This window comes from Armigeres subalbatus, chromosome 3, assembly GCF_024139115.2.
Source record: "Armigeres subalbatus isolate Guangzhou_Male chromosome 3, GZ_Asu_2, whole genome shotgun sequence".
NCBI lineage: Eukaryota > Metazoa > Arthropoda > Insecta > Diptera > Culicidae > Armigeres > Armigeres subalbatus.
In genome coordinates, this window is record NC_085141.1 from 93,864,055 (window position 1) to 94,152,412 (window position 288,358).

Sequence of the window (288,358 nt, forward strand, 5' to 3'; positions counted from 1 at the left end):
AATACCGCGACTATTGGAACACTGCACCAATAATTGGAGGTATCATTTTAGGTAACAATCACAGATTCTGTTGGGATAGAATCACTTTGAGTTTGAAATATGATTGATTAGCCTTTGGATTCATACTTGACGTAAGCGAAATGAAGTACAGACTTGATATGAGAGAACAAATAGTGTTTGAACTGGCTTAGTTCTTCCACTATTGGGTCTTTCAAATTAGACTAGACTAGAAAATACTGCAATCGAAAATTTCAATGAAGCTGTAACACACAGTGTTACACAGCATTCTAATTTTATATTATTTTCGAAGAACTGGAGGAACATCGCCTACGACCGATGATTATGGAGCTGTAGGAAAAGCTTCCACACATGTGCAGTGCAACTTTGTTGCGCCCATATTTCCATGCCTAGCCGGCGAACGAAGCAGGATCTTAAATTGGCCTCGTTCCTGGAAGATATTAAATCCATTCGAAAATTGTACGCGCCATCAGACTCCAGTAATTAATTTTGTTAACTGGATATGATGCATGATTTGACGCCAGTAACCCCGTAATTCTCAGAAAACGGGAAATGCCGTCAAACCATGGCAGTCGAGGTGTTGCGCGGAATTCATCATCGGGATGAAAGTAATTTAGTTGTTATTTATTAGCTCCGTGGAAACACGATGCAAGTGATGTCGAAATATGTCAAGTGGCGATGAACACAATGTGGTTGAGTGTGGGTTGGTCGGTTGAGCCTTTCATGAACTGAATAATAAACACAGTGAAATGTTTTACTAGTTACAGTTAAATAGTGAAATTCATCGAAATATAACACCCAATCAGCGGATGCCAGATTTTTTTTTTATATAAGACTGAAGTATGTGCCTCCCTTCTCAATAATGAGCTGTTCCATCTTATATTTGACAGTGTACTCGCGTACTCGTTTCTTGAGGTTAATATTGCGATCGGAGACCGCTTCGATTGCCTCTATTTAGGGATGTTTGCTGCCAAGGGATGCCGGGCGCCAGCACACCACTGACTGGCCGAATCAAAGGCGATATAGATTATGCTTCGCTCTGGGATGACCTGGAGAAATAGCCATTCTGCCTAACGATCATTCTGCATTAAAATCTGTGTTTTATACTTATTTTATACGACTCTTGTAGAGAAAATATTGTTTTTTAAAACCTTTATAAAACCTTTATAATGTTATTTTGATTTTTGAACCGTCTAAGACGAATTAAGTACTCTCCATTTGATTCCACCAATTATGTTCGATATCTTGGAAGATACGTATTTCGACCACAACTGTGTGGTCGTCTTCAGTGTCTCGTACTTGACTCGAGTCAAGTACGAGACACTGCTGTATCAGTTTCAATTCAAAACAGTTTATAGTTTAAACAAATTTCTCTAAAGTCGATAATTTAACATCTTCAGCATGCAAACAAACGTCAAGGTCTCGAACGTTTCCTAACTTCTATTCCAACGCGTGCATCCAGCATGTTCGGAGAATTACATGAAGTTGCCTCTACAAAGTTATTATTTTTAACTTTATTAGGGTGTTATTTTTACAAAATTATTTCGCCATTCTTTCCCACTTTCGCATTGCATGACCTTGATATTTGGATCAGTTCTTTTCTCGTCGCGTCGTAAGTACTATGGCCATAGGGCTTAAAACGGCCACCGTCAGGTAGGCAATATAAAATTTGTTTTCAGTTAAAAGCTGGTCGACGAAAGAAACATCGACGAACGATTTTAATGTATAAGTTGACTCAAAACCCGGAACCAGTCGTACAGTAGGCTTGAGGCAAGACCTCATGTAGTTGAATGCGTTGCTTTTCATGGGATTTTAAAATTGCGCAGGCCATACCCAAAAAGTCGCAATACTAACCCTTAATTCCCTCTGGTGGAAAGAATGATTCAGTACGGAAAGACTTCCGAAAATTGTGCTAAATTGAGTGCTGAAACTAGACTGAACGTTCCGGGGTACCGACAAAAGGGAAGGTTTGCCGGGGTACCGACAAAAATAATATAAAATCAGATCAGACCGCATCGTGCTTTCGTGCTGTGCGGTTCTTTCTCTCTTTGCGGAAGGAAGTTTTTAATACTACCCGAAGCTATTTTAAATTCAACGGTGCTTCTTAGCGCTATTTGTACCCACTGATCCCGTTACGATCTTTGCAAGGACCCGTGCCTTCGTTTTACGTTGGACCCGTTTGCGGAAAATTCCGACAAGCGGTGGTAATCCTGCAGGGACACCGTTCTGGGAAAAAACCTCTTAGAAGGTCACGTCTCCACGCTCAGCAATGAGCATTAATAAAAACAAGAGGAAGGGGGAGTCTCTGAATTCTCAACTTCAACTTGACTCGAGTCAAGTACGAGACACGGAAGACGACCACACAGTTGTGGTCGATTTACGTATCTGCAAAGATATCGAACATAATTGGTGGAATCAAATGGAGAGTACTTAATTCGTCTTAGACGGTTGAATACATTGCACTAAAAGAGATTAATATGTGTTCTTTGATTTTTGGCTAAAAGGTATTTTCGGCCAAATGATTATCAGGATGGTTTTCGGCTGAATGGTTGGTTCAGCCAAATGGCACATTTAACCAAAGAACTTTCAGCCTAGTGGCCTTCGGCCAAATAGCTTTCAGCCGAATGATTTCCGGCCAAACAGCCCGTTGCCGATTTTACCGATTTGCAAGATTTCCTCACTGATCGGTTTGTCGTGGGTCCGCTGTGTTTTTATATACACAGTTTATCAATTAAAGAGGGAAAGTTGGAAAATTGTCAAAATGCAAAGGTTTCATGAGTTCTAATAAAAAGCCATCAAGCTTGAACTGAAATCAATCTAGAGTGCGATGCTGCAATCAACGAAATGATTGACAGATCGAAAACAAAACCCGAGCGCGATCGGGCAGGTTCGCCTAGTCTCTCCATATAAAAGGAAAGGCTTTGAGGCAATATAACTCACGAATGGATGAACCGATTAGTATGTGTCGTGACCCGGACGAGGTTTCTAAGCTCGACCGTTCGTCGCAACAATACTCAGCAAACTGAACTCTGTTATCGATTCGTTCCAACACGAACGAAAAACCGAAAACACCTTTGCGTTACCATGCAGCACAAGATGACCCTATACACGCTGATCAAAATGAATCAATAAATGAGTACATATCGTTACAAGGTAATAATCTCAGTGGTATTTAATTTTGCAATAACTCCTCATTCCAATCTTATCCACTACATTCTTTCCCTCCTCTACTCTGGAAACGTATTTGAAACTTAAAATGCCTATGAAGTTTGAGAAAATATTATTATGGATTCCTTTTAAAACAATATGATATTACCCCCTTTTCAAGAATTAAGAAAAATATGCGAACGACTCTATATGATCCCAACCTAATTCAAATTGTATTCAAAACCATGACCAATCCAAATCAAATCTAAATACAATCTAAATTGAATTTAATTTCAATCCAAATCTCATCCAAATTCCATCCAAATTCAATTTGGATTTATTCGCATCAAATTCAATTTAAATCCATAATCAATCCGACTCCAATCCAAATCCAATAACAATCAATCCAGATTCAATTTTAATCCAATCCAAAGCCAATCAAAATATAAATCCAGTCCAAAAACAATCCAAATCCAAACCAAATCCAATCCAAATTCAATCCAAATCTAATTCAAAGCCAATCCACATCCAGTCCAAATCCATTCCAAATTGAATGCAACTCCAATCTAAATCCTACTCAAAATCAACCGAATTAAATCCAACCCAAATCTAATCCGAAATCAAACCGAACAATCCAAATCCAATCCGAATCTAATCCAAATACAATCCGAATCTTTTCCGATTTCCATCCAAATACGATCCACTCCACTCACAATTCAATCCAAATCTAATCCAAATCCAATTCACAATCAATCTATATTCGAATCCAATCTAAATCCGATACGAAACCATTTGATATCCAATTCCGAACCAGTCTAAATCCAAATTCAATCCAAAACCAAATCAAATCCAATTTCTAATCAATATGAATCCAAATCAATTCATAATCCAATCCCAATTCAATTCAATTTTAATCCATATCTAAATTCTAATCCGATCCGAAACCATGTGTTATTCAATTCCGAACCAGTCTAAATACAAATCCAAAACAAAATCAAATCCAATTTCTAATCAATATAAACCCAAATCTAAACCATATTCAATCCAAATCCGATCCGAATCCATTCCAAATCCACTCATAATCCCAATCCCAATTCAATCCAATTTTAATTCAAATCTAATTCAAAACCAATCTAAATCCAATCCAAATCCGACCCTAAAACAAAATCCAATTTAAATCCAAATTCTTATTTTAGTTTTATTTTCATCTGATCATTAATTATTTTCGTTTTTTTTTTGTTTTCATTCCAACATATTTTTGGTTTTCGTTTAACAAACTCTCTTGCCGTTAGTTTCATTTATCTCATTGTGCCTTTTTTGTCACCCGGCCTACTCCTCTGCCCTTCTGCCAGGGAGCCTACCGGGGACGCTAGCATTCATCTGTCTTTTTTCTCTTGCCTTTTTTTAATCTTTCTTTGCCACTTTTATGTTTTGTGCCCTTTATTTTGCACCTTCTCTTTGCCACCCGGCCTACTCCTCTGCCCTTCCGTCAGGGAGCCTACCGGGAGCGCTAGCATTCTTTTGTTTTTTTCTTTCGTGCCTTTTGTTTTGCACCTTTTCTTTGCTACCTGACCTACTCCTCTGCCCTTCCGTCAGGGAGCCTACCGGGAGCGCTAGCATTCTAAAGGATTTTTTTATCTTGTCTTCCATTTTCTTATTTTTTTTAATGCACATATTTTTTTTTATTTACCTGATTCCGATGACACCGATTCCAACAAATGTAGGCAGGGAGCTCAACCTATTACAAAAAAAAACAAATGATTTGAATTCTACCGGCTGCGTCATTGTCGTGACCCGGACGAGGTTTCTAAGCTCGACCGTTCGTCGCAACAATACTCAGCAAACTGAACTCTGTTATCGATTCGTTCCAACACGAACGAAAAACCGAAAACACCTTTGCGTTACCATGCAGCACAAGATAACCCTATACACGCTGATCAAAATGAATCAATAAATGAGTACATATCGTTACAAGGTAATAATCTCAGTGGTATTTAATTTTGCAATAACTCCTCATTCCAATCTTATCCACTACAGTATGGTTTATACATGGTTCGATTCGTTCTATAATGGGCTGTGTTTATATGTAAAAAATACATGAATTTTCACGGGGATAGTTTAGAAATCAATAATATGCTAAAAGAATTGTTGCAGAATTGTGAAGACATTTAAGACGATTTTACATAAATCGATCTAGAGTGCATTGCTGCAATATTTGACATTTGCAAAGCAAAAGTATCGATCCCGGGCAATGCTAGTCTTCTTCTATACCGAAAATGTTACTTTTTGTTACGAGGGGGAGGGAGGGGGTCAAAAACTCAGTTTTTTGCGTTACGTAATTTGTGAACAGACCCTAAATTGTGAAAATCTAAAATACAATTTTTCTGTACTTATCCTCGGGTTATTCTGATTCCCTAACAAAAGAAAATTCTCTCTTCAGAATTTACACGGAAGTTTTGTTTTAATTTAATTTTCAAAGAAAATTCTGAATTTTCACGAAAAAATCCATTGGAATGTTCTAAAAAAGAAATTCTCTTAAACTTTCATGAGAAATTATCTTTTTGTTCCACATGCAATTCCCTAAAATTTCGAAGAAATTCTATTCGATTTTCACAGGCATTCTTCAAATCAATCAGAAAAAATCGAAATTTTCATCAGAAAACCCGCAGAATTATTTTGAGGAAACTCTTTTTGATTTCGGAAGAAAATTTTCATATGTTTTCCAATTCTTCTAAATTCTCATTTCCGCAAATCTCTTACGAATTTCTAAAGTAAATTTATCTAATTTATCATATGAACATAACACGTCAAATTTAATTATATATATTTGGGCAAGGATTCAAGGATCAGCGGCATGACAGATGTAGTATAATGGCGTGTCAAATCCGCGCTACCGAGGAAAATCATCTTAGCCATTAAAAATACAACATTTCAGATCCATTTGGAAGTACTTTTATCTCACAAAATACAATGCAATTGTTTTTTTGTGTTACTTTTTTTTTTCAATATATCGATATCGAAAGCATAAATATCGATATGACCGATATATTGAAAGCAAATTATCGATACAAAAATATCGGATATTGAAACAAAAATATCGATATTCCGATATATCGGAAGTATCGGAACATCCCTAGTGGTAAGGGAAAATAGAATACAAAATCACGGAGACTGTTACATTTCGCACCTCATTGCATAATTCGCACCCCTAGTTATATTAAAAATTTCCCACCTTATCGGCCGCGACGATTTGAAATCGTCGCAAAACAAATTGACGCCAAAATCGTCGCCAGCAGAAATGGCCATAAGATCTGCCAAATCAACTGTAAACAAAATTATATATACTCAATAATCACATTATTTCCCAAAATTGAGCCCTGTTTTTAATGCAGATTGACATTATTTTCTAATAAAACTAACATAATTTTAAAATAAAGATGTTGGCGACGATTTTGATAGTGCCTAAAAAATGGTCGGCGCTTTTGTTACCGAGGAAACAGACAATAAATCAATCAAATTAGATTTGTAAGGAATGACAATAAAACCTCTTGTTTAGCGAGTGTGGAGGTTCTGTTGGCAAGTAAGCAATCGGCTTCAGACAAGTCACCGAAATTGTGAGTTATATATTATTTCTAATTATGTATTAAACGATCAATAAATATATTATTTCAGCTTTATAGCTAATGAATTAAAAAATATATATTTTATTTGCTGTAAGCATCGGTTCGAAGCCACCAGCCAATAGCTCCCGCAACAGAGACAAAGAATAATAACATTCTTAACATCCAAATAACCATTATGCCAAACAAATATCACGCAAAAGGACTGTCATAAAGTCCTGTCATGGCCTCTATGCTCAACGACATTATGACCAATGGCATTGCGCCACTTTATGCCAAAGCAAAGCAAGCGACTTTATGCCAAATAACCTACCACCATTCAAACTAAAGAGCAGATGAATCTGTGTCAAAATGTCAAAGGTCAAAAGGTCGAAGGACAAAAGGTCGAAGGACAAAAGGTCGAAAGGACAGAAGATCGAAAGTACAAAAGGTCGAAAGGATAAAAGGTCGAAACGATAAAAGGTCAAAAGGACAAAAAATCGAAAGGACAAAAAGTCGAAAGGATAAAATGTAGAAAGGACAAAAGGTCGAAGGTCAAAAGGTCGAAAGTTTGAGAGGATAAAACGTCGAAATGTCGAAAAAATGACAGAAGGTTGTAGGAAAAACAGATTAAAAAATAATTGGGTCCAAAGGTTGAAAGGATGGAATATTGAAGGGTCAAAAGGTCGAAACAAAAATCTGAGCCAAAAGGTCGAAGGACAAAAGGTCGAAGATCATAAGGTCGAAGATCAAAAGGTCGAAGGTCAAAAGGTTGAAAGGACATAAACATTTGTTAGTTTAGAATGAATATTTAGCCAGATTTGATCAAAAGGTCGAAGGTCAAAAGGTTGACGGGCAAAAAAATTTGTTAGTTTAGAATGAATATTTAGCCAGATTTGAACAAATATTATTGATCGACATCACACACTTTTTTTGAAATCTGAATAATTAAATCACGTAACGCAAATTTGGGCAATTTAATACCCCTCTCTGTTTTACAGCGTATTGTAACGGTTTCTAATCACAAGAATAATTTATCTCTTTAAATAAAAATGAGTTCAAATTCCCCTCCTGACGATTTAACTCAAGAACGGGTTGAACGATTTGCAAAATTTCCTCCCTAATTGATTTGTCTTGGAATACGTAAGGTTTGCAGGTACAAAAAGCTGGTGAAGGTAAAAAATCGGCGGAATACCACTTTGGGGCCGTGGTTGAGGAAAAAGAATCAATAGCACGACCTTTGACCTTTTGACTCAGATTTTTTGTTTCGACCTTTTGTCCCTTCGACCTTTTGACCTTTCGACCTTTTTTCCTTTCGACCTTTTGACCTTCAAGCCTTTGACCTTCGACCTTTTGACACAGATTTTTTTAGACCTTTTGTCTCTTCGACCTTTTGACTCAGATTTTTTGTTTGATTACAGGTCTTTAAACTCTCAAAAAAGGACGGTTTGTACTCATGTTTCTCGAGAAAGCGGAATCGTTTAGCACTCGCGAACAAGATCCGCAATTTCTGATACATGAATTCAAATAAGGTTGTTCCTTTCCTGCGACGTCACTCAAAGGAGTGATGTTGTAACCCTTCTGAGAGCTTGCGGGCTGAGGTCTGATATAAAGTGGGCTTAGTGGCCGTGCGGTTAGCGACGTCAATCGTCTAGACGCACGTGCTGTGGAGTGTGGGTTCGATTCCCGCCCCGGTAAGGAGAAAACTTTTCGTAAAGCGAAAAGTTCTCCACTGGTCCACTGGGTGTTGTGTAAATGTCGTGTCCGTCTGGTCGAAGACGGTGACCCTGTCTTCTAAAACGACGATGATGCTGAGAATGTCCATGGGAAAACTTTTCAGAGCATTTGTCACATCCAATGCATAGTTTTTTGTACGAACAATTATCGACAAGAATTAAAACAGTAAAGAACCAAAAAGAGCCTAGAAATACGAACTGTCGGACAATCACGATAGAGTCCAAAAATGGAAGTTACAAATTGTTACTTACAATAGCCGTCCTAGTTAGCACTCATCCTGCGTAATTAGTACGACGGAAAAACATTTTTTTGTGCAAGCTGCAAATGTGCAATGATGAAAAACTGTTTTTCGTTTGATTTTGGAGTTATGTGCATCCTAAGCGGTATGTCAGCTTAGAAATTGGATACGAACGCGATTCACTTTAATATTTGAAACTGCCTGAAACTATTACCTTCTCTATTTCAGGATTTTCGATTAGGAGTAATTAGGCCTCTATACCAGGTCCACAATGAAAATCATTTCCGAGTTATGTAGCTTGTTTGATTTAGGCTATGGAAACAGGATTGAGTTTAATAACAATGAAAGAATAATTATTTCATTATATTTACCTCGGAATGAATATATTTGATCATCCCTTTACCTTTCATACAATAAATACTCTGAGAAAACTTCCGCTCTCTCGTGAAAAACCCGAACGAGCACGTGTTTATGTTTTCCACCGGCTCGTTGATCCGAAATCATCATCATCTTTGTAACCCACATTAGTGTGTGGAAAACGAAATTTGTGGGATCACGGCTGCCCGCCTCACTGACTGCCTGGTTGGGTACCCAACCGCCACAACATTTAGAATATTTGGCAACGGTTGGTTCTGTTCGTTCCTGACCACAGACCAGTTCGGTTCGCAGTGTGCCAGCCCGGTCTCAGCTGGTAACGTATGACCGGCTCGTGCTGATGCCACGGTAGAGGAATAGCCGGTGCTTACGGTCTGGAAAAATAGCAGCCAGCCAGTGCCAAGGTTGGAAACTGTGCACCAGTCGAATACCAACGCTGGTGAAAAACGGTTTAGCTTTTCCGATTTTCTCGCGCGAGTCCTATTTCGAGGCAAGACATCCATTCTGAACGCAGTACCGCTGTTTGGTGATTTCGCGCCAGTTACCAGTTGATCCCCTGCGAAGAGGAAAGCGATTTCCATGTGATTAGGAAAATTCGCTGTTTTATTTTTCTGCGGTGGGTCGTGGTGTTTGATGAGTTGTTGCCGGGTGGGATTTTGGCGCGCGCTAGCAGTGTATAGAACCCGGCAGGTTCTAGTTACAAGTGAACGCAAAAGATAATGTTTCGCTGCTGGAGATAGCTGCAATTGTTTGGTTGCCCGACGAAGCTAAATTGGGCCAAAGTTTGTGTTTGTTCAGCAATAAGGAAGATTGCCTGGTGCGGATAATTGACGGAAAAGCTTGTTGGGCTGGATTCCTGTTTTCGCGGGCAAAACGCCGACCGAAGACGAGCAATTTTTTGGGCGAGTGAGTTTAATTGGGTGCCGGATTTGGTGTTGACTGAAGATAGAACCGCAATAAAAGTCGACGTGAGCAGAGAATTGTTCGTTTATCTGCAGAATAGAAGCCGGCTGTTTCTCCAGTTGGAGGAAAGGTTGTGGGATAGTTTGTAATTTAATTTTCAAGTTGGAAATTGGAATTATAGAACGGTATAAAATGTGATAGAGTGTAAGTGAAATTCCGATAGTTGAATCCGGCAAGGTTCAACTAGCTTAATTAGTGTGGTTTTGAACTAAGTGAAGCTCGTTGTCTGTGAAGGATTTCGTAGTTTGTAGTGAATTCTCAGTCTATAAAGGTAAGTCAAGTGTTGCTTTCCTGTTATGCCGCTATGTGCATATTTGCATCATTTTTTTCTGGGTTATATATAAGGCAGCTTTACGTATAGCAGCGGTTGGCACCCTCAACAAAACCTTTGTTAGGTTTGGAATAGGTTCTCGATATTTCATGAACGATAGAAAAAAGGTTGGGTAAATAAATAATTTAAAAAATCTTGTCCTTTTTGCCTCAATCGCCATTATCTAGTCCAACGGTTATTCGGCAAAACGCCCATCCCCCCTGAAGCAAAATGCCTTTTGGGTATTCCCTTACATTTGCCGTGTCTGAGATGGCCGTAACAAAATTATATTTAAGATTGAATAACATTTTATCGAAAACCATTTCGCGGTTGAACATTTCGTGGAATAACATTTGGCGGTTGGTAACTTTTCGCGGCACGACATTTGGCAGATTGTACCTTTTCACCGAATGACTTTTAGCGGAATGTACCATTTCGCGGAATAATAATAATAATAACTTAGCTTTCATTCATTAGTGTTTTAGTGTTCTCAGCAACTATTTCCTGCGAGATTTCTAAGCCAAGTTACCATTTTTTTTGCAATCGTGTAACACGAGATTAACACGTTAAAACTTTTTTGCCTAAAAAAATTGAGACAATTTTCATCAATAAATTTCCTAGACCGGGTCCGAAGTTGAATCCAGTCTTCTTCAGCATAGTCTAGCTTGGCACGGCTATGGAAGGCCTCCCAGAATATGTAGAAGTGGTTTTTCAAAAATTCAATTACCCCTTACAAATCCTTTATTATATCTGACAGTCGGGCCAGATATAATGCAGGGATTATACCGAGGAAACGTATTCATTTAAATCTTCTTCTTCTTTGTTGGCATTACATCCCTCACTGGGACAGAGCCGCCTCGCAGCTTAGTGATCATTAAGCACTTCCACAGTTATTAACTGCGAGGTTTCTAAGCCAAGTTACCATTTCTGCATTCGTATACACCCAGGTTTTTTGACGTAGGACTACGTCTGTCTTTTCTATATTGGGATACACTTTACGATTGCGAAAATCGGGGACCGTCACGAAAATATGATAGACTTTAAACTTTAATATCTAAACCGTTTCTCGATGGATTTTCAATTTTTTTGGACCATACGATCAAGAATGAGTCAACGCTTCTTCGTATATATCTGAAAATACTGATTTTTAACTATTTATTATCGATAATTGATAAAAAGTTTAGAAATAGGTCAACCAACCAATCACATACATGCATCACTAGCACAGACATAAAAAATCAATCACTTGCGGGTTTGGATCTAATCCTCAGTTTGAACAAGATTTCACGCGGAGCAGACGCATCAAATCAATCGCTGCGGAGCGGACACAGCATCACGGAGGCGCTAATAACATTTTCAAAGGAAATCCATTGCATTGGTGGTGGTACTCGATGTGTTGCTGCAGATCATTTAACCTCAACGAACCAGCATTTCATATGAAGAAAGGGTTTACTATGAAAATAGCACTTAGGCGATCCCCCACCACCAGTGCCGATGCTGAAAATTTATTACAAATTGTGGTGTCAGCTAGTTGGAAAGGAGCATTGGGAAAAGAAAAATTGATTCTTCTCAGGACCAACATTTTATGAAAAGAAAGAGTAAATTGCGAAAATGGACTGCTTCGTTGGCATCAGGTTTGGCGTGGTAGCTTGGTTGCTGTTAGTGATTCCATCCATTAAAATTTACTGCATCATCTCCGTCCGATGCGCTATCAAATTCGCTATTTACGATTGAGTTTTGCACTTTGAAGAAAGTTTATTTTGGATAGTCGGATCAACCTTCTTTTGTATAAAATGGTGGCTTTTGTATAAAATCAATGAAGACGCCACCTCAGTGGAAACTATCTGCAGCAACCACCCATCAGTGAACGTCACTCGGACATACAGATGCCAAGAGATAATGTTTTGTAATATGAAGAAACTTCGTCTTGAGTCAAATTTCTGTTGTTATTCCTCGCAACAATAAGCAACATAAACAACATCTCATAACCAAATTCAGAATCTTGCGAGAAAATTTCATAGGATTCTTAGAATTTGTCATCAATGTCTTAGAACGGTCCGTTGTCTGCGGAATCCCGATCGAAATGGCTCGCGCGCGCCGGAAAGCAGCTTTCTTATATCTAATGAAGTAATTCCATTAGCCCCACCCCTTCATTAATCGTTATGAGTGCACATTACATTTACACCTATATCAGATCACAAAGGGGCGGAGCTAACGGGCTTAATTTATTGAATACAAGAAAGCTGCTTTCCAGCGCGCGCGAGCCATTTTGATCGGGATTTCGTAGAGAACGGTTGAACAAGATTTTACGCAGAGCGGACGCAGCAGCACGAAGGCACTCTGGTAGCATTTTCAAAGGAAAATTATCGAATTGGTGGTGGAAGTCTGCGTTGGTGGTCGCCATTCAACCTCAACAACAAATCAAAATCTTGTGAGGAATTTCCATTTGAGTGCTACTGACGCCATCCATTTGAACAAACTCATTGCATCATCGCAACGACGCGACGTGCGCTTGTGATTGTGCTACCAAAGGGCAACTTTCTGTCGTCGCCAAACGATGGTAACCCGGAAAAATCGATATCATTTCTAATGACTAACGAAACAAAACCAAAGAATCTTGCCAGAAAATTTCACTTTCCGTCGACGACGGCCAAATCGATGAAGACGCCACCTTAGTGGAAAATGTCGTTTAGCTGCCCTAGTTTTTCAAATGGCGCATTATTAAAAACAATAAATCTTTCCAAAATCGTCATTGTCGTTTAAACAGCCGAACAGTCTGTTTGTCTGGGTAAACAATTTTCCCAACGGTCGAAACCTCATTTTGGATAAATAGTTTAAGTCCGGAAAAGGACTGTTTGTAATTTATTCTTGAAGTCCCGCTCACTTTGCCACCAGCGCTATAAAAAAACGATGCATGTACGTTTCCTTCGCGGGAGTATTTGTGTTTGGTTTCGCGCCACCTCCGATTCTGCTTATTTTCCTTTATTCCGGACATTTTTGAGCATAATGTCTTCTAGGATTCTGATGATATCCACTGAAAGATAGATGAGCGGCGTCAGTGGCGATGCGGCCGATGAGTCGTTCCTTTTCCACGGCTGGTTCATCCAACTGGGAGCTACTTTCAGTTTCTTGTTTCGGATTTGATTCGGTTGACCTCCGAGCAGTTTGCACAATGCTAATAAATTTACACAAATTATGATGAAAAACCCGTATAGCTACGTAGTCCTGCGTCACCTTTGCGTACAACCCGATTGGGCTGCACCTTTGAGTTTTTTTACACGGTTTGGTTTTAGTCGTTTAAGACCTTCAGCGTCAATGAAATAATGAGTTAACCCCACGAAAAAATTCACAAAAAATCAAAGAAAATTCAGGTGGTATTTAAAAAGCTGTGAAAGTTCGGGTTAACCGGGAAATTAATGAATTCCAACCGTGTAAAAAAAACCTGGGTGTATCATGAGGCTAACACGATGATACTTTTATGCCCAGGGAAGTCGAGACAATTTCCAATCCGAAAATTGTCTAGACCGGCACCGGGAATCGAACCCAGCCACCCTCAGCATGGTCTTGCTTTGTAGCCGCGCGTCTTACCGCACGGCTAAGGAGGGCCCCTAATTTCATTTAAATATGGCTTTATATTCTTCCTTCGTTTTGTACCGGGTATAGGCAATCTTTTGAAGAAGGCAACACCCTTTTTCTTCGCCTTATACCGGGCAGACGCATTCATTCAAAGAATTTATTACCCCTCCCTTCACCTTATGTCGAGCAGACGCGTTCCTTTAAAGAACGCTTCATCTCCTCCTTCCACCTTATAATGGGCATACGCTACTATGTAAAGAAGACATTACCTTTGCCTTCGCGTTATGCCGGGCAGACGCATCACTTTTAAGAAAGCATTACCCCTCCTTTCGCCTCATATCGGGAAGACGCGTTCTGTTTCTCTTCATTTTGCGGTATTACAACCGGATGCGGTCATTCAAAGAAGGCATTTCCTTCTTTCATTGCTTCAAATCGGTTAGCTAAAATGAATGAATTGTTCGATCGAGCCGATTTTATTAGCCAACAACGGGATAAGATTACCCGTCAAACACAACGTGTCGTGAGCAGGGTTTGCAGAAATCGCTCTCAATAGATAACGAACAACGACAAAAGAGAGGCAAAAACTGTTTCGAATCATAACAAGCCATGATAACAAATTTTTCAAACTTGTACATATACAAGTGCGAAAATACAGAATCGGATAGACAGCCCTCACAGAAAAATGGTGATTCTCGCTTTGTTTTCGCTCATTTCGTGTAGGTTACTGCACAGCTGTGTAGAACAAATTGAAATGCATCATCAGAGGCAGTGCTCCCCACATTTGGAGTTTCTAAAAGAAATTTATCATGGGGTATAGCCTCCCGAGTCAGTTCTCTATCATGACAACTTGCAAAAGAAGTCTCTCGCGGGATGCTACATATCGTTTATGTATACAGAGATAATAAGTGAGAAACTTGCTCATTCTCTTTGGGATTCAATCCCTGGTCATGAGCAAATCTGTTAAGGTAAGTTGTCCGAAAAATTAGTCAGATCTCTGCATGGGTTTCAAGTACATATAATTTTTGAGCCCATAGTGAGATAGGACCGATTTGCAATTGGAAATAATGGGACAGGATTCCCAGTAAACCACATATCGTATAACAAACAGCAAATAAAGTCGCAATTACATCCATTAAAAATCTAAATCGCACTGCATATCAAACTTTGTCAAATTATTGTCAAAAAATGTTGTATTGAATGCATCATATACGATAATTTTTACTATAGTGAAAATCAGTCGTAATTGTGTGAATGAAAACTCGTAATGACTTATATTCCTTGCAATATGCTATATCAGTGCAAATGAATGACCATGTGAATCGTAATACAATCGAAACCCCTTCAGTCCAAATGGCTTGTAGAAGTTCCATGCAGTTGTAAAGATATAAGTTGTGAAGTTTATGTTGGACAAAAATCCGATTCACTTTAAGATGTGCAGTATGGTGCGGTGGTAGAGTATCCGCCTGCAGATCCTAAGATCACATGTTCGAGACTTGGTGCCGGCAATTTTTTTTTTATTTTTATGTTGTATCGTAATTATGTTCGCATGATGTCGGAAAAAATCGTGAAATAAAACTCGTATGTACCTATATCGCCTCCACTTTGGTACGTATATAGCCAATCTGTGCATTATATACGATTAAGTTGGTTCTTATATAATAACTTATATCAAGAGTTATAGGTACCAAAATGTTTACTGGGTTCCCAGTCAAATGCAACCTGTTGCTAGTTAATCAGTTAAGAGTAAGTGCCAAAAACGTGAGCTAGACTTTTCACGCCTCTGTAGTATAAACATTTGTATTTTGGCCATGGCGAGACTTTTTTACTCGTTACTGGAGTAAAAAAATAATTTGGCCATAACTTCTGATCCCATAGTCCGATCCGACCAATTTTCAATAGAAAACAATGGGAAAGAGTCTGCGTCGAATGCTTGTTGCGAGCAAATCGGTTAAGAGTATACATAGTATACGAGAAAGGCAAAAACAAAGATTTTCTCGGATAAAGCCAGAAAAAATTCATGAAAAAAATCCAAAAAAATCCAAGGAAACAAACGCAATAAAAATCGCATAGAAACGTGCCACTGCCGACTAAAATGACGTTCGGCATGTCGACAGAATAGCCTTCACCGAGTAATACTACGATAAATGATCGCCGTCGACGATTGTCGGACTAGCACACGCGTTGTTTTTGCACACACATTGAAATAACGGTCCATATTTTTTCGACACATAATTCATAATTTTGATAGTACACTCGTCTAGCGTTATGGGTCATGGGGACTTCTGTTATGGACCATATTCATCTTTTGAGAGAGTCCCACTCATGATGTGTTGATCACTGAACTTACTATCGAAACACGGATTATGGATTTCAGGGCACCCTTGTATTCTCGTATGTGTTTATTCGCAATATCACCTAAACTCTGTCGGGTTTTCCATTTTCATTAATTAAACAACACAAGCATTTCTCAGGGCCATTTTTTTTATTTTTGTCATTTCTTATTTTTTCAACACTTTTCTTTAACGTCTGTTTCCATCATCGTTAGTCACAAAACTGAGGACTTTGCCTCCAACGCTTGCTGAAGTACGCCGGCAGATCATTCTCTGCGCTCTTCGCTCAACCATCGTATTTTGCTCTCTCTCGAATTTCATCAACTCGAAGCTCAGAGAATGTTCGAGAACTAGCAAGGCTATATGTTTTTAGCTGACACTCTAATAAATTGTCAAACATATTTGAAATGTAACACCCTATATTTTCCAACTAATATTCTTCTAATATCACTGAATGAAATCATTTTATTATCGAATTAACTATTCTATTTCCTACATCCTTCTCCTCCTCTATTCTCAATGTTTTGAAAAATGAAAACAATTAACAAGAGTACACTATGCATTCTGTATAATTTGTTTCATGAAGAAAAGATTTTAATCGTCATAAAAAATAATATTATCTCAAGAATTAAAAAAATCAAATAGAAGTTTTATGATAAACTTAAGTAGAACATCACTGAAACGAGAAAAATAATTAATATCACATAAAATAAAAATATATTTGAAACGATACTTACCAATAATCAGCATACAGTGATCGTTCGCTAATTTGTGCGTTTTGTCAAAAAATAATGTTGTTTACTTTTGCATTTTCAATTGGCCAAAAGACGACTTTTTATGGATTATATTATATTATGGATTATATGGATTAATTTCAAAATATGTCGAAAAATGTTATTATTCCTTACACAACGCTAACTTATCTTTATCACGTGATTATGATAATCACGATTTAATGTTATTTTTGAATAAAACTTCCAAAAAATCAACAACACAAAACAAGATTATATACAATATTACTTTTATAATGGTTGTTATAAATGTTTAACACATTTTTCACTCGTCGTTTTTACAACTATTTTTACAAATCATCTTAGTTTACCATTTCTCACACTATACACAAGGCAACAGCTGATCTTGTTCAAGCCGTCAAGGGTAGAACTTACCAGGCTCTAGAAAATCAATCTTGCATCTACTTGCATCTACTGATCTTGTTCATGCAGTCATGGGAAGAACTTACAAGGCTCTAGAAAATCAATCTTGCATCAAAACCAGAAAAATCCAACAATATTCTCAGTTCATCTCAGTTTACACTTTCTAACTCTATACTTATGGCATCTTGTTCTGATCTTGTTCATGCAGTCATGGGAAGAACTTACCAGGCTCTAGAAAATCAATCTTGCATCAAAACCAGAAAAATCCAACAATATTCTCAGTTCATCTTAGTTTACACTTTCTAACTCTATACTTATGGCAACAACTGATCTTGTTCATGCAGTCATGGGTAGAACTTACCAGGCTCTAGAAAATCAATCTTGCATCAAAACCAGAAAAATTCCAACAATACTTTCAGCTCATCTCTGTTTACACTTTCTAACTCTATACTTATGGCAACAGCTGATCTTGTTCATGCAGTCATGGTAGAACTTACAAAGCTCTAGAAAATCATCTTGCATATAAACCATAAAATCCAATAATAATCTCAGTTCTACTACGTTTACACTTTTTATTCTATACACAATATCACATCTAATCTTTATCATTCAGTCATGGACAGATCCTATCAATCGTAGATAAAATTTGATGCTATAGGAATGCACCGGGATAAAACGTCCTCTCAGAGACGCACCAACCCACTCAGAGATTGGACTTTCTATTGGATCCACCTGGATCAAACGTCTTCTCAGAGACGCACCAACTCACTCAGAGATTGGACTTTCTTCCATGTGATCCAACCGGATCAAACGTCCACTCTGAGACGCACCAACCCACTCGGAGGTTGGATTTCTTCATATCATTCACTATAATGTGCTCAAAAGCAACACCAGTCGGGAAAACGGGAAGTCGGGAAAACTGATCTTGTTCATGCAGTCATGGAAAGAACTTACCAGGCTCTGGAAAATCAATCTGGCATCAAAACCAGAAAAAAATCCAACAATATTCTCAGTTCATCTCAGTTTACACTTTCTAACTCTATACTTATGGCATCTACTGATCTTGTTCATGCAGTCATAGGTAGAACTTACCAGGCTCTAGAAAATCAATCTTGCATCAAAACCAGAAAAATCCAACAATATTCTCAGTTCATCTCAGTTTACACTTTCTAACTCTATACTTATGGCATCTACTGATCTTGTTCATGCGGTCATGGGTAGAACTTACCAGGCTCTAGAAAATCAATCTTGCATCAAAACCAGAAAAATCCAACAATATTCTCAGTTCATCTCAGTTTACACTTTCTAACTCTATACTTATGGCATCTACTGATCTTGTTCATGCAGTCATGGGTAGAACGTACCAGGCTCTAGAAAATCAATCTTGCATCAAAACCAGAAAAATCCAACAATATTCTCAGTTCATCTCAGTTTACACTTTCTAACTCTATACTTATGGCATCTACTGATCTTGTTCATGCAGTCATGAGTAGAACGTACCAGGCTCTAGAAAATCAATCTTGCATCAAAACCAGAAAAATCCAACAATATTCTCAGTTCATCTCAGTTTACACTTTCTAACTCTATACTTATGGCATCTACTGATCTTGTTCATGCAGTCATGGGAAGAACTTACCAGGCTCTAGAAAATCAATCTTGCATCAAAACCAGAAAAATTCCAACAATACTTTCAGTTCATCTCAGTTTACACTTTCTAACTCTATACTTATGGCAACAGCTGATCTTGTTCATGCAGTCATGGGTAGAACTGACAAGGCTCTAGAAAATCATCTTGCATCTAAACCAGAAAAAAATCCAATAATAATCTCAGTTCTACTACGTTTACACTTTTTATTCTATACACAATATCACATCTAATCTTTATCATTCAGCCATGGACAGATCCTATCAATCGTAGATAAAATTTGATGCTATAGGAATACACCGGGATAAAACGTCCTCTCAGAGACGCACCAACCCACTCAGAGATTGGACTTTCTATTGGATCCACCTGGATCAAACGTCTTCTCAGAGACGCACCAACTCACTCAGAGATTGGACTTTCTTCCATGTGATCCAACCGGATCAAACGTCCACTCTGAGACGCACCAACCCACTCGGAAGTTGGATTTCTTCATCTCATTCACTATCATGTGCTCAAAAGCAACACCAGTCAGGAAAACCAGACTTCAGAAAATCAATCTTGCATCAAAACCAGAAAAATTCCAACAATATTCTCAGTTCATCGCAACTTACACTTTCTAACGCTATACTTATGGCATCTACTGTTCTTGTTCATGCAGTCATGGGTAGAACTTACAAGGCTTTAGAAAATCATCTTGCATCTAAACCAGAAAAAAAATCCAACAATATTCTCAGTTCATCTCAGTTTACACTTTCTAACTCTATACTTATTGCAACAACTGATCTTGTTCATGCAGTCATGGGTAGAACTTACCAGGCTCTAGAAAATCAATCTTGCATCAAAACCAGAAAAATCCAACAATATTCTCAGTTCATCTCAGTTTACACTTTCTAACTCTATACTTATGGCATCTACTGATCTTGTTCATGCGGTCATGGGTAGAACTTACCAGGCTCTAGAAAATCAATCTTGCATCAAAACCAGAAAAATCCAACAATATTCTCAGTTCATCTCAGTTTACACTTTCTAACTCTATACTTATGGCATCTACTGATCTTGTTCATGCAGTCATGGGTAGAACGTACCAGGCTCTAGAAAATCAATCTTGCATCAAAACCAGAAAAATCCAACAATATTCTCAGTTCATCTCAGTTTACACTTTCTAACTCTATACTTATGGCATCTTGTTCTGATTTTGTTCATGCAGTCATGAGAAGAACTTACCAGGCTCTAGAAAATCAATCTTGCATCAAAACCAGAAAACTCCAACAATATTCTCAGTTCGTCTCAGTTTACACCTTCTAACTCTATACTCATGGCATCTACTGATCTTGTTCATGCAGTCATGGGTAGAACGTACCAGGCTCTAGAAAATCAATCTTGCATCAAAACCAGAAAAATCCAACAATATTCTCAGTTCATCTCAGTTTACACTTTCTAACTCTATACTTATGGCATCTTGTTCTGATTTTGTTCATGCAGTCATGAGAAGAACTTACCAGGCTCTAGAAAATCAATCTTGCATCAAAACCAGAAAACTCCAACAATATTCTCAGTTCGTCTCAGTTTACACCTTCTAACTCTATACTCTGGCATCTACTGATCTTGTTCATGCAGTCATGGGTAGAACGTACCAGGCTCTAGAAAATCAATCTTGCATCAAAACCAGAAAAATCCAACAATATTCTCAGTTCATCTCAGTTTACACTTTCTAACTCTATACTTATGGCATCTTGTTCTGATTTTGTTCATGCAGTCATGAGAAGAACTTACCAGGCTCTAGAAAATCAATCTTGCATCAAAACCAGAAAACTCCAACAATATTCTCAGTTCGTCTCAGTTTACACCTTCTAACTCTATACTCATGGCATCTACTGATCTTGTTCATGCAGTCATGGGTAGAACGTACCAGGCTCTAGAAAATCAATCTTGCATCAAAACCAGAAAAATCCAACAATATTCTCAGTTCATCTCAGTTTACACTTTCTAACTCTATACTTATGGCATCTACTGATCTTGTTCATGCAGTCATGGGAAGAACGTACCAGGCTCTAGAAAATCAATCTTGCATCAAAACCAGAAAAAATCCAACAATATTCTCAGTTCACCTCAGTTTACACTTTCTAACTCTATACTTATGGCATCTATTGATCTTGTTCATGCAGTCATAGGTAGAACTTACCAGGCTCTAGAAAATCAATCTTGCATAAAAACCAGAAAAATCCAACAATATTCTCAGTTCATCTCAGTTTACACTTTCTAACTCTATACTTATGGCATCTACTGATCTTGTTCATGCAGTCATGGGAAGAACATACCAGGCTCTAGAAAATCAATCTTGCATCAAAACCAGAAAAATCCAACAATATTCTCAGTTCATCTCAGTTTACACTTTCTAACTCTATACTTATGGCAACAGCTGATCTTGTTCATGCAGTCATGGGTAGAACTGACAAGGCTCTAGAAAATCATCTTGCATCTAAACCAGAAAAAAATCCAATAATAATCTCAGTTCTACTACGTTTACACTTTTTATTCTATACACAATATCACATCTAATCTTTATCATTCAGCCATGGACAGATCCTATCAATCGTAGATAAAATTTGATGCTATAGGAATACACCGGGATAAAACGTCCTCTCAGAGACGCACCAACCCACTCAGAGATTGGACTTTCTATTGGATCCACCTGGATCAAACGTCTTCTCAGAGACGCACCAACTCACTCAGAGATTGGACTTTCTTCCATGTGATCCAACCGGATCAAACGTCCACTCTGAGACGCACCAACCCACTCGGAAGTTGGATTTCTTCATCTCATTCACTATCATGTGCTCAAAAGCAACACCAGTCGGGAAAACCAGACTTCAGAAAATCAATCTTGCATCAAAACCAGAAAAATTCCAACAATATTCTCAGTTCATCGCAACTTACACTTTCTAACGCTATACTTATGGCATCTACTGTTCTTGTTCATGCAGTCATGGGTAGAACTTACAAGGCTTTAGAAAATCATCTTGCATCTAAACCAGAAAAAAAATCCAACAATATTCTCAGTTCATCTCAGTTTACACTTTCTAACTCTATACTTATTGCAACAACTGATCTTGTTCATGCAGTCATGGGTAGAACTTACCAGGCTCTAGAAAATCAATCTTGCATCAAAACCAGAAAAATCCAACAATATTCTCAGTTCATCTCAGTTTACACTTTCTAACTCTATACTTATGGCATCTACTGATCTTGTTCATGCAGTCATGGGTAGAACTTACCAGGCTCTAGAAAATCAATCTTGCATCAAAACCAGAAAAATCCAACAATATTCTCAGTTCATCTCAGTTTACACTTTCTAACTCTATACTTATGGCATCTACTGATCTTGTTCATGCAGTCATGGGTAGAACGTACCAGGCTCTAGAAAATCAATCTTGCATCAAAACCAGAAAAATCCAACAATATTCTCAGTTCATCTCAGTTTACACTTTCTAACTCTATACTTATGGCATCTTGTTCTGATTTTGTTCATGCAGTCATGAGAAGAACTTACCAGGCTCTAGAAAATCAATCTTGCATCAAAACCAGAAAACTCCAACAATATTCTCAGTTCGTCTCAGTTTACACCTTCTAACTCTATACTCATGGCATCTACTGATCTTGTTCATGCAGTCATGGGTAGAACGTACCAGGCTCTAGAAAATCAATCTTGCATCAAAACCAGAAAAATCCAACAATATTCTCAGTTCATCTCAGTTTACACTTTCTAACTCTATACTTATGGCATCTTGTTCTGATTTTGTTCATGCAGTCATGAGAAGAACTTACCAGGCTCTAGAAAATCAATCTTGCATCAAAACCAGAAAACTCCAACAATATTCTCAGTTCGTCTCAGTTTACACCTTCTAACTCTATACTCTGGCATCTACTGATCTTGTTCATGCAGTCATGGGTAGAACGTACCAGGCTCTAGAAAATCAATCTTGCATCAAAACCAGAAAAATCCAACAATATTCTCAGTTCATCTCAGTTTACACTTTCTAACTCTATACTTATGGCATCTTGTTCTGATTTTGTTCATGCAGTCATGAGAAGAACTTACCAGGCTCTAGAAAATCAATCTTGCATCAAAACCAGAAAACTCCAACAATATTCTCAGTTCGTCTCAGTTTACACCTTCTAACTCTATACTCATGGCATCTACTGATCTTGTTCATGCAGTCATGGGTAGAACGTACCAGGCTCTAGAAAATCAATCTTGCATCAAAACCAGAAAAATCCAACAATATTCTCAGTTCATCTCAGTTTACACTTTCTAACTCTATACTTATGGCATCTACTGATCTTGTTCATGCAGTCATGGGAAGAACGTACCAGGCTCTAGAAAATCAATCTTGCATCAAAACCAGAAAAATCCAACAATATTCTCAGTTCACCTCAGTTTACACTTTCTAACTCTATACTTATGGCATCTATTGATCTTGTTCATGCAGTCATAGGTAGAACTTACCAGGCTCTAGAAAATCAATCTTGCATAAAAACCAGAAAAATCCAACAATATTCTCAGTTCATCTCAGTTTACACTTTCTAACTCTATACTTATGGCATCTACTGATCTTGTTCATGCAGTCATGGGAAGAACATACCAGGCTCTAGAAAATCAATCTTGCATCAAAACCAGAAAAATCCAACAATATTCTCAGTTCATCTCAGTTTACACTTTCTAACTCTATACTTATGGCAACAGCTGATCTTGTTCATGCAGTCATGGGTAGAACTGACAAGGCTCTAGAAAATCATCTTGCATCTAAACCAGAAAAAAATCCAATAATAATCTCAGTTCTACTACGTTTACACTTTTTATTCTATACACAATATCACATCTAATCTTTATCATTCAGCCATGGACAGATCCTATCAATCGTAGATAAAATTTGATGCTATAGGAATACACCGGGATAAAACGTCCTCTCAGAGACGCACCAACCCACTCAGAGATTGGACTTTCTATTGGATCCACCTGGATCAAACGTCTTCTCAGAGACGCACCAACTCACTCAGAGATTGGACTTTCTTCCATGTGATCCAACCGGATCAAACGTCCACTCTGAGACGCACCAACCCACTCGGAAGTTGGATTTCTTCATCTCATTCACTATCATGTGCTCAAAAGCAACACCAGTCAGGAAAACCAGACTTCAGAAAATCAATCTTGCATCAAAACCAGAAAAATTCCAACAATATTCTCAGTTCATCGCAACTTACACTTTCTAACGCTATACTTATGGCATCTACTGTTCTTGTTCATGCAGTCATGGGTAGAACTTACAAGGCTTTAGAAAATCATCTTGCATCTAAACCAGAAAAAATCCAACAATATTCTCAGTTCATCTCAGTTTACACTTTCTAACTCTATACTTATTGCAACAACTGATCTTGTTCATGCAGTCATGGGTAGAACTTCCCAGGCTCTAGAAAATCAATCTTGCATCAAAACCAGAAAATCCAACAATATTCTCAGTTCATCTCAGTTTACACTTTCTAACTCTATACTTATGGCATCTACTGATCTTGTTCATGCGGTCATGGGTAGAACTTACCAGGCTCTAGAAAATCAATCTTGCATCAAAACCAGAAAAATCCAACAATATTCTCAGTTCATCTCAGTTTACACTTTCTAACTCTATACTTATGGCATCTACTGATCTTGTTCATGCAGTCATGGGTAGAACGTACCAGGCTCTAGAAAATCAATCTTGCATCAAAACCAGAAAAATCCAACAATATTCTCAGTTCATCTCAGTTTACACTTTCTAACTCTATACTTATGGCATCTTGTTCTGATTTTGTTCATGCAGTCATGAGAAGAACTTACCAGGCTCTAGAAAATCAATCTTGCATCAAAACCAGAAAACTCCAACAATATTCTCAGTTCGTCTCAGTTTACACCTTCTAACTCTATACTCATGGCATCTACTGATCTTGTTCATGCAGTCATGGGTAGAACGTACCAGGCTCTAGAAAATCAATCTTGCATCAAAACCAGAAAAATCCAACAATATTCTCAGTTCATCTCAGTTTACACTTTCTAACTCTATACTTATGGCATCTACTGATCTTGTTCATGCAGTCATGGGAAGAACGTACCAGGCTCTAGAAAATCAATCTTGCATCAAAACCAGAAAAATTCCAACAACACTTTCAGTTCATTTTTTTTTACACTTTCTAACTCTATACTTATGGCATCTACTGATCTTGTTCATGCAGTCATGGGAAGAACGTACCAGGCTCTAGAAAATCAATCTTGCATCAAAACCAGAAAAAATCCAACAATATTCTCAGTTCACCTCAGTTTACACTTTCTAACTCTATACTTATGGCATCTACTGATCTTGTTCATGCAGTCATGGGTAGAACTTACCAGGCTCTAGAAAATCAATCTTGCATCAAAACCAGAAAAATCCAACAATATTCTCAGTTCATCTCAGTTTACACTTTCTAACTCTATACTTATAGCATCTACTGATCTTGTTCATGCAGTCATGGGAAGAACGTACCAGGCTCTAGAAAATCAATCTTGCATCAAAACCAGAAAAATTCCAACAATACTTTCAGTTCATTTTTTTTTTACACTTTCTAACTCTATACTTATGGCATCTACTGATCTTGTTCATGCAGTCATGGGAAGAACGTACCAGGCTCTAGAAAATCAATCTTGCATCAAAACCAGAAAAAATCCAACAATATTCTCAGTTCATCTCAGTTTACACTTTCTAACTCTATACTTATGGCATCTACTGATCTTGTTCATGCAGTCATGGGTAGAACTTACCAGGCTCTAGAAAATCAATCTTGCATCAAAACCAGAAAAAATCCAACAATATTCTCAGTTCACCTCAGTTTACACTTTCTAACTCTATACTTATGGCATCTACTGATCTTGTTCATGCAGTCATGGGAAGAACGTACCAGGCTCTAGAAAATCAATCTTGCATCAAAACCAGAAAAATTCCAACAATACTTTCAGTTCATCATTTTTTTTTTACACTTTCTAACTCTATACTTATGGCATCTACTGATCTTGTTCATGCAGTCATGGGAAGAACGTACCAGGCTCTAGAAAATCAATCTTGCATCAAAACCAGAAAAAATCCAACAATATTCTCAGTTCACCTCAGTTTACACTTTCTAACTCTATACTTATGGCATCTACTGATCTTGTTCATGCAGTCATGGGTAGAACTTACCAGGCTCTAGAAAATCAATCTTGCATCAAAACCAGAAAAATCCAACAATATTCTCAGTTCATCTCAGTTTACACTTTCTAACTCTATACTTATGGCATCTACTGATCTTGTTCATGCAGTCATGGGAAGAACGTACCAGGCTCTAGAAAATCAATCTTGCATCAAAACCAGAAAAATTCCAACAATACTTTCAGTTCATTTTTTTTTACACTTTCTAACTCTATACTTATGGCATCTACTGATCTTGTTCATGCAGTCATGGGAAGAACTTACCAGGCTCTAGAAAATCAATCTTGCATCAAAACCAGAAAAATCCAACAATATTCTCAGTTCATCTCAGTTTACACTTTCTAACTCTGTACTTATAGCAACAGCTGATCTTGTTCATGCAGTCATGGATAGAATTGACAAGGCTCTTGAAAATCATTTTGCATCTAAACCAGAAAAAAATCCAATAATAATCTCAGTTCTACTACGTTTACACTTTTTATTCTATACACAATATCACATCTAATCTTTATCATTCAGCCATGGACAGATCCTATCAATCGTAGATAAAATTTGATGCTATTGGATCCACCTGGATCAAACGTCTTCTCAGAGACGCACCAACTCACTCAGAGATTGGACTTTCTTCCATGTGATCCAACCGGATCAAACGTCCACACAGAGACGCACCAACCCACTCGGAGGTTGGATTTCTTCATATCATTCACTATAATGTGCTCAAAAGCAACACCAGTCAGGAAAACCAGACTCTAGAAAATCAATCTTGCATCTAAACCAGAAAAATTCCAATAATACTCTCAGTTCATCTTAGTTTACACTTTCTAACTCTATACTTATGGCATCTACATGCGAAGAAATTACAAGGCTCTAGAAAATCAATCTTTCATCTAAACCAGAAAAAAATCCAGTAATAATCTCAGTTCTACTACGTTTACACTTTTTATCCTATACACAATATCACATCTGATCTTTATCATTCAGTCATGGACAGATCATATCAATCGTAGATAAAATTTGATGCTATTGGATCCACCTGGATCCAACGTCTTCTCAGAGACGCACCAACTCACTCAGAGATTGGACTTTCTTCCATGTGATCCAGCCGGATCAAACGTCCACTCAGAGACGCACCAACCCACTCGGAGGTTGAATTTCTTCATATCATTCACTATAATGTGCTCAAAAGCAAAACTAGTCGGGAAAACTATACTCTAGAAAATCAATCTGGCATCAAAACCAGAAAAATTCCAACTATTTTCTCAGTTCTCTCTCTCAGTTTCTCAGTTCACTTTTTATTCTATACACAATATAACTACTGATCTTTATCATTCAGTCATGGATAGATCCTATCAATCGTAGATAAAATTTGATGCTATAGGATACACCGGGATAAAACGTCCTCTCAGAGACGCAACAACCCACTCAGAGATTGGACTTTCTATTGGATCCACATGGATCAAACGTCCACTCAGAAACGCACCAACCCACTCGGAGATTGGATTTATTTATATCATTTCTATAAAGTGCCCCCAAAACAACTATTGTCACAATCGGGGAAATGTCAATAATATTTTCAATTTATCTTAAGTTACACTTTTAAACACAATGCGGATGGCAACAGCTGATCTTGTTATCATGCAGTCATTGGTAGAACGTACCAGTCTCTAGAAGATCGATCTTGTATCAAATTAATTTAAAAAAAATCAACAGTGTTCTGCACGTCTCATCGTTTACAGAGCTTATCATGCCCTAGAATATCAATCCTCCTACAGAACTTATCCCAATACACATCAAACATTAACAGTCTTCTACGCAGTTCATGGTTTACGTGTTTTAACTGTGTTTAACTATTAACACAAACTTAATTCTATTCAGAAATAATTATCTTTTCACTCAATAAATGCAAAAGGAAATTAAAAACTTTTCTAGCCCGCTGATTAAGCGTTCTCTCAGAAACGTAATGGCTCACTGAATAATGATTATCACTTTTCCTAAGTTATAATTCAGTAAATATTTAATGTTAAACTTTTTTTCACATCATTTTTATTGAATAAAAACCCATTTGATTCTCCCAATCAGTAGAAACGAATCACCGTTATTTTCACGCTGAAGGTGAACACGGAGAAAAAGGAAAACTCAGAAATGGGTGATTTTTCACCCACCTTCGAGAAAAGTGGACTAACCCATAAGGTGGGTAAAACGTCTTTACCCATAAGTGAGTACAGATCTCGTACGTCAAAACGGATGTGCATTTTTCACCCATCTTTTAGAAGACGCATATTCGCTGGATGGGTAAAAAGTACCCATCTACACGAAGAACATTTTTGTTAAATTTAAAGATAATTCAATACAAGATTTTAAATTAAAATCAAATGATATGCTAATTAATTGTTTATTTATGACACATTTGAACTATACATAATGATTCATATATTATATAATGTCGACCATCGAAATGGTTTCTTGATAATCAAACGAAGTGCTTCTGGTATAGTTTAATCCAAGATTGTTCCTTAGTAGACAAAAACCTTTGAATCCCCTCCGCGGTGAAACACAACAACTCGAGTGCATTCGGAACCGGAAGGAATCACATGCCATTCGCAGGAAAGCTGGAACCGGGCAGAATGCCAAGGAATGAAGCTCTCCTTGTTCCTCCATGACGATAGTCCATCCATAGATCTTTAAAATGAACAAAGTCTCATTAGAAAAACGACAATTTATGTATAAAAAAATGCTTACCGGTTGGTTTTTGAAAGTTCTTGAGTATATTTACGAAAAATTTCAACCTGATTATCAAATATCACGAAATACATAAAACAATTTACTAACTAAACCGCGACCTCGGCCATGACGATCTCTTGATTTTTATTAAAATTGCTAAGTTTATTTTCAGCCATAATAGAGTGAAAAATACCCACATTCGAGACTGCATAACACACTTTCAAGGTGGGTGTTTTTAGCACATTTTCGTAAAATTGAAATCACCCACCTTTTTGACAGCTCCATACATCTGTTGAAAGTGGGTGATTTTGAAACATAAAATGTGTAATCGAAAATCTCCGTGAAGATTCACCAAAAATATCTTCAACAGCCCTGATCTACACAATCAACACATCTAGGAATCTACTGCCATTTTTTTTTATCATCGCCAGCTCAAGGTCACTGCACGACCAAACCCGCAAACTAGAAGAGAAAAGAAAAACTTACGTGGATACGTCGCAGCCGAATAATTTACACAGGAAAAACCATCACTATACAAACACACGGTATCACCACGGAACTTAAACACAAAATAGGAAGCGTACGAACATTACCGACTTGGCCATTGTCGGGTTTTCCATTTTCATTAATTAAACAACACAAGCATTTCTCAGGGCCATTTTTTTTATTTTTGTCATTTCTTATTTTTTCAACACTTTTCTTTAACGTCTGTTTCCATCATCGTTAGTCACAAAACTGAGGACTTTGCCTCCAACGCTTGCTGAAGTACGCCGGCGGATCATTCTCTGCGCTCTTCGCTCAACCATCGTATTTTGCTCTCTCTCGAATTTCATCAACTCGAAGCTCAGAGAATGTTCGAGAACTAGCAAGGCTATATGTTTTTAGCTGACACTCTAATAAATTGTCAAACATATTTGAAATGTAACACCCTATATTTTCCAACTAATATTCTTCTAATATCACTGAATGAAATCATTTTATTATCGATCATTTCTATTCTATTCTATTTCCTACAAACTCCACAAGTATTACATACATTAAAACTGGCCATCTAATACAAGTCTTCTAAAAAGTAAGGTGGTTCTTGTAAAATGTACTTGCAATTATTGTCTGAAGCCAAAGAATATGGTTTTCAGATTGAATAACATTTTTACATAACAAATAACTAGAGAAATTCAGTGTTCAGTGGATACTTTTTAAATTTAAACCACTTGTTTAGAGAATACATAACACGTATAAATATATCTATGAAAACAAATGACTTCAGTATTGAGTTTGGTCGTTTGAGAATGTGCGTACGACGAAACGTGGAAAAGAATTCCATTGCTCTTGCATCAATCCGTCATGTCGAACAAGCTAGTCAACATCAATCCACAAGCTCGTTCAGCTTTAAAAATATCGACACATTATCATCTCAGCACGAAAGAAATTTGGAGTAGGAAACGCTGGCTCAATATGCACTACTTGAGATTTTGTTTCAATGACGAAAATATAAATTCTAGTTATAATTGTGCTATTCAGAAAATAATACCGAATAAGATAAAAATAACCACCGACATTTCTTATAAAACTGACAGCAAGAAAGTAAAGTCCAAATGATAAAAAAATATTTTTTTTTATGTCAGTTTAGTTATTTGTTTGTACAAATACCAAAAACAATACCTTATTTTAAGTTCATAAGCCGTGGTCTACTAGCACATATTTGAAGAAAAAAAAACAAAAACTGGGTTTTATCTGAAAAATACAGAAGAAATCAAAAACTTGTCAATACTGTGGCCAATCTGAATGCATTAACTCATAAGTCACAAGAAAACTTTTAAGACCAGATCCCTCAAAAAGACAAACTACTGCATAGCCATACAGAACTCATCGTTTGGCAGTTCTAAGCATACCCATAGACACGGGCAAGGTTTATTTTCCTCGACCATTTACTCCTGACTCAATTACCGGTTGTTAGGGTGGGATGATCTATCGTTGTGATATTTACTATTAACACCAGCGTTAGGGGAAAATCTGGGAAATCCATACAATCACGTGTCCAAAAAATATAGCAGGCAGCATATTCTTCCTATGCCATAAAATCAAATGCTGCTCTTGCCTTTTTGGACTGATTGTCGAGATGCGCAATAAATTATTTTCAAATTTTGCTCACTTTCCCATTTCTAGCAGTTGACATGATGGTGGTGTGGCCATTTCTTGGAATATTCAAAGAACTGCTCGATCCAAAACGAAACCAATTCCTTCGTAATTGGTCGGATTACCCTACTTGCACAGAACCGGCTGCGGGAAACATACGCCGCGGAAAATAAAACAAAATATAGCCCAACGTCGACGATGATCGCGGTGCGGATTAACGCAGATGAGAATCAATCGAACCAGGCAGGAAAACCGCGATGACGAGCGACGCACGGTGGGCTATGTGAAACCTGTGAAAGTGAAGCGATAGAATTTTGATTAGGTCCATCCATGAGTTCCTGTTACAGTGGCTGCTCACGTGCACGTGAACGTCAATAAATTATATCGCACGTTTTAGGAGCAGAGTTCTGGCAAAAGAGTACGTACTTCCATCTTTTCCTTTAGAAGTACGCAGACTGCACTCCAAAATATTTCTTGATGTCGCATATTAAGTAAACTCTCCTTACTCGATTTTGAAGAGTTCACTGATTTGTACACAAAAGTGTTAAGACATTCATCCTTCTAAAACCAAGAATACAAATTTGATTTAAAATTCAAGCAAGTTTGATACTTTGATTTTCTTGCCTCAAATATGTACAGACCTGCTATCCGGACCTCGCTAATCTGACGACCTCAGTCTTCGGATCTCGCTAATTCGGAATTTTTCCGAGAAAAGTATCAACACCTGTAACCTGCGAGTTACATTAACCTGTTTTTGAATTTGTCTGCCGAGTGTATTTTGGTAGTTTTGTGCGTCGCTTTAACTGGCTACCCATTAGTGCTTTTTTTTTGTTTACAGGAACATGCACCACCACTGTGGATTTGTTAATATTTTAATTGTGTTTGTTTTCAATTAAAGTTTGTTTAGATTTGTTGTTTAGCGTTTAAATTGTTGCTTTTAAATTATAGTATCCGTTAAGTTAGATTTTAAAATAAACTTAGCGCCAGAGCTCTCTCCGTAGGCTAAAAGACATCAATCACAAGCAACATAACAGTCGCTAACGGTGGCAGGAGTGATATGCATTATTTTGTCTGGTCGATGACGGGAGAGAGAATGTCTATGAGCCACGGCGGTGAGGACGCTCGGTGGATCGTGGTTTGTGTGTCCGCAAAAAGTGAATTAGGTTTTGAGTTGCGTGTCGGCTGGATGGTTAATTCTTCAGCATCGTCGTGGAGTAGAAAATTAGGAGTTCCCAAGCGTGGTTCCGGGAACGTTAAGGCTGTGAAGGTGCAGGGGGATCGCCGCTACAGTGTGGGAAGCTAAACGCAAAGGAAATTGCTTCCTCAGCAAAAGAACCAGAACACCTGCCGCCTTACTGGGGCTCGTCAGAGCCTCGCCCCGTTACACAGTCAGCAGGACGAAGCCAGGCAGCAAGGGGAATCTGGGGCATCTGTGGAATTGCGGGGCCTTACTGAACGCGATAGTGGTTTCGTGTTATACACCACGTCGCTAGGGGGATCCGATAAGGAGCTTGCTCTTCCCTAGCTAAGTGTTGGCGAGCGCACAGCGTCTCCCAAGCCTGAAAGCAGAAGAAGAGAAAGAAGGTTGAAGGTGAAGAAAAGACGAAGAAGAATAGAGGAAGAAGAAGGCGAAAGAAAAGGAAGAAATAGGAGACTGTGGCCTTGCTGCTGGTCTGTCGTCGACGAAGGGAAGTGAGTACCGTTAGGCCGCCTCTGCCGGGGTGAGCTTGCCATCTAGGGAAGCTCAGGGCTTTCAACCCATTTCAACATTACTATGCTGCAGTTTTCAAATTGTGTTATTTTGTTTGGTTCATTTTATGGATTTGACAAATGGATTAATGAGAACTGATAGTCCGCCATCATTTGTTGACGAAGGGTACGTACTTGCAAATAAATTATAAATGAAATATTTTTAAATTCGAGTCATGAAAATGTTCAGATTGCTATGGGTTTGGTTATTATCGCCGTTGAGCTACTCCCACATGTCTAAGTGTTAGGACTGTAGCGAAAGAAAAACCAAGCTGTCTTTGCCGCCCACTGTGTTGCGCTTACCCACTGTGATGCTTTTGCAAGTGGTTCGTTGGTACCATCTGCTAGTGCTCATCATAAAAACATTTCATCATGTCATTTGAGGCTCATTTACGGTGATTAACTTGATTCAGCTCTGTGGACTTGAAACACACTTTGGTTTCTATAGAGATAACGAAAACCATTTTTTTGATATCATGGGGGCATTGAGAAATGAGTTCCAAACCTTAATCCTTTGTTCGATTGCTCATGCATTCTTATTGACTTACCTCTCACTTGAATCTTTCTGCCTTTCATTATCCAGGTGTAACGAAAAGATTATGTTCTACACTTGTATATTCGCAAGATTGCAATATCGTCAGCAACGCATATTTCAGAGCGCTGATCCTTGATTGCAGCATGTATATTTCAGCATCGACAGATTTGCTGACACGTCTGACACATGTCCGGTTCTGATCCATTCTTCGATTGCCTTTGTGAAATCGAACGATTTGCTCGAGTCGTAGTCGATCGGGCATGACGTTTCACACGAAATGCTGCCCTTCTGTAACAGGATGAATCGCAGCTTTACTACTTTTGACACGCGATGATGAGTTGACCTGTTTGTTTTGTTACAGAGTCCGCCCACTACTTTTCGGATAATAAAAACTTGAAATCTGAGTTATAAACCGCGTACTTTTATTTCACTGTTTGATCCATACAAAGATTTATATGATTTTAAAGAAAATAACGCATGCTAGTGCGCTCCAAAACCGACAAAAGCATTCTTTGTGCGAAAGCGTTATATTACACATCATTTCAGAAATTGTACACATCACCCTCTCAATTCAGATCTTGATAGGTTTCTCCCCAGTCGACAAAATGGCCGTAGAGACTTTGTCATAATATCCGCTACTTGCCGCTCTGACGGAATGTACCTATTTGAATACGACCCTGCTGAATCATATCTCTGATGCACTTTACGTCAACATGTTTCAGCCTGCCGTGGTCCTTGGATCATTAACACCTAATGGTTGATTGGTTATTCTCAAAATAGGTCAGAACAGCTAATTGACAATTCTTCCAGCAACCGAGATACACTGCACACTCAAGCCGTGGTCAAGTAACTAACTCGGCTTCAGATCGATGACAAAGATACATTTGTTGCTTCCTACAGTTGCTACACATCCGAACACCTCTGAAGAACAATCTGACACTGAACGTCGATCAATGATATTATTCCCAATCCGCATCACAAAAGTTCAATACTTGCCTTATCATCACCTCTGTACTCCAGTCCAAGGTCCACAGTAACCTTATGTACCGCAGAATCCGTTTGAGATGTGTCCAATGTTTCCTCAGTTGGGCAACTTTGGAACTGACTATAGTAGTTCATCCGATGCACAACCTACTAACTCTCTGTACGGTTTTGATGCTGATTCGATTTTTCCTTTCCGAGTTTTAGACGACACTCCATCGGAACTTCTTCTTACAGTCCAACATATCGAAACGATCCAGACCCTGAAGGTATCTTCGCTGACTGATGCGCGCGATCCGCTTTCCATGTTCTTTCAATACGCATGCAAGAAAAGCAGTGATTTCACCTATGTTTGTCATGTCAAATTCTTTTGACAAGCACGCTTAATATTTCAATCCCTTCAGGTCATTCCGATACAAGGATATCATCCACAAAGTCAAGAATTCGTCTATTCTGGCCTCCAATATAGACACCGATCGCTGTTATCTTGAACCCCAGCCTGGCAATGAATCGATGGAAACGATATTTCCATGCTCTAGATGCCTGCTTGAGACCGTAAGGGACTTATGCAGACGACAGACTAAATCCTGCTCTGACGAAACCTTCAGGTGTGACATGAAGATTTTCGCGTCAATGTTAAAAGGCCGTGCGGACGTCCATCTGATGTATGAACATACGCTCTTGATTACAATGCCAGCATGTGTTCGCGTAACGTATCCAATTTACTACCGGTCAATAGGTTTTCGTGTAATCGAAACCAAAACGCTGGCTAAATCCTCTGGCGACAAGCCGGGCTTTATACGATCTGGATTTCCACCTTCACGGCTTTACCGGAACACCCATCTACACGAAATTGGACCGGCCTTCGGAGCTTCTCCAGGTCCAGGTTTTGTTCCGCAGCAACAACATTCTCATCCTGTATTGCCACTTGCCACTTCGGCCAATCGCTCTCACTTGCAACTCCGCGATAGTAGGTATATATCATACAACCTCACCAGCAAAAGTCATGTCGTAATCAGACCACGCTGCGTTTTGTGATACGACCCAAGATGTCACAGTTGACTTTCACTGGCTTTCTTCAATACTTCACACGAATCAAAAACCTTCAGATTCTTCTTCACCTTCAATCAATTTTTCCATCAAGTTCATTTACATTCTTCGTCGGATTCTCCACTATCATCATCAATAGAATGATAGGGCGACGCTTTTCAGTCCACTTATTGTCTCGTTTCATATTTTCTTCACTACACACTTTCACTTCGTCGATAATCACATCCCGAACGTCACTATTTTCCGTTCCTGAGATTTCAAACGCGATATCCATTCGTTCATATCCCAGAAGATTCCTTTCCAACTTTTCTCGTCCATTTCAGGCGCTTTTGGATATGGTAGGCCCTGGATCCAAAACTCTTAATTTAATTTTGACACATCAGGGTTTCTCCTTCGAACAGTTCGTACGGCGTCAGCTTCTGACCGATCGCGCTCGCCGGACTCCTGTTTGCCAGAAAAGAGCGGTTTGAACCGCCTCACCCCAGAACTTGCGATAATTCCGAATCGAACACATAGAACGAGCTTCTCAACAGCGTCGATTCATCCGTTCTAGTGCCGTTCTGCTCTGGACAATAGGTACAGTAAACTCCATTTTATACCTCCGCTTGCAAAACGTTTGCATTCTTTGCAGGTGTATTCCCGCCATTGCTCAGAACGGAGAGAAATTTTTTTCAAACTTTGCAGATTTCCGCTTCATACTTTGGAAACGCTGAGCTACTTCGTCCTTTGAATGGATTAGGTACATCACCGTGAACCTCGACCAATCGTCAATGAAGGTGAAAAGTATTTGTGGTCATTCCATCCAGATGCGTCACTGCAGACATCAGAATGAACGAGCTCCAGTACCGATTGACCGCGCTCATCTTGAGCGTGAACGGATTTCTCGTTTGCTTTGCTGCTACACGGTTCGAGACCATCGTAGATTTGAGTCACCTGGTTCGACCTTGAGCCTCGTCACATCTCCCTGTTCCATCTGGATGCATTCCCAATTTCTGCTGCTCTTCAAGCAGGTTAAATCGAACTTCCATGCGACAAAGTTCTTGCCATCAAAATGGCGACGCGATGCGTTTCTTCTCGATCGCCATCCATTTTCGCACTTCCACAACCAGAAACACTTCACTCGACCGAAACGCGATAGAATCGTTCCCGGGCCCATAACCTATTGGGCGGACTACTTTCGATAATAAAAATTGAAATCTCGAGTTATAAACCGCGTACTTTTATTTCACTGTTTGCTTCCATACAAAGATATGGTTATGATTTTAAAGAAAAATAACGCACGTAGTGCGCTCAAACCACAAAAGGCCCAAAGCGTTATACACTAATAGAAATTTATTATCAACAGACTGCACTATTTGCTGCGCAAGGTGCCAGTATGATGGATTTTATGATAACGAAATTAAATAATTTGGCGAAAACATATATAAAATCAAATAACAGAGTTTTTTCAACAAACATATTTATAATGGTCACAATTCACATGCAGCGCACATTAATGGTTTCAATTGTTTGATTTAAGTAATTTCAGACAGTTGTTAACTTTCAAACTTTTTCAACGCTACTGTTGATGATCAATGATTAGAACACAATCACAATAAGTAGCAGTACATAATGATATAAGATATAATAAAAAAAATATTTACAAACGTAGATGGTGGTGATAATTATGTGAAGGAACTCAAAGGATTTGTGTTAAACTATGAATTATTTGTCTGAAATTCAGAACAAGTCTAGTAAGAAGAAGAGTATGAAGAAAATTATCTTCGATGGTGGAATTTGTGCTTGGCACTTTATAATAAGATTATTGCTAAACGAGTACGTTAGGGTGGCTCATATTAGTATGGAAAAACTTTTCAATTTTATGATGGGCGTTTTATTCGTTTTGATGCCTGATATTTGGATACAGTTAAATGGTCACAGTTGCGGCATCCGTTGAAGATAAATATGTCAGAAATATCCAAAAACAGTGATCAGTGCCGAGCATACATGATGAAGAACTATGATACTCATTCAGATCGTGAAGAATTTATTACAGAATGTTGAAATGCAAAAGATTATGTTTGACAAGTTATTAGCATTTCTATGAACTGGGGTCTAAGCAAATTTCTTTTTACCTTTGAAAAGAAATAAATTACCCGTAAAATGCTAATATTTTGCTAATAACTCTAATCTTCCGGTTTTCAATAACATCTGATTTAATTCTGTAGAAACTATGAGTACCATGCATCAAATTTGCGTCTAACTCAAATCACTGTTTGGATGTTTCTGCTACATTTGCACATAAACTCAAAAGTTACATCACAAACGTTGACCGATTTGGCGAAATTGTCCAGAACATCAGAACAACAAATGAAAATAGCGGCCCATCAACAAATTTGAAAAGTGTTTTTGAGCCACCCTAGAGTATGTGGTTTCTCTAATTAGAACGATAAAACGTGCTCAGATTCAGTAAGAATTCGCTATTTTAGCATTTTTTTTTCTATGTTATAATATATGAACTATTACTTAATTTCATATATATGTAATAATTTATTATCCTGTATAAAAGCATGCCATTTTCCAAAATGTGTTAACGAGTAGTCCGTCGAGCTCTTTGTAGAAAAATGAAAACATGCGTTTGTAAATTGGCGCTTACGTCACTTTCTTAGATTACGCAGATCAATGATTATGAAGCAATCTACATCCAAAGCCTTAAAGAACAGAAGTTCGATATGAACTAACTTTTATATACCAGTCAACACAGCTCGAGAATTGACTTTCTGTCTGTCTGTGTATATGTATTCATCAGCATGTTATTTAGGTTCTAATCATGTACTAAAAATTAACTCATTTAGTTTGAATATGGCTGAGTATTGAAAGTTAGGATGTACTAACTGGTCCTGTTCTGTATAGAATTGTGGAACTATACTGCCAGATAATAAAGGGCTTGATTTTCTACTTTTCATCGTGTTTGAGGATCGAAATTTCAATTCGTATGATTTGATTTTCCTAAAATTTTACTAGGCATTGTTTTCAACTTGAACTTTGATCTTTGATAAAGTGATCAGATTTTAGGCCATTCGGGACACATTATAAATTGTTGGAAATTAAAAGCGTATTAAATTATTTTGAATCATATTTTTCTCCTTTAACCTATGAACAGTAAGATGCGAACTACTTGAAATAGAAATACTTTTATATTGAAATAAGAAATGTTCAAATTTTGACCTCGTATGGTTAACAGTGTCTGGTCGTCTGAGTGTATTTGAGAAAATTATTTTGAGCTTTTAGTGGAATAATGCCACTTAATATATTAATTCATTAATTCCACATAAGTATCTTGACAGATACGTATTTCGACCTCAACACGACTCGACTCTCGAGTCGAGTCCGTAATGAGACATTGATGACGGCCTTACTGTTGAGGTCGAAATACGTATCTGTCAAGATACACTATGGAATTAATGATGTATTACGTTCTATGACAAGTATTTTTAATGTTATGAAATGAGGGTTCGATTTACTCCAGGACTAAACTTCAATAAGCGAAACATCACTGGTCTACTGGATTGTCTCTTTTATGTAAGATTTTAAGATCTTTGCGATTCAAGGATGGAGACATTTAAAATCCATTTTTTAGATTGAAGCGCCCAGATCCTTCCGACTCAGATGATTGTCATGATATGAGTTAATATCTTAATATTCATATTCTCTAGACCTTCACTATTCAAATGCTTCAGATTCAAGATTTATGCGCCAACCTATAATTTCCACGCCAGTTGATATTTTAGAGTCTATAATATTGAATAACGCGTTTTAAAACGCTGGATCAGAACTTCCTGTAAAATTTGAATTCCGGAAGATATCTCGAAGAATATTCCATCACGAAGTTCGAAAATTTTGAGAGTAAATTAAAAACATTTTTAGCGAGTTTCAAAGATTTTCCGAAGAAATTCAGAGAATTACCAAAAATAGTTCCATAGGATTTTAAAGGAAACTGAATATCCCTCAAAGATGTTTCGGAGAATGACTGAAAAAAATCAAATATTTCGCCAAGAAAATTAAAGAGTTTCCGAGAAAATTCCGATTAATTTAAATACCCATACGAATAATTTGATTAATTATTTTGAGCATCTATGGGAAATGTTACAGAGTTAAAGACTTCACTATTCCTATACAAGTAATTATAATAAGATATAATTACTTTGTTCAATATAGTATTTCGTTTTCATTTGAAAACATTTCCAGGTTGTTATCCAAATGTTGAAAAACACTGAAGAAGTTTTCAAGAGAAAGAAATCAATTTTATATAAAGTGAAATTGTAAAGTAAATGGAATAGTGAAGTATTTCAACTCTACGAAGTATTCACCGAGGAAATTTAAAAATCCGAGCAATTTGCCAAATAATCCGAACGAAGTTTCGAGAAGTTCTCGAGGAAATTACAATGCATTTAACCGGAAAATATTGAATAATTTGTAGAAAATAAAGAATTTAGGAAATTTGAAGAATTTGGAACGTTGAAGGAAATTTCTGATTTTTAAAAGAATTTTCAAAGAAATTTGTAAATCTTGCCGATGATATTTTGAAACCATCAATGATATTTTGAGAAGTCGCAGCAATGATTGTGCGTGGATCGCATTTTTTTTTACAGTTTTTTTATTTCGGCTGAAACGATTCTGAAACCGCAGCGAATTGATTGCACTCGTGATAAGAACGCCGCTATCTTCAATTGTCGGAAGGATTCCAAGCTGAATTTCAACGTGCTACCTGGACTCAAAATCCAGACGTTAGTCCTCGGCTGCTATCGTTGTATCGAGACTCGATCATGTTCGAAGACGGCAGATCATGGCAGGCATGGTTTCAAAGACGGATGTCGGCTCGGGGATGTGTCTCTGATTAGATATGCTGAATGACATTTGGCAGTTCTTCCGAAGGCTACTCAACGAAAGAATAAATTCATGAGCCAGTTCTAATTATTCTATTTAGGGTTATAGGAAAAGACCTCTAATAACCCGCGGGGGTGAATTACACCATCTTACCTATTATGTTTTTGATGCTTCATAAATCACATCATTGACTACTAAATATGGGGCATGCGTTATCATTACTGGGATATTGTGGGAGTCCCAGATATCGGTTCACGCTTTGGTTAGCAACGGTATTCTTCTCGACCTTTCTACCCCTGAGTAGTTAGTGCAAATAGGGCGTCTCGATGTTTATTGTACCTGTTAAGAACAACTAGTACATCCTGCTCCTACACTTCCTGAGGTTCCTTGCCTCCAGTGATTTTTTGAGCTAGTCTTCATAACAAAAGGCACCATTACGGAACATGCGATATGATCAAATTATTTGTAGTGATATTGACCAACGCCCCCAGCTGGTGAGGGATTGAGGATGACACACACACACACATCAATGATATTTTGACGGAAGAATTTTCCAAAGAAATGCAAGCAATTGTCTAGAAATTCCAAAAATGTAGAAGTAATTGAGATTTTCAAACACATTTTTAGAATTCTCATGAAATTTCGAAAATGCCTAGTAAATTTCTGGGAATATGCTGAGGAGATTTTGGAGAACTTTCCGAGAATTCGAAGAGCTTCCTGACGATATTCTGGAAATTTCAAAGAATTAAGTATTCCGAAGTGGATAATTTTACGAACTTTTTCTAGGATAAGAAGAATTTGTCGAGAAATTCCAAAAGATTTAAGTCAATTTCGGAGAATTTTAGATGATATTTAACAAACGTGTTTGCCAAGGAAATATGTAATAATTTCGAGGATTTTCCGAAGAATTTTCTGAAAATTAAGACGAATCTGTAATATTTTGTCATTTCAACAGTTCAGAAAATTAAATCTTTTTTAACCACTTTATTTATTTAAGGCTCAGTGTGTGATAACTTTTGCGAGCGCATTTAAGTACGATATCAAAATGTATATCATCTTATCATTAACAGTTAGTTGAGAAGGACAAAGGCCAAAAATTAAATCTTAGAGAAATTTATCAAATTTCTCGGCATATGATACAGATTGCACGCTGATTCAAGCAGCTCCACAATTTCTGACCAGCACACTTCTCATTCCATTATTATTTTGTGAAAGGGAAAATAATTTTTTCCCACTATTTTAGTATACCTTCCTGGATACCTGATACCTGTTGGCTGCAGCGTCGATATACTATGCCTGGATATAGCTCCATAATCGTCGGTCTGGTGATGTTCTCCAGTTTCCCGAACGTTCAGGGTCCCAGGTTCGATTCCACCGCGCAGCTCAGCGTGTTCGTGGCCTTCACGAAGTCGCCCCTATCTGGTTCTCTGTTGAATATTGTTTCGCCATATTCTTCTTCCGTTGTAGAATCAGAGTTTTGTATAGAGCAAATTCTTTCGTCTCATGTTACAAGACCTGTTGGTTACGTAATCCGTTAAAGGCCCTATTAGCAGCAGCAACGTTTTTCACTATTGAATTGTCATTGTTACATGTCACAGCGTTCATGTAAACAAATCCACAACAACTTAAACACATCCCATAACCACTCTTCACCAACAACACTATTGGCTTCCCTATCTTTCCCTGCAAAGCATACTTTGTCTTGGTAGAGATGTTTGAGCCTATCCTCGCCGTCTCCCTTCAGTGGTCAAAACGCCCACTACTGCTCTGCGATCGATTCCATAAGGTCGATGTCGTCCGCAAAGCCCAGGAGCATATGCGACCGTGTGATGATAGTGCCGTTCCTCCGCCAGATTCCACTGCGCCTTTGAGTGCAATGTTGAACAATAAATCGAAAGTACATCACCCTGCTTCAATCCGTCTAAGGTCCAAACGAGGTTGACACTTCGTCTGCAATCCGAATACTTGATCTCGAGCATCCAGCAGCGTATATCAGTCTAATCAGTTTTGCGGAAAACCATGTTTGGATATTATCTGCCAGCTTATTTCCTTTCACGAATCACACTCTTTGAAATCAATGAACAGATGGTGAGTCTGCAAGTTGTACTACCGGAATTTATCATGATCATCCGTAGCTAAACATCTGATCCGTCGTTGACCGGCCTTCATGAAAACTCGCCTGGTATTCGCCAACTAATGGGTCTTCGGCTGTTAAACAGGATACGCGACAGGATTTTTGCGCCGAGTTCAGAAGGGTGATCCCTCAATTGGCACACTCAGTCTGTGCCTTTCTTATAGATTGGGCATATGAGGCCATCCAACCAGCGCAGGCATTTCTTTCATCGTCCATTCTTTCTGGATAAGGGGATTGATTGATGACTTCCTGTTTGAGAAGCTCGACCAGGATCTCGTCTTGAGTTAGTCACTGTTTTTCAGCTTGTTTGCTAAGCTTCCATCCTGCTCCTTAATACACCTTCATTTTCACCGTTCAACAAATTTTCGGTCATTGCACATAATTAGTAGCTTAGCTCGCGCGCCATTGACAGTTGCGAAAAACTCCCATACTTTCTATCCATGTTCTCCTGCGCTTCAGCTATCACACTCTTCGTGTTGCATTTTTTTCTGCGGTGGATTCGTTTCTCTTCTGCCTCATACTATACCGTTCCCTGTTGGAACGGGTACGAGCCACTAGTATTCGACTCAGCAACATTTTTCTCGTCCGTCACTCGTCTTCATCAAACCAACCATTTCCCTAGGCAACTAGACCAATTTGGTTGCAGCAACTCAAATGTAACTAAATCTGATATAGGAATTACAGTAACTTTTGTGCTGTTCGGTCGTTAGTCGCTGTGCAGTGCCCAATACTCCTGGTGCTTAGTCACAGCTTCATAGAATATTTTCCCACAATCTGTTGACATCGCCAGATCCGGCATGATCCTCTCCGCTCGTCCAGCTTCTGGTATTGTTCAGCAACTCCTTCAACTACAGAGTTGGATATTGAAACGCATCGTTCTGGTTTTTTTCGTAACTTTCACCAAAAGAACGGAATTTATTCGTTCCAGGAGACATTGATTTCCGGATCGGCAACTTGGTTCTGAGTTATTCCGGACTTCAAATTATTATTAACATTTGGCCATTTTCCAGAATTATTTGGAAATGATTTTTTTAGATAAATCAAACATTTCGTACTCAAGAAAAATCTGATTACATGATGCACATAAGAATATTGAACCAGATTGGGTATTTATCGACGATGACGATATTCCAAAAGACTTGGTGTGATCTGTTAGATAACGTGGGTTGAACTCGAGAACGCTTTGGAGTACCTTGAACATGTCACTGAAAAACTGTTACATAGTGCGATATGCTTTTGATGGGATATAAGGCTGATGATGATGACATAGGTTACGGGTTTGCTATGTAGGACTAAGCATGCGGCTTACCTTTATATCATCCCAAAGGCTGACTAGCCTACAGATTCTTGCTGGTATGACGGTGGTATAGCTGCCGGAGGCCGATAGAAGTTCAGTCTTTAAGAGGTATTTGCACACTGCACTTGCGGAAGTTCGGGAGTCCTGATTTGGGAAACGTTTTTGGAACTTCGGCCACACTTAACGTTCGATGACGTGGCTGTCGCCAATGACGAATTTCACTGTTATTGACTTAATTTCACGGCACTGTCACTTCGAGGCGATCAACTACCGCACTTGAGTTCCGGACGCTCACTCTCGGTTATCGACCATTCACTCCAGCCAACGTAGTGAGGTTTCCAACAGGCTTTCACTTGTTCACACGCGGAACAATTCGAGCTTTGACTCTGCGGTACCGACAATCGACGGTCGTCTATATCAACAAGCACAAAGCGCAAGAGACCATCTCTTAAGTCTCGTATGTAATGTAATCTGAGTTGAACAACCAGAGTAAAAGTGGCGCCAAGGTTTCGGATATCTGATCGCCAGGGTTAGTCACGCTTAACCTCCGATATTTTTCCTAAAAACATCTTGATGAAAACTTTGAAGAAAGCGAGGACCTAGCGTGTTGTGTGATTTTACACAGCAATCTAAAACGCTGCATATCCAGTCCTGAATGGGTCAAGAAACGATGCATAAACTATGCGAATTTGATCGGTTCAAAATATGGCCTGTATTTCGGATTCTAAAGAGGATCAGCGAAAACCATCTACGGCTATATATCAACACGATTTCTAAAGTTATACATTCTAGTAGCACTACGAATGGGGCTTTAAATTGTGTTTGATTTCATACGACAAGGATTTCGAAACTAATCATTTATGAATACCCATTTTGGATGTTGTAAATTTAACTTTGTTCACATCTGATGACTTCAATTTCAGGTCATTTTTAGAAATCGTAATCTTCCCTGCATCAGGTCTCACGGAAGCACATTACACTAGACACTATAGTCGGAAGCAGGATCTATGCTGTCAACGCGAAATCTTTGAACAATCGAGAAACGAAAGGTAGAAAAGAGAGAAAGGAACACGTCCGACCTAAAGAGACACTATATACAAAGACGCGAAATCTGATCCTGTAAAAAGAAATCAACTGGAACAGTGAATTTGTGAATGCGAACACTGTAAATGCTGGATTCCAAATCAGCTATCCACTTTTGTAAATAAAAATATTTCTCGCTGTCAATATTTGGTGTTTGCAAAGTTTTTTTATTTATTCGATTGTCATCTTGAAAAGACGGTAATATTAGCTTTGATTGAAAATAAAATAAGTGTTTGGCAACATTCTTGTGCAATAAACTACAGCCGGATTCAAATATTGTTTCTTCCGTTTCCGAACCACAACAGAGAGAAGCTTGGCTAATTCTGTAATCTTCCAATGGATTTTCACCTACAGGCAGCCGAGTTTGTAGCGGAAGTAAGAAATAAGAAAAGTAATCCATATGTCTACTTTTTATAGTTTCATTTTGCGAAGGTGACATTTATTTGCATCACCGAAGGGCAAAATTTTGAAATGCAGAGAATTCCAGTTTATGCGTTTGTTCCGCAGATTGCTGATTTTCCATCGTTGCCTCAAAGACGAACAGCATCAACTCACTCGGATGGTACAATCTCAGTCGGTGACTGCTGTTTTGGTTTCATCGAATAAGACGTTCGCAGAACTTATTTTAACGATGATATGATTGAAAGGCCATTCGAATTTCGTGGAGCATGAGCGATATGCGAAAACAAAGGAGTTATGAAAAGTAATTTTTTAATTTAATGCTGCATTTTTTGATTTTGTAATTTGGTACTGCAGCTTTTTGAATTAATTTCTATTTACAGACGAATCGAAAATCTGGAAAACGAATGAAATCCCGAAGGCGTTAAAATCTCAAGAAGCTACCATTACTAACAGAGAAGCAATCAAAATTTTAAGCCGAATAATACTTTCAACGCTGATCAACTGATGGTTTTATACGACAAGAAGCGGCCAAGAGTGAGTAATGCTCATCACCGACAGTCAAAGACGAAGTTCGTTTGTGGAAAAAGGATACGAACATGCGCGTCAAAAGATCCCATGTCACCGAAAGAACATTACAGAAGAGAAAAGATATTTGCTTTGACACCGGATTTTGCATGACGTTTGATTTACTCTAGACTTAATGAACACTTCATGGATGAAGCTGATTTGGACTTGGTGATCGTATTCGACGAAATGTCTATTGAAGAGGCACGATCCTTGCGCTCCTTCAGGAACTTTCTACGGAAACGTGATGACGGGAGAACCATGTATGTTGATAGTAATCGTTGGCACCTTGACGTTAGCAGTATGGTACTGATAGGCAAATTTTTAGGTCTTCTGATTCGTTGTTTTATAAAAAACACATGAATATTAGTGCTTGGTATTTTTCCTTCAATCCAAACACATTGAAACCAAATCCACAACCAACAGTAAAGGCTGAATCAACAGCGGTTGCGCGTCAGCGTTGAAGTCAGCGTTTTGTACTAAAACGTAATGCCAATAAACGTGAGCATTCACGCTGATTCTTCAGGAATGCCTCCAGCAATTTCTTCAATGTCTTCAGGAATTCACCATCAATTTGCCGAATTAACCGAAAATTCCACCATTTTGACTCCAAGAAACTCTCCACGAATCTTAATGATAAGTTCTGCAGGAATTCTTGATAATTCTTCTGCGTTGTTTTCATAAAAAAACTGAAAAATTGCACCGTGGAATTCCTAACAATATTCCGTGAAAATTCCGAAAATTGCCAATAAACATTCCTGAGAATTCCAAAAATCTGAACTTCCTGTGTAAATTCCATATTTTTTCGAAAGTTTCGAATAATTTTCGAAAATTTCAAAGAATTTCTCCAGTATACCGAAAATTTATACAGAAATTATACGAAAAAAAATCAACAATAATTTTGAGGAGTTCTAGATTAATCCCAAAGATATCCAGAAAGAATTCTGGTAACTCAAGATTTAATTGGACATCCTGTAGAGTTTCTTCGAAAATTCCTCCGTGAATTCTTCCAGGAGTTCAACTTGCAGATCCTTCAAGAATTCTCCAGGATTTCCTCCGAGAATTATTCCGGTTCTATCAGAGTTCCATGGGGCTCTCTAAAATTCTTCCGAATTTCTCCAGAATTTCTCCGAATTATACAGAAATCCTCCAGAAGCTTGATACCTGATTATTAGGTCGCGGTCCACGGTGTGTGTTTGACGCGATCAGGGATTAACACAAGAATGAGCAGTGGGTATCAGTATATACAACGAATCAATAACAAAACGAAAAGAGGCAAGTCCCAAATAAAATGCGGGTATACGAGTGTCCCCGAAAGGGCGACGAGCGCTCAAGCCACGCTTGTGGTAGAGCAAAACTGATACTCCACGTAAACACCTCCTAGGTTAAGGTGGATCATGATCAAAGAGGAGAGAATGAACAATCTCCCTACTCTTTGAAGCTGCAGGTTACGAACCTACGAGACGAAGTGGAGATAGAGAGTCAGTCGCGATAGCAGGTGCATAATTCCGTGAGTTGGGGCAACAAGACAATTTTCTGAAAAGCGACAGTTATAAGACGAGACAAGATCGGTGAATTTTTCCTTCATCCTACACCGTGCAAGGAACGTTTTAGACCCTAGTCCTGAGTTTCGCCTTTAAAAATAAGGTGAGGGACACGCGGCAAAGTCAAAACCGAGTGATGTGATCCAGAGTCAATCGATGACAATCGACACCACGCGTGCATGCAAGTCAAGTGGAATTTTAAAATCGATGGTGGCTGAGATCCGGGACAGCAAGTAGCTGCGTGCAAGTGTGATGGGACTTAGAAAGACTCTTCAACATCTCCGTCAAGTAACATTTCGGTGAACGGTTATCCGGTGGCTAGTGAGCAAGTAGCCTGCGGTGTATATGTGGAATGCGACGGGCTCATGAAAGAAAAGAAAGTCTTCAACTTCCCAGTCGAGTAACATTTCGGAGGACGGTTACGGTGACAGAAGTGTTCCGTGGAAGAGAGTAGCTCGAATTGGCCGACGGCATAGTGAGGCTCGGCGTGCCGGTGGTAGAAGTGGCTCCAAAGATCTCAAGGGCAGTGAGCGGGAAAGAGGGTGGTGAGTTCGTATGGTGAGGGCAAAGCGGATGGGTGACGGTGATGCAGGTGGCCCCAACGATAGTGCGACGTCTAGTTAAGAAAAATTTGAATAAACTCTAGTATTAAGGTAATAAATCAATATATCGGTCGTTATGAACTTAATGACTGTAGTTAGACAAAGAGGAAAGAAACTTCACTTTCAGGTTCACCCACAACAGTAGAAGAGAGCGACCGGTGAGTAGTATTTGGTATAACCCTGTATCTAAGTATCTGTTCGAGTAGTGAGCAAAAAATCGTCGGTAACAATTGGCGCCTCCCAGAATTTCTATGGGAGCTCTTCAAGGAATTCTCCGGAGGTCCTCTGATGATGATGATGGTCCTGCTACATACCCCTACAATAGTTTCCACTAGATGAGATTTGTCTATAAGATAAATTCTCCAAGATTTTTTCGGAGAAGTCTTCGTAGATATCAGAGTTCCTCCGGAGGTTCTAAAATCTCCGGAGTTTCTTTAGAAATTCCTCCGGGTATTCCACTGAGCTTTTCAGAGATCTTCAGGCTTTTCAGGAAATCATTTAGGCTTTCTTCAGAAAATTAGCTGGAAATTCTTCCAGAAGTTCTTCCGATAGTTTTCTGGAGTTCTCCAGGAGGTCATCTAGGGTTTCTCCCTGAAATTCCTCCGGGAGTTCTTACGGAGCTCCTCCGGCAGTTCCCTGTGAATTCCTCCGAGAATCCAAGAGTTTTATGAGCATTTCGAGTTTCAGCAGTTCCTAGAGAAGGAACTTCCGAGTATTCGGAGGAACTCCAGAGAATTTCAGAGAATTCGGAGAAAGTATCAGAGGAATTTTAGAAAGAATCTGAGAAATCCTGAGAACCTCGAAGAACTTCTGATGAATTCAGGACAACCCTGCAAGAATTCTTAAAGGCCTGAGGAGCTCCCAGAGAAATTTTCCGAGGAACTCTGAAGGAATTTAGATAATCCCAAAGAAAGCGTTAATGAACCCATGAAAGAAAGTCCGAATGAATTTCCGGAGGAACTACTAGTGGAACTCCGGAGAAATTTTCAGAGGATCAGCCGATGGAATACCGATTTGAATTTTAGGAACTTGAAATCCCATTTCCTTGAAATTCCTGCCAAATATCCTCAAAGAATCCCTGTAAAGTTCTTGGAGAGATTACTAGAGGAACTTTTGAAAACTTGGGAGCTCCCGGAGGAACTCCCACAAGACTCCAGAGGCATTCTCACAGAATATGACACAATTATTGAGAAGTTCTAGAAGGAATTCCTGGAGAAATATCAGAAGGAATTCGAAAAAATACCAGGAGGAATTAATAGAAATTACCAGATGAAATCCAGAAAGTATTCCCAGATGAATGGCTGTTCTTTGTTTGTTCTGAAGAAATTCCTGAAGAACTCTTGGAAGATATCTTGAGGAACTCTAACATTAATTTCCGAATGAAACTGGAGTAAATTCGAGTGAAGTCCGGAAAGAATTCTAGAACAATTCTGCGAAAAAAATCTGAGAAATTCAGGTGAGAAAATTTGGGAAAACTACATGGAAATTCTGAAGGATATTCTGAATAATCGGAAAGAATCCAAATGTAATTCTAGAGGATTTTGCTATTGAATAGAGGATTCCCAAAAAAGTCCTGAAGTTGCTACCTCACACCTCGGAAAATTTCCCGGATTTTGGTCCCGTGATTTTAAATGGGATTTTGATTTTCCGTGCCAAATCTCGAAAAATCGATATGCAAAAATACATGGGAAAAAATCCGGATCAAATTCGAGGTGTGAGGCTACCTTATCGGAGGAATTTAAGGAAGAGTTCCTGGAGGAATGCCCAAAGCAGTTTTATAGATTAGCAGAAATTTGAGAAATCGGAGGATTTCTGTCAAATTACTGAAGAAACTTCTAGTGGAATTTTGGGAGGAAATTCCATGTATCTTGGAACTCTAGAATTTATCTGAAGGAAATGTCGCAGATTTTCCTGGAAGAATAGCCGAAGAAATGTCTAGAAGAAAACTTGAAGGAAGGAAAGAAATCTCAAGAAACTTCCACATGAATTTCCTAAGACAAAACTAGTTGGGGTTTCTAGATAGAGAAATTACAATTAGGAGAAGAATTTCAAACGATATTCAGAGGAATTTGTGGATAATTTTCCGGAATTTGGAAATTAGGAGCTTCTGAAGGATTTCAGGAGAATTCTTGCTCGAGTCGTTTCTGAGTTGTTTTGAAATTTCATATAGTATGGATCCTGGATACGTTTATAAGTTTTTTGGGAATCTTTTGAATTTCAAAAACTTATTTCTGAATATGATTGGATCGTAAAGTGCACATGTTAAAGCGAATTCATTTCAGTACCCGTTCAATCTTTCCACTATTTAGGGCGGGGGGGGGGGGCGACGGCCCCCCTGCCCCCCTCTGGCTACGCCCATGACGCTGGGCGTAATTTGGAACTGGGTGGTGCGGATAGAATCAATTTGGTTGTCAAACTGAAGCCAAAATTTTCTATTGTGCCGGAGCCAAACATTGAAGATTGTGGTTATGTTCGTTTTAGATCTTATATTGAGAAGTATTGTTATTATTTGGAGAAAAAATAAGTTTGAGTTTTGCATTCTTTGTAACAAATATATTCACATTATATTTCGAGTGGATAATTAGTAGGAATGAAACTTAAAACGCACTCGTTACGAGATTTCACGAGATTCAGCAGCTGATTGGGGCAGGAATGTATGTTAACCATCGTAAAGTGATGTAGAGTCTCGGGCATTTGTGCGCCATCGTGCAGCATGGAAAGAGAAATTCTAAGAGCGGGAAATGTTTGACAGCCGGAGAACTGCAAAATAATTCTGATTATGGGATTGATTTCAAAATATCCCGCTACTCGCTTGAGAGCAGAAAAGCGACTCTATCCGCAGCACCCAGTTTGGAAGTTTTGCCGGACGTTGTACATGTGTTCAAATCAGCAGTTCAAGGTTGGATCAACAACAAAGTTATATTTTTGCTTCCAGATGTAGTTACTGCCAATGGTTTGTGCACAGCCGGGGTCAATATTCAGCACATAGTTGATCTCGTGAAAGTCGAAAAGCATAATCTACTGAAAGTAGCTTCCAAACTCAAACCTGAGGATGTAGAATTTCAAAGAAAAGGTAAATTTGACGCTATGAAAGCTCGTTTCAATGAGACCAAAGCAAGCGTTTTTCGGGCCAAGGGAAAATCTTGTTTCGTTGTTTATGCTGAGGATCATCTTTCACCCATCAGTCTTTTCTCTAGAATTAGCATTGGAAGATGAACGAAAATCTTGCTTATTAGATGAAAATCCTGTTTCGGTTCATTGCTTTTACCTCTCACTCACTTTTCGCGAGAATTATCGCAGAACAATTACAAAATTGTATGGCCGCGCCGGGATTCGAACCCAGAATAGTAACAATAATAGCTGTGGGGATGCGCTTACTTTAGCCACACCACCACGCTATCTGTATGAAAGCGTTAAGTTATTTGTTCCACATAAGCTACTACCATCTGCATTGATGAAGCCACGAAAAGACTCGAATATGAAAGAAAAAGAGCAAACCAACGTTTAGCGGCAATCGAAGTGAGCGAAAAATTGTTATCACTCTCCAGGCTGTTTTTCTTTCCCGAAAAGCAATTTCTCCCCGAAAACTTTCGTGAGGGAAAATCATGTGCTTCTGAGATTGAGTGAGCATTACGAACCCTGTATGAAAGTAATCAACTCAGAGAAGTTCGTCAATTCAAATGTTGCAGCTGCTCTACGGTTTTACAGCCAGGCAACGAAACGCCCTGAAATCCTGGCTACTGCTTTTTTTGTAGAGTGTCTATCTAAATGGTTCAAAATGTCAAGCAACAGAGCTCTCGTTATGGCACTGAGCAAACGCAAGTATCATTAGGGGAAGTGCACCGGTTTTGGCCAGCTTAGTGCCTAATTTGGCCAACCCTGAAAAATACTTATTTTTCCAAAATAATTAGTTAAAATCAGCGTAGAAGTGTGAGAGATATATCTCTTGTTGGAACTAATAAAACCTTCGTGAATTGCTTCATTTTTGGAGCTATTCACAAAATTGGCCAAATTAGGAACATGGCCAAAACCGGTACAGTTCCCCTATTAATATATTGTACAAATGAAACGAAATCGTATGATATATCCGATATAATACTAATATAACTTTTTTCTTTATTCTAATTTTAACTATAATTTTCAGGGAACTACGAAGTTTATCAAGAAACGCTGCAATTTTTCTCATTTTTCAAAAGCATGATTTTTTCAATTGGAGTTGGGTACCAAAGAAAATGAAAACCTTGGCAATCGTCCATAATTCTAGCAACAAATTCAATTTTAAGATTGCAAGACTTTTTTTTGAATACAGAGGTTATGTTATGACTTTCTCTTCACATCACGCTTCACGCAAGATTTGAGAGTATTTTCTCTCAAATTCGCATCAGACAAAAAAAGCCTACAGCGCTACAATTCAAAAATCTATTGAAAGCAATTTGCATATCGCAGTATCTTAACAGATGTTCAGGGATCATCGTATACTACCGACGGTAGAGAATGGTTGGTAGACTTCCCTAGCAATATACGTCAATTATCAAGACAGAAAACGTGTGAAAAAGAAAATTTACCATTGAATTCGTCATCAGTTGTATTTACGCCAATTCAGTTTTCGCCACCGAGTTATATTTTGAACGATTCTGAGCAGAACGTATTATATCATATTGTTGGTTCAATTGTCAGAAAGATTTCCCAAAAAGGTGGTGTTTGTAGTTCGTGCGTAGAAAAATGTATTTCACCCCAACCAATTCTGACAAACTTTAGTAAATTTACCATTCTCAAAGATTATACAGGTCAAGCGCTAGTGTATATTAATGAGAAAACTTTCACATTCTTCATTCAGCTTGAAAGCATTTTCAGAACTCATGTTCACTTATCAGATACTAATGAATGTAATCAATTAGAGAAAATTCTCTCCTTATTCAGTTATGTTGAGGCAGATCACTTCTTAGATTGCCATAATATCAAAGAAAAATTTGTCAGGAAATTCGCTTTATTCAGATTAAAAACACTAGAACCAAAGAAGAAAAGGAAGTTCAAGTTTGACAGTAAATCAATGGCTTTGTAACAAAACCGAAACAAATAAATGTTCAAGTCGTACATAAGAAATATAATTTTGAAAAATAAATATTAAAACATATATTTCTCTTCTCTGACATCACATCCCTTACTGATTATTATTACCATGCGGCTAAGCGGCTGAGTACTTCCACCAATATTAACTCTGAGGTTTCTAAGCCAAGTGACCATGCATCTTCCCGCTAGGCTAAAGCCCCTTCGATATATTTCCATGTTTTAAATTATAGAATCAAGAAATAATATTAATTTTTCACATTCATCAGATGATCCTAGAAAAAAAAAAACTTTTCTTTGAATTATATGCTTTCATTCCCTGTTTATTTCACACCACGTAATTTATATAACAAATAGACTTTAATAATTTAATATTTGTTGATCTGAGTTAAATATTAAATATATTTTTTAAATACGATATTTGAGATAATACCTAATCAAATGTTTCGCTTGATTTTTTGGAATGACAGGTCTGTTGCTCGATTGGAATGACACTGACAATAAACTTGGAATTCCAATTGGAACATTTCCTGTCTTTGTTTATAGTGTCTTTAACCTGAACCAATTTTTCGGGGTACACTGACAATGTACGTGCCGTCAAGTTGCTCACGGGTTGCGTTCGACGTATAGGAGCTCTGGCTATCAACTTAGATTCAATTTTCGTGGTTAGTTAGGAAGTAGGAAGGAATATTAGTGAGTGGTTTTTGCTATTTGAAGACCGTGCTTTACCCTGCGTCTCAATAGAAACGACAGGAAGAATCGTTAGTTATGAGATGTTATGAGCATTTCCACAGGATTTTTCTTCAAAAAACGAAGAAATTCATTTCAACTTCAATTTATTTTTTTATTTTTTTAAATCTTTATTAAAGTGATTTTTAAATTAAAAATAAAGTTCATCACTCTAATTTTTTTTAATTCTCACGAATTTCTTCTAACTTTTAAAGTCGTTTTTTTAAATTGGGGATTGAAATTTTTGTTATACGATCAGATTTGCAAAATAAAAAAAAACTTCAACATGCACCCCTAAAAAAATCATTTAATTTTCGGTACTGTGACACTGACATATGCGAGCGTCACTTTTGATGTAAAATTAGGTGATACTTTTTTTGACAAAGAAACTGAAACTAAAAGATTAGAACGAGAATCAAACATAAGCTCGCTGAGTGAGAGCCCAACACGTTACCACTCAGCTCTCTTCGTTTTCCCTCTAGTGATCGAAGTAAAACGGGTACTACGATTTGCACTGGAAAAGGATTTCACTGCATCAAGTCATCAACTGCTTGAGCGTTAGTTGGGTGTGGGTCGCACCGGGTGCTGTGTTTAGGTGCCGTGACATGTTATTTTAAATCCTCTGGCATTAAAAAATACACGATTTAAGTTTATGTCATGTGCTTTTGTGTCATTCTATTCGAATATGTCACCTGTAATACACTGGTGGAAATAAGTATAAAGACAAGCACGGTTTCCATACAAAATGGCCATATTGGGAAGTCAATATTTCGATTTGTAGTAATTCAATTGGGCTGATTTTTTGCCAACAAGCCTAAAATGACTTGAATTTTTATTTAATGATAGTTACATTTATGCATATATTCTGGTTATACGCGTTTCTGTTGGAAATAATTATAAAGACAGTTCCGTTGTATGGAGCTCCATATAAAAAAGTGGTGTCTTTAAAATTATTTATTATTTATATGTATACAATTTACTCAAAGATCGAAAGTTCAAGTTAAAAACAGGTGCCTAGTAAAATTTCAGCCAAATCGAATCGCTGCGAATCGAGATATCGATCCTCAATCATGATGAAAATGTATGAAAATCATGCTTGTCTTTATACTTATTTCCGGCGGTATATTCATATTTTTTTGGTGTGTGGAAATATCCAATTATTAACAGTTGAACTATTTTTAAACAGACTGTCAGACGACATTCACTCCAGGGATAACTACTGTGCGGCGGGACGTTATTTGCTTTGTCGATCGCGCAGGGAAACTGGCCAAACAATGCGGTTTGCGGTCTCGTGTGAAGAATTTATGCTTACATTCGAGCGGATGCTCGGTTAGATTTAAACCGCAACGTTATTTTGAAGTTTGATCGGGGAATGTGAATTAATGCGCTGTTGAACTTTCCGATGTTTATCATTCTTGATTTTTTTGTGTATTATCTCGAGTGGATAGGTAATTATATGCAGTCCTAATTGCCTCGTAATTCATTCGATTGAAAGCCGTCTTATCTAATGTTAAGGTTAAACTACATTTGTGGCACTTTAAAAACACTATAATGTCCGTCTCTCATATCTACAAACTGAGAATTTTATTAATAGAAAGATAACATTTACTAAGAATGTGCATATTGGTTCCATATTCCCTTTCGATTATTACAGCTCCGCAAAAATATTTACATTTTTGGCTCATTCCAACATTAATCGCTTCGCAACAAAACTCAATCGACAGCTGCTTGATGGAGACGCGTGGTTTATTATTCTTGGTGAGATTTTCTCGCTGAATCATTTAGTTGTTTAAATTGGCATATGTATTCTGGTTGCAATAAAGTTGTATTGGACTACTCTTGAGATTTTATGATTTTTTACCACTTCACGTAGAAGGTCAGATGGCGGTATATAAATCGATGAACATGGTTGAACTGAACTTTGTGTGAAATTTGAAGTAGAGGATTCACGCTTTGATTTTTGAAAATCAAGCCTTATGGTAGTCAGATATCTTTATTATTCTTTATTGAAGAACGCAGTGAAGCAATTTCACCACAATTATTTGCGGTTTAGCATGCCATGCTGTGAAGATGTTTAATGCATACAACGACACCACAATAAAAAGACAAATAACAGGCTACCACCGAAACCGCAAAACTATCGCGTAGGCGTGTGTGAGCATTTTAGGAGAGTTTCCCAAAAAAGTCCAATCAATTTCTCATCACGTTCTGCATCGCAGAACATGTGACAGGAGCACCCAATGATCAACAGGTGCTTCTAGCGCCGAATGATGGCCGTTGAATATTCAATTGGTTTGCATCGGCATTTATCATCGGTCGCAATTCTCTTCCCATGCTGTTTTATTCCACCCACAACATTTATTTTCACTTACTAATGGTAGTACGGTCGACAAAAATGATCATATTTGCATTCCAACATGTTCGGCCATCCCGCCTGCTAGCGCATGTCGTATAAATTGGGGAGAAATATTGACCGATAATTGATAGCGATAATAACTATAGATACTGTGGATTGCACAGATACGCGGATAAATGTTTCCTAATGATGTCATAAAATTTTACGTCACACGACCTATTGTTTAGATTCTAATCGTGGTATTATGCTTGGCTGGCTGTAAAAGTTGACTAGTCGGTTGACTCAACTTGTCTTCGCAACTTACTGTGTCTATAATAATAACGATTCACCGCCATGTCATTTTAAACGGAGAGTTATTGAATTTCAAAAGTAAATCTCAATCGCGGCTACGGAAACTGCCCGGGGTTGATGTAAATGGAAACGTGGTTTGCGCGGATTTTATTGGCATAAATTTTAATGACACAGATGCTTGCTAATGGTGAATGTTCCAGCAAATTGTTTTTTCACTGGGGAACACGTGTATTCGGGGAGAGATTTCCAGAGCTGCGGTCAGTTGTTAGCATATCGGGAAAGTAGAGATTAACAAGGTTAGTCAATGGTAGACCTGTGCGCCGCCGTGAAATCGGAAATGGTACTTTGGCTGAGAAATTTGGCAGTTGATGTGTAATGTTCACTAGATACCTTTATTTTCTTGCTCTAAGCATTTTCTGTTTAAATTAATTAATCATGTTTCAGTAAAACATTTTGTTGTGTAACTGAGTGGAGAAAAAAAGCATTTTTTTTAATTGCTTCATCACATCCAGAAAAAAATGCTAGAATAAATATTATTATAAATACCTTTCGTATCAGTGGTGACAAATTCGTGGTGGTTCAAGAATTCGTGTACTTGGTCTCGCTGGTGACCGCTGATAATGATACCAGCTGACTGATTCCGAGGCACATCGTGGCAGGAAATCGCACATACTTTGGACTCCTCGCTCCGATCGAATAGAGCTCGCTGCCTTACCAAACTGACTATCTACGTAACGCTCATTTCACCAGTAGTCCGCTACGGACACGAGACCTAGACAAAGTGCTGCGTAGCATCGATGCGTGGTGCAGATCTGGTACAAGGATGAGGAAAATGAACCATGAGTTGCATTATCTGTTGGAAGAACCATCCATCGCTCACATCGCGAAAATCGGATAACTGTCAGACAATAACCCGGTAAAAAGCAGTATTCCATTCAGCAGTTTTTCGTAAGAAATGTTTTACAATGCTGATGTTATACGATGGTATAGACATGTTCCAACTACGCAATTGAACGAATCGTTTAATGCTACTGATAATGACAATTCTATACCTATATTGATGATTACTTCTAGAGTCCTTTTGCTCGATTTTTATACGCGCATTTTCTATATTTTTTTTAAAATAAACTCTCGCTTATCTCATGTCGTTTTTACCCGTCGTATCCGCCGAAAATATTGTCATCGGCACCGTGATCTATTATTAATGATGTGCATCAAATAAATACGGGAATTGGAAACAAGATTCGCAGAACATGCAAATGAAATACATGTGGAACAATCAACATTGCATCGATGATGTTTGTGGTTTTCCGAAAAAGATATTGATAGCGAAATCCCGCAAAAGAAAATTTCGGAGAAAATCAGTATATGGCAAAACAAGATTTTTCTCCATACTCAAATATGCGGGGGATTGCCACTGGGCTCAGAGCGCTCATTTTTTTCTTGGGACATAGGTTCTTAAAAATGGGGGCCCTCCTTAGCCGTGCGGTAAGACACGCTGCTTCAAAGCAGGACCATGCTGAGGGTGGCTGGGTTCGATTCCCGGTGCTGGTCTAGGAAATTTTCGGATTGGAAATTGTCTCGACTTCCCTGGGCATAAAAGTATTATCGTGCTAGCCTCATGATAAACGAATGCAGAAATGGTAACCTGGCTTAGAAACCTCGCAGTTAATATCTGTGGAAGTGCTTAATGAACACTAAGCTGCGAGGCGGCTCTGTCCCAGTGTGGGGATGTAATGCCAATAAGAAGAAGAAGAAGAAGAAGAAGAAGAAGAAGAAGAAGAAGAAGAAGAAGAAGAAGAAGGAGGAGGCTCCTAAAAAGGAAGGGTGAGGCGATATTGGCTAGGATAAATAATGGCAGGCTGTTAGATTCATAAAAGGAACTTTTATATGATTTATTCTGATACAAATGTTGGCTTACAAGTATTTGATACACACTAGCCATGCAGTTTTAAAAATTCAGTTTTTTACTTTGCACAAACATGGACCTAACATTACTTGCAATGTACATATATCCTTATAATACTGATAAAAAAAATCACCTGAACTCATATTTTGAGAGGACAGATATCAGAACGTCGGCTTCAGATGCACGTTCACCTAAATTTGGGAGATTTGTGCCATCGCCTCCACAGCCTCGCGCATCAAACGGGGAAGGAAGTGAACAAAAAGGAAAGGAATATGGATGGGAAAAAATGGGAAGTTTGGGGAAGGGACCCATGAAGAGGCCATATAACGTATAAACGTACAAAAGCTCATAGCTCCTTAACACAACGGGTTATGAACAACAGAATACTTTGAAGGTTCAAGGTTCTGCAGTGAATGGGGAAGGGTCGTTTGGCCGAAAGTCATTTGACCGAAAGGGTCGTTTGACCGAAAGGGTCATTTGGCTGAAAGGGTCGTTTGACCGGAAGGGTCATTTGGCCGAAAGGTTCATCTGGCCGAAAGGGTCATTTGGCCGAAAGGATCATTACGCTGAAAGGGCCATTTGACCGAAAGGGTCATTTGGACGAAAGGGTTATTACGCCGAAAAGGTCATTTGGCCTATTCGAACATAATTGAACCAGTCTAACTGTCCTAAAAAACCATAATAGTCATTCACAATCTTTATGTAATATTCTCCACTCTCTGTGCATTGTATTGGTTTTGCTGTTCCCCATGCACTACATTTTGCTGAGAGAAAATAATAATAAATTTAGTTAGTACCGATTCATCCAAGCGCGCGCAGATTGTTCTGTAGATTCCCGCGTATTTCATGTATAGCGTACACGTCTGTCTGAATAGAATAAATCGCGTTAATTTGACTTCAGCACAGCTTTAATTCAGTGCCGCGTTCTAACTGTCCGTTCCCAGTCGAACTTTAATTCCCGTCGAAATATGACCGATAGGGTCATTTGACCGAAAGGGTTGTTTGGTGGATTGGTCATTTGGCCGAATAGGTCATCTGAAAAGTGAGAAATTAGGAATGAGACGTCTCTCTTCTCACTCTTCATTTTTCTCTTCTCACTGTGTAAAACATCCCACTGCCCACTTCGCACTACTCACTTTTCACTTTCCAAAGGTCCGTTTTGGTCAAACGACCCTTTTGACCAAATAACCCATTCGGCCAGATAACTTTCGGCTTAATTATCTGTTTGGCCAAATGGTAAATTAGGACAAACAATTTTCGGCCTAGTGAAATTCGGAATGGGTTTCGGCCAAACGACCCCTTCCCACATAGTAAGTGTTTACCAAATACTTGGAAACGCAGTTGCGCACTTGCGCACTGGGCAATTACATATCAGAAGATAAGAAATACCATAATCGGATTCACAAATATCACAGACAAATAATTCAACACGTTGAGTATTTGCCATGTGATAGTTGAGTCGGCAGTGCCCTGTCACGGCCTTGACTAAGACAGTGAAATTCTGTTTAGACAATAGAGGTAGAAAGCTATAGAGGAAGATTGTTGCTGTCGTGACTGGGGAAGCATCTTTTGCTGGCGAAGATAGGGCGCTAAATTCAAATTAGGAAAAATCAGTACGTTTTGACGGCTTTGGACAGAATGTCGAAAGACAAAAGGGCGAAGGACAAAAGGTCGACGGACAAAAGGTCGAAGAGACAAAAGGTCGATGGGATAAAAGGCCGAAGGGACAAAAGGTCGAAGGGACAAAAGGTCGACGGGACAAAAGGTCGAGGGGACAAAAGGTCGAGGGGACAAAAGGACGATGAAGCTGAATAATTAGTACTTGTTAGATCCTGCTCTTGTAACTCGTGTCTCTGCATGAGTGCATGTTTGAGTGAAACACGTTGGTTTTGGTATCTTTGAACCAGTTATACGACTATATATGAATTATTTCGCAGCTAACCAACGCGACTTCCTATACATTCCGATGTCGATCATGAAGATACAGAAGATTGTCAGTCGCTTGTAGCAATGTGTGTCAAATTCATTTTCCACTCCTCATCATGTATTAGATGGGGATGTTATTTGTTTTAATTCAACGTGATGTCGTTATTGGTTCTAAATAAGAAATAAACATTGAAGTATGTACACTAAGACTGGCCTTAAGCTTTACATAACAGCTTAAATTGCATATTATTCGGTGATTCAAACGTACGAATCATTTTAATTAACACTCATACACGCGTGATGTTGTATTTTGTACAACATTAGCGAAAAAATCTCTATCTTGGTACACGGTATGAGTGAGTTTGCATGAGTGTTCCAGGACCGCGCGCATCCCGAACGGTTTATAAGCATGATTATGCATATGCATATTGCATATTAATGGTAGAGTTTTGTGTAGAAATAAGAAGTTGTGGGATCATGTCAAGATTGGGTTATCGTTCTCACGAACAGTCTATAAGTCGGCTATCTAAATCGCTCAAAAATATATCTTATAAGTATTACAATTTCCTCGTGCCCAGATACATAAATTCCATTATCAAGACATTCTAATTTGTTGAAAACATGGCCTAATCTGACCCCTATTATAGGCCAATTGTTACCCCCGATGACGGTACCTACATCATAGTTTTGCTTTGTATTGTTCTATCGCTTTTCAATTTTAACCAATTTTGTAATGTCGACCTTTTGTTTCTTCGATCTTTTCGATCGTCCATTCGACCTTTTGTTTGGAACTTCCGGAGGAATTCCCGCAGGAACTTCCGGAGGAATTCCCGCAGGAACTTCCGGAGGAATTCCCGCAGGAACTTCCGGAGGAATTCTCACAGGAACTTCCGGAGGAATTCCCGCAGGAACTTCTGGAGGAATTCCCGCAGGAACTTCCGGAGGAATTCCCGCAGGAACTTCCGGAGAAATTCCCGCAGGAATTTCCGGAGGAATTCCCGCAGGAGCTTCCGGAGGAATTCCCGCAGGAACTTAAACAGTTTAACAGGATGATTTAACAGTCCTCAAGCAAAACATGTTTGTATATCAGCTGAATAGTCGGGGATCAGATTTAGAATGGAGGAAAATGATGACCTGGATCTTTGCCGCGTTGATACAAATCGTCCAGCTGGTGACGTACTCTGTCAAGGCAACCAGGTCTCGTTGGAGTTTTTCCACTATCGCTCTGATCACTCTACCATTGTAGACGATGGAGGTGTCATCTGCGAACAGAAACAGAATGCCGCCTTCTGGAAGTTCTGACATGTCGGAGGTGAACAGACTGAAAAGCAAGGGCACGAAGATACTGCCCTGGGGAACACCTGCGACGGTGTTGTGCGCATTGGAACTCGCTCCGCTGATGGAGACCCGGAATGTTCTTGCCGACAGGTAATTGTTGTTGATTTTCTCCAGGGACCTGAGAAGATTGTAGCGTTGTAGTTTATACACCAGGCCATCATGCCATACATTGTCGAATGTCTTCTCGACATCGAGTAAGGCCATGGCGAATGTTTTAGAGACAGACTTGTTCCGTCTGAGGACTTTGGTAGCACGGGTCAGTTGGTGTACGATTGATCGACCGCGACGGAAACCAAACTGTTCCTCGAGCAAGATGTTGTGGTGTTCGGCAGACACAAGCAACCGGTTGTGAATAGCCTTTTCAAATAGCTTGGATAACCTTCAGAGAAGGCTGATGGGGCGATAGCTTTTCGGAGAGGAAGGATCCTTTTAAGGCTTCCGAATTCTTCTTCTTCTTCTTATTGGCATTACATCCCCACACTGGAGCAGAGCCGCCTTGCAGCTTAGTGTTCATTAAGCACTTCCACAGTTATTAACTGCGAGGTTTCTAAGCCAAGTTACCATTTTTGCATTCGTATATCATGAGGCTAGCACGATGATACTTTTATGCCCAGGGAAGTCGAGACAATTTCCAATCCGAAAATTGCCTAGACCGGCACCGGGAATCGAACCCAGCCACCCTCAGCATGGTCTTGCTTTGTAGCTGCGCGTCTTACCGCACGGCTAAGGAGGGCCCTACTAAAGGCTTTCGAATGGGGATGACTTTTGCTGACTTCCAGGACGATGGGTAGTAGCTGAGACGGAAACACTAATTAAAGAACAGCGAAAGGTGCTCGAAGAACAGAGCACTCATATGTTTGAGCTCAAGTTTCAGGATGCTGCCGAAGCCTGGGGCCTTAATGTTTTTCGATGAAATACCATAATCGGATTCACAAATATCACAGACAAACAATTCAACACGTTGAATAGGCAGCGACCTGTCACGGCCTTGACTAAGACAGTGAAATTCTGTTTAGACAATAGAGGTAGAGAGCTATAGAGGAAGATTGTTGCTGTCGTGACTGGGGAAGCATCTTTTGCTGGCGAGGATAGGGCGCTAAATTCAAATAAGGAAAAATCAGTACGTTTTGACGACTTTGGACATAATGTCGAAAGACAAAAGGGCGAAGGACAAAAGGTCGAAGAGACAAAAGGTCGATGGGACAAAAGGACGATGAAGCTGAATAATTAGTACTTGTTAGATCGTGCTCTTGTAACTCGTGTCTCTGCATGAGTACATGTTTGAGTGAAACACGTTAGTTTTGGTATCTTTGAACCACCTGTCATAAGACGAGTTTATACAATCCCATTGAATTCCACCACTTAATTGTATCTTGACAGATACGTATTTCGACCTCAACAGTAAGGCCGTCTTCAGTGTCTCGTACTTGACTCGACTTGAAGAAAATGATCGCAGCTTACACTATTTATACTATGCGTAGGTATAATAATTTATCTACACGGGAAAAAATCTGGAGCTAAAAAGTGACAAAATGAGTCATGATTTCGAGAAAAATGAGTGTTTTTATGTTATGAAAATACACCATGAAAAAAGGTCATGAAATCATGACTCTTTCTGTTGTAACCCAATCCTGGCGTTACGTTTTCGATATTTGATGACGAAAAGTGACAAACTGAGTCATGATATCATGAACCATGCACTCCGGAACCATGGCCAAAGTTATGAAAACAGAATCATAATTCATGAATCTGGCATCTGTCATTTGTGGTTCCGATTAATTTGACGAAAAGTTGCCATCTAGGTCATGATATCATGACTCATGCACACCGGAACCATGAACTAAGGTCATGAAAGTAGACAAATAATTTATGAATCTTGTATCTGTCATTTATGATTCCATGGCTTCAATTCAAATCTTCAAATCTCAGAATAAAAATCCCTAACTGTCCAGTCATTTTTTTCCACTCGAAGAGGCCTAAGACATAGGGGAACTGCTCCTGGATTTCATCTCATAGCTGCGATGTTCATCCCGTCAAAAGCAATGCAATGGAAAGCTATTTGATTTGTTTTTATATTTTGTGATTTTTTTTTTCAGCATTGAACACGCATGTTGACAAAAAGAAGTGACGAAATTGGTACCGTATTTCTTTGTTTCGCGATGAAAGGAATATATGTTCAGTGAGTAGAGATCAGAACAGTAATTTTTGTGGCAACCTCAGTTGAACTCATGTGTAATTGACTAAAAAATCTGTCGGCAGCTAAGGGGGAGCAGGGTAGTTCATGATTTTTTTCTAGTTTATTTTTTATATACTTACAATGATTCATTTGTTACCATACGTTGTACATAATTTTTAGAATAAGGGTTACTTTGATCCTATGTTCTGTTCTGCGATAATGTTCAGGGCTTGGGCACAGGTGATTTTCGCTTTTTTGAAGTAACAGTACGCCGTCTGAGCGCGCAGCATTTTATGTAAACTATTCAGTTCTAGTAATGATCGCAAATATATCGCCCTCAACAGCTGGATCATAGTGTGGTTTAGAACACGTACAGTGACTCCTTCAGCCAACAGGACTCGCATAGGAACGACCCCATCCGGAGGCCATTGTCAGACTGTTGGAGAAAGGCAGGCGTGAACTGTCGGCTTAAGATGAACACAATTCATTCAACATGCGGCACCTTACCGTGAGCACCAAGAAAGTCCTCCAGGTGTGCCTCCTTCAGTGCCGGAATGTGCTGGTGTATAACGAAAAATTAAAACATTTTAACCCCTATCCGATACGGATTCGATCGCGGCGGAAAAAAATTGTTTTGCGAAACTGAACTTCCTGGCGACGGCGGATTGCCAGCACACAAACTTTACACTTTTCGAAATAAAGGCTCCCCCAAACCTAAGCGATTTCACCGCCGCGACGGCGACAACTAGTCGCCGCGATTCTGTCGTTGGGTCGCTGCAGGCAATGTTCTATTTACGCTTCCATACCAACGGCGACAGAATCGCTGTCGCCAAGCGATAGAATCGCGGCGCGACTGTCGCGTCGCGTGTGTTTGGGGGAACCTTAAACTTTTCTCTTCCCAGCTGCTTCGTCGACACTCAACTGCATTCCAAAATCCCCGACGAAGAACTTGACAGATATATTGCGTTACGCAGATTTCGGAATTTTTGACATATTTTCATGATTCTGAGTCATGTTTTCATGACTCTGAGTCATGTTTTCAAGACTCAGCATCGTTTTTCATGACTCACCGTCATGATTTCATGATTAAAAGTCATGAAAACATGGCTCCGAGACATTTATGAAAATGCGAATAGCATTTTGATAACGCCTCGGGCAATTACTAGCTTAGTTCAAGTAAAAATGCTGTAAGTTTTGGTCATGATATCATGAATTTTAGTCATGATATCAAGAAGTAACCAGTTTTATGAAATCATGACTCTTTAGTCATGGATCTGGCAACGGTTTTTTACTCGTGTGGTGGGGTGCAGATGGCGGACGGTACGTGGAGGAGGCGAATGAACCACGAATTGCATCAGCTGTTGGGAGAACCATCCATCGTTCACACCGCGAAAATCGGACGACTGCGATGGGCCGGGCACGTAGCCAGAATGTCGGACAGTAACCCGGTGAAAATGGTTCTCGACAACGATCCGAAGGGCACAAGAAGGCGAGGTGCGCAGCGGGCAAGGTGGATCGATCAGGTGGAAGATGACTTGCGGACCCTCCGTAGACTGCGTGGTTGGCGACGTGTAGCCATGGACCGAGCCGAATGGAGAAGACTTTTATATACCGCACAGGCCACTTCGGCCTTAGTCTGATTAAATAATAATAATCATTCAACATACTTCTTTCCTAATAGCCAGATGTCCACTAATCCCGCGAGGGAAATAGTGTTGAAAATTTCCTATAAGGAAAACTAGTAACGAGTGTAAAATCACTTGGAGCGAGGACAGTTCTGTCCAAATCAACCAGCTGTTACAACGAAGTGTATGAAGAACTGCGGTTTACAGGATTCTCTTCCATGAAACCTAGAACCCATAATCGCTAAGTACCAGAAAGTGCTTCTTGTTTGAGATGTATGTGCAGTGGGAGCACGACGAACAGAACCTCGAGAGCAGCCGTGGGAGTCCAAGAGAACGCAACAGTTATTGACATTAGGCACATCTTTTGAAGATGGCCTAATTTAGACTGAATTGTTCTCACTTCCTCCTTTTGCCACCACACAAGACATCCATAAGCCAAAATAAGTACAACTTTTGTGTAAATCCAATTGACATATTTGGATTTAAAACCCCAAGTTTAACCAAAAGTTTGTCGGCATAGGCCGAAAGCCATTCACGCCTTTTTGACTCTGAACTCAATGTTAGGTATCCAGGAGAGCTTGGAATCAAGAATAAGTCCCACATACTTTACCTGATCCGTTACATTGATATACGAGTCAAAAAGATGTGTGAATACCGGTTACGTTTTCCGTAAAAAAATCATAGGTAAGAAAACCGCCATTATTGAGTAGTCTCCTCAATAGCGTATCTGCAACGTGCGGCTTCCAATATTGCATCGGAAAATACGTTGTCAAAAGCACCCTCAATATCTAAGATCGCTCCCAAGCATGATTGCTTTTGAGCAAATGCTTTCTCGATGTCGTAGACAACCTTGTGTAGAAGATTCACGGTGGACTTCCCAGATTGGTTAGCATGTTGATTAACATGAAGACAAAGACATCAAGAACATCCGAAGATGCTATATCGATACATCCAGGGAAGTAATAAGTGCTCAAACGCTTCATCATCAGAAGAAATATAGTCGCCACTTGGTTTGCGAATTTCGCTAACTTGGAAGTCTTTGAATCTCGCAAGAATTTCAATTAACCTGCTGGCTTAACTCAAATTTGAAACATTTGCACCGCTCAGCAGATCGAAGAGCCTTCTTTTTGGCTTTCCGAGCCAACTTGAAACTGTTTCATGAGTTTAATCAATTCGAAATTCCACCATGGGGTTCTCCTTGAGGATTTCACAGAACGCAAAGGGCAAGCTTCTTCGAAAGCTTCCACGATTTGCAACTTTGTAGTACAAACGACATCATCCAAGTCGGTAGGAGTTTCAATGGGTGGTAGATATCCATGAAATTTTCTCGAGAGCAACTCTATACACCCGATTCTTTTCTTACACGGGGGATGCGTTCCGTGTAAAAAAAAGTTTTCAGTTCAAAATTTGAGAATCCGTGTAGAAAAAAAAGTTTTATGATTTCTAGACAAATCATGCAAAATGGAGCAACTTTGCAAACATTTTATATAGGATTTTCTTTTACACGGCCGTGTAAACCGACCGTAAACCGAATCGGGTATATAAAGATCCCAGTTGGTTGAACGAGGATTTCTGAAACGCAAGGTCTGCGAAGTAACATTCAGCAATGGTCAGATATGGATTCCTTATTTGACACATGCCAGTTCGTCAACTCGTGACTGATTCTATTGGAGCAGAGGGTTATGTCTAATACTTCTGGTCTATTAGATACCATCAAGGTTGGGCGATTGCTCACGTGAGGTACTACTTTTTTTATTTCTGAAAGCAGCAAAAATCAGCAGCCTCACACCAAGAATTAGAAGTCACCTGTATAGTGGACTTTTACCACTGGAACAGGCAATCCGTAGCGTTATTTTTAGCCAGACAATCGGCTGTCGACACCACACGGTTATCTAGGCTGTTCGTGGAAAGAAGTTGACATTGACTTTACGTGAACTTTCAATGTGGCCGAATAGCCGTTAAAACAGTAAAACTTGTACAACTGATAAAATTGTTTATTCACCTCAACCCATATTTTTAGAGGTCAAGTCTTAATGCGTAATATTATGGAAATCATGGAAAATGTTTTAATCCGTTTATAAAACCCTGCTTATAAAAAGGGTTCGGGTTTTCGCTTCCTTGTACTCCTTTCCAAGCAAAATTAAGGTGATTATACAACAAAGTCAGAACTCGGACATCTTGGAAACCAAGGTTTTTTCAGTAATTTTCCAAGAACACGAGCTGAGAGAACCGTAGCTATACGATTAACAGCTTAAAAAATTACTTTAAAAATCACGTGTTTTCTCAGATGGTCGATTTCTGGTTTTGATGTATAATGCATAGTCACCTTCAGTATGTACTATGTTTCGAGCAAAAATCAAGCCATTTATATGATAATGCTCCTTTAGCTCTTTTTACTTTTCTTGTGCACCTCTTTATATCAGGCCATCAGGCCTAATGGTCATTAGACCGAACGGTCATTAGGACGAAAGATAATCAGGCCGAATGAGAAGAATTCCTTCTTTCATATTTTTTCTTCCTTCTTCTTGTTTCCTTCTTGCTTTTTCCTGTTTCCTTCTTCTGTCTTCCTCTTTCCTTCTTTTTCATACTTCCTTCTTCCTTCTTCCATCTTTCTTCAAACTTCTCCGTTCTTCCCTCTTCCTTCTTCCTTTTTCCTTCTACATTTTTCATTATTCCTCTGCCTTCTCCGTCTTCTTTCTCCCTATTCTCGTTCGCCTTTTCCTTTTCCCTCCCTTCTTCTTTCTTCGTTGTCCCTTTTTATTTTCCTTCTTTCTGCATTCTCCCTTCTGCATTATTCTTTCCTTCTTCTTTCTTCTTTGTACTTCTTTCTTTCATATTTCTTCTTCCTACTTCCTTATTCATTCTTCCTCCTTCTTTATTCCTTTTTCATTCTTACTACTTCCTTCTTCTTTCTTCCATCTTCCATCTTCCATCTTCCATCATCCTTCTTTCTTCTCCCTTTTTCCTTCTTCCATCTTCTTTTTCCTTTTTCCTTCTGCTTTCTTCCTGCTTCCTTATTTCTTCTTCTTTCTTCGTTCATCCTTCCTCCATCGCCCTTCTATGTTCTCCCTTTATCCTTCTTCCTGCTTCCTTCTTCTTTCTTCCTTCTTCCTTTTTCGTTCTTCTTTCTTCCTAAAAAATAAGAAAATAGGAGGAAGGAATAAGGAATAAGGTCCTTCCTCCTATTTCCTTCTTCCTTTTTTCTATTTCCTTCTTCTTTCCTCCTCCTTCCGTCATCCTTCTTTTTTCTCCCTTTTTCCTTTTTACATCTTCCTTCTTCCTTCTGCTTCTTCCTTCTTTCTTATTTCTTCTTCCTTATTTCTTTCCTTCTTCTTATTCTTTCATCCTTCTCCCATATTCCTGCTTTCTCCTTCCTTCTTCCATTTTCCATCTTCCTTTTTTCTTCTTCCATGTTCCTTCTTCCATCTCCATTCTTCTTTCTGCTGTCTTCCTTTTTTATTCAGGTTCTCCCTTATTTCTTCTTCCTTCTGTCTTCTTCTTTCTTCTTTGCTACTTTTTCACTTCCTAATGACCATTCGGCCTAAGGGTTTTCGGCCTGATGACCTTTGGCCTAACGGCTTTCGACCTAATGACCCAACATCACATAAACGCTATATATTCGCTTCGAAAACAAACTTTTTGTAGAAGATCCGGATACTCATCATGTTATCAACGTCAATTCTATAATTTTGCGTGAATTAATAATTAATAGAAGTACAATTTATAGTCATAATAAATATCTTTCAAAAAAATATAATGCTGAAGAGTGTTTTGGGGTGATCCAAATATGACGTCCACTACTTTTTGAGATTTCAAGACCCTCCCTCCCCCTTCTGTCACGCTTTTTTGTAAACCTAAACCTTTTTTGTACTGTCACAAAATCTTAGACCCTTTCCCCCCTAAAACCTGTGACGTCATTGTTGAACGACCCCTTTTTGCAAATAATGTTATTGCTACAAAACTTTGCAATGATCTACACTTTTTTAGTTTGAACTAGGATATGTTTTTTTCTAGTCAGAACCCGTCATTTAGCCCTAATTAAATAAAACTAGGCTTGTTGAAAAACCATACAATTTAGCTTGAAAATACGTCTTCACACCCACACATTTTATTTCGATTCTGAGAGGGTGCTACCAACCTTGAAGACCAGTTGGTGTAGAACCCGTTCAGTAGTAATTAATATGCTGTAAGGGTGTTTCCTTTTTGTTCATTTAGCAACGAAATTGACCTGAATAACTTCACCTTTTTGAGCAAAAACGAACTTTTTGTAGCAACGTCCAAAAGTTATGTCCCATCACCAATCATTTCAGTTCGACGAATAGAGTTCATGTCTGTCTTTTCAATCTACCATCCAACACTGTTTCCAAATTATTAACCTTAACCGATATTGGTGCAACAAGTTATATTTATTGCGGCATCCTATGATATCAAGGGGACACTGAGCACTTCTAGCGAAAATCAATATAATGCTGCGGAAAAAATCTGAGAAAGGTCACTAATTCCAACACTTCCGTTCAATGGTGAATTTTTCGGCGGAGGAACAGCTTCAACATAACCAGAAAAAACTGCTACCTCGAAGAGCAGGGCTGCTAATTTAATGAGCTGCAGGCTGGGTGATACTGTACCAGTAGGGATATAGTACGCCTGTTTCAACAACATTCTGAACTGAGTTAGTCACATTCGTATTATCAATTGGGGATCTCTACTGCCTACACGTATACAGTTCGACATACTAATCATATCGTCCTCATCACAGATTGGTTCACAAATAAAGAAGTTGAAATTTTGGACACGTTTCTGAAAATTTTCAATCGGATTGCCTTAGAATCATAAACGTTCGGAGCCCTGTGATAAAAAATAAATTTTTATTTTTGCCAATATAAAGCTGGGTCAGTCTAATATCACGATGCTCGCCACTGTTGGGCAGTCACTGGGGGTCGGAATTGCGTTGGCTGCCAGACGTCATCCTACTTCAGACACACAATCGTAGTCTGTTTTTTTTTGCGGAGCGAACCGAGAGTTTTAATCCCCCGGGGCCACACGGGACGTGAAATGCTTAACACTTGAACGTGACTTTCTCTCCATTACAGCTGTGCATATGGCCGGTTCGTTCCAGGAAAGAGAAGAAAATTGTCAGGTCGGGAGGCGGTAAGCTTCTGTGGACAAAATGTCTCTATCTGTAATCCGAATTCGAGGTGGGAGTCTATTTATAGGCTCGAGTTACAATGGACTTTCTTTCGGGAAAATTAATTCAGTCTTACCTCACTCAATCCTCTCTATCCGGTAAAGTTTATTGAAAGAAAGCCAGACAAATTCGTATTTGAAATGGATACATGGCTGGAAATAGGAGTGGAAGAGCAAATCCTTTTCAAAACAAGAACTTCTTGTTTGCAGAAAACATCATCGCATAGATTGAATCTAAACGTTTGTGTGACAAGCTTCAATCGAATGTATCTATAAAGAAAACATGCAATGTTTAGTCATGCTTCAAAGCAAGAACAAGTTTCCTTTGAAAAGCTTTGAATGAATTTAAATTCAAAGAGCTTGATGTAGCAATTTTTAGATTGTGATTAAATTCGACATGCGATGAAATGCAACTATAGCTGTTCTTTTTCATTGGTTTTGTACACGAGGTCTATAATAGAATGGAAAAAATCCACATACATGACAGTCAAATGGAAGATCGACCAAAGGAATGTAGTGTCCCTCATATTATGTATATATTTTCTCAGACTAAGGCCGGAGTGGCCTGTGCAGTGCACAAAAGTCTTCTCCATTTGGCTCGGTCCATGGGGTCCACGTCGTCAATCACGCAGTCTTCGGAGGATCCGCAAATTGTCTTCCACAGAATAGATGCGCATCTCGCCGCCTCGCTATCGCCTCGATGCACACCAAGAACCATTTTCACCAGATTACTGTCCGACATTCGGGCTACGTGCCCGGTCCACCGCCGTCGTCCATTTGCACCCCACCATAGATGGTACGCAGCACTTTCCTTTTGAAAACTCCAAGTGCGCATTGGTCATCCACGAGCATCGTTCAGGTTTCGTGTCCTTTCGCGCATACGTAAAGACTATAGGATCACTCAAAAACTGAACTTTTGATAGAAGGCTCGGAGACTCATAGTGTTATATACCAATCGACTCAGCTCGAGGAATTGAGGTGATGTCTGTATGTGTGTATGCAATTATGCATGTATGTATGTGTGTGTGTGTACAAAAAAATGTGAGACACACTTTTTTGTACTTAGCCTTATCCGATTTGCTTGCAACAGGTTGCATTCGACGCGGAATCCTTTCTAATTGCGTTTCGGAGCTATAAAAAAAAACATTGTTTTTTTTCCCATTTTGGAAAAAAAAAATCAAAATCGAAATGTGCTTTTCTTGTTACTCTTATGTGTTTTCTTGTTTTATAATATACGAGAAAGGCACCATCACCGCTTTGGGGGCAGCAGGGACTATGTCCAAGGGCTTGACGATCCCTCCCCAGGCCATCTGCGAGTTGTGGCGCCTGCCTAGGATGTGGTGGGGTTTGACAGTGGGCCCTGTTAAACCTCTATAAAAAGCTGCATGAATCCGCAAGTAGGCTCCGCCAAAGCGACCGTGTGCCGCTCAAAGCGCACAAGCCCAAGTCCTGGTGTTAGGTGGGACGCTAAACAGCCCTGACACGACGGCCCTCCGACGAGACAGGAGGTTTGCGCAGGCCCAATAAGCCGCCTTTAAAAACAACCATTACGAACAACATAGAAGATAATACGACTCGATACAATCGGCAACGACCTAGGCGACGAACAAAGGATCACGATTGGAAGCTTGGAACATGGAACTGCAAGTTGCTAGGCTTCGCAGGTTGCGACAGGATAATCTACGATGAATTACATCCCCGCAACTTCGATGTCGTAGCGCTGCAGGAAATCTGCTGGACAGGACAGAAAGTGTGGAAAAGCGGGCATCGAGCGGCTACCTTCTACCAAAGCTGTGGCACCACCAACGAGCTGGGAACCGGCTTCATAGTGCTGGGAAAGATGCGCCAACGCGTGATTGGGTGGCAGCCAATCAACGCAAGGATGTGCAAGCTGAGGATAAAGGCCGTTTCTTCAACTATAGCATCATCAACGTGCACTGCCCACACGAAGGGAGATCCGACGACGAGAAAGAAGCGTTCTATGCACAGCTGGAGCAGACATACGATGGATGCCCACTGCGGGACGTCAAAATCGTCATCGGTGACATGAACGCTCAGGTAGGAAGGGAGGAAATGTATAGACCGGTCATCGGACCGGATAGTCTGCATACCGTATCGAACGACAACGGCCAACGATGCATAAACTTTGCAGCCTCCCGCGGAATGGTAGTCCGAAGCACTTTCTTCCCCCGTAAAAATATCCACAAGGCCACATGGAAATCACCTAATCAAGTAACGGAAAACCAAATCGACCACGTTCTAATCGACGGTAAATTCTTCTCCGACATCACGAACGTACGCACTTACCGCAGTGCGAATATTGAATCCGACCACTACCTCGTCGCAGTATGTCTGCGCTCAAAACTCTCGACGGTGTACAACACGTGAAGGAGTCGTCCGTTGCGGCTTAACATTGGGCGGCTACAAGACGGTAGCCTAGCCCAAGACTACGCGCATCAGCTGGAAGTGGCACTCGCAACGGAAGAGCAGCTAGGCGCAGCGTCTCTTGAAGACGGCTGGAGAGATATTCGATCCGCCATTTGAAGCACCGCAACCGCTGCACTAGGCACGGTGGTTCCGGATCAGAGAAACGACTGGTATGACGGCGAATGTGAGCAGTTAGTTGAGGAGAAGAATGCAGCATGGGCGAGATTGCTGCAACACCGCACGAGGGCGAACGAGGCACGATACAAACGGGCGCGGAACAGACAAAACTCGATTTTCCGGAGGAAAAAGCGCCAGCAGGAAGATCGAGACCGTGAAGAGACGGAGGAACTGTACCGCGCTAATAACGCACGAAAGTTCTATGAGAAGTTGAACCGTTCACGTAAGGGCCACGTGCCACAGCCCGATATGTGTAAGGACATAAACGGGAACCTTCTTACGAACGAGCGTGAGGTGATCCAAAGGTGGCGGCAGCACTACGAAGAGCACCTGAATGGCGATATGGCAGACAACGGTGGCGGTATGGTAATGAACCTAGGAGCACGCGCGCAGGACATGCGACTTCCGGCTCCGAATCTCCAGGAAATCCAGGAGGAGATCGGCCGGCTGAAAAACAACAAAGCCCCTGAAGCTGACAAACTACCAGGAGAGCTGTTTAAACACGGTGGTGAAGCACTGGCTAAAGCGCTGCACTGGGTGATTACCAAGGTTTGGGAGGATGAGGTTCTGCCGCAGGAGTGGATGGAAGGTGTCGTGTGTCCCATCTACAAAAAGGGCGATAAGCTGGATTGTAGCAACTACCGCGCAATCACATTGCTGAACGCCGCCTACAAGGTACTCTCCCAAATTTCATGCCGTCGACTAACACCAATTGCAAAAGAGTTCGTGGGGCAGTACCAGGCGGGATTTATGGGTGAACGCTCTACCACAGACCAGGTGTTCGCCATACGTCAGGTATTGCAGAAATGCCGCGAATACAACGTGTCCACACATCATCTATTTATCGACTTCAAAGCCGCATATGATACAATCGATCGGGACCAGCTATGGCAGCTAATGCACGAAAACGGATTTCCGGATAAACTGATACGGTTGATCAAGGCGACGATGGATCGGGTGATGTGCGTAGTTCGAGTTTCAGGGGCATTCTCGAGTCCCTTCGAAACCCGTAGAGGGTTACGGCAAGGTGATGGTCTTTCGTGTCTGCTATTCAACATCGCTTTGGAGGAGTAATACGAAGGGCAGGGATTGACACGAGTGGTACGATTTTCACGAAGTCCGTCCAGTTATTTGGTTTCGCCGACGACATTGATATCATGGCACGTAACTTTGAGAGGATGGAGGAAGCCTACATCAGACTGAAAAGCGAAGCTAAACGGATTGGACTAGTCATCAACACGTCGAAGACGAAGTACATGATAGGAAAAGGCTCAAGAGAGGTCAATGTGAGCCACCCACCACGAGTTTCTATCGGTGGCGACGAAATCGAGGTGGTTGAAGAATTCGTGTACTTGGGCTCACTGGTGACCGCCGATAACGATACCAGCAGAGAAATTCGGAGACGCATAGTGGCAGGAAATCGTACGTACTTTGGACTCCGCAAGACGCTCCGATCGAATAGAGTTCGCCGCCGTACCAAACTGACTATCTACAAAACGCTTATAAGACCGGTAGTTCTCTACGGACACGAGACCTGGACGATGCTCGTGGAGGACCAACGCGCACTGGGAGTTTTCGAAAGGAAAGTGTTGCGTACCATCTATGGTGGGGTGCAGATGGCGGACGGTACGTGGAGGAGGCGAATGAACCACGAATTGCATCAGCTGTTGGGAGAACCATCCATCGTTCACACCGCGAAAATCGGAAGACTGCGGTGGGCCGGGCACGTAGCCAGAATGTCGGACAGTAATCCGGTGAAAATGGTTCTCGACAACGATCCGACGGGAACAAGAAGGCGAGGTGCACAGCGGGCAAGGTGGATCGATCAGGTGGAGGACGACTTGCGGACCCTCCGCAGACTGCGTGGTTGGCGAAGTGCAGCCTTGAACCGAGCTGAATGGAGAAGTCTTTTATGTGCAGCACAGGCCACTCCGGCCTTAGTCTGATGATAAATAAATAAAACCATCACCGCTAGACTTTTTTTTGGGTTTTGTAGATAGTCAGTTTGGTACGGCGGCGAACTCTGTGACCCTAATATGAATGCTGAAGAAAACTAGTGGCCGCTCCCTGATTTTATCGACGGTAAGAAAGTTCAACTACTGGATGAGAGAATGTGTGTGTAAAATGTAACGAAGCATAATTAAGGTTGATTGTTTATACTTCCTTATGAGCTTCCCAGTAATGCCTACACAAAATCTCCAAGAAATGCCTACAGGAATGCTCAAAGAATGTCTAAACAGCTTTTTGCACACGCTAATGGCGATTATCAAAGGATCAAAAATAGATTCATAACTGTACTTTTGGACAGCTAGCAGCGGCTTGACATTCGGATTTCTTTCTCCCCTCATCCTGAAACCGGAGGGAAACGGAAAGTAAAACTTAAGCCAGATGTCAAACAATTACGGGAATGGACACATTTTAAAGCCCACAGAAGCTGCCAAAGTTGGATAATGATTCGCAAACGATGTTCACAGTGATACAAAAGCTATATCCACAGAAATCCCCAAGCAATGCTCACAGGAATCTTCTATCGGTGCCAATAGGAATCACAGGTTGCCCAAAGGAAAATCCCCATGACTACCAATGCGATTTGTCCAAGTTTCTCATAATATAACTTTAAGAAGATGGAGTAAGGACGACCAGAGATCGCAAAGACTGAATACTTGGCACCTAGCATTAGTTCACGGACAGGACATTTACACAACATCCCGAAGAACAGTGAAGCACACAGCGAAGCAGATCGGAATAATCATCAACTCGTCTAATCAATCACTCAATCCCACAATAAATGAGTTTCTAAATAATTTAATTGAACAATCGTTAATCATATATTAATAAATGATTTAGTTGATTATTCATTCACTTAAATACTTGATGCGCATTCAAATTTACGCCAGGTGAATCAAATGGGGAAATGGTCCGAACTATTTGTATTCCTTCGAAAGTATCAGTCGTCAACAAACAAGACTATGGGTTAATGATCAATCAAGCATTTTATCACTGAATCTCACTAAAAAAGATTCTTTAATCACTCGTAAACGATAACTCAAGTACTTGATCACTCAAAGTATCAGTCACTAAATCATTCAATCGTTAAATTACTCCACCATTAAATCACCTGATCATTGATCACTTGATCATCATCAGCGGTTCTCAACCTTTTTCTTGAGTGGTACCCCTTGGAGCTTTTGCATTTATTGAGGTACCCCCTATTTTTTTGTCAATTAAATTAAGCGTAATTCATAACAGAGGCGAAAAATAGACCTTGAAACTTGATTCTTTACGAAGTGGCTCAAATTTTCATTATTACGTGAAGCTTCCTAATATAAATTTAGTTTTTACATGAAGCTTCCTACAAGGAAGGTTCCAATTCGCTTGAAAGGAGGCCTTTTAAAAGGAGGCTCCAAGCTTAGAAAGAGGCTTCCGAGAAGCGTAGAAATAGGCTAACAGCTTCATACAGGACAGGAAAGGAGGCTTCCGGGCATCTTGAAAGGAGGCTTCCGGGCCTCTTGAAAGGAGGCTTCCGGGCCTCTTGAAAGGAGGCTTCCGGGCCTCTTGAAAGGAGGCTTCTGGGCCTCTTGAAAGGAGGCTTCCGGGCCTCTTGAAAGGAGGCTTCCGGGCCTCTTGAAAGGAGGCTTCCGGGCCTCTTGAAAGGAGGCTTCCAGGCCTCTTGAAAGGAGGCTGCCGGGCCTCTTGAAAGGAGGCTTCCGGGTCTCTTGAAAGGAGGCTTCCGGGTCTCTTGAAAGGAGGCTTCCGGGCCTCTTGAAAGGAGGCTTCCGGGCCTCTTGAAAGGAGGCTTCCGGGCCTCTTGAAAGGAGGCTTCCGGGCCTCTTGAAAGGAGGCTTCCAAGCCTCTTGAAAGGAGGCATCCGGACCTCTTGAAAGGAGGCCTCTTGGCCTCGGCCCCGGGCCTCTTGAAAGGAGGCTTCCGGGCCTCTTGAAAGGAGGCTTCCGGGCCTCTTGAAAGGAGGCTTCCGGGCCTCTTGAAGGGAGGCTTCCGGGCCTCTTGAAAGGAGGCTTCCGGGCCTCTTGAAAGGAGGCTTCCGGGCCTCTTGAAAGGAGGCTTCTGGGCCTCTTGAAAGGAGGCTTCCGGGCCTCTTGAAAGGAGGCTTCCGGGCCTCTTGAAAGGAGACTTCTGGGCCTCTTGAAAGGGGGCTTCCGGGCCTCTTGAAAGGAGACTTCTGGGCCTCTCGAAAGGAGGCTTCCAGGCCTCTTGAAAGGAGGCTGCCGGGCCTCTTGAAAGGAGGCTTCCGGGTCTCTTGAAAGGAGGCTTCCGGGCCTCTTGAAAGGAGGCTTCCGGGCCTCTTGAAAGGAGGCTTCCGGGCCTCTTGAAAGGAGGCTTCCGGGCCTCTTGAAAGGAGGCTTCCGGGCCTCTTGAAAGGAGGCATCCGGACCTCTTGAAAGGAGGCCTCTTGGCCTCGGCCCCGGGCCTCTTGAAAGGAGGCTTCCGGGCCTCTTGAAAGGAGGCTTCCAGGGCCTCTTGAAAGGAGGCTTCCGGGCCTCTTGAAAGGAGACTTCTGGGCCTCTTGAAAGGAGACTTCTGGACCTCTTGAAAGGGGGCTTCCGGGCCTCTTGAAAGGAGGCTTCTGGGCTGCTTGAAAGGAAGCTTCCAATATTCTTGAAGCCACTTGTAAAGGAGGCTTCCCAGCCTCTTGAAAAGAGGCGTCTAAACCCCCAAGAAAGCAGGTCTCTTGAAAGGAGGCTTCCGAGCTGCTTGCAAGGAGGGTTCTGAGAAGCGTAGAAAGAGACTAACAATCCTCGTGCAATAAAGCAACTGCCTTTTCGAAAAAAAAAAGCTTTCATGCCTCTCAAATTGTGGCTTCACAACCTTTAGACTCTAGATTTTAGGTCAGAAGCATATTCTTAACATATCATTCATTATTTTGTCTCGATCAAGTAGAAGATTTTAAATGTTTGTTCATTCGACGTTTTATCCTGTTGATCTTTTGTTCCGCAGCCCTTCATACACTTTGCTGGTTCTGAAGGGCAGGTTTCAATTGGCTATAGTTTACTGATGGTGATCTTATGTGCAAGACAAAGTTTTGAAATAAAAAAATACCCAATTGTCTAAACTTTATCAGTAATATTGAATAATAATTGTAATACATCCGCCATTAAGCATTTTTGTTAGAGGTACCCCCTGGGTCCAGCATAAGTACCCCCAGGGGTACATGTACCCCAGGTTGAGAACCGCTGAATTACACCATCACTCCATATGCAATCAATCGCTCAATCACTTTATAACTCAATAAATCACTCAATCTCTATTCAATTTTGAATCACTCAAGCACTGAATCACTACGTCTTTAAATCAATTAATCTTTGAACCGCTTTCAAGCATGATGATCTAAACGAGATAACCAGAAAGTGTTTTTAAAGTATTGAAGTATTTTCACTTCCTGACTTTTCCGGCTCTTTTCGTAGGTTTCGGACGGCTGTTATGCTGGGTGTGAACAAAATATGCCTTGTGTATTATTCTGCGATAGGCCTGCTACGTCCAGATGCGTAGTTTATTTTAGTATATTCCATAGTTATTAGTTAATTTTCGTAGCGGGGATGCTTAGAATCTGCTGATGCACGTCGCCCTGGTGCATATCGGGAGTCACACAGACCATGGTCCCTACGATTCTCCACTACTATCTGGGTACCTTCCATCAGGCCTAGCTAGTTTGGCGTTCCAACTTTCCAGGTTCTTCTGCTCAGAGTAGATCACAGTTTTTTGGATGTGTGCCATGGATTTATAATTATTTGAATTCTTGTTTGCCAGTGTGTAATATGAATAATATCAATTGCTGATATCTATCTTGCGTCTCACGTGAATTGAGCGTCAGTAGGCCATGACTTACAATACGTTGGCAAAACAAAACAGTTTTCCCCTGATTAGTTACGTTACGGACGACACGTAAATACTATTTAGTTCCCGACAATTACCTAATGTATTCGGCTGGTCCTTTTCCGATGGCACGAGATCACACAGCTGCCATTGTTTTACACGTAGTCGATCTGCGCTCCAGGGGTCCGAAGAAATCACTGCAGAACTCAAGCAGGAATCCTTCCAGAATTTTCAAAGAGGTTCCTCTAGGATTTCCAGAGGAATCCTTCCACGATTCACAAATAAATCACGGCAGAACTCAAGAAAGAATCCCTCCATAATTCCCGAAGAAATCCCTCCAGGACTCTCTAAAACATCACTGGCGAGCTCAAGAAGGAGCCCCTCCAGAATTCTCGAAGGAGTCCCTTCAAAATTTCCAAAGGAGTCGTTCCAGGATTCCCGAAAAAATCAACGCAGAACTCAAGAAGAAAGTCCCTCCAGAATTCCCGAAGGAATCCCTAAGAACTTAAAAAGGAATCCTTCCAGAATTTTCAAAAGAGTCCTCCACGGTTCCCGAAAAAATCAGTGCAGAACCAAAGAAAGAATCCCTCCAGAATTCCCAAAGAAGTTCTCCAGCACTCCCAAAGAAATCGCTGCAGAACTCAAGAAGGAATCCCTCCAGAATTTCTGAAGGAGTCCCTCCATGATTCGAGAAAGAGTTCATTCCGGATTTCCGAAGCAATCCCTCCAAACTTCCCAAATATGTCCCTTCAAGATTCCCATAGGAATTCCTGCAGAATTCGGAAGAATCCCTGCAGAATTCGTAAAAGAATTTATTTATATTTATATTTATTTATTTATTTAATTGTATTCGTTTTCTGACACCTGGTGTCTCAATGACGCTAAGAATAAGGCAAACATGGATAAAATGTACAAGAAATACAACGAAACAGTAAAATAGCACTTTACAATCTACGGTTTTTATGTCAAGTGGTATCACGGAAGTGCGCTGCGAAAGCTCGTTGTAGAGCAGCTGGCGATAGATGAAAATCAAAAAGATGGAACACTATGTTGAAGTTGGACGACATATATCGAACCGGATCATGCTGACCATAACGACTGTTTCGAGCACCGAGCTGTATGAAATTTCTCCTCCTCAGCGGGCGCATAGGAGCATAAACATTTATCTTGTTGAGCATTACTGGAGAGTCGACAGCACCATTGTGGATTTTCGCTACGAACATAGCCTGTGCCACACGACGTCTAACATCTTAAGTATCCAGCCCAAGTAGCCGACAGCGGTTTTCATAAGGAGTGAGATGTTGACCATCACGCCAAGGAAGATTGCGCAAGGCAAAGCGCACGAACTTCTTCTGCACAGATTCAATCCTCGAGATCCAAGTGGTCTGATAAGGGCACCAGACAATAACAGCAAACTCCAGTATTGACCTTCAAGGGCACAGTACAGCGATCGCAGGCAGTATGGGTCACGAAATCCATTGGCAATTTTCATTATAAAGCCCAGTTGTCGGTTTGCCTTTGAAATTACGGTATCGTAATGGAACCGGAAAGTAAGTGTGTCATCAAGTATAACTCCCAAATCACTGATACGCTGCACACGCTCAAGAACTATTCCAGACAGCGTGTAATTGAAGATAATAGGTTTTCGTTTTCTGCTGAACGTTATTGTTTGGCATTTGTGGATACTGAGTGACAGGCAGTTTCGCATACACCACTCCTCAAAACGGGTTAGAAGCATTTGTAGTTGAATGCAGTCATCAAGGCTGTTAACAACAACGTAGATCTTTGCATCATCAGCATACAAAAGCCTTACTCCAGGCGGTAACACCTGTGTCACGTCGTTGATGAATATCGAGAACAATAGTGGTCCAAGATTACTGCCTTGTGGTACTCCAGATGAAGTAACGAAAGGATCCGAAAGAGATGATCCGACCTTCACACGCAATGTTCTATCCGTCAGGTATGATCTGAACCAATCAATGCATGCGGTGGAAACGCCCAGCTTCTCAAATTTAGTAAGTAGAATTCGATGATTCACTCGGTCGAAAGCAGCCTTAAGATCTAAGTATACAGCATCCACTTGCCTCCCAGCGTCAAGAGCTTCAATACACGTCGATGTGAACTCAGCCAAGTTTGTTGCGACCGATCTCTTGGGAAAGAATCCATGCTGGTCCGTAGAGATGTACTGCCTACAGCAGGTAAAGAGACTTTCATTCACTATGATTTCGAAAACTTTCGAACAAGCAGAGAGAGTGGTTATTCCACGATAGTTGTTCACGTCGCATTTGTTCCCTTTCTTATGTACCGGGAAAAGGTATGATGATTTCCAGCATAGGGGAAACGTTCTATTTCGAAAAGAGAAATTGAAGATTTTTGCTAACGGTTCAATTAGAGCAGTTGAAAACCGGCGCACCAAAGCAGCGGGTATACCGTCCGGTCCAGCACAAAATGAAAACTTTAGTTTCCGAATCGCTTGGCACACATCCTCATCACTGATGGGAAAAATGTCTAAATCTAGAACATCACGAGGGGTGTCATGAGAAGCTTCAATGGCACGATGGAGTGGAGCTGTGAAGTCGTTGAAGGATGTCTTGAACTGTGTAGCAAATAATTTGCATTTGTCAGCTGGTGTATTAGCTGAAATACCATCCAACTGCATCGACGTAGGAAGACCATTTTCGTTCCGTTTGAACCTAAACAACTACCAGAATTGCTTGGGATTCCGTCGTAGATTTCGTTGTGTGCGACATATGTATCGGGAATACAAAAGCTGATTATAACTTCTGTAAGCACTGCTAGCAATATTGAACTGCTGCTTGTTGTACGTGGAACGATAATTGCAGTATCTACGAAGTGCAGAGGAACGATAGCGTTTAGGTGTTCGTAATCTGTTGTTGGACCATGCGGGCTTTCGTACTGGTCCAACAATCGGAACATGAAAAGCAAATGCACGATGAATAATATCGGTGAAAAAATTCACGGCATCGTCAACGCAATTACATGAACTGATGCGACCCCAATCAACTGCAAGTAGCATTTCATTCAGCGCGGAGTAATCTGCTTTTCGAAAATCATAACTGCTCGAATCATGTCCAGACTCAAAAGTTATTGGGGGCACATACAACAACTCCAAGGTAAGCGGGGGGTGGTTGACATCAACAGGTGTCAACGGTTCAACAGCATGGTATATTGCGCAGTTTGGCAGCACTGCATCGTTTGCCAGTACGAAATCAAGTACACGACCATTTGAGTTAGCAATAGAGTTGATCTGAGTCAATCCGTAGAAATTGAGTCCATCCAACAATGCACAGCTGGCGCCAGATAGTCGAGAACGGATCAAGTCAACAGACGGATAAGAGTTATCGGCCGAAAACCATCGAATCGCAGATTGATTATAGTCACCGAGCAGCAGGGCCTTGTCGTTAGCTCCAAGAGTAGAAGTAACCGTTTCGATTGACTCTAGATGGCGTTGAATATCATCAAGATTATTCATGCGATCAGGTGGCAAGTATACGACCCCAATGCTGATAATGTATCCAGGCATAATGACTCGAACCCACAACTGTTCGAGGGTATCACTGACGACAGCAGGTTCACGGACACAATTAAACTTCGACAAAACTGCGATGAGTACACCGCCACCACGGGTTTTACGGCTATTAAAGGGATTGCGATCGGTTCTAAACACAGTGTAGTAACACCCAAAAAGCTGTGCTGAGTGTATAGCGTCGTCGAGCCAAGTTTCGGTCAATACAACGACATCGTAATCTCCTTCGCATGCCGCCAAAAGAAGAAGTCATCTATTTTGGTACGAAGTCCGCGAACATTTTGATAATAAATGCGCAAACCACCGTTTTCGTTGCGGAAGTCGATGCATGAATTCAGTGTACTGGGATACTGGAGTGCTTCAGTAGGTGTTGAAGAAGCATCCGAATCAGCGGGATCAGCAGCAGCAGGAGGCGCAGGCGAGCTGCAATTTGAGGAAGCATCAAGGGAAGAAACATCACGACTTGAAGCGTACTTGTCTGGCAACACAGGCTGGAAGCCCCTTTCACCATCCTCGACCGCAGGACCAGGACGGCTCAGAAGGCAGGATGCAATATCAGGCACGACTGGGTCGGGTGGGTCCAGGGCTTCCAAAACACTGTTTACATTGCGTCCTGGTGAATCCAAATTCGTTCTCGGATTTTCAAAATTCTCTGCATAAGAAGAGACATCGATATCGGCAACTTCTGTGATGATGTCAGCGGGTTGCGTAGTTAAAAGATGATAATCAGTGGTTCGACCGAAACTAACGATTGGGTGCTCGGCATGTAGTGCACTGGAAGTCGAAAAATGATGCAGCACCGGAAGTTCATTGAAAGCAGAGTACTTGCCTGTATTAGGAGTGTGGAAGACCCCGACACCATCCTTGACCACAGGACTCTCAAAGGAATCTCTTCAGGACTCTCAAAAAAGGAATTCCTGCAGAGCTCAATAAAATGTCCCTCTAGAATTCCAGAAGGAATTTCTCCATTATTCCAGAAGAAATCCCTCCAGATTCGCAGAAGGAATCTCTTCTATATTTTCGAAGGAATCTCCAGAATTCCCGAAAGAATCCTTCCTGAATTTCCAAAATCTCTCTAGAATTCGCGAAAGAATTCCTCTAGAATTCCTCATGAATTCGCGGAAGAATCCCTGCAGAATTCATAAAAGAATCCCTTCAGAATTCCGCATGAGCAGTATTTTGCGGAGCGAACTGAATTTCTTGATATAATGTCGGGACTGGAGCTGGTGGCTGACTTTCTCCTGAACAATCAGAATTAGTTGAGTGTTTCCGCAGATATATATGTACCTCGCTACATTGTCCCTGCTCCCCGGAATGGTACTTTTCGGTAGTTCCGTGGTAATACTGGGGACATCGATTCCGCAAAAAAAAACGCTTTTTTGTGCAGTTCGAAGCTCCGCCGCTCCGTAACGACGATAAGATCGAACTGCTTGGTGTTCGCTTCCCATCCGGCAGGTACGAGACGGCGTGAAGCACATCGAGCAAGGAGGGCAGACCAGGTGCAAAACGTTTGGCGAGCGTGGGGCGCATTCGAGGATGGAGTGATGCGGCCTCGAACCGTGTATTGTGGCGTCAAATTGTTGATTCAGTGTTATCTGTTTCGATGTAGACTAAATAAATGAAATGAATATCCGATGGAGGCCTCGGAACTAGTGCATCGGTTGGCAAGAATGGGTGAGGTATTGAAAGACCATCTCGTGGTTGCGTTTTGTTCGTCCAGTTTGTCGGAATCTTACAATCCACTAGTTACTGTCATAGAAGGCCATCCTCAAAAGGACTAAAAGCTGAAATAAGTCAAAGGAAAACTGTTGGATGAATGACGTCGAAAGTGTGAGAAGCAAAAAGTTGATAGCCTTAATGAACAAGCTTAGAAAACGCAGTACAACCAGTTTTCCGGAGAAAGGTTAGAGTGTGGTACAACTGTGGACAGGAAGGCCATCGTCATGTAGTTCTTAGTTTTATTGTTAGTCTTGAAAATAAATGCTCCAAAACTGCTTATAGAGTATAATAAAACTCTAAATATTACCTGGGTATCGATTTGATTTACGCTACAATCCATGTACTCTGCGTTTCGCCTTTAGCTTATTGAAGTCCTCATCTTGGGCTCCTTCCCCAGAAGCTTGCTCCATGCTCCTTTAGATTTACATGTCTATTTCCTTCCTATTTTTCACTTCCTTTTAACCAGTTAAATGGTAAAAAAGACAGTGAAGGCAATGTCACAACACAAATCTACCAAATTAGGGGAACATGGCCATCGAGCCGACGTTCTGATACCTGTATCTGCTATAGATGGAATAGGGCCTTTCGGAAATAAGTCAAACAATTGATTATCGATGTAGCTCCCCAGAGAATCGTTTGATAACAAGGGAATTTGAGAATAATTAGTCATAATTTCCCAGAGTGAATTTCTGGAGTTCGGTGCCTCCCTAAAGCCTGGTGCCCTTCGCAGGGGACAACCCAGCCAACCACACGCTACTCTTTTGGTCCAGTGTGATAATTTCAAACCTCTTGGTCCGATTATTCTCCTAAATTTATATTTTTGCATCTATTTTTAGCAGGTTTTTATTACCAAAGGTAGCCGCATTTTACCTTAGTGGAGATCATGATAATTCAATTTTTATCCTATTCCAGAAAAAAAAGGTGAAAAAGGATAATCTATTCTTCAAAATCACTTCATAAAGAGCACTACAAACTTCCATCACCGAACGTGACTATCTCTGGAAAGTACGGAATTCATACCCAGTAGAATTATTACCTGAAACGGATAGCGACAGTGAGGCAAGGTGACGATATGTCATTGCTGGAAACACATTCCACAGAATGTCGAAGGAATGTTCCTGGCTGTGGAAGTCAAACACCTATAGCCAAAGTTCCGAAGGATAAAGTTTTCTGATTGGAAAAATGTTTCCCTTATTTTCCAGAATTCAGGATCACGACTCTGAAACAAAAAAAATGATGTGAGCTTCTATGGAAAACTACTCTGATTCGGAACACAGGCGAACGCTTTTCGTCTGTAATGGAATGTCCTTTAATCAGTATGAACATACAGGCGACGTAGACGAAAACAGCGATGACAAGCGATGAAATTACTTTGGCATCCAATGAAAAAGCAATCAATTTGGCGAGATGTCTTCACAGGCACCGTTAGCCCTTTTTTGTTCAAGTCTGTCCAATACTGACTGATGGAGGGCGGAAGAAAGATAAACAGTTTGGGCGTTTTTGCTTGACACAACAGAGAAGAGCGTGGCGCAGTTTCCATTCGAGATGTAATAATTCAATATTTATGTATTAGATTAAGGGGAATTTCATTTGAATTGGTATCACGCAATTTGCCATTGAGATTCGGGATATGCGTACTTTTGGGCTTCAAACCAATTTAGCGATACATCTACATTCGGTTCAATACGAAGGCTGTATAACAAGTTATTCGAATTATCGACATAATAAATTTCATTGGAGTAGTCTGGTTACTCGTCACAAGTCCGTAGTCAGAAGACATACTTGCTCAAGTTCAATTAAGAAAATCTTCTACATTTCGGATGCTTTCAAAACATTAGCAAATCCACTAATTTCAATGCAACCACCAATGCAATAATTTAACTTTGCAATTTTAGCAGATCTGCTAGTATGTTAAAGATATTTATTGTATAAAAACCATGCAGAATTGAATTTGCTAAGATTTTAAACAATGCTTGTATAATTTGTTTCTATTTTTTACACATATCAAAGAAATTTGGAAAACTGTTCCTTTTGATTGATGGTTTTCTGGAACATTTTGTTAATATATCGCGTATTTCCATAAAAATACACCTAACAATGCTAGGTGAATTAATCTGTTTTTCCTTTGATCCGAAAAACAAGCAAAAAGTGAGGTTTCACTCTTCTGAAATTGGTCCAGCTTTTTTCAATTTTACTTTGAATACCGGTCTCCTTTGTAGCTTTATTGCTTGTTTGTGCGTTAAACCGACGCTACTAGACAAGTGAACTTGGCTTCGGTCCGTGTAAACATCAACCAATTTCTTCAAGGGTGCTTTTAACGAACGAATCCTAAATCATATCCGATGAAGGAGAAAGGAAATTTCACTGCAGAGGAAGGAGTGTATGGCCAAAAAGATCCCTTTAGGCATTTTTGATATTTTATTCAATTTTATTTATTGCTTCCTATTTTATTATTTGTGAATTGTGGATTTATTTCATTTTATAAAGAAATATTTTTTTGTTTTGATAATTATTTATACTAACTTTGATTCATTTAACGAAAACATATTTTTGCCTATCCTAATTACCAAGGTGCAATGAGAAAGCTATGTGTTCAGTACAAAAATTATATTTTTTAAGATTGAGCCTGGTCGGATAATGCGTTCTAAAGTTATGCCCAAAATACGACTTGCAAATCGTGCTTAGGAAAAATCACGTTTTTAGACCTTATGTTCATTTGATTTACCTTAAACAAGTTACTAAGAGACGAGTGCATGTATTAGATGGCCATCAAATAAGAATTATTTTAAAAGGATTGGGAAGAAATTAAACTCTCACGAGGCTAATAAACAATGACAGCTGTTGCTTTATGAATGACAAATCATTACATTTGAGTAAATATTCTCAGTCTATTAATTTTGGCTCAGTGGTCGAAAACATTGAATTGGACCATTGTGCTAGTTATTTTATGTGCAGATTTATTGGTTCCACGGAAGCATTTTTGACCACGCTTCCTTTTACGAGGGTGTCTTTTGATCAGAAGAACTGATGCGAGCTAATGGTTGTTGGGATGTGGCACAGATATCTGCAATCGTCCTACAAACTGTCCGATAGTGCCTTCACCTTTTACATACAACAAAGCTTACCGTATGTAGGGCACAGAGGGACACGATAAGCATTCAAAGAATGAGCCCCATGTCTTCTAAACTAGCGCAACATGTTAGAATACATTCCGTGCCGATAGTTCGAACGAGCCAGACGTGTGTGCTGTGTCTCATCGCGGATTGTGTTCGGTAGTGCGAGTCTATTGTGTGGTGCCTACCTACGGATCCAAGGCGATCGCTGTCGGCGAGTGAAGTAGCTGCTTCTGGCGACGCCAGTGAAGCAGGCTATTGTTACTGCTGCTACCTACAGCAGCAGGGGCAGATAAGTAGAAACGTTTTTATTGTTCTCCCATCTGCTTGATTCGGATTGGGACTGATAGAATAAATAAAATTAGTTTTTTTTTAAAGTTTTTTTTTCTGATTAGCTATTAGTCTTAAGTTAACATAAGCAAAATCATCCTTCCACCTTGCGGGGTGAGAATGGAGACAGAGACTGTGGAAGGCAACGGGCCTCCAAAAGATGCAGGGCGCACACGATTGTACCATGCGGCTTCGCCTGGGCCTTGGGTTGTTTACTTTCGGCAGAAAGTGAAGAGCCTAGATTTTCTGGGCATAAAACGAGATTTGACGCGTCGTTTTACGAAGCTTGAATTCAGCCAAATCAACAGGAACAAACTACGCATCACCGCACCTACATACCAGGTGGCGAATGAAATGGCCCTGGCTGGCGACAGGGCGTACAATGTTGAATATTTAGTTTATGTGCCCTCGCGGGAGGTCGAGATAGAAGGCGTAATCAACGCAGCGAGCTTGACTTGCAAGGATGTGCTTGCAGGGAAAGGTCGCCTAAAGAACGCCCTGCAATCTACCGTGGATATTCTGGACTGCAAGGAATTGCATTCAGCAGCCACGGTAGATGGCAAAAAGGTTTATTCCAAGTCGGGCTCGCTTCGGGTGACATTCGCCGGTTCGATGCTTCCAAAGTATGTAGATATAGAAAATATGTTGTTTCCGGTGCGTCTTTTTGTGCCAAGGGTATTTAATTGTACCAACTGCAAACAACTTGGTCACACTGCCGAGTTTTGTGACAACAAACCACGTTGTGGCAAATGCTCAGAAAGACATCGGGAGGAGTTCTGCCAGCAACATGCAACAAAATGTGCTTATTGTGGTTTGAATCCTCCCCATGGTTTGCAGGAATGCCCGGTGTACAAAAAGCGCACCCAAAAAGTGAAGCGCTCGTTGGTACAGCGCTCCAAGCAGTCGTATGCGGAAATGGTTAAGTCGCAAGACACATCCGCCACAGCCACTGCATCGACTGCTATTTCAGCCACCGTTCGTGTGAGTGATTATTATGATTCCATATCCATTGATGAATTGGACTCTGACGCAGCCGATATGGATGATCCTGCGGAGGTACACGTGCCCGAAAAGAGGAAGCAACCGTCTTCCCCGGGATCGCGCCGCAAGAGAACAAAAATCATCCATAAAAGCTTGGCAAAATCTGAAGGTAATGGGGTTTATTTAAAATCCCGAAGCAACCTGTCCCTACTGCTTCTTTTGATCCTAGTTGCAGTAAGGCATTCCCGCCATTGCCAAAATCCGATGTTTCGAAGAAACATCCGGCTAGAGAATCAACGAAAGAAAAAACAAATTCGCACTTCTAGAAAAGTATTCCGTCCAAGCGAGGATTGATCTCCTTTAAGGACCTTGTGGACCGTTTTTGAACTTGTTCAATATTCCGAATTCATTGAGGCCAATCATTGACCTCTTTATTCCAACAGTTGAAAGTTATCTGAAGCAATTGACTGTTTCATGGCCCTTCTTGCAGAAATTGTATCTTTCGATGGATAATACGGCCAACACCGAAGATACAATCACTGTGCTGCAGTGGAACTGTCACAGTCTGAAAAATAAATTAGACGTGTTCAAGTTTTGATTCGCAATTCCGATTGCGATATATTTGCACTCTGTGAAACATGGCTTTCTTCTGAAGATGAAATCAACTTCCACGATTTTAACATTATTCGCCAAGATCAGGATGATCATTATGGTGGCGTTCTTTGGGGATCAAAAATGCTACTCCTTCTACAGAATTCCCATTCCGACTGTTCCCGGCTTAGAAATCGTCGCATGCCAAGTAAATGTGAAGAATAAAGATCTTTGCATAGCTTCAGTGTACATTCCTCCAAATGCCTCTATTAATCGTCGACATTTTTGGAGCGCAGTCTCCCTCCTATCATCTCCAGTATTGATATTGGGTGATATGAACGCACATGGTATTGGATGGGGCGAAACGTATGACGATTATAGAGCGCCTATTTTCTATGATTTGTGTGACGATTTCAATTTGAATATTTTGAACACTGGTGAAGTAACTCGAATAGGACCAAATGGTCAACAAAGCCGTATTGATCTGTCTTTATGTTCAAATTCACTATCATTAGATTGCACGTGGAAGGTAATTCAAGATCCCCATGGTAGTGATCATATGCCGATAGTTACCACAATTAAAAGTAGCTATCAACAATCTGAGCCAGTTAATGTTCCTTTCGACCTCACGAAAAACATTGACTGGCCAAAATTTGCATCGGCGGTAAAAATTGGTATTGAATCAACTGATACTCTTCCACCTTTGGATGAATATCGATTCCTTACTGAGTTGATTAAAAAAAGCGCACTAGAAGCTCAGAAACGACGCGTTCCAAGTTCATCTGTCATAAGAAGACCAGCCACTCCTGAATGGGATGATGAATGTACTAAGTTGTATTCTGAGAAATCTGATGCCTTCAAGGCCTTCCGTAAATACGGAAGGTCCGAGCTTTTTGAAGAGTATTTGAGGCTCGAAAGAAAGCTCAAAAATCTTCTCAAGGCAAAAAAACGTCGCTACTGGCGACGTTTTTCGAAGGACTTTTGCGAGAAACCTCAATGACAACACTTTGGAAAACGGCCCGCAACATGCGGAACCGCATTTCCACCAACGAGAGTGAAGAATACTCCAATCGATGGATATTCAACTTCGCAAAAAAGGTCTGTCCAGATTCCGTACCAGCAGAACCGCTATTTCGAGAATCAGTCACTGATCCCGGTTCTTTGGATGGACCATTCTCAATGCTGGAACTTTCTATGTCTCTTCTTTCATCGAATAACTCTGCTCCGGGATGCGATAACATCAAATTTAATCTTCTTAAAACCTCCCAGATATCGCAAAAGACGATTACTTGACCTGTACAACTGTTTCATGGAGTACAACATTGTGCCACCTGAATGGCGACAGGTGAAAGTAATAGCTATTCAAAAGCCTGGAAAACCAGCGTCTAATCACAATTCATACCGACCGATTGCCATGCTATCATGCATGAGAAAATTATTGGAGAAAATGATCCTTTCAAGAGTCGACCATTGGGTCGAAGAAAATGCATTGCTTTCAAATACTCAGTTTGGATTTCGAAAAGGGAAAGGAACAAACGATTGTCTAGCGTTGCTTTCTTCAGATATACAACTGGCCTTTTCGCACAAGGAGCAATTGGCTTCAGTATTCTTGGACATTAAGGGCGCTTTTGATTCAGTTTCCATAGAAGTACTGTCAGGCAATCTGCACAGTAGTGGATTACCCGTTATTTTGAATAATTTCTTGTACAATTTGTTGTCAGAAAAACAAATGAACTTCACACTCGGCACTCTGACAACTTCCAGAAATAGCTACATGGGCCTTCCCCAAGGTTCGTGTTTAAGTCCCTTGCTTTATAATTTCTATGTTAAAGATATTGACAATTGTTTGGAAGGACAATGCACGCTCAGACAACTTGCAGATGATGCCGTGGTCTCTCTAAGAGGTCCATGTGCAGCTGTCTTGCAAGGACCATTGCAAAGTACCCTGGATAATCTGACTGTTTGGGCCAGACATCTAGGGATCGAGTTTTCACCGCAAAAAACTCAGTTGGTTGTGTTTACTAAGAAGCGGTATCCTGCTCAACTGAAACTCAAGCTGTTGAATGATGACATCAACCAATCTTTATCTTCTAAATACCTTGGGGTCGTGTTTGATTCCAAATGTACCTGGAAACTCCACATTGAGTATTTGATACAAAAATGCCGGAAAAGGATCCATTTTCTACGTTCTATCTCCGGAACATGGTGGGGTGCTCACCGGAAGACCTCATCAAACTCTATAGAACGACTATTCTCTCTGTTTTAGAGTATGGCTCCTTCTGCTTCCTCTCAGCAGCTGATTGCCACCTGATCAAATTGGAACGAATTCAGTATCGTTGTTTGCGTATTGCCCTTGGCTGCATGCATTCAACGCATAACATGAGCCTGGAGGTGCTTGCTGGAGTCACTCCTTTAAAGCACCGTTACTGGGAGCTCTCACTTAGAATACTCATCAAATGTGGAACAAGTAACACACTTGTTCTAGATAACTTCGATAATATGCTTGAACTAACTTGTCGTTCAAGATTCCTGAGAGTTTATCTCAACTACATATCGTCAGATCTTTGTCTTCCGTGTTATAATCCCCTCGAGTTCACTTCACCAACGACAGTTCCTCAATTGTATACGATCTGTCCATGAAACATGCTATTCAAGGAATACCAGATCATCTTCGACAAATATCTATTCCCTCACTTTTTCTGAAAAATATGAACATGTCAATTGCAACAACAGATATTTCACTGATGGTTCTCGCATCAACGGATCCACTGGCTTCGGTGTTTTCAATGTAACTTCAACCACCTTCCAAAAACTTCCAGGAACCGTGTTCGGTTTATGTTGCTGAGCTGGCAGCAATTAACTTCGCTTTGGGGATAATTTCCAATCAGCCCGTAGACCATTATTTCATCTTCTCGGATAGTCTTAGTTCTATCGAGGCACTCCGGTCGATGAAACCTGTTAAGCACGCATCTTACTTTCTTTCAAACATAAGAGAGCAGATGCGTGTTTTGGTCGAAAGATCATTCAAGATTACCTTTGTTTGGGTCCCATCTCACTGCTCAATCTACGGCAATGAGAAGGCAGACTCGCTGGCAAAGGTGGGCGCACAGGAAGGTGAGGTTTATGATAGACAATTCTCGAGCAACGAGTTTTTCCCATTAGTCCGTCAGAGTACTCTTCAAAGTTGGCAAAGAAATTGGACACACAACGAACTTGGACGGTGGCTATTTTCCATAGTTCCAAAAGTTTCTGGGCGAGCGTGGTTCAGAGGTGAGGACTTAAGTCGAGGCTTCATTCGCGTGATGTCGAGACTTATGTCTAATCACTATTCACTAAACGCACATTTGTACAGAATAAACCTTGTCGATAGCAACTTATGTAGGTGCGGAGCCGGTTATGATGACATCGATCACGTAGTTTGGTCCTGCTCGGAAAATGACGCCTCCAGAGAGCAATTATTGGATACCCTTGTGGCCCGAGGTAAACAACCCTTCAGGGAAGTTCGAGGTGTTTTGGGAGATCGTGATGTTGTCTATATGCAGGCCATTTATAGTTTTCTTTGTGCTTCTGACATCAAAATTTAATATTTTGTTTTTTTTTTCTCAAGTTTTTTTGTGTAGTCTCTGCCTTTTTGTTCCGTAGAGCTCCATAGCTCTTGCCATCCGGAAGATGCTCCCAGTCGAACCATTCCTCGAGCATGACGACACGCCACATCGTCACTGACGCCAAATGCCCGGATGAGAAGCTGAAATTTCCTTATCCCAAATCCTAAGCCCCGTCCATCCCTAAACATTGTAAACTAACCTCGAGTCACCACGAGTACGCTGGCTCCTTCCCCTCTCTTATTAACTGTATAATAAAATGATATTGATTGTATATATCACAAAGAACCATGGCTCCGTAAAGTGTTATACACGCCTGAGCCTACCAAATAAACGAACTTGGAAAAAAAAAAAAAAACATGTTAGAATACTACACTACTACAGTGCTAGGCTTCGATATCTAATAAGGGAACGGTTCGCCACTTCATCTCATAGCTCCTATTTCCATCCCATCAAAAACAAAGCAATGGTAAGGAATTTGGTTTGTTTATTATTTTTGTGATTTTTTTCAGCGGTGAGCACGCATGTTGACAAAAAGAAGCGACAAATTTGGTGCCGTATTTCTTTGTTTAGCAATGAGATGGATATATGTACAGTGAGATGGAGATCGGAACATTTCCCCTATACAATCGCGGGTGAAAACAAAGTTTTGAGAATTAAAAAGCCCAAAGTTTTGCCTTTGCTAAGATTCTGATTTTGATAAGTTTCAATATGCTGCCCAGAAGGGCAACTTTCAGAAAATTTAAAACAAAAAATTGTTTAAAATTATTTGTATTAGGTATTTGTTTGATTTCAATTCCAACCTGAACAGCAAAGAGAAAAAATGACAACAGGAACCACTTTTTCAGCTTTGCTCCGTTGCCGCATGCATAGAATATTATTTTAAGCGCATTACCTAAATATTTTGAACAGACAAGAACATTCTTGTAAAACATGTAACATGTATAATTATAACTAATGGACAATCGCAATAAAAATTGTTGAAATTCAAGAGAATATTCTTTGAAATTTTCATGAGATAGTTTAACGATTTTCCCCTGAATTTTCTATTGATTCTTTAATTAAAATTCCATCGAGTTTTTAAATTGAATTATTAATTTTTTTAGAAGAATTCCTTGCAGGAATTTAAAATTTACCGTGAAATACCTGAAGAAATTTCCCAAGGATTATCTAAAAGAACTTCAGGAGGTATTTCTAGAGCAGGATAAATTCCTGATGAAGTTTTCGGAGGAAATTTTGAAGGATCTTCGGTAGTGTTGGAATATCCAAAGGAATTTCTGAAGAAACTTTCGCAGGAATTCTTGGAGGAAGTTATTGGGGTACTGCTGCAGAAATGTGGAGTGAAATAGAGCATGCTTTCGGAGGCATTTTTGAATAATTTTCCGGCAACATTCTTGGATATTCTTCCAGAGGAATTCCCGGAGAAACTTCTCAAAGATGTTATGAACGAACTTCTGCTGGAGACAGTACGGGGTTGGACTTTTCTTATACTATGTATCAAGTTGTTATCACCGTGGACGTCCTCACGTTCTGTGGTGCAGACGTTCACACGCCTCGGCCAGCTCACCTTGGGTGTCTTCTCAGGGTCGGCTTTAGACCTCACGGAAGACAGAACAACCTCCTACTTACCTGCCAACCAGCGGACAATATGCAGGGCCAATTTAAATAGGGAATGTTCTTTGCATTTGAAAGGTGTAAAAGTTAAAAATTGATGTATTCTAATTTTTATTCAACAGGGGGGAGGGGGTGGTTGGGTTTTACAATTTGTTTCCCTATCGGTCGCGTCGTCGCTGCAGATCGTTGGGGCCCTTCAGAGAGTTGTCGATGTGGTTAAGGAGAAAGAGAAGATGGTCACGTACCTCTTGCGCACGTGATGTACGCTGTACACGATAGGGATGTCTACCTACTCGGCAGAAACCCCGCCGGCTTCGATGGATGACTCGTTCGACGATCGAATGATTTTTTTCCCGCCCGTGCTTGGGCACTGATCCTATCAGGCGAGGGGTTGGCAGGCTGTTGGTTCGCGAATCGGTGTGGCCGGGTTCATTGAAATCCGTGTTCCGAATGGTCCCGTTGAGAGTTTGCCTGAATTTCTCAAACTCACCCAACATATCGCGGGCTAGTTTGGTCCAAAATCTTCACCACTCAACCAAAACTCCGAATCTAGCTGCACTATGCATACCACACTTCAACCGTATTTTAATAAACGAGGCACTTTTGAAAAAACGTTATATCGGCTTCCGAACACAGACTAGAATTAACGAGCCTCTCCGAACTCAATCTCCTCCTCCTTATTTTTTCTCATCTCTTCTCTTCTTCCATCGTATTCCTCTCCTTGTCTCGTCCATTCCCGAGCTGCCTCTCGTCGGATTATGTGTTGTTGCATTTCATTTTATCTCTTTTGATAATAGGTTGCGTTTCGCGAGGGGTACAGATTTATTTTTCAGACAAATTTGAATTCAAAATTAATTTCACATTCTCCATTAGATATAGGTATTTTCCTTGCTTTTTTACAGTAAAGGTTTTGTATTCGTAAGATTAACAATAGAGGTAAGATTTAATTTTACTAACAATTCAATGTTTTTATTTATTTTAATTCACAACTTTTAAGTTTTTTTTTTTTAATTTTCAATTAATGTTCCCAAAAATATGTTGAGCCTTATTTATTGTAACCGAAATCTTAGGTAACAAAGTGTGATGTCACAAAAAAAAATTGAAATCGAGAAAAATATGTTTATTATGCAGTAGAAGAAAAGTCCAACCTCATATTGCTTACCGCTTTTTATTAAACTGCTTCTAGAATTTTTTAGAAGAGTTTCAAATTATTCTTCGTATTTTTCCCGTGCGAATGTTTTTAAATATCATCTTTTTGCTTTATCTTCTTCATGCAACATCAAAGCACCAATAGAATAAACGGCAGGCTTTTTTCAGGTTTAAATTAATTTACTTTCCATTTTTGCTTTTTTTTACATTGGTTTTTCAGGTTAAGTGTTTGGCCTCAAGGCCCTTCACCTTAGGTTATAAGTAGGTATTTATTTTTTTAAATGTTATTTTTATAATGTAATTTAAATTTTAATTCTATATTCTTCCCTTGAGAAGGCATCGATTTGTTCGAGAAATTTGATAACTTATCTACTATATACAAACGCTAGGCTTGTTCTGTTATTTTTGCTTATGTGTTTCTTATTCCTCTCTGCCGCAGAAAGGCTTTCTGTTGCTTGGCTTGATGGTGCTTGATATACAAATGACAAACGTTCAGCATGCGTGCGATACTGGAGTGGAATGCTCATACAAACTCGCTTATGTTGTGTACCGCCAGTGTGGTATTTTCTTCTGTATTGTACAAAATACAACAGCGTGGGTACTCGAGTGCTTCGAGGAGGCATAAATGAGTATGCACGAGCGAGTTTCTCTAGGCACGTGTTTAACTTTACGACAATGATGCCATCAATTTGAGGTGAGCTGATGAGCTGGGGTTTTTTTATTCCTTTATTTATTAGGGACTCTGTGTTTTACTTAACCGCTACTGTGCCGAGATCTACTGTGGTATTCTGCAGAACAGAATCCACACAGAATCTATTTTTATATTTCCATAACCATTATTGTTTGTCGTTGCCAGTCCATCTCATCGTGAGTCCATTGTGTCCGTTTGTCCATGTCGTGCATCCAATGTTCGTTGCATTGTTCAGTTGCCATTAAGCCGGGTCCGTTGGAGGAATGCCTCCGAGATGAACAAGTTGTCAGTCGTCATCAGGCAACCGTGACGGTAAGACGCGTTCCCCAATACACTACCGCATGGGCTGCGCATCTGGCGACTGACGAGGGTTTGGTGGAGGGGCTGGGAATCGAACCCATGACCATTCGCTTGTAAGGCGAACGTGTAGCCAACTACGCTACGGGACCCCCCTCTTGAGCTGGGGTTCTTGAAAAAAGATCCACGGTTTATCATCTCAATGTAAGGAATCGAATCTTCCAAACAGCTCGAGAGCAGAGCGCCCACCTCTAGTGTGTAATGCTCTTCAGGTGGCCAAGGGGTTGTACACAAAATATTAAAATAAATAAAATTAAAAAAAAATCTAATATGTCAAATAGTGTTTTAAAAATTATTGAAAACAGTCGTCTCAGTAGTAGAATAAGTATTACAACGCTAGAGGCGCTGTTTTTTTCATACAGCATTTGTGATCATCATGATTCAAACATAGTAACCCGTATTTTGCATAAAGGGTTTGGGTGATACCTTTAGCACAAACCTTTAGTGTCAAATTTATTGTTGTTATGAACTTGTTCTCAAGTAAGAAAATTGGGCTACTATGATGAAAAACATAGACATCTGACACATAAAGTACCGTCTTGAACAGCACCATCATGCTTTTATTTAATATTTTCTAAAATTATGAACAGATGACGGTAATTTCAGTTCAGAGTGTAGGCACATTCTATTATGCCACTTTTCAGTGCACTGATATTAATGCGGACCATTTACATTTAAGCGGAAAAAAATCATGAAAAAAGGAGTGAAATAAAAATAGGACCACTTCAAGTTTTCATCAATGTTCGGTAATATCTCATCAAAAATCATCTTAAAATACATGATAAAGTACTTTGTGATGACAGTACGAGTCATTCTCTGAAATGCGTTATTCTGTAGATATACCCAACCAGCGGATGGCAGATTTGAAAACAGTTCTGCATAAGAACCTTACAGAAACTGTATAATAATTCGGCATATGCAATTTCGGAAGATTTTAATACAATTGTTGTATTGAAATAATACAGATTTGTATTATTTTAATATAATATTTGTATAAAAAGCTTACAGAATTGTATATGTCCAGATTTTATACAATAATTGTCAGATTTGTTTTTTGGGTGTAGAATCATTTTCCAAGAGTGTTCCGCCGGAAATGCTCCTAGCATTCACAAAAAGGAAATTTTATTTTATTTATATTGTATAGGCTAATATCCCAAAACTCTCCTTATTTTTTCAAAAAACTATGTTTTAGTCAACTCAGAGTTGTGACTCGTTGTATTATCATGCTGATAAGTTAGTTATAGCCTCATGAACGACTCGCCGTGTTTGATTAAGCTTATCGCTAGCGTTTCGATGTGGTCCTCCGACTTAATCCTGGTTGATACCCTCATCGATAACAGATTTACCCAAAATCAATCATAATCATCATTACTTCATCACCAAAGTTTCGGCTAATTTTGACTTCCAGTTCTTAGTACAGATCGCACAAATAGTATTGTTAACCATCAAGTTTGAACTTTTCGACCGAAGAAGTACATTCATTAATTCGTTTGTGCAGGTTATGTACATTTCATCAGAATTAGGGTTATTATGTGTTTTAAGTCTTATAAAATAGAGGTTGTCGAGCCTTTTGCGCAACTTCAAGTCCTCGTTACTTAGCAGAATTAGGCGCACCTATCTTGTTGTCATTCAATATTGCAATTCTGCACGACTTTGGTATGAATCTGAGACGAGACCTGCAAAGACGCTGCTTCTTTTCTCTTGTTTTGACACTTGTTCTTCTTTTCATCACAGTTGACCATCGAGTTTCAACTGTTTACTTGACTGTTTCACCTAAGCCCCAGGTGGACCCTTCTGAGCACAATAAAAGTGTATCTAATTCACGAAATAGTTAATTCATTTTCATAAGGATTTTTATACCGGGAACAAAACACAGGTTTATTACTGATTATTAACAAGCTAAACGGAAGGTTTGGAATACTCGTTAAAGTAAAAAAGTCTTGGTACAACAAAAATGATGTGGAATATTTTATTTGGGATACCAATACTTTCACTCAAAAAGCTGCTGGTTGCACCTGACAGTTCGTGCCTGCAGTTGACTGGCAGCAGCTGAAGTTACATTTTTTCCTCTTTGCAGGTCTCGTCTCAGGTATGAATTAGTCTTTTATTTTACAGTTTTCTTAGTAAGCTGGTTACTCCTCTCTCGTTTGTCTTTGGTATGGCAAATATTGGCATTTTTTTTAAATCTTTCGACTAAGGCATGTAATCGGAAGCCTTTTGGATCAATTTCTTTGAAAAAAGCAAGCATCATTGTAGGATTTCTTTTTTACCATCTGTTTTGAAAAAAGATGCTGCACTCGGCCTATTTCTGCCAAATTACCGAAAAGTGGTGCTATTTTTATTTCGCACCTTTTATCATGAATCTTTCAGCGTAAATGTAAATGGTTCGCATCAATATCAATGTAACGCACTGAAAATTCTGAAACGAAATGTGTCTACATTCTGAACTGAAATTACCATCATCTGTTCATAATTTCAGATTATAGTGAAAAGCATGGGGGTGCTATTTAATTTCGCTCAATGTACATCATGTCATCTCTCTACATCTCGATATGGGGCACTGCACGAAAAATCTCTTTCTTTTTCATTCTTTATAAATTTTGACATTTACTGGGCTTGTTGTTTACTAATTTCTTTGCATCGAGAAAGAGACAAAAGCAGTTCGTGCAGTGCCCTACTCAAGGGACCATCGAGATCGGGTCATGGAATATTGAAATGGCTACTAGATCCAAAAAGCTTGTTTCCACGAAAAACGGCAACAAAACAAATATCACATGACTAGAACACCTCGATAGAGAGATATTGACATAGGTAGGCTGACCATATGTACCGTATTTAACGGGACAGTCCCGTTTTTTAGACCTTATTGGGCTGTCCCGTCGTAATCTAAAAAATCCTCAATTTGTCCCGTTTTTTCATTGATTCTGCCAAAGAGCTGCAAAATGGAATTAAAATTTGGCCAATTTCAGTAGTGGATTGAACGAAACCGGTAACTCGGTAAATAAGTATGATCTGAAAATCAGGTTACGCTTCAATAAAACGAAGCGCAGGGACAGACATTCTAATTTCCCGATTAAGTTCATTTTCCGATTTTTTTTAAATCTTGCAAAGAAGGTTAATTCTATTTTTTTAATTCTGCTTTACCACATATTTTTCAATGTTTGATTATTTCGAAACATTAAGAATCATTCAAAGTCTTTCTGAATAATTCAGAATATTTCGAATTCATCCACTATAAAAAACGACGGTATTAAAAAATAATAATTTATAAATTAACTGAACAAAATCGAGTTTAGGCTTGAGTTTAGGGTAGTTTCAAACCGAGTGAAAATTTGGTCGGACTTCGGTCCTCACGTACCTTAAGGTTAGTTAACAGTTCAGGAGCTTCCATATGTGTGGACCTTTTTGGAAGCACATGTGAGAGAAGTGAGAATTGATTAGATTTGATATTTGTTCACATGCGCCAATCATATTCATGGAAATAATTAAAATTACTTCTTATTAATGTTCTTTCCTTGTTGAGATTCTTGTTATTTTTATCCGCAGATGTTCCCTCATTTATATTCATGGGTAAAGGGTTTTGGCATGGGAAATCAATAATCCCACCCTATTTCTCTTTTCGCATTTGTCTTCTGACATTTTTTTAAATTGTTTTTTTTTATCTCTCTAATGCCCAAATCGGCTTGAAAGGCTGGTTTACAATGCGTAAAACTTGTCACGGGATTTGATTCGCCATGTATTTTTAAAAAGGCGGATTTAGGGGATTTTAGCTACAACTCCCATGACACGTTTTCCGAACTGTAAACCAACCTTCATGAAGGATACTTTGACTATTTTTTGTTATTTTCAATAGTTTAAAATTGGAAAAGTTTTTTATATTGGTCAGTAATAAAAACCTTAGATCTTAATGCATGTTTAATAGTGGATTAAAATAAAATTTCAAAATTCCAGAATTTTTCATAATATTGAAAAATGCGTAATTTTTTTGTTCCTTAGTGTTTTTGTCCGCGCCCTTTTGAAGAGTGAAATATTTGTAGTTTAGTATTTTTCCACAACTAACTTAATACTTAGAAGGTTAGTTAATGTACTTAAAAGAAGGTTATGGATTAATAACTTATGGTATTGAAAAAATCATTCTTAAACTTTTCTCTAACTTCTTACACGGAAAATGAAAATTAAGCCCATAAATATTGAAAATTCTGAAGCTCTTGAATTTTGTCACAAGTTTTTTGATATGTCCCTTTTTGCAAGTGCGTTTGTCCCGTTTTTCTACCAAAATGATCTGGTCAGCCTAGACATAGGGAGGTTATCGAGATGTAGAAAGCAAAATTTAGATTTATATTCCCATTTATTTCGTTATTTATATACCGTTTAGATTTATATTCCGAACACTTAAGCACATTTTTCATTACGGAAGACTTTATGGCGCATGAATTAAAATACAGTGAACTTTCCCTAACTCAATGTTCTGTAACTCGATATTTTCCCTTACTCAATGAAATTCAAAGTTCCTTGAATCTAGCATACTGCGCACGCTCTGTAAGTTGATATCTTCCATACTCGATATTCTATAGATCGAAGTATTTTTCCAATGCATTTTCACCTCGCTAACTCGATGTTGTCAGAAACAGTACAGACACGGTATAGTTAGAAGTTAGAAGTGAAAAGTAATCAGCGAGAAGTGAGAAATTAGAAGTTAGAAGTGAGATGTGAAAAATTCCAAGTGAGAAGGGGAAAACGAGAAGTAAAAAGAGGAAAGCCAGAATTGAGGAGTGCAGAGTAAGGAGTGCGAAACGAGTAGTGGGAAGTGAAAAGTGAGGAATTCGAAGTGCGAAGTAAGTAGTGAGAAGCGAAAATTTAGAAGTTAGAAGATGAAAAAGAAATGAGAAATGAAAAGTGAAAAATGAGAAGTAAGAAGTGGGAAGTGTGTTGTGCGAAGTGTGAAGTGAGAAAAGAATAGGGAGAAGTGAATAGTTAAAAGTGAGAAGTATAAAATTCGAAGTGAGAAGTGAAAAGTGGGAAATGAGAAGTGAGTAGTGGGAAGTATGAGAAATGAGAGGTGAGTAGTGAGAGGTTCGCAGAAGCAGTGTTGGGAAATGTACAGTAAAACACTGTGATTATGCGAATGTTTACATTTTATCCGATCAAATTTCACGCACCGCACAAACTGAAACAATTTTCAAAAAAAATGTACGCCTCATTGTGACATTTTTATTGCTGATGAGGCAAACTGTTTGTTTGCTGCTGCCTGCTGTTGCGTGAGAGTCGAGTCGTCGGTGCGGTCAGCATTTGCAAGAGATTTCTTGTTTCGGTTCGTGCGCAGCGCAAACAGAATATAATCGAGTCAAATTGCCTGTGGCGCAAAGCCTAGAAAGAATGCTAGCCGTTGGTACTAATTAATCAGTTCTAGCCTGTAAAATGAGCAAGGAGTAATAAAATAATCATTTACCACCAAAAACGGTCATACGTCGTGAAATGAGCGTACAGAAACATTAATTGTTTGACTAGAAACTAGATTTGATTCACGTCCCCATTTAGAATCCCATCTTAGGTCCAATGTTGTGCTCCTTTTTTGATTTTTTCTTCTTATCTCCTCGTTCTTCCCATCGAATCGAATAATGGCTGGACGAAGATGTCGCTTTTGCTAGAGCTTTGAGCCAATTTCGTTTTATAGTATGTTTAGTTGTTATATATTGAAGGGACCATCGAGTTAGGGAGGTATCGAGATAGGTAACATATTTATATTTGACCGAATGCCGTTTGGCCGAACAGGTCAGATATGTTTTCTTATTAAGTGAATTGAGAAGTAAGATGTTCGAAGTGAATGGTGAACAGATAGAACTGAGAAGTGAAAAAGGAGATATTCGAAATGAATACAGAGCAGTGAGCAGAAAGTATACTTCCATTTATCAGTATACTGATAAACGGAAGTAAGTTTTGAATAGTGAGATGTGTGCAGTAACATGTGAGAAGTGGAAAGTGAGAAATAAGAAGTAAGTGTACTAAAGTGGTGAAAAGTGTGAAAAGATGTGTTAGTAGCGAAGTGAGAAGAAGGATGTGAGCAGTGAGAAAAAAGAAGAAAGGAATGAGAAGGAGAGATGATAATCATGAAGTGAGAAGCGAGATGTTGAGTAGTCAGAAGTGAGTGGAGAGATATAAGACTGAAATGAGAAGGAAGAGAGAAGAATGAACATCCCACTTCTTACCAGTCTCCTCTCATAATTTACATCTCACTCCTCATTTCTCACTTTTCACTTCTCACTTCACTTAATAAGAAAACATATTTTACCTTTTCGGCCAAACGGCATTCGGTCAAATATAAATATGTTACCTATCTCGATACCTCCCTAACTCGATGGTCCCTTCAATATCGAGTAAGGGAGAGTTCACTGTATATTAATACAGTCGACTCTCTACATGTCGATGTTCTATATCTCGATATCTCTCCCTATGTCGATGGTTTTCTCAGTCCCTTCAATCTACATACATTTGGGCTTTCTACTTCTCGATAACCTTCCTATCTCGATATCTCTCTATCTCGATATGGTCTGATCATATTTTGTTCGGGATTCACTCTCCTTATGTCGATATGTTCAAATTTTTAGGCTACTAGACCATCTTTGGACATTAACAAACACATCAACAACAGGGAACGACATTTGTTTTGTTGTCGTTTTTCATAGCAACGAGCTTTTTTAGATCAAGTACCCATTTCAATTTTCCTTCCATTCCTCAATCTCCCTATCTCAATGGTCCCTTCAATATCAAGATGTGGAGAGGCGACTGTAGTTTTGTCTGCTGAGTTATGGGTTACTTTGATTGATGCTGCATGGGTAGTTTTGTCAGTGCGGGTGAAGGTAAACCCATGAAAAAACGGCAAATTTCGTATTTTTTTTAGAATTCAAACGTTAGTTGATATTTCGCCGACTGGATGACATTATTGACTTCGAGAACGGACGGGGCAATATTTCAAGAGAACTGAAGCTGAACCTGCTTAAGTTTCACAGTTTGGTTCAACAGGAACAGGTAGTGCTTGCGGCTAGGCTGGAAGGTTGTGGCAAAGTGGAGAAGAGCATCCAGACTGCTCCCTTCTCCTCCCATAGTACCATAACCATGCCACAGGAGGCGTTAGATTTCGCACTCAGTGACAGATTGGCAGAAAGGAGAACAGACAAGCGGGCGGGGGACTTAGGCGATATGATCCTTGTCTTAAGAAAGGGCTCACAGCAGGCGGGCGGTACCTCATATGTAGCACTAGCCCACTAACGCTCAACACGACAAAGTGACCCTCCAATGTAAGCAGTTGAATGATGAAGCAACTGGAATCATCGGAAGCGATCGCCTCGGCCATCAAGGACCAAGGTGGAGTGGTGGTGGCAAAAGCGTCCATCCGCCTGCAAAGAGGACGACAGATTGCCACGGTGAAGTTACCGGCCACTGACGCCAATAAGGTGATCAAAGTTGGTAAGCTGAAAGTAATGTCGAAAGCATGTTCAGTCAGCCTCTACCAACCAGCGGGACCCAAAGCGTGGACTTACAGAGGGTCGCACAGGAGTAACCTATGTTGGCGGTGCGGCGAAGCTGGCCATAAAGCGCACCCGTGCGATAATACACCATCGTGTATGCTATGTTCGAGCAGAAAGCAGGAACATAATCACGCCATAGTTGGGCATGCGTGCCCCTGCATGGCTATACGAGAAAGCCATTAAAAAAACCCAGATTAATCCACCTAGCGTTGGTGGTGCCTTTCTCGCAATTAGTTAAGACACCAACCTTAATGGGGCTTATATGGTTCGATAAACCACTTTCTTCATAACTTTTAAACGCATTGACCGATCGTTATCAAATTCAATAGTGATCAACAAGGCTTTGTCCCCTGTCGAATAAAACTTGTTGCGTGAAAATCGGTTAAGAATTACTATACGAAAAGATGTCTAATGTTTTCTTTAGCTTTTGTGCACACACATACACACACACACACACACACACACACACACATATACACATACACACACACACGGACAGACAGACATGTGCTCAGTTCATCGAGCTGAGTCGTTTGGTATATAACACTATGGGTCTCAGAGACTTCTATAAAAAGTTTGTTTTCGGAGTGAAATGATAGCCTTTCGGTACAACTTTGTTGTACGAGAAAGGCAAAAATGTAACGTAGCTCAATCTCAACCATTGTGCGGCTACCCAGCAGTTGCCCAGATGGTCGATTGGCTGACATCAGAGTAGCAAGTCAGTTGTCATTGCAGGAGACTCCAATACGTGGGCGATAGAGTGGGGAAGTCGCTTTACTAACCGGGACGCTTTACTAAGACGGTAAACGCTGTTAGAGATCTTAGTCAAGCTTGATGTCGTGCTGCGCAATGAAGGATCGAGAAGTATCTTCCAGTGAAACGAAGTGGAATCTTATCTGGTACATGATAAGCAGCAAGGCAAGGAGCTACTTCTACAACCCGGACGTGGCAGGCCGCTTACTTCGACGGTGGGACCCTCAGCTAAGCTATGGGTTTGGAAGAAAAGACGGGAAGTTTGAGCGGTGACGAATTGGTTGCGGTCCATTCACGAGCGTGTGACGCTACAATGCCGAGGAAGGTGCGCCCAGGGAGTTGCAGGCCACAGGTATACTGATGGAGCAAGCGAATTGAAGCCTTTCGAGCAACCTGCCTCAGGGCTAAAAGAAAACTGCTCGACGGAAGTCAGGGAAGAACTTTGTATTAGTTTTATAATGATTATGTTTCTTGTATGTGCTACCATTGAATTCCGAAGAATTTTTTTTCTATATATTTCATTGCCATTAAAAAAATCTTTGACAACTAGATTTTCCTGACGGCATAATCAACCACATTTCATACACTTTAACCACAGACAAATAGACAAAATACACGAGCATATTTTGACATTTGTTCACTAGCTGGTTCGCAAAACTAAAACATGTTTTAATGAATGTAGGTTAATAGTCTTATTATACTATAGTGAGGCAATCGAATTGTTTGTCAGGGGATGCCTGCCAGTTGTTTCATGTTTCACATCTGTTTGCCTGAGCTAGGTATTCCATTCCCCCCGCAAATGACACAAACTTGTTCTTTGCTTAGTCAAGTTTTATTCAGTCCAGTCGCCATCCTACCCGACACTAGTTATTGCGGTTTCGATTGAAATAAGTTTCTGATGCAATGCAGAAACTGCCGACACGGCACCATCTGTACCGATTCTCACCGCCGAAGGATATTCCAGGAATTACTTTTCGTAGCAAATCTTAATTGAAAATCAGACATATTTTCCCAACTGCGGTTAAATAGGAGAAAGAGAAAACTTACATATTCCGGGGCTACAGTTGGTTGTCTTCCGGTTCGACAAATGCGGCACAGAGTTGCGGTTGGGATGTAATTCTCGGGGAAATTTCTTGCTGGCAGATCGCCTATCGTAAGAACGCTTTGGTTGCGAAAGCTTCCCATTGCTGTCCGGTTGGCTATTATGGAGTGCTGGACCGAATCCAGCGCATAATAACGGGGGATTTTTATATTCCTTTGATTCACTATGGAGAATTTACAAATAGGTTGCTCTACTGCCGCATTCCCAACAGATTGGGTAAAATGGTAGACATGTTGGAGTTTATCGAGGTCAGAAGGCTTCTAAAGATATTTTGTGTAGAGACGAGTGCTGCTTTATTTAATTTATTCAGATTGAATCATTAAGCTAAAGCTTAATTGACCGTTGTTTGTACTCTCTTATTTGGCATAGGATGTTTATTGCACAAGTACGTCAGAAATGCGTGCGGAATGGCGAATATTCCTTTATGTACAGGTTTTGGTATTTGGAACTTAGGAGCGAAAAAAATTGAGAAAGGAATGGATCTGGAATCAACTCCAAGTTTCAGAACCATGAGGATAACATGGTACCTTTCAGTATTTCTTTTTTCTATTTCATAGATTCACTTTTGAGATCTTTAGAAATTATGACGGCTGATATCTGTATTGTCTTAACCGGAAATTAAATGAAAGTCAGCATAAACGATGCCTAATTTATTTATATTTATATCAAATGGATACTTAAATGAGAATCTAAATTGCGGGAAACTTCCTACTTGCTAATTTTTAATAGTGTTAACAAACAGCGTGAAACATATACCCGCAATTCTTTGTTCTGTAGTGCTTATAGTGGCATTGGCTTCCCAAAAGTTGTGTATCCACCGGAAACAAGCTAAGTGCTTTTTTTCTTTCTCTCAGCTCATTCCATTTCAACTGGAGAAATAAGCATTTTTCCTCCTAGCATGATGGGTAAATATACTCCAACAAACCCACCACTGACTGGGAGCTTTTTACGCCGCGAAGCGAAAGATAACAAATTGTGTTTTATTTTCACTTGGGAATATTTTATCATTACGCTCATCGCCGTAGAACATACACTTGATGGTGGTTTACTGACTGATGACTGAGTTGACAGAAATTACAAGCCGGTGGCACTGCAGTATGCTTTCTTAAAACAGTGGGAATAAAATTCACAGTTTTTAAGGGGTTTCTTGGCTTATTTGGGAGATGTCAGGGGCCTTGCGATAAGATGCACAGCTTGTTACCGTCTATAATAACAATGAACCATTTTACCAGTCATCCACTTGTATGGACTAATGTTTAAAATAAACCAAGAAAAAACTAAGAAGATTTTGTGAATCTGCATTTTTTCAGAAATGTAACAACTAAATATACGTACTATAAAACGAAATTGGCTCAAAGCTCTAGCAAAAGCGACATCTACGTCAAGCCACTATTCGATTCGATGCGAAGAACGAGGAGAAAAGAAAAAAAATCGAAAAGGAGCACAACGCTGGACCGAAGATGGGATTCTAAATTGGGACGTGAATCAAATCTAGTTCAAATCTAATCTAAATTCAATCCAAATTCAATTCAAATCCAATCCAAATCCAATCCAAATCCAATCCAAATACAATCCAAATCCAATCCAAATCCAATCCAAATCCAATCCAAATCCAATCCAAACCAACCAAACCAACCAAACCAATCCAAACCAATCCAAACCAATCCAAACCAATCCAAACCAACCAAACCAATCCAAACCAATCCAAACCAATCCAAACCAATCCAAACCAAACCAATCCAAACCAATCCAAACCAACCAAACCAATCCAAACCAATCCAAACCAATCCAAACCAATCCAACCAATCCAAACCAATCCAAACCAATCCAAACCAACCAAACCAATCCAAACCAATCCAAACCAATCCAAACCAACCAAATCCAAACCAACCAACCAAACCAAACCAAACCAATCCCAAACCAATCCAAACCAATCCAAACCAACCAAACCAATCCAAACCAATCCAAACCAATCCAAACCAATCCCAAACCAATCCAAACCAATCCAAACCAATCCAAACCAATCCAAACCAATCCAAACCAATCCAAACCAATCCAAACCAATCCAAACCAAACCCAAACCAATCCAAACCAATCCAAACCAATCCAAACCAATCCAAACCAATCCAAACCAATCCAAACCAACCAAACCAACCAAACCCAACCAAACCAATCCAAACCAATCCAAACCAATCCAAACCAACCAAACCAACCAAACCAATCCAAACCAATCCAAACCAATCCAAACCAACCAAACCAATCCAAACCAATCCAAACCAACCAAACCAATCCAAACCAATCCAAACCAATCCAAACCAACCAAACCAACCAACCAAACCAATCCAAACCAATCCAAACCAACCAAACCAACCAAACCAATCCAAACCAACCCAACCAACCAAACCAATCCAAACCAACCAAACCAATCCAAACCAATCCAAACCAATCCAAACCAATCCAACCAACCAAACCAATCCAAACCAATCCAAACCAATCCAAACCAATCCAAACCAATCCAAACCAACCCAAACCAATCCAAACCAATCCAAACCAACCAAACCAACCAAACCAATCCAAACCAACCAAACCAATCCAAACCAACCAAACCAATCCAAACCAATCCAAACCAACCAAACCAACCAAACCAATCCAACCAAACCAACCAAACCAATCCAAACCAATCCAAACCAATCCAAACCAACCAAACCAACCAAACCAACCAAACCAATCCAAACCAACCAAACCCAATCCAAACCAACCAAACCAATCCAAACCAATCCAAACCAATCCAAACCAACCAAACCAACCAAACCAACCCAAACCAATCCAAACCAATCCAAACCAACCAAACCAATCCAAACCAATCCAAACCAATCCAAACCAACCAAACCAATCCAAACCAACCAAATCCAACCCAAACCCAACCCAAACCAAACCAAACCAATCCAAACCAATCCAAACCAACCAAACCAACCCAAACCAACCCAAACCAATCCAACCAATCCAAACCAATCCAAACCAACCAAACCAATCCAAACCAATCCAAACCAATCCAAACCAATCCAAACCAATCCAAACCAATCCAATCCAAACCAATCCAAACCAACCAAACCAATCCAAACCAATCCAAACCAATCCCAAACCAACCAAACCAATCCAAACCAATCCAAACCAACCAAACCAATCCAAACCAATCCCAAACCAATCCAAACCAACCAAACCCAAACCCAAACCAAACCCAAACCAACCAAACCAACCAAACCAATCCAAACCAACCAAACCAATCCAAACCAATCCAAACCAACCAAACCAACCAAACCAATCCAAACCAATCCAAACCAACCCAAACCAATCCAAACCAACCAAACCAATCCAAACCAATCCAAACCAACCAAACCAATCCAAACCAATCCAAACCAACCAAACCAATCCAAACCAACCAAACCAATCCAAACCAATCCAAACCAATCCAAACCAATCCAAACCCAATCCAACCAATCCAAACCAATCCAAACCAACCAAACCAATCCAAACCAATCCAAACCAACCAAACCAATCCAACCAACCAAACCAATCCAAACCAATCCAACCAATCCAACCAATCCAAACCAATCCAAACCAACCAAACCAATCCAAACCAATCCAAACCAATCCAAACCCAACCCAAACCAATCCAAACCAACCCAAACCAACCAAACCAATCCAAACCAATCCAAACCAACCAAACCAATCCAAACCAATCCAAACCAATCCAAACCAACCAAACCAACCCAAACCAACCAAACCAATCCAAACCAACCAAACCAATCCAAACCAACCAAACCAACCAAACCAACCCAAACCAATCCAAACCAACCAAACCAACCAAACCAATCCAAACCAATCCAAACCAATCCCAAACCAACCAAACCAACCCAAACCAACCAAACCAATCCAAACCAATCCAAACCAATCCAAACCAATCCAAACCAATCCAAACCAACCAAACCAATCCAAACCAACCAAACCAATCCAAACCAACCAAACCAATCCAAACCAATCCAAACCAATCCAAACCAACCAAACCAATCCAAACCAATCCAACCAACCAATCCAAACCAATCCAACCAAATCCAACCAAACCAACCAAACCAATCCAAACCAATCCAAACCAACCAAACCAACCCAAACCAATCCAAACCAATCCAAACCAATCCAAACCAATCCAAACCAACCAAACCAACCAAACCAACCAAACCAATCCAAACCAACCAAACCAACCAAACCAACCAAACCAACCAAACCAATCCAAACCAACCAAACCCAACCAAACCAATCCCAAACCAATCCAAACCAACCAAACCAATCCAAACCAATCCAAACCAATCCAAACCCAACCAAACCAATCCAAACCAACCCAAACCAATCCAAACCAATCCAAACCAACCAAACCAACCAAACCAATCCAAACCAACCCAACCAATCCAAACCAATCCAAACCAACCAAACCAACCCAAACCAAACCAAACCAATCCAAACCAACCAAACCAACCCAAACCAACCAAACCAATCCCAAACCAATCCAAACCAATCCAAACCAACCAAACCAATCCAAACCAATCCAAACCAACCAAACCAACCAAACCAATCCAAACCAACCAAACCAATCCAAACCAATCCAAACCAATCCAACCAACCAAACCAATCCAAACCAATCCAAACCAATCCAAACCAATCCAAACCAATCCAAACCAATCCAAACCAATCCAAACCAATCCAAACCAACCAAACCAATCCAAACCAATCCAAACCAATCCAAACCAACCAAACCAATCCAAACCAACCAAACCAATCCAAACCAATCCAAACCAATCCAAACCAACCAAACCAATCCAAACCAATCCAAACCAATCCAAACCAACCAAACCAATCCAAACCAATCCAAACCAACCAAACCAACCAAACCAATCCAAACCAACCAAACCAATCCAACCAATCCAAACCAATCCAAACCAACCAAACCAATCCAAACCAATCCAAACCAATCCAACCAATCCAACCAAACCAAACCAATCCAAACCAACCCAAACCAATCCAAACCAACCAAACCAACCAAACCAATCCAAACCAACCCAACCAATCCAAACCAACCAAACCAATCCAAACCAATCCAAACCAACCAAACCAACCCAAACCAACCAACCAAACCAAACCAATCCAAACCAATCCAAACCAACCCAAACCAAACCAAACCAATCCAAACCAACCAAACCAATCCAAACCAATCCAAACCAATCCAAACCAATCCAAACCAACCAAACCAATCCAAACCAACCCAAACCAATCCAAACCAACCAAACCAATCCAAACCAATCCAACCAATCCAAACCAATCCAAACCAACCAAACCAATCCAAACCAACCAAACCAATCCAAACCAATCCAACCAACCCAAACCAATCCCAAACCAATCCAAACCAACCCAAACCAATCCAAACCAAACCCAAACCAATCCAAACCAACCAAACCAATCCAAACCAATCCAAACCAATCCAAACCAATCCAAACCAACCCAAACCAATCCAAACCAACCCAAACCAACCCAAACCAATCCAAACCAACCAAACCAATCCAAACCAACCAAACCAATCCAAACCAACCAAACCAATCCAAACCAACCAAACCAACCAAACCAACCAAACCAATCCAAACCAATCCAAACCAACCAAACCAATCCAAACCAATCCAAACCAATCCAAACCAACCAAACCAATCCAAACCAACCCAAACCAATCCAAACCAACCAAACCAATCCAAACCAATCCAAACCAACCAAACCAACCAAACCAATCCAAACCAATCCAAACCAATCCAACCAAACCAAACCAACCAAACCAATCCAAACCAATCCCAAACCAATCCCAAACCAACCCAAACCAAACCAAACCAATCCAAACCAACCAAACCAACCAAACCAATCCCAAACCAATCCAAACCAATCCAAACCAACCAAACCAACCAAACCAACCAAACCAACCAAACCAATCCAAACCAATCCAAACCAATCCAAACCAATCCAAACCAATCCAAACCAACCCAAACCAATCCAAACCAACCAAACCAACCAAACCAATCCAAACCAATCCAAACCAATCCAAACCAACCAAACCAATCCAAACCAACCAAACCAACCAAACCAATCCAAACCAACCAAACCAATCCAAACCAATCCAAACCAACCAAACCAATCCAAACCAACCCAAACCAATCCAAACCAACCAAACCAATCCAAACCCAACCAAACCAATCCAACCAATCCAACCAATCCAAACCAATCCAAACCAATCCAAACCAATCCAAACCAATCCAAACCAATCCAAACCAACCAAACCAATCCAAACCAACCAAACCAATCCAAACCAACCAAACCAACCAAACCAACCAAACCAACCAAACCAACCAAACCAATCCAAACCAACCAAACCAACCAAACCAATCCAAACCAACCAAACCAATCCAAACCAATCCAAACCAACCAAACCAACCAAACCAACCAACCAAACCAACCAAACCAATCCAAACCAATCCAAACCAACCAAACCAACCAAACCAATCCAAACCAATCCAAACCAACCAAACCAATCCAAACCAACCAAACCAACCAAACCAATCCAAACCAACCCAAACCAACCAAACCAATCCAAACCAACCAAACCAATCCAAACCAATCCAAACCAACCAAACCAATCCAAACCAATCCAAACCAATCCAAACCAATCCAAACCAATCCAAACCAACCAAACCAATCCAAACCAACCAAACCAACCAAACCAATCCAAACCAACCAAACCAATCCAAACCAATCCAAACCAATCCAAACCAACCAAACCAACCAAACCAACCAAACCAATCCAAACCAATCCAAACCAATCCAAACCAATCCAAACCAATCCAAACCAATCCAAACCAACCAAACCAACCAAACCAATCCAAACCAATCCAAACCAATCCAAACCAACCAAACCAATCCAAACCAATCCAAACCAAACCAAACCAAACCAAACCAACCAAACCAATCCAAACCAATCCAATCCAAACCAATCCAAACCAACCCAAACCAAACCAATCCAAACCAATCCAAACCAATCCAAACCAATCCAAACCAACCCAAACCCAACCAAACCAATCCAAACCAATCCAAACCAACCAAACCAACCAAACCAACCAAACCAACCAAACCAACCAAACCAATCCAAACCAATCCAAACCAATCCAAACCAACCAAACCAATCCAAACCAATCCAAACCAACCAAACCAATCCAAACCAATCCAAACCAACCAAACCAACCCAAACCAATCCAAACCAATCCAAACCAACCAAACCAATCCAAACCAATCCAAACCAACCAAACCAATCCCAAACCAATCCAAACCAACCAAACCAATCCAAACCAATCCAAACCAATCCAAACCAACCCAAACCAATCCAAACCAACCAAACCAATCCAAACCAATCCAAACCAACCAAATCCAAACCAATCCAAACCAATCCAAACCAATCCAAACCAATCCAAACCAATCCCAAACCAATCCCAAACCAATCCAAACCAACCAAACCAATCCAAACCAATCCAAACCAACCAAACCAACCAAACCAACCAAACCAACCAAACCAACCAAACCAACCAAACCAACCAAACCAACCAAACCAACCAAACCAACCAAACCAACCAAACCAAACCAAACCAACCCAAACCAACCAAACCAATCCAAACCAATCCAAACCAACCCAAACCAAACCAAACCAATCCAAACCAACCAAACCAATCCAAACCAACCAAACCAATCCAAACCAACCAAACCAACCAAACCAACCAAACCAATCCAAACCAACCAAACCAACCAAAACCAATCCAAACCAATCCAAACCAACCAAACCAATCCAAACCAACCCAAACCAATCCAAACCAATCCAAACCAATCCAAACCAACCAAACCAATCCAAACCAATCCAAACCAATCCAAACCAATCCAAACCAACCAAACCAACCAAACCAATCCCAAACCAATCCAAACCAATCCCAAACCAATCCAAACCAACCAAACCAACCAAACCAACCAAACCAATCCCAAACCAACCAAACCAATCCAAACCAATCCCAAACCAATCCAAACCAACCAAACCAATCCAAACCAATCCAAACCAATCCAAACCAACCAAACCAATCCAAACCAACCAAACCAATCCAAACCAATCCCAAACCAACCAAACCAAACCAATCCAAACCAAACCAACCAAACCAATCCAAACCAATCCAAACCAACCAAACCAATCCAAACCAATCCAAACCAACCAAACCAACCAAACCAATCCAAACCAATCCAACCAAACCAAACCAACCAAACCAACCAAACCAATCCAAACCAACCCAAACCAATCCAAACCAACCAAACCAACCAAACCAACCAAACCAATCCAAACCAACCCAACCAATCCAAACCAACCCAACCAATCCAAACCAACCAAACCAATCCAAACCAACCAAACCAATCCAAACCAATCCAAACCAACCAAACCAATCCAAACCAATCCAAACCAATCCAACCAACCCAAACCAATCCAACCAATCCAAACCAACCAAACCAATCCAAACCAATCCAAACCAATCCAAACCAATCCAAACCAATCCAAACCAATCCAAACCAATCCAAACCAATCCAAACCAATCCAAACCAACCAAACCAATCCAAACCAACCAAACCAATCCAAACCAATCCAAACCAATCCAAACCAATCCAAACCAATCCAAACCAACCAAACCAATCCAAACCAACCCAAACCAATCCAAACCAACCAAACCAACCAAACCAACCAAACCAACCCAAACCAACCAAACCAACCAAACCAACCAAACCAACCAAACCAACCAAACCAACCAAACCAATCCAAACCAATCCAAACCAACCAAACCAATCCAAACCAATCCCAACCAACCAAACCCAACCCAAACCAACCAAACCAACCAAACCAACCAAACCAATCCAAACCAACCCAAACCAACCAAACCAATCCAAACCAACCAAACCAATCCAAACCAATCCAAACCAATCCAAACCAACCAAACCAACCAAACCAACCAAACCAATCCAAACCAATCCAAACCAACCAAACCAATCCAAACCAACCAAACCAATCCAAACCAATCCAACCAAACCAACCAAACCAACCAAACCAATCCAAACCAACCAAACCAATCCAAACCAATCCAAACCAATCCAATCCAAACCAATCCAAACCAATCCAAACCAATCCCAAACCAATCCAAACCAACCAAACCAATCCAAACCAATCCAAACCAACCAAACCAATCCAAACCAATCCAAACCAACCAAACCAATCCAAACCAATCCAAACCAATCCCAAACCAATCCAAACCAATCCAAACCAACCAAACCAATCCAAACCAATCCAAACCAATCCAAACCAATCCAAACCAACCAAACCAACCCAACCAACCAAACCAACCCAAACCAATCCAAACCAACCAAACCAACCAAACCAACCAAACCAATCCAAACCAACCAAACCAATCCAAACCAATCCAAACCAATCCAAACCAACCCAAACCAATCCAAACCAATCCAAACCAACCAAACCAATCCAAACCAATCCAAACCAATCCAAACCAATCCAAACCAACCAAACCAACCAAACCAATCCAAACCAACCAAACCAATCCAAACCAATCCAAACCAATCCAAACCAATCCAAACCAACCAAACCAATCCAAACCAACCCAAACCAATCCAAACCAATCCAAACCAATCCAAACCAATCCAAACCAACCAAACCAATCCAAACCAATCCAACCAATCCAAACCAATCCAAACCAACCAAACCAACCAAACCAATCCAAACCAATCCAAACCAACCAAACCAATCCAAACCAATCCAAACCAACCAAACCAACCAAACCAACCCAAACCAACCAAACCAATCCAAACCAATCCAAACCAATCCAAACCAACCAAACCAATCCAAACCAATCCAAACCAACCAAACCAACCAAACCAATCCAAACCAACCAAACCAACCAAACCAATCCAACCAATCCAAACCAATCCAAACCAACCCAAACCAATCCAAACCAACCAAACCAACCAAACCAACCAAACCAATCCAAACCAACCAACCAAACCAATCCAAACCAATCCAAACCAATCCAAACCAATCCAAACCAACCAAACCAATCCAAACCAATCCAACCAACCAATCCAACCAACCAACCAACCAAACCAACCAAACCAATCCAAACCAATCCAACCAACCAAACCAATCCAAACCAATCCAAACCAACCAAACCAATCCAAACCAATCCAAACCAATCCAAACCAATCCAAACCAACCAAACCAATCCAAACCAATCCAAACCAATCCAAACCAACCAAACCAATCCAAACCAACCAAACCAATCCAAACCAATCCAAACCAACCAAACCAACCAAACCAACCAAACCAACCAAACCAACCAAACCAATCCAAACCAACCAAACCAATCCAAACCAATCCAAACCAATCCCAAACCAACCAAACCAACCAAACCAATCCAAACCAATCCAAACCAACCAAACCAATCCAAACCAACCAAACCAATCCAAACCAACCCAACCAATCCAAACCAACCAAACCAATCCAAACCCAATCCAAACCAACCAAACCAACCAAACCAATCCAAACCAATCCAAACCAACCAAACCAATCCAAACCAATCCAAACCCAATCCAAACCAATCCAAACCAATCCAAACCAACCAAACCAATCCAAACCAATCCAAACCAACCCAAACCAATCCAAACCAACCAAACCAATCCAAACCAATCCAAACCAATCCAAACCAATCCAAACCAACCAAACCAATCCAAACCAACCAAACCAATCCAAACCAATCCAAACCAATCCAAACCAATCCAAACCCAAACCAAACCAACCAAACCAATCCAAACCAACCAAACCAATCCCAAACCAACCAAACCAATCCCAAACCAATCCAAACCAATCCAAACCAATCCAAACCAACCAAACCAACCAAACCAACCAAACCAATCCAAACCAACCAAACCAACCCAACCAATCCAAACCAATCCAAACCAATCCAAACCAACCAAACCAATCCAAACCAACCAAACCAATCCAAACCAACCCAAACCAACCAAACCAATCCAAACCAACCAAACCAACCAAACCAATCCAAACCAACCAAACCAATCCAAACCAATCCAAACCAATCCAAACCAATCCAAACCAATCCAAACCAACCCAACCAATCCCAAACCAACCAAACCAATCCAAACCAACCAAACCAACCAAACCAATCCAAACCAATCCAAACCAATCCAACCAACCAAACCAATCCAACCAACCAAACCAACCAAACCAATCCAAACCAACCAAACCAACCAAACCAACCAAACCAATCCAAACCAATCCAAACCAATCCAAACCAACCAAACCAATCCAAACCAATCCAAACCAACCAAACCAATCCAAACCAATCCAAACCAACCAAACCAACCAAACCAACCAAACCAATCCCAAACCAATCCAAACCAATCCAAACCAATCCAAACCAACCAAACCAATCCAAACCAATCCAAACCAACCAAACCAATCCAAACCAACCAAACCAATCCAAACCAACCAAATCCAAACCAACCAAACCAACCAAACCAACCAAACCAACCAAACCAACCAAACCAATCCAAACCAACCAAACCCAACCAAACCAATCCAAACCAACCAAACCAATCCAAACCAACCAAACCAATCCAAACCAACCCAAACCAATCCAAACCAACCAAACCAATCCAAACCAATCCAAACCAACCAAACCAATCCAAACCAATCCAAACCAACCAAACCAATCCAAACCAATCCAAACCAATCCAAACCAACCAAACCAATCCAACCAATCCAAACCAACCCAACCAATCCAAACCAATCCAAACCAATCCAACCAACCAAACCAATCCAACCAATCCAAACCAATCCAAACCAATCCAAACCAATCCAAACCAACCAAACCAACCAAACCAATCCCAAACCAACCAAACCAATCCAAACCAACCAAACCAATCCAAACCAATCCAAACCAATCCAAACCAACCAAACCAACCAAACCAACCAAACCAACCAAACCAACCAAACCAATCCAAACCAACCAAACCAATCCAAACCAACCAAACCAACCAAACCAACCAAACCAACCAAACCAATCCAAACCAACCAAACCAACCAAACCAATCCAAACCAACCAAACCCAACCAAACCAATCCAAACCAACCAAACCAATCCAAACCAACCCAAACCAACCAAACCAATCCAAACCAATCCAAACCAACCAAACCAACCAAACCAATCCAAACCAACCAAACCAATCCAAACCAACCAAACCAATCCAAACCAACCAAACCAATCCAAACCAACCAAACCAATCCAAACCAACCAAACCAATCCAACCAATCCAAACCAATCCAAACCAATCCAAACCAACCAAACCAATCCAAACCAATCCAAACCAACCAAACCAACCAAACCAACCAAACCAACCAAACCAATCCAAACCAATCCAAACCAATCCAAACCAACCAAACCAATCCAAACCAATCCCAAACCAATCCCAAACCAACCAAACCAATCCAAACCAATCCAAACCAACCAAATCCAACCAATCCAAACCAACCAAACCAATCCAAACCAATCCAAACCAACCCAAACCAACCAAACCAATCCAAACCAATCCAAACCAACCAAACCAATCCAAACCAACCAAACCAATCCAAACCAATCCAAACCCAACCCAAACCAACCAAACCAATCCAAACCAATCCAAACCAACCAAACCAACCAAACCAATCCAAACCAACCAAACCAACCCAAACCAATCCAAACCAATCCAAACCAACCAAACCAATCCAAACCAATCCAACCAACCAAACCAATCCAAACCAATCCAAACCAATCCAAACCAACCAATCCAAACCAATCCAAACCAATCCAAACCAATCCAAACCAATCCAAACCAACCAAACCAATCCAAACCAACCAAACCAACCAACCAAACCAATCCAAACCAACCCAAACCAATCCAACCAACCCAACCAAACCAAACCAACCAAACCAATCCAAACCAACCAAACCAATCCAAACCAATCCAAACCAATCCAAACCAATCCAAACCAATCCAAACCAATCCAAACCAACCAAACCAACCAAACCAATCCAAACCAACCAAACCAATCCAAACCAACCAAACCAACCAAACCAATCCAAACCAATCCAAACCAACCAAACCAATCCAAACCAATCCAAACCAATCCAAACCAATCCAAACCAACCAAACCAACCAAACCAATCCCAAACCAAACCAACCAACCAACCAAACCAATCCAAACCAACCAAACCCAACCAAACCAACCAAACCAACCAAACCAACCAAACCAATCCAAACCAATCCAAACCAATCCAAACCAACCAAACCAACCAAACCAATCCAAACCAATCCAAACCCAACCAAACCAACCAAACCAATCCAAACCAATCCAAACCAACCAAACCAACCAAACCAACCAAACCAAACCAACCAACCCAACCAATCCAACCAATCCAAACCAATCCAAACCAACCAAACCAATCCAAACCAATCCAAACCAACCAAACCAACCAAACCAATCCAAACCAACCAAACCAACCAAACCAACCAAACCAATCCAAACCAATCCAAACCAATCCAAACCAATCCAAACCAACCAAACCAATCCAAACCAATCCAAACCAACCAAACCAATCCAAACCAATCCAAACCAATCCAAACCAACCAAACCAATCCAAACCCAATCCAAACCAATCCAAACCAATCCAAACCAACCAAACCAATCCAAACCAATCCAAACCAACCAAACCAATCCAAACCAAACCCAAACCAATCCAAACCAACCAAACCAATCCAAACCAATCCCAAACCAAACCAAACCAATCCCAAACCAATCCAAACCAACCAAACCAATCCAAACCAATCCAAACCAACCAAACCAACCAAACCAACCAAACCAACCAAACCAACCAAACCAATCCAAACCAATCCAAACCAATCCAAACCAATCCAAACCAATCCAAACCAACCAAACCAATCCAAACCAATCCAACCAATCCAAACCAATCCAAACCAATCCAAACCAATCCAAACCAAACCAAACCAATCCAAACCAATCCAAACCAATCCAAACCAATCCAAACCAACCAAACCAATCCAAACCAATCCAAACCAATCCAAACCAACCAAACCAATCCAAACCAACCAAACCAATCCAAACCAACCAAACCAATCCAACCAATCCAAACCAACCAAACCAATCCAAACCAATCCAAACCAATCCAAACCAACCAAACCAACCCAAACCAATCCAAACCCAACCAAACCAATCCAAACCAACCCAACCAACCAAACCAATCCAAACCAATCCAAACCAATCCCAAACCAACCAAACCAACCAAACCAACCAAACCAACCAAACCAATCCAAACCCAACCAAACCAACCAAACCAATCCAAACCAACCAAACCAATCCAAACCAATCCAAACCAACCAAACCAACCCAAACCAATCCAAACCAATCCAAACCAACCAAACCAATCCAAACCAATCCAAACCAATCCAAACCAACCAAACCAATCCAAACCAATCCAAACCAACCAAACCAAACCAAACCAATCCAACCAACCAAACCAATCCAAACCAATCCAAACCAAACCAACCAAACCAATCCAACCAATCCAAACCAATCCAAACCAATCCAACCAATCCAAACCAAACCAAACCAAACCAACCAAACCAATCCAAACCAATCCAAACCAATCCAAACCAATCCAAACCAACCAAACCAACCAAACCAATCCAAACCAACCAAACCAACCAAACCAATCCAAACCAATCCAAACCAACCAAACCAACCAAACCAATCCAAACCAATCCAAACCAATCCAAACCAATCCAAACCAACCCAAACCAATCCAAACCAATCCAACCAATCCAAACCAACCAAACCAACCCAAACCAATCCAAACCAATCCAAACCAACCAAACCAAACCAACCAAACCAATCCAAACCAATCCAAACCAACCAAACCAACCAAACCAATCCAAACCAACCAAACCAACCAAACCAATCCAAACCAATCCAAACCAACCAAACCAATCCAAACCAATCCAAACCAATCCAACCAACCAAACCAATCCAACCAATCCAAACCAATCCAAACCAATCCAACCAACCAAACCAATCCAAACCAATCCAAACCAATCCAAACCAATCCAAACCAATCCAAACCAACCAAACCAATCCAAACCAATCCAAACCAACCAAACCAATCCAAACCAACCAAACCAATCCAAACCAATCCAAACCAACCAAACCAACCAAACCAATCCAAACCAACCAAACCAACCAAACCAATCCAAACCAATCCAAACCAACCAAACCAACCAAACCAATCCAAACCAACCAACCCAAACCAATCCAAACCAACCAAACCAATCACCAACCAAACCAAACCAAACCAAACCAAACCAAACCAAACCCAAACCAATCCAAACCAACCAAACCAACCAAACCAATCCAAACCAACCAAACCAATCCAAACCAACCAAACCAATCCAAACCAACCAAACCAATCCAAACCAACCAAACCAATCCAAACCAACCAAACCAACCAAACCAATCCAAACCAACCAAACCAATCCAAACCCAACCAAACCAACCCAAACCAATCCAAACCAATCCAAACCAATCCAAACCAACCAAATCCAACCAATCCAACCAATCCAAACCAACCAAACCAATCCAAACCAATCCAAACCAATCCAAACCAATCCAAACCAATCCAAACCAACCAAACCAATCCAACCAATCCAAACCAATCCAACCAATCCAAACCAACCAAACCAACCAAACCAATCCAAACCAATCCAAACCAATCCAAACCAACCAAACCAACCAAACCAATCCAAACCAACCAAACCAATCCAAACCCAATCCAAACCAATCCAAACCAATCCAAACCAACCAAACCAACCAAACCAACCCAACCAATCCAAACCAACCAAACCAATCCAAACCAACCCAAACCAATCCAAACCAATCCAAACCAACCAAACCAATCCAAACCAACCAAACCAATCCCAAAACCAATCCAAACCAATCCAAACCAACCAAACCAACCAAACCAACCAAACCAATCCAAACCAATCCAAACCAACCAAACCAATCCAAACCAACCAAACCAACCAAACCAAACCAAACCAAACCAATCCAAACCAACCAACCAAACCAACCAATCCAAACCAACCAAACCAATCCAAACCAACCAAACCAACCAAACCAATCCAAACCAATCCAAACCAATCCAACCAATCCAAACCAATCCAAACCAATCCAAACCAATCCAATCCAAACCAATCCAAACCAACCAAACCAATCCAAACCAATCCAAACCAATCCAAACCCAACCCAACCAATCCAAACCAATCCAAACCAACCAAACCAACCAAACCAATCCAAACCAATCCAAACCAACCAAACCAATCCAAACCAACCAAACCAACCAAACCAATCCAAACCAATCCAAACCAATCCAAACCAACCAAACCAATCCAAACCAACCAAACCAATCCAAACCAATCCAAACCAACCAAACCAATCCAAACCAATCCAAACCAACCAAACCAATCCAAACCAACCAAACCAATCCAAACCAACCAAACCAATCCAAACCAATCCAAACCAACCAAACCAACCCAAACCAACCAAACCAATCCAAACCAATCCAAACCAATCCAAACCAACCAAACCAATCCAAACCAACCAAACCAATCCAAACCAATCCAAACCAATCCAAACCAATCCAAACCAATCCAAACCAACCAAACCAATCCAAACCAATCCAAACCAATCCAAACCAATCCAAACCAACCAAACCAATCCAAACCAATCCAAACCAATCCAAACCAACCAAACCAATCCAAACCAATCCAAACCAATCCAAACCAATCCAACCAACCAACCAACCAAACCAATCCAAACCAATCCAAACCAATCCAAACCAATCCAAACCAATCCAAACCAATCCAAACCAACCAAACCAATCCAAACCAATCCAAACCAACCAAACCAATCCAAACCAATCCAAACCAATCCAAACCAACCAAACCAATCCAAACCAACCAAACCAACCAAACCAACCAAACCAACCAAACCAACCAAACCAACCAAACCAATCCAAACCAACCAAACCAATCCAACCAACCAAACCAATCCAAACCAATCCAAACCAATCCAAACCAATCCAAACCAACCAAACCAATCCAAATCCAATCCAAATCCAATCCAAATCCAATCCAAATCCAATCCAAATCCAATCCAAATCCAATCCAAATCCAATCCAAATCCAATCCAAATCCAATCCAAAGCAAACATTAGTTGCCAAGACTAGTTTAGTTCCGATAACGAAGATTGAGATTGGGTGCAGGTTGTTCCGGAGAATAGAGAAGAGTTGAATCCGTCAGGGAATGGCTCGTTTTCCGATTGCCTTTGGAATTCAGGGAGTGGAAGCAGTGGCTATTGATTTCCAAACGCTTGAGGATCTTAGGCTGCTTAAACGAAGAGGATTGGTGAAGGTGAATGGCAATCACGTAAAAGTCCGTTTGGATCTTAACAACTGCGTAAATTCTCAAACACGTCACAACATTCCATAGGAAAAAAATCTCACATATTCTAATGACACATTCTATGGCAATAACTTCACAATGCTCTGCGATGAAAGAAATTCCTTTGTGCTCGGAATGTTCGGGTCGCTCGTGCTAAGCTGCTCGTTGTACGAGTTACCAGACCGCAGAACGTTCATACAACAATTTGATGGAATGCACATAAGTATGTTTCTAGCTCTGTCCCATCCGAACCAAAAGGCGCCCGGGTGCTGTTGGGAAAAGTTTTGCAGAGTTTAACTTGCAGATTAGAGAAACTAAATGCAATCGGGTGATGGGTGGGAAACTGCTTTTTTCGTAAGTGTTCTGCAGATAAAATTGTTATTAGCGTTTTTGTTGGCCAGCTCGCCCGAATTTGAAGGGCATCTTGAGGCTAAAAATAGTTTCGTGTTAGTAATTAAATTCAGTTTTGAATTTCTTGTAGAAGGAACAATGAATACGTCGTTTGTCTTAACACCAGATTTGATGAAAAACGGAGGAGCGGCAGATTAAAAAATAATCGATAGAGCCAAAATGTTCTGGATTGTACTTCTAGCATGCGGAGATTGTATAATAGAACCGTTATTATCTATGAACAATGTTCGAATTGTGAACATATCGATCATGCACTTACAAGTCTTAGCTTTTATGCTCATAGACGTAATATGAATTACTCTGGAATTCAATAACCAAAGACACACATTTGCTAAGAAATAGCTTTCTATAAGGAGCTACCTAATTGACAGCTCATCGCCCGAATATTAATCCCTTTGGAGTACTAATCCACCACGAACACCATAAGCACTTCCAGTGAAAGTATAATTGGTGGAAGATTGTTTTCCCGGAAAGGCTTTATAAAAATTTATCGCTCCATTACTCGTTATTCGAAGCAGCTCGTCGTCGTCGTTGTCGTCGTCGCCGCTGCTTTTTCTGTTAGCAGAAAGTGTACAATAATAATGGAGAAATCAGCCGAATCCCACGTGATGTGTTTTGGGAAGAATTTATGCAGCTGAAGTTGGTCTGGTTGTGCGCTTTAGCAATACAGTAGGGATCGCGAAGAAGCATTTGAATAATTAAAAGGAGCATCTTAAATATTTGCATATATGTTATATTGATCAATAGGGAGATTAACCAGCCAACGACTGAAAATCTCAATAATAAAAATACTGATCAATAAAGCAAAAAAAGTATGAAGTATAAAGTATTAAGATCATGATTGAAGACTAAAAAAATATGTAAGGATACATGAAAAGGAAAAAAATACAAAGAATTGAGAATGACAAAAAATTGAAAGAGATTCTGAAAATAAAAATTAAAACACTTCTGCAAATCAGAAGATGGTACAAGAATTTTGCATATATTAGTGAATATTTTAAAGAATGTTCCGCGGAATTTCTAAAAAATTTCTTTAGGAAATTATGAGAATTTCTCGTGCGCGTTGACCCCCAAAAAAAAAAAGTAGTATGTTCTGTAAAAACTCATAGGAATCCTTTGAAAATTGTAAATAGATTTCTGTGGAAACTAAGACTTATATTCCATACATATTATAAAGAGTTTCTCTGTGAATTTCAAACATATTTTCAAGGGGAAATATAAACATTCAGAAGAATTTCAAAAATTAATGATGCAATTTAAAAAAAATATTATCGTGAAGATTATAAACAGAACCTCGTAAAAATGCCAAATAAAAAGTCCAAACAAATGTTTTAAGGACACTCATCACGGAATCTATATTTAAACGTACTCGCGTTTTCAAGGGCACACCACTCGATACGGAAGCAACGCACAACACAACTGTCGTTTTTATAATTTCAGCTTTGCATACGTAAAATTATAAAAATGACAGTTGTGCGGTGTGCCCTTGAAAATGCGAGTGCTTTTAAATTTGGATGCCGTGATGAGTGTCCTTATGAGAATTCAGTAAAAAAAACTTTCTTTCATTTTTTTTATGGATCCAAAACTATTGTTTGTATTTGTTTGGTGAATTTAGACTAATGCAGTTTGATTATGTTGCTCACAATTCATATATAAGTGAACTGCGCTTCAAACGTTATCATACTTTTGCTTCTTCTGTGCTTATGCAATGAAGTTTAAGTGAGACCTAATTTTTCTTCATTTTTCCCTCGCTTGCCAGATAAGAAGTTTTCTCCTCTCCTCCCCGCAATCTCAGTGAACCGTGCCGAAAACAAAAACGGCTTAATTTGCATTCAGCCGAAGGTCGCCCTTCAGCTCTTTCCGTAATCCCAACGTTCCACATTCCTTGTCAACAACTAATACAACAACGACGCAGAAGAAACTATGTTTACCATACCATGCGTTAATGTTGCCGGCAGGCGTCATTAGGACGGAAATTATCCCGAGGAGGGTAGCAAACCCTCATTACCGAGCGCAGCCATCGTGTATAGGATATTGGTAACAGCATCCCAACACCCCGAAGGGAACCATTTCCTGTCTCATCAGATAATGTCACTTTCTCCGCCCGGCTTGGGGCAAATTTTCTCGCCTACACGGTCGATGGTTTGGCCCCAAGGTCGTCATATTAAATTGCAAGTGGTACCGGATATGGTCACATTATTGAACGCATCCCTCATCGTTCATCGCCAATCGACACTATAGAGTAGAGTGGGGCAAGAGTACGCACTTAGTTTTCAATCGATCATGTGGCCCTTATGAAGCAAGCTTCTGCATATCAAATCAGTGTCGATGATTCATATACTCTTCCTTTATGTTACCCAGTGGAAAAAATATTGAAATTATTGAGATTCGTTTTAGTAGAACCCTTATTGCAAGACAAGTGAAAAACGCACTCTTACCCCACCGGTGGGGTAAAAGTGCGCATCGGGTGGGGTAAGAGTACGCATTTATCCAATCATGTGCTTTAAGCATATATTAACGCAAATAAGAGTTAATAACATTTAATTGATGTTTAATGAGCATATATTAGGGAATGTTTAAAGATTACGTAACTCTTAAAGGGGGAGGGGGTCCTAAAAATGTGCACTTTCATACGAAAAACCATAGTTTTTTATATATACAAAAAACTACAGAGGTAAAAATATGTATCAGGTTTCGCGTGGCGTATCCAAATGCATTTTCCTTAAAGAAAGTCCACCAATCACGTAACGTAAAATTTGGCTATTTCATCACCCCTCCCCCCTATCTTACACTATTTGTATGAATCCTCTAAAAATTATATGGATCGTCACACATCTCACAACCCCTCCCAGCAAAACGTTGCGTAATTTATGAATGTTTCTTTCGATTAAATGAAATTATCATTTAGATGAAATTGTGTTTTCGTACTATGTTTAGGTGTACAATAAGTCCTAATACAATTTCATTATTTCGCTTCAGTGCTTTGTTCGCTAAGTCCTTTCTAACACCGAATTACTTCAACTTATCCTAAAAACTTGTGATAATTTCAAATTCTGCCCCTTTTTTCTTAGTTGTGGATCTTTACGCTTTGGAAGAAGTCTTGTTTCGGCCGGAGATACGGGTTTGACATCATAACTTGAAGATTCATATGCGTACTTTTGCCCCACCGGTTCCTGCGTACTTTTACCCCACAGTCCCAAAAATTATTCAAGTAATGGTTTTGACTTCTTGGAAAACCAACCGGATTGGTTTTCTGTACCATAAAGTACTCTATACAATAGGTTATCGAAATGGTATAATGTTCACCTGATTGAACGTATATATGGTAATGAAATACTAGTTGCGGAAATCCAATTATTTTTAGCAAAATGACCAAAAAGTTATCTAACTCCATATCTCCCTTGTTGTTTATTCAAATCGTTTACAATTACACATGATAATAGTTGGCCAGAATACCTGTCAAACTGATGCAGTGCTGCTAGTTTATCTTTTTTTATTACTTCAAAAAATCGAAAACGTACTCTTACCCCACGCGCACTCTTGCCCCACTCTACTCTACTGTGATCATGGCGACGGTGGCAGTCACTGCAGGCACAGTATCGCTGCAACCCAACCAACCGGATGACCGTCTGCTTTTCTCAAGTTCGTCTGTTTGACCATTCGTCGAGGTACTAAAGTCAACATGCCAAGGGATGTAGGGTATAATGGGAGAACGATTTCTCTTTATATTATGTTGAGTGCTTCCACATTCGATCTTCAAACTATTGCTTTAGAAATCCAAAAAAATCCTTTTTTAGTAGATTTCGAATCCATGTGCTTTACGTTTGTGGTATTTCACTATGGCCATATTTTGACCCTATCTTACCTTAGTAGTGTTTGCTTGAACGCCTTGAAGGAAGCGATTGTGGATGAATGCTAAACTCTCTTAGATGAGTGTCAGTCTGGATAATGCCGGCCACTAGTCGTTAAAATTTAACGACCATCTGTTAGCAGATGAATTGGAGGGTACTGTGGTTTCACTTAAAACAATGGCTTCGACTCCAATGGATTGGATTTATATACGAAAGTAGTGAATTGTAATGTAACGTATTTGTTCCGTTTTTTAAGCTTTCGTATATTTGGTGGGCGGTTTGACCGAGGTTAGGAAATACAAAAATACAGTAGGAAGGGAAAGGAGTTTAGAGTGCTTAATTAATTACAATGCTGATATTCACATGGTTGACATTCTTGGTGACGTTTTACATCTGTAACAGGACAAATACACATTTCCTTGGGGAGACAACAACAGACATTCTTAAGGGATTACGATAGCAAAAGGGATGGGTGGACAATGTTACCGTCTAACATCAGCAACTTCCAAGAATTGGTAGCCAATGGACATATATTCGAGGTCAAGACCCGCCAACACTTCCCTAATAGGCTTTGGTTGTTTTCCTCGGACCCGGAGATGTTCAGTTAGCGCAGTTAACGCACACGACATGATCGATATCCTGATAGTTTTCCCCGCAAACACAGAGATTTCCCTCCGAGAGCCCCGCTCTGAAAAGATGTGCACGCTTAAAGTAAATTACACATCGCATGAATAATTTTCACACATGACGACGATGACACGAGAGAATAGCAATCTGTGTGAAAATTATGTGTAAGACATGCACAGTCGCTGTGTAATGTCTTTTATTATTTTAATATGTGTAAGAAACTTTGCTTCGAACTGTCAAGTCCATTTTGACCGCCATGATGACGGTTGCGTCCGGCATGCACCGCAACGAAAATGACTTTTTCTGTGGATTTTCGTTATGTTTCGATACGATACAACTAAAATGTGCGACTATAAACATCGCACTTTAGTTTGGTCATATCGAAACAAATGGGGACTCCTCTGAAATAGTATAAAAATGTTGCGATAATTTTCAATTTACATGAAAAAAATAGAATTGAGGTTAGGTCCGTTTTCCGACCGCTCGCTCACTGTGTGAAATGAACTCATCAGAAATCGTTCACCGTCAATTACACAAAAATGAGTAACATGGCAGTTACTCATAATATGTGTTGTTCCAGGTTAGGCCCGTTTTGTGTGAACGAAACACAAAATTGTGTGAATGACTTTAAGCGTATGCATTCAAAGTGTAGTGATTGGACATTAGACAACACATGGTTCCAATGAAGTCTCGTCCCATATTCAATTTTTTGAACCATGGACGCTTCGACACCTGCGGGCGAATTAAATACAGCCATCTATCCAACTCTCCATTTGTCCATTTCTGCTGCCAGCTGTTCAAGGTTTCCTGACGAACTAATGTAAAAAAATAACCGAAGGTGATTTTCCGATCGTAAATATCATTTATTTATTTATTCATTTATTGTCGTCAATCATAATTGTAGACCTATTTACATTTGTATTCTTAACTATTCTAAATAACATTAAATAATGTTGATACTGTTTAAACTTATTGTAAAGTGTCATTAGCTTATAATACGAGAGAAGATCTGTTTCAGCTGTGTTTTGGACATCGATAAGTCAATAGTGTCACAATGTTTATTATAAGTGATCATCATTTGATTCATTGGGCCATATTTTGCATAGTTTGTTCGATGATAATTTACGGAGAATATTTGACGATGTCGTAAAGATCGTAATGGAACATAAAAATTTAGTTTTGATAATAGCTCCGTTCCGTTGAGTCAATTCTGTTTGAAACAATATTGTTTATAAAAGTTACCATTGCTAAATCTCGACGCACTTTCAGTGAATGAATATTGATGAGCTTACAACGAGCTACATATGGTGGCAATGGAAATTCGGTCCACCCTAACTTTCGTAGTGCATATAATAAAAATTGTTTTTGAACTGACTCAATTCTGTTGGCATGAATAGCTAAAAATGGGGACCAAACTATGCTGCAATATTCTAAGATTGGCCTTACATAAGCTGTATATAGTGTTTTTATTGTGTATGGGTCCTGAAAATTGTAACAGAATCGTTTTATAAAACCTAACATGTTGTTGGATTTGCTTACAATTAAGTTATAATGATCGATGAAAGTGAGTTTTGAATCCAATATTACTCCCAAATCTCTTACTCTATTGCTTCTTATTACGTTCTGATCATCAAAACTAATATTTGCGCTGAGTATGTTTCGTTTTCTGCCGAAGGTTATTAAGTTGCATTTTTTTATATTCAACTGTAGAAGACTTTTTTTACACCATGTATGGAATACCAATATTTCATCTTTGAATGTATCGATATCCTCGACAGTTTTGATTTTCAGGAAAAGTTTCATGTCATCTGCATAAATTAAGACATTCAATTTATGAAGCACAAGACGGAGGTCATATACAAATAAAATAAAAAGTAATGGACCTAAATGAGATCCTTGAGGAAATCCAGAAGAGGCTTGTATTGGGGTTGATAATTTTCCTTTGTATCTTCCAATTTGAACACGACTTGTTAGATATGATTCAAGCCAAAAGAAGTTTTGGTTGAATTCCCATCTTCTGCAGTTTGAACAAAAGCATGGGTAAATCAACGCGATCAAAAGCTTTGCTAAAATCTGTGTACAAGGCTTCTACATGGTGACCACTATCCATTGCATCCAAAGAAAATTAACGAATTCTGTTAGATTTGTGGCTGTCGAACGACCTTTAAAGAAACCGTGTTGCTTAGATGTGATTCGATTTTTAATTTGAACAAATATTTTTTCATTAACAATTGCTTCGAACAATTGCGGTATGCAAGATATAAGAGCAATACCGCGATAGTTACGAACATTGGATTTTATACCAGATTTAAAAATTGGAACTAGAAATGATTTTTTCCATATTAACGGAAAACATCCTGATTCCAGTGACATGTTGAAAATCCAGAATAATGGAGCAGTAAGTTCAATTGCTAGAGTCTGAATAAACACTGGAGGTATTCCATCGGGTCCGGAGCTCTTAGACCCATCTAGATGTTTCAGGGTATCACAAATTTCGTGTACATTCAGATGATTGACGCAAACGTCATTTGAAAACTCAGGATAAAAATCGAAAAAGTCGCGATCTCGATCATCTTCTGAGTGGGTAGTGTATACCTCTTTAAAGAAATCGGCAAACAAGTTACATATTTCCTCTGGACCATTACCTGTTCTACCATCTAAATAAAGTTTCGATGGAAAATTGGCTGATTTTAATTTAGTGTTCACATAGCTGAAAAAATGTTTTGGACTAGTCTTGATTTCACGTTCAATTTTTAAATTATATTCATTGTATGCGATATTTATAGCACAGTTCAGTTGATCACAAATATTAAGATACTCCTCTAAATAATGTTGAAGATTATGCTTCTTGTAGTTTTTATGTGCTTTCTGCTTGCGATTTTAAGATTTCTAATATCTCTTGTAAACCAAATTGGATTTTTCGATACAGCATGACTTCTCCGTCTTTTAACCGGCACTTCTTCCATTATTATATTGTGCAATGTGTTATAAAACTTTTCTGTCGCTTTATCAACATTTTGTTCGTTCCTTATAGCAGTTTGCCAATCTATATTCTTCAGTTTATGCTTTATATTTCCGTAGTTGGCTGATTGATAATCGAAGATTTCTTCAAAATCACATTCGATTGGTATATCATTAACGTGTACAAACAAAGAGAATTCAATTGCTGTGTGGAATACTTCATTTCGCCAAAGAGGAGCTAGTGATTCATTTACACAAAAATCTTCATAACAGTTAGTCAGCAGTAGATCTAGATAACATTTTTGGATATTCTTCACATGATTGATTTGATTTAGTCCTAAGTTAGCAATTTTATCGAATACAAAATGCAATAGCTCATTTTCCCCTATGACTGAAAGTAAAATGCTCTCATTGTCACAGTCCGGTATGAAATCTACATTTCTTTGGTTAAAATCACCATATATATGCACTTTTACTTCAGGAGGCAAGCCAGATAAAACATTCTCGGCGATACCAAAAAATTTATCATAAATATCTCTGCGAGCATTATTTGGAGGAATATAAACTGAAGCAAAAACATGAGTTTCACCTGAAATTTGTACCTTGGTCCACACTTGTTCAAAATCATTGAATTTATCCGTTTTAATTATTTCTGAATTGAAAATTGTGGATACTGCAACCAAAACACCTCCTCCTGATTTTTTTCCAGACCGTTCGTAGTCTCGGTCATCTCTGTAAACGTTGTAACTATTACCAAAAACTTCTTCATTTTTAACACTATCGTCCCAACTTGTTTCAGTCGCTAAAATCACTTTGAAAGATGTACTTAAAACATTATTTTCGATTGCAGCGCTTCTCATCCTATTGAAATTTTTACATTTTGACAATATACCGATATCTCCTGAATATTGCTATTTGTAGCACTGTTTTCATTTATTACATTATTAGTGTGATTTTCGCCATCGTCATTAATAATAATACAATCACATATAAAATTAGTCCTATCTGCTTCCTCTATGGAGTGCATCAGTTCCGGCAAAAACACTGGCAGGATCGGCGTCTTTCAGTTGCATTTGTTCGGTTTAAATATGTTGGCCGTTCATCAGTAGGGTAGGGGTTCAATACTTCACCTCTCTGAAAATTAATGTATGGCCCATGAGGTCCATACGATCCATTCGTTGATAGCGGTGGTCCCGAAAATTGAATTTTGGCTGCAGTTAATAACTCTCTGTCCAATTAGTCAAAGAGTCCGCTTTCTCATTTTCCGGAATCGAGCAATGAGAAGGGACCCAAGCCGTGGTGATTGTGAATGATCGTTTTGATAAACACTTAAAGCTTTCCTCATCCCGTTTAGAAGATACGTTGAGTGCTTCATCGGTTTCATTGACCGAACAGCCTCCAATGAACTTAGACTGTCGGTGAAGATGAAGAAGTGGTCAGGAGGTAGGGATGCGATTTGCTCGAGTGAATAGTGTAAGTATAGCTGCCACCTCAGCAGCAACCAAGGAACTAGGCTCTTTCAGATTGAAGTAGGCGCTATGAAAAAACACCGAAACCAGTGGAGTTATCCATTTTTGACCCATCAGTAAAAAAGCTTCTCTCCTCGCCCCTATTTGCTTAAGGTACACCGAGGCAAGTTGAAATGTTTTTTTTTCCAAAGTTGAACTTTGTACTTGAACTTAAGTATGGTCCATAAAATTGTCTCATAACAATATATAATGGTAAAGAATATTATGCAAAATTTGTGCAAAGAATGCAACTTTTTTTAATTTATGAAATTTTGTTTTTCACCGTGTTTAAAAAAAAACACAGGGCAACAAAATTCAACCTTTTGCGGGTCCTCAGAACCAATTGATGTGGCTTCAGTAGATTTTGGCTCGCTGAATCCGAATATGTCTTAAGATGCGCTCTAACACGTCTAAATTTTGAGATATAGCTAGATTAATACCACTGATTTGAAGAAATTGGCATTTTTCGAAGGACTTTCATGAAGTATATAAACATAATTTTAGGTCAATCAATACCCGAAACGGTATAAGCACATCTGATCTAATGAATTTCCATCAGATTTGCACGTTACAATTGTTTTCTATTCGGTTTTCCTTGAATTTAAGTTCAGTGAATTTAATTTAAAAATATTCCATGCAAGTCCGTTGCAAAAACTTGCATGCAAACGCCATCACCACCAGTTCGAACCCACCAAAAATTCAACAACATGCGGCCAGAGGAACTGGGATATGAAAATGTTGAAAGAAGTAAAGTGATACTAGTACTATATATACCAGTTTGTAAATATATGTTTTATTCGACTTTTAATAAAATATCCTTTTTTTTTCATTTTATGCTCAACATTTCTCCTCCTCCTAAAATGTTATTCTGCTCGATTTCTGGTTATTTTTTTCAATCAATAAACTTTCAATAACCACACGTAATCTGTTATCATGTTGCAATTGTGTTGTGCTAGAATATAATGCGAACATGATGATCCAGAAGGTTCCTTTCTTTTAATCAACAAGGCAACAGATCGGATTGCAATTTGAAAAAAATCAAATCCTCCCCTACCAGAGCATTCAAGCCACATTGACTAATAAAAACACATTCCAGCACTCGGAAAATAAGTTGAAACTTAAACATTTTGTAACTTCATTGTAAATTTTCTTATTCATGCCGTTGTTTTGTTAAATTAGAGAAATATCAGAGTGCAAAATTGGCGGATCATCCAACCATATGCTCGGGTAACTGTAACATGCTGAACAGCACACAAGTGGAGCGGAGCCCAAGTTTTTTTTTCTGGCGCATAACTTTGCGTCTTAGCACATAACAAAGCTTGAAAAAATTAGTGAACATTTTTCCCGTTTCACTGTTATAAACTGACCATAGATAAAAGAAATTTCTTTGGGATTATTGCAACATCCATGCAGCATTTTCAACGCGAATCAAATAAAAAGTCCCCCGCGCACGAGTAGGTTGTTGACGTTTTCCGGTTTCTGTTGCGTAGCCGTCATCGTCGCTTCAGCTTGTATGCAATCATACACAAGAACGATCGAATGCAACTTCTCGATTCGTTGATTGATTTTTCTACCTAATTGATAGTTTTCCCAAATTTCTATCATAGGAATATTGGAATGATCATAATAGCAGGAATAATCAAAATAGGGGAACGGTTCGGCACTTTATCTTCATCTTCATTTCCATCCTATCATAAACAAAGTAATGAAAAGGAATTTGATTTGTTTTTTTATTTTTGTGGTTTTTTCAGCAGTGAATTGCAATATAGCATGTTATCAAAAAGAAGCGACAAGATTGGTGTTGTATTTCTCTGTTTTGAGATGAGATGGTGAGATGGAAAAGGGAAAAGTTCCCCTATATAGAACTGCGTGCAATTCTCGTACTTGCTTTACTCGAATGAACATAATAAAGGAGCTTCAATTGACAGTAAATACAACGTATCACTTGAGCAATTATTGAAAATTTATCGCGCCAGAGGAAATACAATATCATATTTACATTCAATAGAACTTACTTCAATGAAAACATGTTATTTTTTTTGCTTGGACAAACTATTATATTGAATTCTTGTTACTTTCTTCTCAAACCCGTTCACAGAAAATCACCCGGCTTGTATGCAAGTCTTCGAAGGTGGCTTGCATAAAACATATTTTTAAATAAATTTCACTTACTAAAATTGTAGATATATCAGACTTATTATTTTTAACTTGTGCAAAATGCACCACATTTCGAAAGATTAGATGTTTGTGATACATTTTGGACCTTGATTGACTAGTAATTCTTTTTATAGGGTATGGCTGTTCCAAAATGCTCAAAATCATTGATTTTACGACATTTATTGAGGTATATCTCAAAATCTCGACGTGTTAGAGCAAATCTGAAGTCAGATTCGGATTCAGCGAGCAAAAATCTACTAAGGACACATTATTTTGTGTTAGGGACAAAATCTTGTTGAGCTGTGAAATTGACGGAAAATTGCTCAAGTTGAAGAAAACTATGAAACTCATATGCGAATAAGGGCAGTATACAACAAAGTCACAAGCGTAATAGGGATCAAGGGAAGTCTAGAGAACAAATTCTAGAGAACGGACTACACTGAAAATGTATAAGATTGATTACCTCCAACTGGTGACCACTTGATTTACTTTCAAGGATGGTTCATTGTTTGGTTCACTTGGATTGTGCGTTCGATTATTTCGGTTCTGGCTTCTTTATTAATTCACATTATATGGAGCGCATATCTCTTAAACTCCTCGATTGTAGAAAGAGATGACTGGGGAAATGGCAGTGGAATTTACGAAATGTTTACATACTCCATGTATTATTTTTTCGAAAGCCAGTGCTCACTACGAGTAAAAGTAGATTAAAAGTCTCAAAACTAGATCATGCAGTTCAAACATGACCCCTTTTCATTATATTCTTTAGTGGAGATGGGCAGAAATTTATTGAATTTAGTTTCAGAAGTTTGTAATTGTTTGGAGCAATTTCGAACGACCAAAATACAAAAATTAAAACGGGATTTCCATCGATTTTTCATAATCATTAGGCTTATACAACATTGAATGATAACTTACCGTGAACATTTGATGAAAACTTTTCCAAACATCATTTTGAGACCTGTTTCATTGGCACGTCAAAGAACTGGTTTAGATTTTGCAAAGGGCGAAATATAAACAATGGCAGGGATTGCTTTCAGTAGTTGCAATGTTTCGAGAACGGCAGTCGAAAGGTGCGTTTGCGCGGTAATTTTCGATCTGAATTACAGCTTCCGTTTCAACTTACCCCGCATTTCAACTTGCCGCAGTGTACCTTACAAAAAATGGAATAGAAGAACTGTTAGAGTCTATGGGAAGATCCATTAATTACGTAACGCAAAAATTGAGCATTTTCAACCCCCCCTCCCCCCTATGTCACACTTTTTGTATGAAACATCTGAAAATTTTGTATGGACCGTCACACTTCGCTCAACCCCCCTCCCCCCTCTAAGCGTTACGTAATTTGTGGACGCTCCCTATGAAGTTAGCACTAGAGGCCTGAATAAGCGAAACGCGGATAGAAAATATGACTCTACCAAGACTGCATTCAATCTTCTTCATCAAAGAACAACACATAAAAAGGAAGAAATGGTTTATGTAGATAAAATCTCACAATCCGCTATTTTATGTGTCCACATCACATAACAATAGAATCCAATAAACAATGGAATTTCATTTCATAATCTATAAATGACTTGCATAAATTATTGCACACTAATGTAAAATACATTCAATTTTGTTTATTTAAAAATGGCATAAAATCGAATTTGGCCGTTTTCAATATTTGAGCCAACATTTTGGCTGCTTGACAGGTCTCCTGCTCGATTGAGCAGCTTCTCGAAATTGTTGTGGGGTTTGAGTAAAATGCCTTCAGCGTGTGTTAATAGATTCACACATCAGCGTGTCAATCGGCGAGCAGCATGCCATGACTCAGCCCCTTCTAGTCAGACCTCCGCGGCGTGCATATGCATCCACGGAGAGTCGCTGAAAGGCGCGTCTGAAAGACCTCTGGAAAAATGGTTTGTGGTTTGAAGAACATCAAAGCCTCGCCTGGAAGGCCGTAAGAAATTGGTTTGTGGTTTGCAAAATTCCAATGCGCGTCTGGAAGATCGGTGGAAATGGTTTGTGCTGTAGAAAACTATAAGGCGTGTCTGAAAGGTGGCCGAAAAAATGTATTGTACTTTGTGGAACTACAAGGTGCGTATGGAAGACCAACGGAAAATGGTTTACGATCTAGAAAAAATCAAAGTCCTGCGAGCATTGATTTTGATTAAAACAAATTTAGCCATTTGGCGACGTATATGACACTACCATATAACGACATCAGAGAGAAATGGAGACATATTCAATGCTGTAATGTTCGAAACTGTTCGGAAAGTCAAATACCTATATTATCTAGAAACTTATATTGGAATGAACTTACTTAGTAGCCATAGCGGGATTACCTGTAGGAACAAATATTTTGGAATTTGAAAAATAATAAAGTTGACGGGTTTTACAAAGCTATTCGGAAGTTCGAATTTATTATGCGCAAGATTAGTTTGGAGTTATCGGCTAGCAGTACTAGTTGATGGCAGTGTTGCCACTTATTTTTCGAACCTCACCTTCATTTTCAGGCGTAAAAATCTTTTTCATCTTTATTTGTGAGCAAAAAATCTTGAAAAAAATCTTTATGTACTTAAAGCTGAAGCGCATGCCATCGTTCGTCATTTCGCCTGTCAAATTCGACATTTTTCCCGTGGATAAACTGTCAAATTCGACGAGTTGATTGGCGAACGGGTCTTTGTGCTACAGACTTAAACTTGAATAGGTGCTTAATAGCTGAAATATTCACTTTTTTTTAAATATACAAATGTTTTTAAATCTGTTGGGTTTTTTTAGAAGCAGGTAGATATTTGTAATGAGAGTATATTTTGAAACGAGTTTCGAGGTATTTTTGTACCATCCCATTTATTGCAAATCAAGGTGATCAAAAGTTATAAACCTTTCAGGTTTGTAGTGTGAATATTTTGACTTTTTGCATTTTGAATGAATCGCCTGCTTTGAGCGTGCTTACAGCGGCACACTAGGAGTTAACTTTCTGAAATCAGTATGGCGAAAGTCATCTAATGCTCGATTTCTCAAAATCAAGCACCTTCATCGAAAAAATATTTGGTAGGCGTAGTAGCGGACACCTTCCTACATAACCGGTAACAAATAGTTTTCCATGAAAAGTTTCTAAATTTGAGAAAACCCGCGTTAGATGTCTTTCGCCATACAAATTTCTGGCGGTTAACTCATGCTGGCTATTTTGCGCATATACTATAACGCCTAGATGTGACAGCGACGGGTAGAAAATCAGTCACTCCCAATAATTCATTGAATTGCAACGTTAAAGCCATCTTGGCAACTCCTTTCTTTTTAACATAACATTTTTTAACGCAAAATAGCAATAATCGTGCTGGTATACCATATATATATTCAGTTGGTTACTAACCAAAGTTTTAATAAAGTTTTTCGGCCGAAACCGCCTTTTGACAGCTGCTGCCGAATGAGGGATGAGATAGAAATGTTGATGAACTTTCTTAATAATGGAAATATCAGCTTTCCTTCTCGTCGTTTACCGCCCAGCGATGTCTCGCAACTTTTCGTCGTATCGGATTGCTCTTCGATCTGATTAGTTTTGCAAAGATTTGCACCCCTGAGCTCCCGCAAAAGTTTGGAAACTTCTTCAGGATCGAACTGAGACTGGTAATGTTCTCTAAATTCTTTGGATCGATGAGTCAAGCTGTCTTAAGAACGGGAGTTTGATTGTTTGTTTCACCAGCTCCACATAGAAATTACATGCGAGAGAATAGAAAGTTTCCTTCAGCGGTTAATCAAGAGGTCCTACCAGATTATCTGCCGCTAGCCCTACCTAGGTCTTCATTTTCTCGTGACGATGTTATTCAAAGTTCTGAAAACCATTTGTCTATGATATTTTTAAGAAATTTATCTTTCTAGATGTTGGAAAGGATAATCAGATAAAGCGATTTAATTTCACTGTGCATGTTCGTATACTCAGAGCTTTCCGATTGGAAAATACGATTGACTTTATTAACAAGCAGTAGGTCACCCCGAGTAGAAGAAAATAGCTGAATAATATCAAATGTTGATAAGATAGTGAAATGAGATATGAACATGATTGATATAAGAGATAAAAGATCAAACGACATTATCAATATTTTGCATTAAAATATCATGAGGAGATCAATTTAAGCTATTTATAATAAGAGAACAGTATCATGTGCCATTAGTTTGTTCACATCCATAGCATATCTTGATATTTAAATGATATTTCGGTGCAAATTTTCGATATTGTTGCCTGTTCTTTTATCTCTTATATCAATCAACTCTATATTATGTTTTTTTCTTCTGTTCATGACTTCTACCCGGGATGGGATCGTAGAGGTGACGACGGTTAAAGTATCGGCCAAAAATGAGAAAAAAACAGAGCACTAAATTTCAAAATGCATAAAATTCTTGAAAAATCTTATTTCTTCAAAAAAAAATCTTTAATCTTTATATAAAGATATCTTTATCAAAAAATATTAAAAAATCTCTACAAATAAGATAAATCTTTATATGTGGCAACACTGGTTGATGGCAAATGGTTGATGGTGTACTATACGCGAAACTAAAAGTTAGATTAAATGTACGGATTTGGATTGGATTTGGAATGGAATTGAATTGGATTTGGATTGGCTTTGTATTGGATTTGGTTTAGATTTGGATTGGAATTGGATTGCATTTAGATTTGGATATGGATTGGATTTGGATTGGATTTGGATTGAGTTTGGGTTCGATTTGGATTGAATTGGATTTACATTGGAGTTTAATTAGATTTGGATTGAATTAGCATTGGATTGGTTTTGGATTGTGTGGTAGACGGCTCTATTATTGATATCACATTTACATACATTAGTAGTAGTGAAGGGTGTAGAACGCTAAGAGCACTTGCCGGTTCGTTTTCAGTCTTTGCTGAGACAGTATCTAGCGAGGTTCGCATCTGAAGTGCGCTGTGCGTTTCCTAAGTTCTAAGTGTCACAGATTGAATCTGGATTAGCATGGATTTTCTTATCTTTATTAAATTGTTCTTGAATCGAGAGCGGTATTATCACTGTTGGTAGAATAATCTGTATTTTATCCAAAGTAACAATAATTGTTTCTGCAAAAATATCCATTTTACTATTATAGTCTGTAAAAAAGTATACTCTGTATCAATTTGTTCATTTGCAGTTTTGCTTGCATTAGGGTGGCTCAAAAAACACTTTTTCAAATTTGTAGATGGGCCGCCCTCTTATTCGGTTCTATTTGATGCCCTGATGCCCTGCCCACAATTTCAGCCAAATCGGTCAACGTTTGGGCGGTGCTAAACTCGTTGGAAGTTTTTAGAGAATTAAATATAGAATGTTATGCTGAAAACCGCGAGAAGATTAGAGTTTATTAGGCAAAGATATTAGCATTTTATTGGAGTGTTGTATGGGTGAATTTATTTCTTTTCAAAGGTAAAAGAAACTAAATTTGCTCAAACCCCACTTCAGAGAAATGCTAATAACTTCGCCGGGCAAACACTAATCTTTTCATGGTTTTTAGTATAACATTCTGTATTAAATTCTTCACGATCTGAATGAGTATCATAGTTCTTCATCGTAAATTGTGCCGTCTAACCGCCTTCCCGTGGTTACTGTGGAGATGCAGAGGTATTCTCGGTCTCTAGTAGCAACAATAACCACACACTAACATTCCCTTCCTTTCCCAACTGACTGTAAGGACTTGGTCGGCGTTGTTATTGGTTAACATTTGCGAGCTGCTGAAACGTGCACTTCGAGAATAGCTGGCAAATCCCAACCACTATTCACTTGGATCGAAGTGCAATTTAGACCAGTTCTGACCAATCACGGAGTAGCAACCATTGATGTGTACAGTCAGTCTAAGCTTAGCGAAGTAAATTGTGCCGTCTAACCGATTTGGTTGAAATGTTGTCCAGAGCATCAGGGCATAAAACAGAATCGAAAAAAAGGGCGGCCGATCAAAAAAATTGGATTTTTTTTCATACTAATTTGAGCCACCCTAATGTAGGTACTGTTAATTACGACACAGTTTATAACTTTTCAGTGGATTTTTGTATTACTTGTACGTCTTTCTTCGTACCATTTGTTCCAATATTTGCTTTTAATAGGGTAACGGGATGTAATGTTAGGCGTGGATGCAACGTTGGCTCATCACGCAAATTAATTAATAATTCAGCAATAATACATCGTTTTGTAGAGAGATATTTATTAATGCTTCTTTGAAAAAGTGTATCAAGCCAACTTTATTTATATTACGCAAGATTCATGTACTGCTTCAACTGATAAACCTGCGTGAAAAATTGCTTTGACTCGGTTTGTTAGCAACCACTTAAGTAGGCAGGAGGTTTTTCTTTTGACCAATAAAGTAGTTTTTGGAATGGACTTACCTATTTTCGCACATTAGATCTAGACCAACATTTGAAAAGGGCGTAACAGCCAAAGTTTATTCCTTCTGATTCTTAGTCTACAGTCTTAGCTTTATATGTGGACGAAGAATCAGAAGGAATAAATTTTGGCTGTTACGCCTTTTTCAAATGTTGGTCTAGAGATGAACGGATAACAATCACACTATTTTAGTATTGATGTTAATTTCACTAGTTTCATTAGTATAGTGACACAATTGACCAAAACAGTTTTTTGAACAATTATTAGGACACTCATTGCCAAAATATGGCTGACGATTTTTACTTAAAGCAACACATTATAGGGTTTCTCACCCCATTCCCGGCCTAACATGCGCACGACTGCATTATTTAAATGATATTTATGACTAGGGGCAACTTTTCTGAATTTTGTGGGCCGTGTAATATTGCGATGGGGTTCACCTCTGCTTCAAAAATAGTTAGTCTTGCTAAACACCGCTTGAAAAAGCTTTTATTTGATTTAAATTAACATGGTGCAGCACTCATTTCAGTCATAGGCGATTGCTTATCCGGCATACCCCAAATCTCCTCGGCATACGCAATATTTTACTCAATCTCTCAACATCTTACTCTAATTCTCTCTCTCGGGACGGTAGAAAATGCGACGTAAACAAAAATAGGCACGTTCCACGACAACAAGATGCCAGATGGTATTATTCATAATCATTTTTATTTGGTTGAGAAGATATATTTACTCATCCAAATTTCTTCCAAACACTTAAAAACAATATCTTTTCCACCTTTTGAAATCGAGAGAATTATAAATAACATGATAGCGTCAACGTATTAGACAGTTTTCCTATTAACGATGAAGGATTATCTTCATACTAAAATAAGACTTATGGCCTTTTGGCAGCACTGTACAGCTAGAAGTTCTTGGGCCGAGGTGATTTTTTGTTCGGTTTGAGGATACATTTTTAAATGTATTCCAATATGTTTATATAAAATCTAGTGATACGAACAATTGCAAAAGATTGAAGTGCGTGAGTTTAGCATTATTGTGTGGTGATAAACAGCTTGAAGCAATGGTTGTATCGAGCACTGTGACGATTTTCAGGTAGGTGTTTATTTGATGATACCGTTTAGTAAAAGTGGAAAGAATCACTCCGGCTCAGTGGTGTTGCAACGAAGAGCAAAAGTTTGAAATCTACATTTTTATTTTCTATAATTGGATCGATTAGGAGTGAAATAAATGGTTGAAAAATATTGAGTATTGTGCGAGATAAATAGGAGACTTTTTTAGAATGATCAATCATAAACCTACGGCTACTAAACAGTATACATCATTAGCTTTCTGTGCAATGAGCCGGGAATGGGGTCCATAGGCCCAAGTAGTGATTTACCCTAATTGCCTACCTTACGGCTTTCACAAACGATTATAGTGAATAATGCACCAACATTTCATGGGCTGAAAAAGCATCCAACACCAGAGCCGAGATTAGGAAAATAAGTCGAACATAAAGTCCATTTCGCACGAAACTTTTGATGGATTAAATAATAGATTGTGAACAATTATTGTTCTTTTTGAATACTCAGCGTAATAAACAAAAGTAAGAAAGCCGTTTGGGGGCATAATTTCGGTTAGATCTTCAATATATGAATATTAAAATCGATAAATGTGCTTAGGGACGTTCCGATACTTCAAAATATCGATATTTTATTCGATACGATAATCGAATCAAAGTATCGATATCACCGATATATTGGAATGAAAATATCGATATATCGGAAAATCATATGATATTTTAGAAATGAGAATATTTAGAATATATTTGTTGTAGTTATTCAATTACTATTGTAATGCTGTTTCACTACTTTTTTCTATTACCTTAATCCAATCTGCTTCTACAGTAATATCCCGATTTTGTCACCCCCCTGGTGAATTTTGGGGTGATAAAACAGGGTATGTGACAAAATTGGAAAAAAAATATTTTCATTTTTTTTAATTCATTCCACAAATATGAATCATTTTATGCCTTGGAAAGGCAAAATGCGTGAACGGTACCCGTTATTTCTTGTCGAAAATGCTTTCATAATATTTCCCAGGTACTCAGAAGTCGTTCGGAATAAACTACAGGCGGTGAAAGTTATTTCATGAAAATCAATGTTGTTTATGGTATTATTTACGAAAATAAAAAGAATTACAATTTTTTTTAGGGTGACAAAATCGGGTCGAAAACGTGACAAAATCGGGACGTGATAAAATCGGGTCGAAAACGTGATAAAATCGGGGGTAGACAAAATCGGGGAGTAACAAAATCGGGTCAGTACTGTATATAGTGTCTCAGCTCAACAATCATCGTCGTCGTTCGTCGTAGTTTTAACCGGTAGCGGTACTGACCTCACTATTTTCCGTTCGCTCAAAAAATTCAACTGAAATTTCGAGAAAATTGCTGAAATTTCATTGACATTTGTTTTATATTTCTTCTCGGATTATTCTGATCTCAACAATGGAAAATTCTCTCTTCATTTCCACGGAAGTTTTTTTTTATTTTAATTTTCTAAGAAAATTAAGAAGTTTCACGAAAAAAATCCATTACAATATTCTTAACTAAAAAAGGAAATTCGCATCCATTTTCACAGGCATTCTTTAAAATTGACGCAAAAATTTCCATCAGAAAAGAATTCCAAATTTTCCTCTAAAAACGGGTAGAAATATTTTGAACTTCCTAAGGAAATACTCTTTAATTCCTAGGGGGCAGTCTTTTAAATTTCGGAAGGAAATTTTCATATGTTTTACAATTTTCTAAATTCCCATTGACACAAATCTCTTCCTGATTTCTAAAGCTTATTTATCTATTTTATCATAGAAACAAGGCAAATATATAATGGGGGAGGTTCTTTCATCAGTGTTGCCACCTGGAAAAGTTTCAAGAATAAGTTATAAAACTTCTAGAACGTTATGAATTTTTTTTAGTCAAACAAATTTGTAGTTTGTTATCAACATTCTTAAGCATTTGCTGCTTATTTGAAAAAAAATATTAAAATTGAGATTTCATGTCTATTTTGTGTGCTTTTAAAATTCTAACTTTTTACCTCAAACTCTAACTCTAACCAAGATTTTTTCGAGAAAAATCTTTAATTTTCGTTTTAAAACAAAAATATACTTCATTTCCTATACCAAACCGTGTGAAATTTCAAAGATTCTACTTTTTCTCTCGATGACACCTGTCGGTCTTCTCCTCCCCTATTGAATTCTATTGGATTACTGTTATTTGTTTACCGTGTGATTTCATCAACAGATTACAATTGGCCCTAAATGTATGTAAATATTAATATTCTCGTAAGGATTCAAGGATCAGTGGCATGACAAATGTTGCACAACAGCGTGTCAATGCAAAGTGTCGAGTTGCCAAAACTATTTGTGATGCGCACACCTCACACCATCCGCGCTACCGAGAAAATTCATCTTAACCATTAAAAATACGGCATCTCAGATTCATTTTGAAGTATTTTCTTTTCACAAAATACAATTCAATTGTTATTTTTGTGTTACCTTGTTCTGATTCAATATATCGATATCGAAAGCAAAAATATCGATATGACCGATATATTGAAAGCAAAATATCGATACAAATATATCGGATATCGAAACAAAAATATCGATATTCCGATATATCGGAAGTATCGGAACGTCCCTAAATGTGCTCAACCACAGCATAATAGGTTAAGGTTTGAGCCGTATACCCTAGGTCCTTTATCTTTCAATGGATTTTAAAGATTTATAGGGGAACGGTTCGTCACTTCATCTCATAGCTCCGATTTCCATCCCATCAAAAACAAAGCAATGGTAAGGAATTTGGTTTGTTTATTATTTTTGCGATTTTTTTCAGCAGTGAGCACGCATGTTGACCAAAAGAAGCGACGAATTTGGTGCCGTATTTCTTTGTTTTGCGATGAGATGGATATATGTACAGTGAGATGGAGATCGGAACATTTCCCCTATATCAAACGATTCGCAAACTCTCCACCAATTTGCCAGTAGTATTGACTTTCGACTATCAACGCTCTAAACTATTGAAAATCTTAGTTCTTTCATGCATCATGCATCCCCCATCAGCGCGTTCCAATCCTTGGCAATTGCCTACTTTTAGGGTATTATCAATTATTGAACTGGGGTGTATGAAAGAGGTGGTCCATCGCTAGACAGTGGTGTCCATGCTCCCTCACTAAGGGCCAATTTCTTCACCTCCGCTTAACTCTTAAGCGATGCTTACCCATACGCTTAAACGTAGTTTAGCGCCTAAGCGGAGGTGAAGAAATAGGCCCTAACAAACATTGCGAATTTATTTCTCCTTGTTTTCCGTTTCATTCAATCATTTCATAAACGATGACTTAACAAGTGCTTCTTAAAATTAGACTACATACTAAATATTGGAAAACATTTCAGGAAATGAATCTTATTAGTGAAGTTGGCTGGGTTTTAGACGTGCTGATCAGATTAACAGCATTGAAGAACACTATTCTTCACAGATGTGAATATAAGTGTTGTTGCTACGATTCCCATAGAAATGATAGCCGATGAAAATCCAGACGAGTTTGGAAATTTTGGACACAAAACCTCAATACACTTTATCACAACATTTACTCCTCGTGATACCGTTGACAGTCTGCACTCAAGTCCCTTGTAGAATACCAATACACCGTGGCAAGGTGCCGTGAAATTTTGAGCTAGAACTACAAGTCTAGGCGAAACAACACTGACTGTTCGTTTGTGCACATTCAGTAATGTAAGTGCTTCAAGCGCTTCCTGAGTATGACTACAGCAGTGTCAACTTGAGCCAGATGGCCGATCTGCTAAACGAATCAGGAATAGATGTAAATCGTTTATCTGTATAATGGTCAACTTGTTGCTTTACCAATCAAAAGGTCGTTGTACCCAATAATTCCGAGCTTTTTTCAACTGATTAGTCTTTGGCATTCTTCGGAATATATGCGCAATGAGCTCCAGATAGTTCTACCCACTTTCGTATTAGTTCCGCAAGGCTGTCATTAGTACTTGCAATCCAAAGTAAACGATAACGCATGTCAATCTGTAATATAGAATAAATATTGGCTTTTGTGCGCTGTTGAGATCAACCGTTTCTGGCACAACAATGACTCTTCTGACCAAATTACTCATATCACATTAGCTTTGAACCTTAGCTTCCCTTAGCAGATACTTCTACCACATCTATCCCAGCTGTATTCCAACAATATTAGCGATAGGATACCTACATACGCGAATACATTCATCCAGTGCACAAATGTGCTAATTACGGAATCAGCGTAAATTCGCGAACAAACTTTAAGAAGCCATTTTTCGTTTTTAACTGAACACTGTTTGATGTTATAACACTATTTGATGCATTCATTATTGAAATTAATTTCATAAGCTTTCTTTTGACAACCGTAGGATCGCGTCATGACTTACATATAGGAAGCTAGTTCATACTATATGAAAAACACATGGACATGTGTCAAATGATTTAGAGACTTGTGAAATTAGAGAAAAATGAAAAATAGTGTGTTCGCAAGCATAGTCGTATAAAAAAGTTATGCGAAATACTTTCTTCAGTGTAGAGATCGACATGCAAAATGTAGCTCGGACACGTATCGAAGTCGATCTTCCATTATGCATATCGTCAGTATATTTCTCCAGACATTAACCTCCTTTCGGCCAGCAATCCGTAGTTTAATTTTTTTAGGCGTTGACAATGACTATCACTTCCAGATTATCACGCTTTCGAGTTTATAATGCTGTTGTTTTATTTTTCGATTCTAAGCACACTTTAAGCACTGGTACACTTTATAGCGCGGAGGAATCTTTCCGAACCGAATCACAGGTTTTATTCATTGTTCTAGTTATTTTGACGTAGGACTACGTCTGTGTTTTCTATATTGGGGTACACTTTACGATTGTGAAAATCGGGGACCGTCACGAAAATATGATAGACTTTAAACTTCAATATCTAAGCCGTTTCTCGATGAATTTTCAATTTTTTTGGACCATTAGATCAAGGATGAGTCAACGCTTCTTCGTATTTATTTGAAAATACTGATTTTTAACTATTTATTATCGATAATTGATAAAAAGTCTGGAAATAGGTCAACCAATTAACCACGTAGATGCATCACTAGCACAGACATCAAAAATCAATCACTTGCTGGTTTGGATCTTATCTTCAGTTTGAACAAGGATTCACGCAGAGCAGACGCATCAAAGCGATCGCTGCGGAGCGGACACAGCATCACGGAGGCGCTAATAAAATTTTCAAAGGAAATCCATCGCATTGGTGGTGGTACTCGATGTGTTGCTGCAGATCATTCAACCTCAACGAACCAGCATTTCATATGAAGATAGGGTTGACCATAAAAATAGCAATCCCGCACCGCCAGTGCCGATGCTGAAAATTGTGGTGTCAGCTAGTTGAAAAGTAGCATTGGGAAAAGAAAAAAGAAAAATTGGTTCTTCTCAGGACCAACATTTTATGAAAAGAAAGAGTTAATTGCGAAAATGGACTGTTTCGGTGGCATTCGGTTTGGCGTGGTAGGTTGGTTGCTGTTAGTGATTCCATCCATTAAAATTTACTGCATCATCTCCCTCCGACGCGCTATCAAATTCGCTACTTACGATTGGGTTTTGCACTTTGAAGAAAGCTTATTTCGAATAGTCGGATCAACCTTCTTTTGTATAAAATGGTGGCTTTTGTATAAAATCAATGAAGACGCCACCTCAGTGGAAACTATCTACAGCAACCACCCATCGTTGAACGTCACTCGGCCGTACAGATGCCGAAAGATAATGTTTTGTAATATGAAGAAACTTCCTTTTGAGTCAAATTTCTGTTGTCATTCCTCGCAACAATACGCATCTTAGATAAACAACGTCTCATAACCAAATTCAGAATTTTGCGAAGAAAGCTGCTGTTCGGCGCGCGCGAGCTATTTTGATCTGGATTCCACAGAGAGCGGTTCGACATCCGATGCAGAGGAGCGGACACAGCAGCACGAAGGAGTGGGTGGCAGTGTGGCAATGCTGAAAAATTATTTCTCCCTTTGGAGGCTTAGCGAAAAACCATCAAGTGGCGGTCGGGCAGTTGCAACGCAACAATTGACAAGCGATTGGATGCAGTTAGTTATAGGAATGGGAATTGGGAAAAGAAAATTATTTCTTCTCAGGACTAACATTTTATGAAAAGAAAGAGTTAATTGCGTTAATGGACTGTTTCGGTGGCATCGGGTTTGGTGTGGTAGGTTGGTTGCTGTTAATGATTCCATCCATTAAAATTTACTGCATCATCTCCCTCCGACGCGCTATCAAATTCGCTATTTACGATTGAGTTTTGCACTTTGAAGAAAGTTTATTTCGGATAGTCGGATCAACCTTCTTTTGTACAAAATGGGGGCTTTTGTATAAAATCAATGAAGACGCCACCTCAGGGGAAACTATCTACAGCAACCACCCATCGGTGAACGTCGCTCGGACAGACAGATGCCAAGTAATATGAAGAAACTTCGCCTTGAGTCAAATTTTTGTTGTTATTCCTCGCAACAATACGCATCTTAGATAACCAACATCTCATAACCAAATTCAGAATCTTGCGAAAAAAATTCATAGGATTTTCAGAATCTGTCATTCTCGGAACGGTCCGTTGTCTGCGGTCTGCGGAATCCCGATCAAAATGGCTCGCGCGTCGAAAAGCAGCTTTCTTCTTTCTTTCTAATGGAGTAATTCTATTAGCCCGCCCCTTCGTTAATCGTTATGAGTGCACATTACATTTACACCTATATCAGATCACAAAAGGGCGGAGCTAACGGGCTTAATTTATTGAATACAAGAAAGCTGTTTCCAGAGCGCGCGAGCCATTTTGATCGGGATTCCGCAGAGAGCGGTTGAACAAGATTTTACGCAGGCGGACGCAGCGGAGCAAACACAGCAGCACCAGAGTGTATGTAATTTAGAGTGGCGACATTGTCAGAATTGGAACAAAATTCATCTGTCATTCCCATGAAAAATCGTGTTCCAAACGAGCAGAAGACCTGTCAAATGCGGCACATGTCGCCACTCTTAATTACATACACTCTGAGCAGCACGAAGGCGCTCTGGTAGCACTTTCAAAGGAAAATCATCGAATTGGTGGTGGAAGTCTGCGTTGGTGGTCGTCATTCAACCTGAACAACAAATCAAAATCATGTGAGGAAATTCCATTTGACTGCTACTGACGCCATCCGTTTGAACAAACTCATTGCATCATATCCCTCTGACGCGCGCTTGTGGTTGTGCTACCAAAGGGCAACTTTTTGTCGTCGCCAAACGATGGTAATCCGGAAAAAATCGATATCATTTCTAATGACTAACGAAACAAAACCAAAGAATTTTGCCAGAAAATTTCACTTTCCGTCGACGACGGCCAAATCGATGAAGACGCCACCTTAGTGGAAAATGTCGTTTAGCTGTCTTAGTTTTTCAAATGGCGCATTATTAAAAAATCTAAATCTTAAATCTTTCCAAAATCGTCATTGTCGTTTAAACAGCCGAACAGTCTGTTTGTCTGGGTAAACAATTTTCCCAACGGTCAAAACCTCTTCTTGGATAAATAGTTTAAGTCCTGAAAAGCACTGTTTGTAATTTATTCTTGAAGTCCCGCGCACTTTGCCACCAGCGCTATAGAAAACGATGCGTGTACGCTTCCATCGCGGAAGTCGAACGTTGCAAATTAATATATTTGTGTTTGGTTTCGCGCCACCACCGATTCTGCTTATTTTTCCTTTATTCCGGACATTTTTGAGCATAATGTCTTCTAGGATTCTGATGATATCCACTGAAAGATAGGCGAGAGGCTTTAGTGGCGATGCGGCCGATGAGTCGTTCCTTTTCCATGGCTGGTTCATCCAACTGGGAGCAACTTTCAGTTTTTTGATTCGGTTGACCTCCAAGCAGTTTGCACAATGCATATACATTTTACACAAATTATGATTAATAATACCCTCCATTTCGTATAGTTACGTAGTCCTACGTCACCATTGCGTACAACCCAATTGGGCTGCACCTTTGAGTTTTTTTTATCAACGTAGGTACCCAACAAGCAAATCACACAGGGAAATGAGAAATTAGAGTGAAATATGAGAAATGAAAATTGTGAAATGGATCCTTAATCCTACTTCCCTCTTTTTCCTTCTATTTTATCCTTTCTTCTATCTACCGTTTTTTCTATTCTTTCTTCGTTATTCCTTTACTTTTTGCTCTTTTGTTTATATTATTCCTTCTTCATTATTTTCTGCCTGCTTCCAGATTCCTTCTTCTATTTTTATTTCTTCATTTTTCTTTTTCCCTCTTCCTTCTGTACTCTTCTTTTTTCTTCTATTTTCTTCATCCTCCTTTTTTTATTTTTTGTTGCTCCATACTTCTTTCTTAGCCATGCGGTAAGACTCGCGGCTACAGGGTAGCTGGGTTCGATTCTCGGTGCCGGTTTAGGCAATCTTCGGATTGGAAATTGTTTCGACTTTCTTCTTCTTTATTTTTTCATTTCTTTGTTCCTTGTTCTTTCTCTTCTGTTTTTCATTTTTTCCTCTTGCTTTTTCCTTCTTCTACTTCTTCTTGCTGTTTCTACTTCTTCTTGCTGTCCTATGCTTTACTTCTCATTTCTCACTTCCCAACATCACGCTTCTTACTTCTCAATTATCATCCCTCACTTCTCATCTCTTGCTTCTGTTTTTCCCACTACTTTCTCCTACTTCTCACTTCTTAAATATCAGATCTTTTTTTTCACATCCAACAACTCATTTCTCACCTATTACTGCTCATATCTCACTGCTCAGAACTCACAAAAGCAGGCCAAGTCCCAAGGGGAATGTACAGCTATTCAAGAAAAGAAGAAAATGGCTTAATAAAGGTTAACCCCTTCTACGCTATTTGTTAATTCGGTGATGCGTTAGACATGTCAATTTTCATATTCATTTCTGCATTAATTCGTTCATAAATGTATATCATCGAGTGCTGTTGATGTTTTTAATATTCAATACAGTGAATTGAATGGGATTTATTTGCTTAATCTATTGCAAATGCAGTAGCTGAAGGTTAGCTGATCGATCCGCTATGGATAAATATAAAAACCCGGAAGCATACACCGTAAATATTTACGACATTTACTTACTGCCATTGAACAACACCACTCAAACGCATTCAATTTTTACTGCTTTATCATTTCAAGTTTCCTGCAGATACAACATGTGTGTAATACCTACTATTGGGATGTCTGCCGTTCGAGTTGATCGGGTGCTGTTGTTTCACGTTTCACAGTACGACGACGGAGCGTTCATGGAGCGGAAAAGCGAAATCCGATACTATTAAAAGCACACGCTTCGCCAGACTGACTCTATTATGATAGGAGGATACTATAAAATCTGTTTCTACCCATCACAGTTGGTGAAGTGGGTTTGGATTTTCGCGCATTCTGTTCCGATGTGATCAATATTGTGTAGAGTTTAAGATTATATTTTTATTTCAAGGGGGACGGAAGCTTGTGGGGTGTTCTTTCTGTTGTCATGCCTAGTCATAAATTTTAATTTTACGTTACATTTATTTCATTACATATTGCCGCTATCATTAAGGTGAAGGATGTTCAGGCAGTTGCTAACATATGTAAGATCGTATAGAGCTGGATATTTTCTTCAAAACATCTGCGAGTAAGCAATCATTTGTAACTCAACTTTTCGTTTCGCTTCATTTAACATTTGGTTTATACATTAAGCGGATATATATGTACTGAAAAGTTTCAATCCTCTTAAGGACAATCATCAAGGAATTCAAAACTAAAATCACTCGCGTTTTCAAGGGCACAACTCTTAAAACGGAAGCAATGCACAACTGTCATTTTTATGATTGCAGCTTTGCTGCGTCACGGCATGCGTGGAATAATAAAAATGACAGCTGTGCGTGGCCCATGAAAACGTGAGTGCTTTAAGTTTTGGATTCCGTTAGAACTGTCCAAAAATTGATAGACATTTATAATGGAAACAAATTTTTTTTTTTTAACTTTTTTATATGTTAACCTTTAAAATGCAGTATTTTTGATTTTCTAGAAACCTTGTCCTCAAACGAACAAAGCAGAAATTATTATCAAATCTAGTTTCAATGGTTCAAGTTAGGAATAAACTATGCAACCGTTAAAATCATTCAACAATGTATTACATTTGCATATTGTGTATTTGTATATATAGCTGCAAAATGACTTTTTATATTACTTTTATTACTTACTGACAATACACAATTGCAGCATCGTATAATTCAAGATGAAAACTTCTAGACTGACAAATGAAAGGTGGTGTCTGGTTATGATTCTGTGATAGAAATAGTTGAGCAAACTTCATTCAGCAGATTTCTCGAATATCAAGCGCAGAACATCGTAGTCTATACATGCTGTGCAAGAGATGAAACGCTTTCTTTGGTGGAATGGCAATAAAAGCAGTTCATAGTTCTTGCAGATGACAGTTATTTAACTTTTATGCGAAGGGGTTTCGGTGTAGACACAAACAGAGCCTAAAATATTCATCTTCATGAAGCAATTTCGGTCCGAATTTTGACAAACATCGCATGAATATTCAAAACATAGAATGACATAGTCAGACGACTACTCCACCAATTCATTCATTCGACTGTCATTGAGTGTGCTTACCATGTGCAGAAAAAAACATAATTGGCATTGTTTATGTTGATGTTTACCGTTGAAAGTGCCTCACGGACAAAAATCAGAATCAGTTCTATGTGATAAATTACTTAACTCATTTGAAACCTGTTCAGATTTCAGATAATTTATCAATTTGTAAAATGTGCATAAATATTCAATGACTAATATTCAACCGAATATTGACAGTCCAAAGCCGACTATGAATGTGGCTGGAAGTGAACTGATAAATGAAGAAAGGTAGCCTTCACCAAAAATTTTCGATTATTTTACACTCTGGACACAAAGTTGCAAAGTGGAGTTCGTTGAGTAAATGAGTTTGATTTTTATAATCGCCAAAGCTTGAAGTTATTGGTGAATTTAAATTTGCATTTCATGAACGTAAGACTAAGATTTCATGAACCTAAGAGCCAGTTCGCGACCCCCTTTACATGGGACGTTCGAACAATGTTCTCTGATCTGGCAGCTAATTTTCAGGAATTGTTTACATAGGGTAACGGGAGGTAATGTTAGCCTAGGATGCAACGTTGGCTCATCACGCAAATCATTCAATAATTCAGCGATAATATGTACTTCGTTTCGTAGAGAGGTATTTATCACTGCTTCGTTAAAAAGTGCATAAAGCTTATTTTAGTTACATTATCGAAGATACATGTACTTTTTCAATGATAAATGCTATATACACTTGCTTGAAAAATCACTTTGGCTCGTTTTTTAGCAGCCACTTAAGCTGGAAGGCTATGCAAGAGTTTTTTTTGTCCAATGAAGTAGTTTTCCGAATGGACTTACCTATTTTTGAACATTAGACGAACGGAAAACAATCACACTATTTTAGCATTCATATTGAATATACAATTTTCAATAGCATAGCGACACGATTAACCAACATTTTTTGGGACAATATCAAAAGCACTTGATGCCAAATTTCAGCATACGATTCTCATTTGAAGCAGCACATTATGTTTGCCTATTTTAAGGCTTTTATCAACGATTTATAGTGAATAATGCACCAACCTTTTATGGGCTGAGAAAGCATCCACCACCAGAGCTAAGAATAGGAAAATGTCAGAGTCTATTATATATAGAGTTGCGCAAAGAGTGAAGCCAAATCTACCTATGGAACTGTCAAACCGTCTACCTATCGAGCAAAGTAAACAAATGCTTTTTGGTGAGGCCGAAGTATTGTTATCGCCGAATGATTATTATGGCGAATTAAAACGCATGAATTGAAATGTATTAGATTTGATCTAGCGACAGCTTCAAAATACATCGATACATTCCCCAATAAAGTAGCAACAATAAATTCACGTATTTGCACTCTGTAGGTGACTACGTTATCGAATTAAAAAGCTTTAGAAGTAAACGCTCCCGTGAAGTCACTTGATGGGTTGAACAAAAGTGAAAGTTGGCAACAGAATAAAAAGAGCATCATTCAGAATAAGTGTAAGAAGATCCTCTTTGCGTAACTCTATATAATAGACTCTGGAAAATGTGTGGAACATAAAGTCCATTTTGCTAGAGATAGCTTCAATAAGAGATTGTGTACAATTCAAGCTCTATCTGGTAAAAGGGCGAATGTCGCAAGAGAGAATTCTCTTCGTCGACTTCCCCTCTTTTAAATAAAAGTGACAAGCAGAGGATTTATTTGCAGTTTATCTCCTCAGAATGCAAGTTCGCATTGTTTTATAGCGTGCTGAGGTGATAAACCACAAAGAAATCCGCTGCTTGTCACTTTTAATAAAAAGAGGGGAAGTCGACGAAGAGAATCCTCTCCTGAGACATTCACCCTTATTTCAGATAGATCTTGAATTATTGTTGTTTTCGACTACTTGGCATAATAACTAAAAGTATGCAAGCCGCGTTAGAGGTTCAATATATGAAGATTTACAACGATAAATGTTCTCATCCACAGCTAGGGTGACCATATGAAATTTAACCAAAGGAGGACAACTCACTCGAATCGTAGCAGAAAAGGAGGACATTTTGTTAAAAAGGAGGACATAAAAAACATCAATCGATTAAGAATATTATATTTGTTAGAGTTTTGCACACTAATGGAAGAAGTTTTTATAAGTTAAGGCACCCCCCAAACAAGAGAACGTATATCGATGCGAATAATATGTACAAAGGAAAGGCCATATTGGGTATCTGTTCCATTATTAATAACATGCTCCTATATCAATAACATTCGCAAAACAGGCAATTTATGCTCAATTTGTGTCGTGTTTTGTTGTTTTCCGGCGTGCTCACTGCTGAAAAAATTCACAAAAATGAGAAATAAAACAATTAGCGCTTCAATTCTTTGTTTTCGAATGGTATTACGGAGAAAAAGAAAAATTTGGATGGCTCCGCGGAAATAACGCGCAGAGGTAAATCCCCGCATAGAACAAATCGTACATAGTGTGCGATGAATTGATTTCAAATATCAACATAATTCAACTGTCATAGTGCATAAAAATTGAATATGCAATGCAGCCCTGCCGTCCTGTTTAGTCACGCTTAGTCGACATCTAAGAAGCTTTCCCCTAAAGCAAAAAATTGTGTTAAGGTACACCGGGGCAAGTTGAAATGCGGGGTAAGTTGAAACGGAAGCTGTAATTCAGATATGAAACGACCGAATGCTCTGATATTTTTTTTCAACAAACTACTCGCCTAAACGCTTCTTCTGACTGCCATTCCCGAAAGATTGCAGCTTTCAAAAGCAATCGCTGCCATTGTTTATTTTTCGCCCTTTGCAAAATACAATCCAACTATTTGAAACAAGTCTCAAAACCAAGTTTGGAAGTGTTTTTTAATCAAATTTTCACGGTAGGTAATCATTCAATGTTGAATAAGCATAATGATTATGAAAAATCAATGAAAGACCCGCTTTAATTTTTGTATTTTGGTTGTTTGATATTGCTCTGCATGTTCAACTCATCGGGGCAAATAGAAATGCGTGGTGCGGGGCAAGTTGAAACAATGATTCAAAACGTCACCCTCGCAATTAAAAGTTTTTTTTTTCAGAATTCAACATGGTCGGTCCGTAAATACATATATTCGAAAAACATAAATTTATAAAAACATGCAAACTTCTGAACATAAATTTAATAAATTTCCGCCCATTCCGTCCTGAATGCAAACCTCCTACAATCTCCACTAGAATGAAAAGGAATCATGTTTAAACTGCAGTTTTGAGATTTTTAATCTACTGAGCACTGACTCTCAGAAAAAGTACGTAGAGTACGTATACATTTCGTTAACTCCACCTTTCACTTCCCCAGCTGCATTTTTCTCTAATCGAAGAGTTTATGAGAGATGTGATGGCTGGTTAATTAATGTGCATTTATGAAGAAGCCACAGCCGAATTAATCAACTGCGCAATATACAAGTGAACCAAATAATGAAGCATCCTGAATAGTAATCCGAGTGGTCACCAGTAGGAGGAAATCAATTTGATAAATTTTCAGCGTAGTGCGTTCTCCAAAATTTGGTCTCTGAAAATACGCTTGTGACTTTGTTGTACACTGTCCTTATTCGCATAAGAGTCCCATGTCATTTTCGCCGATTTGAGTAATTTGCCGTTGAATTTATCAAACTTGTTTTACATTGAGAAATACAAAAAAAAATGTAATAAATTGAAAAAACATTGGTATCTTTCCAAAAAATTGGCATAATATTCTTTATCCGTGTTAATTGTCCCACAATTGAATAGACCATACTTAAGTTTATTTTTTGTGTAAAAGAGTACCTATCAAAATCTGGAATCTGATTTTTATGAGAGTAAATATCAAGATGAGACAACAAAAGTAGGATTTGTTTTCAAATTTCTAGAACAAACAGAAGACAATTTTAAGCCAAATACTGAAAGAAAATCAAAATCGTCAAAATCTTACATGGGACTCTTATGCGAATCCTGGCAGTATTATAGCCACCTTTACAACCTCGTGCTTCTTGAGTCTCACTGAGTACATACATTTTGTTATTAATACGGCAAAATTAGCTTATATCTGAATGTAACGCAGTGTTTCAACTTGCCCCGATTCGCGGGGCAAGTTGAAACGATGCATATAAAAAAATAATTTAAATATAAAAAATATTTATAAAAAAGTTTGTTAGGGTTGCTTATTTTTTATCTATAATATTTGGCCCGAACTAGCAAACACCGCAAACGGATTCAAAATATATCAAAGGGTAATTTTTTTACAGCACTTCGAATTTCAACTTTGAAAAAATCGTTTCAACTTGCCCCGGTGTACCTTAGTCTATTTTAGCTCATTAAAACTCATATTCGCCTATATGGGTCTCAGTATGATAGTTACTATCAACTGTGTGTTAAAAAAATAGTAAACCAATTGGTTTTCATCTGCGAGTACGGCTTCGCACTGCCGGCGCCCATATGGGTCTTGATTCTGCATTGAAAGTATTCTATTGTTCACCTAAAATCGCATTCCAACATCCCCTGAAAACATATTTTATTTTGGGATACTGGGTTTCATGTCTTCAAACTTTCATGTGTCCGTGATTATTGGTTTGACATAGGGCTTATGAGATCTGCGCAAACCTTCTATCTCGCAGGGGGCGTTGAGTCAAGACTATCGTGTCACCCACCTAACCCCAGGATTTGAGATATTGCGATCTGAGCACGCTCGCTTGATAGGGTATATTTGATTATATATGCAGGTTTTCATGGACGTTCAACAGGGCTCATTGTCAAACCCCATCACATTATATAGGCAATCCCCACAACTCGCAGCGGCCAGGGTACGGATTGTCAATCCCTTGGACATAATCCCTGCCGCCCCCTCAAATCCAAACATCTTATTTGTCATAGACAATGTGTTTTCTAATTGTTCATTCTCCAATGACCCAAGTATCCCAAAATAAACTATTTTTTCATGCGGTGTGAAAATGGGATTTTAGGGGAACAAATCAATACTTCCAAACAGTGTTGGTAAAATCACTCATAAGTCTCAATCAACGAGCGCTCCCGTGCGAACGAAATCGTCTGCGATTTTAAAGGAATGCATCACGCTTGAATTTTTCATGCCAAAACGCATCATTTCACTCATTTGCCGAAAAATCATTCTGGCTCAAAAACGCATTTGAAATCAATTTGGGGGAAATTTATTGCTTATACATAAAAAAGTGTCTAATATTTTATGCGACAAACGTCAATTCACTGTTTTTAACGAACGAGAACAAAAGAAAACCTACGATGATTCAAATGGATGATTCAACTCATCCATGAGTTTTTAGATGCTGAGTTGGATGCGTTTCAACTCATGCTTGATTTGAATCATCCATGAGTTTTGAGATTTTGAGTTTTTACCAACACTGCTTCCAATACGAAACTGGGACCAGTCTGGGTGCTGGTATAGCGAATCCGCAACTGCGAGAGCGCAAAATGTTGGCTTTGAGGGGAGTTGATAGTAACCAACAGTGCATCATTGAGACCCATGAGGGCGGCAGCAGTGCGAATCCGCAGCTGTGGGAGCATTTTAAAGAGACTGTAAAGGTGTTCGGCCGTACGGCACACTATTTTTTGTACACACATACACGGTCACATGCACACATATAGCCTAAAGAGACTAATAGAAATTTTTGGATTTGGGCAAAGCTTCTTAGTTGTCGACCAAGTGTGACTAAGAAGGACGGCAGGGCTGTTCTCCACCGAATGATTAGGTAAGATTTAGATATAGAAGTGTCATAAATATTAATATAAACAAAACAATTTAGCGTTAGCTTCCTTTGATCATTAACCAGGAAAATATTCATTGGAAGCGCTTTGAATTTTCCAGGTTTCCAAATTTTTCATTATTATTATTATTTATTCAGACTAAGGCCGAAGTGGCCTGTGCGGTATATAAGAGTCTTCTCCATTCGGCTCGGTCCATGGCTACACGTCGCCAGCCACGCAGTCTACGGAGGGTCCGCAAGTCATCTTCCACCTGATCGATCCACCTTGCCCGCTGCGCACCTCGCCTTCTTGTGCCCGTCGGATCGTTGTCGAGAACCATTTTCACCGGGTTACTGTCCGACATTCTGGCTACGTGCCCGGCCCACCGCAGTCGTCCGATTTTCGCGGTGTGAACGATGGATGGTTCTCCCAACAGCTGATGCAACTCGTGGTTCATTCGCCTCCTCCATGTACCGTCCGCCATCTGCACCCCACCATAGATAGTACGCAGCACTTTCCTTTCGAAAACTCCGAGTGCGCGTTGGTCCTCCAAGAGCATCGTCCAGGTCTCGTGTCCGTAGAGGACTACCGGTCTAATGAGCGTTTTGTAGATTGTCAGTTTGGTACGGCGGCGATCGGAGCGTCTTGCGGAGTCCAAAGTATGTACGATTTCCAGCCACTATACGTCTCCGAATTTCTCTGCTGGTATCATTTTCGGCAGTCACCAGTGAGCCCAAGTACACAAATTCTTCTACCACCTCGATTTCGTCACCACCGATGCCAACTCGCGGTGGGTGGCTCACATTGTCTTCTCTTGAACCTCTTCCTATCATGTACTTCGTCTTCGACGTGTTGATGACTAGTCCGATCCGCTTGACTTCCCTCTTCAGTCTGATGTAGGCTTCCTCCATCTTCTCAAAGTTACGTGCCATAATATCTATGTCGTCGGCGAAGCCAAATAGCTGGACGGACTTATTGAAAATTGTACCCTTATTGAAATTGTACTCTTATTGAAATTGTACTCTTCGTATTACCCTTCCAAAGCGATGTTGAATAGCAGACACGAAAGACCATCACCTTGCCGTAACCCTCTGCGGGTTTCGAAGGGACTCGAGAATGCCCCTGAAACTCGAACTACGCACATCAACCGATCCATCGTCGCTTTGATCAACCGTGTCAGTTTATCCGGAAATCCGATTCCGTGCATTAGCTACCATAGCTGGTCCCGATCGATTGTATCATATGCAGCTTTGAAGTCGATGAATAGATGATGTGTGGGCACGTTGTATTCGCGGCACTTCTGCAGTACTTGGCGAATGGCGAACACCTGGTCCATGGTGGAGCGTTCGCCCATAAAGCCCGCCTGGTACTGCCCCACGAACTCCCTTGCAATTGGTGCTAGTCGACGGCATAAAATTTGGGAGAGTACCTTGTAGGCGGCGTTCAGCAATGTGATTGCGCGGTAGTTGCTACAATCCAGCTTATCGTTCTTTTTGTAGATGGGACACACGACACCTTCCATCCACTCCTGCGGCAAAACTTCCTCCTCCCAAATCTTGGTAATGACCCAGTGCAGCGCTCTAGCCAGTGCCTCACCACCGTGTTTAAATAGCTCTCCTGGTCAACCCCAGAGGCTTTGTTGTTCTTCAGCCGGCCAATCTCCTCCTGGATTTCCAAATTTTTCATGCAATGCGTAATATTGATTTGGGTACTGTCGTAGCCATACAAATCCTCGCTCCATTGGTTTTTCCATTCAGTGGAAAATTTGCGTTGTAACCCGAAAATTTGAAACTCGTGCTTACGCTCCAAGAAACGAACAGTGAATTCTGAGCACGCTCCTCTACATCATCCTGGCGCTTTTTCTGTCGATTTGTTTTCCCTGTTTTGCACATTCATTTACTCAAGGTCCTTTCCTTGCATTCACATGCGCTCTATTTCATTCACATTCCAAAAGCTTTCAAAGCAAGAAGAGTATGTAATATGTAACGATCTTGGTCCTACTTTCGTTGAAAATCATTCGTTGTATTTACACCGTAAATTAAAATTACCAAATACGATCCAAAGCGTGCAAACATTTCTACTCAAAAATCTATGATATGAATGATATGAATTCAAGGAGCAGTTCCCCTATGTACATTTCCCATGCAGTTGAATAGAGACATGTGCCTGTATTGCCTTTACCTCGTAGGGGTGGTGGCTGGTGGGGGTAAATTGTACACTGAAAACCAAAACTACCCAAAAGCGGGTTGTTTGCACTCAAAACCGTGGTTTGGGCCAATAACCCAAATTTGAGTAAAATGACTTTTCTGGCACTAGGTAGTTTGCCTTTAATCCCATGTAAACAATTTACCCAAAGCTGAGTTTAATGGTGAGATTGGTGGCTGCGAAATGGTGAGTTGACATCCGGGAAGGGGCGCCTAACATAGCTCTGGTCCTCACAAGTTCCAATACTCACGCTTCCACGGGTCTTCCGATGACAATTGACCGCCAGCTAAGGGTTGCGTACTTAGCTGGTAGTGCAGCCTGGGCACTGTTGTCCTTCTGACATCAGCTAGAGTGAGAGGGTGCGTACTGTGGGGTCTGCCTAGGATGTGGTGGGGTTCGACAGTGGGCTCTGTTGAACTTCTATAAAAGCTGCATGTGTCCCCAAGCAGGCCCTATCAAAGCGACCGTGTGCCGCTCAAAGCGCACTAGCCTAGTCCTGGTGTTGGGTGGGACTTTAAACAAATTTGACCCGACTGATCGAGCGTCTGTCCACCAAAGAGGTGCGGCTCCAACAGCGTCTGTTCTGGCATCCAGCGGCTGAGTATGAAATGCTATTCCCCGGAAGCTATACCTAAGATGGCAGCCCCATCCCGGTGGATAGGGAACCTTGGGCCAACAACCTACTGTTCCCGAAACATCAATTTGTTCGAGAATCCGATAATGAAAGAATACGGACTGATTTTACGGCGACGACTCTTAGCGCGAAACAACGGACACGAATAGGAACATGGAACGTTTTAACCCTAGCCCAGCAGGGTAAATTGGCACAACTTGCCAATGAGGCACGCCGCATGAAGCTTGAGATCCTAGGACTGAGTGAAGTCCGTTGGCCAAACTTTGGAGAACACAGAACGCCGTCGGGACAAGTTCTGCTATACTCTGGTTTACGAGGTGAACACGCTCCCCGACATCGCGGAGTTGGCTTCCTGCTAAGCGCTCAGGCACACTCTGCGCTTATGAAGTGGGAACCTATAAGTGAAAGGATAATCGTTGCCAGATTTAGAACACGGGTCCGAAACCTTACTATAATCCAATGTTATGCGCCAACCGATGTTGCCGATCTGCAAGACAAAGAGAACTTCTACAGTCAACTCAATGCCGTCGTAGATAGAATTCCGAAGGGTGATATCAAGATCTGTTTGGGCGACTTCAATGCGAAGATCGGATCCGACAACTCGAACCATGAGCGCATTATGGGACGCCATGGTCTCGGAGAAATGAGCGAAAACGGAGAGCTGTTCGCAGAATTTTGTGGTAATAACGACATGGTGATCGGGGTATCGCTCTTCCCTCATCGACCGGTTCACAAGGTCACGTGGGTCTCCCGTGACGGCTTTACAGAAAATCAAATCGACCACATCTGCATCAGCCGAAAATGGAAACGGAGCCTTCTTGATGTACGGAATAAACGTAGTGCCGATATCGCGTCTGATCATCACCTCCTCATCGGCGAAATACGCCTGCGCATTGCGCGGATTCGTCGGCAGGAGGAAAGAGTTGGACGACGATTCAACACACGCCGACTGGAAGATGCCACGGTGAAACGGTCCTTCGTTGAAGAACTGGAGGCGCGTGCTGCAGATATTCCGGAAGGTGGCAGCGTGGAAGACCAATGGACCGCCATCAAGAATGCCTTCATCGCCACCAGCGAGAACAATCTGGGCGAACTACGCACCCAGAGATAACAATGGATCACCGATGAGACCTGGAGGAAGATAGAGGAGCGAAGAGAAGCCAAAGCCGCGATAGAGCGATCGAAAACCAGAGGAGCCAAAGTCTTAGCCCGTCAACGATACACGGCTCTTGAGAAGGAAGTAAAACGCTCATGTCGACGGGACAAGCGAGCGTGGGCAGACTCTCTGGCCGACGAAGGAGAGAGAGCCGCCGCAACCGGGGACATTCGCCTCCTCTACGATATCTCACGACGCTTAAGCGGGGCGAAGATGAATGCAACGATGCCTGTGAAAGACGCGAATGATCAGTTATTGACCGACCCAACTGACCAGCTGAAACGCTGGTTCGAGCACTTCGAACAACCTTTTCAAGTGCCAACCAGGCCATCACCACCTCGGCATGATCTGCCTAGGATCCGACGTATAACACGTGTCAATACCGAAGCTCCATCACTGCTAGAGATTCAAACAGCCATCCAAAGCATGAAATCGAATAAAGCCCCAGGGGTCGACCGCATATCAGCCGAGATGCTCAAAGCTGACCCCATGACATCCGCTCAACTACTGCATCGTTTATTTCGTAATATCTGGGACACCGCAACTTTCCCGGTCGACTGGATGCAAGGTATCTTAGTGAAGGTGCCCAAAAGGGTGACCTGACTGTATGCGATAACTGGCGAGGCATTATGTTGCTGTGTACCGTTCTCAAAGTTCTGTGCAAAATTATCCTAGCCCGGATTCAGGAGAAGATCGATGCGACTCTCCGGCGGCAGCAAGCCGGACTCCGTGCCGGAAGATCCTGTGTGGACCATATTGTCACGCTCCGCATCATTTTGGAGCAGGTTAACGAATTCCAAGAGTCCCTTTACTTGGTATTCATTGACTACGAAAAAGCTTTCGACCGTCTCAATCACGAGAATATGTGGGGCGCCCTGAGACGCAAGGGGTTCCTGAGAAAATCATCGGCCTCATCGAAGCACAGTACGAGGCCTTTTCGTGTAGAGTGCTGCACAATGGGGTCCTGTCCGACCCTATCCGGGTCGTAGCTGGTGTGAGGCAAGGATGTATTCTATCACCGTTACTGTTCCTCATCGTAATCGATGAGATTCTGGTAGATGCGATTGACCGTGAACCAAACCGCGGGCTGTTATGGCAGCCTATAACCATGGAGCACCTAAACGACTTCGAATTGGCGGATGACGTTGCACTCCTCGCGCAACGGCGCTCTGATATGCAGAGTAAGCTCAACGACCTTGCCGATCGCTCCTCCTCGGCAGGTTTAGTCATCAACGTCAACAAAACCAAATCGTTGGATGTAAACACGGTGACTCCTTCCAGTTTCACAGTAGCCGGGCAACCAGTGGAGAATGTTGAAAGCTTCCAATATCTTGGTAGCCAAATGGCGTCAGACGGCGGTACCAAGATCGACATAGGCGCACGGATCAAGAAAGCAAGGGCTGCCTTTGCGAGTTTAAGAAATATCTGGAAAAACAGGCAGATAAGTGAACGCACCACAATACGAATTTTCAACTCTAACGTGAAATCTGTGCTGTTATACGCTAGCGAAACATGGTGTGTATCAGTGGAGAACACTCAACGGCTGCAGGTGTTCATTAACAGATGCCTGCGGTATATAATTCGGGCCTGGTGGCCTCACAACTGGATCTCAAACAACGAGCTCCATCGTCGTTGTCACCAGAGGCCGATAACAACAGAAATTCGGGATCGGAAGTGGGGCTGGGTCGGCCACACTCTACGTAGGGGCGGAAACGAAATCTGTAAGCAAGCATTAGACTGGAACCCAGCGGGACATCGCAGCAGAGGCAGACCCAGAGGCTCATGGCGGCGAAGCCTCAATAAAGAAATAAAAGAAGTCGACCGAAATCTAACCTGGCAACAGGTTAAAGCGATAGCCGGGCATCGCTCAGGATGGAGATCTTTTAAGTCGGCCCTTTGCACCACCGGAGGTGTACAGGATCCATAAGTAAGTAAGTGAGTTTAATTTATCCAAAGCGGACCTTAATCAACCCAAAATATAGAATATTGAATTTACTCAAATTTGGGTTATTGGGCTGAGCAACCTCGGTGAGGTGTTTGCATCTTGCTCTAGTTTTGATAGCCATCATTTGAAAGAAAGGGAGAACTACCCAAATTTGGGTAAATTTTTTCTGCTATATTCTCATAAGTGCGTATATTGAACTCAAAGTTTGGGTTGATTTATCTGTCCGTGTAGTTCTGCCCCGTATCCGCTCTAACAGCTGTCAAAACGTTCGGTTATTCGTTCAGGTTGGATCGCGATCCGCACCAGATCCGACCCAAAATGAATGAGGTTCGCTATGCCGATTTATCGAGATTCAACCTAGGTTCACCAAAACATTCGAACTCAAACTGTCAAACTGCCATACACGAAAATCAGTCAATTTGTCAAGCTTTGTGACGAAATTTCAGTTAGTAGCATTTCGAAACACATTCAAGTTACACGGTTCCACCAGGTTAATACGTTCAAAAAATAGACACAGTACTTGAAAGAACTTGCCATTTCTGCACCCACACCCAAAGATATTTTGCTTGATCGCAGACAAGATGTACGATTTGTCGAATCTCTCCCTAAAAAGGTGATGGTAAATGAAACTGGTACGTATATCAGCATCATCGATTCATTGAAATTCATATTTAGAAATTCAGAGAACCGAAAACTGTTATTGAATGATAAAACTTTCAGTACGCCTTGTGTGACCGAGTACAGCTCATTCAGAACTGGTAAGCTTTTCATAAGCAGCGAATATTCTCAATTGTATCTTAATGCCATCAGAATTAGTATCTATGAGGATGACGTAGAATTAGGAAACGCATTTAGTTCGAAGGCCGGGATCAATAAAGCATCTAACTTTTGCATTAAAATTCAGAACATTCCTGAAAAATGTAACAGTTCACCTCGGACTGCATTTCCAGTTCTATTCTGTACATCTGTAGATGTGAAGAAGCATGGCTTTGCAAAAATACTACAGCCATTGATTGCGAACCTCAAAAAGTTAGAACAGGGTATTACAGACTATTACGGCTCAGATGAATTCGAGCTAAAAGCTGTCATGACGACTTTTTGTGGCGATACACTCGCTGTCCATAAAGTTTTGTTTATTGGGACCAAGAGAAAACTACTTTTGCCGAATCTGCCAGATTTCACGAAAACAATTCCATTCGAATCCTTCTGAGGAACATCAATTGCGTTCAAAACAATGGCTTGAAAGCCAATTAGCTGCAGTACAGGAAGGTTCGATCGCGCTTAAAGTTTGTGGATTGAATGCATCAGGCTGCATCTTCAATGAATTAGAGTTCTACCACATTACCAATAACTACTGTCTCGACAGCATGCACGACCTTGCCGAAGGAGTAGTGCCACTAACGATTCAGTTGGTGGTTTCTGCGTTTTACAAGCAAAAGCATCTTAAATCGAGATTCATAAACAATCGTATAGGGGTTTTGTTCTATTATTGTCAGGGGTTTTGTTATGACTGGTTATGCTCAAATTTGGTCTAAACATTCTTTGCATATCAAAGAATATTGTGGCCAAATTTCATAAAATTTGGTCGACAAAAACCCCCCTGACAATAATAGAACAAAACCTGCCAAAGCCAAATATCCCGAATAATCAAGAATATTTGTTCCAGTTAGTCCATGACTGCCTTATTGGTCCGTTTTTAGCTTCACACAAGATTCATTTTCAAACCTAAGATCGCAACACTCAATGGTGTTGATTTCAGAGTAAACACAATCGTTGGAATAAAAGTTCAAAGTTATCAGGGAAATCAATGTTATCGATGGAAACCCTTTTTTTTACGATGCTGCAAGACAGTGACATCTGACGAATTTATAACGACGCACGAGATAAAAATTCTACACAAAGATGAGCTTGTTTCACTTGAAGAATGTTTCACTCATCCAACTTTTTCGTTCTGGTAACCATATGAAAATTCAAAAAAGCACACTTCACGACGAGTGTACAATCAAGATTATTAGTGCAGGTACCCAAAAGTATTTTATATAAAACTCTTATTTCAAAAAGGAATACTTTTTTTCAGGAAAAGGAAGACATCGACAATTAAGAAACATTCTTATCGCTCAACAAACATGACTACACCAGACTCGGATTGACTACAAAAATGATTAAGACAATAGAGAAAATTTAAATTCAGTTCAAGAACAGCGATGAAACTATAGACAATACTAAAGGTGCGGAGGAATGGCTTAACGATGCTATGGTTGTTGATGATGACAAACTATTAGAAAAATCAAAAACAAAAATCAAATAAGTTCTGCAGTGTGAGCCGGCCTGAACAATGATATTGATGCTCTCCCAAAATCGGGCAAATATCAGTCCAAAATCAGACTTCAAAACTTTTTTGATTTTGGTTTTTTTACTATACAAGCGACATAACAGATGGGTGTTTGGGAAGTTGACCTGAAATTAGTCAAATAATCGAAAATGTTGACGTTAGTGTTATTCCCCAATAAGAAATGTTGACGCGAGAGGCCAATTCAACATTTTATGTTCCGTAATTAAACAGTTTGGACGCGTTCGAAGCTCGTGTTTCCATTCTCGCCTAGTATCTTTCGATCGGCCCCAACTCTGGTCGTTTTGTTCCACAATGATAAAAATATTCTGTTGGACCTAATCAGCTTACAACGCTATGCGAAAGGACCGTAGGTAGCAAACGAACAAGATCAGCAAATAATTGTACGGTTTTTGGTTGGCCAGATCCAAAATATATCCAAGCTCTCAGCCTTGTGAACACGAATATTTCGAAGTTTGCTCTTTTTATGCCGAGATTTTTTCAACTTTTTAAAACAAATCATGATTGAATAAATGCCGAAGAATATCCCAACAAAAAAGCGAAGATGATTTCGATTTCGAGTTATCGAAAAAAGCAGTTTTGAAATGGCACCAACAAATGCTAAGACACGTTCAACAGTTGGCCAAGTTGGATATTTTTGCCGAAATTCAAACAAACAAAAGCAGAGCGATATAAATTCGAGATTGGGGACCCATGAAGTATCGTGAAAAATAATCCCCATGTTTTGGCAAAAAAAGGATTTGTATAGACTTTGACGTGTTCATTTTTGTCGACGTTGAAACAAATAAACTCAACAAAGCGGTTCATTCAAATTTAATTGCCTACATTCCGGGTATTGGACACCCGACGTGGTCAATAATTACAACGTCAGAAACTCGATGTGCATGTCCGTCCACAACATGGGAAAGATTTAGTTCGATAAATGTATTGGTTACCTCCAATACATTTTTCGAACTAAATCTTTTACATGTTATGCACATGCACATCGAGTTTCAACAAAGCGGCTTAATTCTGTTGAAACGTTAGCAATAATCCCGGGAATACGAGCATAGTTTCGCAGTCTGTTTCCACACGTCGGATTATTATTCATTCGAATGGATACCGCTGCAGTGCACAAAATTTTCGAACAGATCGAGTGAATAATGATTAGCGTGTATATTCATTCAAGTCGAGTCAAGTACGAGACACTGAAGACGGCCTTACAAGCGCTCAAAATTTTTCAAAACGGGGTAAGAAGAGAACGGACAAAAAGAAAACACTGGCGGAAATCGCCCGTGGCTTTATCCGGCGGAAAGGGGCCAAGGCTTTGTGTATTATTGATACCGGAAGTGCTTGTCTTTACACACAGGAAAAAATGGCATAGGCAACTTTGTCCGCCATTTCTGTTCCCGCCATCTTGATCTGTCTGTCGCAAACGGGTTGTTCAAGAAACAAGAAGTCCCGGCGAAAAAACAGAGGGTTGTGGCCAAACGACCGGTGGCGATTGATGCACCATTGTTGAAGGACTCGCTATTAAAAATGACAACTCTTCACAACCTTCCTCGATGTTTCGTAACATGGCAGGATTTCCAGCAGCTTCTTGTTCCGATGGGGTTAGCGTGCGGTGTAACTGTTAAGGGAACATGATGAGCGATCTCATTTTTTTCCCAAAAGCTACGAGAGAACATAAGGCAAGAAATGAAAGGAAGACTTATCAGCAAATACACAATATGCATTAAACGACAAAATTGTGATTCGTACTTTGGGTAAGTATCAACAGACGCATAATACACAATGCATCACTTAACACAACGCATTCCATTTTTTAGCAATGTTGCACGTGAGGGAGCGCCAGACAGCGCGAGTTTTGAAAACCAAAGTTATGGAAATCCTTTCAAGCTTTGGAGTTGGAGTAGAATAAATATTTGAACCGTTTGTTTGAGAAACTGCATATGTAACATTTTTGGTCAAAATGAGATTTTTATATATTCTGAATCCCCGTCCAAAAATACGTATTCTGGCAAAAAATACGAAAAAAAAATTTTTGTTCAGGAATGTATGAAAAAAATTTCGTTTGTTTGAGAAACTACATATGTCCACGCACTTTGAAGAGCAATTGTGAAGTACTGCTTTCAGTTTTTACACTGGAAGTGCCCCAGGGTGTTGAGTTTTGCCAAAAACTATTGATCTGTATCGAAGAAATCGAAAGATTCGGTGCCAATTTGTTCAAAAACAGTTTTTTGTTGTTTTCTCGAAATTGTGTAAAATGGACTTATGCAGTTTCTCAAACAAATGATTCATTTTCAATCACTTGCGACAATGAGGCTAATATGTTGGGCAACGTCCAACAGCTCAAACAAGAGGTTGAGCTAATGGCCACTCAATCAGGATTACCTTATCAGTAAGATACAGAAAAGGAGGATAAAGCATTAACCGAATTAACTGCAGCGATTTGCACTGAATTCCAAGAGAATTTGAACCTAGTGAGATGCGCTGTGCATACGTTGCAGTTAGCCATCCTCGATGTAGTGGTCAAGTCCAATGCCATGGTAAGAAATGTCACAGAAATAGCGAAGAAATGCAAGCAAGTGAAGTATAACCTCAGTTTCGTCAAGGTTTCGTCAAGATCCACCGGTTTGGGGCCAAACACGCTGGTGTGGAATATTCGACACGAGTAACCACTTTCTCGAATATGAACAGTTTTTCAAACGAATCAGTTCCCGGAACTCGGTAGTATTTTCACTGTCTTTAGTAGTTTAAAATTCCATAATCATTTGATCCATATTAATTGCAGATCTTGGAAACGCCTGGGACTTTGTACAATACTACGTGGAAGCCTTTGAAACACGTCTCCCTGATGAAACACGTCTCCCTGGCAGATTTTTGATTGCAATGGCTGAATGTCATCAAGGAAATGAGGAAAATACCTCAAAACCCATTCTCAACTGAACTGGATGAGGCATTAATTAACTGACTCCGAAACTTACGACGGTCACGGGCTTTCCAAATGGTGCTTTATTTGGATCCGCGTTTCAATTGCAAAGGCTCAACGATTTTCAAACCCGACGAAAAGGAACTGATTCAGGTAACATTCAATACGAAAAGTACCCCTCTTTTACATAATACATTAGCTTTTTATGCTACGAAGCGATACGATCCTTCATTAATGATTGTAAGGACATGGCCGACGCTTTCATTAACGAAATATTCATAAGCTTCCGAAACGTATACATTGAGAATGGGTAGCTTATCCCAAGCCTCTTTGAGTAGGTTCACGGAGTAACGACTAAGAATCACATTTACGGTCATGCATTTCAAACTTTATTTTAACGCTTCTAGGGCTACATTATTGATACATGCAACAGAATCCACGCATACCAAGAGTCCAAATCAGCTGCGTTGGAAACTTCAACTTTAACGAACGAAGATGACCTCGATGTGTTCATAACAGAAATGTACGGTGAATGTGATGCACCACCCGATGAAACCAACGGCTCACGATTCCTGCATCAGCTCAAAGCTCTTGACGTAGACGTGAGGCAAACTCATGGATACGACGTGTGGCAGCACTGGGTGAACAGACGTGACACGCATCCTGAATTGTATTCCGTGGCTAAAGTTGTCCTTGTCGTACCGTCCAAACAAGAGTATGTCGAGAGAGCTTTCAGTGCTTTACCCCTGGTACTAACAGATCGTCGCTCAGGGCTTGGTGAAGACACTCTGCAAAATATTCTTCTTGTGAAGCTCGATGGAGAGATGTTTGATAATGTATCAAACGCCCTTTTTTGGCTTCATCCTCTTCGGGGGCACTTTGACCAAAATGATCCATCCGATGGGATGGACGCTTGTGTGTGCAGTGTCTGGTTAAAATATTTTATGGATACGACAACTGGGATTCACATAACTACAATATAAATATCACACTTGAATTCTAAAAATTGCTTGTTTTATTATAATTATTGTCAATGGAATGTTCACGGAGTTGAGCAATGTTATTTGAAGTGAACTTACCGGAACAAAACGATGTACAATGCTCTCCTCAACCGCTCGTTTTTAAGTAAATTATTATGCCAAATAATTTAGGGTCTGTCTCAATTGGATAATTAAACTGAAATTAAACTTAAAAGTGACATTTCAATAATTATCAAATAACCCTGCTCGCAGAGCAAGATTACTTTTGACAGATATCGAATCATTTTCCATCGATGTCCTATTGGAATTGCTGGGTAGCACCAGCCATTCTTATAACGGGGTGATTTTTTAATTTTCGAACTGTCACTTTTAAGTTTAATTCTCCAAATGAGACAGACCCTTAATATTCCGCTCGTATTCCTGAGACCACTCAGAGACACCGCGTTCAGTCTCAATTATAAATAAACGTATAGAATCCTTTGCAGCCACCGTTAGGTCCCAGATTTCCATCTGCCAATTCATTCTTTCGGCTTTTTTGTTTTGCGCTGGAATCAGTACACAAAGTATCAATAGTTAAAAATATAATGTAACTTGAAATACTTCCCGTGATCCAGCTGCAACAATTTCATTCTCCAGGCCACAACTGCAAAAACAAACTGCAAACTATTTTGTTATTGTTTTTCTTCTCACTGCATTTGACAACAACTGACTTTGGCTACTATGATTGCTGAAAGGACTTCTTCGCAAATTACGTAACGCTAAACATGACTGTTTTAGACCTTAAAGCCCCAAACGCAATACAACGGAACGGCGACGGAAACGGCAAATTTGACAGAAAATATATGGGTTACACTGTTAGATGACTTTACCCATTAATGGGTACTATGTTATTGTTGATATTATTCCCACCGTGAAAAAATCACCCATTTTCTTTAAAAAGCGCCACTACTCATTAAAATGGGTAGTGGCACTTTTTCAAGAAAATGGGTGAATTTTTCACGGTGGGAATAATATCAACAATGACATAGTACCCATTAATGGGTAAAGTCATCTAACCGTGTAAGGTGATTATAGAATGAAGCCCGTGGTGAATTTCAAATTCACCACACGGTTATCTACATACATTTCAAAAAGCTCAAATCTGGTGGAATAGTTTTCGTACAGAGCCGAAACTCAAATTATGATTGTTCAGCATAACTAAGCAAACGATCTAACATTATTTCAGCCCCATACGCGTTATGGTTCTTTCATCTCGTGCGCTAGAAAAAAATATTGGAAAAGCACGTGGTTTACAAAATGGCCGATTTCTGGCTTCATTCTATAATCACCTTAACTGTCGAATTTTCCGTTTCCGTCGCCGTTCCGTTGTATTGCGTTTGGGGCTTAACTCATTTTTTTTACATGTTTTGTATGCAGAATTTTGAATATTTCTCGCGTGATTTTTGAAAACGTCGTGAGTCCAAAAGAGAGGCTCTCTTTGTTTATTTTCTCTTTCGATTATTACGAAGCCATACTAACATTTACATCAGATTTTTAAACAGAGATCTGAAAAAAATGGCTTTGTCTAGTGTGTTGAGGTGAAAAGAAAATATTGCAATAAATGCAAAACTAGCTTAAATATTAGTGAAGGAGATTGTAATTTACGATTGTGTCATTTACATGATATTACGATTCGCATCGTACTAAGAGGTTCTACATAGTTTACGTCGAGCGGTCGTGCTTGTACACAACTCTGATTTTTTTGGAGGACCATTTCACCGCACTTCCCCATTATGAAGAAATCTAGTTTAGCAAAATGTCTTCTCTTCCATGTGTCAACAAATCCTGAAAATTTCAGCCAAATCAGAGAACATCGATAAAACAGGAGGTCACTCTACTCGCAAACTGGCTCGTAGTATAAGTGAGTATAAATGGTATAATGGTAGTATAATGGATATACTATGCCCTGGGTTTCCCGAAAACTTTCTAGACCGGACCGAGAATCGAACTCGCCAACCCCAGATTGGCAATCCTACGCCTTCGCTCGCAAGGCTATTGGAGACCCGTAGTACTATGCTTATGCTAATTGCTTCTAATATTTGAAAATTCAGGTTGCTTAATACGTCGTGTGCTCCGAAGAAAAGGGTATTACTGTCCCCTATTCCGGGTAGCTCACAAAACTTTATGAATTAGTATTTTTTAGTCATCTTGACCTCACTTCAACACGAAAATGCTGAAAAAAAATTCGAACAACTTTCCTGTTTCATTTCAATAGGAAAACTCTTCTGGAGTTTTCCACTTCCAAGAGGATGATGACGATGATGTCTGGTCTTTCCATTACAGGTCCTATTTGCCGTATCGTGTTTTTGTGCATGAAAGCATGTAATCATGGCAAATGATTGAGTGTCGTCGTTAGTTCAAACCAGGATAAATGGCGGTTTTTGTTTTGTACAGAGTGGGTGTCAAATATCGTACTCAGTGGGTGAGCTCATTTCCATTTTTCGTAATGCATAGCCCTGAATCGTCGGATGGCAGGATGTGCTTACCGTCTAGGTACGGTGGTGGTTCGATATTACCCAAGCGACATGACAGTCGGCGTCATTCGAATCAGGTACGCACTACGGGGAACAAGATGGCCAATAACTAGAAAACTTGTTATATCAAATTATTGTTTTTGTTGTTGTCTGGATTCAATATGGCTTAAAAAAATAAACTTCAATATAATATTTCTCCATATACAGAGAATAAAATATGATTTTTTTTTTGGTTTTTGGGCGTCAGACACGATGCTTGACTATAAAGGAAAAGTCGATTTATATAGATGATTTAAAAAACTAAGAATAGTTTTTTTATACTAAGAATATACTTTAGGAAGATAGATTCAATAATTCAAATATATATGCGTTAATTTGAATGCATTGCAGGATTGCAGTAGTTTCTGAAAACAAGACTCGAAACAGCGCGGCGGGTGGGCTGATGGCTAGGCTGCTTTCCGTCCCCTAAAACCGTGGTGGGCTTTGTAGCACGCTGTCCAATTCTGCCACCAAGCTTTGCCTGCTGGGTGGGTGTAGGCTCAGATGCCATTTCCTGACTTGCGCTGATCTGGCTCTGACCACGTAAGTGTGAACCCTCGCATGGGCTCCCTGCATTTCATAAGGCATGCGAAGATAACCATGGGATCATTAAAGGCGACTACTCCAGTAGGATTCGACGGCAGTTACAAGGGGGACCCAATTAAAATAAGTGAATTCTTCTTATGAGGATGCGTTAGCTATGGAGGTGGTAAACCCCTTTGATAAAGAGGGTTTGGCGAGGTCTCCTCCTAGAGGGGTGAAGAGCGGATTGACGAAGGCTGCAACTAGGTGGTCATTAGAACAGTTCAACCAGACGATCGACATTGCCATCACCGTTGAGATTAGACTGGGCGAAGTACATATACCAGAAGCAATCCGACCCCAAATATCATGAATTTCAGTTCTTGGCTATATTGCATACTCCAACCAACAACGCCTCACGAAGCCAGAGCGTCAAGTATTATCAACGTTCATTCCGATAATGGCGACAATAGATCTATATCGCCCTCGGTTCAAGCGATAGTTTCGCCAAAAGATTGTTTTGTGTGCAAAAGTTTTTGTCGCGAAATTTGAACGATTCGTCGAATTTAGCTATACGAGGTGGAAAGTAATACGTGAAGCAAAACCGTGCCTTTAGTGTCTCTACAAATACAACGGATCGTGTGGACAGTGGTTTTCAACCAACGTGTACCGTGACCATGCCCTTGGAGTCAGGAGGATACGTGCTCTGGAAGGTTCTGGCCAGTATTGCTCTATTTATAATGTGGACTTTGAAGATTGCTGCCATAGTTTTCGGACATTATAATGGTTTTGTGAAACGTTTCAACGGCAAACGATACTATTTTCATCCGTTCTATCACTGCAGAGAAAGTGCATCATTCTTTATCGCATTACTGATAGTGCAGACTTCAACATGGCAGCAATACAATAAAATACAAGCCCAAATTGATTAAGGCCACTTGTGAGTGGCGCTCCATTACTATTAATCACTTGTACGCTGTTATTGGGATTCCATTCTACCCTTTCTCTGTGAGGTGACGTCGGTAGTACTCTTCTACGACGACTGGACAAGGTGCTGTTGGTCGTTGTCGCACATTACAGTGTGAAGTGTATCATTTGAGGATTACCATCTAACTACAATGGCGACGAAGTTAAAGTCAGACTGTGCTGGGGTGTAAGGCCGTTGCGCCATTAGATTGGATTAGTACGTTTTGGAGTTGGAGTTGATCACAACATCGGATTTCAGTGACTATAATAACAGTGCCATCAAGTGCCTGAATTGGAATCAGGAATCATCTGTCGGTTCCATATAATGCGCGTTCCAAACGAGCAGGAAATCAGTCAAACGTGGAACATGGGAACAGTTTTTTATAACTTTATTTGAGTGATTTTTCATATTGGCTACATGGGAGAACTCTTCTAATAAGACTCTACATTGAATTGGTTGGATTCGGTTGGCTACACGAGATTATTAAAAAGTATAAGATTTCTAATGTCGCTCCTTTTCGCGTGACCAACATTTGGTTTGCTTGGACCTAGCAGTCGAAGTGCCGGTACTATAAGTAGTGTCAAACTAATATGGGCGATGAAACCAAACATGCACTACATCAAGATAGGAACACGATCAAGTTAAGCTTGTGGAAGCATATTTTGGCAAAATACTTAGAATAACTGCAGTGCAAATAGCGTTCTAGTACTTATGCTTCTGTTGCTACATGTGACTACTCGGAGTCTTATTTGACAAGTGCACAGCATTGCCGTTGTTTCTTGCTGTTCGTATATGGTATATTTGTACAACGTCTGATGATGACAGGCCTCAGGTGAGTGGCTCTCCAAATTCTTCACATGTGTTGTTGATTTTTAATCATCCTCGCATGTGTCTACGGAACGATGGAGTCCACTAATGACAACCACAATGGACAGTTTACTCTCCACCTCGCGTTCTTGCATGCACAAATCCCAATAGATGATCAACATAACTAAAATGAGCTCTGGCTGAGTAAGACTGGGCATGATGACCAACCAAATTGAATATTTTCTTCAAAAGTTGGTAAAATATGCCAAAAAAGTTCTTGGTGGAGTTCCTGAAGGGACTCGGATGAAACTACGATTTTTTTTTCTAATTTTCATTAGAAATTCCTTTGTAAAAAATTCTGTGGAAGCTCATATAGGCATTTTTTCAAAAACCACTAAGGTTCTCGTTGGGAAATTTCTTTAGTAAAACCGCAGGTAAAACCGTAGAATATTCTTTCACGATTTCATTCGGAAATTTATTAAGGAATGAAATAGTTTCTGAAGGAATTCCTAAAACGATTTCCAAAGAAATCGCTGAAAAAAATCTTCTTTTAAAGGAATTTTCAAAAGAACTTAGTGTAAAATACTTCTTCCGAACTTGGCCAACTTCACTATTGATCCCAGGACTCACTTCCCACAAATCACACCCAGGAAATACAAAACCTTGTTTAATGTCACTCCTGACGGAATCCAAGATTAAAAGTGCGGCCCTGGGCCGGTTCAACTCGTGATTTTCAAAGGAATTTCCTAAAGAACGTTTTTTTTTCCTAAAGGTTCTCTTAAACAAAGGAATACGTGGAGGAAATTCTGACGTAATCCCTGGGGTAAATTTTAAGGAATACCCGAAAGAATTTCCAAAGAACTTTCTGGAATTCGTTTAAGGAGGAGTTTTTTTTTGTAACTTTTTTAGGCAATTTCCTAAGAAATTCCTGGACGAATCTTCAAATGAATCTCTGGAGGAAATTGCGAATAAATTACTGGGAAGAATTCCAAAGGAATTCTTGAAGAAACCTAGGAATTACATCAGAAAAACCAGTAAGCATTTTTTCTGAAATTCTATTAGGATTTTCTTTGTCATTTCCTTTGAGAATTACTTCGGAAATTCCGTCATAAAATCCTTCAAATATACCTTCATTGATTCTTCTGGAAATTCTTTCGGGAATTGTTTAGGGAAGTATTTTACCGTCAAAAAATCTTTTAGAAGTTCCTTTAGGAATTATTTTCGAAAATCCATTCAGGTTCTCTTTTGAGAATCTCTTCAAAAGTTTATTTGGAAATTCCTGCACTAAACCCAACACAAATTTCCGCCAAAAAAACGCCTCCAAAAGTTTATTTGGGAACTCCTCCAGAATTTTATTTTTAAAATAATAAAAAAATACCGCCCAGAATTCATTCGGATATTCCTCCAGAGACTTCTTTAAAAGATAATTCGTAAAACCTCCGAGATTTCCTTCGGATATTTCTTCAGATTTTTTTTCGGTAGATCTTCCAGGAAATCCTTTGAGATTTATTGAAAACGAAGTTGTTTGCGATGTAGTTACTTATTGAATTTTCGAAAAAAAAAGTCCTAGAATAAACAAACAAAGACTTTAGGAAAGATGAAGGCATTTTCGAATTCCCGAAGAATGTTTTAAAGCAATTGCTGGAAGAAGTTCTGAAAAAAAATTTAATGGATATCTAGAACAACTTTCTCCAGCGATTCATGAAATAAATGCGGAAACAATTTCAAAAGGAAAAATTTCCGAAGAAATTCTCAACAAACTCCGAAGAAATTCTCAAAAGAACGAATGGAATTTTTTAAGGAATTTTCACTGGAATTGCTAAAGAAACATCCAAAGGAATTCCTCAAGGAGTCTCCGAAGGAGATTGTAGGAATTCGTAGAACAAAATCCGAAAGCATTCCGTAAGCAATTTCCGAAAGAAATTCGTAAAGGATTTTCTGAAGAAATCCGTAATGAAAATTCTTAAGGAATTTTCGGAGAAATTTTGTAAGGAATCTCCGAAGGAATACCCAAACAAATTTTAGGAAGAATTCCTAAAATAATCATCTAAGGTTTTTAAAAGAAACATTTCGGAGGGATATCTAATTTGACTAAATACTATGCAGTGAGGCTACAACACCCCAGTTCTGAGCAACAATAGCTGTGAATAAGAAAATAAGAAGCGTTTTAACTGATGCTCGTAATATTTGCTCAGCAATATTTGCTTTGCTGATGCTCAGCAAGTGGTTTTGTCAGTTATATTCAGAAATTGATTTCAAAATATAAATTATTTACTCGGGAATCGGAACAAAAAAATCGGTAAAGCATTCACGGTTGGGATTTAATTATTTTGCTAAATCAGTTTGCCTTATAAGCCAACTGTCCTTATAGCACAAATCTTAAAACAAAGAAAACTGATTAAATAAATTGATTTAAATAAATAAAAAAATAAATATTGTCAAAATAAATAATGTGCAACTTGACTTGAAATTTCTTAAGTTCAATAATTTTCCTGCATCAATGCCAGATCCTTTAAGAATGGGGACGCTTTGGGCATGTATCCAGGCCCCACAACAAACCCATTTTGCGAGTCACCTACAAGTTTAGGTGCCCGACTAAATGAGGCCAAAGATCAGTTTAACAATTTATGTATTATTATACTAGATAAAGCCTCATTCAAACTCTCAAACTAATCAACCAACCTATTAATTAACCAAGACAATGTATGTCACTACACCGACTTAGAGGCACCATCGTTTGAGGTAGATTTGAAATTGAGTTTTGACGAGATCCACCTTTATGAACTTCCCTAAGACTAGTTCAGTACTATTCCAATTAACTCTACCACGCTGTATTTCTTCACAGATACGTATTGCGACATCAATTATTGGGCCGTTTTCAGTGTCTCGTGCATGGCTTGACTCGACTTAAGTTAATTGATTTTTTTATTGCGATTAGTCACCGGCGTGGCATAATTATGATCAGATGAAGATCCTTTAAACTTGCCATTTTCGCCACTAAAAATGGACAGGCTTGAAAGAAATGACCATTGAATACCATTCCTATAAGCATCGTTCGTTCATATAACAGATTAATCCATAATGATGAATTTATTCCCTGCGAGACAAATATGCTCAGTGAAAAATGGGACAACAGACGAAGTATCAAATATAACATTCTCTGAGCAGTTTACATGCGAGATTTGATACAAAACGCTTAATGTCACAACTTTTTTTGGGTGTAAATAAATATAAAATTTCCACAAATTTTGCCAATTTCCCAAAACAATTAGGGTAAATGACGGTGTTGGCAGGTTTTGTTCTATTATTGTCTGGGAGGTTTTGGTTGACAAAATTTTATGAAATTTGGCCACAAGATTCTTTGAGATGCAAAGAATGTTTAGGCCAAATTTGAGCATAATTAGTTATAGAAAACCACCCCGACAATAATAAAAACAAAACTTGCCAAAGCCATCATTTCCCCAATAAATTTTCATAAAGAAATCAAAATGTTCCACGAGAAAAAAAAAACAAAATTTCCATAAATAAATCAATATTAGTAATTAGTAACAATTACAAAAATTACCACAAAATAAATATGTTTCAAAAAATCAATAGAGAGCAATAAGAAATTTGAAAATTTCCATAAAAAATATATAAAAGCAATAAAACTTGGCATTTCTTAATAAAATTCTGTAAAACTCATGGAAAATTTCTTCAGATTTATGGCTTTTTATGTATTTTTCATGATAACTTTCTTATTCTTTTTATTGCTTTTTATTCATTATTTTGTAAAAAAAATTAAATTTTTTTATCGGAAAAAATATTTTGTGGAAAATTTTATAATTGTTTTATTTATGGAAATTTTGTATTTTTTTGTAGAACATTTTGATTTTTTATGGAAAATTCTTCCTTTTAAAGTGCCGTTTGTTTTTGTTTTGTGGATAATTCTTAATTGTTTACAATAGATGGTAGCATCATCATCATCATCATCATCAATTCTTAATTGTTTATGGAAATTTTGCATTATTTGTGGAGATTTTATATTTAAATATTGCTCATTCCCTGCTATCTTGATTGGCAATTTCCTAATTTTCTATGGAACATGTCTAGTTCTTCATGGAAATTTTATTTTGCTGCCATTTTGGTCTTTATTGGACGTGTATTGGACGACTGCTATGGCCTCTACTTCTACTGATAATTGACGGACATCACAGAGGCCGCGTTGTTAGAACTAGAACAAAATTGATATTTTCTAATTTTCTCCAAATTTCCTGTCATCATATGTAGGAATCTGAAACGCAGTTGCCATAAGACCCATTTTCAATCCAGCTTTCCACGCTAGCCATAATGGCGACTGCTATAAATAAATCTGACAGTAACTGCTTCCGACGCTGAATTGTAACCGACGCCGGTTGTATCTCAGCAACCATTTTCACATTGTTTATTTGTTGTTATCGGAAAAAGCAAGACTCGAAGAAAACGGAGATTTTTTGTAACCAGCTTCAGATAATTTTAAACTAAATAGTTCTAAAATTGACTAATATCACAAATATAATTATGAATTTTCGTTTTAGGTTGAAGTAATTCTTCGTAGGTTGAAGTAGTTCGTGTGCGCACTCTGAAATCGCTATAAATGTTGGCTTCAAAATTCTGAAAAGTTCTGAGGTATTCACTGAGCTGCACTTTTAATTCCTTTGGATTATCTGTCGTGCATCTTTCTGGTTACAAGTCCTACACAAACGCAGCCCGTTAACTCTTATTCATTGTGTTCCAATTTCGTGACTTCGAGTTCGTAGATCGTTCGAGTAGCCAACCGAATAGCCAACAAAGTCCATTGTTTCACAACAGTTAAGCGTAGATCCGGAGGAATCACAAACCTTCTTCCAATTAAAAAAAAACAGATAGTGAATGAGTAACCGTCTCCTTCATTAATGCGAAAATCAGCAAACCTGAGGAAAAATAGTTTTAGGCCGAAAATTATGCTTAGTTTTACATTATTGAACTTTGGGTACAGCATAAGAGTATGTCTATATCAATAATTATTTTCTAGAAGACATGTTTTCGCGACACATTATTCCAAGATACGCATGAGCTTTTTCAGCACATCAGCGTTTATCGGTCTCAATAAAGTATTCATTAGCAAAGCTTAGTATCTGTAGGGGTTTGAGTAAGTTACCATCAGCATGTGATTATACATTAACACCTCAGCGTGTCGATCAGTGCGCAGCAAGCCATGAGTCGGCCTCGTCTGGTCAGTCCTCCGTGGCGTGCACTCGCACCCACGGAGAGCTGCCGTCATAACAATTCGCTCCGGCCATTTGGGGCCACACAGTATCGATGATTTTTTTTTATTTTATATAATATATGTGTTGTATTGTAATACAAGTCCAGGAATAAAAATTACAAAACTCCTTTAAGTTTCATTGATGGGTCAATCTAAATAGAATATTTGAAAAGAAAGTAGAGAACTTTCATCTGAACCGAATAATTCGTAAAACAATTATTGTACTGCGTGGCGTGGGTGAAGTCTATTGAGCTTAAACCAGTATAGTTACTCTATTCTTCCTTAATATACAACGCAACGCCCAAGTTTTAACAATCGAAACTTAGCAATATGAAATTTTCGGGTTTTGGTTACATGCACATCAATATTCTGCTGTACTTCGTATTCTTTTTTGATTTGTTATCACTTAGTGATCCAGCGGAGCATGGTTAAGGCCTAGGATAAGGCATTATGTATCTGCAAATCAACTCCGAAGGGACCAGAACACGCAGTAAAGTGCATCTCGTCTCAAAATGCTGACAAAACACCGAATGCTAAAATGTTTAATTGGATGTAGGTCTGTGTTTATAATCTCTATATAGGAAAACTCAACGTCAAAATTCTTCAACCTGAAACGAAAAAGCGTATGTACTATTATATTTGTTAAAAGTATTTCATTATCATATGCTTTTTGCAATTTTTTGCTGATTTCTTTGAGACTCGTATTTTCTGCAAAAGCTTTTTTGATTACAATAAATAAACAATGTGAAAATGGTTGCTGAGATACCACCAGCGTCGACTACAATTGAGCGTCGGAAGCAGTTACAGTCAAATTTTTTTATAGCAGCCACCATTATGGCTAGCGTGGAAAGCTGGATAGGAAGAAACAAGACCGCATTGAATGCAACCTGTTGCGAGTTGCGAGCAAATTGGATCAAAACAAATAATAAGAAGTGTGTCTCACATTTTTTGTACATACAAAAACATACACTCATACAGACATCCCCTCAGTTCGTTGAGTGAGGTCCATTGGTCTATTACACTATGGGTATTCAAGACCTCTATCAAAAGTTCGGTTTTTGAGCGATCTTATAATCTTTACATATATGCTTAGTAGAGTGGGGCTCAGTTGTATGGGAAAACGCAAACTTCGTCCGATCAAGTGAGATCAAGGTTTTTCTGAATCGTTTTGGGACCCCGATCAACTGTGCAAAATATGGGCTCGATTGGTTGCAGCCTCGCATGCCGCATCGCGTTTTAAATTTACATGGAGATTAGTATGGGAAAACGTACTTTTTTACATTTTTGCTCTTAGCGGCTTCAATTTATCATCAATCACGTGACTCAATACGTTAGCATATAGTTTGGAAGATGCCGAAAGACTTTGCCGAAGAAGGTACGTTGCTGGAAGGTCTACAAAAAATGTTATTAAGTTTCGAAAATTGATTGTTCAAACCATATGCAAGAAATCAATGTTTCTGCCAGCACTACCGGACGACCTATGGTTATCGAAGGGCAAAACCCATCTTCCTTCTTGTCGGTTTTATTTCTTTGTGAAATAATTCTGGATAGCTCCCATTAGCTCTAAAGCCCTAGAAGATCAATTATGTTGAAATAAAACTCAGTTAAATTATTGGTCTACGTAGTACGACAGTGCTGGAAGAATAAACGATTTTTTGCATATGGTTTGAACACTCAATGTTCGAAGCGTTATAACTTTTTTCGTGGACGTTTCAGCAACGAGCCTTCTTCAGCAAAGTTTTTCGGCATCCTTTGGGTTACACTTTAACGCAATGTGCCACTTGGTTTACGATGAACTGAAACCTCTAGTAGTAGAAATGCAAAAATATACGTTCTCCCATACTAATTTCCATACAAACTTCAAACGCAATGCGGAAAGCGAGGAAGCAACCAATCGGTCCCAACTTCTGCACAGTTGTTCAGGACCCAGAATGGCTTCGAAAAACCATTGATTTGAAAAAATGACCATGACGCCACACTCTAATGCTTAGCATACATGAAAGGCAGAAATACATGATTCAAGACTTTCAAACGATTGAATATTCTCAAACAACAATATTAAGAGTGCTTACTAACTATTTTTAAAACAAAAGGAAGCCCGCGTACTTTTATGTTGTATAAGGCCCGATGCCCACGTAGCGTTTTTTTTACCCAACGTGAGCGCAGCGTTAAATAACGCCGGTGTTCATCGGGTGACGCTGCAGTACCACTTTTTCCCGATGCTCACCTGCGTCTTCTTAGCGCTGCATGCATACATCGTTGAAAAGATGCTTCGTGGGCATTGGGCCTAACAGACCGCTCCGGATTATGTGTAGCGTGGCACAATAGCAATTATCAATAATTTTTGGTGGAGAAAAATCCGTGATGCGTTGAAGTTGCTGAATATGCCTTAATATTCGAATGCTGCATGCGTCAAACAGCAAGTAGTAGTAGCGTCTTTGGTAGTTGGCCAATACAGCCAAAACATATTTTTGTGGTAGAAAAACTGCAGAATAAACATGACTCAGATCCATCTTATTCAGATCAATGGCATGACCTAATCTTTTCTAAATATCTTCCAATGTTTAATAACATGGACAGTCTCTTTATTCAAACCTTAATTCTCCAAGCTTAAGGTCACTCCTCACGGAATCCAAGTTTCAAAGTGCTCGCGTTTTCTGGGGTACACCACTCGATATATAGGCGGCGCACATTTTTGTTGATTTAGCTTTGCTGCGTCGCAGCATGCGTGAAATAATAAAAATGACAGTTTTTGTCGAGTGGTGTGCCCCCGAAAACGCGAGCACTTTGAAATTTGAATTCCGTGAGGAGTAGCCTCAATAGACCCTCTAGAGTCTAGACCAAGATGAATACACCACTAGGTGTTCCAATCTGCTAAATTCACGATTCAGCCATCTTGGATTTTAGTATGGGAGAGCCAGCCTGTTTGTTTTCGTTTTGCACTGATAATGAATTTTTCAGCCCCGCCTTCTTCTCTTCCCCAAACTTGGCAGATTGGAGCACCTAGTACTGTATTCATCTTGGTCTAGACTGTCCAAGTTTCCCTTTTTGCCTTTCTCGTATACTAAGTATACGTAAAGGCTATATGTTCACTCCAAAAACAAACTTTTTATAGAAGGCTCGGAGACCCATAGTGTTATATACCAATCGACTTAGCTCGACGAATTGAGGTGATGTCTGTGTGTGTGTGCGTGTGTGTTTGTGTGTGTGTATGTGTGTGTGTATGTGCGCACCAAAAGAGCAAAAAGTTTAGCTCACTTTTTTTGCACCTACCCTCAACCAATTTACTCGCAACAGGTTGCATTCGACGCCCCATACTGCTCCATTGTTTCCTATTGAAAATTGGTCGGATCGGACTATGGGCTTGGAAGTTATGGCCAAAATACTTTTCCTCATGAAAAAGCACGTAAAAAAGTCTAGCTCACTTTTAATGCACTTACCCTAAACGGATTCCCTCACAACAGGCTGCATTCGACGCAGTATACTGCCCTATTGTTTTCTATTGAAAATTGGACGGATCGGACAATAGGCTTGGTAGTTATGGCCAAAATACTATTTTTTACCGCACGAGAAAGGCATCATCACCGCTAGGTGGATTAATCTGGGTTTTTCTGATTATTCCGAAGTGTTTTAATTTGTTTGGGCATCCGATTTCCCAAGGATTTCACAGATGCTCTAGACTTAACAGAAAAGCTTTCGTTCGGGTTGACGTCTCGTGGTCTAGGACTTTCAGCATTACCTCGGGTGAACCCCAGGGCAGCGTGCTGGAACCTTCACTTTGTTTCCTATATATCAATTACACTGGATTTTGTTTTTACACGATTTACATTTTCTCAATTTTCCACTCACCCTAAATGTTTAACGTATATTAATTGTCATGTAATTTTTCTTTGATTTATTCTGGATTTTTTGAAACATGTTGCGAAGAGATTGGTGGCAAGTTGAAGTCACACGATCAAAAATACGAGCGGAAAAAAATCGTGTAAAAACAAACTCCTGTGTACTTTACCTTATCACTGTGAAGCTCCTGTACCTGTACGCTGACGACCTCAATATTTTCAGAGCAATTCACTCTTTGCTGGATTGTGTCGCTCTACAAACTGATATTAACGTACTCCGCCGTTGGTGCGATGAGAACGGAATGAGCGTGAATGTTGCGAAATGTAAAGTAATTACTTTCTGCCGAATCATATCCCCAATAATATATAACTGTACTCTTGCCGATGCTGCACTAGAAGGTGTTTAGTTTCAAATCTAGGATTAAGAACTTAAGAACAAGAGTAGTCTGACTACTGACTACTAGAAGACAATTTTCTGGACGCATGACCACACGGGACATGTAGGCTGAATCTGGAACTGTACCGCGTAATCCGGGACGCCCGGTCACTTTATTAGAATAGTCGTTATTTAGAGTTTAATGAGATCTTCCGAGTGAGCACCCCATAATGTTCCGGAAATAGAACGGAGATGGGATTTCCAGGTACATCTGAAATCAAACCAAACCACAAGGCGTCAAATCAAAATTTATTTCACTGATACCATCATGCCAATTAAGTTCAAGGCCATCTTTGATTGCGCTCCCACGCAAATTCACATCATTGACAGATAGGAAAGGGCTTACATACAAGTGGTATTCTTGAATCAAATTAGCGAGTAGAAAGTTGTGACATTATAAACTTATCATTAATTTGCCCATCTGAAAACGCCTAATAAGCACATTTTGACCATCTACCCGTATGGGATCTTTTCATAGTGACACGGAGTCTGTACGGCGGGGGAACGAAATATGTCATCACCAAGCACAATCCAACCATTATGGAGATACATATCCCATACTTGAAATTGTGTTTCAACTGAGCGTGAAATTGTTCAGCCAGCACCGTTGAGACATAGCTCTTGTAGTACTCTGCTTTCCATCGATAAACATAATAGGATTTTCGTTATAAATTGATTAACTTTTCATGGTACGGAGTTTTCCTTGTCATTTTATCCTGAAGTGTGGGTTAGGCGGTTCAAGTAAGCTAAGCAAGTTGAGAGTGCAAATTGATTGTCTTAACACCTCCAACCCGATTCAGCTCACTTGAAATGAAAATAAAAATGAATGCGCTCAATATTAGATAGGTCGCTCAACATTACACAAACAAATTGATCTACTAAGTTGGACAACTTATATGCCAACATAAAAACTAGCTAAGCCTGGTAAAGTAATGACAACTTTTTTCGATGGTCTGCTTCCTGCTACAACGTTAAAATGTAACGAGCTTGATGCACGGAATCGAGAAGTGTCTTCAACAACGACTGTCCCAGCCCTAACATCGCGTTTGTGATGGTACAAATGTTAATTATTTAATAGGTGATCAACATATCATAGGAACCTGTTTTTGTGCATAATACAACTAAGCAAAAAATTACCCTGTCGATTGTTTTCAAAGATTTGTGTTCCCAAAAGCGTGATGTAATTTTGAATTTAGATTCTACAGTTTTATTGTTTTCTATATGGAACTCGTTACTCTAGGAACATTATCGCAAACTGTTGGTAGGAAGTAAATTAAAAAAAATAATTCAAAATAATCATCGCTAACCGCGTGATCTTCAAGTGGTCTGGTTGTATAGGGGTTATCACGCCTATCTAGAGAGTAGGAGGTTAAGGGTCCGAGTCCCTCCAAGACACGTGTATTCTTTTTCGCAAATTTCATATCAATTTGTTCATTTCGAAACATGTCGAAAACAGCCAAGATATTTAAAAAAAAAGATTTCGTACGGCCGAGTTGCCAAATAATATGCAATCAATTGTACAAAAAAAAACCAACTTAATTCACCGAGTGGTGATACTGCCTTTCTCGCATTTAGCCAATACACCAACCTTATATGGCGGTTATATAGCTCGATTCTATTTTCTTGATAACTTTTAAACGCAAATGTCGATCGTTATCAAATTCAATAGTGATCAGCAAGGCTATGTCCCCTGTCGAATGCAACTTGTTGCGAGAAAATCGGCTTAGAATTACTATATGAAAAAGTGGCAAATGTTTTTCGGTTTTCGTGTGCACACACACACACATACACACGGACAGACAGACATTTGTTCAGTTCGACGAGCTGAGTCGATTGGTATATAACATCATGGGTCTCCGAGACTTCTATAAAAAGTTCAATTTTGGAGTGAAATGATAGCCTTTCGGTACAACTTTGTTGTACGAGAAAGGCAAAAAGGTTAGTTTTGATACATAATTTTTGTGAGGGCCCGGGGCCACGCTTCCCGGAACCCTCCTACATCCGGCCCTGCATATATGTAATGTACCCGCATAACAGTCCCATTGGGAATTGACATCATATGATAGTAAGAAAATAAAATTATGTGTCCATAAAACCTACATTATTTTACGTTTATTTGTCAAATGACCAGCAATTAAACACTCTTTCAACAGGAAAGTATGATTTGAAAATTCAATGGTCATCATGGGACTGATATGAAAGTTGTACTGAGAGCATTGCTTGAGCTTGCAATCACAGCATTCAAAGTATTATATTAATGGGGAGTTATTGCATGATGTAATGAGATATGATCTGAGCTATAAATTTCAAAGTTATTGTATGTACCGTAATGTTTGATAAAATTATTCCAGTTCCGAATTTAGGAAGCAGGTTCGTCGAAAAAAGCCTTATCCTATATATTTATATTAAAATAAGAGAGCTTCACATACATTAGCGGCATCATCTGTCTTAATAACGGTTATAACTCACTTTCTTCTCTAATTTGTATTCCGCTGGAGACGATTGTCACATTTCAACTTGAAATATTGCAAGAGCTTTCCGTTTTTGTACAACCCTTCACCATCAACGGCAATTGTTGTCGTTTGGTGCCAAGTGTTGCCATGCGGTTTGCGTACGCTCCGGGATGAATTTACGAAGTTCCACTTGCTAACGGAAACAGACACTTTTCCAAATGACATGGACACGTGCCAACAAATCCACTTGCCTGCAGTCAACAACAACATCATCATCATCACCATCCGCCGCAGCAGTAACATTTGGTGTAACAACTATTTTTCATTTTCCCCCCTTCCCATTTATCTCCAATTACAGGCGACAGTTCCAATGATGGAGCTGTGGCGGCTGGTGCCGAACGGAACGGAATCGGTGACGGTGGACTTTCGACAGCTACTGGGTTTTCCGGTGGTGGCCTCAACCGTGGAGGATATTTTTGGCTCGAATCGGATTCAGAAGTCGGTTCGGATGCAGGAATCGACAGAATTTCCTGCGATTGGTGATGTATCCGTAGACCACGTGGACGAATATGAACCGTACGAAGAAAGGCTGGAGACGTACATAGTGCCGGTGGTGTTCGCCATCATATTCATCGTGGGTATACTGGGAAATGGCACGCTGGTGATCATCTTTCTGCGTCACAGAGCCATGCGGAACATTCCGAATACGTAAGTTAATGGGAGATACATTATTGAGGTGGGTGTTGGAAATTAGTCTGATTCAAAATATATTATAAACTATAGTTGACCCGGTGAACGTTGCCCTGCATAGTAGGCAAAAATACACTTTGTGAACTGCCTGTATGGAATTTCCAATCGAATCTTAATTTTCAGTTTTTCAAGATTTAAGGCTCCCCCAGACCTGAGCGGTTTCATCACCGCGACGGCGACACCTACTCCGCGATTATATCGTAGGGTCGCTGTAAGCTTCTAAGCTTCAGTGATAGAATAGCAGTCGTCAAACGATAGAATCGCGTCGCGATTGTCGCGTTCCGTGTGTTCGGGAGAACCTTCACTCAACTTTACTCGCGATTTTCGCATAATAAAATATCATAGGTATATGAAGAGTTGTGATAACATGCGAGAGATTAATACTCGAGCATATTGTATGGCCGTAAGACCATGTTAGACTAAAAGCGTTTCAATGCAAATATTCAATTGGGTTGTTTAGGGGTATATGCATGAGGTAAGCATGCTCTTTATGTTAAACTATAAAAAAACCTCATATTTTTCTCTGCTAAACAACCCAATTGGGAGCTAAGTAGTTCGTCAAAGAATAGTAGGCGAGGAGTTAGGTAATGAACAAACGAATGAATGACGTGTTAGAGTTAGTATGGCATTTTTTTGCGTTTGTGCATGCGGCTACAAGTAAGGAAAAATCTTCTGATCTGTTTTTGATTACAATGATGGGTTTGATTACGAGGCTGATTAACATTGTGATGATAAAACCGGGGTTTACCGTAGTACATGAGGAGGCGAGTCCAGTTATTACTGTAGAGCCGAATGTAGTGCGAGTCCGGTATTAACCGTAGTACCACCGTTACCAAAACCGACAAATTAGCGAGTCCAAAAGTCCATTCGAAGAGCAAGAAAAGACTTTTTATGCAAATATCATCATCGTTGAGTTAAAGAAATGAACAAGTGTGCAAGCATTTGTTTGGCTACCGTAAGGCTATTGCATGAATATTCAAAACATAGAATGACATAGTCAGACGACTACTCCACGAACTCATTCATTCGACTGCCACTGAGTGTGTTCACTATGTGCAGAAAAAAAAACATAATTAGCATTGTTTATGTTGATGTTTTCCGTTGAAAGTGCCTGGCGGATGAAAATCGGATTCAGTCCTGTGTGATAAATCACTTTACTCATTTGAAACGTGTTCAGATTACAGATAATTTATCGATTTGTAAAATGTGCATAAATATTCAATGACTAATATTCAACTGAATATTGACTGTCCAGAGCCGACTATGAATGTGTCGGAAGTGAACTGCCAAATGAAGAAAAATGGACTGGACCAAAAATTTTCGATTATTTTACACTCTGCTCTAAACAGCAGGGAGTTCAATCAATTAGTCTACCAGGTTAACTGTGCCTAGCATTAGCGTAACTAATGAAACATTTTAGGGGGGGCTAACTTTTATCACCTTTTCTATACCACTAAAAAATATCATTTTCGCTCGTATATTGTTCCCAAGTCAGCCTACCAGATATCCATGGAAGACTGAAACATTTCAAATGATATTCATCGACGCTCAATTCATTTCCAAAAACCTTGATAGGTTCGTTCGTCGCAAATGGAATGAAAGCTCGACTTTATTGATAAATTTGCCACCTAACTTCGAGGGCCTACTAAGACCTTTTCACTGTTTATATTGCTGCGGCGATAATAGGAGCTTAGACAATAAAATAAGTTCTTTCTTATTTAAAATTTAGTTACCATTCCTTTAAATCTGAATGTCTTATTGGGCCTTTATCCAATCTCAAGAAGCCTAGCGTGATAATCGGAAATTCAATGCATCTTTTAGGATTAGTTTTAGTTAGAAAGCTGAAGATCATACGCTCGATTTAGTTAACAATTACTCACACAATTTTAAACAACATTAAAACTTTAGAGGATTGATCAATTGCTGAACTCCATTGCAAAATCCGGAATTGTTTAAAATTGTACGGTAATGTAAGCAATAGAAGCATCCTATGCCATATGAAACTAAAACAATTTGTCCAAAATTCCAAGTTTACTCAATATCAAGAGAAAACAGGTTTTGCCTTTCTCGTACAACAAAGTTGTACCGAAAGGCTATCATTTCACTCCAAATTCGAACTTTTGATAGAAGTCCCGGAGACCCATAGTGTTATATACCATTCGGCTCAGCTCGATGAGCTGAACAAATGTCTGTCTGTCCGTGTGTGCGTGTGTGTGTGTGTGTATGTGTGTGCGTGTGTGTGTGCACAAAATGCCATAAAAAACATTAGCCAAATTTTCACATAGAAACTCTTAACCGATTTTCTTGCAACAAGTTGCATCCGACAGAGACTAAAACGCTGTTGATCACTATTGAATTTCATAATAATTGCAAATTGCAAAAAATAGATAATATTAAAATAGTGATGAGACATAGTCACATAGAACAATAATGTGTTATGAAAAATGCCTTGCATCTATGAATATTTTCAAAGTTTATCCGTGGCTTGCTCCCATTAAGACTTTCATCGTACTATAAAGATGCTCGTGTTGCACGCATTTAGGCGTAAGTATGCTCTTCGTTCAGTTTCATAGTACCATGAAATTGTCCGAAAGTCAAAATTCGAACATAGGAAATTCAAGAAACTTTTGGCAGCGCCATCTGTCGTCTACTAGTGTAAATTTTCTATCATAACATTAGACGGTGTTGTTTTTCCTTTCTTGTACATCATCGAGGTGTAAGCGTAAAGGCTACATTTATTACCTTTTTACGCGAGAAAGGCGCCATCACCGCTAGGTTGATTAATCTGGTTTTTTTTTTAAATTTAACTTGAATTTTCTTCAATCAATTAAAATTTTAGAGGAAAAAAAATCTGGCGTTGATGCAATATTCATCGTGTTTATCATTCCTATGGCAAAATATAACAATTACTCGGAGTGCAGAAACAAGAGGGCTAGATATGTGCATTACTTATGCAAAGCATCAAATTTTCTAGGGGGGAGGGGCTAACTAGACCCTAGGTGGGGCTAAAGCCCCCCTAGTCCCCCCTGTAGTTACGCCAATGGTGCCTAGTATCCAACCGAAACTGTGGCTTTTCCACAGTTTGTTTTTCGAAAGACCCTTTTTTTTATAAAACGTTTATTTAATCCTTGAAAACGGCTTATTCTAGTTCTATTTACATTTTTTTACCTATATTCCAGAATCTAAATGAAATGCTAGCGCGTTTACATTTATGGGATTATTATCTTGTATGATGAAATCTACATAGAGGCTTACGGTTTTCAAAATCTTGATTTTGTCAGGAGCTCTAATCCTTTTCAGTTCTGGAAATCTTAAATCTTCAAAAATGAAATTTCTATTCGACACTACGCTTCTCAGTTTTGTTTGAAGAACGCTCCATGCCAAGGCCACCCTTCGGCAAGTTGATAGCTTGTGCTTTAGGTCTTCATGGATGTTGCAGACCTCACATCCAGACGATCCTACACGTTGCATCCTGTGTAGCAGTGCTTGATGGGGTATCTTGTTGTTGACTAGCATATAGCACAAAGCTCGATCTTTGCTATTTAGCCGATTGTTCGCGATGTTCTACCAGATAAGTTTCCAGTCCCTAGTTGGATTTTCTTGCATTATTTTTGCACGTTCTGCTTTCAACACAAACTCCAGATGTGCTCCACAGGAAGTTGGGTTGATCCTTATTGATACGGGAAGATATGGCAGTTCTAAAGCAATCGTTCTCAAGCAAGGGCAATTACTTGGGATCAACTGAAGATTTGGTGGGTTTTGTATCTGGTCGACGAAGCTTCTGTAGAATGGCATGAATTCCATCTCACGAATATGTCGAGTGATAAGAAGAGCTTTGCATTTCTGTCCTGGGGGGTGGAGCTTTAGTCCTCCTAATTCTATTGGCAAAATAAGCTGCTGTATAGGAACACGAATTATTTTACCATTCCACAGAAAGCTACCCATTAAGGATGTGAGTTTCGCAACATACATATTATTGATTGCTACTACTGAAGACACATACCATATCTTTGATGTTATCCAGGTATTTAGAAGAACAACTTTTTGGTGAAGCGACAAGGAACGGCAACGATGCATCCACAGCTGTTGGGAAAAATTATTCACCAGAGGATCCCAGTTGATTTTGCTCATCATTCTCACGGAATTTGAGAAGATATTTCCGAGTATTTTAACAGTGTGAACAGATTGTAGCCAAGGGACAGTGAGACGATTGTTGTTGATTATGAGACCAATATCTATGCCATACGTTTTGTTGTAGTTGAGTTTAGCGCCAGCTTCACACTTTCAATTTTCACCAAGCTTGTAGTGATAATGGTGGTATCATCGGCATAAGTTGTTACTGGATCGTCGGGTCCACAACAGATGCGTTATAATTTCCTGATGAGTGGATGTATGTACAACACGAACAAATGCATAGAGATAGGATCTCCCTGCCGAACTGATCGTTGTATTGGAAACGAAGGCGAGAGATGTCCATTCACTAGAATCCGAGACGTAGACAGCTTGTTCATCAGTGCTATTAGCTCAGGGTTGAATCCCAGAGATTCCATCGTCCGGAAAAGAAATCGCCGATCTACCCGATCGAATGCATGATCTAAGGCTTGAAATATATTAAATCTATTATTAGAACATTTTTGAGCGCCACTTAAAATAGCGTTTTCAGTTAGCGTCCTGTCCAGTCTTAATTTGATTGTTCTAGAAAACAGCTTATAATCAGAGTTTAACAGTGATATGGGTCGATAGGACTCTATTGATTTGTCCGGCCCTTTCTTCTTCACCAGAACTATTATATCAGCGACGAATTTTTCGGAAAAGTTTCCACTAAGTGTCTCATTCAGAATAAGATTCAACTGTCTGTGTATTATGTCGAAGGTTTTGGCGTAAAACTCGACAGGAATCCCATCAAAGCCCAATGATTTCTTAAACGAACTTGTTTAAATCGCTTGGAAAATTTCGGCAGTCGTAATCTCGTTCATACAACTTCTATTTGCTGGGTTGTCTTCAGGGATAGCCCTTTCCATTACGAATTCGTCTCCAATGTCGATTTCATTTTGAGAGTACAACTGTTGGAAGTACGAGAAGATATGCTGACCAATCTGTTCCGATTCTGTCAGTACTCCGTCCTCATCTGTAGTTAGCTGATTAATAACTGCTCTTTTGCGTCGTTTTTCGCCAAGTTGAAATGCTGATAATGGTTCCCCCGCGATTCTGGTTTCATTGATCTTCATGAATGTCTCTGAGAAACGTCGCTGCATAATTAGCATTTTACTCATGATACGGTTTATCAAAGAGAGAACCGAAGGATTTCCATAATACTCATCGTATGCTACACTGAGTTGAAAATAAAGCCGTTGGTGTTTTGAAATCGAAAAAAAGATTTTCCCCTTGACGTATAAGGTCCACCAGTCCATCCATGTAGTGTAGTGCCTACGTTGTCGTAGCCAATAGTTCCATTTTAGTTCAAACTCGCTTATATATTCCTGGGACAGTATCTGTGGTCGAATAGACCAGAATCCTCTCCCCAATCCAGCACCCATGTATGGTAAGCACGTACGAAGAGTAAGTGCCTTATGATTAGTAAATGAGCACACATGCGTATAGGTTTCCTGAAGGCTGTTGCGAAGACTAGTACTCACGTATATTCGGTCGATTCGTGAGGCCGAGTTGTGCGCCACATATGTGTATCCATTAGAGTGGCTCAAAAAACACTTTTTAAAATTTTTTGATGGGCCGCCCTCTTATTCGGCTCTATTTGATGCCCTGATGCTCTGGACAAAATTTCAGCCAAATCGGTCAACGTTTGGGCGGTGCTAAACTCGTTGGAAGTTTATATTGAAAAATGTATGCAGAAACATCCAAAAACAGGGATTTGCTGTTGGACGGCACAATTTACGATCAAAAACAATGATACTCATTTAGTTCTATATTACATACATTAAATACAGAATGTTATGCTGAAAACTGCGAGAAGATAAGAGTTTATTAGGCAAAGATATTGGCATTTTACTGGAGTGCTGTAGGGGTGAATTTATTTCTTTTCAAAGGTAAAAGAAATGAAATTTGGTCAAACCCCACTTCAGATAAATCCTAATAGCTTAACCGGGCAAACTCTAATCTTCTCGAGGTTTTTTGCATAATATTCTGTATTAAATTCTTCAAGATCTGAATGAGTATCATAATTCTTCATTGTAAGTTGTGCCGTCCAACAGAATTTCACTGTTTTTGGATGTTTCTGCATACATTTTTGCATATAAACTTCAAGCGTGTTTAGCACCGCCCAAACGTTGACCGATATGGCTGAAATTTTGTCCAGAGCATCAGGGCATCAAATCGAACCGGATAAGGGGCCGGCCCATAAAAAAAACCAGTATTGTTGAAGAAGTATTCCCTTTGAGTTCTCTGTTGTACATCGGACGCAAGGAGATAGACTTTACTAAGGTGGCGCAGATCAGCGCTGCGTGCCACTAGTTCTCTCTTTTATTCTCCCACTGATCTTATGCAACGCAAATAGTGATGTCACTATTTGCGTTGCATTAGAACAGCGGGAGAGTGAGAGAGATAATCAGTGGCACGCAGCGCTGATCTGCGCCACCTTAGTAAAGTCTAGCTCATTGCATCGGACGGGGCGTATATGTTACACAAGGTAACCGTGTTGTTCAGTCGCAATACAATCAGGCGTCCATCCAAACTCTTATCAATATGAGAAATCGCGATGTGTTGTTTTACGGCTACCGCAGTTCTGCGTTTAGAGTGGTCGACGTTCATCACAGTGTTGTATCCTTGAATTTCCATTTGTTTATCTTCCACTAAGAGACTAATTATGTCGAGATCCAGTAGACGAATGAAATTGTGCAGTGCATTGAGTTTTGTTTGATTGGAGATAGAGTTTATGTTGATTGATGCTATAGCACGAATCTTGTTTTGTTTTCGATCCTTTATAATATTGCCAGAGGCAGTAGAGTCGTCGGAGGTGTTCCCAGTATCTCTCTTGTGCTTGTATCTCAGGCTACTAGCTGTAGGCAGTGGTATTGGAGGTATGAACACAGCAACATTTTCGATTGTTTGAATGCAGCTGTTTGGCACGTCTGTTGATGGTGTGGTGGCTTCAGCTACGATGGTTTCCATGTGCTCAATTTGCAGTTCAACTGTCCGCTGTTCAGCTGGTTCGAGAGTATTGTGGTGTACTTTTGTAGTATTTTCGTTACCGCTGATTTCATAGACATCCACGCCCGTGTCTTTGTCGGCCGATTCAGTCAATCCCTGCTTGAGCACACCGGCGTAGCTGCTTCCAGAAGAAATGTTAAGACGCTCGTTTATACTGGCCTTTTGGACAAGGAGCTTTTTATTTTGAACACATGGGATTCCAGTATGTATGTATTCACCGCAATGTCTACACGTGGCTCGCTGCCCGGGATACGTGACGTAAGTATTATCACCAGCAACACTTATGAAGGATTTTATAGGCTGATGTAGCAGCATCTTCACCCGGCGGATACCGGTTGGTAGTACCGCATATTCGTAGTCATCTGTCCAAAGCAGCTCTTGAATAGAGGCTACATCTCCATAGTGTAACATTTCGGAAACCACTTGTTCTTCAGTGATATCCATCGATAAATCGTGTAGTTTTACAGGTATGCACCCATCTTCCATCTGGATACGGAGTCTGTATTTTTTCTTGTTACACTCATATTCGTGTCTATCGTCATACAGTCTGACGATCTCTTGTACTGATTCCAGGTCAGCAGTTTGCACAAAGGCACAGTTGTAGATGTGACTAATTTGGGTACGGCATACTATCTCCTTTGAGAGACCGAGATCACGCGCGACGAACTTGTGAATTTCTTTGAATGTGGGTTTTCTGAGTGTTCGAGAAATCGATTCTAAATGTGTTTTCGCGTTTTTTTTGCACCGACATTTTGCGGGTTGAAATTGGTACACCGATATCCAAAAGAAACGGAAGACCAGCCGACACGCGGCGGCTAGAGTTCGCGGGGTAGATTGTACTTGAGATAAACATCTGGTAAGTAAGTTCGAGCTATGGAAAAAACGCGTCTGCTTTGCATCAATCGAGCAAGCCAACAGGACAAAAGGAATTCTTCGGGTATTTTTCTAAATTATTCTTGAAGGGAATGCTGGAGTGAAAAGAATTTGTGAAGGATTTTCGAAAGATCATGGTCCAGGTCTCGTGTTCGTACCGGTCTGATAAGCGTTTTGTAGATAGTCAGGTGCGGCGGCGAACTCTATTCGACCGGTGCGTTTTGCGAAGTCCAAAGTACCTACGTACGATTTTCTGCCATGATGCGTCTCTGAATTTCTTTGCTGTTATCGTTATCTCTTGAGCCTCTTCCTAACGTGTACTTCGTCTTCGACGTGTTGATGACTAGTCCAATCCGTTTAGCTTCGCTTTTCAGTCTGGTGTAGTCTTCTTCCATCCTCTCAAAGTTACGTGCCATAATATCTATGTCGTCGGCGAAACCAAATAACTGGACGGACTTCGTTGAAATCGTACCACTCGTGTCAATCCCTGCCCTTCGTATTACTCCCTCCAAAGCTAAGTTGAATAGCAGACACGAAAGACCATCACCTTGCCATAACCCTCTGCGCGTTTCGAAGGGACTCGAGAATGCCACTGAAACTCGAACTACGCAATATACCCGATCCATCGTCACCTTGATCAACCGTGTCAGTTTATCCGGCGAGTAGTCTTGGGCTAGTCTACTGTCTTGTAGCCGCCCAATGCTTAGCCGCGGCGGACGACTCCGACGCGTGTTGATCACCGTCGAGAGTTTTGAGCGCAGGCATTCTGCAACGAGGTAGTGGTCGGATTCAATATTCGCACTGCGGTAAGTGCGTACGTTCGTGATGTTGGAGAAGAATTTACCGTCGGTTAGAACGTGGTCGATTTGGTTTTCCGTTTCTTGATGAGGTGATTTCCATGTGGCCTTGTGGATATTCTTGCGGGAGAAGAAAGTGCTTCGGACTTCCATTGCCGCGGAGGCACAGTTGATGCATCGTTGGCCGATATCGTTCGATACGCTATGTAGATTATCGGGTCTGATATCCTGTCTACACATTTCCTCCCTTCCTTTTCCTACCTGGGCGTTCATGTCGCCGATAACGATTTTGGCGTCCCACAGTGGGCATCCATCGTATGTCTGCACTAGCTGTGCATAGAACGCTTCTTTCTTGTCGTCGAGTCTCCCTTCGTGTGGACAGTGGACGTTGATGATGCTATAGTTCAAGAAACGGCCTATTATCCTCAGCTTGCACATCCTTGCGTTGATTGGCTGGCAGTCAATCACGCCTTTGCGCATCTTGCCCAAAACTATGAAGCCGAATCCCAGCTCGTAGGTGGTGCCACAGCTTTGGTAGAAGGTAGCCGCTCGATGTCCGCTTTTCCACACTTTCTGTCCTGTCCATCAGATTTTCTGCAGCGCTTCGATGTCGAAGTTGCGGGGATGTAATTCATCGTAGATTATCCTGTGACAACCTGCAAAGCTTAGCTACTCGCAATTCCGAGTTCCAAGATTTCGATCTTGATCCTTTATTCGTCGCCTAGGTCGTTGCCGATCGTATTGAGTCGTATTATCTTCTATGTCGTTCGTAATGGTTGTTTCCACACTTAGGCAAATGAACATACGAAATACATAAGGCAAAAATTATGAATCTACCAGATTGTTAGAAATGCTTGAGACATAAGTCCCTCATGATTTTTATCTTGAGCTCTTTAGATTTCATTGTTGGGACGTATGTCGTTCATTCGTTGCACATAAAGAATTTCATAAGACACCTTTTGTTATTTCGTGCAGAGCCAATTTGAAAAAAATCACAATGCTATTTACTCATAATCATAATAATTCTGATAGGAAAGGACGCGTTTCAGATAGGAGAATCATGTTCGCTCTTGTAAAACATTTCGAGTCGATCGGTTGACTTTAACATCGAGGGGAAGTTGAAGCAAAATTGTTTTAATTCGACGAAGAAGCAACTCAATCGATTCGAAGATATTTTGGAACACGTATGACACCGCTTTTATTGATTTTCCCTCGATGTCCTCGATACAACCGGGAAGCGAATTTGAAATTCCATGAGTTATGAATTAATTAAGTTATATGAATAAACTAAAATGTTGAGTATTTAATAACCTTTTTGCCTTTTTCGTACAACAAAGTTGTACCGAAAGGCTATCATTTCACTCCGAAAACGAACTTTTTATAGAAGCCTCTGAGACCCATAGTGTTATATACCATTCGACTCAGCTCGACGAACTGAGCACGCTATTGCATCATGTCTGTCTGTCCGTGTGTATGTGTGTGCACAAAAGCTAAAAAAACATTAGACAACTTTTCGTATAGTAATCCTTAACCGATTTTCTCGCAACAAGTTTTATTCGACTGGGGACAAAGCCTTGTTGATCACTATTGAATTTGATAACGATCGGTCATTGCGTTTAAAAGTTATGAAGAAAATGGTACATCGAACCATATAAGCCCCATATAATGTTTGTGTCTTTACTAAATGCGAGAAAGGCACCACCAACGCTAGGTGGATTAATCTGGTTTTTTTTTCATGATATTCGATAGATAATTTTCCTGAGTGTGAAGGCGGCTTATTGAGCCTCCGCAAACCTCCTGTCTCATCGGAGGGCCGTCGTGTCAGGTCTATCTAGCGTCCTACCTAACACCAGGACTTGGGTTTGTGCGCTTTGAGCGGCACACGATCGCTTTGGCGAAGGCTTGCGGATTTATTCAGCTTTTTATAGAAGTTTAAAAGAGCACACTGTCAAACTCCACAACATCCTACAGGCAGGCACCACAACTCGGAGATGCCCTGGGGAGGGATCGTCAAGCCCTTGGACATAATCCCTGCTGCCCCCGAATGTTAATTGGTAAGGGGGTGGATAAACTTTTTTTTACGTACTAGCGTTTTCATGTTTAAGTTGTTAAGAATCCTTGAAAAATATTCAATAAGGATAGACATGTTAGAGAAAGAAAAACATAAAGGTACCCAGTTGTTTTTATTTTTTGATTGATTTAAAAATTTGTTTTTGATTGGTTTAGAAAAAAACAGACTAAAACGCCAAATATACAACCAAAAAGTACATCGCTAGTCGTCGACATCTCCATCACGATAAAAGGATAGATGAATAGAAAAATCAAACATACCATTTTCCCCTTTATTGAGGACACTTCATTCACGACTCAACCCGTTCATTTCCCACAATTAAATTAATTCGAAGCAATTTATTCACTTTCTTATCTACTATATCGGTAGTTTGGGATAGATTAGATCATGAGCAATAGGAACGGCCATTCAGTTTCATTTAGTTAATGCGTCGCAATTTGCTGGCAATTAATTTTCCCAAATAGATCCATGTAGGTTGAACTGCTGAGAATGCGAAACTTAGATAGTAGTAAAGCGTTATTGGTGCCACTTTCGAGGTTGTATTCTGAATGTCAAGAAAACTTTAAAAATATCTGTTTTGGATGATATGACTTGCTCTGCTCCACATAATGCCATGCATTTGATGGATTCTTGTAGCTCGCTAATCACGAGAAACCGTTACTTGCTATTTTGCCTTGTTAATGAGCGGCATGGAATTAAGATATGACTTTCAGAATAAATATGACTATGGTTTTAGCTCTCTTGTTGAATAAATAATTGAGTGTTCATACTGCATGTTTACCAAACGTTTGCTCATTTTCGGATGGTAAAAGCTATCCTACTTTGCGCTGCTTGTGCGGGACTCTGAGTAATTATTTGTGTTTTCTTCTTTCGACGAATCTGGGTGTTGACGTCGTCAACTTGACGAAAGAAAAATTAGCCGCACGTAGGGTCACTGCTCCTAAACATCATCACATACTTCCTATGTTCATCCCATAAAAAAACAAAGCAATAATAAAGAATTTAATTTGTTTCTTATTTTTGTGATTTTTTCAGCAGTGAGTTTTTTTTTCTGGCATTACATCTTTAACTGGTATATTGCCCCTTAACTACGAACTATGAATACTATAACAATTGGGGTTATTGCTCCTTAAATTCCTAACATGTAATCATATCAACAAAGGGGCCCTCCTTAGCCGTGCAATAAGACGCGCGGCTACAAAGCAAGACCATGCTGATGGTGGCTGTGTTCGATTCCCGGTGCCGGACTAGGCAATTTTCGGATTTGAAATTGTGTGGACTTTCCTGGACATAAAAGTATTATCGTGCTAGCCTCATGATATACGAATGCAAAAATGGTAACCTGGCTTTAGAAACATCGCAGTTAATAACTGTGGAAGTGCTTAATGAACACTAAGCTGCGAGGCGGCTCTGTCCCAGTGTGGGGATGTAATGCCAACACAGCAAATAATTTTGAAAATTCAACGACGTGTAAAATTGCAGCTCACCCCATCAAATGGATTAACATTCGATATTCAATTAAATTTGATTGAATTTTACAAGCAAGCACCTTTTAAATTTATTTCGATTTAAAAGAATAGTGGGATCGATTGAATGTTACGTTTATTTGCATGCTCCAAATATGTGCATGAAAATACATTTAAAATCCCAACATATTTTTATCTGTGAATAAGAAGAAGAAGAATCATATTAATAACATTCGAAAACAAAGAATTGGATTAAAGATTTTCTCCAATTTAATTTCTGCTCTAATGAAGTTTATGACCAATTCTATTTTGCTACCGGATTTTGAACTCGACGATGGAGATCCAATTTGGGCTCAAATGCTCTTGATATTATACAATTGGACTAGTTTCACGATTAACAATGTTGTGCCAACAAATGTTTCAATTTTTTTTAGATGTTTCTATCAAAGGTAGTGTACGTCATGGTGAATCTTCATCTGGCAGATATTGCAAATTATCTGCACTGCAAGTAGTTTTCAGAACGCTTTCTATTTTATTCCACCCCCATAGAAAGACACTGAACAACGTGATGTCAGTAGAAAAGACAAAGTAGCTTAGCATTCTCTGGAAAACCAATGCTATAGAAATGCTCGTTTATTACATGTCCAGATAGAACGAGTTTTCATCAGTTGATCTTTATGAGATTATGTTCTCAAAGAATACTGAAATCGGAGACAGCCTTTCACATGGAATGGATATGTTGTTTATAGTAGCACATTCAAATTGTCTAGGCGACCTAACGTGAACTGCATCACACACATCATAGGGTTGCCATATTTGAAATATTCGAGTAAGAAAGTATTCGAGAGACGGGTGCTTAGGACCATCTTTGGCGGTGTGCAAGAAGACGTTGTGTGGCGGCGAAGAATGAACCACGAGCTCGGCCAGCTCTACGGCGAATCCAGTATCCAGAAGGTAGCTAAAGCCGGAAGGGTACGATGGGCATGACATGTTGCAAGAATTCCGGACAGCAACCCTGCAAGGATGGTGTTTGCTTCCGATCCGGCAGGTACGAGACGGCGTGGAGCGCAGCGAGCGAGATGGGCAGACTAGGTGCAAAACGACTTGGCGAGCGTGGGGCGCATTCGAGGATGGAGAGATGCGGCCTCGAACCGTGTATTGTGGCGTCAAATTGTTGATTCAGTGTTATCTGTTTAGATGTAGAATAAATAAATGAATGAATGGCGGTTTGGCGAATAGTAACACCATGAAGCTGACCTTCAGTATATCGATGTTGAACTTCCGAACAACCGCCTAGAACATAATATTTTTCTAAAACTTCGCAGAGATATCATACTTGAAGGAGATATCACTCTGAAATTTTAGACTTGTGTTAGCTATTTAACACTAGTATTCATGCTCTTTTAAATCCGTTCGCCTGGAGCCACTTTCAATAACCGTTCCGTTCCACGTCATCCAAGAGTTCCCTGAAGTATGGGTCGTAGCGCTCACGCGTAGCAACAAAAAACAGTTTTCTAATTTACCAAGCACATGACTTAACTGCCTGAGAAAGTGACGTAAGCGTCAAATTACAACATGTATGTTTTCCATTTTTCTGCTAAAGAGTACTATCCGTTAACATCCTCAAGACCCCTCCCTCTTTCCCAAATTACCCTCTCATATGATCGTCTCCTCATAGTGAATATGTGTACAAAATTTGGATGAAATCGGTCCTGGGAGTTGAAAGTTACACAGAATTGTTCGTTTAACAAAAAAAAAACCCTTCCACCACCCCTCCCCCTTTTCCAAATCACCATCCCATCCCCTTTGTTAACTTCCCCTTAGAATAGAGAATATTTGTACCAAATTTGGTTGAAATCAGCCAAGTGGCTCAGAAGTAGTTTGCGAACATACATACATACATAGATTGGTTTTTATATATGTACATTAAATAAGATTATTGTCCATGTATGCTTTTGTGCATTTCCCTGGCCTTAGCTCTAATTTTAGTGCTGTGGGAAAGCCCAATCATCATAAATATAATAGCCCTGTTTGTCTGTCCGGTGACTAGCCAACCAGACGCAGCACGCGGGGAAATTCTCACAAAAAAATATAATATTTGACACTTCCATTCTTTTTTACTATCAGATGCAGAAAACGAAACCAGTGTCAACCTTAGACAACCAGACACAGTATTTGATGAAAAAAATCACAGACAACAGACGTTGAAAATTTTGATTTTTTTAATGCGAACCGTCTATTTTGAAAACAAAACACTTGCCACGGGCGCTACTGCGTCCACAAATAAACTAGTACTTCAAGAATTGATATGCACATGAATGGGTTTAGGGACTTTTGTAGCCTGCACGTTACCTTCTGCGTGAAAGACACAATAAGTCTGGTAACCGGGACAGGCAAAACTTCCATCATCCTACTGGTGACTGGCTGTCAGCAGTAAAGAGAATTCTTGTTAAAATGGTTGTAGTTTTTTACTTTGTGCTTTGTATCTCACACAGCACTTCAAAAGAGCTCAACTCGGATTTGAATGCCAAATGGAATTTACTTTGACACGAAAGAAGTTGGCCTTGTCGTCTCCACAACCTGCTAGGAACGAGCTTGCAATTCAAATGCTGTACTAAACAGATTACTTTCTATGAATATAAAATAACTAGTCCGAATGAAACTGTTTTGGGTGACCCTAGAAGAATGATTGACACAAATTCAAAGAATTCAGGAAGCTCAAGGAAGTTTGAATCAACACTTAGTGTACCGGTGAGCATCGGCATATCCATCTAAAGCCATAATTGTGTGAGCACACACAATTACGGTGCCAGAAATGGGACTTCTTCGAGAATACCATAACTAAGAATACCATTTGTAAACTTAATATGAATCTTTTCCAATTTCTATTGAGCAAAGACATCTTCATCTTCTACAACATTTTTGGCATTTCTTTTCCTTTCCTTTGCAGCTACATATTCTCGCTGGCGTTGGCGGACTTGCTGGTGATTCTCGTGTGCGTTCCGCTGGCATCGCTCATCTATACCCTGGAATCGTGGCCCTGGGGTGTCACATTGTGTCGCGTGACCGAGTGCTTCCGCGAAATCAGCATCGGCGTTTCGGTGTTCACTTTGACGGCGCTGGCAGCCGATCGATACTGTGCCATCGTCAACCCACTGCGGAAGCTTCAGGTGAGCTTTGCGGTACAGAAGCGTGCGTAAACCGGATTACAAGATTTTCTCGCATAACTTTTCAAAAGGATCAAAGTGTAAGGTGCTAACTCTCATTGTCTGTTTTGTTTGGGAAAGCGCAAAGTAAATTAGTCCGTATGTTAGAAGATACTTCAGCGTGCGGTAACTAATTCCCAAAAAATCTTCTATTTTTAGTTTGAATCTTACTAAAAGTTTTACGAGAATTATCCTGGTTAAACCGCATGCTTTGATAATAAACATTTTCCCATTTTTATTTCGCCGTTCCATTTCCAGACTCGCCCAGTGACGGTTATTGTGGCGGTGCTCATCTGGCTGCTAGCGATTGCTTTCGCAATCCCCTCGGCAGCCATCTCGGACGTGGTAGTGGTGGAAATCCCCAACAAAACCATCGAATACTGCTCACCATTCGGACAGCGAACCAACGATTCCGTTGCTTACTCCAAGTAAGTATCTGGTGCCCGTTTTCCCACCAACCTGTCTGTGGTTGATGGCCTGTTGCCGTTCATTAGCACTGGTTTTCCTCTCGGTTCACGTATTTTGTTTTCTTTCCTTTCTGATCCACCGCAACAGATACAAAACCGTGGTGAACTCGGTCATTTACTACTTCCTTCCGCTGGCCATTATCGGAATCCTGTACATCCTGATGGCGTACCGGTTGCACGTCAGCGCCCGAGACATGCCGGGGGAAAATGCCGGGCCCCAGAGCAGGTCCCAGGCTCGGGCACGGAGGCACGTGGCTCGAATGGTGATTACCTTCGTGGTGGTTTTTATCATTTGCTTCCTGCCGCACCACGTGTTCCAGCTGTGGTTCCACCTGAACCCCAACTCCGAGTACGATTATGACGACTTTTGGCACATTCTGCGGATAACCGGCTTCTGTTTGAGGTAATTTAGCGATAAAGGTTATCGGTGATTTGGGAGGACGGGTCTACCATGAGGTGGAGTCAATTACAAGCGAATCAATGCTACTTAGGGAGTCGTCAATTTGGATCGTTATATGAGATTAAATGCTTCAGCGTCGTCTTTTACCAGTAATAGGTCCACGGTGGAAGCGCGATTTTCTGATTATTTCGTTATCGTGATTTATTTGATTACAAATTCATGGGGGTTCGCTAAAAGGAGCGATGAAAAGATACAGTAACTGGAGCTGTGACATGTGATTTTGTGAGTTAATAGTAGTAAAGTAATAAAGATAGCATAGAAAATACCCATCATCATTAAGATAAAGCCTTCTTACGGCGAAGCACGTTACTCTATGTTAAAAATGTAAGGTTGGCACATTATAGTGGACCACGCTTAAATATAAAAGAAAACAATAGATATCATTTTATCCAGACTGAAACCACCTGAAAGTAATGTTTTTGAGGTAAAGGGTTGAGGTTTTGTTTCAGTATTGCGCTTGATTAATCTTTTTCGATGTTTCATCTCTGATACTGGTAATGAATTTTATTCTTTTGGCTCGACTTTGCGTCCCACGTCAATCAAATTCAATGATACAGTTTTCTTAGTTTCTTTCTAACAAGTAAAATATTCGGATCGTGTTGGATTGTAGCAAATGGACAAATAATTTTAGCTGGAACTGTAGACCTTTTAGTTGCTAAATATTTTAATGTTTAGGTTTCGCGAGATTTCGTTAGGAAAGAACAATTGTTGCACAATGGCATATACAATGCATATTATAATTGAAAATTAGCGGGACTAGAGCCATTATCTGTGTTGTGTCGTATTTTATCATTTTGTAGTTGATACCTACCTAGATACCTGGTTCGCTACAGCGTCGATACACCTGTGCATGACGTATTGTAGAGCTTCATAATCGTCGGTCTTGGGCGTTGTTCTGCCAGTTTCCTCGAACGTTCAGGATCCCCAGGTCCGATTCCATCGCGTGCAGCCAGCGTGTTCTTGGCTTTCGACGAAGTCGCCGGCCTCTGGTTTTGACGTAGGACTGGTTATCTGGTTTTGACGTAGGACTTACGTCTCTCTTTACTATACCGGGTGTCATTTCAAAATATTCAAATCGACCGCATTACGCTGTGTTGAAAGATTTTAAACGTTAATAGCGTTCGTCTCAGGGTCTGTCTCATTTGGAGAATTAAACTTAAAAGTGACAGTTCGAAAATTAGCAAATAACCCGTTCATAAGAATGGCTGGTGCTACCCAGCAATTCCAATAAGACATCGATGCAAAATGATTCGATATCTGTCAAAAGTAATCTTGCTCTGTCAGCAGGGTTATTCGATAATTATTGAAATGTCACTTTTGAGTTTAATTTCAGTTTAATTATCCAAATGAGACAGACCCTCAGTGGACGAATTTCTGCGGTAAGCCCCTCAATCGACAGATTTAAAGTATGCCTTTCATGTCCATGCTTGATATGACCCGAAAAACTTGTTTCAATAGGCATGAAACTGTTTTCAATGAAAAACATTGAGATCAAGGAAACCTATAAATATGGGTACAATATGGTTGCATCATTCCATTGCCACGGTCTGCCGAGAAGCCATAAAATAGCGCAACGCGATTTTTTTCCTTTCATTCTGACCGGGACAAGCGAAGCAACCGCATCATCGATTGAACAGCACTCACACCTTTTAGCAGGGAATGAAGTCATCGAAACCACCATCATCAGACGAAACCTAGCCAGTACAGCAGCAGTCCACCCTACAGACCCGACAAAGCAGCAATGCTGAGCAGATGCCGGCAGCAGCAGCAGAGTCGAGCCGAGACCGGCCGGCATCGGTGATGAGCCGAGACAGGCTGAAGAAAAGCCACATGATGCAGCATGTATGTCCAAAAAACAAACGTTCTTCAGAGAGCCAATGATAGAGATCAATATCAAAGCTTTCAATTCCCTTCGGGATAGAAATTGCAGGGTTGTTACGGAGATCCTGAAATATTTTCCGCGCCAAATCCGCGCCGACTAAAATCAAATCCACGCCATTTCCGCGCGACACGAAAATTCATTCTGCGCCAAATCCGCGCGACCCAAAACCAAATTCTAAGCAAATACACGTTAAATATCAGTGTTAAATATTACGCTGAACATTACAACAATTTAGTGAATGTCTTTTTTCAAGTTCGCTTTTATAATATCACTGATTTTAAGTATATGTTTTAACTTCAACGTTACACATGTTTGTACAAAATTGAAAATAGGATTAAGGAAAAAGCAGTTTGATATAACAACTCATCTAGATGGTCCTTCTTGGAATTTCTAAAGAAGTCGCTCCAAAATTGTCTGCGGGTGTTTCTCCGAAAACATCTGTGGAAATTTCTCCATTCTTGCAAAAGGTTCCCCGGAAATTTATGCGGAATTTCATTTTTTCATAAAATTTTTGTGAATTCCTCAAAAACAACATGCAGGAAATTTTCGGAAACTGTATGTGGACACCCCTAATTAATTCCTACAGAAATCGCTTAGGGAAATTCTAACAGAAATTGGTTGGTGACTTCCTGCTGAAAAACTTCCGAAAAATCTGTTGTTAAATTTTCAGGATTTTTCACAGAAATGTGATCATAGCTAAATAAACTTCGAAGGAAATCGCAACGTGAATTCTTGCGGGAATTTCTCGGGAATCTCTGCAAAAACTCTTCCGGGAAAACATTTTCAAAAATTTTCAACAATTTTTTTTTCAAAATCAACATCAAAAACAATTTCTGCGGAAGCACTTAAAAGACGGGTGTTCATGTCCTTCAACAGACATGTTTTGAATGCGCCATGCTTCAGAATGGTTTAAAAATGACAACAAGTGGCGCCCCTCTCCCCATAACATTTGTTTAATCACTGCTCAAGAGTGTAACCATGGAATTCAAACAGGGTTTTTTAATATCCGAAAATTGATGTTAGTAAATAACTACAAACGTTAATTTTGCTCTCGAAAACATTTGCTAACGAGAATAAAGCCCATCTAGATCAGCGGTTCTCAACCTGGGGTACATGTACCCCTGGGGGTACCTTCGGTGGCCCTAGGGGGTACCTCGGATGAAAATGCATAATGGCGGACGTATTACAATTTCAATCGGAGCTTATTAATAAAGTTTCGATTATTGCGAATTTTTTATTTCAAAACTTTGTCTTGTACATAATATGCATGGCGATCAGTAAATCAAAGCTAATTGAACTCTGCTCTCCTCAACTAGAACAGCGTATGAAGGGCTGCGGAACAAAACATCACACGGACAAATGTCGAATAAGCAAATTTAAAAAATCTTCGATGGAATCTACCTGATTTAAACAAAATGTTGAATAATATGTTAGAAACATGCTTTTGAACTAAAATCTAGAATCTAGAAGGTTTGGAAGCTTTCGTTTAAGAGGCATGCAGGCTTTTTTCAGAAAAGCTCTATTGCTTCGTTGCAAGAGGTTTATCAGCATTTTTCTACGCTTCTCGGAAGCCTTCTTCAGAGTAGCACGAATGCCTCCTTTCAAGATATTAAAAAGTCTTCTTTCGAAAGGTTCGGAAGCTTCCCTTCAAGAGGCCTGTGTCTTTTTTTCAAGAGGCCGGATGCCTCATTTTAAGAGGGCCGGAAGCCTTTTTCCAAAAAGCTCGGAAGGATACTTTCAAGAGGTTCGGAAGCCTTTTTTTCAAAAAGCCCGGAAGCTTTTTTTCAAAATGCTCGGGAGCCTTTTTTCAAAAAGCTCGGAAGCCTCCTTTCAAGAGGCTCGGAAGCTTCCTTTCGAGAGGCTCGGAAGCCTCCTTTCAAGAGGCTCGGAAGCCTTCTTTCAAGAGGCTCGGAAGCCTCCTTTCAAGAGGCTCGGAAGCCTCCTTTCAAGAGGCTCGGAAGCCTCCTTTCAAGAGGCTCGGAAGCCTCCTTTCAAGAGGCTCAGAAGCCTCCTTTCAAGAGGCTCAGGCCTCCTTTCAAGAGGCTCAGAGCCTCCTTTCAAGAGGCTCAGAAGCCTCCTTTCAAGAGGCTCAAGCCTCCTTTCAAGAGGCTCAGAAGCCTCCTTTCAAGAGGCTCAGAAGCCTCCTTTCAAGAGGCTCGGAAGCCTCCTTTCAAGAGGCTCAGAAGCCTCCTTTCAAGAGGCTCAAAGCCTCCTTTCAAGAGGCTCAAGCCTCCTTTCAAGAGGCTCAGAAGCCTCCTTTCAAGAGGCTCAGAAGCCTCCTTTCAAGAGGCTCAGAAGCCTCCTTTCAAGAGGCTCAGAGCCTCCTTTCAAGAGGCTCAGAAGCCTCCTTTCAAGAGGCTCAGGCCTCCTTTCAAGAGGCTCAGAAGCCTCCTTTCAAGAGCTCAGAAGCCTCCTTTCAAGAGCTCCAGCCTCCTTTCAAGAGGCTCAGAAGCCTCCTTTCAAGAGGCTCAGAAGCCTCCTTTCAAGAGGCTCAAGCCTCCTTTCAAGAGGCTCGGAAGCCTCCTTTCAAGAGGCTCAGAAGCCTCCTTTCAAGAGGCTCAGCCTCCTTTCAAGAGGCTCAAGCCTCCTTTCAAGAGGCTCAGAAGTCTCCTTTCTAGGCTCAGAGCCTCCTTTCAAGAGGCTCGGAAGCCTCCTTTCAAGAGGCTCGGAAGCCTCCTTTCAAGAGGCTCAGAGCCTCCTTTCAAGAGGCTCAGAAGCCTCCTTTCAAGAGGCTCAGAAGCCTCCTTTCAAGAGGCTCGAGCCTCCTTTCAAGAGGCTCAGAAGCCTCCTTTCAAGAGGCTCAGAAGCCTCCTTTCAAGAGGCTCAGAGCCTCCTTTCAAGAGGCTCAGAAGCCTCCTTTCAAGAGGCTCAGAGCCTCCTTTCAAGAGGCTCAGAAGCCTCCTTTCAAGAGGCTCAGCCTCCTTTCAAGAGGCTCAGAGCCTCCTTTCAAGAGGCTCTGGAAGCCTCCTTTCAAGAGGCTCAGAGCCTCCTTTCAAGAGGCTCAGGAAGCCTCCTTTAAGAGGCTCAGAAGCCTCCTTTCAAGAGGCTCAAGCCTCCTTTCAAGAGGCTCAGAGCCTCCTTTCAAGAGGCTCAAGCCTCCTTTCAAGAGGCTCAGAGCCTCCTTTCAAGAGGCTCAGAAGCCTCCTTTCAAGAGGCTCAGAAGCCTCCTTTCAAGAGGCTCAAGCCTCCTTTCAAGAGGCTCAGGAAGCCTCCTTTCAAGAGGCTCAGAAGCCTCCTTTCAAGAGGCTCAGAAGCCTCCTTTCAAGAGGCTCAGGAAGCCTCCTTTCAAGAGGCTCAGGAAGCCTCCTTTCAAGAGGCTCAGAAGCCTCCTTTCAAGAGGCTCAGAAGCCTCCTTTCAAGAGGCTCAGAAGCCTCCTTTCAAGAGGCTCGGAAGCCTCCTTTCAAGAGCTCAAGCCTCCTTTCAAGAGGCTCAGAAGCCTCCTTTCAAGAGGCTCAAGCCTCCTTTCAAGAGGCTCAGAGCCTCCTTTCAAGCCTCAGGCCTCCTTTCAAGAGGCTCAGGCCTCCTTTCAAGAGGCTCAAGCCTCCTTTCAAGAGGCTCAAGCCTCCTTTCAAGAGGCTCAAGCCTCCTTTCAAGAGGCTCGGAAGCCTCCTTTCAAGAGGCTCAGAAGCCTCCTTTCAAGAGGCTCAGGAAGCCTCCTTTCAGAGGCTCAGAAGCCTCCTTTCAAGAGGCTCAGAGCCTCCTTTCAAGAGGCTCGGAAGCCTCCTTTCAAGAGGCTCGGAAGCCTCCTTTCAAGAGGCTCGGAAGCCTCCTTTCAAGAGGCTCGGAAGCCTCCTTTCAAGAGGCTCGAAAGCCTCCTTTCAAGCGGCTCGAAAGCCTCCTTTCAAGCGGCTCGAAAGCCTCCTTTCAAGAGGCTCGGAAGTCTCCTTTCTAGAGGCTCGGAAGCCTCCTTTCAAGAGGCTTGGAAGCCTGCTTCCAAGAGGGGGTACCTCAATTAATTCAAAAGTTTGAAGGGGTACCTCTCAAGAAAAAGGTTGAGAACCGCTGATCTAGATAGACATAAAACTAATTTTCAAATAAACGTCCTGAGATATAGAATTTAATTTGTTTAAATACTCCTAAAACTAAATCCGCACAAAGTCCAAAAATCGTTATGTAAATGATGAATGAAATGAAATTGTACTTGGGTGCCAAATCCAATATTCTAGAGATAACATTTTATGCATGATTTTCATAAATAGCGTTAAAACTAACAGTGGATAGTTTTTCTGACTTAACCGCGAAGTGGACGAAGAACTTCACTTGACCATGCCTTTTAAGATTCATAAGATGTTCAAATCTTTCACATAATCTTATTTGGATAAAAAACCACCGATGACAGCTGAAACATTAATAAACTATCAATCGATTTTTCATCAAATGTTGGATTTTTTGGCATTGATAAAAAAATATATAGAAAAACATTGTTTGATACTGACCGCACACAAAGCGAACGTGACTGAATGATCGTCCCATGTTACGAATTCTAAATCTTATCACCCGAAATCCCATGTCCGGGTGTTTCCTTCCTTCTACTACTAACAATGTTGTCTCAGAAAAGAACACCCTACTTCCCACCTGAACTGCAATTCTAAGCTCGCTTGCCCGGCTTATTGGCCTGTATCAAGCGAAAAATCCCGTTAAGAAATAGACGCCAGCAGCAAGCAACAAGCGTAAAAAAGAAGAAGCTCTTCTCGAACGCGTTGATGATGATGACGCTTTGGCTGACAAAGAAGCGGGATACAAGACACTAGCTGATTGGCCCTCCAATTGGGAAGCAGAGAAGATTCAAAATTAAGTAGTATAAAAGAAAAGTGCATTCGCTCGCAGAGCATTCAGTCTTTTTTATACCATCACTAGAAATTCGCGGTTATTTGAAAAGATCGTTTTCTTACTTTTTGCACTTAGCCGAAGCAAACAGCCTTTTTCAAGGCTCTAAGAGTTAAAAATAATGTTCTCCTTCAGTCGCTATCGCACGGATTAGAAGGCCCTTCAGTGGAAGGGCTGAGATACAGTCTACATCCCCTGCTGAGCCAACTTGTGGTTTATTTCAGGCAGTCCTTCAGTGGAAAGGTTGCCAACTGTCGAGGCTAATATTTGTGACCGAACAGATACTTCCTGATTTTTTTTTTGATGATTTTTGTTCGAGGTAGATTTGATTTCTGTGTTGGTTTGATGAGAAGATTTTGCCAAGGAATGGTATGCAACGCCGATTATTTATCCAAAATAGTTGATGTGAGAAATTTGGACATATTATGTATCTTAAAGGCATGGTCAAGTCAAGTCCTACGTCCACTTAGCGGTTATGTCACAGACATTACCCACTGTTCGTTTTTAAGCAGGGTCCAGGCGTCGGGTTAGTTCCACCAGTTCCGGTTAGAGTGTAGCTTCCGCACTGACGGGACCCCAGCTACCTGGAGACTGCGAAGGTGTTTGGGTTTTCGAGTTAAAACATTGGGGCTCTTCAGGGTACTTTTTGCGATGTGTAATGGTGGGTATACGTTTTGTAGTTTGAGCAACAAGTGCGCGTTTGGGAACATCAGCCAGCCAGGAACTCCTTCGGAAGTTCCTCCTGGAAATTCTCTGGGCTATTTTTTCCACGAACCCGTCCAAAAATTCGTCCAATAATCATTCCGAAAAGTCAGCTAGAAAATACTTCGGGAAATTTCCCCAGATATGTTATTCTTCACACAATTTTTCAGACCTTTATATCATTTTGAGAAATTAAATGCCAGGTGGATTTTCCAGCAAAAAATATGTTTATGATTGGCCTAGGATACGTTATAGTGATCAAATATTGGATATAGTGCGCAAGTTGATTTTTAAAGATTTTTTCCATTTTTCCATTTTTTTTCCAGAAAATCCATTTTTAACTGGAAGACAAAAATAAGGTCAATCAATAATCAGGATTCTCATTCCTCAAACATATCCATTTTGTTTGAAACTCAGGAAAAATGTCATACACGCTCGGTCTCTTTTTCACGACTTAAAGCGGATTTTGGAATTCACACGGATTTGATTAGCAATTTACAATAAAGCCAATCAAACCCGAAACCCGAACTTATCATTAAAAATGTTCTTTTTGAAGAAATGTTCGAAACACACTATTTTAACAGTTCTTCGATACTGAAACAAATATTCGGCGGCTTGGTCAATTTCATTCGGTAGCGCGCCGATTCATTCTTCACCGCTGCGAAGGCGTAAGAAAATCATTGGCGAAGTGGCGTGGCGGCGAACAGGTCTAATATTTAGCCGATTTTTCCTATACGAACTTAATGCTCATTGATTCCCGTAACACGGTAGATCACTTTGACGTGGTGTGTTGCGGTGTAAGATCTACCAAACAGAGCCCTAGCCTAATCCACTTTTCTAGCGAGGGCAATAAGTTGTGGTAATTAAGGATTCATCGTATTTAGTCCTCGCTACCAACAGCAGTCTCAGAAATAAAACATAATTAATGTTACAGTTGAAAGACTCGAATTCCTCTTGTTTGAGGCTAAACTGTATGCAGCGGAAACAACTTTTCAAGCAGTTAGTTAAAAAACCTCTGTACCCGGTCCTAGGCTGAACTGACTGCTGGAAAAATCGAGTTAGGGGTTTAAATACGTACTAACTCTTCTTGAACTGGTGAACAATGGTAGCGAGAGGAACACACGGAAGTTCTTATTACTGAACAAATTCCCTTGCTTGAAATGGTCTTGTAGACAGAGCTAAATCCCGGGTTTTAAGATTTTCACTGGTGATATTCTAGAAGCAAGACAAGGATGTGGCTAGGGCTCCGATGCATGGCCAAAAACAGTATTACGGTTCTGTTTTCTCAAGAAAGGATTGATTTCCTATTGATAAGGGGCGCGCTTTCAATGGGATTGCTCTCTATGAAGGGTCTAAATAGCGGGACCTTGTCATGGTGATCCTGAGAAAACAAAACAACAACTGTATCGAAACCGATACTGCATTGCTTCTCAATGAATTATTGGCAGTGGCTGATTTTCTACTCGCCGCAGCCACATCCAGGCGCTATAGTATATGCACAAAATAGCCAGCAAGAGTTAACCGCCAGAAATTTGTATGGCGAAAGACATCTAACGCTGGTTTTCTCAAAATTAGGAACTTTTTATGAAAAACTATTTGGTACCGGTTATGAGGGATGGTGTCTGCTACTACGCCTACCAAATATTTTTTCGATTAAAGTGCTTAATTTTGAGAAATCGAACCTTAGATGCCTTTCGCCATACTGATTTCAGAAAGTTAACTCCTAGTGTGCCGCTGTAAGCACGCTCAAAGCAGGCGATTCATTCGACATGCACTTAAACACTAAGGATACGGGTAACGCTACAATAGATCTAATAATTGGTCGCAGTGGCACACCCGGACAGGAAAAAAAATGCTCATTGAGCACCCACATAGACTTGTCGGATTTGGCTAAAGTTTTTACAGTAGCTGGGTGAAAATAATTAACTATTTGTGGTTATCAGTCTCGATAAAATAATTTTGGATGTTTTCATATCAGTGTGGTCCACCTGATTGACACAGTAATGCCAATTATCAAACTTACATAGATTGTAATTTGATCTTAACAGCACAATTACAAATAATCCTAATTTAACTTCGCCTCTTCGAACCTGAAGCTGTCTCCTGTGAAAACTTCAAACTATGAAACATTCCCGAGAACGAAAACTACCAACATCAACTAATGCCACGTTATTTTTTGCATCCTTCTTTACACCGCAGTTTCCTGAACTCGTGCCTCAACCCGGTGGCGCTGTACTGCGTTTCCGGTGTCTTTCGGCAGCACTTTCACCGGTACCTGTGCTGCCGGCAAATGTCCGTCCAGCGGCGCATCGGCATGTCCTCGGTTGGGAACGCTTGCGAAACGAGCTTTGTGTCGACGATCCGGCGCTCGCAGCACAACCACAGCATCCGGAAGTCGCTGTCGGTCCACTCGGTCCAGAGCACGAAAAGGTGAGACAGCGTGCGGCTGATGGTCTACTTCAAGGACGGTCACAACGGTTCGGGACCGGGAGCGGTCGGTAAGCGGGGCGCAACCGCGCGGAAGTAGCTTGGGGTGGTGGCGGGCGCAACGGAAACGGAGAAATTGTGATTTCATGCACATGAAAGGCAATTGATCGCTCAAACTAGGAGAAATTTCAATTCGCGTTTATGTTAGGTAAATTTAATTCAATTAGACTCCATTAGAGAAGGAATGTAGTGTCCATTTATACAGTTTGACAAGACCAAATTGAGTATTCAAAATCGATAATCAAGAAAATGATAAAATGAAGCCACATCGATTCAAGTTTTTTTTTTATTATTCTAGGTATAAAATAGTTCCGGTGCTTTGAGGTATGACAAAAGCTTAGGACCAATATAAGCAGGATGAGTTTAATAGAAATTCTGCGAATAAGAAAATGAATCAAGTCATTATTTCCCTAACTTTCTGAAGGATGGTCTAACATTCACAAGAATTTCAACCACCAAACTACATCTACTGAAATTATTGCCGATATACACGAAATAACTTGCATTGAATATAATTTGTGTTGTTAATTTATGCAAATCCAGATATTTAAAAAAAATCGATATTTTTCTTGTACATCTGTGTAAAGTAATACATCAAGTTATAATATTAGTCCAGTCCAATGAGGAGGTTGAAGCCGCTCGATGTTTCTCCAATCCTGCTCGTTCTTTTTTTTGTCAACAAATGGAAACGGGTGGGTTGGGAATCATTTTGAGCGACATCAACCTGCTCATTGGACGGGACTAATCGCATTTGAAAATTAACGGTAAGTCAGTTTTTTGTTCAGAATTATTTTGGCGTATATAATTAAATTCCTGAAAAAATACTCGAATTGGTGGGTCACGTGTCCTATAGAACGCCGCACGGTGCCCCTAGATGCGAATATTATCGCACTTTCATGAACCTCCGTGGCTTTCTCACGAAAAGAAAGCTTAGAGCACCAGGAAAAGGATACGGGGTGTTTTAAAATCTTTCATCGGTGAAATTTTGAATTCGACCTATTTTAAGATTGTATGGTTTCTCCCTGTTTCTCCCATATACATACATGTTAGCTGCAAAATATAAATATATATAGTGCTTGCCTTTCCAACAGTAATTAAATCAAGTATTGTTGAAATGCCGTACGAAATCTTCCAAATAAATTAATGTTCTTCGACTATCGGTTAATGTGTCCAGCCCACGTAGGTCTGTCATACATTAAGATTGGTCGAACTATAAATCTGATGGAACAACAGTGCTGAACGCGTAAGATTTTGCTATTCATTGCACAGTTTACTCTCCAGATTAAACAATCCAATGTTTTCATGGTAATAAATTCATATGTCAAGACATGTTATGATATTGAGCAAGTGATATGTGCCCAACAGTGTTGGTAAAATCACTCATAAATCTCAATCAACGAGCGCTCCCGTGCGAACGAAATCGTCTGTGATTTTAAAGGAATGCATCACGCTTGAATTTTTCATGTCAAAACGCATCATTTCACTCATTTGTCAAAAAATCATTTTGGTTTGAAAACGCATTTGTAATCAATTACAATACATAAAATAGTGTCTAATATTTTATGCGACAAACGTCAATTCATTGTTTTTAACGAAGGAGAACAAAAGAAAACCAACGATGATTCAACTCATCCATGAGTTTTTAGGTGCTGAGTTGGGTGCGTTTCAACTCACGCTTGATTTGAATCATCCATGAGTTTTGAGATGTTGAGTTTTTACCAACACTGGTGCCCAATAGTCATGAAGATCGATCACGAAAAACGCCGCAATTCAGCTTGCGTTCTGGATTTGGAAAGCAAATCCTCATAAAAGATGTGTACAAATGCCATTTCAACATTGCATTATCACGATAAATTCAAAGAATTTTATTTGATGATACGTATTGTGAGAAAAGTGTTACAGGTAAACATAATAAATTAAAACAAGCATAAAATATTCACAATCCTAATGCATTAGCAATTGTAAAATCCCGAGCACAGATATGTAAAATTATATGATTATATAAATACAAATATATAATAAAAACAATAATAAAAACAAATCACTGGTTACAAAAATCTAGCAAAGGACTCAATACCTATGCAATCAGTACACGGTAAGCTTAGCAAGTTCTATTGTTTAACACTGAAAATATCGCATTTCAATAATTTAAGACTTGTCCAAAAGCGAACAATAGGGAAAAGACATTATCATTATTTTTATTTTTAGCGTTTATTACTCAGCTGCATTCCATCCAAATTACTTGATTTTTGAAATATGGCCAATTGCAATACACGGAGAAACTCGTTTAGTGAGTGAAGCTAGCCATATTCTTAAAATCAAGTAATTTGGATGCAATAACTTGCTGAGCTTACCGTTTAAATACTGCAAGTCTTTTACTACACAGAAAACCAAAGCTACCCGAAAGTGTGTTGTCTTCAGTCAAAACCGTACTTTGGCCCCATAACCCAATTTTGAATAAAATTCATTTTCTAGCACTAGGTAGTTTGCCTTTGATCACATATAAACAAATTACCGAAATCTAAACTTTATTTACCCAAAAAGAACTTTGATACACAGAAAATTGAGAAAATAAAATATACTCAACATTTGGGTTGTTGGGCCGAACTACCCCGGTGAATTGCTTGCATCTTACTCTCGGTTTATCAACAATCATGAGAAATAAAGGGAAAACTACCCAAATTTTGAGTAAATTTTGTTGCGATATTCTCATCAGAAAGTATTTTGAACTCAAGTTTTGGGGTGATTTATCTGTCAGTGAAGTCTTTTTGTAACCAGTGATTTGTTTTTATTATAGTCATTCAATTTTACATCTCTGTGCTCAGACAATTACTAATGCATTAGGAAAGCGATTATTTCATGCTTGTTTTAATTTATTATGTTTACCTGTGACACTTTTCTTACAATACTTATTTTCCTTTGAAATTCTTTGAATTTATCGTGATAAAGCAATGCTGAAATGACATTTGCACACATTTTTTATTAGGTTTTCCTTTCCAAACAGAGAACGCAAACTAAGTTGTGGCGTTTTTCGTGATCGATGCTCATAACTATTGGGAGCACATCATTTACTGAATGTTATAACATGTCTTGACGTATGGGTTTATTACCTTGAAAACATTGATTTGTCTAATCTGGAGAAAAAACTGTGCAATTAAGAGCAAAAACTTACGCCTTCAGCACTGTTGTTCCATCAGATTCATAGTTCGACCAATCTTAATGTATGACAGACCTACGTGGGCTGCACACATTAACTGAATGTTGAAGAACATTCTTTTATTTATAATATTTCATATTGCTACTGGCATTTCAACAATACTTGATTTAATTACTATTGAAAGGGTAAGCACTTTATATTTAAATTTTGCAGCTAACATGTACATATGTATATGGGAAAACCATACAATTTTAAAATAGGCCGAATTCAAAATTTCACCGATGAGAGATTTTAAAACACCCCGTATCCTTTTTCTGGTGTTCTAAGCTTTCTTTTCGTGAGAAAACCACGGAGGTTCATGAAAGTGCGATAATATTCGCGTCTGGGGGCACCGTGCGCCGCCAGTGATTATAAAAATTGGCAGAAAATCAGTTTTTTACGTTGGACAACATCTAACCCGAAGGTACTGGGTGTCAAAACTGAATCTAAAATTGGAGTCCCCAATTGGTGATTTTGATTTGTAATATTTTGAATGTTATTAGCGTTCTTATCTTACGATGGGTTCTGGAGATTTATATATCAATCAACTCGGAAACTCTTCACCAAATTTGCCAATATCATTTCAAGTTTTGATAAACATAACCCAAAAAAAATCAGAACCAACCAATCCCGTTCATGCATTTCCAGCACAGACATCATATTGATGTAAGTTCCTAGCCTTTTGGTCCACCGTTTCATTTACTCTGTGTATAAAAAGTTGCCAGTCTTGCGTGTTTTTTCATGGATGCGCATGCAAAACAAGCGACAAAAGAGATCTCCAAAGACAAAGCTTTGTTTTTGTCGGAGATAATAATGACAAAGATCCGGAAAGTATTATCAGCAAAAAAAAAGACAATTTGGTTGTTAACTTTTCATTCGATTTCGGTTCTATGCTATCGTAGTTTCTGCTTTTATGGAAAAAATCGAGATTATAACCCTGATTACAAAAATAGCATTGTCCCCTTGAAAATTTAAGAGCCAGCAAGGCAAATGATTTTTGTCATATTGTGTGCGGGTTCTAATAAAGGCTTGTTGCGAGATGCGTTTGTAAGTAATTAAAAATCAGAAGGGTTGTAATGTGTACAAAACACGACCGCAAGGTAGACGTTGGACAACGTAAGGACATCGTTGCGATGTTTCTGCCGTAACTAAGCGATTGTGTTCTGTACATGGGAAAAAAATATTCTTGGATCAGATATCTTTGGTTTGTGGCGTTTGTGGCGACCATGACCAGCGGTGGAGTACATTTGTGCATGTGAATAATGTTTAGGAACCTCGTGAATCTACTACCGATGGAAACTTTCTGCCGTCACCAAGCGATTATGAATTGCACTTTGGAGAAAAATTGTCTCGGTTAAACCTTCTATTTCATAAAATTGTGGTTCTGGAAAGAACCGATTTATTTTCCATAAAGCGCCAGATACTAACAGCAACAAAACCAAATCACATTCTGATACTGATGTCATGCAAGCGAATGATTTTGTGCAGCATCTCCCTCCGACGCGCGGTTTTGATTCTGCTACGAACGGCACCAGACTAAGGCCGGAGTGGCCTGTTCAATACATAAAAGTCTTCTCCATTCAGCTCGGTCCATGGCTGCACTTCGCCAACCACGCAGTCTGCGGAGGGTCCGCAAATCGTCCTCCACCTGATCGATCCACCCTCAGTGCGCGTTGGTCCTCCACGAGCATCGTCCAGGTCTCGTGTCCGTAGAGAACTACCGGTCTAATGAGCGTTTTGTAGATAGTCAGTTTGGTACGGCAGCGAACTCTATTCGATCGGAGCGTTCTGCGGAGTCCAAAGTACGTACGATTTCCAGCCATGATGCGTCTCCGAATTTCTCTGCTGCTATCGTTATCGGCGGTCACCAGTGAGCCCAAGTACACGAATTCTTCAACCACCTCGATTTCGTCACCACCGATAGAAACTCGTGGTGGGTAGCTTACATTGACCTCTCTTGAGCTTTTTCCTATTATGTACTTCGTCTTCGACGTGTTGATGAATAGTCCAATCCGTTTAGCTTCGCTTTTCAGTCTGACGTAGGCTTCCTCCATCCTCTCAAAGTTACGTGTGATAATATCAGTGTCGTCGGCGAAACCAAATAACTGGATGGACTTCATGAAAATCGTACCACTCGTGTCAATCCCTTACCTTCGTATTACTCCCTCAAGAGCGATGCTGAATAGCAGACACGAAAGATCACCATCACCTTGCCGTAACCTTCTGGGCGTTTCGAAGGGACTCGAGAATGCCCCTGAAACTCGAATTATGCACATCACCCGATCCATCGTCGCCTTGATCAACCGTATCAGTTTATCCGGAAATCCGTTTTCGTGCATTAGCTGCCATAGTTGGTCCCGACCGATTGTATCATATGCGGCTTTGAAGTCGGTAAATAGATGATATGTGGGCATTTCTGCAATACTCGACGTGCAACGAACACCTGATCTGTGGTAGAGTGTTCACCCATAAATCCCGCCTGGTACTGCCCCACAAACTCTCTTGCAATTGGTGTTAGTCGGCGGCATAAAGTTTGGGTGAGTACCTTGTAGGCGGTAAGCAATGTGATTGCGCGGTAGTTGCTACAATCCACCTTATCACCTTTTTTGTAGATGGGACACACGACACCTTCCATCCATCCCTGCGGCAGAGCCTCATCCTTCCAAACCTTGGTAATCATCCAGTGCAATGCTCTAGCCAGTGTTTCACCACCGTGTTTAAACAGCTCTCCGGGTAGTTGGTCAACTCCAGGGGCTTTATTGTTTTCAGCCGGCCGATCTCCTCCTTGAGATTAGAAGCCGGAAGTCGTATATCCTGCGCGCGTGCTCATAGGTTCATTACCATACAGCCACCGTTGTCTGCCACATCGCCATTCAGGTGTTCTTCGTAGTGCTGCCGCCACCTTTGGATCACCTCATGCTCGTTCGTAAGAAGGTTCCTGTTTATGTCTTCATGCATATCGGGCTGTGGCACGTGGTCCTTACGTGAACGGTTCAACTTGTCATACAACTTTCGTGCACTCATGAAAATCGACACATACTTTATGGCAAAAATCCATGTATTTTGAAATATGCATAACATGCGTCGGCACATACTTATTTGCATACAAATTCACACATGGATGACCCACATGGATAGTATGTGTGAACACCCATAGAATGCATGTGGGCGCATGAAATATATGTGTCGAAAATATGGAATCCATTTTGCTACCCCCATTGCAAAAATCCATGTGTAAACTCATGAATATAATGTGGAGTTTTTTGTGAGTGTGGGTTATTAGCGCGGTACAGTTGCTCCGTCTCTTCACGGTCTCGATCTTCCTGCTAGCGCTTTTTCCTCCGAAAAGTCCAGTTTTGTCTGTTCCGCACCCGTTTGTATTGTGCCTCGTTCGCCCTCGTGCGGTGTTGCAGCAATCTCGCCCATGCTGCATTCTTTTCCTCAACATTCGCCGTTATACCAGTCGTTTCTCTGATCCGGGGGCACCGTGCCTAGTGCAGCGGTTGCGGTGCTTCCAATAACGGATCGAATATTTCTCCAGCCATCTTCAAGAGACGGTGCGCCTAGCTGCTCTTCCGTTGGTAGTGCCCTTTTCCAGCTGCTGCGCGTAGTCTTGGGCTAGTCTACCGTCTTGTAGCCGCCCAATGTTTAGCTGCGGCGGACGACTCCGACGCGTGTTGTACACCGTCGTGAGTTTTGAGCGCAGACATACTGCAACGAGGTAGTGGTCGGATTCAATATTCGTACTGCGGGAAGTGAGTACGGTCGTAATGGAGAAGAATTTACCGTCGATTAGAACGTAGTTGATTTGGTTTTCCGTTTCTTGACTAGGTGATTTCCATGTGGCCTTGTGGACATTCTTGCAGGGGAAGTAAGTGCTTGGAACTACCATTCGGCGTGAGGCTGCAAAGTTTTTGCACCGTTGGCCGTTTTCGTTCGATACGGTATGCAAACTATCCGGTTCGATGACCGGTTCATACATTTCCTCCCTTCCTACCTGAGAGCTCATGTCACCGAAGACGATTTTGACGTCCCGCAGTGGACATTCATCTTATATGTCTTCTCCAGCTGTGCAAAGAACGCTTCTTTCTCGTCGTCGGGTCTCCCTTCGTGTGGGCAGTGCACGTTGGTGATGCTATAGTTTAAGAAACGGCCTTGTATCCTCAGCTTGCACATCCTTGCGTTGCGTTGATTGGCTGCCATCCAATCCCGCGTTGGCGCATCTTGCCCAACACTACGAAGCCGGTTCCCAGCTCGTTGGTGGTGCCACAGCTTCGGTAGAAGATAGCCGCTCGATGCCCGCTTTTTCACACTTTCTGTATATACGATTGTATTGAGTCGTATTATCTTCTATGTCGTTAGTAATGGTTGTTTTTAAAGGCGGCTTATTGGGCCTTCGCAAACCTCCTGTCTCGTCGGAGGACCGTCGTGTTAGGTCTGTTTAGCGTCCCACCTAACACCAGGAATGGTATAAGCATGAAAATTACTACTCCCGGCCACGTCCATCTTTATTGTAAGTAGGGATAGGGAAGAAAATGTTGATGTAGAACTTACTTAACTAATTTTTACTGGGTGTGACAGGAATTGAAATTTTCCTAAGTTTATCATGAACAATAAAAAGTTTCAAACAAATTAACAAATTGCAGAGGAGTTTCCGGGTCGATTGATATATAAATCTCCAAAATCCATCGAAAGATAAAGGATCTATTAACGTTCAAAATATTACATGATTTCGTGACGGTTCCTACTTTTGGATTCTGATTTGATACCCAGCACTTTCGGGTAAAACGATGTCCAACGTCAAAACTTTTGAAATTTCAATAATATAAACACAAATGTATCATAGTAGTGCAGCATGCTTCGATTGGCAGATAGAAGTGAGGTTAAAAGGAAAGGATCATCATTCGATAAATTGACGATTGACGCGCTCTATAGTGTTTAAAATGGAAGAAAATGTTTGATAATGGAAACCCTGCTTTGATTCTTACACTTGAAGTGATAAGAGAGCGTATATTTTGTTTCCAGTGTTGAAATTTTTCGAATTTTGCCAAAAACTATTGATCTGTATCGATGAAATCAAAAGATTCGGTGCCTATTTGAACAGTTTTTTGATGTTCAAAGTTACTAGGGCAGTGCACGAACGAATCTCTTTCTCTTTCGTTCTACATGAAAGTTAGAAAACAACAAGGCCAGTGAATGTCAGTTTTGACAATAAGTGGCCTTCATGTTTTCTTATTTCTTTGCATTGAGAAAGAGATTAAACTCGTCCGTGCAGTGCCCTAAAAAGTTAAAGCAAAATTAGCATGAAGCTGTGGAAATTGAGGTAGACTGAGAAATTGATAAAATTTAACCGCTTGAAAAGCGACCTCAGTGTATTCCGGGAGTTGGCCACCCGGAGTGGTAATTAATTACTATGTCTAAAACTCGATGTGTGCATAAGCACAGCATGTGAAAGATTTAGTTCGAAAAATGTATTGAAGATAGCCACTTCCTTCGGTGGGGTTTGATCTTACGACTCCAGTACGCCTGACAGGTGCTTCGTAGCTTAGTAGAGAGAGTGATTACCTCCAATACAGTTTTCGGATTAAATCTTTCACATGTTGTGCATATGACCAAATCGAGTTTCAGGCATAGTTAAATCATATCTACTTCCACTATATCGGCAACGATCTTCAACTACCAATCTGTTAGAACAAAGTGAGATAACATATATTTACAAAAATCACAATCTCACTTTCAAAGTAATACTATTTGAATAAAATTAAAAATTGTTTCCATATAGAGGAACTGTTCTGTTTTCCATTCCTCTGAACATGTATTCATCTCATAGTGAAAAAAGAAATCGTCAATGTCGTCACTTTTTTTTGCTAACATGTCTGCTCACTGTTGGAAAAAATCACAAAAATGAGAAATAAATCAAATTAATTTTTTTGTTAAATATCTTGGCTGTACATATGCCCAGCACATGTTTCGAAATGGACAAATTGATATGAAATTTGCGAAAAAGAATCCACGTGTCTTGGAGCGACTCGAAACTCCTACTCTCTAGATAGGCGTGATAACCCCTACACAACAAGACCACTTGAAGGTCACGTTTGCGGAAAAGCCATCAGAATCCGAGTACCAACCTCCACCGTGGTTAGCTCTTTTTTGCAAATTGAATATCTTTCGGATGCTTGATTTGTCTTATCTCATATTTGCTTTACTGTTGTATATCCACTTGATGGCTTTTCCGCAAACGTGACCTTTAAGTGGTCTTGTTGTGTAGGGGTTACCACGCCTATCTAGAGAGTAGGAGGTTGGATGTTTGAGTCGCTCCAAGACACGTGGATTCTTTTTCGAAAATTTCATATCAATTTGTCCATTTCGAAACATGTGCTGGGCATATGTACAGCCAAGATATTTAACAAAAAAAAATGGTTTTCGTTGGCGAATAATATGCAATTAATTCAAATTCCTTTTCATTGCTTGCTTTTTCGTGGGATGGCTATGAAGTTGCATTTTAATTGACTGAAATACTTCTACAACAAACCTCAAATAGAGTATTCCAGCGCATTATGCGGGTAACATAATTGTACTAACACGTTATGAAAAGTTTCAAAAACTAGCTTTTTAGAGTGGCCATAATTTAACTCTAGCGTTACGAATATCAAGTTACGTGGAGGTGTGAATGTTTTCTTTGGCTTTCCCATGGGGTATGTTTTGGGAAAAGTAGGATCTTTTACTAGACTATTTTAAAATTTAAAAGCCATGAAGGGTAATTATATTCATCTTGCTTTATAATTTAAACTTACTGAGAGCTCTTCATCCATTCAATTTATTCTATTTATTATAATCTTCATACATCTCTGAGGTAGCGAAACTGTTCGGTACTTCATCTCATAGCTCCCATTTTCATCCCTTCAAAACAAAGCAATGAAAAGGAATTTTAGTTTTTATTTTAATTTTTTTATCTTTGTGTTTTTTTTTTCAGCAGTGAGCACGCATGTTAGCAAAAAGAAGCGACGAGATTGGTGCTGTATGTCTTGTACTATGAGATGAATGTACAGTGAGATGGAAAACGGAACAGTTTCTCTATGTGGATTTGAAAATTTAATAAAATTTCTTGTTTCTCTTTGTAACCAATGATATTATTTTCGAATGGCTTAAATATAATTTTAATCGTTTCGTCCCTCCACCGGAGTGGATAAACCTTGTACAAAACCAGAGAAAAGTAAAAAAAAACTTTAACGTAATTGAAGATTGCGAATCACGAAGTGTAAAAAAGACAGCGTTCATTCATAGGAAAAAAAATCGAACAGTATTTTCATATAATAGAGCAAAAAATTAATTATCTGTATAGCGCTTATGTGTATTGATAATGTATATCAACAGAAGTTTAAATAACATTGTCAGAATGATATTCAAAGTAAAAATAAAAGCACTGTATTTAAACGAATTATATTTTTATAAGATAAGTAAAATAAACTAAATCATATAAAATTGTTCTGTGAACGAAATGTACAACTGTTGAGTGTGGGTTTAATACTGATAGAACGGAAAGAACTTCAATAATCATGATGCAAATATTTATAGGGAATGGTCAATTATAAAATCTACACGTAGGGACACGGCAGGTATTTCCGTCCATCGTCATAGGGGCTAAAACCATCGAAAGGAACGTCCTTTAGCTAGAACTCCACTATAGCAGAACGTATCTCCTGAGCTTACGATTTGATACGGATGAGTTTGTCAAAAAAGTTTCTCTTTTATTGGTTTTCGAGACTATCACGAAAAGACGAAAATACCTGCCTGAACCCTATATGACAAAAAAGTTTTCTAGGATACTATATTCCAGCAGTGGAGCTAAAAATTATTACTGCCACCACTGTTGCTATGCATATGAGGTCTCTAGAGCCAGCTGTTCAAGATCCAGTGCTCAAAAAGGAAACGAACAAAAACAACTGCTGCTGTGCTGCAGCATGCTCCTATCCTGCTAAACCCGAACAGGCAGATGGGAAAGAAAAGGGAAAAAATGGATCCAAACAAAATGTGCAAGCTGATCGTATACGAATGCGCTACGATCGTCGATGAAGATCACGACGGGCGATATACGAGGCCTACATATTTTATATACCTACTAGAAACTGCCAAACAACTGGAAGCGTCGTGCCATCAAGAAGCAATCAAACATTATCGAACACCCGGCATCCCAAAATAATGGTGTTCAAACTTGAGGGTGAACCATTCGGTCACAGGGCCGGTTTTCGAGTCCTTCGAGACTCATTTGGGATGCTGATACTCACAGGAAGCGATTCTAAAGTAAACAGTACGCAAACGCAAACAGCAATGATTCGAGCAGCTGTCGTTTTCCTTTTTTCTTGTTTTCATATTTTTGCAAAAGGTACTTTCCTTCTTCCATTATTGCAACGCAACGTGCTTGTCGACCGCATCAATTAAAAGCACGATCATCATCATCAAAGAACTGGCGCGTGTGGCTGGCAGCAGGCCGTTTGCGATTCCTACAGCCCTCCTCGTCGTTCTTTGTTATGGTTTGTCCGTCCCTTTCTGCCTGGCCTCCTGCATCTGGCATCGCTACTGCTTGTAGGGAGGGTGGTCTAATAAAAATCGTTTGAATCGTTTTTCCTTGCATACGACAAGATCGGGAGTTGAAACAACGCACATGTAGCAAGGACTTAAATACAAATTTTTAGTCTTTAAATGTTGTATAGCTCAAATTAGTGATTATTGTTCCAGTTTTCAGGACATTGTCGGAAAACTAATTAAACACATCGGTGCGTTTTCGAATCTTCTCCCCCACATACACAGCGGGCGTTGCAGAGGAAGCTATGGAAAGGACCGCGCCGGTTGTTAAGCGTGCGTAGCTGCTCTATTCAGTGAACTAAATCGGTTCGGAAGAAGGGGAGAAAACTCTGAGCACATGCTTATTTCCGATCCGGTTGTGATGCATAACAAAGTTCAGCGCAGTCTAAAGGCAGCATGGCTATGATGCGCGCTGTACATATTATGTGTAGTAAAAAAATCAACAGGCTTGGATGATTGTTAATTGACCTTTCCTATAAAAAATGCAATCTCGTTTTATTTTCTCAGTCAATTCTTTGACTAATTTTAGGTCAACTTTCTCAAAGAACTCATATGTTTAAATCCTCAAACTATTTTTAAAATAAAAAAAAAATCATCTGGCGAATAGGTTATTTGGTCGAATAGGTCATATGGCCGAAAAGGCCATTTGCCGAACAGAACATTCGCTTCACACTTTTTACGGTAAGAAGTGAGAAATGAGGAGTGAGGAGTGAGACGTCTCACTTTACACTTCTCATCCCTCATTTCTCACTTATCACTTCTAAATTATTATTTCTCACTTTTCGCAGTGAGAAGTGAAATGTGACATGTCAAATGACACATTTGGCCGATCGACCTACTATTCGGTCAAATGATCAATACGGCAAAATAACCTATTCGGCCAAATGACCTTTTCAGCCAAATGGACATTCAGTCAAATGACCTTTCGTCCAAGTGAAACATTCAGCCTATTCGGCCAAATGATCTATTTGGTCAAATGACTTATTCGGCCAAATGACTTATTGGGTCATTGGTCATTGGGTCATGGCTTCCAGTGTTGCTATAAAGCTGCAGATACTGATCCAGCTATGCCTTCCAGTCATCGTATAAGGCGTGAGAGATCCTCATCCTTCCTCATAGGGATCTATTCTGGCGTTCTACTTAGCCATTGGCTTGCGGCCAATACGGCGAAGTATGGTTTATGTGGACTCCATTTTTCTTGCAAAACTTTTCGAACTCTATCGAAACAGACTGTTTTGCATTACCCAACGTAATTGATCGTGGCGGGCCTCAGATTCGGAAAATTCAACGAGGTTAAATCAAATAACCTTCAAGTAACCTATTCAGCCAAATGACCTTTTCGGCTAAGTGGCCTATTTGACCAAATAACCCATTCGACCAAATGGCTTATTTGGCCAAATTACTTATTGGGCCGAATGACCTATTTGGCTATACGACCATTTCGGCCAAACGACTTTCGGCCCAATGGTCTGTTCGGCCAAATGGTCTTCATTGTCTTCTTTGTCTTGTTTGTCTTCTTTGTCTTCTTTGTCTTGTTTGTCTTGTTTGTCTTCTTTGTCTTCTTTGTCTTGTTTGTCTTGTTTGTCTTGTTTGTCTTGTTTGTCTTGTTTGTCTTGTTTGTCTTGTTTGTTTTCTTTAACATTTTTGTTTTCGTTGTCTTCTTTGTCTTCGTTGTCTTCTTTGTCTTCTTTGTCTTCTTTGTCTTCTTTGTCTTCTTTGTCTTCTTTGTCTTCTTTGTCTTCTTTGTCTTCTTTGTCTTCTTTGTCTTCTTTGTCTTCGTTGTCTTCTTTGTCTTCTTTGTCTTCTTTGTCTTCTTTGCCTTGTTTGTCTTCTTTGTCTTGTTTGTCTTGTTTGTTTTCTTTGTCTTGTTTGTCTTCTTTATCTTCTGTGTTTTCTTTTTCTTCTTTGTCTTCTTTGTCTTCTTTGTCTTCTTTGTCTTCTTTGTCTTCTTTGTCTTCTTTGTCTTCTTTGTCTTCTTTGTCTTCTGTGTCTTCTGTGTCTTCTGTGTCTTCATTGTCTTCTTTGTCTTCTTTGTCTTCTTTGTCTTCTTTGTCTTCTTTGTCTTCTTTGTCTTCTTTGTCTTCTTTGTCATCTTTGTCTTCTTTGTCTTCTTTGTCTTCTTTGTCTTCTTTGTCTTCTTTGTCTTCTATGTCTTCTATGTCTTCTGTGTCTTCTTTGTCTTCTTTGTCTTCTTTGTCTTCTTTGTCTTCTTTGTCTTCTTTGTCTTCTTTGTCTTCTTTGTCTTCTTTGTCTTCTTTGTCTTGTTTGTCTTCTTTGTCTTCTTTGCCTTGTTTGTCTTCTTTGTCTTCTTTGTCTTGTTTGTCTTGTTTGTTTTCTTTGTCTTGTTTGTCTTCTTTGTCTTCTGTGTTTTCTTTTTCTTCTTTGTCTTTTTTGTCTTCTTTGTCTTTTGTGTTTTCTGTGTCTTCTTTGTCTTCTTTGTCTTCTTTGTCTTCTTTGTCTTCTTTGTCTTCTTTGTCTTCTTTGTCTTCTTTGTCTTCTTTGTCTTCTTTGTCTTCTTTGTCTTCTTTGTCTTCTTTGTCTTCTTTGTCTTCTTTGTCTTCTTTGTCTTCTTTGTCTTCTTTGTCTTCTTTGTCTTCTTTGTCTTCTTTGTCTTCTTTGTCTTCTTTGTCTTCTTTGTCTTCTTTGTCTTCTTTGTCTTCTTTGTCTTCTTTGTCTTCTTTGTCTTCTTTGTCTTCTTTGTCTTCTTTGTCTTCTTTGTCTTCTTTGTCTTCTTTGTCTTCTTTGTCTTCTTTGTCTTCTTTGTCTTCTTTGTCTTCTTTGTCTTCTTTGTCTTCTTTGTCGTCTTTGTCTTCTTTGTCTTCTTTGTCTTCTTTGTCTTCTTTGTCTTCTTTGTCTTCTTTGTCTTCTTTGTCTTCTTTGTCTTCTTTGTCTTCTTTGTCTTCTTTGTCTTCTTTGTCTTCTTTGTCTTCTTTGTCTTCTTTGTCTTCTTTGTCTTCTTTGTCTTCTTTGTCTTCTTTGTCTTCTTTGTCTTCTGTGTCTTCTTTGTCTTCTGTGTCTTCTTTGTCTTCTTTGCCTTCATTGTCTTCATTGCCTTCTTTGTCTTCTTTGTCTTCTTTGTCTTCTTTGTCTTCTTTGTCTTCTTTGTCTTCTTTGTCTTCTTTGTCTTCTTTGTCTTCTTTGTCTTCTTTGTCTTCTTTGTCTTCTTTGTCTTCTTTGTCTTGTTTGTCTTGTTTGTCTTGTTTGTCTTGTTTGTCTTGTTTGTCTTCTTTGTCTTCTTTGTCTTCTTTGTCTTCTTTGTATTCTTTGTCTTCTTTGTCTTCTTTGTCTTCTTTGTCTTGTTTGTCTTCTTTGTCTTCTATGTCTTCTATGTCTTCTATGTCTTCTGTGTCTTCTTTGTCTTCTTTGTCTTCTTTGTCTTCTTTGTCTTCTTTGTCTTCTGTGTCTTCTTTGTCTTCTTTGTCTTCTTTGTCTTCTTTGTCTTCTTTGTCTTCTTTGTCTTCTTTGCCTTGTTTGTCTTCTTTGTCTTCTTTGTCTTGTTTGTTTTCTTTGTCTTGTTTGTCTTCTTTGTCTTCTGTGTTTCCTTTTTCTTCTTTGTCTTCTTTGTCTTCTTTGTCTTCTTTGTCTTCTTTGTCTTCTTTGTCTTCTTTGTCTTCTTTGTCTTCTTTGTCTTCTTTGTCTTCTGTGTCTTCTGTGTCTTCTTTGTCTTCTTTGTCTTCTTTGTCTTCTTTGTTTTCTTTGTCTTCTTTGTATTCTTTGTCTTCTTTGTCTTCTTTGTCTTCTTTGTCTTCTTTGTCTTCTTTGTCTTCTTTGTCTTCTGTGTCTTCTGTGTCTTCTTTGTCTTCTTTGTCTTTTTTGTCTTCTTTGTCTTCTTTGTCTTCTTTGTCTTCTTTGTCTTCTTTGTCTTCTTTGTCTTCTTTGTCTTCTTTGTCTTCTTTGTCTTCTTTGTCTTTGATATTTTTTAGTAGAAATTTGGTCCACTGTTTACATATTGCTCGAAAATTTCCTTTTTTAATGTTTAATTTTCTTTTGATTGCGAAATTCGTCTGCTGCTATACAAATTGACCTAAACTATTATTTATAGCAGATAGATTGAATAATTTCGATATTCCGTGTTCAGCTTTTCACAGAAAAATTAAATACATAGGGTGATAACCTATTTCAGCAGCCGCCGATTTTTATGTACAAAAAACACAAGTCACTCATGCGAATAATAAAATTATTTCGGAGCTTGGCAGATCTTATCCTTCCCCCGTTGAAGCCAATGCAATGGCAACAGATCGCATCCCTATTGAGGCCAATCGATGAAAACAATATGAATTTCATTTCGATAATGATTCTCGGATCACCAATACACCACTTGATTCTGATTGCAACTTTGACTTCTCCAACCAGGCCTAGAGATGATTTTGCTGTTTCGATTGTGAGCCTCTTCCTTGAATTATCGAATTTGTGGGCTACATCAATCACTCCCTCAAGCAAACGACAAAGCTGTCTTCCATCCTCTGTTGTCTCGTTGCCTGCTTCCCCCACCGTCCAGATCTGAACAAATCGAAATGGATTCCATCATCTGCGAACGCATTCAGAATAGAAATCTTCCTACGCGCTCTACGTCGTCGTTCAGACCCGCATCACCGTTTTGCTCTGGCCTGGTAATACTTTTTTCCGGAGCTTTCGACGCCATGATTATGCGGGGTTAAAAAGCAGATCCGACTGCTGAACTGATGACAACGGAGGATCATAGGCCGCCGCTGGGGGTTTCCCTTTAACGGATCATTAGTCCGGTTTAATATCGGAGGGTCGCCCTGCACGGATTCCGGAAATCGACGAAACGTCTCGGGTGGAACCGCTCATATTGCCCGCTGCGAAGCTCGACGGGATGGATTTGGGTTGGATTGATAGCCTTGCCATGGGCGGCATGTGCCCTCCGTAAATCGGATTTGATTAATGTCGTTGTTTTCCGGGATTATGACTTCAAGGAGCACTTCTTCGGGAAATGGGAAATCGCTGCACACACCAGTCGAACGGGAAAGCCACAGTAACTCAAGTCGTTTTATTAATGTGTTCTCCACGATTATCGGATTACCTACATGTGGAAAGCACTTTTCTGTATCGTTGTGCAATCTTAGCTTGTGTAAAGCACCACGTGGGGCGCTTGCCTTCTTCCGGAACGAAGCCAAAGTGCAGCATATTGGTCGATTGTTCATGTGAATATGTATTCTTTTTATTGGATGCATTTCCTGCACATTTTGCGCTGCATGAATCCAAAGAAAATGGCAAGTAATGGTGTTTATGTACGTGCGATACGGTACGTGGGTTGATGCAACATGAAATAGTCATAAGATTTTAGTGCACTGCTGGTGAGCTGAACGGAGCGGAGTACCGAACTGAGAAGCCACGAGATACTTATATAGAAACGTTTCAAGTTTTACAGTTTAAGGAGAAGAATCAACTAGGTACATGCTCCGAAGTTTGTGCTTTATTTGGCAATCCAAGCAGCATACATGTTGTAAACAAGTTTCTGTTATTCATATACGACCAAATTTAGTCATATATGAGCTATTGCAACCATATCTGCTATCCATATAGCTATGGATTGGAAGAATTAAATTCTAAACAAGAAAAATCTGAAAGGATTTATGACATTGATTTTATCTCTATTCTTTATTGATTAAAACAGTTGCAAGAAGAATATTTTTTCAATTTAAATTTTGATGCATTTGATCCACTGTGCAATATTAAATATTAGTCTTTCGTTGAAATATACAGAGAAAATAACTATTGCTGAAAGATCCTTATCTGTGGAAGTCGACTCTAAGATTTAACAAATTATTAAAATAATTTGAATGTTTAGTATTTTTTACACAACTGAAAAGCCAACCAATGGACTATTATAAGTATTTTGGTCAATAATTATCAGAGCATCCAGTGAAATTTGTTGCTAGGTTTAATAGTCTGTAACGCTCAAAATTTTGAAATTAATAAATGTTTTATACTTAATTGTTAATGAACGAAAATGCAATTCAAATGTGGGACTGCCCCTTAGCATAGACAACAAATCCATATATTTTTAACGTTGGACAACGTTTTATCCGAAGGTACTGGGTGGCAAATCAGAATCTAAAATTGAGGAATGTTACAAATGAATTGCTAACGGGAGTGACAACAGAACTCCTGCTGAAGGGATTTCCGACATTAAATTTAACCAAGAATATCTTTGGACATCCCTCCAAGTTTTTTTTCGGAATTCTTTTTTCGGGATTTTTTAGAAAACCCTCTGGAAATTACTTCGGAGATAAATCCAGCAATTCTTTTGGAGATTCCCCAAGACATTATTTTGAAAATTTAACGAAAAAAATTCAAAAATGTCTTCGGAAACTCCTTTACGAATTCTTTTAGAAAGTTCTTTGGAAGTTCGTTTTGGAATTCCTTTTAAATTCCTTCAAAAATTTCTTCGGAAATACATAAGAAACTTCCTCCAGGAAATCCTTCAGATTTTTTTTAGAAAAACCATATGAAATTTCTTCCGAAATTCTTGCAGAAACTATTCAAGCAAGAATGAAATAGGAAATACTAAAGGAATTTTCGGAAGAGTTTCTAAAGGAAATTTCAAAGGAATGTCCAGATGAAATTTATGAAAGAACTCTTGAAGTAATTTCCGAATGATCCTAAAATAATTTTGAGTGAAATTCAGAAGCGACTCTCGAAATAAAAAAACTTTAAAGAATATCCAAAGGTCTCAAGGAATATCTAAATAAATTTCCGGAGTAATGTCCGAATGAATATCCAATAATAATAATATAGGGTAGAATACGGCTTTGGCAGGGTGCGACATTTGTTGGCACCCTCAACAATATTTGCGTTTTCCAGCAAACATACACTATTTATGAACATAAATTTGATTCAATCACACAATTTCAAGTCTAGGCTTTCATTTGAATAAGTTGTTTGTGTAAAAGTAGCAAAATTTTACGAATTAATCACCGAAACAAATTTGCACACACGAAATCCTTGCCATTATTGCATTGCCCAAGAAAGCAGCAGACGAAAAGCAAACTGTTACTTACTTTTTTGGATCGCCTGTTTCTTCTCTTTATCGTGTATGATACGACAAATTAGGTACGTAAACTACTTTTTACACTTTATTACCACTTGCTTATCACCACAAATAGCAAATTTATCCAATATTTGCTCTATGTTTCACTAAATAAAATCGGGACTGTTCGTTTTCTTTGACAGCAGCGCACTTCGGAATAGAGCAAGAGAATGTGTTTGTGAGCATATCAAACACACGCTAAAAAAATACCACGCACAATTCCATGTGATTTGATTTTAGCAAAACTCTAAGGCATCACAAAAGACAAAAGATGTAAATCTTGGCAGCGGACGAAAAGTATGTAAGTTCCCTTCTCCAAAATGGCCAACATTATTCAAATAGGTTAAAAATGGTAAAAGTTATGAAATTGTCAATATCTGGGTACACGGGTACCCTATTTGCCATTCACGTCTGTTTTTTGTTGGCCGCATAAGGGGTAAAATTTGTTTACAATGTGTTTAAATGTTTTTGCCTATCTTCCACATGACATAAAATTGATGCCAAGGCTAAAATTCATGTTTTGTTTTAAGCCAGTTTTGATAATTAATAAAAATTTCTTCCAAAATTGAGTGAAGCGAGATGAGCGTGCGGCCGATAATTATGAATGAATTTTACTACTAGAGGATATAAGCAACCAGCATCTGGCACCAATACATTGTTAGTTTACTCCTTCATGTCTAGTTGCTGAAGGGAGCAAAATCATTGCTGATAATAGAAATTGCTATGCCAATAGAAGAAACTTTGACCTGTTACTTTATATTAAATTTACTAAGTTTGTGGTAAAAGATATTATATTAAGTGAACACCAATCATCAAAGGAAGAGCATACAAATGTATACCAGTTGAACTATACCTGTGTTTTAGTGTAATTATTTATTATTTTTATCATTCAATTTGGCGAATGTCTTAGACTGCCAAGAATAGGTATTTTCCCCTAGTTATTCTGGGCGAATTTATTTAAGAAATTATTGGAATATTGCAGAAGCAATTTCAAAAAAATGTTCGAAGGAATTCCTGAGCCAATTTCCGCAGAAAATTCATTTCTAAAAGCCCGTTTTAAAAAATTTCATAAAGAAATTTCTTAAAGATTTTTTCTAAGGGACTTTCGGAAGATTTTCCTTAAGCAATTTTTGTAGGTATTTCCGATAAATTTTTCGTGAGAATTCCGACCAAATTTTTAAAGCAATTTACGATGGAATATTTAAAAGAATTTTCGAAGAAATTCTAAGAATGAATTTCTGAAGAAATTATCAAGACGCAAGTATTCTTTAAGGATTTTTAAGGTTTTTCTGAAGGAATGTTTGAAGGAATATCTTAATTTACTGAGAAATTGCCGAAATAATCCCTGGAGGAAATTATTGAAGGATTTTATAGATTCAAGAATTTCGGACCTTGCTGCATAAGCACCTTCGAAAATTCGTTCAGAAATTCCTGAAAGAAGTTCAAGTGGAATTACGGGAGCCGATGTAAGGAATTGCCGATGGAATATCTGAAGGAATTTCTGAAAGTATTAAAGCCGAAGGAATATTATGAGGAATATCCAAAGAATTTCACTATTTTTTTTTCGGATATACCTTGCTTCTCAAGATTGCTTTGAAAATTCCTTTGCACATTCTTCTTAAAATTTCTTCAGAAATTCTTTTAGGAATTGCTTTGGTAATTCTTTTAGAAATTTGTAATTCCATTGGAAATTTGTTTGGAATTCCTACCTCTTCAGAAATTGATTTAAGAATACCTAAGGAAAATGTTTCAGGAAAACCCTCCAAAAAAATTTTAAAAGAATTTTTTTTAATTTTTTAATAGTTCTTTTGAAAATTGCTTTAGGAATTTCTGCCGAAATTAAATTAGTAACTCCTTCAATTTTTTAAATGATTTTCATCACCAATTTTTATTCCAGGATTTTTTCAAACAAATTCTTCCAGTTATTCTCTTCCGAAATTCTAGAAAGAAATTCTTGGAATTTCTTCGAAATTCCTCTTAGAAAATTATTTGAAATTTCATCCAGAAATTTAGTTTGAAATTCCTTAAGGCTATTTTTTTGGGAAATAAAACATTCATTCCGACATTCTTTTAGGAATCATTCAGAAATTACTTCAAGGGCTTCTTCGGAAATTCCATCTGGAAATTGCATTGACATTTCCGTTAGAAATTCTTCCGCAAATTCCTTTAGGATTCCGGAAATATTTTGCAAAGAAAACTCCAAACGAATTGCTTAAGCTATTTCTGAATTTATTACAGGAATCAAGGAATATTCAATTCCAATTCCAATTTAATCAATTTCTTCGAAATTCCTCTTAGAAAATTATTTGAAATTTCATCCAGAAATTTAGTTTGAAATTCCTTAAGGCTATTTTTTTGGGAAATAAAACATTCATTCCGACATTCTTTTAGGAATCATTCAGAAATTACTTCAAGGGCTTCTTCGGAAATTCCATCTGGAAATTGCATTGACATTTCCGTTAGAAATTCTTCCGCAAACTCCTTTAGGATTCCGGAAATATTTTGCAGAGAAAACTCCAAACGAATTGCTTAAGCTATTTCTGAATTTATTACAGGAATCAAGGAATATTCAATTCCAATTCCAAAGAAATTCCAAGATTTATTCAAAAATTCTTTCGGGAATAACTATAAAAAATTCTAGGATCATCAGTTTTTTTCAGAGTAATTTTGGCAGTTGCTGGCCTCTTAGCAGTGGCATTATTATTGTGAAAAACTAAAGTTTTTTTTTTAAATTCACACATAACAAGAAAAAAATTGGAAAAAAAAGCTGTCGAATTACTGGTTTTGGCACTAAAACTGTGAGTCCTCTATCTACAGGATCTCCTGGGTAATTATAAGGTCTTGGGAGCGTTCACCTGATTCTTGAACGATTTCAGATCTCAAAATATGGTTCCAACTAGCAATAACCCTACGGAAGGATTCCAAAGGAAAAGACTCATAAATAACAAAATGTCTACTTTTTAACATTTTTTATCGCAACTTTTACCAAAAGAATTTATTCAAGTTTGAGGAGTTTTATGGATTTTCAGGTTTGGCCACTCGGTTCTGGAGTTATTCCGGATTTAAAATGGGTGTTGTTTTTTGGCCATTTCTCAGAACGCATACATTCGAAATGATTATTTTAGATAGTGTGATTTGAAACAGCGCATAAACTATACCAAATATGATCAGGAATTCAATCGGCTCAAAATATGGCCTGTATTCCGGATTCCAGGCGTTCCGCCGGAACCTGTTATGGGGTCACTTCACGGAAATAAATACCATCATGCGGCACATCAAACTTCATGACTTCAAAAGTTATGGCAACCTTTGGTAGTTTTTGTTCTTTGTACATGATTGTATTCGCCTATTTCCGTGAAGTGACCCCGTAACAGGTTCCGGCGGAACGTCCGGAATCCGGAATACAGGCCATATTTTGGGCGGATCAAATTCCTAATCATATTTGGTACAGTTTAAGCGCCGTTTGCAATCAAAATATCTAAAATTATCATTTCCAAAGTATGCGTTCTGAGAAATGGCCAAAACCTAACACCCATTTTAAATCCAGAATAACTTCGGAACCAAGAGAGCAATCCTGGAAACTGTGAAAGTTGCGATAAAACTGTTAAAAGACAAAAAAGTTACAGTCAAAAAGATTTTTATTTTTGTTTTTGACAAGGGGGATGGTAGCGGAAGGGCTAATTGGATGAAATTTTGCACATATCTTCGGCACAGCAGACGGATCATTTTCCACTTATTTAAAAAAGACCATAGAGTAATTTATTAAAAGGTCGGATGTGTTTTCGAGCAAACTATTGAAAAAAATGTTACATGGAAACCGATCATTGTACAAAAAACCTATCTGAGAACGAATTGCAGGGGTGGGGAGACCTGATCACCCCTGTTTTATCGAGAGCTAAAGTAGTTTTGTTCTAGTGTATTTTTTTAGTATAGATCCTCTAGACAAATGACATCTATGTGGCGAGTTATTTTTTTGGATTGACAACCTTATTTATTCTGCAGGGCTGTTTGTATGTTTTTACCTGTCTAAAGATTTTTTTTATTGACCACGCAAAATTTGAACAACTTTTCATAACTGTGACCAATTGCTTTCGTTTTTTTCACAGCAAAGTCATAAATATGCTTAATGATCTGTATTATTTATTTATTTATTTATTCAGACTAAGGCCGAAGTGGCCTGTGCGGTATATAAGAGTCTTCTCCATTCGGCTCGGTCCATGGCTACACGTCGCCAACCACGCAGTCTACGGAGGGTCCGCAAGTCATCTTCCACCTGATCGATCCACCTTGCCCGCTGCGCACCTCGCCTTCTTGTGCCCGTCGGATCGTTGTCGAGAACCATTTTCACCGGGTTACTGTCCGACATTCTGGTTACGTGCCCGGCCCATCGCAGTCGTCCGATTTTCGCGGTGTGAACGATGGATGGTTCTCCCAACAGCTGATGCAATTCGTGGTTCATTCGCCTCCTCCACGTACCGTCCGCCATCTGCACCCCACCATAGATGGTACGCAGCACTTTCCTTTTGAAAACTCCAAGTGCGCGTTGGTCCTCCACGAGCATCGTCCAGGTCTCGTGTCCGTAGAGGACTACCGGCCTAATTAGCGTTTTGTATATTGTCAGTTTGGTACGGCGGCGAACTCTATTCGATCGGAGCGTCTTGCGGAGTCCAAAGTACGTACGATTTCCAGCCATTATGCGTCTCCGAATTTCTCTGCTGGTGTCATTTTCGGCAGTCACCAGTGAGCCCAAGTACACAAATTCTTCTACCACCTCGATTTCGTCACCACCGATGCAAACTCGCGGTGGGTGGCTCACATTGTCTTCTCTTGAACCTCTACCTATCATGTACTTCGTCTTCGACGTGTTGATGTTTAGTCCGATCCGCTTAGCTTCCCTCTTCAGTCTGATGTGGGCTTCCTCCATCTTCTCAAAGTTACGTGCCATAATGTCTATGTCGTCGGCGAAACCAAATAGCTGGACGGACTTATTGAAAATTGTACCACTCGTGTTAATCCCTGCTCTTCGTATTACCCCTTCCAAAGCGATGTTGAATAGCAAACACGAAAGACCATCACCTTGCCGTAACCCTCTGCGGGTTTCGAAGGGACTCGAGAATGCCCCTGAAACTCGAACTACGCACATCACCCGATCCATCGTCGCTTTGATCAATCGTGTCAGTTTATCCGGAAAACCGTGTTCGTGCATTAGCTGCCATAGCTGGTCCCGATCGATTGTATCATATGCGGCTTTGAAGTCGATGAATAGATGATGTGTGGGCACGTTGTATTCGCGGCATTTCTGCAGTACTTGGCGAATGGCGAACACCTGGTCCGTGGTGGAGCGTTCGCCCATAAAACCCGCCTGGTACTGCCCCACGAACTCCCTTGCAGTTGGTGCTAGTCGACGGCATAAAATTTGGGAGAGTACCTTGTAGGCGGCGTTCAGTAATGTGATTGCGCGGTAGTTGCTACAATCCAGCTTATCGCCCTTTTTGTAGATGGGACACACGACACCTTCCATCCACTCCTGCGGTAAAACTTCCTCCTCCCAAACCATGGTAATGACCCAGTGCAGCGCTCTAGCCAGTGCTGCACCACCGTGTTTAAATAGCTCTCCTGGTAGTTAGTCAACCCAAGGGCTTTGTTGTTTTTCAGCCAGCCAATCTCCTCCTGGGTTTCCTGGAGATCCGGAGCCGGTAGAATTATGTCCTGCGCGCGTTCTCCCAGGTCCATCACCATACCGCCATCTTCGTCTGCCACATCGCCATTCAGGTGCTCTTCGTAGTGCTGCCGCCACCTTTGAATCACCTCACGCTCGTTCGTAAGGAGGTTCCCGTTTATGTCCTTACACATATCAGGCTGTGGCACGTGGCCCTTACGTGAACGGTTTAACTTCTCATAGAACTTTCGTGTGTTATTAGCGCGGTGCAGTTGCTCCGTTTCTTCACGGTCTCGATCTTCTTGCTGGCGCTTTTTCCTCCGGAAAATCGAGTTTTGTCTGTTCCGCGCCTGTTTATATCGTGCCTCGTTCGCCCTCGTGCGGTGTTGCAGCAATCTCGCACATGCTGCATTCTTCTCTTCCACTAACTGCTCACATTCGCCGTCATACCAGTCGTTTCTCTGATCCGGGGGCACAGTGCCTAGTGCAGCGGTTGCGGTGCTACCAATGGCGGATCGAATATCTCTCCAGCCATCTTCAAGAGACTAGCTGCTCTTCCGTTGGAAGTGCCACTTCCAGCTGCTGCGCGTATTCTTGGGCTAGTCTACCGTCTTGTAGCCGCCCAATGTTAAGCCGCGGCGTCCGACTTCGACGCGTGTTGTACACCGTCGAGAGTTTTGAGCGCAGGCATACTGCAACGAGGTAGTGGTCGGATTCAATATTCGCACTGCGGTAAGTGCGGACATTCGTGATGTCGGAGAAGAATTTACCGTCGATTAGAACGTGATCGATTTGGTTTTCCGTTTCTTGGTTAGGTGATCTCCATGTGGCCTTGTGGATATTTTTGCGGGGAAAGAAGGTGCTTCGGAATACCATTCCGCGGGAGGCTGCGAAGTTTATGCATCGTTGGCCGTTGTCATTCGATACGGTGTGCAGACTATCCGGTCCGATGACCGGTCTATACATTTCCTCCCTTCCTACCTGTGCGTTCATGTCACCGATGACGATTTTAACGTCCCGCAGTGGGCATCCATCGTATGTCTGCTCCAGCTGTGCGTAGAACGCTTCTTTCTCGTCGTCGGGTCTCCCTTCGTGTGGGCAGTGCACGTTGATGATGCTATAGTTGAAGAAACGGCCTTTAATCCTCAGCTTGCACATCCTTGCGTTGATTGGCTGCCACCCAATCACGCGTTGGCGCATCTTACCCAGCACTATGAAGCCGGTTCCCAGCTCGTTGGTGATGCCACAGCTTTGGTGATCTGTACTGATGAAAATGTCAACATTCCATCGAAGTTTTTGGGATATTTGGATTTGAAGTTATTGCCTCAAAATGGGGACACTTGATCCCCCATTAGTCACCCATACAAAAATTTGGCGAAAAAATTCAAAAAATATAAATCTGTTTGACAGATTTGATGTTGGGTTGGCAGGAAATATTATTTATTGCGTAGATATTATAGAAAGAGGATTAAGTCCCCCCAAATTTCAAAATTGCATTTGCTGTCGAATACAATAACAAAAATCGTTCATGTATACGCACAGCAATTCGAAAATTCCGCATATTTTGAAGGAAACATATTTAAAAAATTTGAATGCACCTTTCTAATTTTATTAAAGCAAGTTCGTGAAGAGGGATCAATTCCCCTCGAATATTTTAAAAGTCGATTTTTGACAGCACTCCAAAAAATCGATTGTGTATCAAAAACAACAATAATTTAAGGACTGTCATACATCAGTATAGTTAAATACTATATTTCTTAAAGAGTCTATGTGGAAATCGCCTATTCTTAATTATTTTTGGCTGTGGTACATCGGAAATCAGAGAAGGGGATCGAGTCTCCCCAGCCTTCATGTTATTTGATTTGATTTGATTTATTGGACTATAGGCTGTAAGCCTGTTACTCTACTTATACATTATACACATAATTATTGTCACATATAAAATTGTCCTCTTAAAAATAATATTAATCTATCACGAATTACTTCTGTTGTCATGTTGGCAGAACTTACATCTTGTAGTCTGTTAAATTCATTCATGAATCTGCTGGTAGATATTTCAATTTTTCCATTGAATATCGATTTTTTCGGGTACCGTGCTGTGCCCGTATTCCAATCAGCGCCTGATTCCGTTCACGCAAGACAAAATAACAAAAAAAGAAGAATTTTTGTATAAAAATAACAGAAACATATTTTTGTACTTTTCTCTGGTTAGGTATGCATGAAATGAAATGAAAAGCAGCGTTATTTTTAGCGATAAACAATGAAAATTTCAACAAAATTTGTTGGTCGTCACTATAGACGCCATTTTGACTGTTTTCATTAACCCATTTACTAAGAACGTCTGTAATAATATTTAAACATTTTTAGGTGAAAATTGGGGCCCTCCTTAGCCGTGCGGTAAGACGCGCGGCTACAAAGCAAGACCATGCTGAGGGTGGCTGGGTTCGATTCCCGGTGCCGGTCTAGGCAATTTTCTGATTGGAAATTGTCTCAACTTCCCTGGGCATAAAAGTATCATCGTGCTAGCCACATGATATACGAATGCAAAAATGGTAACCTGGCTTAGAAACCTCGCAGTTAATAACTGTGGAAGTGCTTAATGAACACTAAGCTGCGAGGCGGCTCTGTCCCAGTGTGGGGATGTAATGCCAATAAGAAGAAGAAGGTGAAAATTTGTTCTGAATTTGAAACAAAGCACCATAACAAGATATAATAGGTACATTGAAGTGTATTACCCAATCGTTGTCTATATTTTTCCGATTCGCGAAGTCGAAGCAAAATTCTTCACACAAACAATGACAGTTCTTTATGGGTTTTTACAGTAGAGCAACAGAGAGAAGGAGATGGCGGCCATGTTTCACTCAAACTCTGACAGATAGCAATGGGATTTCCCATAGGAGGGAAGAGCAGAATTTGCTTCGACTTCGCGAATATAAAATGCTGAAAAGTCCAAAATATCTTGACCGGAATAAGGGTACATTTAAATTAGCAACCCTATAACCAGAGACCGGCGGAGTGAAAAACTGTTGAATTGGCAACGTATGAAAAAGCATGAAATCGTGAAAATAATACTGGCAGCACTTGAACTTTTTGCTTGCCTCTTATGGAAGCAAAAACTAAACAAGTCGAATTGGAACCGTTTTTGACGGTTCGATTGGAAACAAGATGGTGTCTTCGCCGATCTCTTATTCTAGTATTTCTAATTTAAATCAACGCGTTCCTTATTCCGTTCTATGGGTCTGGAGGATGGATTCCAAAAATTCCATTCGTGAGAATATAATCTATATAATATATATATATATATATATATATATATATATATATATATATATATATATATATATGGGAACGTTTTACAATTCATGCTGGGAAAATGCTGTTTTTTTCACTTGATGGAGAATGACGAATTGTCAAGTGGTTGCTGGACAATATTAAAAAAGGGCTTCAACAAAGAAATATTCAATTTGAACGAAACAGCGATACGAACAATTCCAAACAAACAGAGACTTCCAAATTGTTTTGGAAGATTCATATTAAAATTAAAGGCAGTATCCAGGCTAAAGTAAAAATTACGTTGAGGATAAAGTGGGAAACTCTGATAGTGAATCGTATCCGTCCTTATCTGTGGTACCTAATGCTACTGGGCAGCTAGCATTAATGTTCATGTTGAACTCGAATGGTAAGTGAAACAAACGAAAAAACAACCAACTAAAGAAATATCATTCATTGAATTTTAAATTTGGAAGAAAATAACATTTTGCAATAATAATGAATGAAAAGATGAATTTGTGAGAAAAAAATATGTCTGATATTAAAAACCACTCTAATACACAGGATTTTGTTTTTACACGATTTTTTTTCGCTCGTATTTTTTATCGTGTGACTTCAATTTACCTCCAAAATCTTCGCAACATGTTTCAAAAAATCCAGAATAAATCAAAGAAAAATCACATGATTATTAATATGCGTTAAACATTTAGGATAAGTAGAAAATTGAGAAAGTGTAAATCGTGTAAAAACAGAATCCAGTGTAAAGGGTTTTTCGGGTGATTGGAATTAGGAACAAGAATGAACGGAATTAGGAATAATGCCATTTCAGATGATTGGAATTAGGACCACAGAATCACTCAAGTTTGTTTTAACTATTGGAACCTAGACTTGAATGCATCTCAACATATTTTATTTACAATTGTATATAGAAAATGACTCAATGTAGCGAAATTGCAGCTCCAAAATACTTAACGGCTATTTTTTTTAGAATTTTAAGACATAGCTCATTGTCTTAGGTGAACGGAATAAGGGCACAGCACTGTATAATATTTTTTATTGACCAGTTTAATGTTTTCGCCATAAATCCCTTTTAGTCCTCAACAGTTTCTTCTTAGACAGTTTTTTCGTACGGTTTCCGAGTTGTATTTTTTAAATTAATTTGCTCGAAAGCGCATACGACCTTTTCATAAATTACTCGAGGTTCGAATATTTTTTTAAAAATTATTTTATAATAGTCTATATGGTAAAAGTTCCGGTAGTCGTGGGTGTTCCTATAGTAGCGGTAGCACGGTTTGCATGGAATTTACAAATTAAACGCAGTAACCCACATTACTGGTCAATTAGTCGACCTGTCATAGCACGATGGGAGCAAATATACCATTTGTATTACATTTAAACTGGTAAAGTATCTTTAAAATACTGTGTGCCAACAGTTGCGAATCTCGTATAAAAGGATTCTGATGCAATTATGGCACATATGAATAAATAGAGATAATAAGCTTTCGGATGTACTCTCAAGGTAAGGGAAATGAAGTATGGATTAGGTGTAATAGAGAAATAAGTATTGGAACGTGCTTAGTTCCTCCACTATTGGGTCTTTTACCTTATCTCCAATATCGAAAATATGTAACAAGTTTTAATCGATAGAAAAATATCCAGCTTTTTACGCTAGCCATAAATTTTCAAGGGGTGAATCGAATTTGACATATGCTGTGTACATAATTTTTTATCGGAATGTCTTAGTAGCCATGAATTAGTTGTCGATCTGTTATATTTTTATGTTGTGAAAAATAGGTGCGATGTAGTTAAATGTTTGGAGTTTTATATAGGTATTTTTATTTATTCTGATAGGAATCTAATTTTATATTATTTTTAGGACTGGCTTTTATTATGCAGGGCAAACGATCGTCCGTTTATTTCACAGCACGTTCCAATCAATGGCATTTTAGCGGACGTTCCGAATGATAGTGTACCAAAGGATATTTCAAAATCACAACGTGCGCTTTTTGAAGACTTTTTCAAGAATCCAAGAGAAAGTGTTGTAAACAAAAGTAAAATTATCTCCTGTGGATGGTATTTTTTAAATTTCTGGAATAACGAAAATGTAATTATTAAACCTGTTAAAAATCCATTTGCAGAATGATATGAATAAGTAAATAAACCGTTTTCACTGATAGACAGCCGATGACCAACAACGGTCAAAATTTAGTAATTGGAGTAGCTTCACCCTCATAGATAATAGGAAAAGCTTAACCCGTTTAGTTATGTACCAATTTTGATTTACCTCGGATTTTTATTCGATTTGATTAAGACAAAAAACGCGTTACTTTAAGCCAAAAGAGCCCCGCATTATAGATTTAAACTACGTGAAACTTATTTATTTATTCTTGTCTTCGTCTCGAATTTATAAATTCCACAGACTGATTTCTATACTAAGTTTCTAATTCTACTTTTAAACACGGACTTTGACACATTAAAATCAAAAACATCACTAACATTATTAAAAAGTCTAACACAATTGTCAAGTGGGTTGTTATAACCGTAGGTAGTTCTATGTCTTCTAACAAGGAAAAGGTCTCTCACGCGGAGCTGACGAGAAGGTGCATAAAAATTGATGTTTCTCAAGAGTGAAGGGCTATCTACGTTATTCACGATGAGATCAAACATGAAAAGTCTAGCAAGTTTTTTTCGTCTCAAATCTAATGTTTCTAAATCGATTAATCTGCAACGGTTGCAATAGTCTGGAAGATTAGATGGGTCGTTCCATGGAAGCTGTCGAAGTGCGTATCGTACGAAGCTGCGTTGAACCCTCTCCATACGAATGATTTGAGTTGTGTGATGGGGTGACCATACACACACTGCGTATTCCATTATGCTACGAACGATCGAGCAGTATAAAGCCTTCAGAGCGTGAACATCCGTGAAACCGTATGTGTTGCGACGAATAAATCCCAGTGCCGCGAATGCTTTTGCTGTTGTCGTACTAACGTGCTCATTGAATCTAAGTTTATTGTCTATAATTACACCCAAATCACGGATAGTTTGAACTCGATCCAGGGCAACCGAGTTGACGCAATATTCAAACTCAGTTTGAAATTGGCGGCGTGAAAACGAAATAACCTTACATTTGCCAACGTTCAGTTCCATTCCATTTCGATGCACCATAGCTGAAGCTCGTCAATATCAGCTTGAAGGGCACAGCAGTCAAGATACGATGAGATTACTTTGTAAATTTTGAGATCATCGGCATAGAGCAACAGATGCGATTTTAAACGGTAGCACAAATCGTTCACGAAGAGAATGAACAACAAAGGTCCCAGAACGCTGCCTTGAGGGACGCCTGATGTGATGGCAATAGTGCGAGAACGTGATCCATTTATGTTGACAAACGCCTTTCTTCCACTCAGATAAGACTGTAGCCATCCAGTGAGCCATTCGGGTAATCCAAGGTGTCGGAATTTGGCTATTGCGAGATCATGAGGAACCTTGTCGAACGCCTTCGAAAAATCAAAATATATGGCATCCACTTGTCGACGACTTTCAATTTCCGTAGAGAGATTATTCACAAAGGTCATTAGATTGGTTGTTGTCGAGCGCTTTTTAACAAAACCGTGCTGCATATCTGATATCAGCGGAAGAGAAGCTGTATACAAAACGCTGTGAACCAGACCTTCAAACACCTTGGCCAGGCAACATAATATCGAAATACCTCTATAGTTTTCCACAGCATGATTATCACCAGCCGAAAATGAAAACTATGATGCTGCACTCGGAAGACCATGTAATGTGCAATAGCAGCTTATAAATGTTTTCATGTCTCCTGAACGAGATATCCGAAGACATCATGTAGAAATTTCACAATGCCATAACTATTATATTATTCACACCACATGTTGAATAAATGAAAATCGAAAAGATTCATCCAGAAGCGATTTTAGGTACCACGAGAGCGTTTACGAGCTTGAATTCCACCTAAAAAAAGTCAGCATTAAAATATGTTTTGATGAGAAATATTACTCTGTTCGTTCCGGTATAACACTCCAATCGCTAGCAAAATTATGACAAATCAATGTTTTCATAGAAAATTTCAACTTCATAGATTGCTAAGACCCATCTATAAAAATTATAGTGGACACACCATATGTCAAAAGGGGTGATGCAAAGCATTATGGCATCATCGAGTAAAAAGCTGGATATAAAGCTCTTTTAGTGGAATGTATTCAACCGTCCAAGACGAATTAAGAACTCTCCATTTATAATATTGTACCAATCGTAGTTGAAAACATAGACTTCTTCTTCTGCTTCTTTTAGGTATTACATCCTCCACTGAGACATTGCAGTCTCGCAGCTTAGTTTTCATTCTGCACTTCTACAGTTATTAAATGCGAAGTTTCTAAGCCAATTTTGCATTCGTATATCATCAAACACGATGATACTTTTATGCCCAGGGAAGTCTAGACAATTTCCAACCCGAAAATTTCCTAGACCGGGCCGGAAATCGAACCCTGCCACCTTCAGCATCGTCTTTCTTTGTAGCCGCGCATTTGTCCGCACGGCTAAGAAGAGCAAGATAGACCAAATGATCTTATCTCCAAAACGATTAGGAGAGCCTAGAACATATGATTTTGACGTAATGAAATCGTAGAATATACGCATGGGCCTTAGGAACTTACATGGACATGATGACTTGCTTTCGTTTCTGCACCAGGCATTTGTAGTTATAGCCGAAATAATAAAAAAAATCGATTGCGCATTGCCCCAAATGAGTCAAAACATTTGTTTTACCTTTAGTTTATGTATCCTGACAAACGGAAAATAATGGGACTATATTCTCCATCATTGCAATAATTTGCAACTAAATCGGCATCTTCCGTTGGTCATGTATATACCCGATTCTGTTTTTACACGCCCGTGTAAAAAAATCTCATACATAATTTTTGCAAAGTTGTTCCATTTTGCATGATTCATCGAGAAATTATAAAACTTTTTTTACACGGATTTTCGATTTTTTTTTACACCGGGGATGCGTTCCGTGTAAAAAAAGGTTTCAGTTCAAAATTTGAAAATCCGTGTAAAATTTTTTATAATTTCTCGACGATTCATGGAAAATGGAGCAACTTTGCAAAAATTTTGTATGGGATTTTTTTTACACGGCCGTGTAAAAAAATTCGTGTAGAAACAGAATCGGGTGTATATCATTTTGGGAAAAAGCTGCAGAGCACAACCACAATTCAATCTGGCAGCTCTGTACGCTTTTCCCAGCCACCCCTTCTATCATGCTCGTTCCTGATAGCACCGGGCAAGGGACAGCGAAACATATGCTCAATTTTTTACCATTCTTTTTCAACGGTTTTTCCCCCTATGTAAATGCATTATCGAACGTGCTACGCACCGCAGCACCTTGTGTTCGATCGCATCGTGCATGTTGGCATATTTATATGTTTCCTTTTCATCCTTATGGCTCCTAAACAAGAAGGGATGACGCCTGGCACACGCCGCCTGATTGCCGAGTGTGAGCAGGTTTGATTCGGCGCAGCCGGCTTCGAAGTGATCACTTCAGGTAGTGCCGTTCGCGAGGCAACACGTGCATCTTCCGAGTTCCCGAGTTGAGTTGCGGTGTGTTCTGATCGAGATACTGAGTTGCAAATTTCAAGTGTTGGAAGATTCCGGAAAGCTTCCGTACGACGACCATGTGACGGTTTCAACCAAAATACAAAAACAGCTAACAGCCAAATTAAGTGTTAAGTGCCGATATGCCAAAAACTTTCCCAAAGAGTTCGAAGAACGATGATCTCGCAGAGTGTCGTCCCCAAGTTGGTGAACGATCCAAAGTGAAACGTAGACATAGTGAACTGGAACCAAATAGCGCAGGGGAGGATGGATCTTCCCGCGCCACCAAGCGACCAAATCGTACCGAGTTAACGAACCAAAGAGTGTACCAACGGTCAGCGGTTGATGCGGGTGAAGCAACTCCTTCGCCTCCACCGGCGTCCCCGCCAAGAGCAGATTTTCTGCTGCAGGCGCTGCAGAGGATTCAGGAGCTTCAAGACGAGATCGACTTCCTGGAGAACGATCCGTACGCAGAGGATGCGGACAGTTCCGAGAACGATGAGGAATATCTTGACCCCCAAGTGGCCGCGGAGGCGATTGTAGTGGGACATCAGGCGGAAGCGCTGGGATTCGCCGTTTGCGTGAGGGAAACGATGGCTTTCCTCGAGCGTGAAGGGGTCCCAGCGGACAGCCCAATGATGGTGAATCTGCGAAGTCGACTCGTCGGCAGGTGTGAACAAAATTTGTCTTGTTGAAGGGATAGACAGGTGTGGGAAGGGGAGGGGGAGTGAATCTAGTCCAAAGGGAGCACAAATCCAGGGTTTATCAAGTCCGATGGTGATTTACTAATTACCGGAGGAAGTTTCTAGTCAAATAGATTTAAGCAGAAATATAACGATTAGCTTTGTAAGACACCAAAGTAAATGGATCCACAGCCAAAAAATAAAACATAAGAAAGTATACAACATGGTTAAATTTTATTCAGAGAATGCCTCTCTTTCGAACAATGTTTACTTTCCCTTGGGCTCTGGTACACGACGGTGAACAAGTCTCATTTAGAAACTTACATCAATCTAATTATAGTACAAGGAAGTTTTAAAATAACCATCTCCTCATGTCTCGCTTCCTTCTGCTGTTGGTCCCATGTATGCTGCTGCGACTCGTCTAATGTAGCGTGTGTAATCGGAAAAGGATGTGCATAATGTATCATGATCCGGTGTGCTCTGGAAAAGCACTGTCGTCGGTGGAAAGCGGTCCATGTTTTCACCCTCATGCCACCATATGTCTGTACATGTTTCACACTTTACAGAATGCTTCCTATCTGATATCAGAATAGCTCCAAATGGATGTTGGCTTTGGCGTTCGTTCAATTTTGCTGCATGTGAAAAATTAATTTCGGTAATTCAATTTTTCACCTGCTCCCTTCTGGATAACGTTACTTAGCCGTGGTTTCTCGGAACGAGATTCTGTATGACTGTATACAGGGAACAAAAACTAAATAAATACATGTTCGGATGTGGAAGCGGAAATATGATGTCTTGAAGGGTCGTAGTTGTCTCCTACAAATTTAAAATGCATTTTTATTCTATTTGTTTGCGTTAACTACAACAAGAAACAATATATTGATATTGAATGCTACATTTAACTTTCTAATAAGAGTAATGTCCTTTTATATTTGTTGTTCCATAAATGATAGATTTTTTGCATTTTGCGGCTAACTTGAAATACTTATTTGTTGAGTGAGTCTTAGTCATAGCATCAGAGGACTGTTTTAAAATAATTGGAACAATTTTGAAAGTTTCTGAACAATTTTGCCCCATTCAGAATTTGCCTTGGATCCTTATTTTCTCAGGGAAGTGGACAATTTTGGAATAGTTCTGAAACCATGTTGGGACTTCATGATGTAAACAAGTAAGTCCCAGTGAACTACATATTGTATAATAAACTTTAAACAAAATCGCATTTGTGTAAGTCAAATCAGATGAAGAATCAGAAGGAATAAATTTTGGCTGTTACGCCCTTTACAAATTTTGATCTAGAAAGGTTCGGCCGACAATGTCCATGTCAGCCGGGAAATATCATTCACTAATAGTGACAGACGACCGAAGATGATCTGGGATCTCACTTTGTAGGCGGTATTGAGGATGGTTATCGCTCGAGAGTTCTCACACTCCAGCTTGTCACCTTTCTTGTAGATGGTGCCTATAATCCCTTCCTTCCACTTCCGGTAGCTGTTAAGTTACTTAGATTCTGACTATCAGTTTGTGCAGGCAATGGCCAGCTTTTCCGGGTGAGTAGCCATCGGGAAAGTAAGTGCAGTACGTGTGTTATTCGTCCCGAGCAGAAGAAAACAATATCTTTTTGATATTTGGCGGATAATGCGGCGCTTATTGTATTGCGCATTGATACAGTTGACAAGTGTGCTCTTCTATAACTTGCAGTAGTTATCGGGCAAGTAAAAGTACTCCCTAGTAACATTTTGGTTTTATACTGGTTTTATAACACTCTTGTAGAGTAAATAATGGTCTTCAAGAGCGTTATAAAACTTAAAATGTTACTTTGGCTGAGTGCTGCACGTCGATTCGGTCGCCAGAAACGCGATTCTTCACAGTTTACATATGCCACCGGGCGGGCAGCAGGGACTATGTCCAAGGGCTTGACGATCCCTCCCCAGGCCATCTGCGAGTTGTGGGGCTTGCCTAGGGTGTGGTGGGGTTTAACAGTGGGCCCTGTTAAATTCCTATAAAAAGTTGAATGTATCCGCAAGTAGGCCCCACCAAAGCGACCGTGCGCCACTCAAAGCGCACAAGCCCAAGTCCTGGTGTTAGGTGGGACGCTAAACAGCCCTGACACGACGGTCCTCCGAAGAGACAGGAGGTTTGCGCAGGCCCAATAAGCCGCCTGGAAAACCAATAATTACGAACAATATAAGAGATAATGCGACTCCATATAATCGGCAAAGACCTAGGCGACGAATAAAGGATCACGATTGGAAGCTTGGAACATGGAACTGCAAGTCGCTAGGTTGTGACAGGATGATCTACGATGAATTACATCCCCGCAACTTGGCGCTGCAGGAGATTTGCTGGACAGGACATAAAGTGTGGAAGAGCGGGCATCGAGCGGCTACCTTCTACCAAAGCTACGGCTACCTTCGCCAACGCATGATTGGGTGGCAGCCAATCAACGCAAGGATGTGCAAGCTGAGGATTAAATGTCGTTTCTTCAACTATAGCATCATCAACGTGCACTGCCCACAGGAAGGGAGACCCGACGACGAGAAAGAAGCGTTCTACGCACAGCTGGAGCAGACATACGACGGATGCCCACTGCTGGACGTCAAAATCGTCATCAGTGACATTAACGCACAGGTAAGAAGGGAGGAAATGTATAGACCGGTCATCGGACCGGATAGTCTGCACACCGTATCGAATGACAACGGCCGCGGAATGGTAGCCCGAAGCACCTTCTTTCCCCGCAAAAATATCCACAAGGCCACATGGAGATCACCTAACCAAGAAACGGAAAACCAAATTGACCACGTTCTAATCGACGGTAAATTCTTCTCCGACATCACGAACGTTCGCACTTGCCGCAGTGCGAATATTGAATCCGACCACTACCTCGTTGCAGTATGCCTGCGCTCAAAACTCTCGACGGTGTACAACACGCGTCGAAGTCGGACGCCGCGGCTTAACATTGGGCGGCTACAAGACGGTAGACTAGCCCAAAAATACGCGCAGCAGCTGGAACTGGCACTCCCAACGGAAGAGCAGCTAGGCGCAGCGTCTCTTGAAGATGGCTGGAGAGATATTCGATCGCCCATTGGTAGCACCGCAACCGCTGCACTTGGCACGGTGCCCCCGGATCAGAGAAACGACTGGTATGACGGCGAATGTGAGCAGTTAGTACAAGAGAAGAATGCAGCATAGGCGAGATTGCTGCAACACCGCACGAGGGCTAACGAGGCACGATATAAACAGGCGCAAAACAGACAAAACTCGATTTTCCGGAGGAAAAAGCGTCAGCAGGAAGATCGAGACCGTGAAGAGACGGAGCAACTGTACCGCGCTAATAACACACGAAAGTTCTATGAGAAGTTGAACCGTTCACGTAAGGGCCACGTGCCACAGCCTGATATGTGTAAGGACATAAACGGGAACCTTCTTACGAACGAGCGTGAGGTAATCCAAAGGTGGCGGCAGCACTATGAAGAGCACCTGAATGGCGATGTGGCAGACGAAGATGGCGGTATGGTGATGGACCTAGGGGAACGCGCGCAGGACATAATTCTACAGGCTCCGGATCTCCAGGAAATCCAGGAGGGGATTGGCCGGCTGAAGAACAACAAAGTCCCTGAGGTTGTCCAACTACCAGGAGAGCTATTTAAACACGGTGGTGAGGCACTAGCTAGAGCGCTGAACTGGGTCGTTACCAAGATTTGGGAGGAGGAAGTTTTGCCGCAGGAGTGGATGGAAGATGTCGTGTGTCCCATCTACAAAAAGGGCGATAAACTGGATTGTAGCAACTACCGCGCAATCACATTGCTGAACGCCGCCTACAAGGTACTCTCCCAAATTTTATGCCGTCGACTAGCACCAATTGCAAGGGAGTTCGTGAGGCAGTACCAGGCGGGTTTTATGGGCGAACGCTCCACCACGGACCAGGTGTTCGCCATTCGCCAAGTACTGCAGAAATGCCGCGAATACAACGTGCCCACACATCATCTATTCATCGACTTCAAAGCCGCATATGATACAATCGATCGGGACCAGCTATGGCAGCTAATGCACGAACACGGATTTCCGGATAAACTGACACGGCTGATCAAAGCGACGATGGATCGGGTGATGTGCGTAGTTCGAGTTTCAGGGGCATTCTCGAGTCCCTTCGAAACCCGCAGAGGGTTACGGCAAGGTGATGGTCTTTCGTGTCTGCTATTCAACATCGCTTTGGAAGGGGTAATACGAAGAGCAGGGATTAACACGAGTGGTACAATTTTCAATAAGTCCGTCCAGCTATTTGGCTTCGCCGACGACATAGATATTATTCGGCTTTCGTCGGCTAGAGATATTCGGCTTCTCTGCATAACTAGGCTGCACATGTTCGGGTTCGCTATGATTGCTGCCTTGAGCGGTGTTCGAAACGCTTGATGGAGCTTTACTCGAGGCCTGGGAATCAAACACCGCGAGTAACTCTTCGTTCATCACCACACCGTCTGGTGCATGAGGCCAGGGATGAGTGGGACGGGACGGGAAGGGTACCTCGATAATCCTAGCCAACCTATCCGGAGACCGCTTGGGGGGTGAATAGGCCGTTCTGGTCTTGGCTATTACAATCCCTCGCTCAGGTTGTCGAAACATGCTCCCTTGCTTCTCTAAATGGCCTTGTTGAGAGCCAATTTCGCAACACGAAACACTTCACGCTTCACTTCACACCCCACTCCTACCTCCTCGGTGCGGGCATGTTGCATCCTTCGTCTAGCATTAAGGCAGGCTAATCGAAGAGATGCTATCTTGGCACTCCATCAATTTATCGGGCGGCTGCCATTTCTCGGCATGGTGACGTCACACGCGCCTGATAGGACAGTTACCAGCGCATCCTCGCTAAGACTGCCAGTGTTAGCTGCCAGTCCAGGGCCGCGATGAAAACTATGGATGGATCCTGTACACCTCCGGTGGTGCAAAGGGCCGACTTGAAAGATTTCCATCCTGAGCGTTGCCTGGCTATCGCTTTAACCTGGTGCCAGGTTAGATTTCAGTTGACTTCTTTTATTTCTTTGTTGAAGCTTCGTTGCCATGAGCCTCTGGATCTGTCTCTGCTGCGTAGTTCCGCTGGGTTCCAGTCTAATGCTTGTTTACAGATTTCGTCTCCGCCCCTAACGTAGAGTGTGGCCGACCCAGTCCCACTTCCGATCCCGAATTTCTGTCGCTATCGGCCTCTGGTGACAACGACAATGGAGCTCGTTGTTTGAGATCCAGTTGTGAGGCCACCAGGCCCGAATTATATATATACACTGGTTGCCCGGCTACTGTGAAACTGGAAGGAGTTACCGTGTTTACATCCAACGATTTGGTTTTGTTGACGTTGATGACTAAACCTGCCGAGGAGGAGCGCTCGGCAAGGTCGTTGAGCTTACTCTGCATATGAGAGCGCCGTTGCGCAAGGAGTGCAACGTCATCAGCCAACAGTGTTGGTAAAAACTCAAAATCTCAAAACTCATGGATGATTTAAATCAAGCGTGAGTTGAAACGCACCCAACTCAGCACCTAAAAACTCATGGATGAGTTGAATCATCCATTTGAATCATCGTAGGTTTTCTTTTGTTCTCCTTCGTTAAAAACAGTGAATTGACGTTTGTCGCATAAAATATTAGACACTCTTTTATGTATAAGCAATAAATTGCCCCCAAATTAATTTTAAATGCGTTTTTAGACCAAAATGATTTTTTGGCAAATGAGTGAAATGATGCGTTTTAGCATGAAAAATTCAAGCGTGATGCATTGCTTTAAAATCGCAGGCGATTTCGTTCGCACGGGAGCGCTCGTTGATTGAGATTTATGAGTGATTTTACCAACACTGTCAGCCAATTCGAAGTCGTTTAGGTGCTCCATGGTTATAGGCTGCCATAACAGCCCGCGGTTTGGTTCACGGTCAATCGCATCTACCAGAATCTCATCGATTACGATGAGGAACAGTAACGGTGATAGAATACATCCTTGCTTCACACCAGCTATGACCCGGATAGGGTCGGACAGGACCCCATTGTGCAGCACTCTACACGAAAAGGCCTCGTATTGTGCCTCGATGAGGCCGATGATTTTCTCAGGAACCCCCTTGTTGATATTAAAGTGAATTGCTAAATGATCACTATTGGTGTAGCCCTCATCCATCCTCCAGTCCATGTATATTGCCAGACCAGGACTGATAAACGTTACGTTAATACAGGACTCGATCCCAATCCTACGGAATGTGCTAGTGCAGCGGTTCTCAACCTTTTTCTTGGGAGGTACCCCTTCGAACTTTTGCATTACCCCTCTTGAAAGTAAGCTTCCAAGCCTCTTGAAAGAATAATTCCGAGCCCTTTGAAAGGAGGCTTCCGAGCTCCAAATCTCTTGAAAGTAGGAGTTCTAAATCTCTTGAAAGTAGGCTTCCACACCTCTTGATAAGAGGCTTCTGAGCCTCTTGTAGAGAGACTTTCAAGCCTCTTGAATGACGGTTTTCGAGCCACTTAAAAGGAGGCTCCCTTTGCACCTTGAAAGGACGCTTCTGAAGGGAGGTTTCCAAGCATCATGAAAGGAGGTTTCCGAGCTTTTTGGAAGGAGGCTTCCGAGCTTCTTGGAAGAAGGCTTCCGAGCCTCTTGAAAGGAGGCTTCCAAGCTACGGATTTTTTTAAAGAAGGCTTTTGTACATCTTGAAAGGAGATTGCTTGGGAGAAGGCTTCCGATAAGCATAGAAGGTTGCTTCTAATCCACTTGTATCGAAGCAACCGGGGTCTCCAGATAGCCTTGGGTGCAAAGGCGTAGGATTACCAGGATTCAACTGGCTTTGATTTACTGATCGCCATGCATATTATGTACAAGAAAAAAAATTTAAAAATACACAATTATCAAAACTTTATCAATTAGTTTCGATTGGAATTGTAATACGTCTGCCATTACGCATTTTTGTCCTAGGTACCCCCTAGGGCCAGCGAAGGTACCCCCAGGGGTACATGTACCCCAGGTTGAGAACCGCTGTGCTAGTGGAACCATTATTGACTGGCACTGCGTTAAAGTTTCTCGCTATGACGGCGTGAAAATTTGAAAAATCGGTATATTTTATCTTATAACCGCTGTATCTCAGAGACGGTAGCACTTAGAAAAAAAAAATGGTGTGCACTTTTTCCATTGGAAATTTTACGTACTTTCATAAAATCGAGTCGATAAAAACGTAAAAAAAATATTGCGACCATTTTTGGAAAACCAACTTATTTAAAAAATATAACTTTTTTGTTCATCATTTCTCCGTTATGATCCATAGTGCAAAAAAGTACATATATTATATGCTACAACTTATCAATAAATAAAAAATATTGAAAAAATCGTTTTTGAGAAAATCGATTTTGAAGTTTTATTTTCAGAGATTCAACAATTTTTTTTTCACAGTGTATATTTTTTACACATAGTCCCAATGGTTCCCTAAAACATTGCCGAGGACACCAAAATGATGAGACAAGCCGTTTTCAAATTGTATATTTTTGAAAGTGGTCAAGGTGTTTTTGCTTAGGCCCTTGCTAAAGTTAAGCTAGAGTCAAAATGGCAAATTATGGTTTTTGACATTAAAGAATGTATATGCAAAATTTCAGGGAAATTAAAAAATACAAACATAAATCGACCTTCGATTGCACAGAGAATTGCTAAGGCTTTGGTCCGATTCGCGAATTAAAATAAAATTAAACTCAAAAGTGACATTTCGGAAATTATGAAATCCTCCGCTCGTAGGAATGGCTGGTGCTACCCAGCAAGACCAACAAAACATCTATCAAAAATGATTCAATATCTGTCAAAAGTAATCTTGCTCTGCGAGCAGGGTTATTTGGAAATTTTCAAACTGTCACTTTTAAGTTTAATTCGGTTTTAATTCACGAATCGGACCAAGGATGTTATCGATCATTTAGTAATCTGTCTTCGATCACTTAGTAGTTTTTCAATAACTTATTCCAGAGGCTAAATTTCAAAATGTGTTGTAAGGTGGACTTCTAGTGCAAAGGTTTATCTACAACTCTACCTAACAGTTCGTTGTTTGAATTTCACTAATAACGGAGCTATAGAGCTAGTAGCAATATCTTAGACTAAATGATTGCATATTTTGTTATCTTTTAGTATAAGTATAGCAACTAGCACCGTAATTCCTTTAGCAGTGGAATTCGAACATCGACCTGTTAAGGAGAGTTGTAGGAAAACCTTCGCACTAAAAGTCCACCATACAACACATTTTGAAATTTGGGGCCCTCCTTAGCCGTGCGGTAAGACGCGCGGCTACAAAGCAAGACCATGCTGAGGGTGGCTGGGTTCGATTCCCGGTGCCGGTCTAGACAATTTTCGGATTGGAAATTGTCTCGACTTCCCTGGGTATAAAAGTATCATCGTGCTAGCCTCATGAAATACGAATGCAAAAATGGTAACCTGGCTTAGAAACCTCGCAGTTAATAACTGTGGAAGTGCTTAATGAACACTAAGCAGCGAGGCGGCTCTGTCCCAGTGTGGGGATGTAATGCCAATTAGAAGAAGAGAAGACATTTTGAAATTTAGCCTCTGGAATGAGTTATTGACAAACTACTAAATGATCGATCGCAGATTACTAAATGATCGATAACATCCTTGAATCGGACTAAAGCCTAAGAATAAGAATAATGTTGACAGATATCGAATACATTTTGATAGATGTTTTGTTTATATTGCTGGGTAGCACCATCCATTATTTTGACCGGGTGATTTATCGAGTTCGCAAGCGGAAGGCAGAACATCAGTAAGGAACTGAGGCTTTGGTCCGAGTCGCGAATTGAAATCAAATTAAACTTAAAAGTGACACTTCGGAAATTATGAAAGCCCCCGTTCATAAGAATGGCTGGTGCTACCCAGCAAGACCAACAAAACATCTATCAAAAATGATTCAATATCTGTCAAAAATAATCTTGCTCTGCGATCAGGGTTATTTGGAAATTATTGAACTGTCATTTTTAAGTTTAATTTGATTTTAATTCGCGAATCGGTCCAAAGCCTGAAACAGAACCCTCTGGTGTTCGAGTCGTAAGACAAGAGTAGGACGCTTTTATCAGCCACCCGGGAGAAGCGAGAAGGCCGTCAAAGGTGCCACAACTGAGGCCTTCTCCTTCCTTGGAACGGTTAAGGCAGCAAACCGGCGAAGGTGCTCAGAGAAAAGCCAAACAGTAGGCCAAACGTCGTCCTGACGGAGCAGATCGGGATGTAGTGATGCCCGAAGGGCGTTGACACGAGAAGGCGATTTCTAGGCCCAAAAAAGCGAAAAGCACCAACCAGACGCAAGTCGCCGGGCCACAAGAGGGTACCTGCCGGCCAGTGCAATCGGCACAAGGGACCGAAAATACTTGGCAGCTGGTCAGTAGCTCAAAACGGAAGTTGAGCGCATCTCGACCCGCAAAGAAAGTTAAGGACAGAGTAGAGGCCTTGGTGGTCAAAACTGATAAGAATAAGTACGCCGATATCGATGCAGGCGACCGAAAAGCTTTCGGCGCTGGAACAGGGCCCGCGAAGCGTCAGACGCATCAAGACTGGTGAAATGATCTTGGTACTGAAACGTGGAGCGGAAGCTAGCGGGACGACTGACCCAAAAGAGATCTTGGGTGACGGTGCCGAGGTGAGGTCGTTGGGGACGAAAGCTACCTTCCAGTGCAAGCATCTGGATGAGGTCACGAACGCGGACGACGTCGTCTCTGTCGTCAGAGAGCAGTGCGGTACCTAGGTCGTCTATTTCGCACGAGGGATGTTGAAATCGGCTGGTCAGTAAGCCCAGTAAGCAAACTGGACAGGTACTATGGTGCGTAGAGTCGGGACATAAGCCCTACGACTTTAAGGGCCCAGACCGTAGCAACCTGTGTCATCATTATGGTTGGGAAGGGCACAAGGCGCAGGAATGCGATAAGTCACCAAAGTATCCATAAAACAAGAAGAAGCTATGCAAGCAACATACTCGAATCTTAACCACTGTGCATCTGTCCAGCAGCTGCTGTGGCAGTCGGTCTCGGAGTCGAGGACCGATGTCGCTCTCCTGTCCGACCAGTACAACGTCTTGGGTCGTTATTTACGTGGCTATTTTCACTCGGAATAGATTCCATGTACCACAAGGAGCAAGCAATTTATTTGACAGGTCGACAGACCTTTGGTTACACGTGTAGATCTAAAAGCCTTACTTAAGGATTTTTTTGGATAGCCAAAAAGTTATTCTTCATACACATTCTATACTATGTACCACAAAGAGCATGCTCCATATTTGAGTTAGGTCGACAGACCTTCGGTTACGCGTGTAGAATACTTTGTGGCTGACAAGCACAATGTCTAGAAAAGTCAAGAAAATGTTCAATCCGATCGGACCAGGAGACGAACCCGTTACCTTAGGCTTGGTGATTCTTTGCCTTTAATAATGAGGCTATCTGAGGAGAAATAATCTTATAGTTTATTATTTCGACAAGAAAAAATGCCCTTTTTATTGCATTCCGCATTCAACCGACAATTTCGTTATCAGCGTAAATACCGGAGGCCCAATAGATTGAAATAATACTTTGTATAGATTTGTCCAAATAAAGCGAACTCACTAAAAAGAAAGTTCTGCTGTCCGATCCTTGTCGCAATCGTACGTGCACGTCACCGAATGATAGCGTTTCATTCACAACTCACTTTGGCATGCTTCCTTCCTTCCTTCGCCCAAAAGAAACTTTTGTTCCTATCTATTTGTTGCTTTTTTGTTGTTGGAAATCCCTTCTCCCTCGCCACATTCAAATTCCAATCCGAGGTGCACATTTTGATTCCAGTTCACCCTCGTTCGTGCGTTTGCTTCCATGCTGCGCCCTCTAAAACCATTTAAAGCTGAAGCGATTCAACATATTTTTTCCAATTGTGGCTCTTTCCCTCCGCATTCGCCGATGCAGCACGACCAGCAGCAGCCATGTGTCAACCGTATGCTGGCGATGTTGAGTCCGTTCCCGTTGCGTGGCGTTAGGAGTAGAAGTTCCAGACTTATTAATAATTCCCTTAACAACCACCCCTGCCGACCGGGGGGAAAAGGAAACGAAAAAGGACTCGAAAAAAGAATGAACCCATATCGTTCGGCCGAGAATGTCAGTCAGTCAGTCAGCTGAAACGTTCGACTGACGGCGCCCTTGCCGACAGTTCTATTTCAGTCCCCAAAGTGATAAAGTCGTTGCACCTAGTCCAGCTGATTCGTCGTTAGCAACCATTAGGCAAAAAGCTGTGTTAAAGTTTGGGATTAAATTTCCTGTCAAACGTTTCGGTAATCGTTAAGCGTGAAAGCTCGCGCAAAATGATACCGCCATCACCATCGGATTCGATTGCGAGCCTGAACCCCACCGTCCAGCACCAACAGACCCATCCCGTAGCACCTCAGCACCAGAGTGTCCTGTTGGCCTATCAGATGCACGACCGGCTGCGAAGGATGTCCGACGATCGCAAATTGAATCTCTCGGCCGAGGATGTGCTAATTAGTGCCTATCTGGGGCGCAATTTGGTGTACCGGCGTCGGAGTGATAGCGAAGATGATTCCGATAGTGGCGGAAAGCTGAACGATATCGGCGTGGGAGTCAATCGCAGGGAAACCGCAGCCTAACTTACGGCGAATCTGCTCTGGGGAGTAATGAATTCATATTTTCCGCTGTGCCATCGTCATTAGCCATCATATCGATAATTGAATCACAGAGAACAGACATAGAAACTTATTTTATTATTCTCAAGTCTTGTTTCTGATACTAACGTAATTCAATTGTTCACCGCTGATGAAACTTTCTGCTTGAAAGCGTGTAGGTTGGAACATATTATGTTTTGAAATCTCATACAGCTTTCCGAAGAAAATCTGTTCCAGCTATTCTCTGTGATTAAATGGCTTTTATATCGGGCGGACAATGCCGTTCCAAAGAAAGTGTGGAAAATGTTTCTCGCGTGGAAGACGCCTACATCTGGCAGAAGTGCGTAGGACTGAACGGTAGGATTCTTCTAGTCATAAAGCTGCATTCTGTAGAAGGAATCATAAGTAGAAAAAATGCTGAATGCAAAGTCGATACCAAAGAATATATTTTTCTAGAGTTGCACATTATTTCACGAATAAGTTTTAATGTGCATATTTAAGTAGCATGAATATAGAATTGTGTTTTGGATTAGAGAAATAGGCGCTCATAAATTTATTTTCAAAAACTATCAAAATATCCAGCAAGAAAATGTGGGAAGCCGTATTAGGCTTCTTAGTTAGAGCATCATTCAAAGGTTAATCACATATGTCAAGGGTACGCGTATTAACAAGGAAGCGATATACAGTGAAATTTTTTTGCGACACAGATATCATAAAATCAAAATATTATTGATAGCCACGGCATCAATATTTGAGCAGCGCCTAACACGTGGTGAAGGGTTTGTGTTTTTCCTTTTGGTTTTATTTCTTAATAGGGGTTTTAAATCAAATTTATTGCTTTTATAATACTCAATCAGATCGTGTTTGTTCATATCATATGCATCATAGTACATCATTTGAATCGAAGGATATTGGTTTATTTTTTATCCGAAAGTCTTGTGACAATTTCGAAATCTCCATATTTTAAATCGTTCGTTTAAATGACTCATTTGTCGCTCAGTGCCACGGAGGAGATCTTGATTCTTTTACACGCGGTTAGTTTAGGACAAACGAAAGACACGCGATAATACAATAGGAATAGAAGGAAAATCGTGATGTCCGAGTTTTAAACGTTTCAGATAGGAATAGGGGGTGCTGTCAAAAAGTTGTTCATCCTGTTCATTCTTTAAAATGATAAATTATCTGAAATCTGAACATGTTTTAAATGAATAAAGTAATTTATCACATAGAACTGAATTCGATTTACGGTACATTCAACGGTAAACATCAATACAGGCCGGACTCGATTATCCGGAGTGTTGAAAATATTTTCACTGCGGATAATCGAACCCTCCAATCGAGCCATTTTTTGTTTTTGCTCAAATAATTTTTATTTTGGTTATATAACATCTAATGAAATATCCCGTTGATTCGTTCATGGATTCTGACTACCGTTAGAGGTCAGCGCCGATCCGAAAATCGTTGGCAGCAACATTTATCATAATTTTGGTCGGCGATGGCTTGGCGATTTTTTTATTAAGTTCGTAACGCAAAGTTTTTTTTAGGATATTTTAACACATTAACGAGAGAATCCTTTCAATTTCCCCGGAAAAATCTAATGAGCTGTCCCAGGAGATTCTTCCAAGTTTTTCGAATTTTCAACAGGAACTGCTCTGAAGTTTTCACGGGAATGTCTTTGAAATTTTCACGGGAAATTGTTTAGGAGTTTGCCTATGACCGGGCATGCATGCTTCGAATTTAACAGAATTTCCTTGGGACTTTTTTCAACTGGATTTTTTAAGGATTTTTTTTGGATTTCTACGTAAAATGCTTTATGTTGTCTATTATTATTTTCGAAAATTCTACGAGAAAATTTTCAAAAGACCAAAGGTCGTTTGGTAGAAAGTCATTTGACCGTATACCACATGGCCGAATAATACGTCAAGCCGAAAGCTATCTAGCCGAATTCCATTTGTCCGATACGGTTATTATGTGGAAAATGGTTTGGAAGTACGACCAAACTAGTCATTTGGCCGATCAACGTATGCCCTAACAGGTCGTTTGGTCTAATAGGCCTTGTCATTGAAAATTTCATTTGACCGAAACGGTAGTTTATTTAGCAGGAAGGGCAATTTAACCGACAATGTTATTCGGCTGATTAGATTATACGGCGAAAAACGTCGACCCGTTCAGCCAAACGCCATTTTCAAACAAATGAGCTGTCGCAGCAAACGTCTTTTTCGGCCAAATTATCAGTTCGGTCGTATGATCTTCACCCGTACGTCCCAACCGTTTTCGACCTTATGTCACCTCGTCCGGCCAAACAGCCTTTTTGAGCAAACATTTTTTTTCGGCAGCTCGGGCAAAGAGCACCACATGTTCATTTCGGCCAAATGGTCTTTTCTACCAAACGACCATCTAGGCCTTTTTGGCTAAATGACCTATTCGATTAGATGACTTTTTAGTCAAATGACCTGTTCGGCCGAACGACATTATCGGCCAAATGATTTTATGCCAGTCGAGTTTCGGCCCTTCCCCGTCAAAACATTTGATTTCAACGTAAAATTCTGTGGATTTCAACAGGAAATCCTTGTCTGGTTAAAGATGGTGATCCTGTCTTTCTTTCTTTTGAATTCTACAAAAAGATTTTCCTAATTTTTAAGGAAATTTACTCAGAATTTCAACGATAGTGTTTTCGAGATTTCGAAGGATATTCTTCAGAATTTTCATTAAAAGTTCTTAGTTTTTACGAAAAGCTTTTTTGATTTTTTAACCAATAAAACGTAATTTTCAAGAAAAATAGCTTTTTCAAGAGAGATCCTCTGGAGTTTCAACGGGATTGCAATAAACTGTCGGCGGCGATGGCGCACACCTCTAACCACCGTGTTGTCCTCCGGGAAATCTGAAGGATTTTAAAAAATGAAAATTTCTAAATTTTATCGTTAAGCACCAAGATTTTTCTGATGAATTTGTTTTTGTATTATGAGTATGCACTTAAGGTTGTGGCTTATACATACTGTGACGATCCGAAAATTCCGGAACATCCGTGAAATAAAACAAAAAATAATGAATTTCGTTGCATAGCACCATTTGACATTCTAACAACGGAATTTGTTTTATTTGATTTATTCAAACTAAGGCCTCTGCAGTACATAAAATTCGTCTACATTCAGCTCGGTCAGTACTTACACGTCGCCAACTTTGTAGTCCACGGAGGGACCTCAAATCGAATTACCTTGCTCTCTGCGCACCTTGCCTTTTTGTCCCCTGCGGATCCCTATCAGGAACCCTTTTTCACCGGGTTATTGTCCGACATTCTGAGCATGACATTGTGTATTGATCACCTTGGCCACCGAGCGATTCTTTAGAAAATTAAAATATTCATTTCATAATTAAGGGAAGATCAATCAATTACGTAACGCAAAAAATGGCCATTGTCAATCCCCCTCCCCTATGTCACACTTTTTGTATGAGGTATCTAAAAAAATGTATGGTTTGTCATACTTCAGGGATCCCCCCTCCATCTCTAAGCGTTACGTAATTAATTGATGTTCCCTAAACACCAGGATTTTTTGTTGTTACTATGCGTCAGTGGTGCAATTTATCAACAATGCCTGCTGAGTGTGATTCTTTTGTTTTGTATTTTTCTCTGCTCCTCTTTGCCTATGACGGTGCCTTTCAGTCAGAACGACAAAGCAAGAGTAGCTTAGCAAACTCGGTTTGCCAACAGCGGGCTGAAGCTGATGATCATTCGGCACAAATTTCCTGTCATTGTCTTTCAAGTGATAGTATTCACCCATGCATTTATATAGGGCCGTCGCATTCACACAGCAGCGAGTGAACTGAATAGACTGTCAGTGCGGGCTGCGTGTGCAATGAGAAGAGAGGTCTTTTGTTTACTTTATCTTTGATTGTTGCTGCTAACCATTTTCAGTTTTCACTGCTAGGAAGTGAGTGTGAAGAGGGAATGGTATCAATATCCAACAAATTTCAGTCACTGAGATTGAGAATTCGCACCACTGCTATGCGTACACCAGTTCCATTGTTTAAATCTATACATGGACCACCGCTGGCGAAATAACCATTTTATAACCATATCTTATAAATATTGAGCTGTTCAGAAGTACGAAACGCTAGAAGGAGAGGCAACCGGTCAGAAAATTAAACCTTCCATACTAAAAGCGTTACGAGGGGGAGGATGGAGGTCAAAATCGTCAAATTTAGGGTTACGTAATTTGTGAACGAACCCATTCCGGATATTTCGGAGGACCATTTGGTAGCATGAGCCACAATGTCAATGCTGTTCTCAGAGTGTACATTATTATTATTTAATCAGACTAAGGCCGAAGTGGCCTGTGCGGTATATAAGAGTCTTCTCCATTCGGCTCGGTCCATGGCTACACGTCGCCAACCACGCAGTCTACGGAGGGTCCGCAAGTCATCTTCCACCTGATCGATCCACCTTGCCCGCTGCGGACCTCGCCTTCTTGTGCCCGTCGGATCGTTGTCGAGAACCATTTTCACCGGGTTACTGTCCGACATTCTGGCTACGTGCCCGGCCCATCGCAGTCGTCCGATTTTCGCGGTGTGAACGATGGATGGTTCTCCCAACAGCTGATGCAATTCGTGGTTCATTCGCCTCCTCCACGTACCGTCCGCCATCTGCACCCCACCATAGATGGTACGCAACACTTTCCTTTCGAAAACTCCAAGTGCGCGTTGGTCCTCCACGAGCATCGTCCAGGTCTCGTGTCCGTAGAGGACTACCGGTCTAATTAGTTTGGTACGGCGGCGAACTCTATTCGATCGGAGCGTCTTGCGGAGTCCAAAGTACGTACGATTTCCAGCCACTATGCGTCTCCGAATTTCTCTGCTGGTGTCATTTTCGGCAGTCACCAGTGAGCCCAAGTACACAAATTCTTCTACCACCTCGATTTCGTCACCACCGATGCAAACTCGCGGTGGGTGGCTCACATTGTCTTCTCTTGAACTTCTTCCTATCATGTACTTCGTCTTCGACGTGTTGATGACTAGTCCGATCCGCTTAGCTTCCCTCTTCAGTCTGATGTAGGCTTCCTCCATCTTCTCAAAGTTACGTGCCATAATATCTATGTCGTCGGCGAAACCAAATAGCTGGACGGACTTATTGAAAATTGTACCACTCGTGTTAATCCCTGCTCTTCGTATTACCCCTTCCAAAGCCATGTTGAATAGCACACGAAAGACCATCACCTTGCCATAACCCTCTGCGCATTTCGAAGGGACTCGAGAATGCCCCTGAAACTCGCACTACGCACATCACCCGATCCATCGTCGCTTTGATCAACCGTATCAGTTTATCCGGAAAACCGTGTTCGTGCATTAGCTGCCATAGCTGGTCCCGATCGATTGTATCATATGCGGTTTTGAAGTCGATGAATAGATGATGTGTGGGCACGTTGTATTCGCGGCATTTCTGCAGTACTTGGCGAATGGCGAACACCTGGTCCGTGGTGGAGCGTTCCCCATAAAACCCGCCTGGTACTGCCCCACGAACTCCCTTGCAGTTGGTGCTAGTCGACGGCATAAAATTTGGGAGAGTACCTTGTAGGCGGCGTTCAGCAATGTGATTGCGCGGTAGTTGCTACAATCCAGCTTATCGCCCTTTTTGTAGATGGGACACACGACACCTTCCATCCACTCCTGCGGCAAAACTTCCTCCTCCCAAATCTTGGTAATGACCCAGTGCAGCGCTCCAGCCAGTGCCTCACCACCGTGTTTAAAAAGCTCTCCTGGTAGTTGGTCAACCCCAGGGGCTTTGTTGTTCTTCAGCCGGCCAATCTCCTCCTGGATTTCCTGGAGATCCGGAGCCGGTAGAATTATGTCCTGCGCGCGTTCTCCCAGGTCCATCACCATACCGCCATCTTCGTCTGCCACATCGTCATTCAGGTGTTCTTCGCTGCCGCCACCTTTGGATCACCTCACGCTCGTTCGTAAGAAGGTTCCCGTTTATGTCCTTACACATATCAGGCTGTGGCACGTGGCCCTTACGTGAACGGTTTAACTTCTCATCAGCGCCGTAGCGTGAGGTTGGCCGGGTTGGCCCCCGCCAAGGGCGCCAGGCTTTAGGGGGGCGCCAAAATCCAGAATTTCATTATTAGAAATTATGGAAAAATAATCTCGAATTCACTGGTTCAAAGTAATTCAGTTTAACCCTTTATAAGGCAGTGGCAACTATATTATATATTTTTCTATTTATTAACAAGAGCTCTAATTATCATTTTCTATGTAGTGGCTTTATTGGCTACCTAGTAATCCCCCAGATGGATTTGAGCCATTAAAAATTGATATGTCAATTTGAGAACAGTTTTTTTACGAACAGATCGTAAGTTTCGAGTGGAAGAAGGATTTCCATTTATAATTCGTTAAAAAACGACAAAGATATATGTTTCCTCGTTGGTATTAATTATTTTGAATCTCCTGTGTTATATTATGGCGTAATTAGCGTGAAAAAAGTTTTGCCTTTCTGTATATTTGGTTTTTAGATGTTTGACGAAATTGTGTTTTTTTTGCCGAGGGTCCCCCCTTGGGAACAAAAGCGCAACAAAATGTTTATTCACTTATAATGCGTTTTCCGACTCGGACTCTTTATTAAGAAATGTAACGTGCCTTGATTTGACTGGTTTTACGTAAAACCTAATTTTTAAAAATCTTTTATTTATTTTTGTTGTTGGCTGTTTTCCCGCTTGCCGGCCACCAATTTTTAAATGTTTCTGAACTGTTTAATGCATAAAAAACATACATTTGAGTTTAATACCATGTCAGCATTATGTCCTATTGTTGTTTTTGTTAATTTATTGTTTAGATTCGTCTGCCTTATAAAGGGTTGAAGCTTTTATCAAACTATTTCCATCAGGGACTACATCCGTAAGTAACCGTTGGAATAATTTCCGGAAGGCCCTTTTATGTTAATATCTGATACAAGTATCACATCGTCGGCCCAGAGTGCATGATCACCTTAATTTGGGAGATTTGTATCATCGCCTTCACTGTATTATTCATCATTTACCTGATAGAAAAGGAAGTTAAATTGAAAGACAGAAAAGGCCATTGGAAAAATACATGGAATAAACTTCTGGGGAAGGAGCTCTAGATAAGGACTTCAATACGCTAAAAGAGAAACACAGAGTTGACTGTAAAAACGCGTAAATTAAATTCATATGCCTATATATTTTTTGTTCGCGATTGAGAAATTTGATCCGTTTTCCAATGATAGATATACGGAAGTAGTGATAAGGAGTTAGTGTGAATTTGGGATACAATCTCCCATTTGATGCAGACAAACTATCAAGGTTCGAAAACGGACCATTGCGATCGCATTTGATCTAGTGACTTTGACGATTCCATTAGAACAGAAATTTGTATGAGTTCAATGGTAAAAAAAAACAAACAAAGTCGTTGAATATTCGATGAGTAGTGATTATTTGAATCTGAGTTTTTCTCGTGGGTCAATATAAACTAGTAAAACTTTAAACAAGGATTTGCATTTGAAATGACGACACACACCTAACGGCATGATAAATACGAGGATCGGAATCTAGGAATTTCAGTAATGAAGATAACTGACCAAATTCAACGTTGAAATTTATTGGTCCAACAAAATCAACCAGTGCCACCAAACCGATAGACCCATTCCAGAAATCTATATATCTTGGTCAGAATAGGCCCAGAGTTGGTTTTTTCTTGATACGGTTTTGTCCAATCGCTATTAATACCTTCTACCAATTCACTCCAAAGTTGAATTTTATTGAAAGGTCAGTAGTTCTTTCAAACCACCGACCAGGCCACTCTACAGTTGGAGTTCATCAATAGGTCTAATGGCGATTCCGAATGTCCTTTAATCCACTCCAATGTATAGTTCTTTCTGATGCGACTGGGTCCGATAGCGACCCAGCCACCAACCGGCAGTTGGATTTTATTGGCCTAGCTTGATCCACTGCAAGTGCGTACATTCACGCCAAAAATATAACCGATTTTTATTTTGCCATGGATCCACGCAATAATGGATCTAATGGATCTAGTCTTTTTATTAGCGTCGTTGAAATCGTAAAATTCATAGAAAATAGATTTCTAAAAACGTTCTGGCCTTTTACTAAACCTTACCTTTGGAATAATGCACTATGCAGATTAAAGAGGCTTAAGGAATTAATGACGTAAAAGTTCATCAAGTCTACATTGCAGAAAAAAATCTTTGTTTTAAACATGCGAGAAAGTAAGGGGCGCCCAATAACAGTTTCGCCAAGGGCGCTGGGAGTTCACGCTACGGCTCTGCTTCTCATAGAACTTTCGTGTGTTATTAGCGTGGTACAGTTGCTCCGTTTCTTCACGGTCTCGATCTTCCTGCTGGCGCTTTTTCCTCCGGAAAATCGAGTTTTGTCTGTTCCGCGCCTGTTTATATCGTGCCTCGTTCGCCCTCGTGCGGTGTTGCAGCAATCTCGCCCATGCTGCATTCTTCTCTTCCACTAACTGCTCACATTCGCCGTCATACCAGTCGTTTCTCTGATCCGGGGGCACCGTGCCATGTGCAGCGGTTGCGGTGCTACCAATGGCGGATCGAATATCTCTCCAGCCATCTTCAAGAGACGCTGCGCCTAGCTGCTCTTCCATTGGAAGTGCCACTTCCAGCTGCTGCGCGTATTCTTGGGCTAGTCTACCATCTTGTAGCCGCCCAATGTTAAGCCGCGGCGTCCGACTTCGACGCGTGTTGTACACCGTCGAGAGTTTTGAGCGCAGGCATACTGCAACGAGGTAGTGGTCGGATTCAATATTCGCACTGCGGTAAGTGCGGACGTTCGTGATGTCGGAGAAGAATTTACCGTCGATTAGAACGTGGTCGATTTGGTTTTCCGTTTCTTGGTTAGGTGATCTCCATGTGGCCTTGTGGATATTTTTGTGGGGAAAGAAGGTGCTCCGGACTACCATTCCGCGGGAGGCTGCGAAGTTTATGCATCGTTGGCTGTTGTCATTCGATACGGTGTGCAGACTATCCGGTCCGATGACCGGTCTATACATTTCCTCCCTTCCTACCTGTGCGTTCATGTCACCGATGACGATTTTGACGTCCCGCAGTGGGCATCCATCGTATGTCTGCTCCAGCTGTGCGTAGAACGCTTCTTTCTCGTCGTCAGAGTGTACATACTAATGCTTAAAAAATATCGCTGCTTTGAATTGAAATTCATAAATTGGCCATTTTTATGAATGTTCTTGATTTCCGTTCCCTTGGGTTCTTTCACAAAACTCGTAATGCTGAATTTGATAATTTAGATACCCCGCTCTCCCTCTCGCAACCCTTTTTTTATGGAAGGTTTAATTTTTTTGTATGGACCGTAACGCTTGGTCTGACTTCCTCCCTCCCCTAAAGCGTTATGTTATTTGTGAACAGTCCCTTAGGAAAGCGAGAAAGGCACTATCATTCTATGTGTCTAAAAGAAAAAACCTCTTAAAACCTCAGAGATATATGGTTTTCGAAATTAAAAGTTCGTCCTGGGCATTTACGGGTTAAGCAGATAGACCCGTGTCATCCGCAAACTACGATTTTAGTCATCCTGGTGGTGAACCAAACGCAGAAAAAATTGTTCTAAGTTTAACAAGATTTAACGTAAACCTATGAGGAATTTCGTTCTGATTTGCTGGTAATAAGAATGTATCATTGCTTTTACCTTCCGATACTCAGTTCGCATTAATTGCCTATGTTCCGGGTATTAAGCATCTTGTTTTAATTTTTAGTCAACTTCACAACTTTGCTTTATAAAAATACTACTCAAATCATGCTTTCATAAAGTAAGAACCTCCCTTGTTTTGAGGTTGACACATAAAACTTATCTAAATTCATAAATTCATCAATAGATAACTTAATTCTCGATAAAAAAAGCTTTAACCTAACTTTTAGTTAAGTTGGTTGCAAAGGATATCACTTCAGATTGATTGTTGACTTGTAGCGGCAATCCATACAAAAAGTGGCTGATCAAATTCCAAACACCAGCTAATTCTCGTGGGTATGGTGAATCATCTTCTTCTTCTTCTTATTGGCATTACATCCCCATACTGGGACAGAGCCGCCTCGCAGCTTAGTGTTCATTAAGCACTTCCACAGTTATTAACTGAGGGTTTCTGAGCCAGGTTACCATGCATTCGTATATTGATACTTTTATGCCCAATCCAAAAATTTTCTAGACCGGCGTCGGGAATCGAACCCAGCCACCCTCAGCATGGTCTTGCTTTGTAGCCGGTGAATCACAAAGCTTCGGAAAAAGATTAAAACACACCACTATTATGCACCATAAATAGACTTGGCTCATCTAAATTCTTTGCTACTACAATGGCTCGTTGACGCGATATCAAGTGATCGACCTGCGCTTGGAGTTCGCTTAAGGATTTCATCCACATCGCAAAACTGTCAGGAGCCTCGAGGAAAGTGGGTTTCCATTTCTTCTTGTTTGGTAGCGTCAGAATCGGGGCAAGTAAAATGTATACAAGCAGCGCAGCTGTTTTGAACGGATTCGATCGCAGAAATTGTTCCATCGTTCAAAAAGGAGGTTCTGTTCCAAGCTAAATTTGGTATTGAAATCGATCTGAACCAATTGATACCCTTCCGAATTGCAAAAAGTTGCAGTACCAGAACTTTCGATCCAGTCAAGTTCTCAATTTTCGATATTTCCCATATTCGCAACTTGCTTGTTGCTGCCTATTTCCAAATATATTATATTAACAATATGATTCACTCTCACGAAATTTTGGCGACACCACATGTGGCGCCAACTCGCGTCCAAAAGGATCGATACACACGTAATTCGAACCACCCAAAATATGACGATCGTTTTACACACACTTCAAAATGTCATCGTGAAAAAAATAGGGATGCTTGATGTTTTTTTTTTGAAAACTTAATCGATTATGTTTAATCGAATGCAAACGGAAAATCAAATGTTGTAGCAGAAGTGTGGTAGGCATAGTTTTGTGGAAATGTACAATAAATTTGATATAGCTCGTTGAACTGTATCCGGCGGGACCATGCTGGTGCACCATATCGAAATTGACGCACGCTGAAGCAGTTGGAGAGCTATACGAGGTTGCTGTGGAAGTTTACATTCTTCTCGCATTGTACCTACTCGCACCATGTTGCTGTTTGCTCATTTGACTGCAACACTTTCATATTTTTTTGACGTAGGACTTACGTCTCTCTTTACTATACCGGGTGCGGGGTGTCATTTCAAAATTTCTAAATCGGCCGCGTTACGCTGTGTTGAAAGATTTCAAACGTTAATAGCTTTTACCCTAGTGAACAGATTTCTGCTGCTAACCCCTCAATCGACAGCTTTCAAGTATGCCTTTCAAATTAATGCTTGATAATATCCGAAAACTTGTTTCAATAGGCCTGAAACTGTTTTCAAAGCAAAGCATTGAATTCACGAAAACCTGTAAATATGGGTACCGCATCATTCTTGCATCATTCCATTACCACGTTCTGATTGGTGCAGACGTCAACGAATGAGCTCACGCTAGGTCTGCTAAGAAGGCATAAAATAGCGCAGCGCGAATTTTTCCTCTCAATCTGACCGAAACAGGCAAAGCAATAACAGCAGCGCATCGTCGGAATTTTTGAACGGTTGCATCATTGTCTCAGCCACGCATTCGCAAACCTAAGCCTTTTTAAGAGCAATCGTCAGCATTCTCAGGTTAGCATCATCGGCATTTTCAGCCCGGCATTGTCGAGAAGCCAACAGTAAGCGCGGCACGGCGGTGTGTGACGATAGAGTGTCGACGACAACACTACTGATCAAGTTTTCTCGGCCGATGGCAGCAGCGGTTAAGCGTTTGGTATTCCTGCAGACATCGATTCATAATGTTTTAAACAATCATAAACTCCCAGTTGAACCGCTCAAGAGGAAATTTACATCTAACATTGTGAATGGATCTTTTCAGAACCACTAATATACTTACTAAAGAGTTTTTCGCAATAGAATCAATTTGAAAATGTAGTAACAGCTCGAACATTAATTAACTATCAATCGATTTTTCATCAAATGATGGATTTTTTGGCATTGATAAAAAAATATCTAGATAAACATTGTTTGATACTGACCGCACACAAAGCGAACCCCAACAAGCAACGACAAGCTACAAATAAGCATGTAAGTTGAATTATTGTTTATTTGTAATCTTCATAGCTGAATAAAATGGATGCTGAAAAATTCGCTAGACAGATTTCATCTCAGCATTTGATCCAACTAATATTCGACTTGGCCTATTTATTTGTTTACCACCTTTATTTGAGGTCGAACTAACGTTTTAGTTTTATCACATTTCAGCACATTGGGAAAGTGTAACAATGTGCTGAACTGATGATTTTTAAAGTTCTCTGTTCGACTTTGATGTGATGCTCTAAAAGGGTGGTCGAATTGTGTTTGAATAGTAGATTACCAGATCTATCGCACAGTGGAAGAAAACATTATAATAATTTATGCTTTTTCCGTTTGAAAGAAAATCGCGAAGGCTTGAATTGATGATATTTAGATAGGAAAATGATAATTTATTTTCAAGACATTGTTGGAATCATTGTCAAGAACACTCAGGCTTTTTATATTCGTGGGGCAATACATAATTGTTTCGTGATTTATAATTGATTTCTGATCTATAAAGCTGTTGGAGATTACAACGAACAAAATTGCTGGAGCAATGAAGAAAATTCAAGCAGTTGTTGTAAAGTTGTGCGGAAACGAACACAAACAAATTCATAAAAAATCGACCATATTGGATGTCTGTTACAGATTTCCTAAGTACTAGTTGTTTTTCTACATGTATTTCTATATGTAAATTTAATGTTGATATGTGTAGTTATTTACTCGTTGCATGTGTGGTATTTAATGGCACAATCATTTCGCAACCGGTTATTCAGAGATTCCGAGCAAGGTCGAACATAAATTCATCAAATTTTCATAAACCCCATCGTTGGAGACGAATTTTATTTTATCGTTTTGACATTATTTTCTTATATTTTTTCCCAGTGTTGAATGGTTACACTGAAAAAAACATTGTAGTAGAAATAACAATTTTATGGTAAAATTAAGAACAGTACCGACGTTTTTCAACTGAAGGGACAAATCGCTTAATTTTACCATAAACGTAGTAATTGATTGATATTATTTTTAATTTCACCACAAAAATTGTTATTTAGCATAGACTCAAACAAAATAGTTGATTTTACTATACAATTTTACTACATTTTCAGTAAGAATAACCATGTAAACGATTGAATATACTATTTTTATAGTAAGATAGACCATATTTTAGTTATTTTAAGACGATTGGCACTTCGGTTGAAAAACGTCGGTACTGTTCTCAATATTACCCCTAAAATGGTAGTTTCTACTATAAAACTTTTCTCAGTGTATGACTGGCTGAACAATGGTTGAATTAAAAATCTTCTACAGTTATTAACAAACTGTAGTTTGACAGATTGACTTGTTGATTAAGATTCCAATTATGATTCATATTCAATCATACGATTATTTATGTTTTGCATTGAGTAAGCCATAACTTACAAATGAAGGATGGCGCGGATGGCAACGTTACCGGCGGATGATCAAATGTCAGCAGTTCGAGACCCGATTTAGGAAAATTTTGAAATGATTATATGAAAATAGCAATTGCAATACGTTCAATGGAGATCTTGATGATGTTACTCTCAATGCGTTATTATTTTCGAAGAATTTGCATGTAGCTGAATGAAGGCTAAGTAAAATGCCTTATTTCAGGCAGTTCTTCAGTGGGAAGGTTGCCACTGTCGAGGCTAATATTCCGTGACCGGACAGATACTTCCTGAATTGTTTTTGATGATTCTTGTTCGAGGTAGATTTGATTTCTGTGTAGGTTTGATGACAACTCCGATTATTTATCCAAAATAGTTGATGTGAGAAATTTGGACATATTATGTATCCTAAAGGCATGGTCAAGTCAAGTCCTACGTCCACTTAGCGGTTATGTCACAGACATTACCCATTGTTCGTTTTTTATTTAAAGAGGCGTCATGATTCTTTGGAACTAACTAGGGTGGATTAAAAATACAAGATGAAAATTGGAAGGTCACATTTTCTGTTTACCCGCTTTTTCCAATAGGCTCAAAATGAACCCAACGTAGATCGAAAATACTTAAAGTACTTCTATTTGTCAATATACACCATTGTGAGATACCACACTTTCATTAGTAGCCAAATAACTTAAAAACACTGGTTTGGACTATGCTTTTGTTAATATTTATACCATTTGATTATGTGTATTTATTCTGGTTCGCCTGAAAATTTAACAACAGTGTGTTCTTTAATTAATATTGTAATAACTGATAATAGTTTTAAAAACTAAAACTCAACTTAACTGTTATTCATTTTATATATTTACTACGTTAATGTAATATGTTCGAACAATATTTTGTTGTGGTCCGCCACTTTGACTTTATATAGTAATTTAATTCAAATATGATCAATTCATATTGAATTGGTGGAAAGAATATCCTCTGCATTATGTCATATGACTTTAAATGTTTTCTACAGAACCATCTCAATCAGAGCAATTCCTTTACACTTCCAAGACTCTGTCTTCAAATATGAATTCTACCATCTATGCACAGAGAGAGTATGACCGCTTGCTACAAAAAAATAACACAGAGAGAATATAATCCCTGGGAGAACGAGATAGCAAAGTGCTTGACAGTCGAGTCTTACTGGATTTCTCTCTGCATTGCACATACGTTTCTAGCTCGGTTTCCTATCAGAAAAACTCTTCATTATATTGTTTGAAAAGATTTCTATTGACAACCCAAAATTAATTGAATATCATGTTGCAAACGGCCTCTTCAATACGAAATACCAATTATCATATAATAAATGGCGTAATCTAAAAATTCTAATGGTAATTGTGGTAAATATTGATTTGAGTTAGCTTTAATTGAAATGTGTAAATATTGTAAATAATTTTAGACTGCAAAACATAAAATATGTAATTATTTTTCGGTCACGCATCTAAAAACCAAAAGTATTTGTTTGACGCATAAAGTTTACTGCACATTTTTGCCATTCTTCTTCTTATTTTACGCTTGACTACAAATGACATGCTCTGTCATGCCTTCATCACTTGTCTAATGCAAATGTCAATATCAATATGCAAATGCTTCACGGTTTATCGAACTATGCAATGTGGCACGACAAGAATGATCATGATGAGTAAATTCTGGAAGGAATTGGACATGTACAAGTATAATATTGGTACAGATTTGTCATATTTAAAGTTTATTTTTCGTCATTGCAAAAAAACAGCGTGTGCAACTCGTTGTAAAACTCGATTTTTTCAGCACTCGTAGTATTTTTTCAACTCGACAAGCCTCGTTCGATAAACGTACGACTCCTGCTGAAAAAAACATCTTTTTGCAACTTGTTGCACCAACTACTATTTTGATAACTTGTTGTACGTTTATAACGAGTTGTACGAGTTGATATCGAGTTATACGTTTATCCAACCAGGCTTGTCGAGTTGGATAAATACTAAGAGAGCTGAAAAAATCTAGTTTTGCAACGAGTTGCACACGCTATTTTTTGCACTGACGGAAAATTTCGCTCTAATATGACAAATCTGTAACAAAACGGTACGAACTGATTTACTTCAAATGATCAGTCTTACCAATAAATCATGTTGCTGCAAAGAACCGTCATATTCCATGTTATCGTACCACAATGCGTAGCTCGACAAGCCTTGAAGCGATAGATGAACTTGCCTTTGGAAAATTCTGATGTCATGGCCATCATTACCCAAGCTGATTCAGCAAAATGTAGTCATGTAACTACTGATCTGATGTTGGTTTTTCATTAAAGCATCCAAATGAGTGCTATAATGGATTTCATGTCACTCATTTGAGTTTAAAGACAAAGATGTAAATATTTATGTTTAGATTTTCAATTCTGGTGAAGACTGGTGAAGAATTTTGTGTTATATTTTTAATTTTCGATAAAGAAAAACAATCTAATTTAGATCAGTCATGAAAGCAATAAAACAGTCACGTAATCTTCATGTGACACACTAGTGCTAGCCGATTGAGTGAAATTGAGCGCCTCGACCTTTGAATCACTTAATTGGTACGTGAAAAGTGCTGTGAAAAAACACGTTGTTTTTCACGTATAGATATGATGGGAAGATTATTTCGGGTGTAGCCAACACCGTCCTGTAAAACCACATTTTTTAAACCACAAGTTCCGACAGTTTGATAACCCGCTTGTTATGCTTTCGCCATATTGTCGCGCTTATCTTTTTCTAGACTTTCGCGGCGGTCTTACTCTCGCAGGCTCGACTGCGAAGGTAGTCGTCAAGATAGCCGCCGGGTTAAAAGATAGGGAAAATTTTCCCTCTCAAAACAAAACCACGTGCTTTTCGCCAAATGACAGCAGTACTCGATTGTATTAGTGAGTGCATATACACAGAGAAAAAAAAAGTTGGGATTTCTACATTTTCTACATTTCATTTTAAGAGTATGGAAAATTTGGTATTTTTAAGTGCTATAATATTTGAATTGAATGCAAAATGTTTGATCTGAATGCTTTTCTCCCAGTGTAAAAATGTTGTTTTCACAGTGAGAACAATCAAAACAAAACTTTAAAAATAATTAAAGTTACTTTCTTGTTTCATCTTTCTGGCAACTATGTCACTAACAAAAAATTGAACTGGCAGCCCATGGTGATCTGTCAAATCAGAAATTTGAGAATAACAACACGCGAAATGCAACCGCTCATTTGTGCCTCTCACGGTGGATTTGCGAATTTTCAGTGCGGTAACCGACGTAAAAAACCTAAAAAACGTTTAATCATATCCAGCTCGATGGCCAGGGAAGACGAACCCATTGCAACGGGGGATACGAACGAAAATTCCGTAAGTTTACACCATAAACGACATTGAAATTTCTCGACTCAGAATGGTGACATGAGAAGACACCTCGTCCGTCCGGCGAAATTTATGCTTGTGTTTTTTTTTCAGAATGGGTCCAACTCCGACACTAACTCGTCGCACACGAAAGAACCGGATAACGATGTGCTGGAAACGCGCCGCGGCAAGCGGTTTGATTTTCTGCTGAAGCAGACGGAGATTTCCTCCCACTTCATGCTATCGGCCTCGGCAAAGGGATCATCGAGCCAAGGCGATGGGCAAACCGGAGAAAGGAGGCGATAAGGGCGAGAAGCAACCCGCCGCGAGCACCAATGTCGACCCGGGAGAGTGAGTATAGTTTTGATTTTGTTTTTTGTACGCAATGCCAAGGGCGTATTCAGAGGATATAATATGGATCAATCTCTGAATACGCCCTTGGCATTGCGTACAAAGGGGGTTGTAATTCCACAACAGTTGTATTAGTTTTTGCAAATTTTCACGCCAAAAACTGTATTTATATTTGAAGCAGGATAAAACCTCAGAGAAAACTTTGTTTCTTTTTTTCAATTATCCAACTGGGGTGGCGTTGATAGACGATAGCAGTAGGCAGCGGCCGATTCCGGTGCATCGAAGGGGTTGTTACAAAATTGAAGAATGCCGAGCGTTCGTTTCTGAGTATAGATTAAGCTTCCTATTTGAGTTGTACTGGAAGTTCTTAGACAAATGACAAATTTGTGCGCTTTTTTTCAGAAACCTTAACGATGGGGAGGATATTTTACGTAAAACAAACTATGACACTGCTAATACAATGTGATTGAGTTTATTGATAAAGTTGAAAGATATTTCGTTTTCTCGGGCATAAAATCCGGTTCAATTTCACTTTAGTAGAAAGGGGATTTGGTTTTGTTGCAACCAATATCTAGTTTGCACGGCATTAAAAAGCGCTTCAGTTTATCATTATTCAACCCGCAAGGAAAATTATGATGAAAACGTTTATGTTTTGTATAAATATTGGTGTTTTGTATCAACGCTTTCATGGAATAGTAGCCAGTCGGTCGTTGTAGTCTGCCTTTTGCTGGTTGCTCAGTACTGCGTCATATAAATTGAGTTCTGCAGGAGTATGCTTAAATATTGGCTTATGCTGGGAAAGCTGGTATGGCTTGTATAAATATTTTACCTCTGTGTGGTTGGTTCCTTGGTATATTAGGTTCGGCTGAACAAAACTTGCACAGCACGATTTTTTTAATGCTTACATATTCAGTCTTTATCATTTGAATTCAATCGAATAGTCTTTGAAAATTCCTGAAATGTAAGAAATATAACATTTGAACCTTTTATATTTGTTTTGCAGTCATCGAAAGACGGAACAGGAAGAAGATGAGGAGCTGTTGGTGGAAACGAGAACTTAACCAAAAATGGTGTTCCGCTTTGAAGCGTCCCCGCCGTATTCAAGGCTGGCGAGATGCGAGCCTACCAAATTAGAGGTCTAAACAGGATGATAATTTTGCTGTACGAATATGGAATCAACGGAATTTTGGCCGATGTGATGGGTCTGGGAAAGACGCTGCAGACAATTTCCCTGATGGTTTATTTGAAGAGCTTGCGAAGCAATCCAGAACTGCACTTTGTTATCGCTCCCAAATCGATGCTACAGAACTGGGTCAACGAGTTTTGACGGTGGCGTCCTTCGTTGCGTGCGGATTGGTTGATTGGAGACCAGGAAACTAGGAAAGTATTCATCAGGGATGTGCTGATGCCTTGGAAAGGCTCGAGGAAAGGCCCATCGTATCAAGAAGGAAAAATCTGTGCTTTCGGAAATTTTAAGGGAGTTTAAGACGGTTAACCACCTGTTGCTGACGGGAACGCCGCTTCAGAATAATTTTCATTAGTTGTGGCTTTGTTGAATGTCCTATTGCCGGATATTTTAACAGCGCAGATGTTGGTTCGATGCAAAGGAATGTATTGGGGATAAAAACATATCGAACGTTTGCATGCGGTGTTGAAGCCTTCCAGGTCCGTCGATTGAAATCGAAAGTAAATGAGTGGCTGCTGCTGAAAAAGGAGGTCGAAATCTTTGTTTGACTGTTCAAGATGCAATGCGAGTGGTATACGAAAATTCTCATGAAATATGTCGACGTTGTGAATGGAGCTGGTAAGATGGGAAAGATTCACCTTCAGAACATTTTGATGCAGACACTGAAAACCACGAAAACCGTTCGGTCTATCAGTTTGAAGGAGACGATTATCGTGAGAAAAACAAACTGTACGCTATTGGATCCTGGATTGAACCAGCAAAACGCGAGCGTAAAGCTAACTATGCAGTTGATGCGTTCTTCAAAAAGGCTCTCCGGGTGGCCGAACCTAAAGTACCGAAAGCTCTCCGTCCTCCGAAGCAACCAATCGTTCAAGACTTCCTGTTTTCCCACCGAGGCTATTTGAGCTGCTCGACCAGGAAATCTACCACTATCGTAAAACGGTCATCTACAAGGTCCCTAAGAACCCGGAACGGGGCATGGAAGCAACCAAGGTTCAACGGGAGGAACAGCGTAAGATCGACGAAACGAATCCCCTTAGCGATTAAGAGCTGCTCGAGGAAGAGTCGCTCCTGGCGCAAGGCTTCACCAACTGGAACAAACGAGACTTCAATCAGTTCATCAAGTCCAAAGGAGAAAACACGGTAAGGCGGTATAATGATATGAGATTTTTTTATTGTACATAAATATAATATTCCTTAATAAAAATAATAAATAAAATGAAAACGGAATATTCAATTTTGAATACGTATAGTTTTATTCTGACATACTGGACTAAAATTGAAAGGGCACACTATTTGTTGTTTTGAAAGCTAAATTGTTAAATTGATAGTAAAATACACATTTAGTTTTGAGAGGAAAATGTCATTTCGAAAAGTCAACACCTGTCACGGTTATTATTGAAGTGACATTCTTGTAGTTGTGGATTTAACAGTCTTATACTTTCTACTGAAAATCACTAACGAATTTTCTTAACTTTACCAACGTTTTCTCAATTTTAACAACGATTTTTTTTTGTGTGTAGTATAAGTGCATACGGTGGGTAAGATTTTTATTGACTCTGTCGTGTTTAGTGACTGTTGCGATTACCTGAGAAGCAGCCACCAGGACGCCGCAGTATTCTATATTTTGTCGAGATGCATAATACAAATTTCTAGCTTCCCGCGCATATACATATACACCCAGATGCTAGCAGCTGTGGGTAGAAAACCAGCGCAACAAGCATTTTCACGTCGGAGCAGCTTCTATTATTGGAACGAAGCATAATTTGTTTTTCTCTATATTATCGTAAAACTTTATTAAAACGAGGAAAATCGATCATTTGATGATCGATTTATTCAAAGAAGTATGGGCATCCCTATACCTTCGAATGTCATCTTTTCAGCTGCATGACTGTCCCTATCGTCGCCATGAGATTTGCTAGAATAAACAAGAAGAGAACATGTTTAGATTCCTCTTTGCTCGCTAGATGATGTTGTTATCACCGGCAAATGGTTCGCCATTTCGTTGTATGAAAAAGCTCGAAGTGAACCATATTGTTAATATATTTGCTATTTCTCTTGAACCAAATTCCACTCGTCCTCGTGGTAACATATCCAAGTATTTGTTTGACGGTATTCTTCAACTAGAGGAAAAAGTGCAATGTGAACACATATTGACAACATTCAAATATGTTGATTGTTTTTGAACAACTTACTTGCTTTATCTGAAAATGTACAAAGAAGCTCATTCGATGTTTGCCCGTTGTTATTTGAAGTTTCACGATGTGCAGGAGAGAACGTAGGTCTGTAATTAACGTTCCGGTCATGTAATACACCTTTAGCCAAAAGCCCAGGTTTGACTCTTTTGTTGTCGACCATTTTGAAAGTAAGTTGTTACTGTACTACTGTAAACATATATGTGGTAACTTAAACTTATACAGGCCTCACGCAGGCAAATTGGCTATCGAATATCATAATTCTGCCTTTTGGAAATTTGGCACAAGTTTTGAACTTGAAATTCAAAAGGACTCCTAATGAATTAGATTTTCATGGCTAATACAAAACATAATATTTTCTTAAGGCACCTTTATGAAATCTCAATGAAGCATTATGGACGATAGACGCTAAACATTAACCAATTCATAACCCTACATTATGAATTGCAAAAGTAGGGTTTGGAGGTCATAATCATGCCTTATGACTTTCGTAATTCCTATGAAACATCTTAATGAATTCATAATGCAGATTTATGAATTTATTATTGCATTTTCCTAAATATTATTCGATTCATAATGCAGCATAATGAATTTCTAATTCGCGCATATTGCAAATTTTCTCGAATTATGACCATGTGCTTGATGGCTGAAAATAATTAAAATGTTATGCATACATGTGATTTCCAATTCGGTTTTGGTTGTATCGAGGACATCGAGGGAGTATGAAAAAACAAGTGGTGTCGAACGCATACTAAAATGTCTTCGGATCTGGAAAAAAATGCTCATCTCATTCGAATTACACTGTACACTTGCTATTGTTAGCGCAATTATTAATTTGCTATTGCTATTCAACACTTATTATTCACCGTTGACACCGAATCTGCAACTTAATAATTTCTTCAAACCCCCTCGATGAAAAATTCAACCGCACGGCTTGAAAAACTTTACAATTTGTGAGAACATAATTTTCTTGGCTGAAACTCTTCCTTCAAATTAGGGAAACTTAAAATGAACATGATGTCTTTCATAAAATTCCTTATGATTCCCTTCAAATCAACTTTGAACAAAATACCGAAAGGTGTCTTATGAAATTCGTTACATGCTACTAATGAACGACATAATCCCAATAATGAAATATGAAGAGCTCAGGATGAAAATCATGAGACACTTATGTTTCAACGATTTTCAAAAATCTTGTAGATTCATAATTTCTACCTTATGTATTTCGTATGTTCATTTGCCTGAGTGATAATCTAACGCCAGCTGAAACCCACCATGCGTTGGTGCGTCCGTCGCTGTCGAAGTTCGTCCAAAGAAGAAATATCTTTTACTTCCGCATCCCACCGGACAAAACTCGTTCGTTCAATCTTCGGAGCTTTTCGCCCCAAATGGAACTCAAATTTTGACATACTTAATCCATCTTGTACTTTTTTGTTCAAATTACTTTCTCTCCAACTCATACCTACCACAATATATTATAATTATGATATACGAAACATGATTCGTAGGTTACCTCTGGTTATGTAAGGAAATAAGCGCAATGCTCAACAGATAGCCGGGACAATTCAGCACTATGGGTTCGATTCTTAGCCCCGTCACCAAACCCTCGCCAGTCGTCGTATGCGCAGCCCATACGGTAACGTTTTGGAATACGCGCCGCCTTATCATCACGGCCTGGACCTTGCAAAGAGGAAAAAATGTAACTTCAGCGGCTGCCAGTCAACTGCTGTCACGAACTGTCAAGTGCAGCCAGCAGCTTTTTGTGTGAAAGTATTGGTATCCCAAATAAAATATTACGCATGAATTTTGTTTTACGAAGACTTTTTCACTTAAACGAGTATTCCATATCATCCGTTTAGCTTATTAATAATCAGTTATAAACTTGTGTTTTGTTCCCGGTATAAAAATCCTTATGAAAATGAATTTACTAATTCGTGAATTGGATACACTTTTATTGTGCTCAGAAGTGTCCACCCGGGGCTTAGGTGAAACAGTCAAGGAAACAGTTGAAACTCGATGGTCAACTGTGATGAAAAGAAGAACAAGTGCCAAGCTGTCTTTGCCGGTCTCGTCTCAGATCACGGGTGCCTGATGACGACTGACAACTTGTTCTTCTCGGAGGCATTCCTCCAACGTACCCGGATAAATGGCAACCGAACAATGCAACGATCATTGGATGCACGACATGGACAAAGGGACACAATGGACTCACAATGAGATGGACAGGCAACGACAACGATAATGGTAATGGAAATCTAGTATCTAGTAAATCTGGTACAGCAGAATACCACCGTAGATCTCGGCACAGTAGCGCCCAGCAAACACAAGATCGTATATCATAGCGAATAAGTGTACAAAGTGGAGGCCAAATACGTGCATTTTGCACGCAGTCAAATGAAGGAATGTACCTATATCGCCTCCACCTTGTACACTTATTCGCTAGCATATGCGATTTTGTGTTGGCTGGGCGTTTAAGTAACACACGGTTAAGTAACATTAAGTGCCTAACAAATAAAAGAAGGAATAATAAAAAAATTGCACTTTGATTGGCTATGAAATTAAAAAAAAAATCAGCACTAGTCAGCGTACCGAATGTGTCCTTGATTTCGTCAACAATTATGTGTGTAACGTTTTTTTTGCGTTTTTGTTAGCATCTTGCAAGCATTGTAATTAACCAAAATCTGTTTTCCTTTAATAGACGATCCTTCCAAGAGCCAAAAGCCAATTTGGGCAACAGTGCTTATATTAGTACATATTACCATTAAGCGATTCGCATGATTCGTAGGTGTTAAGCCCAGACTATTGTATGAGAGTAGCAACACTTCCATTCGTTTCCACAGATATTGCTTTTGGACAAATCAATAGGGTAAAAAACCCAATAGTTGAGGAACTAAGCACGTTCAACCACTATTTGTTCGCTTGCACAAAAACTATACATTATTTCGCTTACCTCAATGGTGCATCGAAAGCCCTGAATGTTTTTTTAATTAAAAATTATTCCAATAGCAGCAGCTCCCGTCATTATCACCTATAATGAATCCTCCAAGTATTGGTGCAATGTTCCAATAGTTGCGATATTTTCTAATTCGTCTTCCTTTAGGTGTGAATGCCATTGTTTTCATACGGGACCCCACGAATTTTTGAAATTTTTAGTCATTATTTTTATTTTCGTAAATAATACCGCAAACAACGTTTCCATGAAATAACTTTCACCGCCAGTAGTTTATTATGAATGACTTCTGAGTACCTGGGAAGGATTCTGTAAGCATTTTCGACAAGTCATAGCTGGTACCGTTCATGCATTTTGCCTTTCCAAGGCATAAAATGATTTATATTTGTGAAATGAATTAAAAAATATAATATATTTTTTTCCGATTTTGTCACATACCCTGTTTTATCACCCCAAAATTCACCAGGGTGATAAAATCGGGATAATACTGTAATAGTATTTCAATGATACTTCGACATAGTTGTTTCATAAGGGCCGAAGTCGCAAATGTGAACAAATCGAGTTTATGTCATAGATCGAACCTCCTGGAAATGTACTATATGTAGCATATTCAAAATGGCACAAAATGTTGTTTTTTTGCTGTAAAAACAGAGAAATACAGAAGGGCGATATTACATTTCCGTTGGAATTTTTTTCTCGGTGCGATTGCGCCCCGTTTTCTCCATGGCAGAAAAAGGGCTAAACTGTGTTTCATTTTTGCATTATGACACTTCGTTCTTGCATCAAAAACACATGTGAGCAAAAGGGCTAAACGGTACTTTGAAAACACAACGGGGCGATGCAAACAGGCGATACTGACAAACAGGTTGACAGCCGGGCGTGGAATTTGGGCGAAAAGGATGTTGTCAAAAACATTATGGCGCATTTCTGAAGGGTGCAAGTGTACACTGTTAGAAAAAAGGACGACTAATTCTTTAATCATATTTTCAAATCGAAATAAATCCGAAGTAAATTTTATTTATATGTGGATTCAATGATTAGATATGGATGAACTTCATGCAAACTATTAACATTTAAAATAACATCTACTCTTTGAAATACAATTGAAAATATGTCATGGAACATTCCAACCCATTTTTCTCCATTCGAGCTCATTGCGACATTGGCCCTTATGAAACAACTGTGTCGACTTTACCGATTATTTGAGAAATCCCAAACTGTCGTCTCTTTCACGTAATGACAGGTCAACAAATAGTTATACAATGTGGGATGCTGCGTTTATTGCGAATATACGACAGAAATTACACTATCGCAACTACACCCACGGCTACTAGTTGGACACCTATACTTAAGAAACGAGGAGAACTGTGATATGTGCCACGGAGCTGTTAGTGTGAAAGCTATAACAGTATAGCATCGTTTTGGTAGAACACTGAGGATACTGTACTCATGATTTTCATAAACTGAATCTTATGAACCCACCTAATTTCTATATTTTATGAATTTCATAGTTGTCATATGTTGTTCATAAAACTGGAATGATATTTTATTACACTAGTTATGATCTGTTTACGCTCATAGTGTAAATGTCATACGTGACTGCTATGATATTCAAAGCTGAGTCTGGTGGAAAAATAACATAAGTGTTAAATACGTATGAAAAGTGTGTGCGAAGAGAATGGCGTCGAACGATTTGCTGGTGGATCTTCTTATTTCGGCCAGTGCTTTAAGTAGAATTCGAAGGTATTTATTAAGACATCATCTTTCAATCAATCTGCTCAGCACATAGTTTTATTTTCAAAGTGTGGTGTGGACACATCCGCTCTGATATGTTGGGACAAGCAGCAAATTTCAGAAGCTCTCTTACAAACTAATGTTGGTTGGGACGTCGAGACGATGGGGATTTAATTTCAAATTGGCGTAATGTATGGAACATCTGGTTTTTATGTTAATACATATTGAATATTCCTTAGTGCAAATACATATTTAGGGACTAGAAAATGCTGTAATCGTGTTTGAAGACACTAACAGTGCTCCGCAGGACGCAGCTAGCGTTACAAAACAAACAGAAAAAGAAAGTTCCGAGACGCTGAAAATACAAGCCGAACCAGAGGAAAAAAATAAGGTGATGAAACGTAATAACATTTCATTAAGTCAAATTGAACGTAATATGATTTTTTTTAGATATCTTTGAACTTGATTATTAAATATGACTCCCCATCTGAGTCGGTGGACGAAATTATCGCCGAAAGTTTGCCAGTGATAACGGAGAATTGCTCGATTTTCACACAGCATACCCAATCAGGTCTCAGCGAATTTGTCGACGATGATACTTCCAGCATTGATCAACGGTGCCAAACAGTCGCTGTTGGCGATATCATACTAGAGGTCAACCATCAATCGCGCGAAACCCCAGAGAACACGTACGAATCCGTCGGCATTGCAAAGCGATCCGGCAAAGAAACGGAGCACTTATTTGTCAACAAGAACAATCAATCCGGCGAACGCAAATTTTGTGGATTAGCCGGCGAAGAGAGCCCGATAAAATTGGACAGAGAAATTCAAACGGAAATTGCCCGGTCGAGTGAATACATCCAAGTTCAACGATCAATCAAGGAGGCAGACTTCGGAGGAGGGAGTATTGAAGAAATTCGAGAACCTGTGGATGAATTGGTATAATATTTCTATTTTTACTTTAGCAAAGATGTAATTTTCAAACATTTCCAATAGCACTCTAACTATTACTTCTCGTCGAATACGCTCAGAGACCTCCTTGAAGAAACAATTATTGGTTCCAAGATTCTTAAAAACTATAATGATGGATTGGAGCTATCAGAAGCTAGCCAAAAGTTCGTGACAGATGTCGTTGCCAAGCACCATCTGTACAAAAAGAAGAAGACAACTGCAGAACAGTTGAATATTTATGCGGAGGTTATCCTTGGAATTTTCCCAAAAGAAGCAAAGGTATAATGTATTGATAATACCACAGTTGCAACCCATTTTCATTTGTATTTTTCTACAGACAACATACTTTATTGCAAGAGATAAAGGCAATCCTGGAGGCAAGCTTTATAGCAGGATAAATTATCTTAGACAATCTAACCGGAAACGAGAAAGGGAAGAAGATGAATATCTAAGTGGCGTTCAGATATCCAAACCCACTCAGCTGGAAATACCGCACCAGGCCGTAAGTGCCCTTGACTGGCTTCAATTGAACCACTCACCGTGGCCTACTGTCCTATCGCAGTGGGAACAGTCGTTTGCGGCCAGGAAAGTTGATCTATGAAAACAAAATCAAAGCAATTCAAGCATTTCCTCATTTGTTTGTAGAACATGGATATCAGTTGGTACGTATCTAAAACTCACAAATACAATTCTGTTTAATATCAATTACTATTTTAGCTGGATACAGATTATCGTCTGCTTGGGTTCAAAAATCCTTCAGGAGGCCTAAATAAATGGAATGAAATCATCGACCCTATTGGTTGTTACCTTTCTAAACACGCCAAAGATCCATCTGCAAAGTCGATTCTTCGAACGATTAAAGATACTAATCTCTCCGCAGGTAAATAAAATATATTCTAGCAAACAATTTTATCACAGAGAAACAGACGTCTCACTCAGCACATGTTCCATCGTTCACCTTTTTAACGGTTAATTTAAGTTTATGTAGGTGGTCAATCGGCCACCGATGGCGCTTCCATAGATTTTGCTTGTGTTTGACGTTTGCGCACTACCGCCATCTGGTTGCCGCTTGACCACACAGAGTGATTTTAGCATGGGGGGATAATGTTTTCGTGACG

General features: G+C 39.8%; 2 protein-coding genes and 3 long non-coding RNA genes across 11 annotated transcripts; 4 read left to right on the forward strand and 1 right to left on the reverse strand.

The window, feature by feature from the left end:
* Nucleotides 1-10,030: 10,030 nt before the first annotated feature.
* Nucleotides 10,031-226,071, forward strand: LOC134220963 (neuropeptide CCHamide-2 receptor-like). Of its 7 annotated transcripts, none has more exons than XM_062700126.1 (7): nucleotides 10,031-10,348; nucleotides 188,475-188,824; nucleotides 204,188-204,407; nucleotides 204,702-204,871; nucleotides 204,999-205,313; nucleotides 214,982-215,212; nucleotides 225,439-226,068. In XM_062700126.1, exons 2-7 carry the CDS (start codon nucleotides 188,487-188,489, stop codon nucleotides 225,455-225,457), a joined length of 1,293 nt encoding a protein of 430 aa, XP_062556110.1. In that variant the 5' UTR covers nucleotides 10,031-10,348; nucleotides 188,475-188,486; the 3' UTR covers nucleotides 225,458-226,068. The 7 variants fall into 7 exon arrangements, 5 of the variants coding, with proteins under 5 accessions (XP_062556110.1, XP_062556107.1, XP_062556108.1 ...); XR_009982134.1 differs by lacking the exon at nucleotides 10,031-10,348 and adding an exon at nucleotides 92,432-92,807 and having other exon boundaries at nucleotides 214,982-215,417; nucleotides 225,439-226,071; XR_009982135.1 differs by lacking the exon at nucleotides 10,031-10,348 and adding an exon at nucleotides 92,432-92,807 and having other exon boundaries at nucleotides 214,982-215,417; nucleotides 225,442-226,071.
* Nucleotides 226,072-248,564: 22,493 nt separating this feature from the next.
* LOC134220190 (uncharacterized) lies at nucleotides 248,565-249,546 on the forward strand. Its single transcript, XM_062699171.1, has one exon. It carries the CDS (start codon nucleotides 248,785-248,787, stop codon nucleotides 249,334-249,336), a length of 552 nt encoding a protein of 183 aa, XP_062555155.1. The 5' UTR covers nucleotides 248,565-248,784; the 3' UTR covers nucleotides 249,337-249,546.
* Nucleotides 249,547-277,747: 28,201 nt separating this feature from the next.
* Nucleotides 277,748-280,560, forward strand: LOC134223286 (uncharacterized). Its single transcript, XR_009982510.1, has 3 exons — nucleotides 277,748-277,882; nucleotides 277,988-278,224; nucleotides 279,228-280,560. It is a non-coding gene; the product is annotated as an uncharacterized LOC134223286 (long non-coding RNA).
* A 603-nt stretch (nucleotides 280,561-281,163) lies between these two features.
* On the reverse strand, nucleotides 281,164-281,648 carry LOC134226857 (uncharacterized). The gene is made up of 3 exons (XR_009983568.1): nucleotides 281,606-281,648; nucleotides 281,394-281,533; nucleotides 281,164-281,328 (listed from the first exon to the last, which is right to left on the reverse strand). It is a non-coding gene; the product is annotated as an uncharacterized LOC134226857 (long non-coding RNA).
* Nucleotides 281,649-287,156: 5,508 nt separating this feature from the next.
* On the forward strand, nucleotides 287,157-287,850 carry LOC134226202 (uncharacterized). The gene is made up of 3 exons (XR_009983414.1): nucleotides 287,157-287,228; nucleotides 287,286-287,519; nucleotides 287,578-287,850. It is a non-coding gene; the product is annotated as an uncharacterized LOC134226202 (long non-coding RNA).
* Nucleotides 287,851-288,358: the final 508 nt, after the last annotated feature.

Bases quoted from the DNA above. Each gene is read 5' to 3' on its own strand.
- LOC134220963 (XM_062700123.1), top strand. From the start codon at position 92,763: ATGACGCCTCCAGAGAGCAATTATTGGATACCCTTGTGGCCCGAG. The intron at 204,408-204,701 runs GTGAGCTTTGCG...TTCCATTTCCAG, and splicing joins ACCCACTGCGGAAGCTTCAG to ACTCGCCCAGTGACGGTTAT. The intron at 205,314-214,981 runs GTAATTTAGCGA...TTTACACCGCAG, and splicing joins ATAACCGGCTTCTGTTTGAG to TTTCCTGAACTCGTGCCTCA.
- LOC134220190 (XM_062699171.1), top strand. From the start codon at position 248,785: ATGCCAAAAACTTTCCCAAAGAGTTCGAAGAACGATGATCTCGCAGAG.